Source organism: Stegodyphus dumicola, chromosome 10 (assembly GCF_044657685.1).
Source record: "Stegodyphus dumicola isolate Sdum_Otavi_A_Nest chromosome 10, ASM4465768v1".
NCBI lineage: Eukaryota > Metazoa > Arthropoda > Arachnida > Araneae > Eresidae > Stegodyphus > Stegodyphus dumicola.
In genome coordinates, this window is record NC_140777.1 from 151407541 (window position 1) to 151663807 (window position 256267).

Genomic DNA, 256267 nt, shown 5'->3' on the forward strand with positions numbered 1-256267 from the left:
GTGACTCTGACAACATTTTTCCATTTTTGTTGGAATAATTGTTTCTCATAGAAGATTCTTTAAATGATATGTCGTGGAGAAAGACAATGCACATTGCAGTTTTCACCTTTTTTAAGATTCAAATCAGTATTAATCATTTTGTTTACAGTTGACACTAAGTGATTTAATGATTTGGCAACTGTCCAATGACTCTGCGGATTTTCTTTCAACACTGAAGTTCTTACCTTTGCAACATTCGGAATATTTCTTTTTTTTTTCCTTAGATATATACTAGTTTGAACAATTTTTCTTCTTAAAGCCAAACTTTCACATTTTCCTTCCATTCTTACTGATAGTATTATCTATGGTTGTTTTAGATACCGGAAAATCATGGTTTCACAGCATTTTTTAATAACTAGATGCGAATAATTGTTTTCGGAAAAATCATAGCCTTCCGCTCACTGTTTCTTTAAAAGCGCCATTTTGCATAAAAATAAAACTAACTGTCAAGCAGCAGATGATAATTTATACTTTCAAAAATATAGTTGCAGTTGAAAAAATGTTTTACATTAAAAATTGTTTTTATGCGAGAGCAAAGTAGTCTAAAAAATGTGTGAAGAACATTAGTAATAATACTTCTTTAATACCGAGATAATGACTGCAATACTCATAAGACGTCTACTCATAAACATAACTATGCTTAAAATATCTACTTTGGAAATTCTTGCATACCGTTAATTTTTTAATTTTTGGTATATATATATATATATATATATATGTAATAATAAATGGAACTTATTATAACTTTCACAATTCACAATTCTTCAGTTGTAAAAAACAGACACAACTTGCACTAAAAAGTTCTTTCTCTTCCATTGGAATTATTTTCCTTTTGGGTACACCCATCCTGCCGACTCCTTGTGATGTACCAGCTTTTGTCAGGAATAAATAGATTATTGAAGAATCATAAATGTACTCGTAGCTTAAATAATCAGACGGTAAGTTTAAAAAAAAGAATCCATTTATTATTATAAATATATATATAATCTTACACACATACATTTTAAAATTATATCTAAAAATTGCATTATTACTCACTTTTGTTCTTATTTAAACCACTGCATACATTGGTTTCCAAAATCAGTAGTGGAGAGATGATTACACTTTTATTCCACTTATATACAAAACATCTGAAATTTTATTTGTCAGTAAACAGCATAAATGTAATTTTGCTTTCTCATGTATTATCACGCATATAATGAATGTTCGGCTCTAAAGAATTGCCATCCTTGATTTGGAAAAAGAAATCTGTTTTTAAATACATTACAGATATTTTTTTTCTTATTATCGCGTATATGAAGAATGCTCTGGTTTAATAAAAAGTTGCCATACATGATTTCGGAAAAGATTTTTTAAATATATGAAAGATAACAATTTGAATTTCAGAAAATATCTTTAAAATCAATGGATTAAGAATTTAAAAAAAATCTACAAGATTTCAGATTTTAAATTACGTCCAAAGGGGCGTTTTTTTAACATTTTATTTGTTACATTTATTTATTAAATATCACATTCTTTGCACTTAAACCATATAATTCAGTTCAACAGCAATACGCAAAATAGTTTTAAATTGAGCATATCTTTAGAATTTCCGATACAGAGACTCACGCACTGGAGATAAAAATATTTTTTTCTGTATAACGTTGCCATGGCTCGCTTTGAAATCCTTGAGTTTGTTAATCAAAAATTCGTTAAAATTTTACAAAATATGAAATCGATAATAAAACAAATTCCAAATTTCAAATTTGGACTTCCACATGCCCATATTCGTAGGAGAATTACGTCATTCAAAATTCGATGGCTCTATGTACCGTTGTTTTATCACAATGCGACAAATAAACATACATTTACGCAGATTTTTCATTACTTAATTTCTTCAAATATAATGCAGGAGTCTAGCATTTGGTGGCAACAATTTGAAAAGTGAAACGCACATTTATAGTCATTCAACGCAAAATCGCAAAAAGAAAAAAATACTCCTTCAGGAACAAAGCCCCTTTGGACTAAAAAAAAAATGCAAAAATATTGAATTGTGAAAGTTTAATGAGCTACATTCCGATGATCTTAAAGACCACGTAATTTCTGAACTGAAACAAACAATGTAGATGAGCTCAGATATCACGTGGCTTATTATAGCTAACGTAAATAAACAAGTGCATTCTTTCACTTCTTCCCTTGCGAAATGTGTCTCGTCATTCGTTCATTTTAAAATTACCATTGTTAAATATAATGAGGGGTATCAATAAATGTAAATTGTTTAGCTAATGATTAGTCAAAAATCAACGCCCACCAAAAAATTTTAAAAACATTTAAAAAAAAATCTAAAAGCTTTCAGATTTTACGTTACGCCCAAAGAGGCGTTTTTCTAACGTTTCCTGTGTTAACCCTTTCCGGCACGCTACCTTTTAAAGTTGAAGTTTTGATTTAAAAAAATAAAAAATGGTAGGCAGTCTAATTAGTCCTAGAGAAGTACACAAGTAAAATTTTGTGAAGATAGACCTTATCGTTTTAATTCTGTGGGTGTGCCGAAAGTGGCACACTGATTGAATAGAGCTTCGAAAAGAGTTTTGAAACGAGCATAGTTGTCAATGAACTGACCGATGAGATGCGGAGAAACAAAAAATACAGACTCTCAGTTGTCCTAAATTATCGTTGAGTCCAGTCTGGGCACACCTAGGGTTCGCCGTTTGATTTTAGGCAAGATTTCAAGGTAAAAATTTAAAACTAATATAGAATAAGGAGATTAGCATACAGCCAAAAAATAACATAGACATTTCTTTTCAAATAATTCCTTTTATATCCTAAAAAAATTCTGGAAGATTTCTTTGAAAAATGAGGGTCTTAAAAACTAAACATGGCTAAAATATATGGACTGGTTTGTGTTGAGCTGCCAAAAGAAGGTTCAGAGTAACCTATAGTAACCTATAAATTCTTTTTTATTCAATGTTTCTGTGTGTACAGAAGGAAATGTTTAGGTGTGTCCAGACCGGACACACTGTGCCGCAAAGGGTTAACTTTTTTATTAAATATCATGTTATTCTCACTTGAACCATAAAATTCAGTCTAACAGCAATATCGCAAAATTATTTCAAAAAGAACATTTCTTTAGAATTTGCGATGCACAGTCACGTGCGCTAGAGATTTTTTTTTTTTTTTTTTTTTTTTTTTTTTTGTGCAGCTCGCTTTGAAATCGTTGAGTTTGTTAATAAAAATTCGTTTAAGTTTTACAAAATATGAAATAGATAATAAAACAAATTCCAAATTCCAAATTAGGGCTTCCAGATGCCCATATTCGGCGGAAGATTACGTTATTGAAAATTAGATGGCTCTAGGTACCATTGTTTATCACAATGCGAGAAACATTGATGCATTTATGCAGATTCTTCATTATTTAATTGATTGAAATATAACACAGGGCGATAATATTTGGAGGCGAAAATTTGAAAAACTGAATCAAAGTTTATAGTGAATCAACTAAAAATGCCAAAACGAAATTGATAATCCTTCTGGAAAAATTGCCCTTCCTGGACTAAAGAAATGTGACACTACTTTTGCAGTGAGGAGAAAGAAAAGGAGAGAGAGAAACTTTGCCGTATATTTTTTACATCTGGTGTTGGCAGCCGCTATTATTTCTTTTCAAATATTTTTTCAGTGAAGGAAGTTCAGCCTCTCAATTTAATTTTAGAATTTACGATTTAATGTATTATATGTTATTTGTAAACGAATGAGATTATACATACCATCGCGACATCAGAGTGCCTATGCTCGAGGTACTATCTCTGCCGAATAAAACTTGACATAGCGAAACATGTTTGTTTAAAGAATTTTCCTTATCATAAAATTCGTAAAATAGACAAAAAATATTCACACAGAGTTTCTTAGAGTAAGCATAAATATATAATTGAAATATTAAAAATTCATTTGAGGTGAGGAAGAGAAAACGGATACTGTTCTTCGAAAATAATATGTTTATTAAGAATTGCCCTAAGGAGTCTTACATTGTTTACAGATAACTAGACATTATTTATATCAGTTCAAATATTTAATAAAGTACAAACAGTTTGTCAATGGAATTTTCTGCCTCTTCGGATTTCAGACATACGTGCTGTGACGCTTTTTAATTATAATTAAATTTGATTAATTTTGATTTAGGATTTATCTTTAATTATTTTTAGGTTGAGTGATTTTCTCAGTATTATCCTCGTTTGGATTTCAAGTCGGAGTTTTATTTATTATATTTTTGCCTAAGTTAACTGGTATTTTTGCAGGTGTTCAAAAAATGCGAAGAAAATGGTTTCATAATATTTAACTTCTGCTATGGCCATTCACCAATAACATTATCTTCAAAGCATTTTGCCTTTAAAAGTACGAATGAAATGTTTTCATAATTTTTACGTTTTCGATTACCACTCGTCGACAGCATTATCTTCAAAAGTTTATAAAGTTTTCGAGTTCACCGAACAAAACGCAAACAAAATGTTTTCATAATTTAAGTTCCTATTTATCTTTTTCATTATGATTGGAATTTTGTTATCTATTTTTAACGCAATTCCTGATAATACAGTATATCAATTTCAATTTTGTACACTCTCTGTTTGTAGAAGACAATGCAATGAGTTCTTCGAAAATTCGATTTAGATTTTTTTATTTAATGGTTAAACGAATTTTCACATTTACCTTCTTTTAAGGAACAAACTAAAAGAGTAAGAATTTTATTGTTTGCACCATCGGATAGAACTGAAAAACGTTTTTAAAGGAAAACTTGTATGTAAACTGTCTTTTATATGCACAGCATAAATAAAAGTAATAAAATGTACTTTATGCTCTTTTCGCATTGAGAAAGAGCAAATAATTTAATAGTTTTAATGCTAAACTATTTAAATAGGATTTAAACAGTAATCTGATACTATTTAAATGTTTATAAAACTACTATTTTGATACTTGGGATAAATCTGAAGTATAATGCAAAACAATAGGAATATTATTAATGAGCGTTTTGAGAACTAATTAACAGTAAATGGTAAATAAAATTTCCAAACAAAAGTCTTTTTAAAACCATATTTTATTTAACTTTTTAAATGTCTCTCTCAGAACATCAAAATAGTTTCAGTGCCTGTAGTGACTTTCTCTATTTACAGATTTTCTTGATTTGATAGAGTGTAATTTAAATTTGCATAACAATATATTCAGTTAATATCCGAATATTATGTGCTAGAATTATTGTAATAAACTTTATTATGGTATTACTTTAAATACAAATATTCTTGATGACAGTAGGAAATGAGTATGAAATAAATGTAAATTCAACAAACAAATATTTAAATATTTGTTTGTTTAATTTACTACTCAGAGATGTTAAATTTATCTGAAAGTTATTGAAATTACTTTCATCCCAGAGATATCAGCAAACCTTTATAGCAAATCTGTCTACAAGATGAAATTAAACTGTATGTGAGTCGATTTCAATCGGTAACTGATGGTAGCTGCTCATTTAACTGGATGTAACACGCATGTCGCATCCTGCAGATATCATCATCCAGCAGCACAGATGAAGGCCTGCCTTCTGACAAAGTCGAGCGGACATCGGTGATTGTCGTTTTTTTCGTTTCCCCATGAACTTTGTTGTTGGCTTTCGTTATAATCTCAATGTTGTGCCAAGATGTTATCTACGAAAGATAATATATTTCAGTACTGCGGATGTTAAATCAGAATGCTAAAAAACTATCTAATCTTAACGAAAATTTATGACATATATTTGAAAGTAATTAAAGATTTATTTTTACTTATTTAGAAGCCATCGTGTTTACTTATTTTAGCAGTATGTCACTATAATAAATCGTTATTCTTTGAATTTTAAGATACATTTAAAAATCAAAAAGAAGTTGAGCTCGAAGAATTACAGTGAAAAGATAAAATACTAAACATATTTGACAAACATGACGTTAATCTTCTGTATACTGCCCAATAGCTATTATTCGATAAAACGTGGGACTGTTTCGAAGCATAAAAAAAAGATGAAACAAGGTGACTTAAGTACAAGATTTCGAAAGGTAACTCGAGATTTCTGCAAGCATATTAACATAAAATTTTTAAGTTACACATATATATAGCGACAGCTAAAATTTGCTCAGTCAATGCATGCTTTGAATGTCCTGCTTAATTCAGAAAAGAGAGCAATACCTAAGATTTTGCCACGGACTTATTAAAAAAAATCGGATGTGTACACCACATAACTTCCTTGTATTGGAATATTAAATTATACGCATTTTTTCTTGCATTTCATTTAAACTTATTGGATTGAATTAAATCTACTTCGCCGACAGCGCATAAACCACAATAGAATAAATGCATTCTTTAAAATTCACTCTAGTATTTGTTTACCATAGCGACACTCTGGCGCTAGATTCACTTAACAGTATTAATAATTATATAACAGTTAACTTATATAATAATTATATAACGGAAACTAAGTTAACTGTTATATAATCCAATAATTATATAAAAGTTAACGTATATATTTCGTTCATATTATAACTCACAATGCACAAAATTTATATCATTTAAAGAATAGAATTATCTAATCGTTGCCCCATGTTCTGTTCAAATACTATAATAAAGCTAGAATGATGCATAAAAGAAATTAAGCAAACAAAACAAAAGAGAAACAGTTTTTCACAGACGATTGAGTATTTCTCATTTAATTAATTCAATTCTCACTTCGCGAGAAGCCAAAAATACATAAAATCTCAAAATATCTATATTAAAAATCACGAAGTAAATCTCAAACACTTATTTCCGCGAAAAAAATTCCAGAAAGAATTAGCATGATTTAATTGGCAATAATAAATGAATGCGTTATCTTTGTTGTTGCGAAGGTAAGTTTTTTTAGATTAGCAACAAATCCACTAGTCTCCTGTTTCAAATGTAAACATCAATGACCGCCATTAAAAACAGGCTTAGCGGCAATTAAACAACTTTAAAATTGCTGATAATTCTAAAAATATTGCACGCAGATTTACTAAAGGCACAAAATCCTTAACCGGAAGATAAAAACAACATAATTCAATCATTTTTAAAGCAAGAAATGTACAATTTACAAACATATAAGAGTAAAGAAACTGAGATCACTGAGCCGGGTAACAGAGTGGATATATACATAAATATATTTATATACGTTTGGTGCGGCCGATTGCAACCAAAATACGAGGTGCACATATACATGTTATAGCAGTCCTATATACAAAATTTCAACGTTCTTGAGGCTACTCGTTTTTGAGTTATGCGAGATACGTACGTACGCACGTACGTACATACGTTCGTACAGACGCCACGAAAAATTCTCTTAGAATTAATTTTAAAGCAGTTTTATAATTTTTTTGAAGGAAAAGAGTATTTTATTCTTTCTTTACGTACAGATATCACGCAAAAACATCGTTAAATTGCATTCGATAGCGGTTAAAAATGGATATTTTCGTTGAAATATGCTGCCTGAAACTTTTCGCGATTACAATGCTTCCTTTTTACTTCGTACAAGGAAGTAAAAAATGGACCCAGCGTGGCAAGCAGCAAGATGTTGCTGAATGAAGGCGCTTCCAAATGATAATCCGACTAACATGAGCTTTCCTCCAAGGCAAGGTATAAAATATTTGAAGTGAATTGAAAGCGTTTATTGGTTAAAAACCAAGTGTACGATTGTAGATAGTTATTGAAATTTGTTCACGATAAAACTTCCAGTGTTTAGAACCTTATGGTGGGGGCAACATCATCTAAGGGAGGTGGATAACATGAATATAGAGACAGCTGGGATTTCAAAATGCACAGCGAAGTGCAGATAGAATCTGTGATAGACACTGAGCCGCTAAATGAAGTTCGAATAATTATAAGTTATACTGAAGTCATCAGTTAAGGATCAAGCAGAATAAGTGGAATAACGAAAAAAAAGATTATTCGCCCACAACAGGTACGGTTTAGTGTGACTTGACTGATTTTCAAGCGTTGGATGTTAATTATTAAAAGGTGAGGTTAAAATAAACAGTGGAATATCAGTTAATGGAGAAAGCTGAACCACGTTTTGCGCAGATTGTAAAGTTGCAAGTTGTTAGCACTAGGAATCGGGTCCAACGGTCAAAAGTCCCCCCCCCATTGCCATGGCGAAGAAGGTGGCCCGCATGATTTTACTTTCTTGATCTAGTTTTGACAAGGTGCCTTTAGAAATTAGACAAATTATCGTTACAAACACTAAATTGCTAATCGCTTTCTAAATGCGACACGGCCCACCAGCGGCTGAGAGGTAATGTCGCGGAACACTTGTAATTCGGCCCGAGGTTTGAATCTCGCGAACAGGATTTTTCCCACCTGTAACGTCTATACCAGCCAATTTCCCTCAGAAAGTCCTCCACGAAGACATCCCTACCTTTAGACCGATAGCCCTGGAGTGCTTTGCCATAATCTAATATACCGAAGAACAACCAAACCATCTAGATGCAACAGCTCTTTGCCGAGAGCGAAATGCAATGAAATGTCGTTCCAAGTTTGCGATTCTTTGCTATTTGGTCCTTGGGCTTTTTATAAATGCATTTTAAAGATGTCTTTTCATATGCTAAGGAATAACACTGATTAATAGAAATTAGGTGCGCGCCCTGGCGGTAAGGTTTTTCAACCCTGACAGTCTGACCAGAGTTCAAATCCAGGTTGCACGGGAGTTTTTGTGATTTACTCCATGCGTAAATTTGATAGCAACCAATTTTTTTAAAGTATTCCACGAAAGCAACCTCCACTAGGCAGACAGTCCTCGTGTGCCTTGCCACAGCCCAAATAGTCCAATCCAGTCCAGATCTTAGTAGCAAGCTTGTAGTTTATTGACACCCAAAATAATGCCGCATAGTATATATAGGATCCAGATAGCAAGTCACAGCAAAAGATAAATATATCTGCTATATTATTTATCTATGCACATAGTAATAGTAAAATCGGAAAGAATGAATTCTGTTAGCTTGTTCACACATGTTTTTTCACAAAATTTTATCATCTGACCTATACTTATCTTATATATGTCAAGGGTCGGAGGATATTAGTATTTTGGATCATTATTGTAAATGACGTTAAATGTAAGAAGTGCATCAGTTATAAATACAATCAAAATTATATCCCGTTAAATTTAACAATGGCCATAGATTGGTGATGTGTATGAAAACGTACTATACTTCAACTGGGAGAGAGAAGACACAAACTGGAAAATAATTTATAAACTTTTCTTCAGTAAACTCATTAGATTGTATGTTTGAAAATGTATCATCCGGATAACAAAAAGATATCAACTAAATGATAACTATTCCTCGTCGAATTATCAGCAAAGATTTGTACAGCAAAGATTCTCTCGTGTTTTGTAAAATTCTAATTAGTTAATAATTTTTGGAGTGTAGAGTGACGATTTAAGTATTTATGTTTCAAAGGTTTTGTATTCCAATCTGTTTTTTCTAACAGCTAATATACATATATTTCTTATTTTGATATAAAACTTTTACTATCAATATTCAAAGATAAAATGAGAAATTTCCCACTAAATATTATTCCTTGTACAGTGCGGGGGGGAGGGGACAGTTCTTTATCTCCCGCTCTACTGGGCCGATTGACGAAATTCAACTTGCGTTTTTCATGTCTCGAAAGCGCGACTTAGGATATGTATTAGATTTATATATAGCATTGTTCTAATATAGGTATTTTGACACAAAATCGGACTTTTCTGAATTAACATACCAATAGTTTTCTATATTTCAATTCTACGACTCAAATTACGCCAAATTACCAAGTTTTGTAAAAATCGCACGAGTAGTTTTTAAAAAATTATCTCTCAAAATTTTAGCTCCTAAATGATAATTGAGTTTGGTATATATTTATTAATCTCTCTTTTTTAGTTAAGCTTATTTGATTCTTCCTTTCACATTTCGAAATTCAGGTTCATTCCAAATAAAATTCACTCATTTTTTATGATTTATTTTTAAAATTTGTATTTTAAAATAATTTTTATACATTTTTCAAAAAAAAAAAAAAATTGGGAATTATAATCTATAAAATTTTTGCCATCATCTTAAAGTTGATGTATTTTCTAGCATACCTGCAAAAAAAACTACAATTTTTTATTCAAAATTTCCGAAGATATACGTGAACTTTGGCATATTTGTTGAAAGCGATAAAACATCAAATGCGGTTAAAACACTTTGCTAAAATTATTTGAAAGTAGAAATGATGTGACTTTTTTTCCGCTCATGTACAATGTAAAAAGATAGGAACGAGGTGCCTTTTTTCCCACTCCGGCGTAATGGAAGGGAAAGGAAAATTGATTGCCATATATTAAGAAGTTCAGCAAGTGAATTATTCTTGGCCAAACTGAAAAATTTTCGCCGAAATAAATTTTTGAATTTCTTCGTAAATTTCGCACCAAATATTACAAAATTTAATATCTAGGCATAATTTCAGTCGTAGAATCGAAATATGAAAAAAAAAATCTGCTATAAGATTTCAGAAAAAGTCCGATTTTGTGTCAAAATACCTACGTTAGAACAGTGCTATTTATAAATCTAATATACATCCTAAGACGCGTTTTGGAGACATGAAAAACGAAATTTGAATTTTTTTCAATCGGCCCAGTAGAACGGGAGATATAGAAGTCTCCCGTTGTTTTTTCGCGCGTGTACAAAGCCCTAAATTATCGTTTATTTCACTTGTATCACGAATACCTACTAGTGGCTTCGCTTTAAAAGTTTCTAAATTACAAATTCACAGATCAGACCGCTCTCTTAGGTTTTTCATGTAAACAAATATCGTAAACAAATGCTTTATGATCACGATTTTAGGATTTAGAAGTAAAAAAAATACCAAGCATACGTACAATAATAAAAGGCTTCCATCTGTTAAGTAACTAAATCCCACTAATGGCTGTATGGGTAAGATAGGCGAACGCTGCTATTTCGACATGAATTCCAGCGACTGGGTGTTATCCCAGATGTGAAATAAATACCAAGCTTGCCTTAGAAAACTTTCAAGAAGATGTCATTTACTTGATAGCTTTTATCTGCTTTGCCGTATTTAAATAAACAAACAAAAATAAATGACTGATATACTCACAACAGAGGAAAATTGAGCGGCCTTCTCTTTGTAGGCGAAGAGGAGTTTGTGCCGGATATGTTCATTCAAAGCTATTTGAGTCAAGAAAAGATACACTCCCTGAAAAATAGTAATTCACAAAAAAATAAAATTGAAACATTTCTGAGACAGAAGTAAGTGAATTTTGCAACGAACTGTGTGTGCAGAAATTGTGCTTTGAAGTTGTGCTGGAGCTCTTGAGCCGTAGGTCAAAGTGTTTTACTGGCGTAAATTGTTATAACACCGATGTAATCTTCTGTTTAATAATGACAACATCGAGTGGTATGCATCGCTACTGAAAAGTGAAACTCACGAAAAAGCGTTTTATTTATGGAATTGTGGCTAAAACAAAGGAGAGTATATAAAAGAGACGGCATAAGTGGAAAATAATTAGAAAGATACTATTTCAATGCAAAATTTACTTCCACAAAAACATCTAATAACTTTCTTTAAAGTATATCTTCTTTTTTATTGTCCTTATGTCTAAGTATTTGTTGATTCTGCTTGAGAGTTAGTGAGTATCTGTTTCAGTTGAAATTTGTGCAATGTAATGTTTGGTTGCTTCATTTTAAAAGGCTTCTAAAGGGAAACACGGCATTACACTGAAAATTCTTACTTTGTAGCATGCTACTGATTTACCATGGTGATATCGTTACATGAAAACTTTGCATCCTAGCAACATTGAACAGATTTCGTGGATTAGAGAATTAGGATAATTTTTCTTTCTTTTTCTTTTTCTTCTGAAGGCATTTCTTTCACAGTTGCCTTCTGCTCTGTTTCTGAAATTATTGCAACAAAAGCTGTTTCGAGACAGCATTCGCCATCCGAGGCTTTTGTTCAAATAGTAATTTATTTGTGAAGTGATGCATTATTTGTCAGAGGTTCCACTGCCGCCAAGCCAGTGTAGTGGTTAGTAAAGCTGTGTGTTCTACCAAAGATTCCAGTTTCGAATCCTGTAGAAAGCATGGATGTTTGTAAGCATATAAAACCTTTGCGGCAAACAGGCGCCCTGTCGAGAAGCCGAAAGTCCTGTCAAGAGATTCGTAGCAAGAGAAGAGGGATGGGAGACTCTCGGATCACCCCACCCCGGAGTGCTCTTCAAAACTGGGGCGGATTTGTACAGTTAGTGAGGTAGGATGATACGTGTGCGACTAATAGTGTATATATGGTGTCTAGCTCACTTTTAACTATACCTATATAGAGAGCGATTCCTGAATACTTCTTTTGAGTAACTGTTCTCTTTCTGTCTGGAGCTACAGGGTGATCAGCGAATAAGCTCTGATTTCAAAATTAAATATCTTTACAACAAAGATCGATAGAATTATGCAGTAAACTGTACGTTTATTAGCAAAACTGAAAAAATGGTGTACAAAAGTTTATAAAATTTAGTTATGAAAATCGTTAACATATGGCGCTCTAATCTCAATGACCTTTCAATGGCCTTTAAAATGTGCTCCGAAGTCGAAAATGATCAGTATAACTGTTGGCTAGTGAAAAGAGGCTAGCGTATAAAGTGAAATAATGTATTCCATTGAACAACATGTATTTTGGTTCTGCAATTTCACAGATCAGAACACAGTCCTACGGCAACACGTCGCTGTTTTCAAAACCGATTCAATGTTCCAGTTGGACCCGATGCTTCAAACCTGTCTCTGATGCAACCCGTCGGATGCTTTTCCTAGGATTTTGCTGAACAAATCCAGAAACTTTGGCTGCATTTTCAGCAGTGACTACAGTTTGCTTAGGCCCAACATTTCCCTTTTGATCATCAGCCACGCTGCCAGTCCATTCGAGTTTCGCGAAGAGCATGCGAATGGTTTTCGCATCGGGTTCAATTGGAACATTGAATCGGTTTTGAAAACTACGACGTGTTGCAATAGGACTGTGTTCTAATGTGTGAAATTCCAGAACCAAAATAGACGTTGTTCAATGGAATACATTATTTCACTTTCTACGTTAGCCTCTTTTCACTAGCCAAAGGCCAGAGGCATTATCGGACCCTTTTTCGTACGAGAAACGATAACTACTGAACGTTACGTTACAATTTTGGAACAATTCGTGAGCACTCAACTAGCGTTGGAGGATCGACCAAGTATCGACTGGTTCCTGCAAGATGGGGCTCGACCACATCGAACAAATAAAGTTTTTCACTTTCTTCATGAATACTTTGAGAATAGAGTAATTGCGTTAGATTATCCTCAATTTACTGACATAGGAATAGCTCGGCCTTCATATTCTCCCAATCGGAGTCCTTGTGACTTCTTTCTGTGGGGCGCATTGAAAGACGCTGTCTATCGAAACAATCCTGCTACTCTAGATGAGCTTGAATCGTTGATTGGTGTTGCATGTGATTCCATTTCCGTCGAGACATTGCAAGAGGTGATGTCAGATTTCATTGTTCGTTTACGCCACCACATTGTTTAGAACGGTGAACATTTTGAAAAAATTGCATTTTGATTGAAAAGGCTGCTTCACTTTATTTTTTTAATTAATTTTTTTTTTACTTCTTTCAAAGAAAGAGTTTTCAGCACAGAGCGCCATCTGTTAACGATTTTCGTAACTAAATTTTCTAAACTTTTGCACACCATTTTTACAGTTTTGCTAATAAATGTACAGTTTACCGCATAATTTTATCGATTTTTGTTGTAGAGATATTCAATTTTAAAATCAGGGCTTATTCGCTGATCACCCTGTATATGGATAACATGCACATCGGTGAACTCCGCGTTCCTGTGACGATGCATACGTCTCAAAAACCGCAAAGGAAATGGCGATTTCCGCAAGCAGAATACTTTTGCCTACACCTCAGCAGTGCCCTATATTATTTCAACAGGCCTTTCAGCACACACATTTCACAACTTGATTTGCAAATTTACTGCTTTTTACTTGCAAATTTACTGCTTTTTTTTATATTTATTTTTGCCAGGTATTTTTTAATCATCCTGTGTATGGATGCTGAGAAAGTTCTGTATGTTTTCAAAAATAAATAAATAAATAAATAAATAAAAATAAAAAAAATGTTTTGCATCATATAATGGATTATTTGTTAAAAATGAAGTTTTTAAATCAGGCTTGTTTAATGAATAATTTTTAGAAATTTGCTTTTAAAATCTTGCACACACTCTACTCCTCAAATTTGGATTGAGGATATTTAAGGTAACTCTGAGCATGGCCGCTTTTTTTTTTTTGATTATTTAATCTATGAAATCATATTTTATATTTATAATTTGTGTTCAGAGTGTTTCCATTGAGACATTTCATTTATTCAAAAATACCGTAGTCTGAAAGTCTGTTTTATTTTTTAAATTGAACGTTTCTTAAACTGGAGCCATGGGTGAAATAAATATAAGCGTATGTTTATGGGTTTTGGGGAAAAACTTTACATATAGTTTATAAAAGCAATCGCAGACCATTGTCTGTAATTATAGATGACAGTTATAAAGTTTTGTAAAGTTTTGTGTTTCTATGATTGTATTTTGGTTTTCTGTTACTTTGACAGTATTAAGTGTTATTTGTTTTCATTTATTTATTATTATTTTTTGGTCGGATTTTTATATAACATTTTAGTTAGTGTTACTGTTTAAGCAAATTTATGGCCGCTTTTCATGTATTATGTTGTAGATTATCACATTTTTAATTGATTGGCGTTTACATTGTAAAGTTAGAAATTGAGATAGAGGCATAAACCGCAATGAAGGGCATTGGTGGCAATTTTTATTATCTACTTGGCGAATGTCTTTAAATGTCGGCTTTCTGCTTGGATTCAGTTTTAGAGACAACGTGTAAAGATTTCCATGACGCAACTCGACATAGACTTTGCAATAGCATATAATGATGTGTGAAGACGCTTTTCTTTAAGTAATCTCAGAGAAGGTAACCCAAATGTGTCACACTTCGGCAGAGGACTGTCTAAGTCAAATCACCAAGGAAAGAAATCAGATGAATTAAAAATGGATATTGGAGTACAGTTTCGCTGTCCTGTTGGAATCAAATTAAGGATACCTGCTGTCTCGCCCATAATTCTGACGATTTTCAGTGTTCCACCACAGCACCCGCGAGCGTCTGTGACACATTATACTTGACTGAAGGCTTCTATCGCCTCAATGTGCAATTGTTCTGGTGAACGGTCCATGGCATAATGATTGCCTAACTCATAGCTTTGCACGGTTATAGGTACGCCCCACATATGGTGGCCCATACATGGTCTGTATCCCTCACAGGACAGCTATCTCAGATAGGTAATTACAGCGTGCGTCGTTCTGTATATGATTCTACTGTCGAGAAAATGTTTTAGAATTATATTTATACAATAATGCTATTAAGTTAACATTAGTTTAAGCTTATTGAATATTCAATATGAACTCTAACTTTACCTGCAAACCATTCAGGATTACAAAAATATATGCAGAAACAGCTGGACTGTTAGGAACATGGAAGAATCCAAAAGCCCACGTTAATCCTAGAAGGCACATCAAGGAAGCCATACCTTTTAGTCTTTTCCTGTCGTTCAAAAAAAGAAAGTATATTTGTTTTAGGCACTAAATTTTTATAAGAAAAAAAATTATCACTACAGGCATTTGTAAAGTCTACTTATTGGAATCGAAGCTCTACAATATTTAAATCAGCAGCTCAAATTTCAAGCTTACGTATAATATATACATATATACATTTACCATATTTAAAATTTATTTCTATGTATGGGATCTGAGGAAATAAATTTCTTCATATGCATGGGAATGTGAAACAGCTGAAACAAAAAACTAACTACTAACTACCGCAAGTATTTTAGAGGCAAGCTTTGTTTTACTTGTTTAAAACCTAATTACCGAACTGAAACTCTGTGTATAGCAACAGTAGAATTCAATTAAAATTTATAGTTAACTATTAAAATTTATAGTTAACTATTAAACCATTAAACATATTTCTTTTACATATATGCAGATATTATTCACATAAAAAATGAGGTAGTATTGTTCAGTAAATAATGTGTACGATCAAAATAACAGCTCAGCAGAGTGTAGATGGACAGAGTTGCTTAACTAAAGAACTCAAATCGCAAGTAGAAAAATATATACACTCTTTTGCAAAAAAAAATCGAAGCACCCTGGAGGAAGTGGTTGTTTTTTGATGAAACTGAATATGTGTATACCTCATACACAGTTAATAAAATGATTAAAAATCAAGGTCATAGTACCTATTCACGATTCAAATCACCCATTAAGTGTTCAAATTAGTAGTTGGTCGAACAGCCTCTGGCGGCAATGCACGCTTGAATTCGTCGAGGCAAGGAGTGGTAGATGCTCCTAATGTCATCCTGCGACACATTCTGCCAGGCATTCATCAGTTGTCACTACAGATCTGCGATATTTTGTAGTTCCCGAATCAGGCGGCTCCTCCCAGACATCCTCGATTGGTGAAAGGTCTGGAGATATTGCTGGCCAAGGAAGAGCATCAACCGCACGGAGACAGTCCAGAGATATGCAAGCGGTATGTGGCCTGGCATTATCTTGTTGGAAAAAGGGCCCAGGATGATGTGCCATGAAGGGTAATGCAGCCGGCAGCGGGATGGTATTAATATATCGTTGAGCTGTTAAAGATGTACGGAGGATGACTAAAGATTACCTGCTGTCATAAGAAATAGTGCCCCTCACCATCACACCAAGGGTTATCGCTGTATACCTTTGTAAAACAAAGGCTGATTGGAACCGGTGGCCCCGTCCTCCCCAGACACGAACGCGGAGGTCATCTGCTTTAAGAGTGAAGTGGCATCGCTGAACATTATACGATGCCAGTCTGAGGGCAGCCATGATGTTCAGCTGCGACACCACTCCAGACGACTCCGCCGAGGTTGTGGGGTCAAAGGCAAACATCTTAAAGGCCTCTGTGAGTGTAACCCCGCCTCAGAAAGCGCTGTGAGATGGTGGACGGTATATTCACATAAAATCCCCAAGAACTGATCTCCTAGCATTCCAAAGGCTTTTAATTAAAGATAAACATCAGTATCGAAAGTTTCAGAAAATTACGCAACGACTCTCTTCCTAAGGCCTAGATCTCTGTCAAGTATAAGTCCGCATACTGCTTAGTAAACTTTTGCATGCTGTGATTATGGATAAAATGGCTACCGTCGTGAACTTTATAAACTGCAATAAACCAATACATCTGAAATAACCCATGGACACCCACCTCTTTAACATTATTATTACAATTCATTTTAACATTGTGTTGCCAGTACTAGTTACAATTATCTCATTATGCTCATCTGTTTATTAACTATGTTTGTCTCCTATTTTTGTTGCACCAAATCAGATGTTCAATTTATCTTGTGAATCTCAAATTGTATTCCGACTATTTTGTAATCTACTTATTTCCTACATCATTATTTGAATTAAATACTGGATGCAGGGCGTACTGTGGGATTGCACGATGTACCATAATAGGCAAACTCTAGACCTTTTGGAAAGCTTCAGTCTATGTAAATTCCTATAAAACTTGCAATTCCCCCCCTTTTTTTTAAGAGTTAGTATAGGAAGGCATTACCAGTTGACCTATGGTACATCGCTGATGATACTTTTACCTTTACCTTTACCACGAGAGGTATAGAAGTGGCTGTAAGAGCGTTGGATAGTCAACAATGATACCATCGCGGCGGTTCGGGCCTGACAAACAATCATCCTAGCTTGTCTCGCATTTGTGATCCTTGGCCTTCCAGGCCTTTCCTTCCTTGTAGCAACCATTTCTGCCAACATATTTGCACAGCAGTGTCTGTACGCTGCAGGTGGCGGCCTATTGCTCGGTATGACCACCCAGCTTCACGCAGCCCTACAATGCGACCATGTTCGAAGTCTTTTAGCTGTCTCTAACGTCTTCGATATCGTCGTAATGGCATCTATAGTTGCTTCTTCAGGGAATTACAATAGCAGCAACAAAAAAAAGATAAATTTTCCACCTCTGTTACAGGTTTTATACTTTGCGAATTGTGCACTAGAAAGGTGCGCTATGATCGCAATTCCTGTTCATTTGCCTTGAAACTTTAATCATTTGCATGCTCGATCAAGATGTTTTTGCATACTGAATTTCGTCACGATCGCAATAGTCTTTCTTGATGCTTCGAGTTTTTTGTAAAAGAGTGCATATACGTAGTTCACGAATTCAACGTTAAAAAGCACATAAAATGCAAATCGCTTTATAATAGTAGCAGTATCGAAAATTTCATATAATACTCAATACAATAATAGATACGCTACCTTGATAGATAAAAACATGCAATGGTTTCGACTATAAATCATTTAATTTATTTTCCATTACGAAATTCCTTATGTATGGAGGCTTTGGGCAAAAGTATATCAACTTGACTGACTGGTTTCTGTAATGAAGCACGCAGAAAAGTTCTGATTATGATTTTAATAATCATTTTAAAGGATTGTTTAACAATTGAGGTCTATTTGAGTATTTCTTTAGAACTGCACAGAATTAGGGCAGAAAATATCCCTAATGATGAGTTCCCGATTAAAGACAGATAATGTTCAAGTGCAGCCTAATATGGTTTAATGATAATGAGAATGAAATAAAATCAATAGTGTGTTAAATTCTCATATTATAATGTCTAACCTTTATGAACTTTTTGAATGGCAGTATGATACTGGGGCTTTCCCTACTTCGTTGTTTGATTGTTTGGAAGATACGTTTTAGCTTAAGAGCGAAAAATATTTATGAAACTCACTGCGACGTTGCCTGAAAACGAGCTTGCGATATTCGAGGTGCTGGAATACACTGAAAAAGAATTAAACCTAAGTGGCACTAAGAGGTATGTCTTCATTGCTTTTGTTCAAACTGTAACAAATAAGTTTTGTTTTGAAGGAGGGCATTAGGATTGTGCTGGCGCAAGGAGACGACTGCTATTTATTTACATTTTTCCAATATTTACGTCATTTCCAAAAGTGGTTAGTAGAATTTAGGCGTTAGATCTGAGCTTCAGTAGAAGCATGATAGCATTTGTTTTATTTAACCGATATAAGGATCATTTCTCACAATTTCGTAAACAATGACATTTGTTTCGTCGTCAAATTTGTTATCAGAAAGATCTCTCGGCGCGTGGTTTTATATTTTACAAACGAATCTAGAGTTGACACCACGTGACTTCTTTGTACGGCCCACTAAAATATAAACATTTTTTCCTGCTCTTCATTTAAACTTATTTTCACGAATTATTATAACTTAATTAACCGATTCCTCAAAGCAAAATGAAATGATTTTAAAGATAAGTATCCCGATCATTTTTTGTCGTACGTAAGTCAAACTCTTTCTTAATTTTATTTTTTCATAACGAGTATAAAACGATCTCAAATATACGTATAGGAACCAAGAAACTGCATTAAAAGTTAGGTTTTATTATTTGTCGAGAATTAATTTTTTTTAATTTGAAATTTTCAAACTTCAATATTTTCATTGTTTAAAACAGTTCTGTAACTGGAAGTATAGGACTAGACCAACGATTAGGGAAAAGGCCGGTTAGGTGCTTTAAAGCTGGGTAAGGGGGTGGGTATATTTATACATATACATATACAAAATTTCAGTGTCCTACGGCTAATCGTTTTTGACAATATACATGCATACGTACTTACGTACAGACAGACGTCAAGGAAAAAAATCCCTTTTGAATCCATTTTAAATCCATTTTACAACCCGCTCTGGAAAAAGAGTCCTTTATTCTGTCCGTAAGTATAGACATTACGCAATAAAAATAGTCAAAATGGATTCGGGAAAGGAATAAATGGATATTTCCGTTAAAATATGATGCCAGATTTTTTTCGCGATTACATAACTTCATTTACTTCTTAAAAGAAGTAAATAAATGCAGAAGATATTTTCTAACCTCTCTTAAATATCAGAGTTAAGAAACTCTATTGTTTGCCTTTACGATGCGATTCCACTTCATCTATTTCAAGGAATTTCACAAGAGTGAATGAGGTTTTTGTTTTAATATTTGTATTTTTTTTTAAATTCATTCTTTTAAAGATGTAATAATTTAGCTTAAACTAGCAACAAAAAATGTTGTTACTTTTTCAAATTTCTATTCCAAAATTACAGTGAATATCTTTTGCTTGTTGGAGACAATGTGTACTTGCAAAACATATAGTAGACTTTTTGGGAAGGCTTGGTTTTTCAAGTAATTGTAATGTGTTACTTCTTTCACATATAACAGCAAGTGCAACAAAAGCTAACATTATTTTGTCACCGAGATTCCAAAGACAAAGTCAGTTTATGAAAAATAATCAAGAATGACTATACTTTTGACAAATTCAGTAACTAAACTAGAACAATTTTAAAATAAACAGGAGGCTACTCATTTGTTACATTCTTTGACACCTCAGTTACCTTTGTCATTTAAGGAGTTGGCCCAACATTACCTGGTTTTCTCTTTCCCATCCTTCTTACTTCCTTGTACGAAGTAAAGAAAGTATTTCGGGTATCCTATTTCAACGAAAATATCCATTTTGACCACTATCGAATGGAATTTAACGATGTTTTTGCATAACATATGTACGTAAGGACAGAATAAATGACTCTTTTTCCTAAAACAAATTATAAATTGGATTTAAAATGGATTCAGAAGAGATATTTTCGTGCTGTCCGTTCGTACGTATATATGTATCTCGCATAACGAGTAATATCAGAACGTTGAAATTTGAATGTAGGACTGCTATAACATATTGCTGTGCAGGTCCCTTTTTGGTTCAAACCGGCCGCACCAAATATATATATATAGTTTTTGTGAGGCCGGTGCGGTTGATATATATATATATATATATATATTCATTCTGTTACTCGGCTAGGTGAGCTCAGTTAGTTTTATTCTTATATGTTGGTAAATTGTGCATTGTTTGCTTTAAAAATGATTGAAATATGTTTTTCTTATGCTCCTGTTAAGGTTTTTATACCTTTAGTTAATCTGCATGCAATAGCTGTAGAATGATCAACAATTTAAAAGTTGTTTAAGTGCGACTAAGCCTAATTTTGCAGCCATTTTTGTTTACATTTGAAACTTAGCAAAACAATGAATTAAGTCAGATTCTATACCTTCAGTGTCTTCAGTTTTGTGCACCGAAAAATCTGCCTTCTTACTGGCTGGCCGAATTGCTTGTTTCTGTGCCGAAATTCTAATTTTAATTGTAGAAAAATTTTTTAACTGTTTTAATTGCATTTGGTGTTTTAGGTTTTACTACATTTCTCAATTTTTAATGAGGATGTTTTGAGAGTTTATGCATTTTTGCCTTGCCGCAAAGTGAGAACTGAATTAATTGAATGATAAATATATCTGTAATGAAATTTGAGGAAATAAGTTTAAACGAAATGCAGTAAAAAAATTGTATAATTTAATAGGCCGTACAAGGAAGTCATATGATGTTCACATGAGATCTTTTCCTTATTGGTAAGAGAGTTTCTACGGAATGTTAAAAAGAAGTCTGTAGATCTATCTACTTAATTTTGCATTGAATTTAATTTCATTAAATGATCCAGATTTCCTCATTTACGACAATAATAAAATGCGAATTCAATTGTTACCAACACTAATCCAACTTTACATTTCAAACAAGATAGGAATATGAATGTCTCAGTATCTTATAGTCAACTGAAACTCTGAGTTGAGCATATCCCCAAACTCTGATCACAGATCATTTGTTTAGAATTTTTTATTTTCCATGTTGTGAACTTCTTTTTAGCATCTACAGTAAAATCAAAATTTCAAAACTACCATTAAAAAAGCAAATATTAGTAAGTCTCTTTTTTTTAATAACTGTTACACATATTTTTTAAATAAATCTTACGTATATTAAAATTAATATTGCATACAATTCTGATAAAAATTAGCTCTAGCCTTACAGGAAATATGTTTACGGGTTATTAGAATCGCTTACAATAATTAACTACAAATTAAAATACAATTAAAGAAAATTAAATGTAAAATGTACAAAATTAAGATGTAAAACGTATTACTTACACCATATTCGTTTTCTTTTCTCTATAAGTATTACTTGTGGAGTTCATTTTATCAATTCGGGAAGCTGTAAACAAAGCCAGGCCAAAGATAATAAAATTCACCTAGAAAATGTGTTTTGATTTAGTTGTTTGCATTTTTGCGGTTATTTGCGAACAGAAATGAGCAGAAAATTATTTACCGAAATAATAATCCCAATGGGTGCCATGACACTCCATATCATGCCTTTTTCATTTGATGGCCAGCAACTAAAATTAAACATATTGTAAACCCGATCTTTAAAATGGGTTATGATTTATTAATAGGTTAAAATGGGTTATGATGTGAAATTAATAAGATATTTCAAAAAAACATAAAAACATTCAAATAATATGATTCAAAAATGAATGATGAATTAATTTATGCCTTAGTATTTTTAATTGCATATTTAGAAGAAAGAAATTATAATCGCTGTAATCAGTTTATTTATTTTATTCTCTTCTCTCTAAAACGCTGTTCAAGATAGCAATCACGGTGTAATTTTATTCGTAGCTGATTTTATTCGTAGCTCCTCCTTAAAACAGCTTGATTGGACAAAAATTCAAAGAGAATTTGAAGTTAGTCAAATCAAACGAAAGTTGAACCCACCATCTGCCCCATGGCGTGGAGGATTCTGGGAAAGACTAATCGGCATACTTAAAGATTTCCTCAGAAAAAACTTAAGACGTTCAATCTCTGACTTACGAAGAACTTTTGACTCTCGTCTGTGAATGTCAATCAATTATGAATCATAGGTCTTTGACATATGTATCAGAAAAAACAGATTTAAGAATTTTGACACCATCTTCGCTCCTACAAGATCTTCCTACCAATAATGTACCCCTTAGAAGTTGCCAAACATTCAAATAATGTGAAAATTAAATTGAAATAGACATTTTATATTTTGAATATTTCATGTATTTTTGAAAGTTTACATTTAATGTTTATATTTTGTTGAGTTTTCTGTCAAAAAACTCAAGTGGGAAGAATGTTGCGCCACTTATGGTAAGTAAATTACCTCAGTTAATAATTTGTTTGAAAAAGCGTAGCAACGCCTCAGTTTATCGCGAGACTATGATTAGAACAGTAGTTTCAAGATTTAAAAAATAGATATGAGTTTATAATGAAGCGTTTTTGTTGAAAATAATTGAAATAAAATGTTTATACCTTTAAAGAAACTTCTTGTCAGTCAATTTCAAGCGAGCCGTCTCATTTACCTGATTTAATGAGTATCTTTAGTCTAAAGTAACCGATAATCTGCATTAGGTTTACAAGTTCTGGTAGGAGTCCTCGATTCTGAACTTTTATCTGTATTTGCTGTGGGTTTGGATTGAGGCTGAGCTAAAGTATTAATGTGTGCTTGTACTTCGTGTTTTATTTGTAGATGTTCCTTAATAATTTTGCAAACGTTTTCATTTTCTAATTTTCCTTCATCTTGTAAGTCAATGGCTTTCGTCACTTTTTCTGTATGTATTTGAAGGAATTCTTCTAGGGGTGCAGTAGCGTGAGCATTAACTTGGCTGGGAGGGGTCGGCATAGGAGTTCGATTTAAGTTTCAGCTTTATTTTTGTCCTGTCATTAAGTTGGGAAAAACGATTTTATATTTTTTGATTATTGCTTCCTATGAGCTTGAGTTCTAGGTGAAGAAGACGAATGTTTAAGTCATTTAGCTTCGTTTGATTTATTTCCTGAAGAATTATTGTCCTTAATAAAGTCTTGTAACTTAAATTTGGTGCTATTTGCTGAAGTTGTGGAATAATCAGATTCCAGATTTCCATGTCGTCGTCACTATTATGGCTATTGTGCCAGAATCTGTCCGGTGGATCTTTGGCCATCATGGGAGAACGAGCAAAAAATGATACTTCAATTGAGTCAAGAAGAATCGTGCATCCCACCGCGACGTTTGATTAAAAATTACGGAGTGCCTATGGCAAAGAATCTCTAAGGAGAGACCATAGGCAAAGAATTTGAACCATAGGCAAAGAATCTCCTTTTGAACCATCTTTGCCTATGGTTCAAAACCATGAACCTCCTCATCAGAATTACATAAAAGCGAGAAGAAATAGGAAAATTGCATAAGTAGTAAACTTGATGCTTACTAGAGGAAGCCACATGGCTCGAGAAAGGTTAGGGATAGCTAGAATTTTAAAAACTTAATACATAATTTTTTGTAAGTTTTTAGCTTTTTAATCATTTTTTTTTTGAATTTTTAATTTTTATAATTTTTTGAGTATTTTATATTTTTTATATACGCAATACAACAGAAAAGCATAAAGCGGAGAGGAAAGATTTTACAATTAATAGGCTCATTGGCATGTGGCATAAAATGGGAGTGCAAATAATAAAGTTTTAATGCTTTGGGTGCGATGACCGACCCTTTTTATACCATTTACACTGTCACCTAGGCATTTCGCCGATTGTGTTCCGACCATACATTTTATGATGAATATTGCTCCTATCACCAAAAGTTGCTTTCTATCACCCCTAACGTTTTGCCCACTTGTTCAGATTCACCTTGTATATTAATAAATAAGCTAATAGATGTATTTAATTTAGTTTTAAATCAATAAATGGTGCATTAATACATTTATCCATAAAATAGTATATGTACATTAATCTTTATTTTCATCATATTAAAAAGTATTCTGATGAATAAATGAATTCCTTTAGGAAAGAAGAAACGATTTTTCTCTGTGCAAAAGGGAAAGAAAAAGATAAAATCAGAGCCAAAAACACAAAAGTTAGGAAATCCAATTAAACAAAACATAAATATATTTTACATCCTATTACGAATAACTCAATGTATCGAATCAATGCGGCGTAAAGTGAATTGTCAATTTGGTATTCTTTTGAAATGGCATCACCGCGCAGCTCGAAAACCTTCCGGACATTTTTGGGCGAGCATATAAAGTTTTTCATATTTCACGTTCAGCTGCTATGCGGTATATTTCCGAATATAAGCGGATCCGAGTATACGTCGACACGAGAAATATTGAGACAACAATTCAGCCAAGACAAACGTATAAGCGGAATTTTAAATCGCCTTATAAACCCAGCTACGTATAATCCCAAATGTGCGAACGATGTTTTGTCCAACTAAACAGACCTATTAGACGATTTAATACGAGTGGCAGTTCTACTTACTTAAGATTCTATCCGAATGTTTGGAATACGCATCATTTAGGCAACAGCGAGGCGAATTTTATCTGGGTTTCAGCAGTCACAACCATTAAGCATTCGCAAGATTCTTTATCCTGCTAGTTATGCTGTTTTACCAATAAAACAGAGTTTTTATTGAGACAGTATAGTGAAAGATATCTGGACAAAAAAGATCAAATTTTTTTAGATTTTAAAGCTATCATTTTTGATGCTGCTATGTACGAAACTGAAAATGATAACCTCTACAAGGTAGAATAACGATGCCTGTGGTGAAATGGAGGATGATGTAGTTGACCTGAACTTGCTTTTAGCGCAGAGAGAGACTACTAAGAATTGCTTTACAAATTGGATACCAATTTTAGTAAATTTAACTAATGTATATTTAGATCACAAAAATTAATAATAATATTTTCAGTTATTTAACATATACTATTAGTTTTGTGGTCGAGTTATTTGTAAAACGATTTTGAATTTACATTACACCCCGAAATCCCAAACTGCAGCAACATAAAAATTGGTAACGTCCAGTCTTTTGCACTTCACAAGTTTATGGTACTCGTATATTTCGGTTTCCAAAAGAAAAACAGGAATGTGTTAAAAGTAGCCCATACTGTTCATTAAATACAAAGAACTATTAGATCAGAAAGGTACTATAGGGACAGGAAAAAAGTACTAAACGAAGGTACTATAGGGTCAGGAAAAAAGTTTTTGTATTGGGACAGAAAGAAGGGTTTTGTATTGGGTCAGAAAGAAGGTACTATAGGGTCAGAAAGAATGTCTTTGTACAGGATCAGAAAGATGTTCTATACTCCCTAGTTTCTGGAAGAAAAAAAAAGAGAGGAAAGTTATAAGGTATATTTTAATTTTATAACAGTTATTTTTAATTTTAACGTCCCTTTCCAATCAATTCTTATTTTCACCTATAACTCCCTGTCGGGCTAGAAGCTATTACGTTCGGCCGTATTATACGTGCCTATTGATATTTGCCGGGTAGTTTAATTTAAGGGTCAACTACGTTGGATACTTGTGTTTAGCTTCGGCTGAGTCTTCTTAAGTTAATTGTAGTTTAGTTTCTTATTTCTTATTCCGAGTTAAAGCCCGAGTAGAGCCCGAATAATAAGCCCGAATATTCTTATTTTGAGTGGGAAAAAAAAAGTATTTTAACCCTTCTGGAGTCTACATTTTAGTTGCTTGAGCGATAAGTCGCTAAACAGTTCACTAGGTTCCTCGAAGTTCATCTTAGACAAAAAGAGTGAGGAACCTTAGAAAGTGTCAAAAGTAGTTCAAACTATTTATCAAATTTAGAATATTATTAGATGTTTATGATACAATAAGGTCAGAAAGAAAGCCAGAAAGATACTACAGGATCAGAAAGAAGGTACTATATGGTCAGAAAGAAGGTCTTTGCATGGGGTTAGAAAGAAGTTCTACATTCACTTGTTTATTTCGGACCAAATATATATACAAGATAAATACATTAGTAAGTAAGAAATATGTTACTCTTGCGAAAACTAAATTTTGGAAGAAATAACTTCAAAAAAGTGGGTTATGAGACCAGCGATGATTAACTATGGGAAACACAGCTTAAATTTAAATAAGAGTTTTAGATTGGAACTAATAAGTTTTAAGGGTTAGTTTCTAACTTATTGATACAAACGCAAATAGTATAAATGCTTCTTAATCTTTGAAAATGAAATGCGTGTAAGTTTATTGCTAAGACGAATACTCACTACTTCTCCCTGATCATTTCCTCCGGCCGCACCAAGCACGACAACAATACAATAAAGAAAGGGATACCTAAAACAGAAAGCAGCGAAAGAAAAATATTAAGATCTGAAGCAAGTAGTATGTCTTTTAATTTGTATGGTTTCATCACATGACTGCAATGCATACATTAATTTTATATTTGCAAACTGAAGTAAGTTTCATTATAATAATATGAAATCTCATCATGATGTACCAAGTATAACAAACTGAACAAAGTTATGGAAATGCATCATAAGCATTTTTTGAGCAGCGATGGTGACCTAAATTTTTAAATTTCTGAAAACTAATAATGTAGTGCTATTATTAGATTTTGGATATAAAAAGAGGTATCTGAAAAAAAATGATTCAACTAAAGGCGCTTCCACTGATTTTCCGTCGTATAATATAGTAATAATAAATAAATAGCCCAATAAGCTACTTATTAACAGCTAATTAAAAAGCAAAGTAAAAATTGCAAACTATATAGATGAATGCAAGTTTTGGTAAAAGTTCTAATCTTTTCTTTCTTTTCTTTCTATTTTAAGTTATAACAATTTAACTGTTACTTCCCTGTAGCTTATTTATTAGCCTAAGCTATTAATCAATATATTAATGCTGTGTTTTTAAAAACCAGAACAGTTAATCATTAATAATAAATTAATTAATGAAAAGAATTTCTAATATGAACGTTAAGTAAAGAGACATAAGCAGGGATCTAGCTCAAATACTCTCTTCACATACTTGATTTCTGCCTTTATTAGCGATGGATTATTAGCGATAAAAGGACATTTTGCCTGCAGACCAATCATTGACTTACTGAGTGGAACAAAAACTGTCGCTCAGACGCACTTCTATTCCACCGTCACTGTTGAGTCAAGAAGAGTTTCGCTATGAATCCTTCCCTTGATTCTTTTGGTAACTTTCTTTCGGGGGAGTGACTAACAGAGGGCTTAGATGCTTACAACAAGATCTTTAAATAACCCTTCTCTTGATTATCTTGTTCACTAATCAAGAATGAGATACAATTTTAATTTTTAAATGTAGTCATCTTCCTGATTCTCTTGTCACCTTTTCATACTGACTCCCCAAGAAAGAGATTGATTTTCACTTTTTAAAGCTTGTGGCAAACTTCTCCAATAGTTCTTCTTTTACTCTCTGGTAAACTTCTTTTTGATGACTGTACTTTTAGATGCTTGCAGCAAGCTCCATTATTAGACCTTATGTTAACTCTATTGGTGACTGACCAAAAGAACAAAAGACTCACTTCCACTTTTAAATGTTTATAATAAGCTCCACCTCCGGGGGTATAGCTGATTACATCAGAGGGCTGGTCCTCCAGGTTGGGGGTTGGGCGTGGGATTAACTACCTCATCCTGTAAACAAAATTCCAGTTCAGAAATCTCAAGGGCTAAATCGTGGACGGAAAACATCCAGACGACATAGAACGACAACGGAATTGCATATTGGTACTTGGAATGTACGTACACTCTATAAGGGTGGAGCAGTTTAAAATCTGGTTGATATGTTTGAGAATTATAAATTATACACTTTGGCCATTTGGGACTTGGCCAAGGAATTTTGGATAAGAGAAGAGGCAGTTTTTTTATATAGCTGTCAGAATAAGCAGCACTGCTTTGGAGTAGGATTTGTAGTTACTAGAAAAATAAGAGACAGAATGATAGACTTCAAACCTATAAATGAAAGGTATTGTTAAGTGCGGATTTGAGCTTGTCTTCCAAATATTAGTATTATCAGCATGCATACATCTACTGAGGGCAAATGAGATACTATTAAGGATTAGTTTTATGATAAACCTGAAGCCTCCTATGGCAAATGCCCTTCAAATGATATAAAACTGTTTATTGGTGATATTAATACTAAGATTGGCATGAGATTAGTGGAAAACTCTGCGGGTAATCTCAGTTTACATGAGGAAAGTAGTGATAATGGCTTAAGACTTAATTGATTTTGCAAATGCAAATAAACGTATTATATTAGGTACCTTCTTTGAACGTAAAAATATACACAAAGTCATATGCTCCTCAGATGGAAAAACATTAAATCAGATTGATCATCTCCTAGTGGATATAGGACACCAAAAGTGCTTTTTGAATGTCCGCAATTATCGTGGAGCCAGTGTTGACTCCGATCACATTCTGAAGATTTCCAGGCTGAAAGAAAAGATAAGTAAGACCTTTTGGAATAGGCAACAAATGACTGGAGTTTTGAATGTTGACTCATTGCGCAAACCTGTGTCGATAAAAGATTATAGAAATAAATTTAAAAAAAGGCTACTGAAATGTGATGATTTACAGAATGGTGACTTCTCCTGAAAACAGATATAAAAAATAATTAAGGATACTACAAGGGAAGTTATACGAGAACTGAAAGGGAATAAACGACATGGATGGTACGCTCGTGATTGTGCAAAAATTATTCAGGAGAAAAACAAACCTTATAAGCGTATGATTCAAAATACTATACTATAGAAGTAGGAGAAAATTATAAAGAGTTGAGAGAACAAAAAAAGACTGTTTCATATGAAAGAGAAAGCATACTGGAAGGAACAGCTTAATGAGATAGAGAAATTAAAAACACGAAAAGAGTCGAGAACATTTTACCAGAAAATCAGTGCTGTATCTCGCTTTGCCTATCCCGGGTCTATTACTTTGTAGGGTTTATATTTATTTTAACTAACATTTATTTTAAGTTTAAACTATCTTTCCTGCCAAGCCTTACTTTCCCCTGGAATTGCCAATGCCAGAGTATGTAAATTTTAGTAGAACGCGCAAAGTATTCAAATTGTCAGCGGAAGTAATTTGAGTTAAATAGAAGGGAAACAAGTTCGTAAGTGTGCTTTCTTGCTTCACGAGCGTGAAGGTGGCTAGGTAGAAATTGAAGAACCGCGCGTTTCGGCCTGTGTGCTTGCCTCGGCAGATAGTTGAATCTTTCAATTTAATATTCAGAGAAGTTTGCTGAAATATCAGCTGTATCTTAAAACGCGGTTAGGTTAGTTACGTAGAGAGCCTCGTAGGTAGTAACTTGTTATTATTCATTTTTAGTTTCTTATTTTTATTTTACCGCCGGGTCGGCGTAGTTTGTGAGCGTCAAGTGCACGCATCTGTAACTTCTAAAGTAGATTAAAAAGGGAGTTAAACCCTTCTTAAGAGTTTTGTGTACTTTCCAGTTCATAGCAGTCACTATTATTGTTGCGTGTAGGTTGGGGCCGCGCAATATCACATTGGCGCCCGAACACTTGTCGAACTGAAATGGCCGAAAACTGGATGGAAGCTTCTGGACAAGTCCAACAACAAGAAATGGCAAGCCAATTGGAAGGATTTGGATACCTGGTCCAGACCATGGGTGCATCAATCAAGCCAAACGTCAATTTCGACGGAAAAAATTCGGTGGCGATATTCTTAGAAAGCCTCGAAAACCATTTCCAGCTCTACCCTGTGCCTGAAAGACAAAAATTGCCATTGCCACATCTGCACTAAGAGGACAGGCCTCGCTATGGTGGAAGAATATAGGTAAATTTTTATTAGGGAAATTCGCAGGCCAAACATATACCTTCGAAAATTTCAAAAAAATCATTATTAAAGGCCCTTCCCATAGTGAAAGACCGAGCAAAGCTAGAAGCCGAACTATAGAGTTTTTATCAACGGAATATAGAAGAGTTGACGGACTTTAATCTGCGAAAAATTAAACTGATGGATATGATGTATGGGAAGAAACCCGAAGCGGATATTATTGAAAAAAATCTTACCAAGATTGTTATCTGCTGTTCAAGATTATTTCGAAATACGAAACCCAAGCACATTGCAGGAACTCTTCGAGTTGGCGGTCAAGTTCCAAAACCGCAGAATAGCGGAAAAAGCTAGAGGGGCATCGTATTCTCAAGGCCTCCGTAGACAATCTTCAAATGAGCAGACCAGAAACGCAAATCGCTCTTATGGGGGAAAGAGCTATCAAGCTAACTCATCGAAGCTCGAAGGTCAAGGCCCAAAAAGGAAATTTGAAAACAACCGTCCGCGTACCAAGAAGGCAGAAGTTGAAAGGAAAGCTTTAAACGAGTAGAGGGGCCTGTAAAAGCGAGGGTCCAGACCCCGGAAGTTTCGAAAAAATCCTCAAGAAGATACTTAAATACGGTCGTCGTAAAAAACTCACAATTACCGATTATACAAGTCCTGGTTGGCGATGTACCAGTAGAAGCCCTCCTCGATACAGGAGCAGAAGGTAATTTTATGAATGATACTTTTTTTAAGAAGAAATTTAATACGTTACGATTATTTAAAAATAAAAACACAGAAATCATAGCAGTGTAAGGACAAACTTGTCAATGTATTGGCAAATTATCATTACAAATACAAGTTAAAAACGAAAGCCTTAAAGTATTAATTTTTGTAGTAAAAAAACTTGCAAAGTCCACTTATTTTAGGTATGGAGTTTTTAAAAGCCGCGAAGGCCAAACTGAATTTTCAGGAAAGTTCTATTGTGCTGGAGATGGATCGGAGGGTGGTGGAGCAAGTGGAACAACCGCAAGTCGACCTTAGCCATTTGAATGACCATGAAAGTCAAGCCATCTAGCAAGTGGTGAGTACTTTTTCGAATTTGTTTTCAGAACGGCCTGGTAACTGTCAAATTGTTACGCGTTATATACAGTTAACTGCCGACAAACCCTGTAGGACTAAACCTTACCGCTACGATAAACAGAAAGAGCAAATCATCGAAGAACACATTCAGGAAATGTTAAAGAACCAAATAATAACGCCCATAAATAGTGAGTACGCGAGTCCAGTCGTACTATGTAGGAAAAAGAATGACTTTACTCCTTCGGATAAAATGGCTTGGAGGTTTGCTATCGATTACAGAAAGCTTAATAGTGTTACTAAATTCCAAGTTTACCCTTTGCCGGTTATAGAGGAAATTATTAGAAAGATTAAGTCTACGAGATACATGACTACGTTGGGCTTAACGTCTGGCTACTATCAAATAGCTATGAGATCCGAAGAAATACATAAAACCGCGTTTATAACAAAATCGGGCACTTATGCATTTTTACGCATGCTCTTCGGGTTGTGTGGGGCCCCGTCAACATTCCAAAGAGCTATGGGCATTGTTCTAAAGCCTGTCCTAGGAAAATCGACTTTAATCTATCTAGATGATATAATTATAACGAGTAATACGTTGAAACAACATATTAAAGACTTAAAAGTTTTTAAATTATTAAAAGAGGCCGGTCTTACAATTAATGCATCAAAATGCAAGTTCGCAACTAAAGAACTTAAATATCTGGGTTATAAAATTTCGCAAAAGGGTACAGAAACTCAGGATTCAAAAATAAAAGCCATCAAGAATTTCCCACCTCCCAACACCGCCAAGAAACTTTCTTCTTTCCTTGGGTTATGTTCTTATTATCGGTCGTTCATAAAAGATTTTGCTAATATTGTTGAACCCTTGTTAGTAATTAAAAGAAAGAAAAGTAAATTCACGTGGACAGCAGAAGCAAATACTGCATTTGAAAGGTTAAAAGAAGGGCTCATCTGCCCCTGTTTTGAAATTCCCGGAGGGGGACGAAAATTTGGAAATTGCAGCAGATGCGTCGGACTATGCTGTAGGTGCTGTTCTCATGCAAAATGGCCATTCTTTGGCATTTTTAGTAAAACTTTGAACCCTACGCAAAGGAATTATACAGCTACAGAGAGAGAAACGTTAGCCGTATTAATGGCTGTACACAAATTTCGAGTTTATTTCGGCAAAGCGCTAGTAACAGTCTTTTCGGATCACTCGGCTGTTGGCAGACTTTACTCGGGGAAAAACCTAACTCCCAGGTTAATACGATGGGCTTTAAAACTTCAAGAGTATAACCTTATAATTAAATATAAACCGGGTAAGGAAAACAATGTAGCTGATGCACTATCTCGTATAAAACTGGACGATGAAAGGAAATGAAGTCAAATGCGCTGTGTTGACTTCAAAAATTTTAGATTCTAGAGAAACAATTATTGCTGAATTGAAAGCTGATCCTGAATTTGGAAGTATCTTTGCGTATTTGAAAGACCCCGAAAACTTTGAACACACAGATATCGATTCAATAAGAAATAGACAGAAATTATACTATGATAGAAAACGCCGTGAAGCAGATTTTAAAGTTGGGGATAAAGTGTTGAAGCGGAAATTTTCTTTATCAAGTGCCCCAGACAATTTTACTGCAAAGTTAGCTCCAAAATTTGAAGGCCTCTATGTAATTCAGGAAATCAAGGGAGTCGTATTGTACCTTAAGAACGAGAGAGGGGAAATCTGTAAAGCAAGTCCCGACCAGGTGAAAAAATATTATAATCAAAATGATTTTGAAATTCTTAAAAGTTTCTTGCAGGACTCAAGCGTAAAAGAAGTGGAAGGTCCAGAAGTAACGTCACCTGCTCCACCACCCAAGAAGCAGAGAACTGAAGAGAAACCTAGCCCTTCTACAAGTCATGCGACGGTACCGAAAAGAAGAAATGAAAATGTTCAGACTCCAGCATTTAAGAAATACAAGAAAGCAACGCCGCCGTGTAAAGAATCTTTGGTAAAGAGGAAAAGATCAGTTACAACGTATCGCAGTAGAAATTCTGCATCGAGGAAAACACTTCCAGGGCCAGATAGTCAGGAGAAAACAAGGCCGCCGTTCACGAGAACGAAAAGGCAGCGGGAGGAACGAAAAGACCACCACCAACAGAAGAAATTCAAGCACGATTCCAGACCGGAAGACGCCAAGACCAGCCGTCCAGGTGCAAAACGGAAAAGACAGCAACCCGACGACTACCACTCCAAGAGGCCTGCATACAGAGGGCGAAAAAGAAAAATCAACATGGCCGAAACTCGAAAAACACAAAGCAGACGACTGACGTCGATGAAACCTATAACGTGGGAGCAGTTCTGCCAGAAGAGGATGTCGGAGTTCCAATCATCGAAAACTCAAATATAAGTTAAAATCTTCTATATTTTTTTTTCTTTTGTTCCGAAATGTTATGCGTAAATACGAAGTTCTATGTTTTGACGGAAGTCAATGTGTCTCGGTTGAGACTTAGTTTTGTTTTACTTTATTTAGCTAAGGCAAAAAGTATTATTTTCTTTAAGTATAAAATCTAAGAACAAGCAGTTCCTGTTGGTCGAAAGACTAATTCTGTTATGTTCAAGCCAAAATTTGGCCGAAAGTAAAATAACTTCGTATTCTTGTATTAATGAGAACTTTAGTTTCAGTGCCGCCAGCTTGGCGAAGAATGCGTGAAGTAAAAATTTATTTTTCTCTTATTCATTTTATGGTAAATTGTAAAAATCATATGTATTAGAAGTTTGTAAATATACGTAAATACTTGAAAGTTATGTAAAAGTACAATTTAGTCTAGAAGCATAAAATTTTAGATGCTAAAAGTAAATGCTCAAAAGCAATGAATTCAAATTAAGTATTAAAATGTAGATAAAATCATGCTTTAGAGCGAAAGCCTGCATGTCTAAAGATGAATGAGGGGGAAGTTAGAATGAATGTGTTTTGTAGGGTTCTCCACCTACACTTGAATTTTAAGAATGTTAAAATAGCTCATCGAGTTTTAGAATATCGAGTAAGGTGTGTCTATTTGGTCGTTGAATGCTAACAAATCATTGTGGTAAGGGGAAATGTTGCAATACTAAAACACGAATATTCCCGTTTTGACACCACACATGGTGGAGAGCCAGGGTAAAGTTAAATTCATGTTTGAATACTTGAATGAATGTGAATTAAGTAGTAATTAAGAAAAATAAAACGAACAAAAACTTATTCAGTGTCAAGAAAGTGTAAATTATAATGTATTTAGAAAGATACTGATACTTATTCCTTCCAGATGCTGGAAGGAAGAGAACAGATTGATTGCTGAAGTCCAGGAAAGGTTGCTGTAAGAAGAGAGGGTAAAATGATTATCTACAGAAATTTATTCTAATTTGTGAGAAAACAGTTTGTTTTATGTAAACGAAGCTCTTAAATTTTAGTTCAGAATATGGAAACTCTTCAACAGGTCGTTTCTAGGACCTGCTTCCAAGTTTACCAAATTCTGGCAGCGGCAAATGTAGGGTTTATATTTATTTTAACTAACATTTATTTTAAGTTTAAACTATCTTTCCTGTCAAGCCTTACTTTCCCCTGGAATTGCCAATGCCAGAGTATGTAAATTTTAGTAGAACGCGCAAAGTATTCAAATTGTCAGCGGAAGTAATTTGAGTTAAATAGAAGGGAAACAAGTTCGTAAGTGTGCTTTCTTGCTTCACGAGCGTGAAGGTGGCTAGGTAGAAATTGAAGAACCGCGCGTTTCGGCCTGTGTGCTTGCCTCGGCAGATAGTTGAATCTTTCAGTTTAATATTCAGAGAAGTTTGCTGAAATATCAGCTGTATCTTAGAACGCGGTTAGGTTAGTTACGTTTAGAGAGCCTCGTAGGTAGTAACTTGTTATTATTCATTTTTAGTTTCTTATTTTTATTTTACCGCCGGGTCGGCGTAGTTTGTGAGCGTCAAGTGCACGCATCTGTAACTTCTAAAGTATATTAAAAAGGGAGTTAAACCCTTCTTAAGAGTTTTGTGTACTTTCCAGTTCATAGCAGTCACTATTATTGTTGCGTGTAGGTTGGGGCCGCGCAATATCACATTGGCGCCCGAACACTTGTCGAACTGAAATGGCCGAAAACTGGATGGAAGCTTCTGGACAAGTCCAACAACAAGAAATGGCAAGCCAATTGGAAGGATTTGGATACCTGGTCCAGACCATGAGAGCATCAATCAAGCGCCACAACTTGTAGGAAAGGTGATGGCGAGCTTACAAGTAATCGAGTTGAAGTGCTGGAAAGATGGGGAAAGTTCTTTAGAGATCTTCTTCCAAAGGAGGCGACAGACCTAACTACCGACCTGAATGTTGCTGAAATTGATCGAACTCTGGAACCTGATGCACCATCATTATGTGAAGTGAGGAAGGCTACTGAGAATCTAAATAATAACAGGGCTTCAGGACTAATTGCTATTAAGACAGAACTTACTAATATTGACCTACCTGAACTGATTGATGTTATTCATAATGTTATACTTAATGTTTGTACTATGAAGCAGATGCCTGGAAGTGCCTTTTCTAAAGTAGCAGACTATAAGTCCAAATACGCTGAAAATAGCTGCTGAGTTCTGTTACTGACATTATAAATTTAGTTCTTTAAATATAAAATGAAATCATTGTGTTTCAGTTCTAAGTACATCGACAATGGAAACCATGTTTAAAAGAAACTGAATTTTTGAATTCTACATTATATTCATGCACATTGTTATTGAATGTATTAGCAATTTAATTGGATTAATTTAGTCATACTTCTGTAAATAAATTTTCGTAACAAAATGAGTAAGACTTCTTTAGGTTCTTTTTTCTTTTTTCTTCATTTCCATTCAGGAAAAAAAGCAAGATCCGAGTTGACGATGTGAGTTGATATTTTACAAAGCATATACTAAATTAAAACTGTCAAAACGAAACATAAAAAATGGTGAAATTTATCTTTTTAGTCCAAAGGGCGTTAGCTCAAATGGGCTATTTGTTACGAAAAGGCATTTGGTGGCGTATCGCTTTAAATATCTGAATCACTTTTTAAATTGTTGCCACGAAAAACGATCGCCCTTTATTACTTTTAAAGCAATTAAATAATGAGAAATCTGCATAAATACAAAAAGAAATGGGTTAGCAGGTGTGAGTGTAACAGCAGAGATGGTAGTCTGCGAGTTCAGCGAGAGCGTAGATCTTAACAAACTCTTTCGGCAACCGTTAAAACCTGAGCATTTTCAAATTTTTCTTCTTTAATAAAAGAAAATTTTTCTTTAATTAACTTTGAATTTATAAAGTTATTTCACGGCATATTTTATCCAATATTCACTTTACATAAAATATAACTTACATCAGTGACATTTTCTACATTAAAAAATTTAGGGGGAAAGGGGCTTTGTAACAGGTTTTGCCCTAGGTCTCCGTCTTTATGAATCGGGACCGGCTTCAAGGTATTTAACAGAAATATGAGAAGCTAAATTTCAGTTACATTTCTGAACATTTTTTCACTTACCGTATGCTAAACCATAAACTAGAGGTAATCGTATCTTCTTTACTTCATAAACGACTATCACCAGTCTGTACAACAAAATTCCTTCTAAAAGCATCCAGAAGAAAGCTGCTAGAACAGCATATTGGAGAAGTCCAGATATAACCATGCAGACCTGTAAAATGAAATAAAGTATGCATATTCAGTTAAACTTGAGCACAGACGGTGTTAAAATATTTGCAACAGTTTACTTAGAATTTAAAATATAAATACGTGTTGTTTAAATATCATTCCATCTGACGACACTTTTTACTAGACTATGACTTCGCATGTGTTTTCTATGATGGAAGTACTTTTAGAAAAACTTCCGGCGCTATTGCTTTCTACTGCCCTTTGACTATCTTCTGAAGTCCAGCAGTCGTTAGAGATTTGGACTTAGGAAGAGATCTTTTCAGGACGTCATACGTACAATAGTCCGTTGGTAAAATATCAGCTTTGCAGAAATATGTTAGCCAAGTCGACAAAGCATAGCCATTTCATAGAGAACTTTTCACTAATATATTGAAATGATATACAGTGTCCATAGCAGGCTTCACTATTTTCAAGGAATATAGCGGTAGTATACTAAGTATAAATCTTGGCTTTGTCTTAATGTCATTTTATTCTTTGCCAGTCATTCAGACACGGAAACGAAACTTCTTTTGTAAATATCATATGTAAAACCTGATAGTGAGATGAGATGATTAGAACATTTTCCCTTCACGTTTCTCATTTTTAACTCTTGCGCAGGGAAGTCGCCCGTAACGTCCGTGCATTCAGACATCGGCAGGACGCCCGAAATGTATGGCTCATTGGTTTCGCAAATTCTTAAATGGCATGCTACTCTTTCTTTTGATGTGACTTCCGTCACCTTTGTTTAACGTCATCGTTTAGCTGTTCATGCTCGCACTTGCAATCCTGTTCCAAGGGGAAAACTGCACACAGTGGGTGAAAACCACAGACCAGACCTCCAAGACAGAAGCAATCACTTCACTTAAGTAGCTTATTATTAATGCTGTATCATTTTACTTAACAGGAGTTGGGAAAGGAAATCTATTCCTTCAGAAATTTCTATACTATACGGGCGTTTTAAATGTTTGAGGGAAAGAGATTTTTTGCTGCACTCGATGCGAAAGAGTTAATTTCCCAGTACAAGAAAACCTGCAACAGTCATACGTCTTTTATTGCAACTTTCTCTGCATTGTCGAACTCAACTTTGTGCATCTTTTTCTCCTCTTTTTCGCTGATAAATAGATCTTTCCTTGCAGCAATTCAGATAAACTAATGCTTATGTAAATCTTTGTTTATTATAACTACAAATGTATTTAGAGACTCGCAACTGATTTCTGGTCCGCAGATTTTCTGTTGCAATCAGAGACTTTATTTTAGAAAGTTAGAAATTCAGCCTATTTGTTTGAAACCTCTTTTCCATGTAAGAACTCCCACCAGCGGCTGAACGGTAAAACGGAGTAATTAGATCCAAATACATGTATTAGTTACTTCCTTTATTAAGAAAAATTCTTCACTTATGCAAATAAATCTTTATTCGCGCATTACTTACATATCACTCAGACGGTACAAATAAAAATACAGAATTACTCTGCGCATTTTATAAACATTACCATTCAAATCGGCTTCCATCAAAAATACTCTCTCGTTGCCAGTCGGATAAAATATATTTAAAATAAAATCAATGAGTTGCGTTTACATTCGGGCATCCTGACTTAGTTACGACCTCGGAACATTAAGAACTTATAATTAAAAAAATAAATCTATAATATTAAAATTTATAGTTCGAAAGTCTTTAACTGCCATATAGATTCACCACACTTTTCTATTCTTCTTCCGTGTCCTAGTTTTAGTAATGTGCGGCGCGTTGTTATCGTTATCAGCAACACTAATGTCATCACCATCATCGTCGTCCTCCTTTGATTCAGCTTGAAACTGCCATGATTTCAATTGGCTTACATGAGCTGTCGTACTAAAGAAACGTTCTTTCACCTTCTCTTCTAATTCACTCTACAGTTATCACTTGGTAAATTTTCTGTAGCTACCAAAGGTCCTCGATATTTTGTTTGTGTTTTGGTTGATTCTCCAGTTGATTTAGGTACTCTTCTCATAACTATTATTTCTCCTCATTCGAGTATTAAAGAATTGCTTTTCTTCTTGTCATAATTTGCTTTCATTTTTATCTGCATATCTTCAATTCTCTTTCTAGCTTCATTTTGTAAGATTATTGAATTCTCCCATTCATTTGTATCTTTGGCTGTAATCATCCTCATCAATCCGTCGTTGAATTTTGGTGAATAACCGTGAAGCATTTCGAAAGGACTTTTATTTGTAGTCTTATTTATCATATTGTTTAAATTTCTTTCGCGTTCCTTAATCTTTTTGTTCCAGTCCCTATGAGTCGGAATTTCCATACTCGTTTTAATCGTAGTCAAAACTGCTCGATTTGCTCTTTCCACCATTCCATTACCACTTAGATATTGAGTTGAATTGAGGCTATAACTGATTCCATTATTTTCTCAGTACTCTCTAAATTCCTTCGCTGTGAAACATGTCCCTCTATCGCTGATAATTTTTTCTGGTAACCCGAAATCATCTACAAAACTCTTCAATGCAACTAATGCATACGTGGTTGCAGTACTTTTCATAGGATAAGCGCGTAAATATTGTAAAATTATCAATTATTACAAATACATGCGTGATGTCAAACAGTCTTCTACCAGGTCTAATTGGATGCAGTACTCCTTTTTTCTTACCACTAGGCACTAGGCATCGAAACACATCGAAATTTCAGGCATTCGAAACACATCGAAATGTGACGCATAACATAACGTTTCATTCCTTTAAACCAGTATAACTCCTTGATTTTGGCAACAGTTCTGTCTGCTGAAAAATATCCCAAAAGATTGTTAAAATTTGCTAGAATACATTTTCTCATCGACTTAGGTATGACATATAACGATTTCTGCTTTTCTCGATCTTTTACTTTACGAAACAATCGATTATTCTTCAAGATGTAATTTTCAGTTACATATTTCTCTGCATTCGTTCTGTCATTTTTCTTTTTTTTTAATGTCTATTAATTTGAGTAATTCTGGATCATGAATGCTGAATCATAAGAATTTGTTCATCTATCGTTAGCATTAAACAAATTTCCAAGGCGTTCTCAATTGTCGACTTCCTGCAAATAGGCTTACTCCGCTCAATTTCTTTAATATCCATTTTTGTTAAATTTGTACACCCCCAAATTCCTCCATATTTATTGCAAAACAATCTCGATACTCAATTTTAAATCTAAAACTTCTTGTTTCTCTCTGGCATAATATTATTATTAACTTTAACTTCTTCTAAAGCAATCGGTATCTTAAAGTTTTTCATTTCATTTATTATCATTATTTCCGTTTGATTTGAATTTTCAGTTTTTTGATCTGGACTTGATCCAAATAATTCTGCTACTTCTACTCTACCGATACACTGATTCTCTACACTGACATGTATCTGTGAAATTAATAAGTTCTTCAGAAAAGCCTACCTCTCTACAGACAGATAGCCCTACACTTATTTTGCCTTAATCAATCTACCTAAATGTAGTGGTCAAAACGAATACGAGGAATATCACTAATGTCAGTCACAAATGTCAGTTTTATACGAAAAAACACTACTAATATCAACTCGAAAACGTTAATATTAGCTCAATAAAATATTAAATCTTTTTATTAAAATAAAGCATTCAAGTTAAATGGCTTTAATGATATGTTAGTTTATAATTTTTTCATTTATACAGGATGACATACTGTGTTTCCTTATATCTTAAGGTAAACTGAAAAAGAAATAGCTTCTAAGTTTAGAAAATGCGCATATTTGCGATAAAAGGAAAGGAAAAAAAAAGAGCTTCTAATAAAAGCGTATTTTATATTAATATATGTTTTTCATCAGTTACAGATAAAGATAACATTGTAGAATGCTTACAATTACGAAATGTTGTAATATAACCGTTTTCATTTGTAACACTCGTAATTAATAATAATAATAATGATCCTTTAGGTTATCAAATGATCCAAAATGTTAATGATTGTCAGAAGTGGGATTCGAACCCACGCCCACAGAAGTGGACTGCGACCTGAACGCAGCGCCTTAGACCGCTCGGCCATCCTGACACAGACGGGTACGGTAACATATTTTTTAAAACATTAGATACATAATACTGCCTGTAGGAGAACAATAAAGGTTTATGATTAGGATTACTTAGATTACGACAGAGGACACAAAGACGATAGGAAAGGGATGCCTTAGAAGAAGATATTTTAAAGAAAGTTGTTTCACATTGACCTTGCACATGGGAAAACCATAAAAACCTCTCATGCAGTCATTCGGTGTAGCGATGCAAACGCTTTCCTGTATTTGAAAACCAGGTCGACTGCCAGTGTTCAATAATTTTTCCACTCACTTAACTGTTATGTTCGAAGAATTAAAAAGTACTTTTAGAAATTTTAGACTAGTGATATTTGAAATATACAGTAACTTGGCCTTTCGAAATACTATGCCAAAAATGCAAGACTAACAGAAAAATAAATTATAGATACAAGGGAAAAAATCAGCTTTAATTTACACTGGAAAGCAAAACAAGAGACACTGGACAAAACTCTCAAAAGCAGTCAGAAAAGAATCTATTTTTCCAATTATATCAGTTTAGCTCTCTATAGAGCTGAAATTGAAATACTGATCACAAAGATAAATTAATAAAAAAAGCAAATATTATTAGAAGTAGGATTCAAACCGACGCCCACAGAAAAGGCTATTTGATGTTTTCTAAAACGAAAGCACATGAAGCTCTTTCAGACATAACATCACAAGTTAAAACTAATTCATTTTATACTAAGAAATAAACAATAACAGTAGGCAAAAAGGGTGAGGAATTCGCTTTACGCTTAAAAAACCTGCATACTGTTTAACCTGGCTGCAGTTGAGTGAAATAACAACAAATATGATGAAAACATAGGGCTATCTTATATTAGAAAAGGAGGAGAAAAAAATTGTCTGTGGCATGGACGTACTCAGCTGACCAGTGTTTTCGTTTACAGGACGTTAAGAGTTGACATATATTTTAAATATTTTTTAAACTATTTATATTCAGGATGTAAATCGATAAAAGTATCTGGATCATAAGATATGCAAAGCAAATCCATATATTTAAAAAAAAATTTTACTACTTGGTGTTATAAACAAAGGTTACAAATTTATCATTATTTTTTTTTCCTCTGCGTCGTCCACTATAAAATGGAGTTTAACTTTTCAAATTGTTGGCACCAAATATTAGAGCCCTGAATTATATTTAAAGAAATTAAATAATGAAGAATCTGTATAAATGTATGTATATTTCTCGCATTGTGAAAGACAACGGTACCTAGAGACATCAAATTTTGAATAACGTAATCCTCCACTCGAATATGGGCATCTGGAAGCCCAAATTTGGAATTTGTTTTATTATCTATTTCAAATTTTGTAAAACTTTAACGAAATTTCGATTAACATACTCAAACATTTCAAAACGAAGAATGGCAACATTGTACGAAAAAAAAAAAATTATCTCCAGCGCGCGAGACTGTGTATCGGAATTCTAAAGATATGCTCTTTTAAAATTATTTTGCGATATTGGTGTTGAATTGAATTTTACGGTTTAAGCGCGAAGAACATGATATTAAATAAATAAAGGTAATGCACAAAACGTTAAAAAAACACCCCTTTTGGAGTAATATAAAATCTGAAAGTTTTCAGAATTAAAAAAGAAAAATCTTTTTGATCTAATTTTGTGATTTGTGTTATGCGACCTGTTTTTATGTTAGTTTTAAGATATTATTAATTTTATGACACCATGAAACGAATGAACTAAAGGCTTGAGTTAGTTATTATTTCCGGCTTTGGATATATTCTCGCTTTTTAATTCTATTCTCACTCCGATACTGTTCATACTTTAGCGAATTTTAAACGTTCGCTTATTCGATTCGCTAGAGACTCCGAGGCTTACTGGTAATGTATAAAATATCAAGCAGGGGATTAAAAAATATGACAATTTTAGAAGTGGACTGCAGGAAATGAACAGTTTGCTGTTGTCCGCTTAGTCATCGTTTCAGGACTAATAATTTATAAAAGAATAACCCGATGATTTCAATATAAACCAGTAGATTTATTCATTATTAGCTCTCAGTAAAGCTTATTTATAGCATTAGAAATGTCTATAATCTAATGATTTTTAGCATAATTTCTTTTTATTACATCATGTTATCCAACAATGTTCATGAACTGTACTTCTCAGACTGCAGTTTGTAAAAACTATTCCATTCCTTGCACGTAGTTAACTTAATTTAGATTTCAAAATACAATAACGCCGAGCTTATCGGAAAGTGAGGGATTTAAAACAATACCCATGCATTTCTAATGAGTTTTTTTTTTTTTTTTACATTTATTTTATTTTTTGATGTTATGAAATGTATGCAGAAGGAGAGTTCTTCTCAGTACGTTTTAAACATAGTTTTTAAAAACAGTTTTTTCTCATTTATTTACGTAAATATCATTTAAGAAGTATTTCTAATAATTTTATGGTGTGTTACATTATATTATCTCAGTAACGGCCAACTCGTGGCCGACGACTAAACTAAAAAAATGTATTGTTATTGATCGAATTTCTGAACTTGTATGTAATTTCATAATGCTAGCACACTTAAGACTGGTTTAGTCCGAGATGAGTCTTTCTCACTTCGGTGAAAGGAAAATAATCTTATTTAGATGGAAAATTCTCCTCCCGCAAAGATAAGAAAAGATGGTTTGGTTTATGTATTGCGACAAAGCCTCAAAGGCTATTTGGCTAAGGGGAAGATTGTCTTCGTGGAGAACTTTCTCAGGGAAACTAGCTCGCATCCACGTTACACGAGAAAAAGCAAGAAAATGCTCCAGCAGCCAGCTCGTTCTCGGGATTCGAACCTCGGACCGAACTACCAGTGTTCAGTGAATTTACCGTTCCTCTGTTGGTGGGCCGCTAAGAAAAGAAATAAGTACACGTCAGTAAACACTCTCCATTCCTGGGAAGACCATCAAAAATTTCCATCTTTTTAGTTATTCATATGTTCATTTTTTTCTAATCTCCAATTTCTCAGTTTGCTTCCACATTCATCAACCGCTTGTAGTATTCATCGACCGCTTGTAGTACCGCGTGCTAATTAACAGCATGTTTTCTTTGGCGGAACAAACAACCTGCTTTTTCATCATATTTAAAAACAATAACTCAGTAGCGGAGAACTACAGGTAGAGTAACGGAGATTATGTTTAAATAAACTAAAAATGGAGAGACCAAAAATGTGATATTTTGTAATTTTGATTTAAAAAAAAAACGTTTCAAACAAATTTACTTGGACTATATAACTTATGAATAATTTTGTTCTTTAATAATTATCAAAACTAATTAGTTTATTTACCTAACCGGATATTTCTATTTTTGGCATATTTGAAAAACAATAGACTTTCAAATATTATGCTAACTAAAGCTTAACTAAAGCTTTCAAATATTATGATACGAAAATGTTATTTGGATTCTAATTCACGAACATTTAATGGAATTAAATTTTATATAAGGCATTACGAAAACCATTTCACTGGTATATGTTATTCTTTTAATTGTTATAGAGTCTTGTTCTCTTGGGCTAAACTAACAAGCCCTAAATGACTGTATTAGGAATTATCCTCAGGTTTTTATGCTGAGAGAAAGTCGTAAGGAGGGTGTAAAGAACCCTTTATTCAATAAAACATAATACAAATGGCCCCACTCGGGCTTTCATAAAACCAACACTTCTGGTTTAACTCAAACAAATAACGCTGAGCTTAAAATAAAATGTATTACATTAGTCTATCAGTTCACAGGATTACTTAACTCGCAAGAAGGCTCTGACTCGTAGAAGTCTGCGGAAACAAGCTTAATGGCTAGAAGCACTCAAAGCCACAGAATCCAGCTGGTGTAATTCAGAATAACAACGCGGCTTTCAAGCACGCATAACACGCTTTGAAACCTTCAAAATCTTCGCTTACTTCTTTTTACCTCAATTTGGATACAAACGCGCTAGCTTATTAGCATCCTGCCAGGAAAGCGTGGTTAGAAACGAGACTGAAAGGAAAGTTGCTTAACAAAAAATTAACTGAAGGTAATACTAATTAAATCTTCACACTCTTATTTAGCAAGTGTAAACAATTCACTAGATTAATAGCAATAGAATCATTAGCAATAGTAATAGAATAATGGTAGTAGAATTAATAGAACAATTTGCTAGATTTTGACCTTTTATTCAATCGCACATTTCTTGATTCTATGATAAATATTGAAACTGCACTAATATTAATGAGCAGTGAAATGTGTAAAGATATTGAAAGCAATAAAAAAGATGATTTCAAAAAATGCAATACATTACTATTTGAAAATTATTTAAAAGATCGGACCGAGATCATTTCATAAGGAAACAAAGTATGCGACATGCGACATGCGACGGAGGACGTGGGCACCACCCCTTTACCATATGGTTAATTGGTGTAGCGCCACGTCCACCAGTGTCAATATAAATATCAAGGACTCGGACGCCTAGGTGCATTAGATTTCACTTATTGCGCCTGACTGGCGTAAGATAAAACGTTCTACTGTACAAGGTTATATGCATGCAGGGGTAGGATATGGAAACAGTAAGATGATAATGCATAAAACAATTATATGTGGAGATATGCTGAAATATAACATACCAATGCAGATATCATAGAAACAAAGTATGCAAAACGGTAATGGACCGTTAAAAACATGGTTAATTAATGATGCAAAACATTCCAGTATACTGAGAAAGGCCACTCGAAAGGCTGCGCAGTAAAGTTATTAAAACTACGTTTCTAAAGGATAGCACTGGCTTATTTTCCTTTTTATACGTATTTTGCTCCGGTAATAATTTCATAATTGGATTTCAATTTATTAAAATTTTCCTCCTTTTAGAAATGCGAGGCAAACAGAGAATGGATTTTTTACATGGGCATTTTCGTGGATGCTCCTAAATTCGACGTGACTACAAGCCATTTTTCTCCTAGAAAGTTCTCCACGATGGCATCCACCCTCTTAAGCAGATTATGAGATAAAATTTGCCGAAAGATACAGAAAATAAAAATTGAAAATAATGTTGTTAATTTTCAACGTACTGTAGACATCGGATCTCACTTACTTTAGTTCCTACTTTCTTCAAACCAGATTGCACCAGAATATTTATGCATAATAAGCAAATTGCGAGGTTGCAGGTTATAATATTGCGTCTGCAGCGAAGAGATCTGCAACAATAAAAAAGTCCTTTACTTTAAAATATTAAAGGAAAATAATTTTTTCGTGGTTTACCAAAGCAACTAGTGTTTAAATTATATTATATTCCTTAAGGAGAGACACCCAATGATATCTTACGCCTGAAGACAAGAGACATACTTATTCTCTTGCAACATATCGAGCATTTAAATCATTTTTAATGCTAAACAAAGATAGAAATTTCCTAATCATTCATGCTCGAACTGATGCTTTGTATGTATTGTACTTTACCTTATTATATGACGCACTAGCATACCACCATGATCTAGTACTGCTAAATTAGCTTAACATTAAAATAATAATTAATTTTTTATCCTGATTTCTTTTAAAATTAATATAGAAGATCAGTATAATCAAGTTAAAATACTTTTTTAATTTTAAGTAGGTGCGAATTATCCGAATATTAAATTTAGACCTATCTAAAAAATGTTATTACAAATAGTATATGCTGCTTTTTTAAGTCATGCTATAAATTGTGGAGAAAAGTAAAAATATATCTGCAAGTATTTATTTGAAGATAAACTGGAAACTTTGTTTCTTAGCATGAAAAATGTTTTTATTAATTTTTAGCCCAAAAGCGACGTTAGTCTCGAATGAGATATTAGTTTTGAAACGACATTTTGCGTCAAAGCACTTAAATGAGTTGTATCACTTTCAAATTGTCACCAAATATCATCGCTTTGTATTGTATTAAAATAAATTAAATAATGAAGAATGTGCAAGAAATGTATGAATGTTTCTCGCACTGTAAGAAACAACGTTACCTATAGTCATTAAATTTTAAATAACGTAGTTCTTCACCCGAACACGGGCACCTGGAAGCCCAAATTTTGAATTCCAAATTTGTTTTATAATCATTTCATATTTTGTAAAATTTTAATGAAGTTTTGACTAACAAACTCAAAGATTTCAAGGTGAGCAGTGGCAACACTATAGGGTGGTGAGCAGTGGCTATAGATATTCAAGGTGGTGATTCAAGGTCAAATGTGTAAAGATATTGATATCCAACACTATAGGGTGGTGATTCAAGGTGAGCAGTGGCAACACTATATATCAACACCCTGGTGATAAAAAAAACATTTTTATCACCAGGGCGCGAGACTATCTGTCGGAAATTCTGAAGATATGCTGTTTTTGGTTTTGCTATTGAATGGAATTTTATGTGGTGTAAGCGCCAAGAACATCATATTTAATAAATAAAGTATATATAAAAACGTTAATAATGAAAAGACAAGAAGTTTTATAAAGCTTATAAAGCTATCTTAGTAAGAAAACTGAACATGGATATGATGAACTGAGAAATGGCTGAAAAAAAGTTCTAAACGTATACTACTATGCTACTTTTAAAATTTTAAAAATTTTGCTGTTCAATTTTATGGCGCAAGTCCGAAGAAAATGATGCTTAATAACAAAGCTAAAAATACAGAAAAAAAGGTGGGTTAGTAGGAGTGAATGTAATAGCAGACTGGTAAATTGCGAGCTGAGCTAGATGGTAAAAAAAAAAAAACCTTATCAAACCTTTTGGGCGACCGTTTTTCAGATTTTGCTTATATGTTATTATTTATTTCAATCATGGTATTTCACTGTGGGAAGAATTTTGCCCTCAATTTTGAATCTTCTTCCTGATAAATTACGGAGTTCAATATCGATGACAATGAAATGTGAAGGCAATATTTTCAAAATTCGATTTAGATTTTTTTCTTTAATGCTTAAATGTTTTTCATACATATCTTGGTTTAACGAATAAACCAAGTATATCAAAAATTTACCGTTTTACACCGTCGGCGTAGAGCGGGAAAAAAATTTTCCGCGAATATTTTATGAAAATTGTTACTTAATATCTGAATTTTTGAAAATTGCTCAAGTTGTTAGACAAGCTGTCATTTATAATTTTAAAATTTCAACATCTAAAAATGTATTGGATATAAAGTTTTAAAATTTTCCAGACTATAAAACAAGCTTTTCGCCTTTTTTTAAACAAGAATGGTAAAACAAGTTCTACATATTTTTAAAAAAATGTGTTGCAGTCTGAGGCAGATGGTAAAAAAGCGCTTCTGGTGGAAAAATTGCTTTTGAATTTGCCATCTTTGAGCACTTAAGAACGAATTGGCGATATTCGTTTTAGCTTAAAGTAAAATACTTGTAAGTCTGTTACTGCATCCAATTTCTTAACCTGAATATTCAAACAGATTTCTTCTACCTTTGAAATATGTTCAGTTATTTTTCTTTAATTCATAATTTTCTTATAATTTATTGCTTGTATTTTAATTACGACTAAAAATTTCATCATTGATAATGCTTAACTGAGACGAAAATAGTACATTTAAAAATAGGTTTTCATACAATAAGCTTTTATTCAAAATGGATATGATAATTAATGCACCAAAAGGAGAAAAATAGTTCTCATATAGATTAATGGAAATAATAGATTAAATCATTCTATTTACAGATTTCATGTACAATTTTATGTTGCGAATAATAAAAGCGTATGGCTCCTCTATTGATTTAATTGTATTGCCAAAAGTATAAGCCATTACCTCTTTAAATTTAGGGCCCACCAGCAGAGAGGCAAAGACGTTGAACGCTGGTAGTTCGGTCCGAGGTTCGAATCCAGCGAACGGGCTGGCTGCATGGGCGTTTTCGTGGTTTTACCCATGTGTAACGTGTATACGAGCCAGTTTCCCTTAGAAAGTCTTCCACGAAAGCATCCCTCACTTTAGGCAGATAGCCTTCGTGTGCTTTGCCATAATTGAATAATCCAATCCAATCCTCTTTAAATTTATTATGCACGTCGCATACTTTTATTATTCGTAATATAAAATTGTACAGGAATTTTGTAAACAGAATTGCTTAATCTGTTATCCCCATTAAATTATATGAGAAATGATTTTTCTCCCTTAAATGCATTAATTATCATATCCATTTTAAATAATAATTTTTAATAACAGATAATTTAATTTATTTTATTTTATTTCACATAGAAAAGCGTTTTCTTTGTTGGTAGAACATTCATATCATTGCCAATAGGTGAAACATTAATTGCTAAATTATATACTGTTCAAGAGCAAAACATTCAGACAAGTATTTTTATAATGTCTAAATACTGAAGTTGATTAAATAACTACATTGTTACTTGTAATCTACCACAAACATCTACTATTCTGATCCAACAGTGGCTGCAATTATTCAGTGAGTAACAGTCCAATAAATCATTCATACTGTAAGATCAGCAAAAGATATACCTACCGGACTGTCAGGAATAGAGTAATAGTCAATGTCAAAGCTATCAAAGACAAACAGCTGAATATGAGGGACAAGAGACTCAAATTCCTTTCGTCCTCTTCGCTAAACTTTAAAAGAAAAAAGTCATAAGATTAGTATTTACCTGATTAAAATATTTAGTTACATGTCGTGAATTATATAAGCTTTCTTTAAAACGGTATTTTGGGGATTTTTTTAAAGTTTAAATTAGAAGCTATTTCTCCAGTTTTTAACATCAGTCACAGACAATATGTATTATGTTTAATCCAATCACGACATTTGATGTTTAAATGCTTTCATTGCTACCACGGCATATGCGTCATAACGTTCTATTGGGAAAATGTCTGTTGTGATACTTCTTTGGCAATATGAAGCAACTCCAATGATGGAACACAGAAAAAAAACTTTATTTAGCACTCAAAATGGCGACATACAAACAAGAAGAGAGAACATATTCTATCATTTAAAAATAAATTACATTCTTCGTGCGAGAGTCGCACGAGGAACTCGAGTCTGGTTTCAAATATTGCCATTCACAAATACCTTAATGTTCATCTATTTAAATTATTTAATCTACAAGATTTTAATATTATTTAAAGCTGTTACACTGTGTACTGCATAGCGTTTCTGTTATAGCAGTCCTGCGAGATTTGTTTAAATTAACTTGTTAGTTCTTATGTTAAATTTGTCTTTCATTGTTTCGTCTAAGATTAAGAATCTAAATTAAGAATATAAGAATATGAGGACTGACATTATTTGATAAAATATTTTAATCTGAATTAGTCATATAACTTGATTTTTTTCTGTTGTATTTTAATCCCTTTGATCCATCATAGTTGAACATGATATCAGAAGAATTGTGGAACCCATAGCCGATGATCTTCTTGAAATGGAGCCATTTCGGTGATACGAGATCCGTTGCAGGTTGTTATGTTCCTCTGGTCGCAAAGTTAAGAATTTTGCAATGTCTAGCGGAGTCATTTATACAGATATTAATATTTATGCAAGAATATTGTCTCACATCTCTTTTAATGGCTCGATTGTTTGATGCCGGTCGCAACATGAGTGGCGAACGCATTTAAACATTATTTTTTTCACGTGGATCACCACAAAGTGAGTCATTATTCGTATGAGAGAAAAGGGGAAAAGGAAGAAAGAAATATGCGGCTCAAAAAAAAAACTTTATATGAAAAATGGGTGCTAAATTCCCCAAAAACATAATATACGGATATACGTTGCTGCCTTGAAAAGGTGGAAAAGATAATCCATAACAAAGCATAAACTAACCACTAATCATTAACGAAATTCACAATCTTTCTGTGTCTTAAAAGCGTGTATTATTCCTTTCAATAAGAATAAGCATAACACCAGACTTTGAGAATAGTCCTGTTGAAACAAGATACATACCAAACTGGAAATAATCTATAAGTCAAGAAACTAATGGTCAAGCAAAAATAATTTGGGAAATGCTTATTGCGAGACTGCTTGAGATATATCAGATTTAATAGCGGTATTTGACTGTTTTTTTTTTCTTTCTTTTTTGCAGTGGATAATCTTATGGATCATTTGTTTCTATTATTCGTCAACTTAGGATTAAGAGAAGAGGCTAATATTCTGGAAGAAACCGTTGCAAAAGTAAAATTTTTATTAAGAGTTATAAAGTCTTAACTGTAATATAGAAAAGGGCAAAGGAAATCATTATTTAGGGCAATTATGATTTTCATATCCCAGCTGTGACTGGAACTCAGAGAAGTGAAGCAGAAAAAGAAAATGCTTTGTCCGCAGCGATCATACTGATCGATACTGATATAAGGTATTTTCTCCCTTCTTTCCGCATACCTTCGTGGTGTAACTGAATAGTACATCCGACACGTAATCAGGAGATCCGTAGTTCCGGTCCAGGCAAGTGCACTGGGGATTTTTTTTCAGTTTCTTGACATCGGAAAAATTCAAACTAACTCTTCAAGTGGCTCCTTAAATAAAAGATGGTGGATGATAATTCGTCACAATCAGGTATTGGCGACTGAGTCACCCCATCCCAATTGCCTTTTAAAAGGAGAAGTACATAAAGGTATTTTCTCCTTTATTTATAAGTGCCTACGGGGTATAACTAGAAGCGCGTATTACCTTTAAGCAGTTATTACCTGAAAATTTACAACTGGTTCTGAGATCGGGCTCGTGATTTATAACTAACTTGTATTCAAAAATTATATAAATAGAGAGAAGCAAAATAATTACCTAGATAATCTTTGATTTACATTGTTAAGATTGACTCTCTAAAGAACACTGTAAATCGCACATACGAATATCAAAGTTTTGTAATAAGATACAAGCAGTATTACCCCATCACCAGTAAAATCCATGAGAATGGCAAAATTTGTCAGATGATTGCATTCGCATTCTGTGTATGAATCACTAGAGGTGATCACCGTGCAGCCAGTTGTGTCCCAAACTCCATATCTGGTGTTCCTGAGGAATGAAAAACAGCGTATGTACTATATGATAGAATTGAGATTACTTAAATGGACCTCATTTAGGAACGAAGCATAAGAATAAACAAAATCTGACCACAGTATTTTAAGAACAGGAAACGTGTAACTCTCTTGTCTAAATTGTCTAAAAACGAACGCAGTATATTCGAAAATTCTCGGAGTTATATTTGTTATATTAAAACATTTTAAAACATTTAATTTAAAACATTTCTAAGTCACTATATTCTGTTGACATACATTCAAAGGAAAGTTTATTTGATAGCATTCATACATGATTAGAAAGTTAATAAAACTTACAAGGAACTTTTTAGATTTTCTAAAGTGTAAAACCCTACACTTTATACTACACTATAAAAATATGGCGATGGAAAAGTTGCGGTACTTTTCTGTTAACGGGACACTACTTAGCCCAAATGTAAACGTAAGAATGAAACCTAGCTATATGTCAGCAATCTTAGCGTAAAATTTCATAGAATGAATGACATATTAAACTGAGAATAAATATAAAAAATGAAGATAAATGCAAAATAGATTTAACCAGATTATCTTCTGAGAATTTATCGTATTTCGTTATGTTATTCATTAAAATTCATCCTGCACAGTAAATGTACATATTTTGGCGTTTTAAAATTTAAAATCTCGATGTTCTAAAAGTTACAAAATCGAACTTTTTATAGGGTCCCCAATCTCTATAGTTATATTTAGCAAATTACTTATCCCGTACACTGTAGCCCGTCAGGAATGTAGTGGACACTTATGAAGTTGTAGGAAGTTTCAGAGTATTTGCTTTATCATAGGTATTTATAAGAATTTTTTTTAAATATACCGTAAATTGAGCTTACTTGTTTAAATGAGTCCTGTTAATAAAGACGCATCTTGGGATGGCATTTACAGGCTTCACAGCGTGGTACAAAACAATTCGGAACTTTTCACTGCCTTGAGGTAGTCTGTAAGTATCATTACTTTCTCCTAGGCTGATGCCAATTATACCAGTAGCTATGGTGTAGGTTTGGAAACTTTGAAAGAATTTAGAAACGAATAAATAAATAATGCTTTTACATATATACATACGAGTACATTATTTTACTTTGAAATGCCACCTAGCTTCTTTTGGCTTATGGCAAAACACGCGAGGGCTACTTTGATATGGGAAGGGAGGCTTTCGTAGAGGAGTTTTAAGGAAAACCTGCTTTTAAGGGAATTCTTGTTAACTTTGGGGAAAACATGGAAAGACTCATATAGCCCACCGTCCGCCTGGATTTGAACTGGGGTGAGTTATTAGTGTTCAGTAACTTTATTCGAGTTTAAACCTCAACAAAAGCTCTGGCTGCATAGGCATTTCCGTGGTTTTCTCCATGTGCAACAGAGATACGAGACACCTTTACCTTGGAAGTCTTCCACGATGGCATTCTTCCCATAGGTAAATAGCCCAGGAGTTGCTTTGCCTTAATCGATTAACTATCATCGGCTTTATCGCTCAACCGTTGGTGGGCGCTGAAATACCGATTAAATAATTTTTATACACATTTTTTTATATTTTTTAATTTTATTAATACATTTTTTTATCATTATCCTTTTAACTGAAGAGAAATATAGGATGTTGCCATGCTTCTCTAATAGAAGAAAATAGGAAATCCACCTATAATCATAACCCCTCATTCCTGATAATGGATTTTTTTCATGCTCTTGCTGTATACAAATATAAATTTGTGTAATATGAAAATAAAGACTGTGTCTTCCAAATTTGAAGTTTACTCAAACTGAAGAAAGCAGGCATCTAGATTGTCACTTTTCTATTCTATGTTTCTACTTATCAAAAGTGGAAATTGCGTTCATATACTCAATGAACTTGTATATTTTCCTTGTATTCCATAATAAAGAATAAGAAATTTATAGAATAACGTATTTATTATTTTCTATCATTTTAAATGCATTTACTAGTATAAAAATTTCGAAATGACACATTTCCTTGTTTTAGTGACTTTATAAAAGTGAAACACCACCTTAAAAACTGAATTAAATTTCCAACATTGGTAGACAATCAATTTTCAGATCTTAGTGTTGTAGATTCATGTTAGGAGTTTTGATGCTGGAGACGTGAAAATAGTATACAATGTCATCTTCGAGACTCGAAGCTGGACTTCTCGAATACGCATCGAACATGCTTCCGATTATACCACGAAGGCATGCAGAAAGTAGGGAGAAAATACCTTATAATATTTTCCTTTCATTTTTTTAGGAAATTCTAAATCAATAAGAATACATGTTTTCATATTTAAGAAAAGGACTTGTATTTGTTTCAAAGGATTCTTGGTTCATACCTTGAGAAAACAATTCGGTGTAAAACAATTAGACTTTGTTAAAGCTCTGTAATATTTGCTCTTGATAAAGTTGTAAGGATCTTAAGTTTTACTAACGTTTATTTTATTTTAAATCTTTACTATCACTTCTTATTTTCTACTTCCGGCCAGAATTATAAGCGTGAAGGAGTTTATGCAAAGTTGTCTGGCGAACGCCAAGTATTTAAGTGTGGCCTTTTTGCCAAGCAGAGAGGAGAGGAAGCCGTGAGTTCGAAGCAGGCCGCTTACCTTAGAAGTTACGCAGTTGCTACTTTGCCTTCCAGGCCAGAGGTTTTAATCCTCTTGATAAATTAAACGTATTGTAGTGTTCACAGTCTCTGTGCTACATACGCTTTCTGTTATTATAAGGCCAATCTTATTCTAAAGTTTAATTAGAGTTTAGTTTTATTTTGATATCTTTTAAGTTAGACCCCGAGTGGAGGGTCATTGTATTCCGAAGTACGGAAGTCATTGTATATAAAGAAAAAATAAAGGGTTTTGTATACCCTTCGTCTGTATCCTGTCTACTTACTACAATTAGTGAACATAGCTTTAGTAAGCTCTCTGTTCTAGTCAGGTCATTGTATGTTTCCGAAGAAGGTAAGAAGAAACATTGAACCTGATAAAGTAGGGCACAAAAATAAAAATAAGAAGAAATATCGATACTGTTCGGTTATCGGAACCGGATTAAGATATCGCCAAAAGGTGACGATCTGGTGAAAATTTAGAAGCATTAAAATAATCACCAAATACTTAAATTACGATAAATAAAATACCATATGGTTAAATTGAAGGAAAATCCAAGAAAAACAATAAGAACATATATTCGTAAAATTGGAAATTTTTAATATAAATTAAACTACTTGACAAAGAAATCAGAAAAAAATTCAATTTATGGTTTTTCGTGCACTTTTTTTCAGTCTGAATAATTCTTTATTCCTGAAGAAATTGTATGGAAGATATTTCACCATTAGGCAAGTCCAAATTTCAAATCCATGGTAAATGCAATAATAATAAAAATACAAAATCACCGTTACAACTTTGAAATTCGCATTCTCTTTGCCAATTTTGAAAAGACATTCTTTTACTTTTTCTTAAAAAAGTTAACATTGTAACGACTTTGGTAGTAAACATTGGTGATTTCATATGAACGATACTCTTGACGAGTTAAGTAAAGCATTTGGCGACTACTCCAGTCCCGATAACAGAACAGCACCGAAATATCTCTTTTATCAACTGGGGATAATATGGAATAATCCTATATAAGTGGGAAAGAATCCATAATTATTATGGACTCAAAATGTAGAGAAAATACAATAGAACTGAAGTTAAGAGCAGGAAAAGACTCATAAGGCTTCAATAGCAACAATGAATATCGCACCAAGATGATAGCAAGGTTGAGGTGACAGAACATTTGAGAGATGTTGGTTCTAATGAAATGGTATTCAAATTCAAGAAACATTTAAGAAACGTATTCAGGTTCAGACTTTAAGAACAAGACCCTATGCTTCATTTTCAATAATGAGAGAAAAAATTACTTTATAAATGAAATAAATAATGAAATCCATTCAAATCTTAATACCGTCAGAAATGCTAAAAGTGATCAGATTGTTGCACACAGGTACACTGATAGAAATTGCGAACCTTTTAAATGAAAATAAAGGGAAATTAATAGTATAAAAGATATTTATGACAAAAACTGCACATTTGTGCGTACGTATTGGCTACTAACTGTAACTAATTCTGAAGTCTGTAAGCAATGAAATCATTTATGATGACACTAATCCCATCTGCAGTCAGTGAGATTATATTAAAGATCAACTTAAAGAAGCTTTCTGACAGTAACTGCAATAAGCTGTGATGAAAGGCATGTGTAATTGTAATGGTATATCATAACCTATGTCCGTTTCATACAGTATAACGCAAGTAGAATGAGTTTTTTCTTTGCAGGAAAAGGCCTTAGAAGATGTGTTCAGCAAACACAAACCGTCCAGACAAGATCAGTGTACTCTTATATAGTTCAGTGTTGAAGACTATCAACCAACTGAAGTCTCGGATGAAGCAAGTGCTTCGTCGGATGAAGCAAGTGTATGGCAACATATGCTTCTCGAAAGTAATAATGGTATATTGGGCAATAATTTCCAAAGAAGGTACGTGAATGAAAAAGTTATCTTCTCGATCCTGGTTAAGAACATGTTTTTGCCACAAATGCCAACTATGCAAAGATGAATAAGGCACTTAGGCATCTGAGGAAGATGGTTCTGTATTTAAACCATTGAAAATAGTCCTGTAAAATTTACAAATATTACGTTGATTCTTGTTATTAGTCTTCTCCGATAATGAATAAGGCTATTCGTGCGAATAGAAGACTTAGCAAATTATCCGTAGGGGATCAATTCAACAGGAATAATTAGACCGTAGATCTTGAGTCATAGAATTCAGCATGAGTATCGCAGATCTAGAATCACGGGATTCAGTACGAGTTATAGATCGCTAATCTGTGACTATGGGATTCAACACGAGTTATAGATCGTAGACCCAAGATTGTGAAAGATCTCGGAAATTAAAACATGTACGCGCAGTGGGTTCTCACGATGTTTACAGAGAGATAAATGTTGAAGTATCAGAGGGTTCTCTCAGATTTTGAAGTATCTATCAGCTGTTCGAAAGCCAATTTTCAAACGTTTATGTAGATATCATTCGTAGATCATTCACACAAAAGGAGAAATGTCTAAAGGCCTATGTTGATTTCTTCTGAAGAACAAGTGCTGTGATACACTAAACATGGTTACCTGTTCATAAAGTATTACGTGTAGTTAAAAACAGTTATTTGGGGGAGGTGAGGATATTGCTTGTAAATAGGTTTCAGTAGGTCAGCTCTTGTACGATAAATCAATCTATTATTGTTGTTTTACATTCGACTATTTTAATGAAACCTATATAATTATTCCTTCTAAAATAAACAAAAATATGACTGTTGAAATAATAGTTTCTATCATGACTAAATTTAATGAATAGCATTAATCCATTTCTTCTATTTGAAAATGTGTTTAAATATGATTCTGCCTGCATGATACATTTCTATATCCCTATCTTAACGCTATAATAAATAAATGTTTTATTTCTCTAAATGAAATGGATTATGACCGAAAGAATTAGTAATTAATTAATAAATTAGCTTCTGACTGTAATATGATGACTTATAAGCTAAAAACAAGTTTACCTATTTGATCCAAAAAATTCAAAGACGGGAAACATTTACCTGTTTTCTGGAGACAACAACTGTTGTATATTCTTGAATGCAGATGCTACTCCGTTTTGAACAGGTTCCTCACAAATATCTTCAGTCTTAGCTTTCAGGTTTCCAGGTAAGTGCACGTAGCCCACGTCCGTTGAACTTAAGCTGATAGCAACTTTATTGACGTTTTCCGTTACAGGAAATACCTGCATAGCTTTATTAAAAAAGAGAAGAGTTTACTGAAATAAGCTAATTATCAACAGCACATAAAACTACAGTTTTAACATGGTAGCATATAACTTCAGAATTACAAAGACTATTTACATATACCTTTTAAGAATAGTGTTAAGTGAGGAGATAAAAAACTCTGTGTGTTTCTTAAAGAAGTGATTGGTAACATTTTATCATTTTGGAATTGAATCATAGTAGTCTCATATAGTTAAATGTCATCTGATTTAAAAATGGTGCATGTACGTACTTCAGGCCCACAGCTAAGCAGTGAACAGTCGCTAAAGATTGGTAGTTCCACCTGGGTTCGATTCCAAGCGAACAAGCTGATTGTACGAACGTTTTCTTGTTTTTCTATATGTAATGAGGATATGATCCACTTCCCCTTAGAAAACTCTCCACAACGGGATCTCTCTTGTCTTAGGCAGATAGCCTTCGTGTGATTTGCCATAATCAAATAAAACGAAAACGTATATACAGTTCAGGAAATAAAGCAGGAATTTTGCCGTATACCAGTTTGCATACCCAGTTCCTCCGTTAATATTCATGAATAAGTTCTGAGTTATAAATCAAGAACTTCCAAAAGATTGTTATTGATTGAAATTGTTAAACGGGAAATTTATTAGATTGGGTTTACGAACTGTTGTCAGATGATTTCCTGATTTTAATGATACAAAGTGAAGATTAAACATTTTAACAAATCCAATACTGATGACGACTGCTTTGACATGGAGAAGTTTAATTATAGAGAATACGAGCTTGGTACAAAAAATGTTTTAGAGGGTATATTTTATAAAACGTTACAAGCTGGCACCCCAAATGACTAAACAAAAATGAAAATTCTGCATTCGATCCAAGCTTTTTTTATGAAAGAACTTTTCAGCAGGGTAAGGGGGTGGGTGTATTTATACGCACCCACCCCTTACAGAAACAGAGTATTTATTCTGTTCGTACGTACAGCTGTCATGTAAAAAAAATCCTCCAAATGGATAGGGGAAACGTCAAATGTATATTCCGTTGAAATATGATACCCGAAATGTTTCGCATTTACAATACTTCCTTTTTTTTTGTATAAGAAACTAATAACGGAAAGTAAGATAAATTAAAATTGAAAACATAAGCAAAGGAATTACAATGTGATATGAAAGCTGAGACGAGTTGTAATGTAATTGAAGTGGCAGTAGAAATATAAACCGTTACTTGTTGGCTTGATGTAAAAATAAAATGTGTGAAGTTTAGAAATGAATGAGAATAAGCAAACATATTCAGCTTGTTTGAAATGAGAGATATTAAACAGGCCTTTTTATTAGTGAAAAGAAATAAATTATGTCTAATGCCTAGTATAATTTTTACATTTCAACTGTGAATGAGTTTCACACACTCCTGCGTGTTAGCTTAGCACATTCTATAGCTTAGCACAGCTAACACACATTCCTTGAAAGAGCTTGTGATTCAGTGGTTTCATTAAAAAGCAGTTCTAGGAAATTCCTCTGATATGAAGCATTCATATTTGCTTTGAAAATTATTTTTTAGCTATAGTTACGCTCGGAAACTTAAGAAATATCGTACTTTTATGTAATCGGATTGGCAGCTAAAGCATGAATTTTACCTATATTATCTTCTTTCATAGCAGTTATAGTATTAGTGCAAGCAATTAGCCATGCTGTTTCTTCAGTTGCTTTAATAAGATCCAACGACATCGAAACACGTTTTTCCTAAGGGAAAAGATCTGAGAATAAATATTTATAGTAATATGCAAATTACTATGAACAAATCAAATAAAAGATAATTTAGATGAACTAATGTTTATGAAACTTAACAGTAAACTTCTTGTGAACTATGCGCTCCTTTGGCTTTGATAACTTAGTGGCTCTGATTTCGCTATTTTTTCACACATCTGTTTTTATAAATTCACACTGAAGCCATGTTAGAAATTAAGAGAGTTATTTGATGTATTGTCTTTTGCATTTAGCCTTGATTTCACGACTTAGCAAAGATTCTAAAATGAGTTTAACGCGCTTCTTTGGATAATAAAACATTTTAATGGATTCTTATATATGATCAAGCATCTGATATCTATTGTATGAAAGATCTTTTCAGATTTATTCTCAAAAATGTAACTTTGAAAAGTAAAAACCAAATTTTTGTTTTAATACTGTAAAAAAGGAATTAATGGCATTTTTCTCAGTCGTCGTTTTCACGCCCAGCTAGCGATGGAAGATATCGCTCATAATTCCCAGGAAAAGCGAGGTATAGTTTTATATAGTTTTAAGATCTCTGTTTGCACGCACACACAGAAAGGTAAAAAATACATTAATGTTATGAGAACACACACAATTTTCATGAAGAAAATACTTTAACTAACCAATAAATTTTACTTTCATAACATTTACGCATTTATAAAATGAAAATTTCTATGCTTTTTGCCTGAGTCATCTTACTGTCCTTAAGCATTGCTATTCAATATCATTAAATAGTAAAAACATTTCTTAAGTTTTTATGAAATTCTTTTTTCTTACTATCCTGTACTTAAACTAAGCTTATAAGGTATTTCGCCCAATTCCTAGCATGCCTTCGTGGTGTAGTGGTCAGCACACTCGGCGCGTATTCGAGAGGTCCGTGGTTCGAATTAAAGAGAGGGCATTGCTCATTTTTTCACATCTCCTGCTTTCAAAAAAAAAACCTAATGTCTCTATAAGCTAATGTATTAAATTTTAGTTTGTTATAATATAGACTTATTTAGCTAAAAAGAAAAACTTACTTTCCCGATATTTTGCCATACTGAAGTATCTTCATCAAGGAATCTGTCATAGATTTCAATTGCGGTTCGCACAAATGCGGTTTTTCTTTCGTATGACGCATTCCTCTCCATTATCTTTCTTTCTTTTTCCATATCATTCATAAAATCTAATACTTCTTTTTCAGAATGGCTGCTTGGGCATTTCTTTAAATATTCCGCCATGTAAGACTTGTAACTTTCACTTGATTTATTTTCGGGCTGAATTATTGGAAGTAAACGGGAACAAACATTTTAAGAACATATATCTCAACAGTTCGGAATTATTGGATATTTTGGAAAACATTCCATCATATAATAGTATGAATAATAATAAAACTCATCATGTTATAATATAGACTTCTAAATTTATGAAAAAGCTAAAGTCTAGCTCAGTGGTTTCAAACCAAGGAGGTTAGAATAAATGGAGTAACCTTCTCCTTATGTCCAATGCAATGAAAATTAATGCCATCTCACGACCTATCATGGTCGCTGCCATAGGCGAACTTCTGTTTGGTTTTGTTTACATTCTAATTAGTGGTGTTTGTATATTAGCTATACATCACTGATCGTTTATAAGTCTTCTAATTTTAATATTTAAATAATTGATTTTTGACTTGCTATGTAGAAAACTCGCAAGGACTGCAAGTAAATGTGTGAAATTTAATAAAATCTAGATACATTAAAATGTGTAGATGGTAACTGTAAGACAAATATATACATAGTAAAACCTGAGTCAATGGTATTGTATGCAAATTGTGCCTAAAGACACTTTTTTAAACCTGCGGAAGTTGATATTGGGTCTCAAAATTAGTGTATGTAATTTTATTTAGCAGTCTGTTTTAACTTCCGTATGTGGCGACCATGATAAATCGTGATGTCACCTTGTTGACATTTTCTTGATTTCACTTTTGCGATGACTGTTTACTCTATTTAATCTAACCCCCTTGTCTCAAACTCAAATTTCATGCAGACCAAAAGCACGATCTGAAAGTAGCTGACGAGCAGCAGTAAATAAATAATTAAATAAATAAATAAAAGTAAAAAATAAGAAAAGAGACAGAATTCTTTTTTAAAAACAAAACAAAATCTGTTAACTAAATTTAAAAAAATTGTACTACACCTTTGTCAAAACATACATATAAAAATAACGCAAAGAAAAAATTCAAATTTATGCATATTTTCTGCTTGAAATCTAAAGGCTGGTATCTGCTATAAATTTCTGTTGGTCACAGTTTGTAATTTAAACATACTGAAAGCTTTATAAATAATAAAAACATTAAATAACTTAAATTTAAATTAAATACACAAAAACTTGACAAAATGGACAAAACTTGAGAATTAAATAATGATTATATATCCTCTTTCTTTTATTTATTACATTTTTCTATGACCCATACAAACAAAATGCATATTTGCATGGGAATAATTATAAACGTTTTTGTTCCTTAGTACACCTCATGGTGTTTCGATTTTAATAAAGTTTGTAATCTTGAAGGAAAATTCTTGTAAAGCTCCTTCATCACAAATTGTAGATACTCACCGAAAACTGATTCTTTTTGTAGACTTCTTAATTTCCAACTACGAAAAACAATTGTTCCCGTGTAAATGTACTCCCAAATAAAGGGATTATTCTTATTACAAAAATTCGTAAGAAAGGAAATTTGCCTTTTGACAGTTACTCATAAAAGTTAATAAAATCTTTATGTTCAAATCTTTGCATACGATTTAAATCACAGAGTAAATCAAGCAGCTCCTTTTCTGGAGCGCTACTGATATTCATTTCTGGTAATGAAAATAATGTAAAATTAGAATCGCCCAACAAGGATAGTGGTTAGTGACTCTGACTCGCATAAAATTGCTTCTGAGGCCGTCAGTTTGAGACCACTGGTTTAGAGCAGCCAAATATTATGCCACTAGAAGACCGCATGCTAAAACTCACTAAAACTGAAAAGTCACAAGAAGCTTCCACAACGAAAATTTTTCATCTTTTAATTTTTCATCGCACGTTGATTCTTTAGACAATGTCACTTGTTACTACATTTAAACTGTGTAACTAGTAATTTAGTAATAAGGAAAAAACATACTTTACGCCCTTAGAATTCTTTTATAATATACATTCCTCTAGAATTTTAAAAACTTAGGAAAATTTTCATGAGCAGATAATTTTAACTTTTTGTAAACTCCAGTACCATATTCACTGATATACGCTACTTTCATATATTTAAATGCGCCACTAAGGTGTTGAAAGTTAAATTTGGAAAAAATAATAGTACAGATTGTAAGATGAACTTTCTGAAGTTGATGTTGAAACTCCTTTATTTAACATTAATAGAATTTCTCAGTTTGAATATAAAAAACAAGGCTCGCTAATTGTTCAAACAAAGTAACAGATAAAGTAAATGTTTAAAACACTTACATATCACAGTATAACTCATTCCTAGTAGACATAAACTCATCGGGTTCCCTTGATAAATTTATTAGGGAAATGGTTTGTATTTTTGATGGAAAAATTGATTATCGAGTTCGTTATTTAGGCGCGCACGCTTTTGTTATTCGTAATACAAAACTGCAGATGAATTTTAAAACTATAATTGTTGAATCTCTTGTTCCTATTAAGTTATGCAACAAATTATTTTTCTCCTTTTAGTTCGTTCATTATTTTATTAGTTTTAGGTAAAGGATTATTTTATGAAAAGTTTTATTTTATAAGCCAAAAGGAACAATTTGCCCAGAAGGGCTATTATCTTCGTTTCGGCATTTTGCGTTCATTCACTATAAACGGCGAATCATTTTTTAAATTGTTGCCACCAAACATTATCCCCCTGCATTATATTTAAAGAAATTAAATGTATGTATGTCTCTTGCAATGTTATAAACAACTGTACCTATAGCCATCAAATTTTGAATAAATTACGTTTCCACCTGAATATGGGTATCTGGAAGCCCAAATTTGGAATTTGTTTTATTATCTATTTCATATTTTGTAAAGCATTTATGACTTTAGCCGCAGGGAGTACGGAGCGTCACTTCTGGGCTAACGCTCTTTTGGGCTTTAAAAAAAATTCTGTTTCTCCAGGCTTCGGATATAATGATTTTGCTGTTAGTGTCATTGGCTTCAAAAGGCAAACGACAAGCAACTGAATGTAAAATAGAAACTAGATTTGTGCCTATAGCGTGAAAACTTGTATCCGTTTTGAACTATTCTTATAAATTTATGGAAAAGATGTAGTAAATACTTCGAGTCTTTTTAATTGTGAGTTTTCCTTCATTATACGCATATATTATTGCTTTTGTCTGCGGAATCGTTTCTGTGAAGACTGAAAGTTACCTTTAATATGGTACTATCAGAAAAAACGAAGCTGAAATGACATAAGATTTTACTGAAAGAAAAAAAATTGCCAAAAGAGGGCCAAAATATGGCGCTGGGCAGCAAAGTGTGAGTGACGTCGCATGAGAATCTTGTATGAGCTGCAGTGAGAGAAGGATTCAATCCCTTCCCATGGCTTTCTTACTTTTCTAGCCTCGTCTTCGGGTGCTAGGGCACTGTGTGATGTGGGTTTACCACATAAATCGTGATCGCAACCTTTTCCTTCAAGGAAATGCATGGTTTTGCTATTCAAACTGTCAGTGTGAAGGGTGCGAGGTGCGCTGATATGTTACAGAATCGCTCATCCTTAGTCTAGCTGATAAACACCTGTTCTAAGGTATGCAGGATGGCGCTTCACCCCATATTGCTACACCTGTTAAAGATCTTCTGCACACATGGTTTGGCAAAGTCTTTGCTACTTTGTCACTCACACTTTGCTAAAAATCAATTTATATGCTAGTTATTGCTTTTATTATCATATGAAGCGCGATCTGTTGGCCGTTTTAAGCCATTTGTTTACCTTCAATAAAAACCCCATGACATTTCAAGCGTGTGTGTTTGTTTTTACTTCTGTACCTATGTTACAGTGAATTATTGAATTTTCAAATGTTAACCGACTTTTGGGTCATCCTGTATATACATCTTTAAAGTTGGATTTATTCTGTACTTTTTAAATCTAATTCCCTTTTAATTCATATTGTAACACTTATCACGCGTTCATTTATCTAGTTCGTTACAGAGTAGGGGGCATATTTGTCTAATGATAATATGCAACTTCTTCTGTACTTACCGGAGGCTTGGAACAGGAAAAGATTTCGCAGTTTATTTCAGGATTTTCTTCAAATTCTCCAGTATCTTTGTTACATAGCCTAGAAGCGAAGCCTAGGAAAAAAATTCAGTGATTTAAAATATGTGTTTAACGCTAATTTATAGAAATAACAGATGGCTAAAACGATTAAATTATGTTTGAGAAATGGAAGATGATGTGTTCAACTGTTATTTGTGGGTATAACGTGATTTTCAGTCTTAATATAAATCAAATATGCATTATTATATTCTGGTAAATAATAATACTATAAAAAGTAATCTAGACAGTTTGTATGAAGTAAAAACATAACGAATTCCATTTGAAATAGAAATTTCAGTGTCATCACAGGAAACAAAGAGTAATTAAATATGACAAAAAACAATCGCATTTACGCACTTCATGGATATATTATGTGGTTAAGTAATATACAGGGGGATTCAAAAATATCTCACAAAAATATTAAAGCAGCTAGAGGGGGAAAAATTCGACAGATTTTAAGATTGAGCAAAAGCATTCTCCTCATCCTGCAAAAGCATTCTGCTCACTCTGCAATCCATTTGCACTTTGGCAGCTGAGGAAGTTGGTTCGTTAAAACAATCGAAACTAGTCCTGGAAAATTTGCAAATGTAACTCTAAATTTTGTTTGACTTGTAAGCTAATCTTTGTTCGGCGAATTATTTTAACCTAGATTAGGTATTTAAGAAGAAACCGATTTCCTTACCAAAACTCCCTCTCGGACATAAAACTTCAGCCTTTTCCCCTAACCTGGTTGTCGGCCATTTGATAGAAGTATTCCCGTAAGAAGCTTCTTTGGACATACAGTAGAGAGGCTTAGGTAATAAGCTTGAAGTACTAGGTGTTTTATTTCCTGGTTTTGACGAGGTCGTGGCATCTTCGTCATTAGATGTTGTTACTGAAGACAATGTAGAAATTCTGCTTGTTTCTGTAGAAGATGTACTGCAAAAATTTTAAATTACACATAAGAAAAAATTAATAAGAACTATTTTTATTCATTTATTTAAATAAAATGTCTTCCGGTAAAGTATTTAAGAAATTTCATGAGGTTCAAATTTATTAGAAATAAGACAACAATACGAATGAGCGTAAGTTATATAAAATTGCATGATAACAGTTTTCAAGGTTATTCAGAACCTCTTGAACCTTCCAGTAAGAATGTGCTTTTGCGATATTTTTTTTTCCAATGGCAGCTTGTGAACAATTACAAATGTAAAAAGTGCGCATAATTTAATAGGCCGTCATATATTGGTGTATAAGAAAGTTATGTGGTGCCCACATCAGATTTTTACCTCTGAATAACTGTTCCTTTCACCTTTTGATTCAAAGAAAGTTTTAAAGAATACTAGTTTTCAACAAAAATTCTCATAATCTGAGAATTTGCCTCATTAATTCATTTGTAAACTGGAAATTTCGAAGCTGCAAAAATATTTATGTATAACTTAAATGTTTATATATGTAAATGTTAAATGCGTAACAGCGCATAACTGTAATGAATATTCAGTTTCTTTAAATTTATAGACCCCATTACACATACAGTACTTTTTAAATGAGGGGGAAGTAAACGAGTACGGAACTAAACTAGAAGAAGACTTTAAAATCTTTTCCTTGCTGAAAAGATAAGGAATTACCTCTTTTTGCTTCTCTCCTTTTCTTCCTTCGCTGATCTTTTCTGTTGACAAACATAGGATGCTTTACATAGAGGAGAATGAACTGGAATAAATTGAAAGCTTCCATCGGGTTTGAACTCTAAAGCCAGTAAAGCGCACTGATTTTCCTTCGGTCGTTTAACTTTTATTTTTTCGTGAGCCCATTGCTCGATGAATGACTCCAGCTCTGGAGTATTGCAAAATCTGAATGCTGTCCAAACATATACGGAAGATTCTTTAACTAGAAAATAAAACAAATTATGTTGCGAGTTACGGATTCCTGAATGTCTCTTTAAATAATCACTCTCAGATCAGCAAAGAGAAATTGAAAAACATTTATTATAATTTATACTCACACACACAAAAATAAGTACTTGTAAATAGCTCAAAGAGAACGTGAATAATAGGCAAAACGTCGTTAGCGCTAGCGAAATTTTGTTAATTTTCGCCATCACTCACTGAGTAAACTAAAATGTGACACAGCTAACTAACTCTTTGAACAGCAGTTTTTCTGAAAAATTCAGAGCTCAATCAGATCTCATTAATTAAGTGGCTCATCCTAGTTGCTGAAGCCATATTTATGTGGTGTTGCACAGACATCTGGAAGTTTCGGGAAGAATCGCTTTTAAAAGTTCAAAAATGCATTTTCCCAAAATTTCAAAAAGTTGCCAAGTTGGCCGAAAATTGACAGATGTCGCCAATTTGTGAATAAGAATTATTTTTAAAGTTCGTCAAAAACATCTTTTACCAATATCTAGTGTTCTAGTTGAGCTAGTTTAACAATTTAAACGTTATAGAGTTTTTACATGAAAGATCTAAAATATATGCATGAAATACATTTTAGAACACATGGCCACAAATCTAGTTACGCGCAAAATAAATTCTAATATAAATATCCTAAATGCAAAAATTAAACAAATTAAACAATATGAAATACAACAATATAATTTCAATTATACAAATTATTACGTTAAAGCAATACAAAATATCACAACAATACACAAAAACAGCAATCCAATTAAATAAACACACACAAAAACAAATTACAGCAATATGTTCATACTGCTTTATAGTAAACTAGCAGCTACGCTGCCAGTCTTCGTCTGGCTTTTAAATGTGCAGGAAAATTGCCTGAAGGGAATACCAAACGTTAAATTTAAAACCTGCTCAGAATTTCATTCTGCAGAACAACTTCATCAAAAAATAAATAAGTAAATAAATAAAAATTTTAAAAAATGTGTTATATATAACAAAATTGCAATGAAATAAAAAATATCCCTTAATACGAATATTAATTATCCTAATAAATAAATTAACCAACTTCTCTTTGCCTTCTCTCAACAAACGTCCGGTATCCAAGAGAAACATTAAATTTAAAAACTGTCAGAATTATCGCCCTCATTTTTCTAAGTGGCAACAGTGCTGATTTTCAACAGTCAGCAGACCAGTATACAATTGAATGAAAAACTGTTGCCAAAACACATTTCTAAAAAAATGAAACTGTTCAAAATGATGCGATAAAATCGAAAAGATAAAATTTTTAAAAAATCTGATTAGAATTTTGAAAAAATCGCTTCGAGGTGCACTGGCTCTTGTCTAGATGCACCTATATACCACATTTCGTAGGCCGGATCTGTAGCCCGGGCTTACGCGCAGCACGAACGAAAGATACACAGACTCTTTCTTTTATTATAGGTAGAGATAAAACTGAACATGACATGAATTATGATGAAAAAAGTGCAGAAATGACAGAAAATGAGTTAGTATCTTTAATTTTGGACATCAGTGTAAACTACAATACAAGAGAGGTTTATGGTAAATGAAAGAGAGGCAACTTTAAAGAGATGCTGCTTAAAAATATATAGTGATGTAAATACAAAAACAAATGTGCAGTTGCTAAGAATACTTCAGTATATAACCACTAAATAGAAAGTTAATAAATTTATAAAGTATTTGTACAAAAGGCATAGGATAGAAGTACAGCAATAAGTAACATTACATAAAATGAATTATAGTACAGTTGAATGTAATAATATAATAATTTGATGTGTTTGCTTGTTTGGATAATTCACCTATGAAAAACATTTTTCATATCAGCATACATCAACATTTTCCATATCATCATGTTTATAACATCTGAATGCCTACCTTTTCTGATCCCTTTCGTACACGGAAGTAACATATTTACGAATATCCATTCAAGTGATATTAATTCCAGCAATCTTATTAAAGCATCACTTCTCAGTAGTTAAATACATATTCATAATCTGCGCATATTTATAATTTATTATTGGAAATCTATGTCGAAATAAGGCTGCTAATTTGCTTAATTTTAAATGTTATTTCGTATGTCTCTCTTCCAGTTTGATATTCATAAGTCCAGCATCATTAGGACTTTTATAGGATTTTTATTTTTAGAATGACCTCTTTTGTTTAGATTAGGCATATCCAAATGGTAATCCCACCCCAATAACACATGTTTGATAACAACAGCGACAATTTTCCGATCTCTTCTTTCTGGGTGTAGCTCTCAATAATCACCTCGGTTTAAGCAAACCACCTTCAGCTGGCCGACAGATTTCGCGACGATAATTTGTAGCTTGCTCAAGACGAGAACAGTTATTTGAGCCGCTTAAAGCGGTTTTAATTTGGGCGCAGCCCCAGCCCCCCCTAGCCGATAAAATCAACCATAAGGCCACAAAGGGGAAACCCCGTCTAACACAGAAACGAGGCAGCCATGAAGCCAGCCGTCTTCAAAATTAATTCATTAACCATACTAATCCAATAAATTTAAAACCTGTTATTTAATTTAAATCTTCCGTGAAACCAGGCCCGAGCCCCGATTAACAAAAAGGGTTAGAAAAATGAAACACAACAAACTAAAAAGAACAGGTTCAAATGGCTGCAAGCTATTTAAAACTCTTTGCTCATTCACTCTAATTAACTTAATAAACCAAAAATAAAGGACAAACAATTAAAGTTGGTTAATTTTAACAACATAAAAACAAAGAATAACAACACATAAGCCACACATAAAACACCACAGCTTCCAAATGTCTCCATCTTATTCTTTTAGCTTAATTTTAAATGTTATATTTTAAATGTGCAATGCCTATAATACTTTTATTTTTATTTATCACAGCCATAATATCTTGTAAGAACTTCAATAGTTTATCATATTTCATTTTCATAATATCCTGTAACTCTGTGTTTTGCTCTCACTCCCCGGATAAGAATACATATATCGACGAAATGTTCCGCATCGCCTATTAGATCACATTTGAGGCATCTATCGTTGCCCTGCGGGTGAAATCTCTTTAAATATTGTGGGAATCTTCCATGTCCTGTAATAAGTTGGTTTACATCTATATCAGTAAAAGTCCTCATCTTTCCACTTACTTAATTATTCTTTAAATAAGATTTCGTCTTCTTAAATTTTCCCATTTCTGATTCCATTGCTTGATATAAAAGTCTTTCATGTTTACAATAATTTTCCTTCTTGCAGGATTTATAATATTATAATCTGAACCATCTCCCAGGGCAGCCTCTTTAGCCAATGTGTCCGCCCTCTCATTTTCCAAGTGACCAATATGAGCCTTAATCCAATGTATTTTTATAAAATGTCTCTCATTGGCTTTACGATATAACAACTTTATTTCTTCAAGTAACTCATTCTTTGGCTCCGGGTTGGAGAGCGCCGTTAAAACAGAGAGTGCATCCGAGTAAATATGTATATAATGTCTCTTGGTTAAATTTTTACATTAAATTAAAGATTCTTTAATTGCAGCTATTTCGGCCTGATACAGAATCTACTAATCACTATACCGCTTAAACTAATCAATATATCACTAATCAATCAATAGAATCAACTAATCACTATACCGCACGGAATCAACTAATCACTATACCGCACAGAATCAACTAATCACTATACCGCTTAGTTGATTAGTTGATTAGTGAATCACTATACCGCTTAAAGCGGTATAGTGATTAGCGTCACTGACTGCCGTGCCGAAGGGCCTGGGTTCGAACCCAGAGAAGGCGTGTATGTTTGCAAATGTATAGTGTCGGTACGGCATGGCGGCACTCTAAATATGCGGCAAGCCGAAAGTCCTCTCGTGTGGTTTAGTGGAAGGGAAAAGAGGTAGGAGACCTTCGGACTCGTCCCCTCCGGGGTGCTCTCCATCAAAATTCGGGGGGGGGGACTGAGCTAAATCGCACTGTCACCTGAATGGTTCTCAAGGCCCTTGCCAATGGCAGGCGTATTCTGACGCTCCTTATCACTAGAAATTTCGTGCGCTTGAGTTGACTATGTCAGGCAAGTGATTATAAGCAACAATAATACATTTATTTGACTATGACAAAGCGCACGTGGACTAGATGCTTAAAAAGAGGGGTGCCTTTATGAAGAACTTTCTAAGAGAAACTGGCTTGCATTCATGTTACACACGAGAGAAACCACAAAAACCAATCATACAGTTAGCCCGTTCGTCTGGATTCGAACCCTGGACGAACTACGAGTATTAAGTAGTTTTTAGCCGTGATTCCCATAGTGAGGCTGCTCGTGACCAGAAAGCTTTGAATAAGCCATCTGTTATTGTATTTTCCTTTATTATTATAAATATTACAATTCTTTATTATTCATAATTCTCTCGACATGATTACAACACTGAGCATTCTACGTATTAACAAATTTTTATTTAAAAAAAAAGTTACAAATATTTGATTTACAGAGGTGCTGCATGTTTCTTTCAAGAAAGACACATTTTATCTTACATTCGAATATGCGTAAATAGCCATTGAATAAAATTACGTATCAATGAAGACATTTGGTGATGCAGAATAAAAAGCTAGAAAAGCATACCTTTTAACAACTGGTTCAGCGGTTTCAGAATGCCGTTTGTAAGAGCGAAAGTGTTTTTTTACTATTGGGCAAAGGAATTGACTTCTATTAAGTGATGGAAGAAGCAATTCAACCTTTACACAAATATAAATAGTGACAGGAACAGATTTAGGAGAGAGGTGTATCCTCTACATCAGAGTTTCTTAAACTTTTTTCAGTCGCGACCCCTTTTTATCACTGAGATTTTTTTGCGAGCCCCAGGAATCCATAATATTCACGAAAATTTTGTGGGACGCCATAAGCACTGCGCAAATCGGATACACGCGGGCGTGAAACTGTCGATTTTTTCACTTATATTGCAATATATTGCAATATACTATTGCAGCAGTTTTAAGTCATTAACTTTAATTTCTAATTTTAAGACATAAAACGACGTGAAAATTTTAAATAAGTAACAGACGAAGTGACAAAGTGACGTGCAAAGCAAATAAAATGAACCTTTCTATTATAAAAAAGAGGGAGTCGAAACGTTTTCCTTTTTTCTTTGTCTTTACTGTCTTATCTTCCTCTATTTCTAGATACATTGTGTAAAAATATTTGGTAATTGTAAAGTCATTGTAATAAGTTAAAGAATATCAAAACTGCTAAATTTTTTGGCGAGCTCTGCTGCAGGTCCCTCGACCCACAGTTTCAGAAACGCTTCCCCACCCCCCAAAAAAAGCGAATAGATGGCGTTGAAAAAATTGTGGATATAAACAGAAATCTGTTTATACTGGGAAAAAACAGAGCCGGCAATGTTCCACCACAATTACAGGATATTTGTTGCTGAGAAACACCAAAGAGGGTGACGGTTTTCTCAAAGTGTTTGCGAGCATATAAAATAGAGGAACTGGAAAAAGCGAGTTAGAGACATTTTACTGTTAACCATAAATTTCATTTTGTTGATGCGACAGCAGCTGCTCATACACAAACACAAAATAGTGGAAGTCTCTGGCGTTGCTTTAACAAAATTCATAAAAGTGTTAAAAAAAAAAAAAAAAAAAAAAAATCTGAAATGTTTCAGATTTTAAATTACGTTCAAAGGGGCGTTTTTTAACATTTTGTGTGTTACCTTTCTTTGTTAAATATCATGTTCCTCGCACTTAAACCATAAGATCCAGTGCAACAGCAATATCGCAAAATACTCGTAGTTTTAAAACGAGCATATCTTTAGAATTTCCGATACAGAGACTCACGCGCTGGAGATAAAAATGTTTTTTCTGCACAACGTTGCCATTGCTCGCTTTGAAATCCTTGAGTTTGTTAATCAAAAATTCGTCAAAGTTTTAAAAAATAGGAAATCGATCATAAAACAAATTTCAAATATCAAATTTGGTCTTCCACATGCTCATATTTGTTGGAGGATTACGTTATTCAAAATTCGATGACTCTATGTACCGTTGTTTTATCACAATACGAGAAATATACATACATTTATGCAGATTTTTCATTATTTAATTTCTTCAAATATAATGCAGGACTCTAACATTTTGTGGCAACAGTTTGAAAAGTGAAACAACATTTATGAGTCCGACGCAAAATGCCAAAACGAAACTAATAGTCCTTCGGGATTCAAATCCCTTTGGACTAAAAAAAAAAGTTTCCAGCGAAACTTATTCGCGTTTGAAATCCCAGTTTCTGTCTACGCAATAAGAACGTTTCCCATGCATATTCAAGATAAGAGGTAACACGTTATTCACGAATTCCGCGTTCGAAGGGTTAAGCGGTGGAATAAAAATCAACGATCACTATATCATATGAGTCTTGCTTTGCAAATTTGTGTGAGCTCTTGAGAATACTAAATGCTTCTAATTCCATATAAAAAGCAATTACAGAAATAAGGCGGACACAAAGTGTAAGTGAGGAGCAAACATGAGCTTGGGAATAATTTTGTCGCTAACTTGGAGTTTGAAAAATGATTGTCGTAATAATAAGGAAGTACCCAAGATAATTTTAAATTATCTAACATGTGAGAGTAGAGTTTCATCTAAGCTTCTTAGGAGTTATTCCTATAGGATTTCTGGAGCATCCTGTAGGTAGGAGTTATTATAAAATATAAAGAAATTAAGTTTCCTTACTTATATTCCTTTCGCTAAATATTTTTGCTATACGCTTGATTTGTATAGCTTGTCTAGGCAGGAATATGTTTTGGTAGTTCGTCCAGCAGATATCTTCTGCTCTCCTCCATTCAACAGGTAAGGGGTGGTACACGTAAACATGGAACTGTCCCCAAAAATTCAAAATCTTCCCTTTTCTTCCTGCAAATATAATTTAATAGTAGTAACTGTCATGGCAAGGTCAAAATTTTTTTTCGTATAACTGCGAGTTCATTTCTATTAATATTTCAAAACATTCATATAATTTAAAATTAGATTAATTATTTACTATTAAGGTTTCTAGTTAACAAGTTACTAGCGTGGCAGAATATTGCAGAATAGTTTAGATGACCGGAAAAAAAAATATTTGAGTTAACCATTATTTTAAGGTGAGAAATCATCAAAAACATTTCTTCCTTATCTTAATCAAGTAAATTTTACATGAGTGAAATCTAGTTAAATATATAACATCAGTTCTTAGGATGGAAGAGCACTGTTTTTCATAAAAAATGAATTTTTATTATTAGCACCAGATAGGATAGTTAAACACTTCCATTTGAAGCCTATTTGTAGTAGCCTTGATTGAAGCATTATTCGCATGTGGGAATGGAAATTAGGAGCCAAGTTTACAGATATAATCTTTCAATGGCTTCGAGCTCTTGCATATAGATAGTCCATGTACAGTTGACTGCTAGAGCTACATCCCATGAGAAAAATATTAACTGACCGGTTCGCACTCTGGCTTGAAGAACCACCAAGTGTTTCAAATTTTTTCGGATATATAATTATCAGGGAAACTTCAATTGCTGAATGTATAGTAATCTTAATTCTGGTTTTTTGTTTATAATTTTGCTATATAAAGACCATTTATGAGATTTTACCTGTCTTTTAAATCAAGATCAGTTTTTTTCTTACAGAGAATATAATTATCTACTAAATATGTCAACAGGTATAATTTTTGTTCTCGTAGAATTAAAATGTTTTCGCTTATGAATATCATATAGTATCTTGAATGAATTATGAGAATCTTAGATTCATATGACACTATAGAGAAATCAAAGTACTATTAAACCCACATTTTGTGACGTTGCTGTAGTTGCTATCAGTCTTAGTTTTTTTATTATGTATATCAAAGAAAATAAATAAAAATTATATAATAAAAGACAAATAGTGTTGTGTTATCTTAAAAGGTCGCTTAATCTCCATTTAATAGAAGATAGCTACAAGTGCAAAATAATATCTAGTGCTCAAGCTAATCTTTAAAAGTTTAACTAAACTTTAATTCCCTGAACATCTGATTAACTATTTTATTAATGATTTATTAACTATTTGATTCAAAACAGCTATTTTAAAAATTCAATCAAAATAAAACTCAATCAAAATGAAATTTATGCATCAACTTAAATTCAATTAATCTGACAAATATTAAACATATTTATGAAAGCAGCAGAACAAAACTATTTATAATCAAACATTTTGCTAAGAATATGTGTTAATAATTTCGTAATTATTTACAGTAATTTTCTGTAAATTAAAAATTACTTTCATTGCAAATGATTTAACTTACCTTCCGGCAACATTGGAAAGTCGCAATCGTCGGTGGCAACTTCTCGAGTAGGCCATAAAAATATTATTAATAATATATGAGATTTGGTTGTAAAACAAAAATTTTGTATCTTCATCATTTTCATTAAGAAAATTACAAGTAATTTAAAAAATTAAATAAAAAGAATTAAATTTTATGCTAAAATGATTGACTTTCAGTAGGAATAAAATTTAAAGTCCTCAGAAATAACGCAGAAATAAGATACAGAACCAGGTTTAATATTTGATTTCAAGCTCTTAAATATTTTCAAATTAATTTTAATTAATTATTTTCGTTGGCGGTTGTTAAAGATACTACTCGCAGTGTTCACAGAATGGTGAAAAGCAACAAGGTGAAAGCATCGCCTCTGCTCGCAGTATCTGTGAACACAGCAATTCATACTTGTTCATTTCATTAGTGATAAAGCTGGCGCACTTAGTGATGTTTACTTAATTCCAAAAATTGCTTTCAGGAAAGTTATTCAAATATTGAACTTAACACTTGTGGACATTGTTTTGCTGATAAATTTTTGTTTCGACTCTTAAATTTTTATTTATTTATTTTTTATGATAGCAAATGAACTATTTGGCAATCTATAATGGAAGTATAAATTTTCATGAAACACGGAAAGTCGATATTCATTGAAAGGAGAAATTATAGAATCACTTGTGGCTGACATCTTATTAAGTACACTTTCTATAAAAGTCAAGTATAGTATTTGTTGAAAAATTTATGCCTTAATGTTTTCAGAAATACAGCTATATTAAAGATTGTTGAATACTATAATTTCTTGAGAGCTTATCTTCTTTTATTAGAACTAACTTACGCATCTTCAGAAAATAGGTAAATTTCGAAAATTCATAAAATACAGTATGTTTTGAAATACTAACATAGGATTGAAACGAGTTATGATTTTCGATGATTCGTTATTTTCATCCTTTATTTCCCTGTGCAATCGAAACCTATGCATCTGAAAAATAATATGCTATTTCAACCTTTTTTTTTTTTTTTTTCCACACAGTGGAATCCTGCTTTAGGGGATACTTCTCATTATTGAGCAGTTCCTGAATGCTCCGATACTCAAATTAGGAGACCAGGGCATTCTCATTTAGTGGATACTCTCTGGTATGGAGTAAAGTATTAGTCCTGTGATTGTTACGGAAAATTCAGCTGCACGCCACTAGGGAGACTGCAACATCTAAAAAAATTAGAAGTAGCCCGTATCCTGGAAAAGTCTGCCCACCCCTGCTATAGAATTACTTACATAGATGGTCAAATTTCTAACCTGTAGTGCTTTTATAGTAAGTGGAACAGGCTAATAAAAGGTGATTAATTGCTAGAAATATTGATAAAGACAGTTATGAAAAATGCATTTAAAGCTTTTAGACAGAAATTTCTAAAAGATACTTTTTATTCCAAAGGGACACTTGTGGAGACATTAGGTAATTTTGAAGCAGGAGAGATATATATGGTCACTTTACTTAACCTGTTCCGCCAAACTAGTCATTGCTAGCAATCTGACGGTTAGGCCACATTTCTGCATTTTACATTAATTTGTAGTTTCTTGGATATAATCATTTTCATTCACTTGTTTCATTATCTCTAAGATGCCCTTGTTGCAGTAATAGTCCGCGAACAGTCTATTCACAGGATATGTGATGTAGTCGGAAGGAAAGAACTGCTGTCGAAGGTGCTCTGTCAGAGGGCAGGAGAGCAGGTAATGAAGTGCGTCCGTGTCTTCCTCTCGAAAACCGCAAGAACAGTTGACGTCCCGTCTGAGGAATCGTCTGTAATACGCTGGGAATTTCCCGTGGTTGGTACAGGCTTGGGGGAAGAGTCGGTTGCATTTGAGCCTCTTGAGATAAGGTATTGGGAAGATGTTGTAAGTAAATCTTCCTCTCTCTTCTTCCTGCCATCGTGATGACCATGTCTTTTGAAATGTTGTCTTGAGGAGCCTTTTTGCAACTTCTGCGGAAAGCGGAACTTCCTTGTCAATTTCTGGTCTGAGGGCTGCAGTCTTAGCTAGTTCATCCGCTCGTTCGTTGCCTTTCTGCCCTTTATGTCCTTTTATCCAGTTGATCTTTAAAGGTATGGAAGAGCCTAACGTTAAGAAGATCTCTCTAAGTGCTGCCGTGTGCGGATGTTTTGGAGGAAAGGGATTCAGCGCATTCAGAACACTCATGCTATCTGTGAAGAATGAAGTGTGAGCAGCTGGTTGCGTACCTAACCATAGTGCTGCTTCTTTGAGTGCTAAGGACTCGACTTGGAAGACTGAAGCATGGTTGCTTAGACGGAATTGTGCTTGATAAATTTCTTCATTGTTCGAAAAGACCGTGAACGCTGCCCCTACTCGTCCTGAAATTTTTGAACCGTCAGAGAAAATCTCTCTTTGTTGTCCTGAGGGTGGCGATTTGCACCAGGGAAGGATGGGTAGATCTCCTGGGTGCAAGTCAGGGGGATCTTGGAAGCTTTCTATGCTGAGATAGGATAGATGTAAATCTTCTTTAGTGAAGGTCCTCTTTGTAGTGTAGAAGTCGATAGATTGATCTTTCTAATTCTGCTTTTAGGTCGAGTGGGAGCGTGCCAGCTACCTGAAGTGCTGCAGTTGATGTGGTGCTATACGCAATGGTGATTTTTAACAGGATTACTCGCTGTATTTGATGTAGTTTTTTTACATATTCTTGCTGTGCCATTCATCCAGATTGGGCATCCGTAGAGGATCATGCGTTCAATTGCATTAAGGTATAGATGTTTTAACAGGCGACCCTTTTGGCTCCACTTGTCTGTGATTATCCTGTTTAGTTTATTGATGATTCAATGCGTCTTATCTCGGATTTCCGTAAGATGTGATACCCATGTGAGCTTCTTATCAGGCGTGAATCCGAGGTATTTAATGGTATCCTGGCGTCGCAGTGGATGCCCCTCCCACTTTATGCACGGTGGATTCACGTCTATTTTTTAACCTTTTGGAAAGACTATCATCTGTGTCTTTCCAATACTGAAACACAGTTTGTTGTTTTCCAATACTGAAACACAGATTCCATTTTGTAAGCAATTTGAGTGCTGCGTCTGCTTTACGCTCTGTTGTTGTCCTATTGCCTCCGTCTATTATGAGTATAATATGGTCGGCGTAAGCTTCTATCTTGGCCTTGTCTCCAAAGTTGATGTTCAGCGCCGAGTCTGCAATTATGTTCCACAGGATGGGTCCGATATTAGACCCCTGTGGGGCTCTTTTGTGGTAATTCATCGTGATATTTAGGACGTCTCTTTTGTAGGGCACTTGACGTTCTGTGAAATAGCTTGTGATCAGTTGTTAAAGATTCTTTCGACATCGCAGGTCTTTTAGTTTTGTTTTGAGCGCTGCCCACCATAGTTTATTGAATGCGGACGCTACGTTAAGCGATATTATACACGTATGGAGGTTATTTTGTCTGTTATTTAAGATGATGTCTTGAACACGGTTGAGGGCGTCGGTGGTGTTCCGCCCTTTAGTAAACCCGAATTGGGCGCCGTTTAGTAATTTGTTTTTGACCAGGTAATACGTTAATCTCTGCGTAAGCATCTTGTCAAGGACTTTGCCCCACGCTGAGAGTAAGCAGATAGGTCTGTAAGAACTGGGCATGGACTTCGGTTTTCCCTCTTTCTGGAACAATACTAGCTCTGCGTTTTTCCATTCCTTTGGAAGATAATCTAATTCAAGACACTTGTTAAAGATTGATAGAATTTTTTTGTCGTCCGCGAGCCTAAGCTCTTCTATGGTTTCAATCGTGAGGCCATCCAAACCAGGAGCTTTACCTCGGCGTGTTGAGTTTATCGTACGTTGCATTTCTTCGAGTGTGAACGGCTGATCGTCTTCCGAGTTTGGAATCTCGGTTGATTTGGCACGGATATCTGCGTGATATATAGAATCCTGGTTGGGGTCGTCTTTTGGAAAATGGAACCTCATGATTTCTCTAATTGTATTCTCAATTGTGCTCGTCATCTGTAATGGATCTATGCTCTTCCCTTTAGCTAGATCGAAGTATGTTCCAAACGGGGAGCTGACAGTGATTTTGTTCCATGTCATGTCCCATGTTTTTTTCTTTTCTTTATACATCTTTAGCCGGTATTGTGCACGAACCTTTTGGTAAAGCAGCCTGTTATGGGTCCTCTCCTCTCCAGCTATTTTTGGAATCTTTTCCTTGTTGCTCTAACCTTTTTCCTGAGAATAGTGAGATCTTTCACCATGGACAGGTGAGCGATCTTGGTTTCGAGTTACGTGAGAGAACTGTTCTTTGATAGATCTCGTGGAGACTAGTGGTAACTTCTCTTATATATTTATCGATTTCTTCGATAGTTGTCAGATTTCTAGGGTTAGCTAGATATTTTGAGACATACCTTTTGAAACTTAGCCAGTCAGTATGTCGTACATTGATTTTCGATCTTCTCCATGTTGGGTAATGAATGCTGGAGACGTCAAAATAGATATTATTATGATCGCTGTTGTTTGCTTCGTCCGTTACCTTCCAATTATCGATCCGGATTCTGTCTCTACTTATGATAAGTGTGAGATCAATCCAGCTGTTGCCACTTACTTCTACGAAGGTTGGCATATCCCCTATCTCGTTGACAATCTATAGTCCAGTGCTGGCTATGAATTTGCATACTTTGAGTCCTCGTGTGTCCGTATTATGTGTGCCCCATAGGGGACTTTTGGCATTGAAATCTTCGGTAATTATTGTAGTTATGTTGTTATTATCCTGCATAAACCTTTCTAGGGTTGTCAGGATTGGTGCAATGTCTTGCGATGGAGGACAGTATACCGTAATTAGTATAAATCTTGAGTCACTGCCTATTGCAAGCGCTATAATCTCCGGAGAGCTGAAAAGTTCTAGAACTGGGAGATTTGAGTCCGCTATAATCACTGTAGTTTTAGCGTCTGTTCGAGAGTAGAACTTCCTATATTTTGTGGGGAATCCGTACAGTTTGTTCTGTACTGTGTACAGTTCCTGGATACATGCTACTTTGCAATTGTCGTTCTGTTCAAAATTTATGTTTAAGTTGTCTGTTGCACTCCTGGAGTGCTTAAGATTAATCTGGATTATTTGGATACTATCCATAATATGTTCGTTGTTTTAGTCGTTCGAGCTCTTTTAGGTAGTATGGGCATTTCTTATCTCGGCTATTATGTTGCGCATCGAGGCCTGTATTATATCGTTAATTCACTTTTGTGCAGTTGACACAGCTGACTGTTTCTTGGTCACAATTGGTCTCGTGGTCTGTGGAGCCGCATCCGGCACAGACTTTATTTTCCTTGCAATATTTTGCTGAGTGGTTATACCCAAGGCATTTGACACATTGCGAAACCTTTATAAACTCCCTTACGTTGTTTCTTGACCATTGTATGTTCAACTTCCTCGTTTTCATAAAGATCTTGAAAGCTATTGGGTCTATAGATAGAACCCAGTGCTGTCCAAAGCGGGCCTTCATGCCGAAAAGAACCTCTAATTCACTTTCTGCTAGATCGGTGTTCTGCGTTTTAATGAAGTTTACTATCTCGTCTTTATTAAAGTTCTCGTTGACATTGTAGACTATTATTCTGGGGTTTCTCTTTTGTGGATGTTCCGTCTCCTCTACGTCCTTCAACTTCCGATTTTCATTTATGGCCTCTTCAAGTATTGCTAGTTCTTCCTTTTTCGTAACTTCTACTAGGAGCCCTCCTTTGTTGACTCTCTTTATATTCTTGACGCCTACTTTGAGTTTCCCTGGATCTATGTACTTCACCAGCTTCTCCTTTACCTCGTCGGATGTGCTACCCTCAGTCTTAGGATAGACTAGTAATACATGCTCTGTCTCTTGTCGTGATCTTGATTGTGATCGTCTAGATCTAGAACTACTTCTGGATGGCCGTCGAGACCTTGCAACTTCTGCATAAGACAGCTTTTGGGTGGCGACTATTCCTTGGATGTATGTCTCTATATTCTTAGTTTGTTCAATTTGTCCTTCCCAATTGGTTATTTTGTAACTCTGCCTCGAGACTATTCTTAACATATGGTCAAAGAAACCTCGTATCTTTTTGTTTGCTTTTGTGGAAATGTCGTCTCTATTTAAATAACCAATTAGATCAGTATAGCACTCTGAAGCCTCCTGATACTCTGTACTGGCATTTACCAAAATTATATCAACGTCTAGCTGTCGTGTACTGCTCTGTTTCTGTGCCTTATCTATTATTGGAGCACTGGCCGACTGCGTTGCATTCTCGGGGCGTTGCCTTTTAGGCTCTTTGTTTTTTGGACGAACCATCTCACTTGGTGTTTTAATAGTTCCAAAATAATTTTTGAAGCAAAAATTACAATTTTATGAAGTGCATATTAACCAAATCTACCAACGGGCAGGTTGGTGCACCAAACGCCTGGTGTCCAACAGATATCCAAAAGCTTAACGCTTACTGAAAATTACAAATGCATATAACATTTTCCATACAAGTACCAAAGTCACGATTTTCAATAAATAGGTAGAGAAACACATATAAAATCCTATTTTATACTCAAAAGTTATTAGCACGGTATATAAAAACCTTGAGAGACAATGCTTACTCAGAATATGCAAATGAAGGCGGCGGACAGCAACAATTTTAAAAGTCTTCCTATCCTCGGAGATTTACCTTCTTCGCGGAAAAACACCACAAATATCGCAACCGGAAATAGTAATCCATGGAAGAATCACATTTTCACAAACACAAGTGGTATAATTACCAAGATTTTAGCACTTTTAACGGAGCACACAAAAACCACAACCAATATGGCCGCTGACATATGCCAAACTAGATGAAAAATGTGCAACGTCATCGCCGGGACTTGAACCACGGATCTCTCGAATACGCACCGAGCGTGCTGACCACTACACCACGAAAGCATGGTAAGAAGGCGGGAGAAATACCTTATACACTAACATGGCATACGAATTTCAATTTCTCATCTGAAAAATAATAATCTTTGTTCAAATTCATATTCAAATGACCTCGTAGAGTCGTTGGGGTTTTTATAGAGCAGGAAAGGTAAAAAATGAGCAATGCTCTCTGCAAGATTTGAATTCCGGGCTTCCGGATTGCTAGCTAGACGCGCTTCCAGTTATTTCAAAAAGGCACGCGGTAAAGAGAGAAAATTCCTTACAACGTAACCTAACATCCAAAATGAAGTGTGGAAGTAAGGATGAAATTTTTTAGTGAGAAATAAATTGCAATCATTTCTATACTTTCTTTTTTCTTTTTTTCAGTTTTAATCAAACAGTAATTTACATTTTAATGCATTGATATTTTCCTACTTATTTATATGATATTTTCCTACTTATTTATTTGATATTTTTCTAATTTATCTATTTGTTTCCTATTTTGATTCTTATATTTTATATTTTCCTATTCTCTGTATAGATCACCTGCTTTCTATTGGCTTTAATAACAGTAACTGTAGTAGTGTCATCTGAAAAAATAGGATGAGATTTAAAGTATAGGAAATGCACGGAAGTTTTTGATTCCAGTTTCGTCTCTCATAATTCCAATTCAACTGCAAATGTGTTCATTACAAACCTACATGTCAGTGATAAGTTATTCTTTCTTTGCCTCTCTTTATTGAGAATATTTAAATACCGGTTATGTTATCAAGAAAATCTAAATCTATTATCCATGCATCATTATGCAGTTCATCAACGGTTTTCTTTTTCTTTTTTTTTGTGTGTGTTTAATGAAAACTTTCATTATGATTTTTCATTCCGATAGATTTATTAATAAAAAATATTTTCAGGACAGTAACTACAGCAGCTCATTGCAATTTATCATTTCTCCGTACTCAGTTTAAAACTTTTCAAGCAACGCACGCAATAAATTCTCAATAATTCAGAGCTCATCCATGAGTACTATTGGTTACTGTTTCCGTAACATTATCCATCTACAAACTTTTGGCATAAACAACGTTCTGATGATTTATGCAACACATAATGCAAAACATTTTCTGATTTTTCTTCTTTAACTATAGAAGCTGCACCACCACTTACAAATCCAGTCATTTTATCCCAACTTAATTTATATTTATTTATTACAGTTTTTATTTAAGGAAAAAAATCTTGTGCACCAGTTTTTCCTCTCATAAGAATTAGTTGCAATAATTCCTCAAATATTTCAAATTCATCTGTACCACCCAGCCCTGTCACTAGAACGTCAATGGACAGGCTTTTGCCATAGGCGCAGCTTGGTTAAGGGCGTATTTTTTTGAAATTGATTTCTATTATTTGCGGGTATATGATTTTTTTCGATAAATGTTTGCAGACATAGCGTTATGTTTTCTCTCCTTTTATCTCTTAGAAGAGTTAGAGCGGCCAGATTTACATTAAACAAACGCCCCAGGTCAAGAAGGAGCGCTAATTTTATTTCATAAAGTAAAAGTTTACATTGACTGATCAGGCTTCTGCCTTTTCAGTGAAAATTCATGGAAAGACCTAACGAAAAGTGATAAAAGGGTATTTATACATATCTGTTTTGCTCATTGATAAGAATTTTACTTTCATTCAATGCTTTCTGAATTTTAAACATTTATAAACCAAACTTTAATTTATCTTAGAAATATATAAGGCGTTTAAATTTTAAATTTTAAATGGTCTATGTATGGTCAAGTCTTTCCTTAGCCTGCATGCTTAAAATAGTAAGACGCTCGAAATTCCATCTTAAGCTCATAAAAATTTCCTCTTCGCTTCCATAACGAACAAAGAGGTTTGAAGATTTCAAAAGATATCATTTCTATTAGTTTCTAAAAAAGGAGCTACCATTTGCTCTTGAGTGAACTCTCTTATAAATGGATTCTGAAGGTCAGACAAGTTCTTTGGCCAATCAATCAATATTTGTACATCCCTCCTGCGCCCAGTTGCGCAACTGGGAGAATCGACCTACTGTGAACCCCCATATCAGGCAGGGGGAGGTCGTGGCAGGTAGGCCACAAAACGAATTCGACTTAATGGGTTGGAGTTGTGGGGACCCAATCCACAACTTAGCCTCAACCCAACTTTTACGAAGACCACTTAGGAGTTTTAATCTAATTCCTTATTGTCTGAGGAGCCGGGTCTCACACCGGATCTTCCCCAGACTGAAATAACTCCAAACATCCTCCGCTTACTGGGCCGGGCCCGAGGGGTCACCACTCCCTGTTCTCGGCTTTTCGACGGAGACGTGACCTGAAAACCTGATGGACTTGACCGGTCGTTAAATGCTCCCGCCAGTACTACACGGGCAGCGCGTCCCATCAGGACATTACCTAGCAAACTCGGTGCCGTCCCACACCGTGGTGATGTCCAACACCAAGCTACAGAACCATCTGGTATACGTCTTACGCCTTTCCCCCGAGGTCAGGCCATACAAATGACCCAACCCCGGGCTCTGGAACCGCCAGGCTCGTGAATTTATACCCCCGTGGCCGAGACTGCCTTAGTACAGATCCTAGCCAGTAGCTTCGCAGAGTTCTCTACGTCGACCCCCGGGGGGGAGTTCTTTGGCCAGACGAACAAAGTGGTATGTAGATTGATCTGCCATGAAAGCTAGGAATGAAAGTTTAAAATTTTCTTGTTACCTTGTAATGCATAGCAAAAATAGAGTTTACACATTATGGTGGGGGAAAAAAATTGAATAATGTGTTTAGGATTCAGCGTCTTATCCGAACATTTACTTTCTAAAATTTATATATTAAAATGTGTTTGTAAATAAGTTTCTAAATTTCTATAGTTAGTATATAAGCTAAGTTTTTGAATATAGCTTATGATTTATGGTTACTTTTCTGTTTTGCCAGCGCAGGCGATGAAGTCGCCAGTAATGGTACAACTGATGCCAAACGGAATATACTCGATGGTAACCTTTTACGCCTCATTTTCAAAACAAGTCGCAGCCATTTCTTATCGGATTGATTGTTTCTTTCAATACCGGCATACAATTACATAGAATTTTTACCAGATAGTTCAATTTTATGCCTTAAGGCCACTCGCGGTAATTAAGTCAATTAAGACGTCATCACACCGCTCACCCGAAAGCAAAAATGTAGAAAAGGCAAACTGAAGGGTTAAATTCATCAATTCTAGTGGGAATGCATTAGCGAAGTAAAGAACTGCAGTTTTACATAATTTCTGAGATATATTACATACAAACGCCTCAGATATGATGAAGAATAAATTCGCATAGTCGATACACTGTCGCTGTCTTCCAGGCTGAAACATCTAGATGATCTAAAATCGATAAGAATTGATACATCTTGTTGCTCTAAAATCGATATGAATTAAAATTTGGACGCGCTACAGCAATTCTTTACAATGTTTTTGTTTGCACATATTTACGACTGAAATTTCTGTCATACATGTATCGTTTCAACGTCATGTATGGTTTTTCAATACGCTGATCAATAAGCGCAATAAGAAAGGGTGGCTATTGCCATTCGAAAATATCTAAATATTTTCACTGTAACCTTAATCATGAGAGCTCTTTAGATCACGTACGATGGAGGCAGAATCTTAGAAGAGCTCCTAAATTTTCAAAGATTTTTTTTTTTCAGAAAATGTTTATTTATTTAAGAAAATTTTTCGCGAATATCCTCTACATTGTCTCGTTTTCAAAACCAAAAGTTCTCCTGTACTTAAAGGTCTTATCTTCCTTGCAATCTTTTACAACACCAAGACGGAACATCCAGATAAGTAGAACTTCTTTTAGACTAGAAGAGAAACACGCTAATGTGACAATCAAAATCGTAAAAACAACCTTGTTTAGCGTAAGTATATTGAAACAATCGATTTCGAGGGCAGCTAAAGGTCCCTCCTCATCAGGAGAAAGAAATACCTAGAAAGAAGAAAATAAAGGTGAAAGAGTCTCAGAAACACGTGGTCCTTATCAGCACTGCACGTGGTTATAACCGGATTTTTAATCAGAGTTACACTGGCCGCCTACTTTTACTGAGCCAGGCTATCTGATCAAACATGTAACACAAAGGACAAAGAATTATGGAAGTTAAAAATAGGGAGTGAGGGGCAACTGCACCTTCACGCTCAAAATCTGAACTTCATTCGAAGAAGGTGCAGTTGCCCCTCGCTCCCTATTTTTTAACAAATCCTCGCTCCGTATTTTTAACAAACATCTGTCACCTATGCTTCATAATTCTTTGTCCTTTGTGTTACATGTTTGATCAGATAGCCTGGCTCAGTAAAAGTAGGCGGCCAGTGTAACTCTGATTAAAAATCCGGTTATAACCACGTGCAGTGCTGATAAGGACCACGTGTTTCTGAGACTCCTTCCCCTTTATTTTTCTTCTTTCTAGGTATTTCTTTCTCCTGATGAGGAGGGACATTTAGCTGCCCTCGAAATCGATTGAGTGTTTCAATATACTTACGCTAAACAAGGTTGTTTTTACGATTTTGATTAGAACTTCTTTTTTCTAAGCTAAATCAAATATCTTTCACTAAAGTACCTTTAAATTTATTTATTTATTATGATCATTATTATTATGCTCATTTCATTATGTTCTGGCATTAAATACTTAGTAATAGCTTTAAATCATGTGGTTCTTTTTTGTTTGTTTGTTTGTTTTTGTTTTTTGGTTACCATCTCGTAGGGACGCTATCCTTATCAGTAGCCCTTATCAGTAGTGTAGTCTGTTAGCACTACCCATTGGATCTCCTTTGAGGAATTTAGGAATTTCTGGAGAGGGAAAAAACACGATCTTGGGCCTCAATGAATGTATAGATTTGTAGTTTTTGCTCCTTTAATCTATATTTCCTACCTATTTAAATTAAAAGCATATATTAATACAGTGTGCCTCAACTTGATAAAATAGTACACATATAATAAATTATGACCATTAACTTAATAAATAAATAAAATGCTTATTTTTTTTAAAAAAATTAATTGATATTAAAATAAAAAACTATGTAGTTTATTTACTTATTTATTTTTGCTGATGTGTTCTCGCCTTGTTTTAGATTTATGATTTTATCTGATGGTGTTTTCTGAGTATATGAATATGTTGGAAACCGCAATAGATGATGTTACTTTAGTTAATGTATAATTTTGCATGATATTATATGTATCTTGATATTAAGTGTCTTCTGTTACTGTGTCTCAAGGTAGAGGCTAACATATTGTTTCCCATGTTTAAAAATAAAAATTTGATTTAAAAATTTTTAAATTTTAGTTTCCCTCTTATAGCAAAAAATAGCTTCTAAACTAGACTTATACTGTTATGTGACTGGACCCCCAATATTTATATTTTATTATAATTTCCCCCATCTTCACATCTATTCAGCTTTACAAAACACACTTTCCCCCTCTCCATTACTTTTGAGACATTTATTTTTTACTTTATTTTGTACCATCTTTTCTTCCTGGCCTTTCGAACTCGTATAAAATATACGAAGTTCCTTTTTACTCTCCTCTGAAATACGAAATTGCCCCTTTCTATATACCTTTCCTTCGCACCTATGCTTGATTTTTCGCCCATCGATGCAGAAAGACTTAGCGGGTGCAACAAAAGAGATCTGTCTACTTTGTCTGTCTACAAAATCTTTCTTATCCTTTATATTTTTCCTCCTAAATGACCTTGTAATATGAATCTCCGCAGATGATGATGGCAGTTAAAGCTCATGAGGCAAAATCGTCTTTCGTCTCCGGTACCCTATTCTAAATCAATGAAGGAGTGACTTCTTATTAGGAGGCGGGACCTTCTTTCTTTTCTTTTCTTTTTTTTTTTTTTTTCCTTTTTTCTGTGTAAATTGATAGATGATACTTCTTCAATCTCTTCCTCTTTCTTTATACAAAAAAAATTTTTTGGGGGGATAGGTGTTTGATGCCACTGCCTTTAGGCAAAGATCACCAGTCTATGATTTTGCGGCAAGAGCCTGGCTTGCTTAAGTCATAATTATTCTAGTTTTCATTTATTATTGCTGCCCACAGATGGCGCTTTTAGCTCAAATGTCCAATCCGAGCTAGGCGATTATTAGCTTCGCCTAAAAAAGGCAGTGCACATTATTCTTAATTAATATTTCATTTATGCATACTTTTAAGAGAATAAGGCAAAATTTTAAATTAATTATTGTCGGCTGCTCATTCTTCCTCTCAGTTTCTCTATTTATTTATTTACTTATTAAAATTTTATGTTTTATAACTAAAGTTTGTAGAATTGCTTTTAGTAATTTTGAGCCTTAAATAGCAACTAATAAATGACCTATATACATGCTTAATTATATAAAAATGAAGGTACAAAGGGAGTATGAATCACGCCTCGGTTTATTTAGTTATTTTTACTATTATTTTTATTTATTGTTATTGCTATTTATTTTCTCTTCTGAGCATGCTTTTTATTCTACCGAATTATTACGCAGTTCTGAAAACTTTACATTTTACTTAAGACACGGTAAGTAAATATTTATTAATTTGTATTATCTTTTTATGTATATTGCATGCATTTAGTCAGTGCAACTTTTCTTTTACATACAAACGCTGGCTTACTATAACAATAATTTTCCTTTAATTTTCAGTTGTTAGCATTATTTTATATACAGGTGTTTAGTGCTGCGTTATATTCTAACATAATATTTTAAAACCTCGTGTCCTTCATCTTAGGCAAAGCCGATCTTGTCTTTTCCTCCTGATAAACATCGACTGCTGACGACGTGCTACGAGGACGTAAACACTTTTTTTTCTTCAAGTGCTATTCTCAATTTATGCACCCTTCATTTCTCCAAATTCCAATTCTACATAGCCACACCTTCCCGCCATCTTGGGTCACCAGCTCGAACCGCCAATGTCAACACTTTTGATTACGCCGAATTGGCGAAGCATTTACCGCTTGTTTTATTTATTATTTTATTTTTCATTATTTTTATATTTGCCACCGCCTCAGGGCATTATTCCAAAACTATGTGTAAAAGCATCGATGTTCACACCCTCTGCACCATCACGTCACAAGTTATCCTACTTACGCCCACTCATTATTACGATCTTCTCTATCGGAATTTTTGGATTGCCTTTTTACAAAAGTTCTTTTTAAATCTTTTTTCTCTTAATTTTTCCCCTTGATAACTTACCTTGAAGTATGTTACCAATCCCTGCAGGTGCCGATGGCCTGTAAAAATTCATAAGGGAATATCGTCGTCTCATACACCATTTTTAATTCGATGAAGGCGTGGCTACCTTTTAGGAGGCGGGCCTATTTTCTTCAACTTTTTTTTTCTTGCATTTCTCGTTACTGACAAGTCTTCAATTTACCACTTGTTTATTTACTGATTTCCCCTCCCTTTTACATTACGTTTTAAAATACTTTAAATCAACATGGATTAGCTTGTAAGAGGTCTTTCTTTCTCCCATGAAGGCGCGGCTACCTTTGATGAGCGGGGTCTTCTACCACGTTCGGAAATCTGGATATTGTTACAGCATTCTGCTGATGCTCTTTCATTATTCTTACTGCGTTCCTTCATTCAAGGTAGCTGGTATCATTATAACATTATAAGAAGTTTTTTTTTTTTTTTTCGTTTCTTTTATATGTACGGACAGAATAAAGGACTTTTTATGCTAAAACGAATTCTAAAATAGATTCAAAAAGGATGTTTGACGTCTGACACACACGCGTATTTTTATACATACATACATAAATATATAAATACATACATACAGTTACATACATACGTACAGCATGTATACGCACAGCCGCTGCATTATTTGTGTATGGGTCCACGAAATTATATTTGTGGTTGACTGTAAAATGTTCAAATCTGGCATCTCGGTAATTCATATGACTTCAGTATAAATAATACTTCCCTCTGCAATGCTTTCGTTTATGATATTTAATAAAATTTTCGTCGGGGGATTTGGAACAGCAACTACATTCATTTGATTTTCTGCACAATCGAAAACCCTTTATGGCGAAAGAACACGCTTAACGTTGCCTTTATTTTTGAGTGAAAAGGCTTTCGTCTGCTTCAATAACCTTGTCACGATTTTCAACATAGGCCGTGCAATTAAAGTTAGTTGGAGTTCACAAAATCCAATAGATATCATCTCCTAACATCAAAAATAGATTAACCTCACGGCTGTAAGAAAAGGGATTTTCGATCCTTCGAACCAATTTTGTGTTCTTAATACTTTCTTCTCATTACAGGATTCTTTCCTGCAGCGTCATTTCGCTACTGAGTTATGAATAAAACACAGTTTCATCTCGTTATTCTTCGGGCATAATTTTCTATCAAGCCTTTTCTTTGAAAAAATTTCCACGGCAGGCTTTCCGTCCTTGGACAATTCCCAAATTAGTACAATTATAGTATTATCAAAGAATTAAAAAAAAAAAATAAATAAACTAGTATTTCAATAGCGATTTGAAAATCAGGAAATTATCTAAATTTAGTAGTCTATCAAGTGCATTTAGAGAAATCTAAATTTATGCTCAGTTTGCGCTTAAATAGGCGCGTTTGCTAGATTTAGAGCTTTTGCGCACGTATTTTCGATGCGGTTTCGTACGGTCCCCATAACGGAATTCCTTGAGTAATTAATGCAGTAATCCAATGCTAATTTAAATTAGTATAGTGTACACTATTAGAAAATACGTTTTAAATAAATAATGATAGATATGTAATGTTTAAATATAAACAAGCAAAGTTTTCAAAATAATAAGGGGCTATAACATAGCCAAAAAAAAAGGTTGTAAATCTACATCACTTTTTCTCCACAGTTTAAGCGTTTTTAAAGAATTACTCACACGGCAAATCTTGCCTTTTCATGTAATTCCTTACGATTGCGATGTAGGATGTACAATTTGTATGGAATATTAAATTATTTATGGAAGCTATCATGTCCACAAATTTCACATTCATTGAATTTACAATGTTCACATTCATTTGAAATGACTATATTTGTGTAATTTTTAATGATATTAGCGATAATATCATTCAGCTCCAGAAGAATATAGGTGGCAAAGTATGAGAGCCATCTTTTGTCATCATCATCATCATCATCAATATTGCCGGCATATTGCTGTTTTTACGCAATGTTTCCGGCTCTTAACACATAGGCCCGAAGGGCGCATGACGGTAGTTGGCAATGACGATTGAAAGGAGGCATCAGTAGTGAGAACATGGAGGTAAGAAGTAAGAAGGAGTCGCCCTAAACAAGTTTCTCCGTACCCTGCTCTGAAGCACCGGCGATCCCAACGTGGTGACCAAAACATTGGGTCATTTACCATTGAGTTCTATGGGATTTGACGCGTTCGGGTGTAAATATTTTGTAATTACGTCGCAAATATACATATAAATGTATATATTTTCTTTTTCTACAACACTTCAGAGTCCTAAATATGTGAAAACAACATATTTTTAAACAACATTTCATTCTGAACGGAATTAAATGCTATACTTTTCACAGGACAGTTTTCTCAGAATGGTTTAATTTGAATGAAATATTTTCACAAGTTTTCGTTAATTACATTAGAAAAAAAAATTAAGGTAATTCGATTTTATTCGGTTAAGGTACAAAAATTAAGATGAAAGTTTATTGTATTATTAATATTAAAATTATGCATTATTTCTTTTCTATTTATAGAGCTTCTTCCTAAAATACTTTCTTAAATATAACATGATTTTTTGGCTTCTTTTAAATCGAAAAATGTAAGTCAATTTATAATTAATGCTCTATTCGGTTCATTTTAAATTAGAGAATTATTAGGAATTAGCGAAATACTTTAAATTAGTATTTCGCTAATTCCTAATAATTAAATATGTATTAAATAGTATTTGACTTTCTCTGAACATTTCTGAAAGGGAATAAAATAAGTTTTTTTTTTTTTTTTTTTTTTTTTTTTTTTTTTTTTTAAAGTATTATTTAAAACTTGTAACTGAGTTATTATAAAATGTAAGGGGAATAATTCTTTTAATTATACTTATCAGATTTTTTTTTTTTACCCTTCATTTCAACAATACATATTCCAAAACTCTTTATTACGTTCTTAAATCTCATAGCATTTGCTTTACAATACCTTTTAACAGATTGCTTTCCAATACGAACAATTCTTGCTTAAATAGTTTTATAACGTATTTGTCAACAGGATTTCAATTTATGTTTACAATTCAATATTAAGGTTATTATATATTTAGATAATATTTATAATCATTATAAATTAGATACATTTAATCATTAGATTTCTTCACAGTACTTTCACAGTTTTTTATAAGTGAATAAATTCTTCATTTCAAATACATTTATAAATAATTTAATGAATATTTAAGTATTTTGTCAAAGGCAGATACATGCTTTTTGCAAGCACATGCATAAATACCCATACATATTTCCTATTTATCATTTCCGGCATGTGCAAATCTTTAATTTCTGTGCATTCAATATATTTTTCGTGTAAAGTAATTTACACTAATTTAGCATACACCCGAAAGTTTTACATAAAAAATATATATGAATATAATTTGAATGAAAATTATAAGTATTATTTTTAATACCCACTCAAAGGTCAGTTTTTCTTCAAAATTCCTCCACGACGGCATCTCTCTCTTTAGGCAGATAGCCCTTGTATGCGTTACTCTATTTAATAAAATCTTAATCTGACCTATGTGCCTAATTCCAAATATTTTAACATACATAATTTTATATGTACATTTAGCCATCAAGTTTCAAACTTTTCAAATCTTCTAGAAAATAAATTTTGGCAGATCTCTTTTAGCAATTTTCTTAAAATCTATATTTTTGTAGTGCAACAGCTTAGAATTTTATAAAACAAATTCATAATCAAAATCGCTGTTGTTAGTTATCGAAAAATAACCAAGATGTGATTTTTGCGTAAATGTCAGTAAACTATACAAATTGCTATTATCCATCCCACTATGAATGTTTCTTTCATGCGAGAGTGTCCCTTTTTCGATTTCTATGGAACTGTCGTGTGTCGAAATACTATCAGAATCTTGTCAAGCGAGCTTCTGAATGTAAATAAATAACACCCCGTCTGGTGACCCAAGCTTCAAAGCAGTGCTTCACTTCTAGCGCGGAATGGCCCCTCCTCCCTTTCCTACCTCCATGAGTGAGAAGAGGGGGTGACAGCATGACGTCACAAGTTTAGAGAAACACTCAGACGAAACCCAAGACCTTACTAATTTTGTTTATGTCATGAAATTATGAGATTTTATTGGTAGCTGTGAAATTTACGATACTCAATAACAAGAAATATAGTGTCATAACGATGTATCAAGATTAACGAAAACATGAGTCTGTTGAATATTTCAAAATTTAAAACTTTATCTTCAGTTTGAAACTAGAACTTAATATAAAACGCAAGCACGAGCGTAGTCAAATATTGTTCATTAAATTGTGTAAACGCTAGACGAAATAGTGTAAATGCTAAATAAATGAAGTATAGTACTGAGAAAAATGTTATAACGAATTAACAATTACTTTTTAAAATTGGTAATCCTGTTGTTTTCAACATAATTAGTGATTTCAAAAGAATAGCTGTTAAGGAATTTGACAGGTAACAAATGCTTTTATAGTTTTGATTCAATGAGCTTTGAAATTTTTCATCTAAAAACTGAAAAAAAAAAAAAAAAAAAAAAAAAAAAAAAAGAAACTTGAAAGAATCTGGCTTTTAATGGCAACTCAAAAGGGTTTTTAAAGCTTAATATAAATACCATGTTTATCAGTAGAAATGATCAGGTGGAAAAGCGAAATATTTCGTAGGTTGCTAGAAGAATATACAAGAATATTCAATGTATATTTAGATTAACATGGGAAGGTTATTTATATCGTCTGGTATATTTCAAAAGGGAAGAATATGTAACGTCATTCTGTAAAAATATTAATGTTATTAATTAAGTATATCATGAATTAAGTGCATTTTTATTTAAATCAATCAGATTAAAAAGTAAACATATAATATTCTTAAGAATTACATCTATTTCTTTTAGATAGCTTTGTTTGATAATCAAAAAGTGAAAGATTAAAGTAGAAAGATAGGTAACTAATTACTTCGCCGAAAGGCTAGAGTGAAAAGGGAAACAATGCATTTACAGTGGACGACGTTTAAAGAAAATTAACTCAGGACTAATAGCCTTTTCAGACTTAAATATATCAATACTAGATGACCCGGCAAACGTTGTTTTGCCACATAAATTATTTCTAGAGAATATTTTGATAGAAAAAAATAACTAACTTATTGTAAGTGTGTGAGGATGTGGTATATGAGTGAAAGAGGCATAGAGCGCTGTGAACGATGACGGAATATAAAAATAACAAAACACCAAACATTTATTTTTTTAATTTATTGTAATTTATTCTTTAAAATTATATATATGTAAGATAAAAATATATGAATCAAAATTATAGATTAAACTATAACATTAATTATTCCTCTCTATTCTAAAATCGTTATAACTTCTTTGCATTGCGTCATTTCTAGATCACTCTATGATCGGCGCAGCTCTGATGACGTAATCATTGGGAACTGAAACTGTCCTTGTAAACCAAAACTTTTCTCTTCGCGTGCCTCCATCTTTCATAACTACGCACTTCAGCTTTTGCTCCCTACTGTGCTAAGATGTAATTTCGCTGGCTTGCTTTCTATCCCAACAATATCAAAAATGTAAATCTTCTGTGGAAAGGCACGACTAGAGTGCCAAGTGATTGTGGCCACAAATATCAATTGGAAATAAAAATGGAATTAAAACTGCCTCGACTGCCAAGTTCTTTAAATACTACGCAATCAAAATTCTTCTTCAATATGGGTCTAATCACGCATCTACAGTGTTCCGTCTTTTCCTTTGCTTTTATTATGACATATATATCACTAATTATGACAATATAACTAAAAATCAATATCAATTTCTTAATGCAATAGAATGTACAATATTTTTTGTTAGCCGATCTTTAGCTAAGACAAACAAACTGGATGGTTTGCCCACTCGAGTGTATGCCACGTATAATTGTCCGTGTGAAAAACATGGTGTGCTCAAATCTAAGCCACAAACAGACATCGTTTGGGCTTGATACTTATTGATAGGCTTTGCAAATGCCAATCTAATTGGAAATTGAAGACGTTTAAATTGAACTGGCACATCTGTGGGTATAATAGGGATTCGTGGTAGTAATATATTTTTATCTCGGAACTTGCCATTTAAAATGCTGGCTTTGACAACGTTTTTCATTAATTTTTTAATGACTAATCGCGTGCCGTTGCCCAACCGTGGTGGGTTCAAATTACGAAGCAAAATAACCGGAGATCTAACCTTCAGTTGTAAATTATGCGGTGGCATGCCTGGCAAATCCACTGAGTTCAAAATCTCTGTTGGATAACTCACAGATTCGTTGGCATCGCAAACTGTATCATTAGATTTGTATGACACCAAGTCGCCTGGCAAAAACTGTTGTATCTTAAGATTCAAATCGTTGAAGTCCAAATTTTTTGTGGCTAAAATTGCTCTTTCTGCCAGCCACTCGTGATTAATGTATTGTGTGTGTACATCGGGAAATATCTGGTCAATGAGAGCATCTTGCAAATTAATGATTGTGCAGAAATCGGCCGGTAATTTTATGCATCCAGTTTCCTCAATAGTAACTTTTCCATCGCCGATATCTAACAGCTGTTTGAGAAAGTTTCAGCGGATGGATCTTGAAGCATTTGAACGCGCATATTTACTTTCAGTTGTACTTTTTCAACATTACGCTACAATGGTGATGATTTTAAGCAAGCGTTGATCTCATCAGCGTACGTTGAACGTGGATTGACAGGAAGTGTTTGTCTGAAATCCCGTGAAAGGAGAGTGATTAGTTTGTCGTTGTTTTTTATGTCTTTCAATGTCTTGCTCAACGCCTCAAGCATTCGCTTGGTGGGTGCCATAGTGCATTCATCCCAGATGATAATTTTACAGTGTTTCAGCTCTGTGGCCATGGGCGATTTTTTTTTTTTTTAATGTTGCACACTGCGTCTGGGTTATTTTGAATATTTAGTGGCAGCTTAAATGCTGAATGAGCCTGCCTCCATCCAGTAAAGTTGTCGCAATGCCAGATGATGCAACGGCCAATGCGATGCAATTATTTGATCGTATTTCGGCGAGAATTAGCAAAATAAGGAATGTTTTGCCACTTCCACCTGGTGCATCCAAAACAAACAAAAGAAAAAAAAAAAAAAAAGAATCCTTGTCCTGCCGAAACTGCGAGCATAATGCGGTCGTAAATGGTTCTTTGTTCCTTATTCATTAGTAGGACATTGCGAGAAACAATCGCTGCTATTTCTACAGTATTGTACTGCAGTTCACGATTCATTTCAGTGTTCATTAAATTAGGTGCACTTCGATTTGGCGAATGCATACCGAAATGACTGAGTGGTAAGTTGGCAATGATAATGCAAAGATCCTTAATAGCAATCAATGCTTCATTGTACATAGCGTCACTGAATGTTATCGTTAGATCGTTGTACCGTGTACGATGTTAATGCAATATATCATCAGTCATTGAATCTTTGTGATTATCCCACAATGTCTCTGCTCGGGTTGGGAAACACGTAGTCAACCGCAGTGGCTAATCGCACCACCTACGTTAGCGCATGCGCACAATCAGCCCAGTTACAAGCATTTTACGCCGATTTGCCATAAGACAGGCGGTAGCGGGAGCGAGGGTTGTTAATAGTTTTTGCTTATTTTCCTTGTATGCGATTTCTTTGTTAATTAATTTTTAATTATTGTTCCTGAAATTTACGTGTTATTTGTTTGACATAACTTGAGGACGATGGATGTGACAAAAACAAATTTCTTGCCTTTTGAGTGTGGAAACAAGTTTTCCACATATTTTGAATTTGAAAGGGCAAAAGAACTGAATTGAATGAAAATCAAAATTTTGTTGTTTTGATTCAAACGAGATAGTAAAATTTCACAAGGGTCATAAACATCGTGAAACGGTATCGTGCAAATATATTTGAATGTAAGAAAGGACATATTCATAAACAATCATCATAAAAAGTTATATTCATATTCATAAAGAGTTAAATTCTTTTATTTAACATAGGAACTTTTATGCAAACTTAGACCCTAGTCTTATAGCATAGAACTGTGAGAATTTGTTATTCAATAATAAAATTTATTGAAAATTATAATGTATCACTTATATATGCATCACTTTTTCAGTGTCCACACATAAGTTCAAATGCCATGTTTCAAAATCAAAGCTATTCATAAAATAAAACCTTATAAAATCTGATAATTCATTTGCGTGTGCAAATTTGTCAATCTAAATCTCTTACATTAAATTATTGTCTTTTAAATTATATCCCATTATTTATTATAATTTAATTTATTAATGTGTTTGTACTAATATTTCAAAGTACTTTGGAAATATATTTTGTGTTCTGAAAATGAAGACTATTTCCATAGAAAAATTAAACAGGCATACAAAATTGTTAATAACTAGTATTATATGATTATTTATTAATTTAATAGTTTATTTCATTGCTTTCAACTTATTTCATGTCTAAATTTTCTACGCAGACATACTCTGTCTAATTTTTATTACCTTTTCTCAGACGAAAAATTTCAAAGAGGAATGACCAAAAATCTTGATTGTGCAAAACACATATTTGAATCTAATTGCATTCTAAGAAGTACAAAAAATTTAAACGAGTTTTTAGTCACCCTCCTCCCCAAATCAGTCATTTAAACTATTCCAACCATTCAGGAGAACGAATGGCTGGAATAGTTTATGCGAACATAAAAATCTGCCCTTTTTTATATGTACATAAATAAAAGAAATGTGTTCCTCATTTATATATATATAAGAAAAAGAACACCGAATTATATAATTCAAAAAATTCGGTGAGTGTAGTTTTTTGGTGTATTTATAGCACGACCAATCGTTGTTTCGTTCGTGAAAATCGTTGTTTCGTTCGTGACCGTTTTCAAGATGAACGGTTAAATGAATAATTGCTAGATCCCGTTCATGAATTGGGAAACCAAAGATACGCCAAACAGCTTCATTGGAGCTGATGTACCGGCCAGTTTGGTAAAGCGTTATTTCATTGTTGTTATTCACTGGAGGCGCATTCACATTGGCATTTTCAACTCGAAATACAGCCATATCACTCCCTTTTATTCACATACTTCCAAATGTATTTGATGCTTTTCACTGAACTGCAGAACTCAACATTAATATGAGCTTTGAATGTTTTGCTCAGCAGAGGCGAATATGGCACCAACCAACAATTTTCAATGTCAATCTGTGTTGTTGTTATTTTTAATAAATAATTATCCGCTATTATCGGGATTTCTTCGACGATATATTGGATATCCGTTGACATTTGTGATCGTATCGTTAGTGAAATTTTTAGGAAAACGTTTGGTACATTTTCCATCTGCCATGCAAGACGATAAACGTTTCAGATTACCGCATGGGCCATTAATCATGTTTCCTGTAACAATATCAAACAGCAATGATCAGTTGACGGATCTGAAATTTCCACTGAAATTATACTATTGATTTCTTCAGGACGGATGTTGTCGATTAGCCAAACCAAAATGTGTGCCTGAGGTAATCCTTGCTTTTGCCATTCAATCGAATACATCCAGCAACGCGTGGAACCGAATACATGTAATTTTGTATTGAAACTTATTAAAGGCTTTAATTTTTGTCTGAACACACGTGCTGTAATGACAAGACGATGTATTGCATTTTGGCCAGGCAATAGCAAAGATGTAATCTCCGGCCATTTTGGATTACATGTGAACGTGATAAGTAAGCACGGTCGTCCATATTCGCACATGAAAGTCAAAGCACCCTGTATATATTCTTGCATATGACGTGAACTGCCTATGTACGACGATGGTAGAATGACAGAGGTACCAATTTCGGCGGCGTCGGCGTTGTTGACAATAGCGTTTCGCAAGTAAATGTATTCTTCGGCACACAGTTTTTGTTGATTATATCGCAAGTATCGTAGTTGTTTGCTCTCTATCTTCACGTACATGTCGACCATGAATTGTTAACAAAGCTCACGACATCATAAAATGACGTTGTCTTGACAACGTCGAATCATCAACCGATACGTATAATAATTCTTCGAGCTAACATTCTTGTTTGTTTCGGCTTCTGTAATAATATATTCATAAATATTAATTCATATTAATTAAGTTTAATAAATTAAGTTTTTGTTAAATGAGTAATGATCAAGTTCATAATAAATGAAGTACCTCTTACCGGATCTCGTTGTTTAATATTTGTGCAATATCGGTCTTGTCGCTTCCAGAACATTAGCGGATATTGGAGAACGTCATATGAACGGTGTGTATCAGCAATGAACTGGAAATTGTTGTTTCTTCTACGAATCACGATTTCTCGTGTAGCTGTACGATCGCCAACCATAATTCCAGCAACGTTATCAACAATAGGTGCATTGAATCTATGAATGTGCTCTCCAGCTGTTCTTTTGTCAGGATTGATTACAATAGCGTGATTATCACTTTGTAATTTGCGCATGTGTGATTGGAATATTTTCAACAATTCATTCTGCTCGTTCAATAGAGCGTCCAGCTCGCCGACGATGCGTTTGGCAATTGAGGTTATTGTAGCCACAACGTGCATCCACGCGACTGTAAAGTGCTCTTCCGGAATCCTCACCGCCTATAAAGTTAGATTTGCAAAACTTTATGTGGTTCGTTTGGCATTGGCAGCAATGAACCCACTTTGTGATAAATTTGGACTTGGATTTTGAATGTTGAATTGTATTGTTGACCATTTGCAGCATTATTTTTAACTATTTCTGTTCATCCGAACGATGTCATTTGGAAACACACGATGTCATTTGGAAACACGAATTGAATGTTCGAATTAACTTCAGAACAGGTTAAAATCTGGATCCGTGTCAGTAAGTAAAGGTTCAGGTGGTGTATCAATTTCAGGTAGTTGCACATTTCCTGATGCGCAACACATCCCGGCTGACTCATTTTTAAATTTAAGAGCATTACAATGCGGGCATTCCTTGTCCATAGCACCAATTACCACTTTTGAATGAGCATAATATTGGATATCGGGCTCATACTCGAATGCTAGATGCAGGAATAAATCAGATGTAAATGATTGATGTACCTGTTGGCATTGTTGGTCATTTGCTCTGAGTCCGTTAACTATAATCAAATGTCTGTCTGTCATCAAAATTTTCACATTGATGGAAGTTATAGGACTCAGTCCTTAACTGAATATAGCACATAAAATTGATTATCTAATGTAACAGTATTATGTTTAAAATTTATTTAATGAGCTTGATCATGATTGTTTAGACATAGAAAGAGTAAATCTAATGCAACGCAATGCGTGCAAAACATAAATTTTCAACTTCAAAGAAAATAGTAATTAAAAAACATACACAAATTAATTTAAGACAAATATCATACGCATTATTCTGTCTCAAAAATGACAATTTCTCTCCAGTTTCTGTTGCTGCTTGATATTTGTACTGCTTATTTGCTAAACTACTATTACACGCAATTCATCATTGTCATATGTTTAGTTTTGGATCAGTGAATTTAAAAAGATTTCAATGCCTAGTTGTACATTTTAGTTTAGTTGGAATACTCACATTTGAAGTTCTGCATCTGATAATTTTAGAGGAATTTCGCTGCTACGATGTCTGTCTGAACTTTTCCGTAGATGCTGATTTTATCCAACATAAAAAAAATTCTGCTGTTCCGAATCTAATACATAAAAATACCATTTCTCTTATTAAAAAATAATCTCGATAAATATTTTTATATTAATTTATTAAAAATAATCAACTTGAGGGCAAATTTTAAAAGAAGTTATTATTTTTTGAAGCGAAATGACTCTGATTCACCTATACTTGAAAAAAGTTTAGAAACAGCATGCAGTCAGCCTAAGTCGGCTCTATTAAATAGAAATTAAGACAAATTGCTGTTATCTTAAATATTTGTTTTTATTGACCATGCGATAGATTACATCAATTAGTTAAATTTAAACTGTTAGCTGTAATTAGAAAAGAAACCGCCAAATGGTCACCAAAAAGTCGTTAACTTACCATAATCCAAAGATTAAACTTAATTTCTTTTACTTCAAAATATCCCAAATCATATTTTTCAAATTTATGTATTTATTTATCTTTTACTTTATTTATTTATTTTATCCTCAAATTCAGCCAGTAACTGACTAAAATTTTTAAGCAAAATTAATCATTAATAACAGATTGTGATTGTTTTTGTGTTAAATTTATTCAAATAAACAACACAACAGTAATATGTTTTAATGTAATTTTTTCAGAGGAAATGGATGTGGACTGACTTATTTTAAGGATGATCGCAATCAGAGAATATTATTTATTCGGAATTTTATTGAAATTATTCATATCCCATTTCTATTAGCATTTCTTTCATAAATTATTCGTAAAAATGTTAGACTAAGTTTTTTGGGTGTTGACTCCAAAAGGATGAGATGGCGGCTGTTCTAACTGTATAAACCATGTATGCCGTACTTTGCAGAAATCAGCATCAAGAGGAGGAGCCGATGGAGTGCAGTCTACATTTGTCGTCGAGTTAATATCAGTGAATTCTTGCTCCTGTTCTGGGTGAACTTTACCTTTGGCTTTCGGATTGTCCACGACGGTATGCCATGAAAGTACCTAGGAAGGAAGATACTTTTTAGAAGAGAAAAAGTTAAATATGAATACTAGAGTCTGTGAATGACTGTAATAGAAGAGTTGCATGTGTTCAAAAGACCTTTGAGCATAAAACAGTTTTTAACATTCAAAAGACAATTTATATTTCATTCATTTTACAGTACACTTCCAGATATAATTCAATCTAATGAGCATTTATAAAATAGAAAAGTTTATATAAACATATTTATTTCGGAAAGCCAAAACATTTTTTAAGTCTTCTAAACTTATGATGGCCTACACTCGCAACGGAAATAGCTATTATCCAAGTATGAGGTATAATGTTCTAAACGATATCATAAGGTTGTCCGATAATAGTATTTGCCTTTAAGTTGTTGTTTGTTGTGACTTATTTCACTTGTCTGACAGTAATACAAGAAAAAGCCCATGCATTCCTTCCTGGCAAGAAATGCAAGACAGCGCCCATGCAGCCAGTCCGTTCGCCTGGAATCGAACCCAGGTCAGAACTATCAGTGTTCAGCGGATTTACCACTCAGCCGCTCGTGGACCATCTTCTTCTAAGAAGCAAACTACATGCTGGGAAGCAACCTAATGGGTTCTCTAGCTGATGCTTTAAGTTTCCTCAAGGGTTTAAACCTAAAGGATTCCTGAAGGCTAAATAATACAACTGGGGAAGTGTTGTATTATTTAAGGCATCGTTTTTAAGAAGTGTGCTACTTCAAAATAAACAGATAAATAATCAAAGAATAAACACCATGACTGCCACTGCTGTTTTATCAGGCACGTTTCTTTTCCTTTTCTATGTTCTATAGAAATTCAGAAAAAATTAATATTTAGAACTTTTCTATTTTGTAGTTTCCAAGCAGAACGCTTCCCAAAATATTATGCTTTTTACAGTAGCTTGGATTAGTTTCACACTTCTTTAAATAATTCTTTAAGTTCTTTTAAATAAACGTTCGTAAAAGAAGATGATATTCATTGAAGCGAAAAATGGTTTCGAAGTACCATTTTTCCAATTACCATACCAATTTTGTTTTTCAATCTAGTTTTGATAAGGGGAAGCATGAGCCTAATCAGCACGAGAATTATATTCGCCTGGGGATACAAAAATCGTTTCTGGTGCTTCAATAAACTTTTTGGTGACGTTATGGGAGCTTTGATTCTGTGATAAATTTTTGGTGGCACCATCATTAAAATTGTCTATTATGCCCCTCAATTTTTCTTCTGCTAGTTTACAGCGCGGAATAATTTCTTGTCATCTTCTGGTACCAATCTGCAGCTACAGTTAGTTGCTTTTCAGCCTTAGTTTTTGGAGAAATTTAAGCAACTCACAAGGCTTGTCCTTCGAAAATGGTCTGAACCAGATCCTTTTGCATCAGGATTCACCTTTTCTCAAACTGGTTTAACTCCGACGCTTTCTATCTGACGAACATGAATAATGCAATTAATGGAGGAACATGATAATTCTAGTTCTATGTAAACCGTTTCATAAATGATGTTTAATATCATTTGCATATATTATTTTGATTTATAAATTCATAATGCTTTGATTTTTTTGTAGTAAATTATTTAACATTTAAAGAAAATATCAAGTAAAGAAAAATCAAATAAATTTTGATATTATTAACTTTAAAAAAAGCTGAATTCTTACAGTCCTCACTAAAGCATATCAACCATTATGAATGCATATGCAGACAGATTCCATTTTTTTAATAAACACGACTTCGCTATAATGAAGTAGAACAGACAGTACTTAAAAATAATTAATAAAAATTCATTAGATTAGTTCTATTTGATATATGCGCAAAATATATCATACAGATTCAGCAGACAAACTATTACTATAAACTAATCTTCAAGAATATGATTATGTCATGTACTTTAGAAATGCATACACCTGGACATAATCTAGTGTATTACAGCCATTATAATTAATACATTTTTCTGAAAAGTTTTAAAATAGAAAAGCTATTCGTACGGTAAATTAGGGATATATAAATCATTTCACTTGTTATTTCTAGCGAATATTTTTCCAATTATATTTGCAAAAAGTATTTAAATAATGCAAACAGGGTTTTATAATATAATACTGGTGTACAATTTGTGTTTATTTGTTGATAATTTAGGCTTTGTGTATTTTTATAGCTTTGTGAATTATTTTTATCGACTTGCTTATTTATTTACAGTACTTTTGTGATGTATTATTTTACGGAATTTGATCTCTTGTTTATTTGTTATATATTGCCAGCTTCCATTGTACTCTTGATGACATTCCAGATTTATTCAAGGAACTAAAAAGCACCAGAAATAGGAATAACATATATTAAAGTTAATAAAAGATATCCAACTAACAATTTACACGTGTTTTAAGCAATTTAATAAGTCATTTGACTACATAACTTTAATAAGTATTCAAAACAAAAAGTAATAGGTTGTAAATAATATAAGAATAAATATTATAACTATTATTGCTGTTATTTCATGCACTTTTATTTACTTTTTATATTTCACGTAGATAGTTAATGATAGTTTGAGACAGTAATTTTTCCATTACTTCGTAATAAACAAATGTATCGGGGAAAAAAAAGAAAAAAAAGAAAAAGAAAAACTCTTTGCGATAAGAAAGTTTTTAACCCATCCTTGGTAAATAAGGAAATTACTCTATTTTATTTGATAAGGAATTTGTGGCTATTTGATATAATTGTATGCATTTCCTTTATGAATACTGTCTTAAATCTTTTAATTCTGAATTATTGGGTATCGTAATTGAAAGGATAGCTCGTGTAGAAGCGATGATTATGGGTAGAAATAGCATAAATCATTTTACGGAGTCTTAGTTGAAGACTGCTGTTACCATGGTATTACCGAGACTGCTGTTACCATGGTTTGTTACCGAGGCGACGATATCTGGTGGTTTCTCACCAATCTGGGGATTTTCTCGAAAATTCCGTCAAACGCATTTTCGAACTTCTGGGAGAGGTTACTCACGAAGCTTCCAGAAGTGCCTACATTCATCCTTGAAGAATCTTATAAAAATGACGTTTTTGGCGGTCCTCAATCAGTTGAATTAAGATTTTTAATCTGTGCTATACTACGAAGCTTTCTTCTCCGAGATCACTGCTTTAGGCATCGCTCTGCAAGCAATTTTGGTTACTTTGATATTCTTCCCATGCCAAAGAAAATTTTATCTCATACTGTTTTTTCTTTAAACTACTCATAGTTGTTTATCTCGATTTTAATGGCTTTTACTTTTCTCAATAAAGTTTCAAGTTCTTCTGTTTATTTAGCCTAGTTTTTAATGAGACATCTGCTAATCTGAAAGTTCGCAGCAATATATGTATTATATCACACGGTTGAACTCAGTCTGGCATAATTTAAATACTACGCTGCGTCTAATACTACGTGTAATCTACACTATACTAGGTGTAACCTTTTAGCTTCCCAGATTATCTGTCATCCCATCTTAGCAAATATTAACAGTCAAAACCAGAACACTAAGTAAATAAAACAGAAATAAAACTACTAAAAATTTGTTTTTAACCTTACGTTAAACCACATAACTAAATTAACTAAGAGATATTTTAATTACGTTTCTTGCGGGAAAGACACAACAAACTAAATTACTTACAATTCAAAAATTAAAATTTATATCCTAGCACATGGTTTAAGTGTTTGTATGACTACTAGTGAACGAAATTTCAACTAGAAGAACTCACCAGCTTGTAGCGATAGCTGTCATTACGAAACATGCTAGAGGAATTTCAGAATGGTCGGATGAAGTTGCCAAACCTCTCTTGTAAACTTAGATTCTTACCACTTTTTAAAATTCTTGTCACATTTTCTGATAGAGTAGAACAATACAGTAGGACGGATTTTCAACGTATTAAATAACGTATTAATTAAAAAAAACTTAAAATATTTTAAATATTTACAGGTACTGCATATATTTTTCAATTAAATTTTATGTTTCTTGTGGTTTTTCAAAGACGTTTTAAAAAGTTCAAACTGCACGCACTTTTCAGCTTTTCTAATATCATTTACTTTGCATTTTAAAGAATAATTGTATCTATGTCTTACTTCTACCATTTCACAATGCAAGTAATAAACGTTGCTTTGTTAAAATGTTGCTACACCTGTATAATTCTTAAAAAACTTGTTTTTCTCTTTTGTATCGCAAAACAAACCCGCTTTTCTTATAAATTAATATGAAAGATAAACCTTTCAATACAGATGTTTCCCATATATTTCATGTAAACAAATATCTTAACTCAGTATTTCCCAACCGGTGTATCCCTGGTATGGCAGGAAGTTTACAAAACATGCCACTAAATTTTTAATTTAAACGCATGTTTTAAAATACTATCTCCTTTTCAGTGTCATACTTATGGAAATCAATATTTTCTACGATGAAAATACAGAAAATCTAAATACAGAAAGAGACTAATTTATTTTGAAGATGATCTGCTGTTAGTTCGTTGGTTAGATTGCATCTTGACAAACTCAGCAAACACAAGCACAAACTTCAGATTAATAGCTGAGTATTAATAAGAATAATTTCGATAAAAATAATGAAAATTTATAAATCACTGAATCGCATGCTCATGGGTGTTTAGCGTGACGTCAGCTGGGCTGGGTAGGAAATCCTTACAATAATTTAAAATTTCGCCATCAGTCACAAACCTTAGAACTTAAAAGGTACTTAAATGTAATACAAGATACAAGGTGGCGCACGAACTATCATGCCCTTTGTTTTGTTTATTACAAGTTTATTTATCATCAAAATATTATAAAATGAATTCACAGTTTATTATGTGAGCATGGGCAGTGCAGGTTTTGTTTGCTTGATTATGGCAAAGAATATTAGGGCTATCCATCTAAGGGAAGAAACTCCTTCGTAAAAAGGAAAACGCTCATATAATCAGCCCATTCATCGGGATTTAAATCCAGAACGAACTACCAGTGTCCAGCGACTTTACTGCTCGGCCATTGGTGAGGGCGTTTAACGCATATTTTTGTCATTATCTCTAGTATTTTGTTTCACAACCACTTGTAATCCTCCAAGAAACTAACCAAATTAAAATTTTGATTTGTTGGATGAAAGCATACACAGGGAATGAAGGAAAGGAAGACGTCGACTTCCTTTCTAAAGCTGCAGCTACTAATCGTGATTCCGAAGATATGAACATAAAATGGCAAAAGTCTTATCTAAAAAAAGCTCATAAGAAAGTAAATATGGCAGAATGAACTGAACTCCCTTCATATCCACACACGAACTAATCAACGTAATAAACGGGAAAAGATGTCTCACTAACCCCTGTTTAAATCAGTTCATATCTGGACATGGACCCTTCCCCACTTATTACTACAAGAGAAATAGCTCTTCCTTCGACAATATTGTGTTTGTGGCAAAAGAGATCTCCAGAGAAGTGCCTCATTCCCATTAACAAAAGCGCATCACAGCGTTAATCAAAGACATATAATAAATAATCTAAAATTTCATCAAAATCAACAGTATTGTAAAATACCTTTCGGAACAAGAGAAAGATTTTTGTGAGCAATAATCATTATGAAAAAATATTTAAATTAGTATATAAATTCTAATAACTGCCCGAAAATGTTTTGGAAAGTTTGAATTGAGCCTAGGATGCTTTATTGTATCAGCAGCAACATGGGACAGTACCTGAATGACCAAATGCTTAAGTCCTAGTGTCTCGATGCTTATTCCTGTACTGTTCTGTCCCAACTCTCTAGCACACGTCATCGAAATCGTACAAGTGCACGATCTGGTACAACTGCACAACTGCAACTGAGCATAGAGCATAGAGTTGCGCTACGTTTGCATGCTTTCCTGCGAACACTTTTCCTTTCAAAAAAATCCTCATAAAAAGAAGTCACACGGATTAATATCCGGGCTGTTCAATGACACCATCTTCCATCTTCGTAACGTTCAGGAAACTGATGTGACATTACACGTTCGTTTAACATTTTATACAGGAAATCAAGAACAACATTTGGAATGTGTAGGCAAGTTCCCTCTTGCATGAACCACTGATAATACAAAGTGAGTCTTGTTGCCATTCTCAATTCTGCACACATTTGATTGGTACCTTGGATTTCTTCTCCAACACAAAATCAGCGGTTTCCAGTTACTGACACAATCTGTGATTGGTTTTTTTGGAAAAAGACCATCTAGTACCAAACTGTGCACGAAAACGTCTTTGTGCCGTCACTAAACGTTTCGTTTCTTCAAAATTATTACAACTTTCAGTTTCTGTTCTTGATACAACTGACCGCCATTCTTCATTCTTCAAACTGCTGCTTCAGTACAAATTAGAGTCCGATACCGACTTCCGATATCTACTGAATCGTCCATGAATACGCACCCAAATACGCGTTTTTAACATTCAATAAGCAATATTAAAATTTTTATGGGGTGATTGAGTGCTATGACGTTTCGTGCGCCACCCTGCATGTCGATGACAGAGGATGATTTCTTTCACGTTAAATTATTCAGATACTCACTGCAGTTGAAATTTTAGCCACTTTCTCTTTGTAGGCGAACAAAAGTTTGTGCCGGACATGGTCATTGAAAATCATTTGCGTCACGAATAGGAAAACGCCCTGAAAGTAATAAAATAAACCAAGAGTCTATAAATGAATTACTTTGCAGAAAACGAACATTAATCATGACAAAATAATCATAACTGAACATTAGTGATACATGCATTACTAAATATATATACATGGCAATGTCTTTTTGATTAATCCTCGTGAAATATAATCTACATCAGGTCCACAGATTCATTGTGGCGAAGCAGGAAAGGATTTCACATGGTACTCTCCAAGGCTTTGGACACTTTATAAGTAAAAATGTGATTTTTCTCAGATCCGACTCAATTTCTGGTGAACGAACCCCAGAGGTTGAATCAAATCCTCTTCCTCTTCTACCGTTCTCTCTAGAAGTTGTTTGGTTCGACAATGTGCAACAAATATACATTATATAATTACAAATATCCGTGCCTTCTCCGGGATTCAGACCTGGACTGAAGGCTACGGTAGCTGGTTTTTTTACAACCATGGAAAGAAAGCGGCTGTATGAATGATAATTGGCCAGATAATTAAACATTTATAATTAAAAAAACAAATGTCAGGATATGATACTTTTAATATGCGCCTTAAATCATATCTGTAAGTTGAGCCACAGTATCTGACGATTTTAACTGACGAAATTAACTGAAATATTTATTTGTTTTTTAAAACAATATAATGACGTTTTTTTAATGCAGCCATTCCTCTTAACTTCACATGTTTGGAACAACACTTTTTAAAAATGTTCTGCACTGAGTATAATTTTTTTTTCTTTCATAAATGTATTTTCGTAATACTCAAGATTTCGAGAGGCTATGGTTTCACCAAGATGGGACAATGTAGTGTAGTTTTTGAGAATCCATGGCAGTGCTTCAGCAAATATTTCCCATTTGTGTGATTTTTAAAGAAGGTGTTCCATATCCGGCCTCATAATTTTCATAATCCTCAGTATGAAACAACTATCGCTGAAGCTACCTGAAATCTCAAGTATATATTAATATACCTAGGAACACTGACAACCCAGGCTGATATTTCAGAAATAATTGCAGCATTACTAATCAACATAGCGAAAAGAGCGTTAAAATGGAGAACATATTTACAAATAAACTGTTCAAAAAATAAAAGGCTGAAGAGAAGAAGGCAGTATGAGCCGTGTTCTCTTCAGCCACAACTTCTTCTCAGTTATAATAAATGGCATTATGAGCCTGTTGTGCTGTAAAATAGAGAAATATATATATATCTGATATATGTTTCATGGTATCGGCTTAAAATTAATAATCTCTGATTTATGTGGCCCATTTTTATGTATGTTAAATGATAGTACATTTAACATGGTAGAAATTTCGTTAAATCCAAAAATGAAAAGAAACTCTTTCAGTTCTGGACCATTGCTTCTTAAAAATGTTTCATTCATGACTCCTTTTTATCATCGAGATTTTTTTTCGCAACTCAGGATACTAATATAAAATTAGGATATGAAAATTAGTATTTTCTCATAAATTATTTTTGTTCAAAGGGGCTTAGTTTGTTCTTCCTGAAGGACTATTGTTTTCGTTTTGCGATTTTGCGTTGGTTCCCTATAAATGTCCGTTTCACTTTTCAAACTGTTGCCATCAAATGCTTGAGTCCTGCATTATATTTGAAGAAATTAAATAATGAAAACTCTGCGTAAATGTATGTATATTTCTCGCATTGTGATAAAACAACGGTACATATAGTCATCGAATTTTGAATGACGTAATCCTATGGAGAATATGGGCATGTGGAAGCCCAAATTTGAAATTTGGAATTTGTTTTATTATCGATTTCATATTTTGTAAAACTTTAACGAATTTTTGATTAACAAACTCAAGGATTTCAAAGGGAGCATTGGCAACATTGCACAGAAAAAACATTTTTATCTCCAGCGCGCGAGACTCTGTATCGGAAATTCTAAAGATATGTTCCAATTTAAAAACTATTTTGCGATATTGTTCTTGAACTGAATTTTGTGGTTTAAGTGCGAAGAATATTTAACGCCCCTTTAGACATAATTTAAAATCTGGAACCTTTCAGATTTTTTATTTTTATTTGTTATTTTATTTTTTATTTTATTTATTTATTTATTTATTTATGATTTGTTTCAAGTATTTAAAAATTAATGAAAGAAAATGTTTTAACGAGACGGATGTTCTTGTTTTTTGCGGTGTAACAAATTAAATCTTGCTCAATATTTGATACTGCTGAACGTGATGCATCTCAATATTTTAAGTGTTGAACGATATACCATTTAGATTGAGAAAATCGTCTCACGGCACTGAATCTCAGAAGAATATTTAATGTCATTTAAAAAACTGAAGGAAATTCTGTTCTAGCTCCGACCTATATTTCAGTGAAGAATTTTTTATACAAAATCAAGTTTAAATTTATGTTGCACGATACCTTAACAAATTCTTCTTAGGCTTTATATAGCAGGTAATTGATCTGACTAACATCAATCAAAAATAGTTTTTGAATGTAAGGTAACTTTTTAAATCAAAATTTGATATAAAGAATTGGAAGTATAAACAGCTACCAATTGAGGAGCTAAGTGAAAAAGTTGTCGTCTCCTCCCATGAAGATGTGAGCTGCAAGTGGTTTGAGGCTTCTATCTTCGAAGATAATTTTATAATTAAAGACTTGGGATTAATTAACAAAGTCACATTGCACAGCTTTGTTGAAAAATTTTTCATTAGATCTTCTGATGTAATCTGGAATCGTCTCAAGTTTTAAGACTCTGTGTAAAGTTTCATTGCGAATAAGATAGTGTGAATCAGTAATAATGCGCAGAAATTTGTTTTGCACTACTTGCAGTTGAGTTGAGTTTGAATGCAATTGAGTTTGAGTGACCGTGTTCCAAGCAGGAGCAGCATAACAAAGTATCGGTCGAAAGCAAGTAGTATAAATATGTTTTTTGGTACGCAAGCTAAGATTTGAATATTTTCCAATGACCGGGAGAAATCTGCATATTATGCCCATGGCTTTGTTCTTAACACTATTAATGTGGTTAGACCAAGTGACCTTTGGTTCAAAATAATTCCTAAATATTTGGCCTTTGTGACCAGAGGAACAGCTTCCTGAAAATGGTAGAGATCTTTAAAAGCAATGCTTTTCTCAGTTTTGCTGAGAATTAAAAGTTGTGACTTGTTAGCATTGATTTTTACGCGCCAATTTGTGCACCAGTCTTCTACGGCATAGAGGTAATTTTGCATTTTGTCTATTGCATGATTAGATTGGATGGATTTAATTGCAATCGCCGTATCCTCGGCATAACATGCTAACAGAGAGTAATTGTCCAAACCAGGGCGAGGAAAATCTGATATATAGAAAAGATATAGCACTGGACCGAGAATACTTCCTTGTGGGACGCTGGATCTTATAGGTTTTGAATTGGATTTTTCATTTCCTTGAGCGACGAAGAAAGTGCGGTTCTGCAAAAAGGAGAAGATCAGAAGAATGAGTTCTCTGGGAAGTCCCAAGTTGATAAGCTTGAAGACGAGGCCCTCATGCCAGACGCGGTCAAAGGCTTTTGCCACGTCCAGCATAAGCAGCGCAACACTTTGCTTGTTATGGAATGCAGATTCCACAAATTCTACAATTCTTACTAGTTGTCGAGTAGTACTGAGGTTTCCCATTTTAATAATAGCAGTAATGCAAGATCTTTTCGAATGGTGCAATAAAATGGTGGGTTTTTTTTTTTTTTTTTTTTTTTTTTTTTTTTGTTTTGTTTTTTGTTTTTTGTTTTTCCTTGCTTTAAATTGATTGAATTATGTTGTTCTTATGTTATCTGCATGAAATAGTTGTAGAATTATCAGTTTGAATGTTTCTAACCCTAACCATGCCGTCATTTCTTTACATTTGAAACTCTTAGTAGAATAGTGAATTAAGTCAGTTTTTGCAGCAATTTCAGTGTCTTGTTGCCGAGCGGGACCAAAAGTAAGCGTACACTAAAAAATCTGTCTTCTTGCCCGCTGGCCGAATTGCTTGTTTTTGCGTTACAAATTCTGATTTTAATTGTCAAAAAAAAATTTAAACTGTTTTTAAAACTGTATTTGGTGTTTTATGTTTTTCTGTACTTAACAATTTTTAATGATATTTTGAGTTTTTATGTATTTTTGCCTTGCGCGGAGTGAGAATTGGAATATTTGAATGAGAATTATATCTCCAATGAAGTTCAAGGAAATAAGTTTAAACGAATTACAGCAAAAATGTGTATAATTTAATAGGCCGTACAAGGAAGTGATGTTGTGTCTACATCAGGTTTTTTTGAAATATAAAATGCAAGGAAATATAGGCCCGTAATCATCGTGTAAAATCTTTGTACTAGATTCTACGAATTAAAAAAAGACAGAAAATTACATTATTAATTGATACAGAGGTATACAGAGTTACATTACTAATTTAATGATCAAGCTATGCTTTATTTATGTAAATGCTACTTGTACCTGTAAGCCATTCAGAATCACGAAGAGGTACGCCGAAATAGCCGGGTTCTTGGGAACATAGAAAAATCCGAAGGCCCACGTAAATCCGAGGAGACACATCAAAGAAGTCATACCTTTCAATCTTTTCCTGCAGTTTATGAAAATAAATTATGTATAATATATGTGTGCTGTATAAATGTTAGAACGAAAATGAATTTTACGGGCATTTTTACATTCAGATTTCTAATTTTTGAGGTATCGTTAGCTCCCAAACTAGCATTCCTTTTTGAATTATATTTAGGTTTTAGATTGCTCACATTATTTTTTGGTTTGAGAGAATAAGATTATTACACCTGTCAAAATATTCTCTCTGAAAATTCCTCAAAACCTTTTAAGGAGGATGTTGTTTCACGGAAAATTGCTGAAAGATATTTTAGGAAAGTATAAGTTTTCAAAAGTACACTAATTTCAAGCAATGAAGATCAAGAAGATAATTAATTATTACCATTTTAAGCTACTTTTAGCTTTCCTTTGATAATGCCATAAAAATTACTTTTCGATATTTGATGTACGCGATAAATAAATAAACCACGTATAAATTTGTTCTTTTCCTAAAAATTACCATAAATTGTTATGGTTGAAATCAAAAGCGTAAAGCAGAAATTTTAAAAAATTGTGTATATATCCCTTCCAGTCACATGTAAACTAAATGTAAATTGCAAAGATTCTGTATTCTAAGATCTAAATTTTGATAAAATATAGCACCCAAAGAAAATTACTCTTATATTTCTCGGTCCTTTTTTTTTTTTAATAAAAATTATGTAAGGCTCAAAATTTTGCATTGATTTAAATAAATTATATAAATTCAACAAACGTTGGAGCACGGTTTTCAAACAAAATCTTATTACCGAAGTGGATTTATACACCAAGTCTATAATACACCTATAATACACATTATACACCAAATCTATAATACACATTATACACCAAGTCTATAAATATTCTTACCCGGCTTTTATTTTCTTAACCGCTTGTTGTAGAAATATACTTCCAGTTACAAATATCTAAAACCAGTTAACCTGTTTTAAATGACCTAAAAATCCCTATTTTGGCATTTCTAAATTTAAAGAAATCAGTTTTAGAAAAATTACAAAAATTAACTTCTTTATAGATTTCTTCGGTATCTATATTTATACTTTGAAAAATTTTATGCTTGTTATGAAAAAAAAAAAAAAAAAATTCCTGCGGCTAAAATTTACCGAGGTATTTAAGTTAAAAATGTGAGCTTTTTGATGTCATATTCAATTTGTATTAAGTTGTCGATTAGTAAATAAGTTTGAAAAATTGGACGTTGGTTGGTTTTCCCTTTAAATGACATTCAGTAGTGCTTTTTTTTTAAATTTATCAGGGCCTTTTTAATTTATAATTTTATTCTATTTGGTACGCCGAAACAATTTTCATAAAAGTAATTTCTAAGATTTTAAATTTTAAACATACATTATTAATATTTTCATGAAGTTTTATTTCTTTAAAATCATAATCTAATAATCGTATGAAATATTCCTTAAAATACAAATATTTTTCATTTTTAATTAATGCAAATAATATTACGTGTTGGCTTGCCAATACAGAAGTCTGCCATTGTTTTCTAGAACGGGAAATCTATATAAGGTTCTATGACTAAGATCTCCATTCAAAAATATATATCTGATGATTTAATGCGTAGGAAGAATCCGATACTTTAACAGCTTTCGATATCCGTCATGGCTGATGGTTAAGGCATACCGATGAAGATAACAAAATTGAATTTTTTATGAATTACTAATTCATTTTTGCACGCATGAAATCATTTCTTAGTACATAAGATATTTCTAGATCATAAGCATTTCCAAATTTTTACATGCACGTTATATCATCTTAGAATAAGAACAAAGGAGGGCTTAGCAGCACAGAAATGTTTGCAAGGCGGAAGCTAAGAAAAGGAATGACGTAGTTATTATGCCAAGCGTTTTTATACTAAGTCTGATATATAAACACAGCTTATACAGATGAATTTAGGAAGAGAGCACCAAATCTAGAATAGTTAATTTTGAGGTAATATATATATATATATATATATATACACACACACACACATATATATATATATTGTGTTGATAAGCATACACACACATCAATGCTTGTTTTGTATATATATACATAAATCAATACTTTTTACAATAATTTGCATAGAAATGCTCGTCACTTAATATCTTAACGTCTGAAACCTCTCTGTTAAATGATATTTCATTTTTGGTTACGTAAGCATGCAAACATTTCGCTGTTGAATTTGTGTGGCCCTTAATGTTATCTGCGACTTTAACACCAAATATTTAGGTCAATTTTTATTCTATGATAGTCAAGCATCTTGCTTTCTACTAATTAGAATGAGTGCAAAATTTACTTAAGTATAGGGACCAGTAGACGGTATAAAAAGTTAGATTGCTTATTTTATGCAAAATTATTTTCATTTAATTATTTATTTATTTTAAAAGTACGAAACTATAAGTCCTTGCGTTATTTAAAACATTTTTATAATTAGAGGTGTATGTATACGATAAGCAGTAGAGAAAATAGAAGCCGCGTAAGGACATCCATAGGCACCGTGTGTAGTGCTGACGTTTAACGGTGTTTAAGATACCCGGATGCCCTACCCCGAATCGAACTATTAAAAATTTCGTAGTAATATACTTAATAATATGTTAAGAAATAGGGTAAGAAATTTGCATTATTGATTTTTTTAATAGATTATGAATGTTAATTAAGTTGTTGGGGATTTTTCAGAAAGCTGATCGAGCTGGGAACAAAAAGTACGCAATTCAAGTGCACAATGCAGACGGTCATAGCAGTAAATTTTAAACAATTTAAACAGAACACATACAATAATAATATATTAAAAATACAAATCAAGGAAAGTGAAATTATAAATAAAATGACATTCAGTACTAATTATTCCTTTGTCACCTTGGGGTTAAGTATGGTCATGGGCCGCCTTTTTTTTTTTTTTTTACTGCTCATCCAGTTAGTTATAGTTATAGATGCGGAGATCAGGATGACTAAGTGTTCTCATTTTTGCATGAAATTTAACTGCAAGATGGTAATAAATTATTTGGACAATGCCAAATTCTTCATGAATGATATTATTACGAACGTACCAGGGTGCTTTGGAGATTTGCCTGAGAACACAGTTTTGTGCAGTATGAAGTTTTTTTCTATCAGATTTACAAGAATACGCCCAAACTTGACAGGCATAATATAACACGGGCCTCAACATGGACTTAAAAAAGAGTAATTTGTTGTCAATAGATAGGATGCTGTTTCGAGCAATTAAGGGGTATAGTTTAGCTTTATGAACTCGAAACTTCTGGAGAATAGACTGCACGTGTGGGGTCCAAGTGAGAGAATTAGTGAGGATCCTCCCGAGATAAGAGACTCGTGTATAGTGCCTGGTCCTCCAAAAACTCTAATCCTAAAAGTAAGTAGCGCTCTCTAGGTGGAGAAAAGGAGTTAGCAGTTGGAGACTGGCTCTCGGCGGGAGAGATCGAGTGTTCAGTGTCTGATTTCGTAATCAGCGATCTTGCCCTACTTTGTTGTGTGTTGCAAATAACTTAAAAAGGCAATCTGACTGTCATTGACTGTGTACAAGACGCGACACCTGCCACAACTGGATCTTACACCGTGCGCGGCTTGTACTGTTTCAATATTTCTTTTTTCTTATTTCTTATCTGAGGTTATGGCTCCCTCTACCGTCCTCAGAATCTTTATGCATCGTCTCTCCCGCCCTCGAGCGTCCTCTCATATGGTGCGCTTCTCGGCCAATTTAAGAGGGGTTCGAATTTTTTCAGTATTGTAGCCAACTATTAAAGAAGGAACGAGCGGAGTGTTATATTGATAGTAGCTAAATACAGTGCTACGCCGAGATAGCAGAGTGTTGTACATTATGCATATGTATAATGACAGATCATCACGGGACTGTCCTGCAAAGATCTATATTTTTCTAAGTGATTTTCCTTTACGATGTCAATCTTTTCACTTTTTATGACCGTCGAAATGGAAAGGCTTAGTTGCTTTTATATTAACCACTTGCGCTGCCATCCTCCGTCTTAGCAAACACAATAGTTTAATCAATATGTATATTCAGAAACACAGAATACAGTGGAATGTTTACGTATATGCTACACAAGCTATAGCTTAGGCCTCCCCCAAATTAAAATATAGTATAAATAGTATTAAAATATATTATAACAGACTTATAAAGGGCTCCATATCTCAAATAGCTTAAGGCCTTATCAAGTCTAAATCTTGCTCTGAATGTCACATACAGATGCTCCTTCAAGCAAGTTTGGAATTCTACCAAAACGAATAATTTATTAAAAGAGATATCAATTGACTTTAAAAAGAAACTATGAAATTAAATTTTGAAAGTGCAGGAGTAAAACAAAGTTTATTAGAAAAGGAAATGTTTGAAAGAAAATATATCCATTTCTTCTGCAGCACATAGATTTTTTGTAATTAACAGTTTAAAGATAAAAAATTTGAGCAGTTTTTCCACACCATGTTTCCTTTTTCTAAAAACTATTTAAAAATATCTCAGTTTTTAAATTATAGAAACGGAACATTTTCTGTTTGAAAGCCAAAAGTGTATGTTATTTACGATGTTATAGAATTTGAAATTGTGTGACTGACAAAATACTGTCTCTGTGAGAGAAAAAATGCCAAATATTCCTTAAAGTTGCACAAAAGGTAAAATAAATAAGAAAACAGTTTCAAAAGTCAACATTCGATTTTAAAGGTGCACATGTTCGAATGCATGTTCAAAATTTGGTGGCTCAAGCTGCCACCATCTTTCCAGACTACAATGTACTCGTATACTTACTGACAAATTTTCTTTTTATGATAGCAGATATATTTATGCACTTTATGGAAAAAAATCGAGCACAAAAATAAACATTTGTTTACATGAAAAATATAGTAAAAGGATATCTAAATTACTTATAAATATATTATGAATTAGACTTTAAACTGCTTACTCACACTACACACTTTCTCTTTTCCCTACAAGTATTGTTTGTGGAGTTTATTCTGTCAACCTTGGCAGCCGCGTGTAAAGCCAGAATGAAGATAATAAAATTCACCTGAAAATTTCTTTAATTAGTCTACGTTATAATTTTTGTATTTCAGCACTTAATTATGAGCAAAATAAAACAGAAAATGATACCGTGATAATTATTCCAATCGGTCCTATGACACTCCATATGAAACCTTTTTCACTTGATGGCCAGCAACTAAAATTACATAGGTAATAAATCTGAATCTCAAAAGATTGCGGTAATTTGAATGAAGAATTTAACAAAAAAATAAACCCTCACTCAGTGCATAATTTTAAGTATTCTCAAATTTGCCATAGAAAGCATCTGCTTGCAGAAAGCGATATCAGAATTCCATATGACTCCATTTTCTTAATTATTAATAATAAAACCTTAAATTATACACATTGATTGATTGATTACAGTGATACACAAATCACTGTAATCGCGATTAGTTTCTCATTCGTTAAATTTTTACGCAAAATGACATCATAAATTCATAGCTATTAATAAATTTATGAACGAATAATTTAATGTGAAATAAGCTTAGAAAATTTCAAAATAAATTACGTTAATAACATTATGTAAACATAGTATCAAAAAGAGTTGCAGAAAATATATATTCGAAAAACTAGAAGTCTCTTAGGTCTTAGGTCCTCGCTTATTCAATAGGTATACGACCCTGAAGTCTTTACCTATCTGTAACTGTTCTTAATAGGAATCCTAAAAGTGAAAAAAAAAATTCCAAGTATTGGAATAAACCTGTACACTTGAAGTGTTGAATGACATCCAGTGTGGCAGTATGTAACAGTGGCATAACTTTGGTAAAATAGCGATTTAACATCTGAAGCATAACTTTCACATCGTAAAAGAAATTTAACACATCTGTAGCATAAAATCTTTGGCATAGCTTTCTCCTCATAACTACTACGGCTGAGTGTCCTCCTTCCTCCGTGTCTTGGAGCAACAGAATAGCGTGTGCATAATAGTTGAGGCATATAACAGTAATGGGCGGAGCATAGTTGCACTGACCAAACGTTGAAGTTTTATACACATAAGACAAATCAAAGTCCTGCCTCCGGGTGCGCAAAGTCCATATCGCTTTGCAATAATTAAGCAATAATTAAGTAAATGTAAATACGAGTAAACAATGAAAAGTAGAAAAAACATTAAATTCACTATGTACATCGATCACCATAACTCGTTATGGTGTATCGTTCTTGGCCTTTTGCAGCGTTGAATGACTGTATAGTCATAATCTCCTATGTTACGTACAGCTTCATTTTCGTGATTATCACATTTGGTGTAGAAATTATGTGAGGCAATTAAGATCTCGCTATCTAATGGTTTGATTTTCATTCCACGATGTATTGCAGTGTTTCTTACAAACCACGGTGAGTCTGTGATAGTTCTAAGAATTTTATTTTGCAATCTTTGCAAAATCTGACGATTTGACCTGGCTGTAGCGGCCCATGCTGGTGCTGCGTACAATAAAATCGGTCTTATTGCTTGAAGATAGAGAATTCTCTTAGTACTTAGTTGTAATTTTGAATGTCTCCCTATTAAGGCATAAATAGACTTAAAAGCTTTGTGAGCGTTTTCACGAGTATACATAATATGCGGCCTGAATGTAAGCTTATCGTCAAGAATTACATCCAAGTATTTAATATTTTTAACTGTAGGTACTGTGGCACCATTTAGTGTTATGTTGTTTACTTCTTTGAGGTTGTGTCTAAAAAATACGACTTGAGACTTAGTTGCATTGGTTTTGATCTCCCAAGCGTAAAACCACTTGGTGAGGATATTAACGGCTTTTTGAAGCTTATCTCTTGCTTTGATGGGGCTAATAGAACTGCACATGATTGCGGTGTCATCCGCATAGAAAGCAAAATTAGTATCTGGGATATTTGGCATATCGTTGATGTATAGACAAAATAATATTGGCGAAAGTAAACTTCCTTGCGGAAGACCGGCCTGAATAATTTTCTTGCTGGATAAAGTATCTTTAATTTTAACCTGAAAAGTTCTGCTGTCTAGGTAGCTGAATATTGTCGTAATAAGGTCCGGAGAAAATTCATAATTTATCATTTTGACAAGGAGGCCAGCATGGCAAACCTTGTCAAAAGCCTTCTCGATGTCCAAAAATAGGGCAGCAACAGTCTCTTTCTTATTTAAATGTTGTCCGATAATTTCTGTAATTCTTATGATTTGGTGTACTGTAGAATGACCTGGTCTGAAGCCAAACTGGTAATTCTGTAGCAAGTTGTGACTTTCAATGAAGTTATTAACTCGATTTACAATAATACGTTCAAATAATTTAGCAAGAGTAGGGAGCAAGCTGATTGGTCTATAACCGCTCGTAGTTGACCCGTCTTTTCCTGGTTTTCTTATGACGATAATGGTAGCGTGTTTCCAGATACGAGGGAAATAGTTCAAATTTAAGCAGGCGTTAAAAATTTTTGTAATGAGGATTATCCCTTTCCTGTTCAGGTTCTTGATGGCTTTGTTACCAATCCCGTCATAACCGGCCGCTTTCTTTGGGTTCAAAGTATCAAGACAATCTTTTACTTGTCGGGGGGTGATGAGATTTCCTACGCTGCGACTATTAGCAGCAATGTAATCTTTTACATGGTTTTCGATGTTAACATCATTTGGGTTGAGATACTGATTTAACGTGAATTGGTCTTCGTAATCGCTAGCGAAGATGTTCGCTATATCCTCAGCTTTATGAAAAGCTTGGTTGTTATGTTTAATGGGCCAATGTTGTTCTCCTCCTTTCTGAGCGCTTTACTAATTCTCCAAACAGTAGAATCTGTGTGGGATAGGCTGTCTACAAAATCTTCCCCTGCCTCTGAGCGATACTTAATCATCATGAGCCTAAGTTCTTTATTGCATTTATTAAAATTTCTTCTATCCTGCGGATTTTGAGTTCTCTGAACAATCTTCGGAAGTCTGTTTTTCTCTTGAATTTTTAATCTGATGTTGTAGGGGAGGGTTATGTCTTCATTTTTAACAAACTGCGCATTTTTAAGGCACTCTGGATTTTAATATTTAAGTTTTGTATAGCAGTGTCTATCTCTTCTTTTGAGTTAAGATTTGCGTTAGGAGTGATGTTATTATTAATTTCATTCTGGTACTGAATCCAGTTTGTCCGAGTCTTCATGGGTGGTAATCCATGTCGTAGCCCTTAGAGGGTAAAACGAACAGGTAAATGATCGGAGGATAGATCATTGTCCACACTGAGATAAGGCTGTTGCGAAACATTAAAAGTAAGCATAATATCTAAGATATCAGAGTTGCTGCGAGTCATAGGGCAATACGTGTGCTCGGTAGGAGCAAAAATTTGTACATTATTGTTTATTATGTAGTTATATAACACAATTCCATCTTGGTTGTTTGTCCTGCAGTTCCAATTTGTATTTTTACAATTCATATCACCTGCGATGATAGTAGGATAGCCCAACCTTGCAATATAATCTAAACCCTGTGTATTGAGCGAGTTTCCGGGTGGCTTATAAATCGAAACTATGAGATATTTTACTCCTTTGCTATTCAGAATACACGCACATGCTTCTATGCTGTTAAAAATGGGTAATGCGAATTTGCAGCATTTTAGGTACCTTTTGGCAGCTATGGCGGTGCCTCCACCACGGTTATGTATTCGGTCGCTTCTAAACACATCGAAGTTTGCGATCTTTAGGGAGTTAGTCGTCCTGAGATGCGTCTCATTCAAAAAGAACGATATCTAAGCTATGCCTGTTAATGTAGTCTTTAATTTCAGTTACTTGATTTTTTATGCCATTACAGTGAAAGAACATAAATTCTGCATAGTTAATATGCCTACTGTTACATGCTAAGTTGTTTTGGATGTGATTATACACGATTGTTCACATCAAACATCTTAATGGCTTCAAGAGCCACACTTAACTTATTCATCTGGTCATCTGCTTCTTTAAATTGTAGGTACAGAGAGTATAAAGTTTTAATAAATATATTAAAACCTTCAATATCGTTTTCGTCATTATTTTGAGAGGTTTTTCCTCCTGGTTTGGGTTTATTTCTAGTTATCATCGGTGCGGCGGCGGCCGCGTACGTTTTGGAGTCGGAGCCTTTTTGGCTCTCAGTAGAGGGAGTATACTTTTTCGCTTTTTCAGTCATGGCGCTGGGTATGATTTTCTTATTTTCAAAGTGTTTGGAAGAATGTTCCATATTTCCAGGCCTCTTGGGGCAATCAAGACTACACGCTGCGTGCGAACCGTTACAAAGGACACACTGGGCTGCATGTTCTTTTTTATTTTTATATGAGCATTCGAAAGATTTATGCGATTCAGTACAGCGTACACATCGCGGTTCGTTGTGACATGCGTTCTGGGTATGCCCGTACCTTTGGCAATTAAAACATTGCGTTGGTCCGGGCCTACCTTTGTAAGATTTTATAGTAACCTTCATATCACATAAGTATTTAACTTGCCATATTTTCTTACCCTCGTCATTACGGGGGGTTTCAACATAAAAAACCTGCAGCTGTGTAGCAATACCGTCTCTCATTCTAGTGATGGGTTTGACTTTAATTATCGGTATTTTTTTAGCTTCTAACTTTTCTTTAATTTCGTCACCCTGGTAATCCGTGGTGAGTCCTTTTATGACCAATCTGTTACATTTATCTGAGTAAAACAAAAAGGTGTGATACGGAATTTCCTCCTTTTCTAATTTATCCTGCACCTTTTTATAATCGTCGGCGGAGCTTAGTTTAAGAACCATATTTTCGCCTTCTTTTTAGCATTCAAATTTTTTAATTTTTAAGTTATCTTTTAATTCTTTCCTAAAATCCTTCCAGTTAATGGTCTTAGTGATAACTAGCGGGGGAATTTTCCCAGCATACTGTCTGGGTTGAATGAAGGGATTTGCGTTAGGGGTAACCTTATCTTCTTCCAGGATATTGTCCTCTTCCATTCTGTTGCCATCTAAATTTACCTCTTGTAAGGAACTGAATTGATTTGCAGATTTTAGCAGGGCGTACGTTTCCTCGTTCGAACTGCTACGTTTCCTACCGCGTTTTGAAACGAGTGCATCCTGCCAACCGTTGTCTAATTTTTGTGAATTTTGCCTATTGTTAGTATTAGAAAATGCCTGATTTAGAACTTCTACACCATCTTTGCGATATATCATATAATGTTTCGCTTCTAATTCGGCTCGCATAGAGCAAAGACATTTTTCCTGTTCCTCTGTAATACCTGTCGATTCCTCTAGTTCTTGAAGTTTATCAGAATCTTCTTTTAGTGCATAAAACTGCGCGAATAATGCATAAAGCGATCCGGGTTCTCCTTCCTCCATGCCGAACAGCTAGTCACCGAACCCACTATGTAATACGGTAAAACATTTTGGTCAAAACAAAAGTCTCTTACCGATAGTCAAGACAAGCAGTCTCCAAGAATCACGACTAGAAGTCTTATAAGAATGCATGCAAAATATTTCACAAAATTTGGATAAATTATGGTGAACATTGCATATTTTATTTTTTCATGATTATTTTCATCACAAAATAAAATCTTTATATGGATTTATTTGTTAACTGAAGGAAACAATGTTTAATAAGAATCTTGTTAAAATATTAATAGTTGCACTTGTGCATTTATTTTTAGAATTTCAAATAAATAATTTTATAAAATCTTATCTAAAAAAATTGGTATGCTTTAAAGTTTAGTCTCTATTAGCCAAGATTTTGACTATTAAAGTGATTGTGGTTCTGATTACCGACGGCTGGTTACCTAGTCATTATTCCACTGTGGTATAGCTAGAAAAGTATTTTATTGGCCACTGAAGAATTTCCGTGTATCGCTTTTGATCTGGATGGCAGAGAAACGTTTATATGCAGTATCATGTGCAGTGCTTCATTTGTGTACTCTATATATTTCACCACTAAAGAGTTTTTCAATAATAGCAATAGACATTTTTATAAGAACGATTTAATTATTTTTTCTTCATTGCTTACTGGGAAAATTCGTTTGGTATGCGCTCAGTTTGGTGTGCGTCTAAGGATCTTAGGATTAATGACGTATACCGGGACAACACTATATTGTATTTTTTAAATAATAAAGCATATAATAGTTTTTTTTCCTTTCAAAGTATACTTACTGCTTCTCTCTGATCATTTGTTCAGGCCGCACTAAGCAAGATAGTAGTACAGTTATGAAAGGGATACCTGAAAGAGAAATGGAGAACTCGGTATTTCGTATGTATATAAAGTTTACAGCCAACAAAATACAAATATCTGATGACGCACTTTTTAAGATATGTATCATAATGTGGTTTCTTTCACGCTCTTTTACTTGAATTTTATTTTTACAAATGCCAAACATTACACTTAAGGCATCAATTAGTTCACGACTCTCCTCTACTTTTTAACAATGTCGTCATATCGAGAAAGTGCAATACAATTATTTAAATATTCAAAAATTATAAGTTGATTGGAATCACACAAAAAATTAGAAGTTGATTGGAGTCACCACTCCAATTCTGTAGAGGTGGTCTCGCAAACAGTCATGTCCGATCAGACGTCTAAATAGAGCTACCGCTGTCTTTTCTGGAAAACTGGGAATGAAAGTTATCTCTTTTCCCAGAATCCTCCAACTGTTGTCCATAGCAAGTTGAATCATATCCTGCTTAAGAATTTTCTTAAGAGTCAGGTTAACAAACAATTTAGTAGTAAGAAAAGAAAGCGGTCGATTAATGCGTTGCATTATCAAGGTTCTTTTCTTAGCCAATGTTTTTTACTTAAATAATGATGGATTTGCAAATACTGTTTGTGTATTGTTTGTTTATGGAGGCATAGAGCCTCTAGATCATGATATTGTTATATTTTTCTTTTCTGACACCAGTTGTTACGTTATTTTCTTCTTAAACGTTCGTACGGGGTTCGTGTGGATTTGGAGTGAATAACGACGACGTTTGATGAAGTATCGAAACTCACTTTATTGGCGGTATTAATCAGGACAATTCCAAAATCTCGTTTACAGTCGTCGAACTGTTATAAATACGCTGACACGTTCAGCGACACAGCCTTCACACTGTCAGGCAATAAAGGTGGAGACAGCTTCACTGCAAAGCCCCCGAGTACGGCTCTCAACTTTGCTTGGTCGTTCTCGGAACTCCATGTACTCTCGAGATTCTCCACGCGATGCACTCGAGGATACACAAGAGCATAGCTCTCGACTCAGCACAGTCTAAGACAAAACTCGACGATGCACCAATTCGCGATGCACTAAAAGACTCTCTCGATGCACTCGACGACCAACTCGGCGCTAGACTTCGAGACACTAGCTCAATGACTGACTATCAGCTCATTAGACAAAGCACACGCACACTAACTGACTGCGAACCAGCAGGGTTTGCATAGCTTTCGGCTTGTGTTCGAGAACATTCTGGGCTAAACCGGTAAGAATTCGTTCCAGAAGGCTCTCCATCTGTCCATGGTATATCGCCAATTTTGTCACCAAATGTCGTCAAATGGGCGATTTCTCGCCAAATGTGGCAACCCTTCTTTCCCTTGCCATTTTATGGCAACCCTAAAACTGCTTTGCGGGGAAGACATCTCACCGCGCCTGTACATTTCGTAACAATATAATGAAATGCCCCTTAATAAAGCAATATCATATTAATTTTCCTGCAGCTACTATTAATTCTTTCAGACGATACTCTGTTAAACACAACTATCCTTCACTTGAAGTTTGTTAAATTGTGAAAACTACTTTCTGCATCAGGGCAAGGTATTTGCCAAGCAACACCAGATAAATCTAAGCCGATCAAACGGAAACCAAAAAATCACTTAAAAGAGTCGTAAAATTTGAACATTTAACAATTATTAAATACAAAAATTTAAAAGAAAACGGATTTTACATTTCTGGACACATCTTCCGGACTGTTGGTATCTCCAGGAAAGTAAAAGAAAATTAGTCTGTGAGCTAACCAATTCAGAATATTAAAATTAATGTTTAGAAAAAATTTAAGTTATTTCCGCAGCTCGTGACCAACGAGGCAGTATTCATAACAGCAGATAACCTAACCTGAAGTTGTCTTTGGTTATGAGCAGGGAATCCTAACGAGGGTCGATGAAATTTTGAAGGGGTTCGTTAACAATCAAGTGCTCGATTGGGGGTTGATAGCCGAATGTGTACCGGCAGTTGGTGGCTTAGTCATAGATTACAAATACATACATATATATATATATATAATAAAATCAATTATCCATATATATATATATATATGGATAATTGATTTTTTACTGATAAAAAACTATGGCATGTAGTCAGGAAGAAATTATACAAATTAAATATAAAAGGAAAATACATAAAAATAATTTAATATAATTTTTAAACTAATAATATTCTTTTTTACACAGATCAATATTTTATGCAATGAGAGCAAAAAATTGTTACTGACCCACATCATTGACCTTTTTCCTCTTCTTAACTATAGAAGCAAGCTTTAGTCAAGTCAATAGTTTACTACGGTTTAAAAAGAGATAGGCTGAATTTTATTGAATGAGATGATTTAAGATTTAAGCAATTTTATTCCAATTACTAAACTATTGCATATATACATCAACTACAGTCATCATATTAATTAAAATCTAAGTTATGTGTAATTCGAATTCGTAATTTTGTTTCTGAAACTTGTTTATATTTTTTAAATTAATTAGATCATTCTTCCATATCTAGTTTGAAAAAATTTAAAGCTGCATCATAATTTTCTTCTATTAATGCTTAGCTGGAAATAGTTTTGGCAGCAGTCCCTCCAAAATAGTTTCATAAATAAATAAACTTTTCAACTTTACCAAATTAGGATATTTATCCGTAGCAATTTCAAATCGCCCAACGAAAAAAAATCGCCAAAAAATCTATTTATATTTCATTTGGACAATTGGCTCGAAAAGATTTCAGTATTTTGAGAATGAGATGGTTTAGTGTGAGACAGCATTGTCTGCAGTATGACTTACATTGGTAACACTACACACTTCGGAGTTTAATTCTTCAGTTTCAGTTAATTTACATTTGCATTTTATTAAATTATCTAAATATTCTTCACTATTAATTACTTCCCTTTCAATACCATTTTCATCCGTGAAGTTCAATATTTCATCATCAGTTACTTTCATGTTAATAATTTTTTCAATTAATTGTTACAAACGAATTTTCAGAACTTAATTTATCAATGCCCATCAACAATGAAAACGAAACTTGCTCCCCCCCGTCACGTATCCAGAATGAAGGGGATCGGACAAATTTTAATTAAACCAATACGAAGAGACGATGACGGCCGATGCACCATGTCGCAAAATTCAGTTTACTATTAATCGAAAATATTACCTTGTGATTCAGGCTATTTTTAAAATTCTAAGTTTCAAAGTTGTAATCCATCCACTGTAGATAACTTACTATACAAATCTAAAGGAAAATTATTAAATATTAAACATAATTATTGAAGTCAAACATCGAACACTGCGATTACCTCTTGGGATTTCAAAAGTTTTATCAAATTCGAATTTTTCTCTGTTTGACCAACACCCTTTAGAACTTAACTTATCCAAAGTGTGCTGGTGTGACACGCGGATCAGTGGCGAGCAGCACAGGGAAGAAGGGCGAACCTCTTCCCAAGCGGTCACGGACACTTAGCCGACAACCACTTAGCCGACATGACACTTAACCGACACCAGTTAGCTGACATGACATTTAGCAGACATGGACACTTAGCCGACATGGACACTTAACCGACAGGACATTTAGCCGACAAGGACAGTTAGCTGAAAGACATTTAGCCGACAAGGACACTTATCCGACAGGACATTTAGCTGACACAGTTAGCCGACAAGGACGCTTAGCCAACACAGACAGTTACCGGACAGGACATTAAAGCCGACAATGAGACTCGCTCTTCCCACTTCTACTACTTTCACATTTCATTAATAATTTGCTCAAAATCGTTTCGCTCCTCCCACTAAAGAAATTTCGTTTCCTATTTTGAAAGCAGAGTGATTCGCACTACTCCTCGCCACACTGAAACTCCTTTTTTTTTTTTTTTTTTCTGAATTTCTATTTACACCCTCAGAATGCTATTCACACGTTAGGCATCGTATTTTTATCAACTTGGGTAAGGGCTCCGGCGCAGCGAGCTTCGCCGCCGAGCCCATGGAATGTGCTGTTGTAAAAAAAAAAAAAAAAAAAAAAAGATAATAAAAGTCTCACGCCCGCTCCGGAGCCTGAACTGAACCTAAGAACGAAAAGCTCCCCCAATTTTCTGCCCAAGACTGGAGTTGAAATGGAGCGATCTAAGAGGCCTTTTTGCCAATAGCGGTGTAAAGAATTATGTAGGAGTCTTGACTAGTGATAACATAACCTTAATTTTCCACTCGTCACGTCATAGAGATGGAGCCAGAGTCGCGTATACGTAACTTAAAAACGGAACGATTTATTTGAATTTTTAAATGCCAGTAGATGGTGCTAAATGGTAACGGTTTTTACATGGTTTAAGTCATGTGGCTTTTGACCTTCATGTATGAGCATCAGTTTCTGTTCTGTGCTTCTGGTTTTGATAGATTTATTGGTATCAACAAACTGGGTATCACAGCTCTTTAAGTTTTAAATGGATACCGACGTGTTTGTTTATTTCGTTAAGATCCCCCCCCCACTGTCTTCTTTTTTATTCTTTGCGTTTTTAGTTCTTAGAATGCGGGGAAATAATTTGCATAATTTTTATTTAGGGAAGAAAAATGATTGTGTATACTATATAGGTATATATATATATATAGAGAGAGAGAGAGAAGAAAGATGATGATTGTGATTGATATATATGCACATATACTAGAGTTTATATATTTTGTCTACTGACACACTTTGTTCTATATTGTTCTGTTTTTCGTAACCTTTGTAATAGGGCAACTCTTCCTTCTGCTATTTTTATGCTAGGAATAAGCAATTCATCTCATGTTTGTGAAATTAAAAATCTTGGAATTAAATGCGTAGTTCTGTGACATCATTTTTACTGACTAAGCTTCTCGCTTTTAAAACGTTACTTAGAATGGTTTAAGTTTGGCTGTAAAAAAGCTGGTTCATCACAGAAAGTTGATGCTCCTGTGACTATTGTGTCAAATGAATCTTCTGAACTATCAGAAATGGGCTTTGACAACATCTTACTTACATTTGTTGAGAAATTCCAGAAAAAGAAGACTGCAGCGGAAAAACTCAAGCTTGCACTGTGCTTAGTTGAAGCAAGGCCAACTTATACTCAAGGCCCGGTCACGGACACTTAGCCAACAACCACTTAGCCGACGGGACACTTAACCGACAAGACATTTAGCCGACAGGGACACTTAGCCGACAGGACATTTAGCCGACAGGGACACTTAGTCGACAGGACGTTTAGCCGACAAGGACAGTTAGCCGATAGGACATTTAGCCGACACGGACACTTAGCCGACAGGACAGTTAGCCGATATGATATTAAGCCGACAATGAGTCTTGCGCTTCTCAATAGTTTTAATTTTCTAATACTTTCACATTTCATTACTACTTTGCGCAACACATCACACTAAATTCATTCCCGTATAAAGTCGTTTCGCTCCTCCCACTAATGAAATTTCCTTTCCCTGTCAGGAAGTAGAGTGATTCGCCCTACTCCTCGCCACACTGGAACTACTTTTTTATCTAAAATGCTATTTACATCCTATACAATTACAGGTTAGGCATCGCATTTTTATTAATATGGAATAGTACGCCGGCACGGGAATTCGTACCTCGTGGCCTGTGGCCAGAAGCATGAAGGTAGGAAAGGAAGGAGGGGCTAACCCGGCGCTAGAAGTGAAGCACTGCTTTGAAGCTTGGGTCACCAGATGGGGTGTTCTTTGTTTACATTCAGAAGCTCGCTTGACAGGATTCTGATAGTATTTCGACACACGACAGTTCCATACAAATCGAAAAGGGGACACTTTCGCATGAAAGAAACATTCATAGTTGTGATGGATAATAGCAATTTGTATAGTTTAGTGACATTTACGCAAAAATCACATCTTGGTTATTTTTTGATAACTAACAACAGCGATTTTGATTATGAATTTGTTTTATAAAATTCCAAGCTGTTGAACTACAAAAATATAGATTTTAAAAAAAATGTTATGCTTAAAGAATGAAAAATACTTACGATACATTTAAAATTGTATACGTCTTTCGATACTCTTGATACAGTATTCGCTACTTTTATTTTATTTTATTTTCCAAACGCCAAAATGTTTTAAATAAAACAAATTTTTTTCACATCCATATATTATTTAACATGTACATTTAAAAAATTTTTAGAGGAGAGGCTTTACTGCTGCCCATTTTAAACTCATCATTTTAATTTTATGTACCTGAAAAATAATCACTTTGGGCTTACACGTTTTACTTATTTGGGTTAATTAAAAATAAAATTACCATCAAATGCTGCAATCCTCGTAAAAATTAATAAATATACACACAGATATGCCAATAAGTTAGCTTCCCTTGATTTGGAACAACACATTTGTGTAAAATTATGTACAGTTTTACGCAAATGTGTGGAACAGAAGAGGGATACATTTGCGAATTTGGCGTGCCATGTAATTTGGCGTACCAAGTACTATGTGCGGTGAAGATGATGTGACCATGCGAACGTGCTACATCATCAAGACAGCTTATTAAGAATTTGAAAATAGGGTAATCGACGGAGGTGAAAACATTTGTATATCCTGCCAGAGGAAGTCCGATCATGAATGGTCCTCTTACTGATTCCAGATTGTTAAATGTTTCCCACGCAAGTCTTTTTTTCTCGGAAATTCGACTTTTATGCTGGCTTCTTAACGTACGCAGGTCATTAAATTATTTATAAATGTATTTGAAATGAAGAATTTATTCACTTATAAACAACTGTGAAAGTACTGTGAAGAAATCTAATTATTAAATGTATCTAATTTATAATGATTATAAATGTTATCTAAATATATAATAACCTTAATATTGAATTGTAAACATAAATATTGAAATAACCTTAATAGTGAATTGACAAATACGTTATAAAACTATTTAAAGAAGAATTGTTCGAAATGGAAAGCAATCAGTTAAAAGGTATTGTAAAGCAAATGCTATGAGATGCGCACTTAAGAACGTAATAAAGAGTTTTGGAATATGTATTGTTGAAATGAAGGGTTAAAAAAAAAGTCTCATAAGTATAATTAAAAGAATTATTCCCCTTACATTTTATAATAACTCAGTTACAAGTTTTATATAATAATAATAAAAAAAAAAAAACTTTCAGAAATGTTCAGAAAAAGTCAAGTACTATTTAAAGTATTTCGCTAATTCCTAATAATTCTCTAATTTAAAATGAACCGAATAGAGCATTAATTATAAATTGACTTACATTTTTCGACTTAAAAGTTGCCTCAGAAGCCAAAAAATCATGTCATGTTTAAGAAAGTATTTTAGGAAGAAGCTCTATAAATAGAAAAGAAATAATGCATACTAATTCAGAAGTCAAACAACAAAAATCAGCGTTAATTCACAAAATTTTCACAGGACTAGTTTCGATGGTTTTACCGAACCATCATCTTCAGCTGCAAAACCGCAAATGAACAAGATAGGAAATAATGTTTAGATAAGATAAGAAAGCCTGGACAAGAATAAGCAAGTGGCGCCATCTGTTGGCGAAACCAGAACTAAAACATAATTTCTCTAAAAGCCGAAGGCAAATTTGGATTGGAATTAGGATCGTTAACTAGAACAGAAAGATTTTTATGAATGTGAAATGCCTCTAGAAAATCCAGTTCTCCAATGGAAGATGTTTTTTGAATAATTTTGGCAGCAGAAAAATTGAAAGTGTGATTTTCGGACCAACAATGTTGAGCAACAGAAGACTTCTGTGTTTCCTTTTTTCTAACATATGCCTCATGTTCTTTGACGCGAAATTTTAAGGCTCTCTTAGTTTGGCCAATGTAAATTAAACCGCACTGGCAAGGAATCCTATAAATACCCCAGGAATTCATATCCGGAATGGGGTCCTTGAGTATAGAAGTTGGAATTTTATTGATGGGAGAGTAAACAACCCGAAAGTTAAATTTCTGCAAAATATGTGCAACTTTATAGCTAATTGATGGAAAGAAGGGAATGACAACAGAATTTTTATAATCTCCTAAAATAAGAGTGTGGCTTTTAGTGTGTTGAGATGAGAATTTTTTAACTGCTTGATTAATAATGTTGGGTGAAAAGCCCCTGTCAATAGCTATTGCTTTTAAATAATTTAGTTCTTCATCAAGGGCTAGTTTGGAGGAGCAAACTTGAAGAGCACGGAAAACATAGGAATAAAATGAAGCTAACTTTTGTTTAGTCGGATGACATGATTTAAAGTGTGGTGGAAGGCAAACCGATGAAGGTTTACGGTAAACTGTAGTACTGAAGTTGGATGTGTTACGTGTGACCAGAATGTCGAGAAACGGAAGAGAATTGCAAGTCTCAAGTTCAAAAGTGAACTGAATAGCAGGATCAATAGAATTCATTGTTGAAAGAACTCTATTTAAATCATCTTTATTACCTTCAAACAGGGTAAAAGTATCGTCTACGTAGCGGAACCATGCCGGGAAGTTTAAAGTTTCTAACAATTTTGATTCATAATAATGCATGTAGATATCAGCCAGGATGGGACTGAGGGGCTTCCCATGGCTAATCCCTCAGTTTGCTTGTAATATTTATTTTGGAAAACAAAATGTGTTTGTTTCAAACAGAGTTGAGTGAGAGAAATTAGCTCCTCAATATCGATGCAAGAGAAATGAAATTCGCGAAGTCTGGTTTCTAGACATCTTAATGCAGCCTCCAGTGGGACATTGGTGAATAATGATTTTACATCAAAAGAAACCATGAGTAAATTACGAGGAGAAATGTTTTTAACCTTTTTTACAAACTCTATTGAATTTTTTATGGTGTAAATGTTATTGTCTAATAGAGTGGAAAATCTAGAAACTAAATATTTAGCTAATGGATACGAGGCAGTACCTAAATTTGATACAATAGGGCGGAAAGGAATACCACTTTTATGAATTTTGGGAAGAGCATATAATCTGGCACAATTCGCAACAGATGGGATAAGCGAATGTTTTAAGTTGCTTGAAATGATTTGTGAAGATTTGATCGCAGTTTTTATTTTGGATAAGTCTGAAGGTGAATGATCTTTAGGGATCGGATTATATGGTCCTTCGTTTAAGAGTTTAGTGACACCATCGATGTAAGTGTTCTTATCCATGACGACTATCTGGCCACATTTGTCGGCCTTTGATATGACAATATCCGGGTTAGAATGAATCTCGCGCATTGTAGCTCTTTCTCTCGCAGTTAGATCTGGTTTCAAATGTTTATTATTGAATTTCACATTATGAGCGATAAGATGCCTAATCATTTCTTTCTGTGAATCTGAAACTTTACTGAACTTGAAAGCTTTTTCGATAGGAGCCAAAATCTTTGGAATCGAGGGTTTACAGGTTTGTGAGAAGTTAAAATTATATTTTAGAATTCTCTCTTGTTCTTCTGAAAGACTAACATTAGAAATATTAACTATTGGCTTGATGTTTACAATGGGAAGATTTTTTGAACTACTTGAACTGGAAGACTGAAAAAGAAGTTTTTCGAATTTAACTGCAAGGGTGTTTTTATGACGGTTAACTGCATTCTCCGTTCTAGACCAAGACTTTTGTTCAAAGGCAGTGAATTTTGGATATGTTTTAGCGAGTTCCAGATGAAGCTTATAGAGTTCATGTTCAATTTTGGACAATTGTTGACGTGTATCCCTTATCACGGACCGAAGTAAGGCAAGTTTGCAATTTAACAGAATTCTTGAAACGCGACTCGAAGGTTTTTGATTACATTTGATTTGAATAAAATTGGGGATCAATTTTTTACATTTACATTTAAGTAAAAAGTCAAGATGATTCAGGAATTTTTGCCGTTTCAGGCGTAATTTAGTGAAACGATTAACGGATGAAGGCATGATAAACAATGCAGAAAATCAAACTAAATTAACTGAGCAATAATAAAGTACACACAAAATAGCAGAAAAATCCCTCACTGAAATGAATATAAAACAAAATGTTTGTAAGCAAAATGCATGAAATCAGACAAGCAAAGCACAATATCCAAATGTACAAAACATAAACATAACTTGAAAATTGTAAAAATGTACTCACCGAAACTCCTACAATCACAAAATGGCGGCCACACCACGTGCAAAAAAGAAAGCAAAATGTAAACCTGTTTGGGGCTTCTATAATTAAGACACAATAACACGCCGAATAAATACTAATTCAGAAGTCAAACAACAAAAATCAGCGTTAATTCACAAAATTTTCACAGGACTAGTTTCGATGGTTTTACCGAACCATCATCTTCAGCTTTAAAACCGCAAATGAACAAGATAGGAAATAATGTTTAGATAAGATAAGAAAGCCTGGACAAGAATAAGCAAGTGGCGCCATCTGTTGGCGAAACCAGAACTAAAACATAATTTCTCTAAAAGCCGAAGGCAAATTTGGATTGGAATTAGGATCGTTAACTAGAACAGAAAGATTTTTATGAATGTGAAATGCCTCTAGAAAATCCAGTCTCCAATGGAAGATGTTTTTTGAATAATTTTGGCAGCAGAAAAATTGAAAGTGTGATTTTCGGACCAACAATGTTGAGCAACAGAAGACTTCTGTGTTTCCTTTTTTCTAACATATGCCTCATGTTCTTTGACGCGAAATTTTAAGGCTCTCTTAGTTTGGCCAATGTAAATTAAACCGCACTGGCAAGGAATCCTATAAATACCCCAGGAATTCATATCCGGAATGGGGTCCTTGAGTATAGAAGTTGGAATTTTATTGATGGGAGAGTAAACAACCCGAAAGTTAAATTTCTGCAAAATATGTGCAACTTTATAGCTAATTGATGGAAAGAAGGGAATGACAACAGAATTGTTATAATCTCCTAAAATAAGAGTGTGGCTTTTAGTGTGTTGAGATGAGAATTTTTTAACTGCTTGATTAATAATGTTGGGTGAAAAGCCCCTGTCAATAGCTATTGCTTTTAAATAATTTAGTTCTTCATGAAGGGCTAGTTTGGAGGAGTAAACTTGAAGAGCACGGAAAACATAGGAATAAAATGAAGCTAACTTTTGTTTAGTCGGATGACATGATTTAAAGTGTGGTGGAAGGCAAACCGATGAAGGTTTACGGTAAACTGTAGTACTGAAGTTGGATGTGTTACGTGTGACCAGAATGTCGAGAAACGGAAGAGAATTGCAAGTCTCAAGTTCAAAAGTGAACTGAATAGCAGGATCAATAGAATTCATTGTTGAAAGAACTCTATTTAAATCATCTTTATTACCTTCAAACAGGGTAAAAGTATCGTCTACGTAGCGGAACCATGCCGACAAAGGTGGCCAGATAGTCGTCATGGATAAGAACACTTACATCGATGGTGTCACTAAACTCTTAAATGAAGGACCATATAATCCGATCCCTAAAGATCCTTCACCTTCGGACTTATCCAAAATAAAAACTGCGATCAAATCTTCGCAAATCATTTCAAGCAACTTAAAACATTCGCTTATCCCATCTGTTGCGAATTGTGCCAGATTATATGCTCTTCCCTAAATTCATAAAAGTGGTATTCCTTTCCGCCCTATTGTATCAAATTTAGGTACTGCCTCGTATCCATTAGCTAAATATTTAGTTTCTAGATTTTCCACTCTATTAGACAATAACATTTACACCATAAAAAATTCAATAGAGTTTGTAAAAAAGGTTAAAAACATTTCTCCTCGTAATTTACTCATGGTTTCTTTTGATGTAAAATCATTATTCACCAATGTCCCACTGGAGGGTGCATTAAGATGTCTAGAAACCAGACTTCGCGAATTTCATTTCTCTTGCATCGATATTGAGGAGCTAATTTCTCTCACTCAACTCTGTTTGAAACAAACACATTTTGTTTTCCAAAATAAATATTACAAGCAAACTGAGGGATTAGCCATGGGAAGCCCCTCAGTCCCATCCTGGCTGATATCTACATGCATTATTATGAATCAAAATTGTTTGAAACTTTAAACTTCCCGGCATGGTTCCGCTACGTAGACGATACTTTTACCCTGTTTGAAGGTAATAAAGATGATTTAAATAGAGTTCTTTCAACAATGAATTCTATTGATCCTGCTATTCAGTTCACTTTTGAACTTGAGACTTGCAATTCTCTTCCGTTTCTCGACATTCTGGTCACACGTAACACATCCAACTTCAGTACTACAGTTTACCGTAAACCTTCATCGGTTTGCCTTCCACCACACTTTAAATCATGTCATCCGACTAAGCAAAAGTTAGCTTCATTTTATTCCTATGTTTTCCGTGCTCTTCAAGTTTGCTCCTCCAAACTAGCCCTTGATGAAGAACTAAATTATTTAAAAGCAATAGCTATTGACAGGGACTTTTCACCCAACATTATTAATCAAGCAGTTAAAAAATTCTCATCTCAACACACTAAAAGCCACACTCTTATTTTAGGAGATTATAAAAATTCTGTTGTCATTCCCTTCTTTCCATCAATTAGCTATAAAGTTGCACATATTTTGCAGAAATTTAACTTTCGGGTTGTTTACTCTCCCATCAATAAAATTCCAACTTCTATACCCATTCCGGATATGAATTCCTGGAGTATTTATAGGATTCCTTGCCAGTGCGGTTTAATTTACATTGGCCAAACTAAGAGAGCCTTAAAATTTTGCGTCAAAGAACATGAGACATATGTTAGAAAAAAGGAAACACAGAAGTCTTCTGTTGCTCAACATTGTTGGTCCAAAAATCACACTTTCAATTTTTCTGCTGCCAAAATTATTCAAAAAACATCTTCCATTGGAGAACTGGATTTTCTAGAGGCATTTCACATTCATAAAAATCTTTCTGTTCTAGTTAACGAACCTAATTCCAATCCAAATTTGCCTTCCGCTTTTAGAGAAATTATGTTTTAGTTCTGGTTTCGCCAACAGATGGCGCCACTTGCTTATTCTTGTCCAGGCTTTCTTATCTTATCTAAACATTACTTCCTATCTTGTTCATTTGCGGTTTTGCAGCTGAAGATGATGGTTCGGTAAAACCATCGAAACTAGTCCTGTGAAAATTTTGTGAATTAAAGCTGATTTTTGTTGTTTGACTTCTGAATTAGTATTTATTCGGCGTGTTATTGTGTCTTAAATAATGCATAATTTTAGTGTTAATAATACAATAAACTTTGATCTTAATTTTTGTACGTTAACCAAATAAAATCGAATTACCTTAATTTTTTTTCCTAATGTAATTAACGAAAACTTGTGAAAATATTTCATTCAAATTAAACCATTTTGAGAAAACTGTCCTGTGAAAAGTACAGCATTTAAGGTACTTACGTATTATCGCAACCAGGTTGGCGCTATTTGTAGGTTTGAGTAAAAAGTATGAATAGAAAGAAAATGTACATTTATTAATTACAGATAATTTTTAATACAGCTTTTTATATTATTTTGTTTTAAGATATAAAATAGCAATTAAACCCTTCTGGTTTCGAATTTGAATAAGTTGCAGAATTATTTTTTCGGCGGAAATCTTTTGGCTATTGCTTTTAGCACTGATTGAAAACCGTATTCGCCATAACCATGTACACGTCGACTTATTTTTACTTAAAAAAACATCCCAGAATTGCACAAAAATGGCATTGCGCACACTCTTGACTTTATCCATGTACACTGCTATTTTCTCATAAATTACAAAAATTTGCACGAAAATGCAGGAAAATTTTGTAAATCTCCACATGCTCTTTTTACAAAACTACGTATAACACGTAGGGTTGTCGTAAGTAGGGTCGTCAAATTTGGCAATTTATGCGAATTTTGGCCTGGTTGCGTTAATACGCAAGTACCGCATTTAATTCCGTTCAGAATGAAATGTTGTTTAAAAATATGTTGTTTTCATATACTTAGGACCCTGAAGTGTAGAAAAAGAAAATATATACATTTATATGTATATTTACGTCATAATTACAAAATATTTACATCCCCGAACGCGTCAAATCCCATTCTCAATGGTAAATGACCCAATGTTTTGGTCACCACGTAGGGATCGCCGGTGCTTCAGAGCAGGGTACGGGAGAAACTAGTTTAGGGCTACTCCATCTTACTTCCTACCTCCATGGCCAGAAGTAGATTTGGTTTATGTAATTACTTCAAAGCCAGAGGGCTATCTGCCTAATGGGAGGGATACCTTCGTGGAGGACTTTCTAAGGAAAACTGGCTCGTATTCATGTTACACATGGGGAAAACACCTATGCAGCCTGTCCGTTCGCGGGATTCGAAATTCGGACCGAACTGCCAGTGTTCAGTGACTTTACCGCTTGGCTGCTGCTGGGCCTAACAGAAATAGAGTGACCTTAACATATAACCAGTCTCTTCCAATAAAATTGCCTTTTTAGGCTAGAACTTTATAAATGCATTCAGGAAAATGGACACCAAAAATTTCTCTAATACCATGTAGCTACAACAGAAACAAGAAAGAGAAGGAACGAAAGAGAAAAAAAAAGTAAAATTTAATAAAAAGTGAAATGAAAATTTATACATTTTTAAGAGATACTGAGAAAGTTACGTTTTATGAGAAAAACATGATACAATATAACATATTATATTGAAAATTACACATCGCGACTTTCAAAACAGAGTACATACTATTATCTTGCTACATGACTGATCTAGTTAAATCTAGTTTTGATAGATGGCACCACATTACGATGACTTTTCAAGATGTCTCGCTTTGCTCCGTCCTGCTCGGTGCTCCTACTTCTACAGATACCACCGATTTCTCTTCAAAGATTTTCATATCAGCAACGTTGTCGATATATGAAGAGTGAAAAGTGTAGTTTTTGAGAATAGAATTCAGTTATGAATGAAACCTTAAAGAATATTTTACTTTATTATTAAGGCTTTTTTAAATTAAACATAATACACCAGTTTAATGCTATAAACATTAACCTAAGAGTATTTTAACGAGAGGCGTGGTCAATTAAATGTTACAGAATTTTTATCTCAAGTATGGTGGCATGAACAGTCCATTATAGAGGTCAATAATTTATACCTTTGCTTGTCTTGATGCACTTTTTTTTAATTGTTTCTAATAACAAAATAATATATATTTCGAAACTAACCCTTCATCACCATATGGTTCTATAAAAAAGTATAATTCAAGAAAAACAATAATTTTTATTACATTATTGAGATATTTCATGACGAGAAAGGAAATTTCATTAGTGGGAGGAGACAAACTATTTTGTAAGGGAAAAAATGTAACATGATGTATTGTGTGGTGGTGTATTTAATTATGGCAAAGCACACGAGGGCTATCTGCCTAAAGGGAGGGATGCCTTTCGTGAAGGACTTTCTAAGGAAAACTGGCTCGTATACACGTTACACATGGGGAAAACCACGAAAGCGCCCATGCAGCCAGCCGAGGCCATCGAGATAGATAAGGCCTGCGCTCTGAATCGAAACTGGCTTGTGACGTCACGGTTAAGGGACCCTCAGCAAACTTTTTGTTAGCTTTTATAAGTTGTAATTTTTTATTCATTATGTTTTAAGAAATGAATTTATGTTTACTTTTGACATCTGAAGCAAAATAATGACCCTTGTAATAATTACTAACACTAGTAATATAAAAATTGTCAGCAAAATTTATGATTATTTATTTTAATTGGAAACTAATTTTATATGAAATAACTGTCCTCAGGGGTTAAAAGCAGGACAATTATTTCATTACATAATATGTAGAATATCAAATGCAGAGTAAATTTGATTCTTGACAGAGTACTGTGTTCTTAAATTTAAATATCAATGTTTTTTGCAAATCATTAAATATCATTTTATCATGATGAAACTTAAATGCATATATTTAGCTAATATAGCTTCTGTTCACTTTTATGTATGTTATTATTATGCAATCAGTTTGTTTAAAATTTGTTGTGCAATATAAATCTTTTTGAGAATGATAGAAAAGTTTCTGAAGTAATGTATGTAAGATTCATATTAAGGTAATTAAACTGCGAAAATGCAAAATGAAATTTTTAAAATGTACAGTTTTTGAAGAAGCAGTAGTAATTGAATTCATATGTAGACATACTTGTTTTCATTGTATTTAAATTCAATGCAATTTTAAAAACAATTTTTTCTAATTATCTTTTAAATTACAATCTTTAATTTGAGTACGTGGCACCACCAAAAGCTATGTAAGGTAAGTTAAAAAAATTGCTTACATTATACAGAAAAGTTTTGAACATGATGTTAGGATTTATATTTTCTTTTCACGTGGATATTAATAGAAAAGATATTTTCAGAACAGACGTAACGCTTATAGTTAAATAGGTATAATGTAAATATTTGCAAGAAATTTCAGTTTCTAAAAATTTTTTAAGTATTACAAATATTTTTAAAATATTTTCAAAAAAATTGTGTATAAGTTTATTTAAAAAACTTTTTTCCTGTCTTATTTGGAATTTTAGTATTGATAATCTTCAGAGCTATGTAATAAACATTATCTCAATTTAACTACAGATTCTGTCGAATAATTATGTAGCATTAAGAGGAAAACATAAATTGTTATACAGATTAACATACAATATGTAAGTAAGAAATATTTTAAGAATAGACTATTTAGTAATTTATTACATTCAGAAAAATTTTCGGAATGATATAAGGCATTTAAATGTTAGTCTAAATATTAAGTAGTCTCTTGCATTCGTTTGATGTTTTATAATCCTGCTACATTAATATGATAGATATAAAAATATGCAATAATTATAGAATGAGAGATAATATGTGTTCCCACTGGCAAACATTTTATTAAAGTAGTGGGTGAAACAAAAAAATTTGATGCGGTGGTGAGAATCAACGAGAGACACAAAGACAGTGCAGAAAAATCAAAGTAAAAATTTTTGCTACTTGAATTTTAAAACCAATTTTTCCTTCAAAGAAATGATTTGCTTTTAAAAGCACCACACCATTCTCAAATAATTTTGTTTTGAAAATAAATACCAACAAAAGAAAATGAAAATATTTCATATTCGTATAAGCTTTGTAAAACATTATATTGTCGCTTGTAATTTTGTTTTAGACTGATTTTATAGTATGAGATACCAATTTCATAGAATAGGTTTAACGGGTGTTTAGCAGGGAAGCTAAACTGAGCGAAGACCGGTCCCCTAGCAGTGACGTAGTAACTCAGCGCGCAGGCCTTATCTATCTCAATGGTGACGAGCCAGCCCGTTCGCGGGATTCGAGCCTCAGACCGAACTACCAGTGTTCAGCGTCTTTACCGCTCGGCCGCTGGTGGGCCCATGATGTATTGAGTAAAGTAGTAATCAAACGTAAAAGTATTAAAAATTTAAAAGCATTTGGAAGAGCAAGATTGGAAAATTAATATCATTAAGTAAACAAGAAAAAATTATAAATAATGTAAAAGTGTTTCAAAGGAACCCAGTTAATTAAATGAAGAACCTTTACGGATAATTTTTGAAGATACCAAATGCAATTAATTGACCGCCGTACTTAGCTAAAAAAATTCTTTTTTCCTTTCGAAATTAATCTCATATTCCCTGAAGAGAAATTTCAGCGCTTTTTCAATTTAGTCAATATACACCAAAGAGCACGATACATATCAAACCATGCTAAATTATCCCAATGATTAAAAGCACATATGAGATCTTTAAGAATCGAAAAATGAACTTTACTGATAAGTGGAAAAAATAACTTAAATGTTGAACTTATGGAGAAGTCGAGAAATTTTGTAATTGATAGTAAGTTTAAATAGTAATTATTGGGTACATGTGAGTTAAACGTCACTGTCGGCTTATTATCCTGTTGACTAATGTCTCGATAGTTAAGTGTCCCGTAGCTTGGCTAAAAGTCCTGACGGCTAACTCTCTGTGTCGACCAAATGTCCTATCGGCTAAGCGTCCTTATCGGCTAAATGTCCTGTCGGTTAACTGTTCGTGTCGACTATATGTCCGACACTTAGCCGACAGGCTAATTGCCCTTGTCGTCCGTGTCGGCTAAATGTCCTGTCGGCTAATTGGAGCCGTTCAAGTGTCCCGTTGGCTAAGTGTCACGGACCCCTCAAGGCCTGTGAGACTGAACGAAATTCCGGTTCCCAGTTTTCAGTGGCTTTCGCGAAATTCATCACTAGGTAGCGCTCGCATTCTGCTACACTTTTGCTATACTTTCTCTATTTGTAATGCGGCTCGTTATTAACAAAAAGTGTATTTTATTAAAATGTGCCTCTGCAACTAATAGTAATATATATTGTTGCGTGGTATATTGTTGCGTGCTACACTGCAAAATTTTCTTCCCTTTAGAAAAAGAAAAAAAAAAAAAAAAATCTGAAATGTTTCAGATTTAAATTACGTCCAAAGGGGCGTTTTTTAACATTTTGTGTGTTACCTTTCTTTATTAAATATCATGTTCCTCGCACTTAAACCATAAGATCCAGTGCAACAGCAATATCGCAAAATAGTTTTAAAACGAGCATATCTTTAGAATTTCCGATATAGAGACTCACGCGCTGGAGATAAAAATGTTTTTTCTGCACAACGTTGCCATTGCTCGCTTTGAAATCCTTGAGTTTGTTAATCAAAAATTCGTCAAAGTTTTAAAAAATAGGAAATCGATCATAAAACAAATTTCAAATTTCAAATTTGGTCTTCCACATGCTCATATTCGTTGGAGGATTACGTTATTCAAAATTCGATGACTCTATGTACCGTTGTTTTATCACAATACGAGAAATATACATACATTTATGCAGATTTTTCATTATTTAATTTCTTCAAATATAATGCAGGACTTCGGGATTCAAATCCCTTTGGACTAAAAAAAAAAAAAAAAAAAAAAAAAAAAAAAAAAAAAAAAATACGATTGTATTTAAATAATTATTTTCAATATGTAACTGTTGGACGGATAGCATTTCCATCAGTTTCATGCAATACAGATTTAATACAAATACATAATACAAAATTTCTTAAACAAAAGCCATCATCATGTAAAATTTTAAAGCTTTAGAATTCTTTTGATATGTTTTTTTCGCTCAGCTTTTGTATATAAACAAGCTTCTTAATACGTGTGTGTACGTGTGTTCAGCTTCATGTTATGTTTTCGTCTTCCTGAAATAAAAATATCATATTTTTTTTTATCATTCTGGAGATAATCTCTGTTTTCTGCATAAATAATATTTTAACTTATCATATATATGTATATTAATTTAATGCAATTACAATTTAATAATGCATACACATATATATTTTATAAGAAATGCTGGTTGCGTTAGCGTTTTTACGAAGTTTATTACATTTTAGCTCCCATATTATCTTTGATCCAAAAACATTTGAATGCTGTCCGTACTAGCTTCAAAATTTTAAAGCGCATAGCTCATTTTAATTAGTGTGATGCTCTGCATAAATTTGTGCCTACCTGGTTGAGTGTTTTGTGGTTGCACTTGAAGTAATAGATTCATGTCGAATCCATATACTATATATATGTAATTAATAGAGGTAATAAGTTTTGTTCTAGAGAATATGGCTTTATTTTTTTTAATATGCTGTCTATGATATTGAAATTAGCAGTCTCAAAATTCTTTTTTCCCTTCGTCCCAAACTAGTTGCTACACTTCGGTCGAAAGTTTTGTCTCAAATTAGGTGCTACATTTCAAGTAGGTGGAGTCATAAGTAACTTTCGATGCAGTTTAGTAGATGGACATTAGTAAAATTATAAGGTGTACTACAAGGAATGTAACGCTGCATACTAGGTTTTCATTCTCAGTTTTTACTTTCCACAAATATAGCACTTGTTTTGGGACAATGTTATGGACGCAAATTTAGAGGCTTCGCACGCTCTCTTAAGCCACGCCCCACTTTGTAAGTTCTATACCGCCCGTATTTCAGAAAAATCGTGTTTATGTGATTAAGGCAAAGCTTCGAGGGCTGTCTGCCTAAGCTGAGGGATGCCATCGTGGAAGAATTTCTAAGGCAAACTGGTCCATATAGACAAGATAGATGATTGAATTTACACTTAATTAGCCTGAAGATTTTAAGGGATTACTGATGGAAGAGTCCTTACAAAATGGGGCGTGGCTTAAGGGTGTGCGAATTACGGTAGTCTGAAGTATTCGGCTTATCGGCCTTTACTCGAAAAATTAGTATCCCTACTGGGCAGTCTTAGTGAAAATCTTAAACAGTACAATTTGTACGTCTTTCCTTGGTGAAGCAATAGATGACGGCGAGACTTAGCGAGATTAAATACAACACCTAGTGCATTCTGTTTGATTGAACATGCAGAGTAGTCAAGTGAAGAATAATGAATGACTTCCAATATCATTAAAAATTGTCCGAGTAATAAAGTTTTGTATTTTTCGTAAGATAAATGTTCAAAGTTCATGGAAAAATACCAAAATTTTAAAAGAGATGAAGTAGAATTAATGAAAAAAAAAATTGTGGGCGGGACTTAGCCTTGATCAATGCTATGATGTACAATAGTCATCTGACGAAAATACATTCTGGGTAACTTGAGCAAAGATTATTTACAATACGATACCATTTCAATAAAACTTGAACTTCTGGGATAAATATTAGCAATTGGAGCTAAAAAGATTTAGCAAAGATTATTTACAACACGTTACGAGTTCTAATTAAACTTGATCTTCTGAGATAGATAACAGGATAAGTAACGAAATTTCTTGAGTAAATATATACAAATGCGTAGATAGATGTTTGACTACTTCTAATTATTATTATAGAAAATTGTCCTAGGACGTTTGAAGGGCTGGTTAATGCGGTGATCGTAATTTCCTAGATATCTAATGACATTGTGCTGATGATTATCACATTTGGAGTGAAAATTTTTAGATAATTTGAGAATTTCTTCGTTGATGGTGTTAATCTTGAAACTTTTCTTATCACGGTGTTCCTGACGAACCACTGAGAGTCTGACATAATTCGTAAGTGAATATTTTGTTGGCTTTGTAATTTGGATCTGTGGGTATTGGCGGTAGCAGCCCAAGCTGGAACTGCATATAGAACTATTGGACGAATGGATTGCAAATACTCGTAAATGATTCTTTTGGTAGCATATTGGAGTTGCGATTTTCTCCCTAATAGAGAATAAAGCGCCTTAAATGCTTTTTGAGCTTTCTCTTTCACGTAGTCTGTATGTTGGCGGAAGGTTAATTTCTTATCAAGGAAAATTCCTAGATATTTAACATGAGGTTCTCTTCTAATGATGTCGTTATTGATTTTGATAGCCTCGAAATTTTCTCTGAGAGTTTTTTTGCTGAAAAGAACGATTGTTGATTTTTCAGCATTGAAACAGCTTATTAATTTGTTGGTGGATTCTTGCAATTTAATTAAGGCCATGTGGGGATTCATAGATTTGCATAGAACGGCTATGTCGTCTGCATTGAAACTAATTTGGTACTGATTTAAGGAGGGAATGTTTGGTAAGTAAAGCTGTTGATTGATAACGTAGCACCTTGAATTTCTTGAAAATGTGCAAGCAAAATCATAAAATCTTCAGTATCAATAATCAGTACTCAAATGTAGCAAATAATTTTGGACAGAGGGAGTATATGATTCATTGTGATTAATGTCATACATGTATGTGTAGGTGCATATGTAGATACATATGCTGCAGGTGATATTGAAATACTTGGTATTCATCACTAACAAGCTTAAAATTTTATATAAGATTATGTCATTAGATTAGTATAATATGTCATTATTATATACTGTCGGTGATATTGAAATACTTGGTATTATTTCGAATATCTGTAGTGTTGCGTTTACTGTTCAGAGCTCTAAATCTGCATTATTTAGAATTTTATTTTTTAATATTTCCTAAAAAAGCATTTTATATTAATTAAGAAAAGAAAAAATCTTCAGTACCTAAAACCAAATCTCTTTTAAAAATAGTTTTTCTCTTATGTATTAACAAATTTTAGATCATCATGTATTAATTTCTTAAGTACATATTTAATAGTGGCTCTAAATTATTTTGTTGCAGAGGACAAGTAATATTGGTATGAATTGGTATGAATTGAGGTATCTATGAGTATATAGTCCTGGGGACTTTTAATCAGAAATTATTTACCCTGCGGGGTACGTCTTAGTGAGAAGTAAATCCACTTTATTTAAAGTGGAAAGTTTCTGGTGAAAACATCGTCGCATGAGAGTCTATTGGAACATCAGGAAGTAACAAGAAATAAAATTTTGAACTTAGTTTTCCTCTTCTGCGAAATCAAGAGCAATCTTCACTGCTAAGAAAGCGATAGAAAGTTTTTCTGTGCTGGATTTAGCGGATTTAATATTAACTGCAACATCGTTCATATCTTGAATGAATTTGAAAACTTTAGGATTTGAAAAAACTTGGGATATTGGATTATCATTATCTGCTGGGATCTTCTGCTGTTTAAAGACGGCGCTGAAAGGGATGTTTCTTTGAATTTCTTTAATTTCAGTTTCAGATTTATATGCGAGTGCTGGGAAATCTTTAAGATTTGGAATCTTTTGGGTTTTCTCTGCAGGTTTAGGAGTTTGAAAACGCATTTTATAAATCAGGCAACCATGCTAGGACATGCTCCCCAGGCAAAAATAGCAGATGGGTTTTTCTTCACGTTTTAAAGAGCAAGTATTAGATCTGTGATTCTGGGAACATTTACAACATATTTCTTTTTTATAGCAATTCGCCTGTGAATGTCCATAGCTCTGACACTTGAAGCATTGAATTGGTCTTTTAGTTTTAGGTGCATATTTCTCAATAGTGATATTGAAGTTAAAAATATTATTTAAGTTGTAAATCGCTTCTCCTAATTTATTCCTTTCAAGTTCAATGAAGTATATGGGTAATTTTATGATATCACTTTCTATTCTCTTTGTGAACTGTTTAACTTTTAGTACTGGGAATTTTCTAAGTTTTAGGTCTTCAAATAATGCAGTTTCTGAGATGCTTCTGGGCATATTTTTTAGAATGACTTTAATGTTAGTTTTGGAATAAAGTTGATACGTATGGAATTCTATGCTTGATTTCTTTAGAAATTCGATGCCGCTGTTGTAATCCTCTTCGGAAGTATTTAAATAAACTTTTTTGGCTTTCATCTGGGTTTCATATTCGTTTCTTAGGATTTTAGTACTTAAGATTTTCTGTACATCAATCCAATCTAATTCAACTTGCGTGATGACTATTGGTGGGATTTTTATTTCAGATTTATTATTAGTTTTAACTTCAGTAGTTTCATTATTTTCTTTATCATTTAAAGGTTCGAATCTGTTGTTTTGTTCTATTTCTTTTTTTTCGCTAGATTTTAGATTAGGTTTGCATGTTTTTGAGGGAATTGACCAATTTTGTTCTGAATTATTATCTGCTTCTGGAACTGTTAAATTGTTATAAACTTCTTTGATGGAGTCCACTAATTCTTCATGTTCTTTCACATTTTCTGCGTAATCTTTCTCGTCCATCGATCCGGTGTCCATTAAGTTTGATTGTTCAATCATACGCTCTTGGGATTTATTTAAGATTTCAGTTAGGGCTCCATTTCTGAGTATTTGATATCTGGGATCTTTATCTAATTCAGTTCCGAGTCCTTGAAATAAGTTAGGGAAAATATGTTTATACTTTTCCATGGTGTCGCGAAAATCTTGGGTTTTTGCAGTCGCAGTGCTGGGGAAGCTACTTTTCTTTATTCTTTTAGGCTGCTGCAATTTAGTTTCTAAGCTGGAGGGTTTTACAAAATCTTTAAATTTTAATTTTCCGCTATTCTGAGATGAGTTGGAATAATCTGAGTCGTGATCCATGTCGCTGTCGCTTTCATGCCTATTCCAAAAACGATCTGGTGGTTTTTTGGCCGCCATGAGGAGAGAAAGCAAAAATACTTACAGAGCAAATCAGGATGCGTGCGTCGCGCAGCGACGCTAACTTCTGCACAGAAAAAATACAAGTAATATTAATATAATGAAAATGTTGCGCTGAAATGGTTTATGTTTTGAAACTACCTGTTAACTTCGTACTATATAAATAATTTAAAAGTAAAACATGTGCTCTAAATTACCCTTAAATTAGAATAGGAGTTTTCATCCGCAGAGAACCCGTTGGCGCTTCGGGAAAGAACCCTTTGGCGCTGTTGCAGTTTTACTCGCCAAGCGATGAGCCGAGCCTTAAGCGTGATATTTTGTAAACGTGGTTTTTAGTGATGTAAATTCAAGTTAGCAGACAATGGTAGTAAAAATTCACAGATAATAAGTATGTAGATATAAAACTAACAGATTAAACGTGATATACGAAAATAAATTTCTATTAAATTCAAGTTAGCACAGAAAACAATGTATTAAACATAACGGGAAGTAAAAATTCATTTAAAAAATAACAATTAGTATTCTTATACTTACGTTTACAATATACTTATATGTATTTTCTCTAATTCATATAGAATACTAATATTTCTATTACAAATGTCTTTTTTCACTATTAAGTACTTTGCCTGTTGATTGATGTATTTCGGTAAGAGCCATGCCCGTGTAATAAATTAATGAATGCATGACCTTTAATATATTCATTTTACATAGTTTTAAGTATTTTTTTTTTCAAGTTACTTGCATACAGCTTAAAGCATTTTACGTTGAAACAAATACCTATCCTTTTTCATAATATATTTCACAATACAAATAACCTTCAACAGTAATCAAATGTTCTTCAGTAGCATTTTTAATAAAACTAGAACTTTATACATTTTAAAATTATTATAGGGGTTGGAAACCTCATGGTTCTGCGTCCTTACAGCTGTTAATAATTAAGAACATAACGTGAACAGCCATGTTACAAATTAGCATTCACCCCTCCCGCCATAATTTCTTCCTTTGATCCCGAACTGACGACCCGAGAACCGGCATCTTTCGACGAAAACTTCTTTAATTATGCGAAAATATTTCTAACTATTCGTTGTTAAAAAGTTCAGAAAAAATAATAATAAATAAGAGAAAAATAATATAAATCTCCAAATGCGAACAAAACCTTCGCATATGCGAATAGGATGAATTAGCTAGGTTACCAGGTTCGAACTATTTTCGCCAAAGTTGGCGATGTTTACATTTACCGGGTTCTCTGCGGAAGTGCTTCCGGTAACTGTAATAAGTACAATAAAAAAATATCTAGATGCAAGCAGGAATTAAAATCAGAATCAAGTAGCTGACGGTTATATATGAAAAAAGAAAAATGGGATAACTTGAAATTTCATGCTTTCTTTCTAAATAAAAATATTTTTATTAAAAGTAAATGCATAATTATGACTACTACAGATTAATGTTTTTTTAAATTCTGAATATAACAAGACAATTATTTATCTCGTGTACTATTCTGCTCATTGTTAACATCGCAAAGCGTAGCGGAATAGTAGCGCCATCTTGGGATCAGCAGAAATTTCACGGAGGCCACCGAAAACAAAAAAGAATATTTTCACACTGGCAGGCCTTGAGTATAAGTTGGCCTTGGTTGAACTTGTAGACAGCATGGATATTTAATTTCACATCTACTTACGTAAAATGACTGATTTAGTTAAATCTAACATTGATAGATGGCACCACAATGCGGTAACTTTTCAGGATAGCCTGGTTTGCTCCGCCTTGCTTGATTTTTGGCCCCTCCTACTATATCTTTCTCCGTTTTTCTTCAGAGATTTTCCCACGTCAGAATTTTATGCGTCATATGGCTTCGGGCATTTTTTTCAAGAACCGACAAAGTTACTTCCTGCAATAATGAGTCTAAGACTGCCATGTTATAGTTTCTAGAATCTCAGATTTTCAGCTATACAGTGGCATACAACGTTAGTTTGAAATTTACTATTGAGAATCTTTCTTGGAAATCTAAAAGGACCATTTGTAGTCCGAGGGCCATAGATTTAGAAAAAATCGCCTTTCAACGAATGTATTGGAAAAGAAATGACATCACTATTGGGTGGAGTTAAAAATATGATATAAAAAACGTATGTGACTGGCAATTTCATTTGAATGTTAAACTGGAGCCAGCTTTTATTGTTATTATAATACTTTATAAAATGTGTTATGCTTGGTAAATTGTTACATCTAGTCTGAATATACATAAATGCACATGAAACTGTCTTAACCATTACGCTATATATGCACGTGCTTAGGGAATCAAGGAAAAGGGTCACCACAGAAATACCTCTAAATATTCAGAAAAATGGGCACCAAGACATTCCCATTACCATGCAGCTAAACAAAAACCGAGAAAGAGTAAAAAAAAAAAAAAAAAAAAAAAATATATATATATATATATATATATATATTTATGAAAAACAAAATGAAAATTTGTAAATTTTTAACAGATATTAAGAAAACTTGCATTTTATAAGAAAAACATTAATCTAACATATTATATTGAAATTATACACTGCGACTTTCAAAGCAGTATATACAATAGTATATATAATAGTATATACAAATAATTAGGAAGAGAGAGATTGTATACAGCTTACAGCTTTGCAAGCTAGACGCGGTGGCAACGGCAAACGGAAAAGAGAGATTCTATGTATATTTTTACAGTGTACTAAAATACGCACCATCCAATTCCGGTAAATAATATTCAAAATGCATCGGGGCAAACCCCAACACGGTCCAAATCATTTAGTAGGCGTGGTTAGAAAATAAGAGTTGCATATCAGCAACGTTTTCGATATATGAAGAGAGAAAAATGTAGTTTTTGCGGAAATGTATTCAATTCTGAATAAAACAAAACCTCAAAAAATATTTTACTTCTACATTAAACATTATACACCAGTTTAGTGCTATAAATATTAATCTCAGTAAGTATTTTAAGCCAATGCCAATGATTAAAAATTGCCGAGTGTCTGTGGTGCAAAACCATGTACCTCCTCATTACATAAACTACATAAAAGTAGTGATGGGCAACTTCCGTACATTCTTGTACCCGGTACAAAATACCCGTTACTCAAGTAACCGTTACTTTGAAAAGTACCGAAAACCGATTTCAAGTACCGAGTACCCAAGTAACGATTTGGAGTACCGAAGTAACGAAATACCGGAGTAACGGTTTGCTGTACCGTAGTAGCCTAGTAACAGTTTGCTGTACCGGAGTACCTTAGTAACGATTTGGAGTTCCGAAGTACCCTAGTAATGATTTGGAGTACCGAAGTGCCCTAGTAACGATTTGGAGTACCGAAATACGCAGCTAACGATTTTGCGCACTGAAGGAACTCTGCCACGTCACCACGTGTTTGATTTTATCTGTACGGAGTAAGATTTTGAATATCAGAAAACATGTCAACTACGAAAGTGTCTGAGGAGCAGACCATTCATGGACACAAGGAGCGCATATCACCATTTCGCAAATACAACCAGATACTATTGTCCTCGTACCAAAACCGAAGTGAGCTGAACTTTCATCGATCCTCCAGTAACGAATACCGAAATACCGAGAAGAGACGCATATTTTCGTTACAAAGTAACGAATACCGAAAAGCACCCGTTTCGGTACAGAAGTAACGAATATCGAAAAGTATCCGTTTCGGTACAGAAGTAACGAATACCGAAAAGTACTCGTTTCGGTACAGAAGTAACGAATACCGAAAAGTACCGATTTCGGTACTGAAGTAACGGGTACTTGGATGTACCGATTTTCAGTACCCGTTACAAAATACCCGGTTCGGTAGTACCGACTCATCACTACATAAAAGCGAGCAAAAATAGGAAAATTGCATAAGTAGTAAACTTGATGCTCAATAGATGGAGCCACATGGCTCAAGAAAGTTTAGGGATAGCGAGAATTTATAAAACTTAAGAATACATATTTTTTTTTTTAAGTTTTTAGATTTTTAATAATTTTTTGACTGATTTTTTTATAATTTTTTTGGTATTTTATAATTTTTTATATAAACGCGATACAACACAAAAGCATAAAGCGGAGAGGAAAGATTTTACGATTAATAGGCTCATTGGCATGTGGCATACAGTGGGAGTGCAAATAATAAAGTTAATATGAGAAAATATTCAAGGCTGAATTAAATTCTGCTGGAGATGTGATCCTACAGGGAACAGAATGATAACTTTGCATAAAGACCACTTCTTAGGTTGCGGGAAAGCTAAGTGGTTGTCGGCTAAATCAAAGAATATGTATTGTATAGACCAGGGATGTCAAACTCATAGGTACACTTGGGCCAAACAAACAAGGTTTAACTTTAGGCGGGCCGGAAAAAAAAAAAAAAAAAAAAAAAAAAATCAATATTCATAGAAACATAGATTTATTTCGAATAATACAATAATAACGTCCTGATACTTGACATCTCTTCTCTGCTATTATCTTTCCTATTTCGGGAGAAATTTTGTTTGCAGTGATAACTTTCAACGCTGACCCAAGGTGAGCATCATTAATACGGTTTCAAATAGGAGACTTATTACCTTTCATGACTGAAAATAACTGCTCGCACCGATAAGTGCTACCAAACATGGAAATAATTTCATATGCGAATTTTCGAGTATTTTCAAACCTGGCTGGTAAATATTTGTAAAATTCAGGCACGCTAAATTCAATGAATTTTGCTTTCAAATTTGAGTTGCATTGAATCTCGAGCACCTCCATTTGCATATGGCTGGGTACTGAGTCAATACTTATTGAGAAAATCGAAAAAAACCAAAAAAAAAAAAAAAAAAAAAAAAAAAATTGTCTTCGAGGGAACTAAAATCATTAAACCTGGTTTCAAATTCAGTTGTTAAATTTGAAATTTTTTCTGCGTATTTTTGATACGAACAAGTATCATCTAAACTTGATTTGTTTATGCTGTACGTCGGGAAGTGCGTCAAATCTTCATTTTTAAGTTGTTTTTCCCAAAGAACTAGTTGACATTTGAATGCTTTAATTATGTCAAACATGTTCGTAATGATATGATCTTTTCCTTGTAACGATAAATTTAAATCGGTTAAGTGTTTGGTTATATCAACCAAGAAAGATAAATCTTGTATCCGTATTGGATCGTAAAACAAACTTACGTCTTGATTTTTCGTTTTTAAAAACTGACATATATCTTCTTTCAAATCCCAGAATTGTTTAAGAATCTTGGAGCAAGATAACCAACGTACCTCGGTATAGTAGGACAAACCCGAATATTCACTATCTAACTCACTTAAGAAAGCAGTGAATTGACGCTGATTTAAACATCGAGATCTTATAAAATTTATAACTTTTTTTATATATGGCAAAACATTCTCCATATTTATTACTTTCGTGGATAGAACTTCTTGATGTATAATACAATGCATATGATGAATGTTTGAACTGTGAATTTCACTAAGTTTTTTTCTTAGTAATGCTACGAAGCCCTTGTTTTTCCCGGTCATTGATGGAGCGCCATCTGTAGCTACAGAATTTAATTTTGCCAAAGGTAGATTGTGTTTCTGCAGAAGTCCAAAAACGCAAGTAAATATATCTTCTCCTGTGGTAGTACCAAGCATCGGTATTAGTTCCAGTAATTCCTCAAAAATGTTAAAATTCTTGTCACAAGAACGAAGAAACACTGCTAATTGAGCTTTGCCACTAATGTCCGTGCTCTCGTCACAGGCAATGGAGAAACTTTCGAAACTGGATGATTTTACTTTGATCTGATCTCTTAAATTCGCGGCTAAATCAGTAACTCTTTCCGCAACTGCATTTCGAGACAATGAAATTGATTGAAAAGCCTTCACATTTCCAGGACAAACAATTTCTCCAGCTTTCATTAGGCATTCCTTGATGAAATCACCGTCAGTAAAAGGCTTCGAATGTTTAGCTATCAACTTGGACAAGACGTAGCTTGTATGTACCGCCGCTTCACTTTCTTGCAATACTTTACTAAACATGGACTGTTGCTTTTTCACTCCTAACTTGAGCTCTTTCAACTTTTCTTCTCTCATTAATCCTTCGTAATTGTTATATTTCGATTTGTGTTGTTCGTAATGACGTTTAATATTATATAACTTTGGTACATTAATAGTATTATTACATATCAAGCAGATTATTTTATCTTTTATTTCACAGCAAAAATATTCTAATTCCCATTTTACTTGGAATATTCTATGTTCGTCAGCGATTTTTCGTTTAATTTTACTACCACTTGGTTTTGATATAGACATACTGAATACAAAGGGCTGGAATAAACACGGTTAACGTTAAAAAGTTAACAAAAATTTATTCTTTCCACAAGAGATAAATCAAATGCTGAAATATTTTTTCAAAAATATTCTAACAATATCACAAAATGTCAAACGTTTAGCAAAAATCAATTCAAAACAGAGAAACTAATTCTATCTCACAGCGAAATCGCTACAAATCAATCACAGCATTAAGTAAACAAACAGTTCGCTAGAACTACAGCTACTACTGAGATGAGTCGTTTGTTCTCGGCTTTTATAAGCTTTATAATTAATTTCTCGAATATACTGGAAACATCTATAAATATCTGGATTTTTGTGGATGGCAACAGCAATTACGAGATATTTATTTATTAGGTATTAAATGTACGCGCTGTTCTATTTTTAACCTTCCAACGCAGCTGTCTTTTCAAAAATCGTCTGCGTTGCTAAGGCAACATGAAGCATATCTAATTACAATTCTAAATAAAAAAACCTAACTAAATAAATAACTATGAAATCCGTAACAATAATGAATTAAGTAATAATTAATAATAAAGCAAAGTGCATGCAGAACCAATATATCGTACCAATATATCGCACATGCATGCACCAATATATCGTACAAAACTATGATTGGAAAACTGAGACCATGAGTTCGGCCACATTCGGCTATCGGGGGATGCGTACAAGTTCTGAGTGCACGTGTCCCCCAAAAGCCGAAGGTAGCTGAACGCAAGCTACCCACACGCCTTTGTAATTTAAGTAGTGTGTGTGTCAGTTCGCTGTGAGTAATCTAACAACACTAAATAAATTATCGTTAATTACTTAGCAGTAAACATTTCATTTTTTTCTTTATCGATATGTTATTTTATTATTATATATTATTATTTGCCGATATATTGGCCGGGCCGCAAAAATATTTGTTGTGGGCCGCATGCGGCCCGAGGGCCGCGAGTTTGTCATCCTTGGTGTAGACTTTCTTTGGTTAAGTAAGTGTCACGGACTCCTTCCCGAGAGCTTCCTGCAGCCCACTCATGCGCAGTCCAATAGTTCCAAGCCTCACTGCCGATGCCAATGATTATAAATTACCGAGAGCCTAGGGTTCAAAACCATGCCCTTCAGAGAAAAATGTGTTTTCATTATTTGAATGACAAATATTTTTAAAAAACAAGTTTTCTCACAAGTTTTCCGCACCAGCCAATGGCGTGAACCCCTAGCCATCACATGACTTGGCTCCACTTTTGACTTTTTACGCTAATATTGCATATTTGTAAATATTTAACCAAGATTCAATTATGGAACTTCTATCTGAACAACTATATTTTATTTTTGACTTTCATCAATTCAACTTTTTTGCATATTTGTATCTGATTTGTATTTTACACCATCCCACGATGTTACACTCTTTAGTGGCAAAATGCCAAACTTTCCCTTATTTTCACATCTTTGTCTCTGCGACACCTTTGTTCTGTTTTTTGTACTTCCAGGAACCCATATTAAACGATAACTGGCAAAAAGCCTGCAATCCACGCAGGCTAAGTCCAGTATAACAGCAGAAAATGGAAAATGTTCAACACCATGTAACTCCGCATAAGAAAAATATCTAAGTAGTGAGCAGAAATAGGAAAAAATGCATAAATAGTTATCATGATGAACAGAGGGAGCCATATTAGATCGAGAAAGTTTAGGTATAGGAAAAAATAAAGTTATGATTTTTTTTTGGAATTTAAAAAAAAATTTTTTTTTTTTGTTTTGTATTTTTTTTAGTTTTATAATTTTTTTTTTGGTATTTTTATAACACATGAATGCAACACTAAAGCAGAAAGCGGATAGGAAAGATTTTACAGATTAATAGGCTCATTGGCATATGACACTAGTCACAGTGAAGTAAAGTATTAAATTTTCGCAGGAAAATAAATATCCAGGGCAGATATTTATTTCTGCGGTTATGATGTGATTAAGTAGTGAACAAACAGATTGATAACAATGCAGAAGTTTTCATTAATGCTTCTCTGTAAAACTGGAATACGAATTCGTGCTACTTAAACGCCTGAATGATTTTCTCCGAAGCCAAACTGAGAATCGAAACACAAAAAAGAATTGTGAACTTCGCAGTTCCCTCTTGTGCGGGGAAGACGTAAAGGGTTACACCCACTTAGAAAGGGCCGGTGATAGACTCTTTGCCGCCTGGTGCAAACACTGCGAAATTCTACCGCCCGTGTCCTTTCAAAATTCTAAAAATTTTGCTGCCCTGCGCCCAGGAACAGATGTCCCCTTCCCTAGCTTCAGCCTAACCATGCCACTGTACGTTTCCAACGTACTTTGATGGTTTTAATGTCTGGGACACAGATGCCTGCTGAAGCAATTCCTGTTCATTTGCCTTGAAACTTTGACCATTTCGATCATGATGTTTTTGTATACCAAATTTCATCGCGAACGCAAAAGTCCTTCTTGGTACTTCGATTTTTTTGCAAAAGAGTGTACTTTACCTAAAATTTTAAGGTTTTAAATGTTCTGTTTGATAACCTTTATTCTTCACTATCTTTATACACCGTAATTTCCAAGATAGTAAAGCCTTTTCTACAATCGGCAGAGGTATTTTATCCCATTGCTTTCGAATAGCTTTACAAAAGTCTAAGGAGGTTGTAGGTCGATGTTTGTATAACCTGCTTTTTAAGAGTCCAAAAGCATAAAAATACATTGATGAAAGATCAGGAGATTTACACTCATGTCCATAAATTAAGGATAATTCGGAGTCACGCGGAAATCGAACTCTAAAATAAATATAGCACCTGTAAAATCACTACACACATCTTCAAGAACCATATGCAAATTTTAGGAAGTAACCAGATGACACCGATGGTACGTCACAATGACGAGAGTGTAAGAGAGTAATATATAAGGAATACAGGCAAAGAAGTAAAATAATTCGCAAGCGCCTTATAAGCATTTCAGTGCAATAACCGAATAGTTATGACACAAAGGACGCATTTGGATGATGTTTTACGTGGTAGAATTATCGGCCGTCTGGAATGTGGGCGAACCCAACTGGAAGTATCAGAGGAACTCGGAATTGTCCAGAGTGTCATCTCCAGGCTTTGGCAACAATTCCAAGATGATGGTAATGTGAGTAGACGTTACAGCACAGGTCGCCCCAGAGTTACAACGCCGAATGAGAACCAGTATTTCGCAGCTACTGCCAAAAGAAACAGGCGGAACGCAGTCTCAGACCTGTCTCGTCAGCTCTCTTCAGCCACTGGTACGACAATTTCAAGGAAAACCGTGTACAGACGCTTAGGGCAGATTGGTCTATATGCTCGTAGACCTGTCAGATACGTTCCACTTACTGCAACTCACTGTCGCCTGGAGTAGAGAGCATGCATTATGGACACCGCAACAGTGGGCTTGTGTGATGTTTTCCGACGAGTCCAAGTTTAGCTTGCAGTCTGATTCTCGCCGGACTTTCATATGGAGAGCTCCAGGTACCCGTTACCACCAAGAAAACATCATTGAACGACACCGTTATGGTGGCGCAGGAGTGCTCGTTTGGGGTGGAATTATTCTGGGTTCAGAACTGACCTGCATGTTCAAATTGGAACCATGACAAGCCAAATCTAGCAGGACGTCATTCTGGAACAACATGTACGTTTGTTTCGGGGCGGCATGGGCGCACAATTTGTGTTTATGGATGACAACGCCCGGCCTCACCGTGCAAACATCGTAAGCGAATGCCTTCCGTCGGAGGATATCACCCGTATGGACGGCCAGCATTCACACCGGACTTGAATCTAGTAGAGCACGTGTGGGACATGCTTGGCCGACGAGTTGCAGCCTGTCAACCTCCTCCTACATGTCTACCGGAACTTCGGAGAGCATTGCTTTTTGAGTGGTTTCACACTTTAAATCATGTCATCCGACTAAACAAAAGCTAGCTTCATTTTATTCCTATGTTTTCCGTGCTCTTCAAGTTTGCTCCTCCAAACTAGCCCTTGATGAAGAACTAAATTATTTAAAAGCAATAGCTATTGACAGGGGCTTTTCACCCAACATTATTAATCAAGCAGTTAAAAAATTCTCATCTCAACCCACTAAAAGGCACACTCTTGTTTTAGGAGATTATAAAAATTCTGTTGTCATTCCCTTCTTTCCATCATTTTGCTATAAAGTTGCACATATTTTGCAGAAATTTAACTTTCGGATTGTTTATTCTCCCATCAATAAAATTCCGAGTTCCATACTCAAGGACCCCAATCCGGATATGAATTCCTGGGGTATTTATAGGATTCCTTGCCAGTGTGGCTTAATTTACATTGGCCAAACTAAGAGAGCCTTAAAATTTCGCGTCAAGGAGCATGAGGCATAGGTTAGAAAAAAGGAAACACAGAAGTCTTCTGTTGCTCAACATTGTTGGTCCGAAAATCACACTTTCAATTTTTCTGCTGCCAAAATTATTCAAAAAACATCTTCCATTGGAGAACTGGATTTTCTAGAGGCATTTCACATTCATAAAAATCTTTTTGTTCTAGTTAACGATCCTAATTCCAATCCAAATTTGCCTTCGGCTTTTAGAGAAATTATGTTTTAGTTCTGGTTTCGCCAACAGATGGCGCCACTTGCTTATTCTTGTCCAGGCTTTCTTATCTTATCTAATCATTATTTCCTATCTTGTTCATTTGCTATAGTGCAGCTGAGGATGGTGGTTCGGTAAAACCATCGAAACTAGTCCTGTGAAAATTTTGTAAATAACGCTGATTTTTGTTGTTTGACTCCTGAATTAATATTTTTTCGGCGTGTTATTGTGTCTTAATTATAGAAACTCCAAACAGGCTTATTTTTTGCTTTCTTTTTTGCACGTTGTGTGGCCGCCATTTTGTGATTGCATGGGTTTCGGTAAGTACGTTTTTGCAATTTTCAAGTTCTTTTTATGTTTTGTGTATTTGAGTATTGTGCTTTGCTTGTCCGATTTTATGCATTTTGCTTACAAACGTTTTGTTTTCTATTCATTTCAGTGATGGATTTTTCTGCTGTTTTTTGTGTGCTTTATTATTGCTTAGTTAACTTAGTTTGATTTTCTGCTTTATTTATCATGCCTTCATCCGTTAATCGTTTCCCTAAATTACGCCTGAAACGGCAAAAATTCCTGAATCATCTTGACTTTTTACTTAAATGTAAATGTAAAAAATTTGATCCCCAATTTTATTCAAATCAAATCTAATCAAAAACCTTCGAGTCGCGTTTCAAGAATTCTGTTAAACTGCAAGCTTGCCTTACTTCGGTCCATCATAAGGGATACACGTCAACAATTGTCCAAAATTGAACATGAACTCTATAAGCTTCATCTGGAACTCGCTAAATCATATCCTAAATTCACTGCCCTTGAACAAAAGTCTTGGTCGAGAACGGAGAATGCAGTTAACCGTCATAAAAACACCCTTGCAGTTGAATTCGACAAACTCCTTTTACAGTCTTCCAGTTCAAGTAGTTCAAAAAATCTTCCCATTGTAAACATCAAACCAATAGTTAATATTTCTAAGGTTAGTCTTCAAGTTCAGTAAAGTTTCAGATTCACAAAAAGAAATGATTAGGCATCTTATCGCTCATAATGTGAAATTCAATAATAAACCTTTGAAACCAAATCTAACTGCGAGAGAAAGAGCTACAATGCGCGAAATTCATTCTAACCCGGATATTATCATTTCAAAGGCCGACAAAGGGGGCCAGATAGTCGTCATGGATAAGAACACTTACATCGATGGTGTCACTAAACTCTTAAACGAAGGACCATACAATCCGATCCCTAAAGATCCTTCACCTTCGGACTTGTCAAAAATAAAAACTGCAAATCTTCGCAAATCATTTCAAGCAACTTAAAACATTCGCTTATCCCATCTGTTGCGCATTGTGCCAGATTATATGCTCTTCCCAAAATTCATAAAAGGGGTATTCCTTTCCGCCCTATTGTATCAAATTTAGGTACTGCCTGGTATCCATTAGCTAAATATTTAGTTTCTAGATTTTCCACTCTATTAGACAATAACATTTACACCATAAAAAATTCAATAGAGTTTGTAAAAAAGGTTAAAAACATTTCTCCTCGTAATTTACTCATGGTTTCTTTTGATGTAAAATCATTATTCACTAATGTCCCAGTGGAAGGTGCATTAAGATGTCTAGAAACCAGACTTCGCGAATTTCATTTCTCTTGTATCAAAATTGATGAGCTAATTTCTCTCACTCAACTCTGTTTGAAACAAACACATTTTGTTTTCCGAAATAAATATTACAAGCAAACTGAGGGATTAGCCATGGGAAGCCCCCTCAGTCCCATCCTGGCTGATATCTACATGCATTATTATGAATCAAAATTGTTTGAAACTTTAAACTTCCCGGCATGGTTCCGCTACGTAGACGATACTTTTACTCTGTTTGAAGGTAATAAAGATGATTTAAATAAAGTTCTTTCAACAATGAATTCTATTGATCCTGCTATTCAGTTCACTTTTGAACTTGAGACTTGCAATTCTCTTCCGTTTCTCGACATTCTGGTCACACGTAATACATCCAACTTCAGCACTACGGTTTACCGTAAACCTTCATCGGTTTGCCTTCCACCACACTTTAAATCATGTCATCCGACTAAACAAAAGTTAGCTTCATTTTATTCCTATGTTTTCCGTGCTCTTCAAGTTTGCTCCTCCAAACTAGCCCTTTATGAAGAACTAAATTATTTGAAAGCAATAGCTATTGATAGGGGCTTTTCACCCAACATTATTAATCAAGCAGTTAAAAATTCTCATCACAACACACTAAAAGGCACACTCTTGTTTTAGGAGATTATAAAAATTCTGTTGTCATTCCCTTCTTTCCATCATTTAGCTATAAAGTTGCACATATTTTGCAGAAATTTAACTTTCGGATTGTTTATTCTCCCATCAATAAAATTCCGAGTTCCATACCCAAGGACCCCATTCCGGATATGAATTCCTGGGGTATTTATAGGATTCCTTGCCAGTGTGGTTTAATTTACATTGGCCAAACTAAGAGAGCCTTAAAATTTCGCGTCAAGGAACATGAGGCATATGTTAGAAAATAGGAAACACAGAAGCTTCTGTTGCTCAATATTGTTGGTCCGAAAATCACACTTTCAATTTTTCTGCTGCCAAAATTATTCAAAAACATCTTCCATTGGAGAACTGGATTTTCTAGAGGCATTTCACATTCATAAAAATCTTTCTGTTCTAGTTAACGATCCTAATTCCAATCCAACTTTGCCTTCGGCCTTTAACAGAAATTATATTTTAGTTCTGGTTTCGCCAACAGATGGCGCCACTTGCTTATTCTTGTCCAGGCTTTCTTATCTTATCTAAACATTATTTCCTATCTTGTTCATTTGCGGTTTTAAAGCTGAAGATGATGGTTCGGTAAAACCATCGAAACTAGTCCTGTGAAAATTTTGTGAATTAACGCTGATTTTTGTTGTTTGACTTCTGAATTAGTATTTATTCGGCGTGTTATTGTGTCTTAATTATAGAAGCCCCAAACAGGTTTACATTTTGCTTTCTTTTTTGCACGTGGTGTGGCCGCCATTTTGTGATTGTAGGAGTTTCGGTGAGTACATTTTTACAATTTTCAAGTTATGTTTATGTTTTGTACATTTGGATATTGTGCTTTGCTTGTCTGATTTCATGCATTTTGCTTAGAAACATTTTGTTTTATATTCATTTCAGTGAGGGATTTTTCTGCTATTTTGTGTGTACTTTATTATTGCTCAGTTAATTTAGTTTGATTTTCTGCATTGTTTATCATGCCTTCATCCGTTAATCGTTTCACTAAATTACGCCTGAAACGGCAAAAATTCCTGAATCATCTTGACTTTTTACTTAAATGTAAATGTAAAAAATTGATCCCCAATTTTATTCAAATCAAATGTAATCAAAAACCTTCGAGTCGCGTTTCAAGAATTCTGTTAAATTGCAAACTTGCCTTACTTCGGTCCGTGATAAGGGATACACGTCAACAATTGTCCAAAATTGAACATGAACTCTATAAGCTTCATCTGGAACTCGCTAAAACATATCCAAAATTCACTGCCTTTGAACAAAAGTCTTGGTCTAGAACGGAGAATGCAGTTAACCGTCATAAAAACACCCTTGCAGTTAAATTCGAAAAACTTCTTTTACAGTCTTCCAGTTCAAGTAGTTCAAAAAATCTTCCCATTGTAAACATCAAGCCAATAGTTAATATTTCTAATGTTAGTCTTTCAGAAGAACAAGAGAGAATTCTAAAATATAATTTTAACTTCTCACAAACCTGTAAACCCTCGATTCCAAAGATTTTGGCTCCTATCGAAAAAGCTTTCAAGTTCAGTAAAGTTTCAGATTCACAGAAAGAAATGATTAGGCATCTTATCGCTCATAATGTGAAATTCAATAATAAACATTTGAAACCAGATCTAACTGCGAGAGAAAGAGCTACAATGCGCGAGATTCATTCTAACCCGGATATTGTCATATCAAAGGCCGACAAATGTGGCCAGATAGTCGTCATGGATAAGAACACTTACATCGATGGTGTCACTAAACTCTTAAACGAAGGACCATATAATCCGATCCCTAAAGATCATTCACCTTCAGACTTATCCAAAATAAAAACTGCGATCAAATCTTCGCAAATCATTTCAAGCAACTTAAAACATTCGCTTATCCCATCTGTTGCGAATTGTGCCAGATTATATGCTCTTCCCAAAATTCATAAAAGTGGTATTCCTTTCCGCCCTATTGTATCAAATTTAGGTACTGCCTGGTATCCATTAGCTAAATATTTAGTTTCTAGATTTTCCACTCTATTAGACAATAACATTTACACCATAAAAAATTCAATAGAGTTTGTAAAAAAGGTTAAAAACATTTCTCCTCGTAATTTACTCATGGTTTCTTTTGATGTAAAATCATTATTCACTAATGTCCCAGTGGAAGGTGCATTAAGATGTCTAGAAACCAGACTTCGCGAATTTCATTTCTCTTGTATCAAAATTGATGAGCTAATTTCTCTCACTCAACTCTGTTTGAAACAAACACATTTTGTTTTCCGAAATAAATATTACAAGCAAACTGAGGGATTAGCCATGGGAAGCCCCCTCAGTCCCATCCTGGCTGATATCTACATGCATTATTATGAATCAAAATTGTTTGAAACTTTAAACTTCCCGGCATGGTTCCGCTACGTAGACGATACTTTTACTCTGTTTGAAGGTAATAAAGATGATTTAAATAAAGTTCTTTCAACAATGAATTCTATTGATCCTGCTATTCAGTTCACTTTTGAACTTGAGACTTGCAATTCTCTTCCGTTTCTCGACATTCTGGTCACACGTAATACATCCAACTTCAGCACTACGGTTTACCGTAAACCTTCATCGGTTTGCCTTCCACCACACTTTAAATCATGTCATCCGACTAAACAAAAGTTAGCTTCATTTTATTCCTATGTTTTCCGTGCTCTTCAAGTTTGCTCCTCCAAACTAGCCCTTTATGAAGAACTAAATTATTTGAAAGCAATAGCTATTGATAGGGGCTTTTCACCCAACATTATTAATCAAGCAGTTAAAAATTCTCATCACAACACACTAAAAGGCACACTCTTGTTTTAGGAGATTATAAAAATTCTGTTGTCATTCCCTTCTTTCCATCATTTAGCTATAAAGTTGCACATATTTTGCAGAAATTTAACTTTCGGATTGTTTATTCTCCCATCAATAAAATTCCGAGTTCCATACCCAAGGACCCCATTCCGGATATGAATTCCTGGGGTATTTATAGGATTCCTTGCCAGTGTGGTTTAATTTACATTGGCCAAACTAAGAGAGCCTTAAAATTTCGCGTCAAGGAACATGAGGCATATGTTAGAAAATAGGAAACACAGAAGCTTCTGTTGCTCAATATTGTTGGTCCGAAAATCACACTTTCAATTTTTCTGCTGCCAAAATTATTCAAAAACATCTTCCATTGGAGAACTGGATTTTCTAGAGGCATTTCACATTCATAAAAATCTTTCTGTTCTAGTTAACGATCCTAATTCCAATCCAACTTTGCCTTCGGCCTTTAACAGAAATTATATTTTAGTTCTAGTTTCACCAAGATATGGCGCCACTTGCTTATTCTTGTCCAGGCGTTCTTATCTTATCTAATCATTATTTCCTATCTTGTTCCTTTGCGTTTTTGTAGCTGAGGATGGTGGTTGGGTAAAACCATCGAGACTAGACCTGTGAAAATTTTGTAAATAACGCTGATTTTTGTTGTTTGACTTCTGAATTAATAATGGTGTAATATACCCCACGATCAGATCGATAATTTGATACTCAGCATGCCTAGGCGTTGTACGGACTGTATTGCATCGTCTGGGAGACATACAATGTATTAAGAATCATACCATGTAATATTGTTTTTTTGTAAATAGTTTTTTTTTTTTTTTTTTTTTTGTAATTTGCTCCAGGGAGAAAAATTCGCTAATTTTTTTTAATAATATCAAACATATAGCACCTTTTTTTGCTCTTTACCTTTTGTTTAATAAATAAGCTTTACAAAGAAGTCAAATTTGTTTTGCTTCTAGCTCTTCCTTTGCCTGATTTTGCATTATCCTTAATTTATGGACATGAGTGTAGATTAGATCTTATCAGCTCTCGGTATTGTGTGCTCACAGCGGTTTATATGCTAATTAGCATTTTGGAGCCCGCAAAAGTAAAAGGTATCAGCATTCCTTAGCATGATAAAAAGGAAATTGCTAGGTAAAGTATTTGACACCACATTCTTTCTCGCATCTTTTTCTGAACTGTTTCTATGAGCAAATTCCATAAAATGCGCAATGAAAGGTGAAATGCAAAAAATCTGGAATTGAGCTAATGATATAACAGATGTTAAATTCTGTTATCTCTTGTCTTTTGTATGTCTCTTGTAAAAAAATCGGTCGTCTTTTCTATGAAAATTCGCATTATTTTTCCTATAGCTTTACCTCTTGCTCCTTATATCTCTACCTCTTCAAAACATTAGTACCGATTAAAACGATTAAAAATGACGATGCCGGATGAAACATGAATTTTTAATAAATTTGGCACCTGTCAGCTTGCAGAAATAATTTTTCGTAAGTAGTATGTTTAATTCAATGTGATGCGCCTTTATGGCGTTTATTTGTAAGAGCCAGAATACATCGGCTAAAACATTCGATAATCGCGGCATAGAGAAGAAGCTGGAATATAATTGTAATTTTACTCCAATTACAGGAAGCGGATAGTGACACCCATTTTTATCCATTTTTTACCGTAGGAACCATATTTTATCCAACTAAGCTTCTTCTAACCTCCTTGATTTTACCGCACAATTCTGCACCGTTCTAGTTTATGTTATAATGCGGTATTCTATGTGCGTCTTTTAATTCACATTTCAAAAATGTTATTAATGACATTTTGAACTGTGTTAAATTGGAGTCTCCAGTGAATTTATAATAATCATCTTGGCCATTTCAAAGAAAGTTGACTGGCTTTGAAAATTAAAGCTACAGATTTAAGATTTAAGATTAATACTACGTAGGTTGCAGATGATTTTGGTTTTCTATCGCGATGGTCGTCTTAGGTTATGTTCAGTACCGATGTTGTTTCTTTACAGATTCGGAGCAGGTCAAAGTTAGTTTCCAAGGGATGTGGTCATTATGAAAGACTTCACTATATTAAAGTTAACACATAAAAAAAAGTGTTACGTTGCTTCTCTTTCCCAAAATTACATCACAATCATTTGAATGGATTTCTGACCTGCCCCAACCCAAAAATTATATCAAAATCGATGGAAGAAATCATACCCTCAAGAAAAATCGCTGGATCGAGTTCACTGAAAATTAATAGCAGTCTTTTGCCAGGATAAAAAGCATATACGCTACCAGATTATATCAAAAAGAAAAATGATGATGCCGTTTGAGAGAAAAACAAGTATCTATACATATTGAAAAGCTGGAAAAATGAAGATTCAACAATGCCTCTCACCGGAATTTAACTCCGAACCTTACGATTACTATCCAGACGTGCTTCCAATTACACCATAGATACACGCGTGAGGAAGGGCAGAATTATTTTAGTTCACTCGCCACTGTAGAACGGTTAGGATTTATTCATTTCTAGGAAACATGTAGAGTCAAGGATGCTCTCGTCGGGTTTCGAACTTTAGACTTTTCAATTGCTAGCTGGACGTGCACCACGAAGGCGCGCTCGAAGGAAAAAGCAAATTGTTTACAGAAATTATGCAATCGTTAACGAAAATTATGCAATCGATTTCGTAAAAAATTAGATGTTGTCATCAGGAGTAGATTATTAATTTGATCAATAAACTATAAGAAAATTTGCGAGTTTGTTTTGAGGGAAACAGGTAAGGTACGAAAATTACAAATATTAGAGCATGCGCTAAGAAAGCCAAACAGTCCGATCGATTTGGGTGGCTAAAATCATACGTATTCTTCGCATATCAAGTTACATCGAAATTAGAAAGAACCAATTCGGAGAAAGTTACGTGTCGGGCTTCAATGCATAAGTGACAAAGGCAATTTCCTAGGCCCTAGGATACTGATTTTCGGAGAGAGTCAATTAAGTTGCAATCACAAGTGAGAATAAAGAATGGTATATTTCGCTCTGAATTATTAATGTGTTTAATATCCACTGGAAGCCTACTATATACAGGATCGCCTAACGATTCCTAAAATCCTGAAGCCGAATCTGGTATATATCAAAATATATATCAAATATATATCAAAATCACGAGTCAAGTTGAACAAAAAAAGTCAAACCATTGCTGGCGCCTGCGCCAGGAGTCTTGATCCTAAGATAGTTTAATTTTTCTATTTTTTTTTCCATTTAAAATTATTATTATTGCTCGAAAATGGCTAGCTAGTGACTTCCAAAGTGAGCCCAGAAGTTAGAGACTTCCCACTGCAAAGCGCCTGCAGACTTTTTAAGTGATGTAACTAAATACTGAGAATGAAAACTATAGCATGAACAGAGCTTTCGGATCAGATTCAAGGGAAATTGTTCTCTTTATGGCATTCTGTTTGACAGCTAGAATTATATTGGCAGAGCAATGTGGTAAGAAATTGTTCGAGTCTTTTTGTCTTTGTTTACGCAGCCATACTTTCTTCTCTAAAACATCTTTCCATATTCTCATACTCTTCCTAATATTTTCTCTATTTTCATTAGTGACTCTTTAGTCGTTTTTATCTTTTTTCATTCGTGTGCTGGAAAAGGAAATGTCATTATTTCCATCATCCTTTGAAAAAGTATATTATACCTTATATTCAAAGCTTAATTTCAGACAAAAGTCGTCTGAGCAATTTCTTGAATGAAATTATGATTCCAGCCGGAGTGCTAAATAAGAGGAGGTTCGGTATTTTATTATTTAACTGTTTAACATAAAGTCAATAATTTATTAAATTTTTATTTATCTCTACACTTTACTTAAATTTAAATTTAATTTAAATTATTTTATTCTTTAATCAGTTATTTTATTATTTTAATTACACTTCTTTCTTATTTTAGAAGTTATTTTATTTATTTATTTTTTCCTCTCCTTCCGTAGAAATCCAACACTAATAATTTTATAAATTAAGCCCTATACCAAATCAATTAGTGAAGCTACATATGCAATTATATCGAGGGGAGGGGGAAATGATTGCGTAGCTTATATCTAAACTATGAATAGGACTCGCTTCGTTTCACAATGCCAAATCTTAGCCTATATAGGATCTTTTTTAGAGATGTTTAGCACTAAATTTACATCATTCATGTCGTGAATACATACAAATAAATAATAGCTATAGTTAAAGTTATTCATATTATGTTATTCATATTACTTAGTATATGTATCACAACTCTTTTTTATTCGAAACTCCTGCTTGGTTCATTTATTACTCTCCTTTAGCTGTGATTATTGCAAAATTAGGTAGTAAGTTTAAAATTACATTTGGGTACAAATCAAACATATCACAGGAATGCGCATATAAATAATTCGCATTGCAACAAAAATCCGGTTTCGTTTTATTGATAAACTTGCAATTCAAATATTAGAAAGATGCATTCCAGATATTAAGCTAGGGATTAGGTTGCAACTTTCATTTCTTAAAGAGCATACTTACCATATGATAATCCATAAGCAAGTGGTAATCGCATCTTCTTCGTTTCGAAAACAAGTATTACCATTCGATACAAGAGAAGCCCTTCTACAAGCATCCAGAAAAATGCAGCTAGAACGACATACTGTAGAAGCCCAGATATAATCATACATCCCTAGAACATAATACAAAGCATATAGCTTAAACATAAAGGCTAGAAGATTAACGTACAATGGTTAGCAGGTAAGTTATTCATAAATTTTGCGGAGGTTGTTCGTACATTTTTAGACGATTTCCATTAAAATTACAGAAATGCACTCTTTTGCAAAAAAATCGAAGCAGCATGAAGGAGGTGGTTGTTTTTGATAAAACTGAATGTGTATAGCTCATGCACAGACAATAAAATGATTAAAAAGTCAAGGTTATAGTACCTATTCACGACTCACAGTCACCCATTGAGTGTTCAAATTAGTAGTTGTTTGAAACGCCCCTGGCGGCAATGCATGCTTGAATTAGTCCAGGCAAGGAGTGGTAGAGGTTCCTAATGCCATCTTGCGACACATTCTGCCAGGTATTCGTCAGTTGTGTTCTCCAGATCTGTGATGTTTTGTGGTGCCCGAATCTGGCGGCCTACCATGCCCCAGACATGCTCGATTTGGGAAAGGTCTGGTGACTTTGCTGGCCAAGAAAGAGTATCAACCGCACAGAGACAACCCAGAGATATGCGAACGGTATGTGGCCTGGCATTATCTGGTTGGAAAATGGCCCCAGGATGACGTGCCATGAAGGGTAATGCAACTGGCTGCAGAATGGTATCAACATATTGTTCAGCTGTTAAAGATGTACGAAGGATGACTAAAGATGACCTGCTATCATAAGAAATAGTGCCCCACACCATCACACCAGGGGTTCTGGCTGTATGCCTTTATAAAAAAAAAGGCTGATTGGGACTGCTGGCTCCATCCTCTCCAGACACGAACACGGTGGTCATTTGCTTCAAGAGTGAAGTCGGATTCATCCCTGAACACTATACGATGCCAGTCTGATGGCAGACATTATGATCGGCTGCGACACCACTCCAGACGACTCCACCGATGTTGTGGGGTCAAAGCCAAAAGTGTTGTTAAAGGCCTCTGTGAGCGTAACCCCGCCTCAGACAAGCGCCGTGAGATGGTGGTCGTTACCACGGGAGGTATAGACGTGGCTGTAGTGTGTTGAATAGTCAACAACGATACCGTAGGGGCGGTTCGGGCCTGGTGAACAATCATCCTATCTTGCCTAGCATTTCGTCAGCAATTTCCTTGTAGCAACCATTGCTGCCAACATCTTTGCACAGCAGTGTCTATACGCTGCAGGTGGCCGCCTATTGCTCGGTATGACCGCCCAGCTTCACGCAACCTTACAATGTGACCACGTTCGAAGTCGTTTAGTTGTCTTTAAGGTCTTCGATATCGTCATAATGACATCCTTAGTTGCTTCTTTACGGATTACAATGGCAGCAACAAAAAAAGATAAATTTTCCGCCTCTGGTTTTATATTTTGCGAATTGCGCACTAGAAATGCGCGCTATGATCCCAATTCCTGTTTATTTATTAGCCTTGAAACTTTGACCATTTGCAGGTTCGATCATGATGTTTTTGTATATCAAAATTCGACCGCAAAAGTCCTTCTTGGAACTTCGATTTTTTTTGCAAAAGAGTGTATTTTACTTAAAATTTTAAGGTTTTAAATGTTCTGTTTGATAACCTTTATTCTTCACTATCTTTATACACCGTAATTCCCAAGACAGTAAAGCCTTTTCTACAATCGGCAGAGGTATTTTATCCCATTGCTTTCGAATAGCTTTCCAAAAGTCTAAGGAGGTTGTCGGTCGACATTTGTATAACCCGCTTTTTAAGAGTCCAAAAGCACAAAAATACATTGATGAGAGATCATGAGATTTAGTAGGGATATGAGTGATGGATATGGTCTTGATACCTGTTTCTTGTTCTATTTTTTCCCAGGAAATTAAAAGCAGATTTTGACGCGTCAGTGCTTGCTTTGTCTTGGTGCAGTTCTATTGATTGATCACACTGTGTGTAAAGAGAAGATATTTCATATTTAAAAATTGGGTACCAGATACGTTCCTGATCTTAACATTTTTCTCCACTCTCTTCTAATTTGCCGTTATATGAAAAACCAGCAGCAATCATAAATCCTTTAGAAAAACTTTCTTTAGCTTCTTTGAACTATGCTTTAAGACATTTTTCTCCTCTTTGATGATAATAAACGGATCTCTTTTTATTATATTTATTTAAGTACAAACAAGATTCGCCTATTGTGACAACACTTTTCCATTTTTATCCAGGTAAATATTTCTCATAAAGAATTTAAGTACAAACAAGATTCGCCTATTGTGACAACACTTTTCCATTTTTATCCAGGTAAATATTTCTCATAAAGAATTCTGTAGCGCGTTCTGCGATCGGCGATATGTCGTGGAGAAAGACGATGCACATACGTTTTTTCGCCTTTTTAAGTTTAAAATCAGTATTAATCACTTGTTTATATTTGATACTGACAATTTTAATGATTTAACTGTCCTTTGACCGGGAGGAGTTTCTTTTAACATTAAGGATCTTACTTTTGTAACATTCGAAACGTTCCATTTTTTTTCTTTGGATACATATTTGAAACAATGTTTCCACTTGAAGCTAAATTTTGAAATTTTTCCTCCTTTGTTGCTGACAACATTACCTATTGAAGCTTTAGATATCGAAAAACCATGGCTTTCCAAACGTGTTTTAGTAACTAGATACGAATAATTTTCTTTGGAAAGAACACAAACATAGCCTTCCATCCACTGCTTTTTTAAAAGCGACATTTTGCATAAAAACAAAACTATCAAATAGCAAACCATAAATTATAGTTTCAAAAATGTAACTGAATTAAAAAACATTCCAAGCAGAAGGTTATATTTTACAGCAAACCAAGATCATCTTAAAAATGAGCGAACAGCCACTGTAACTTGAACTGGATTTTGACATTTTGTTGTATGAAATTTCTAAAGTAATGAATTAAAAAAAAAAAAAAAAAATATGCCTTTATTATTTTAAGACCACAAGTTTCCGAAATGTTATTTCTCTTCTACATGGTTTCCAACGGTCATAGCTTAGCATTTACGATATGCTAAGCTGTGACTCATGGAATTAAGGGAGGCATAATCAATAAATTAATAAACGTAACATAACTACTGTTTAAAAATTAATTTATCAAACTAATTTATTAAATTAACATTTGATAAATTTATTAAACATAGCTTAGCTCCGTTCGCTGTAGCATAGAACAAAATGTGTTACATATTGGGCCCATGAATCAAAGAACAAATTATTCCTCCCCACTAAAGGAATTTTTGTTATATAAAACGCCGTTCACTATTTTTCATTTACGTGCTATTAGTTTTTTGATGTGCGCTGCGTTGTTTTGTCTCATGAAAATAAAGGTATTTTATTTTATTTCTTAATCTCAGTCAAAGTAAAACACATCTCCCACGGAAAACATCTCTTGATAAATATTTACTTCGCGCGCATTTTATATATACGATCTCTTAAGAATTTTTAGAATAAATATAAATATAGGTAGCAGTACCACCGTTAGCCCGGATAGTTAGAATTCTACTATATATGTAATTCTGTTATGGTATTACCTTTTAACTAGAAATAAATTTCCTTCTAATAGTTGTTGCAATAAAATACAATCATTAGAAATTTCCAATTACGCATACGTTCCATTAATGTTCATTTGTCTTATAGTAATGCTTAGAAGAAAAGGGAAGGGCATGAAAATGGTCTTTTGAAAATTTTAATAAATAATCAGTTTTAATATATTAAGGAAAGAATTCTTTTTGTCAGAAGTGGGATTCGAACCCACGCCCACAGATGTGGACTGCGACCTGAACGCAGCGCCTTAGACCTCTCGGCCATCCTGACACGCTCAGGCGTTTTCCAAAATTTTCAAAATTCAGGACGTTGCAGTCACGTCTAAGATAATGAAGTAAATTATTTACGCAAGTAAAGAAGAATTTCGGGTGAATTTTAGCCTTGTTTAATTACAGAATATTTATTAAATAAATAAATTTTAAAAATTAGATTATTTTTTCAGTTGTCTAATGAGATCATTGATCATTGCCTATCGTTAAAATCAAGTGACTAATGTCATCAGTGCAATAAACAGGATTATTTAGGAAATAAATAAATAAATAAATTTACTTAAGTAAAATTCAAAAATAAATCAAGCTTTCTGAAGTATACCTAAACTAGTGCGAAATGATGTAAGTTATTCTATTCTACCTCTTCAATTTTGCACTCTTAAAACATCTTCCTTATAAAATTATATTGCGTTAATAGTTCTGAATTGGCATCACATTTAGGAAATTAATATTGCTGCTTTTACAACCTTTTGAGAGCGACTGCAAAATAAATGGAAGGTTTACAATCGCACTGCAATGTATAAAATCTCGACTAAAAATACAACGTCTGTCAGAAGTGGGATTCGAACCCACGCCCACAGAAGTGGACTGCGACCTGAACGCAGCGCCTTAGACCGCTCGGCCATCCTGACACATCTCTTTATGTCTAATGAAGCTATAAAAATCTGTTTGTATATTATGTTTCGTATTCATATGTTATTTCAAGTTTTCAATGATTATTCCTTATCATTTACGTATATTTTAAGCGATTAAACTGAGAAAGTACTAAAACACAGCAATTAAGGTGCCATCACTAAAAAGTACTATACCACGTGATAAAATTATGCCATGTTTGTAGATAGCATATGAAATGTTTCGAATATGAAAGAAAAGGTAGCACTGATTTATAGCTGAAGCATTCAAACATCTTCATATTGATTTTTTCATTTTCTTCTTGAAATTTTCAGTTTAGATATCCTTTAGTGTAAGGCATTTGAGAACTAAATCGATATAAGTATAATGCATAACTTTGAAATTAGTGTCTTTCTCAATTAGCTGATATACCACTACAGATAAAATGAATTTTTTTAAGTAATATTATTGTGTCACGTAAAGGTAAAAACGCTGTAAATTTTTAGATATTTAGTTAGCAGTGCTTTGTAAAATCAAATGATTTCATAACACGGCTGGCGCCATCTACTGTATTCTATGAGAAATTTTAGTTTTTGATTGAATTATCAGTAGAACTTAATTTATAGTAATCGATCGATTTTAGAATTTTACTGAATGGATTTCATTTAAGAATGAAATACATCCAACATAATTTAAAATTAGCATTTACTTTTATAGATATCATTGTGATTTAAATGTAAAATATGTAGTAGGTACACAGGGCTTAATTTCTAAAAGTAGAAGTGGCGGAGCCCTATGGATGGCCGTCAAGAAAGAGGAACAAGAGTAAATAAATTAATAAAATGACTATTAAAATCATTAATAATTTAAAAATTGAATAGTTAATTAATAATGGTTTAATTGCTATGGTCATTTAATTAAATGGATGTTAATATTTAATGTTTACTAATTATTATTTAATTGATAATTATTATTTAATTTATGATTATTTATTAAAATAATTGAATAATTAAGGATTAAAGTACTTAAGTAATTAAAATTAAATAAAATGCAAAGAGATAAATTAAAATTTAATAAGCGATTTTTAATATAATTTTATTGCTAAAAATAAAATTTTCAAGATCAAATTTCTACTGAAATTGTTGTTCAGTTGCATAAAAGAAGTGCCAAAGCTTTCTTATTATGGCTCCGGTGAGCTCCGACTAGAATTAGAATTTATCCCCAAAACTAAGAAGAACTGGAGCTGGAGTCCGGCGCAATTTAAACTCTATAGATACAGAACAAGAATATAAAACTATTATAAAAGAAAAAAAAGAAAGGAATAATTTTTTTTTTTTTTTTTGCTATATATTTATAACTACTAACGAAAATTATTTTCCCGAACTGTATGATAATATTATATTTCGTATAATGTTGATTTGAAATATAGAATCTAGTTAAAATTTAATCCAATTTCAATTAATTTTTTATTTATTGTTGAAACATCGCTTGTGAAGACTCGGCGTTTTGAGAATGATCGAGTCAAAATCGAATAGATTTAAAAAAAAAAAAAAAAAAAAAAAAAAAGTTATGGATCTCAAAATATCCTAAGCAACAAATATTGTTTTAGTAGACGACAAACATAACTTCGCAGTTTCTACGGTAATTTTTTCACTGATTTTTTATTTTCTTTGGGCTAAAAATATTCATTTAAATGTATTATAATATTTAAATAAATATTTAATTATAAATTTAATTTAATATTAAAAAATAAAAATAATAAAATTAATAAATTATTAATTTTTGTTTTCTTTGGGCTAAAAATATTAATTAAAAAAAATGTTGTTATTCTTTACACGTCAGAACAAATATGAGCAGAAACAAAACTATTTGATTAACACTCTGTGCATTGGCAAAGAGTTTTATATTTTAGCATGTATATAAAATAAGATTTGAATGTCTGTCTTTAATACCAGAAAATATGCTAGTAAATAAGTACACTTTTTTAAGAAAAAAAAATTTGCTTACCTAATGGTCATATCAAATTGTTCAATAATTAACTATAAATAGGAGTAACTAATCTATCAGATAACACCGAAAATGTCTGGTCTTAAGTGAGGTATTCATAATGGATAAATTCATGAATAACAAGAGAGGCCCACCAGCGGCCGAGCGGTAAAGTCACTGAACACTGGTAGTTCGGTCCGAGGTTCGAATCCCGCGAACGGGGCTGGCTGCATGGGTATTTTCGTGGTTTTCCTCATGTGTAACGTGTATACGAGCCAGTTTCCCTTAGAAAGTCCTCCACGAAGGCATCCCTCCCCATAGGCAGATAGCCCTAGTGTGCTTTGCCGTAATTAAATACACCAAACACCATGAATAACAAGAAGTATCGAAATATTTCTGCGCTTTTATTAGCATAATTTAGAATGACATTTTTCTAAATCCTCATATATCTCATTTCTTCAGGACTACGGATTTCATCCTGAGTTATTTTGATTTTTCTATTTTAGTCCTTCTTGGAATATAGATGTTTAGCATTACCATACTTTGAAACTTAAAATTAGAACTCTTGTAGGATACTGAAACGTAAAATTGACAAAACAACATACCTCTCTGTCATTACAGTGAGATGTTGGATACTTATTTGACGATTTTGTCCTTTTATTTGTACAAAGGTAACACATGTATACGGTAAGAAATAACGTAACAGCGTTCTCTGCTAGTTTTCACCATTGCGGGATAAGTCAAGAGCTTAATCCATTTAATAAGGGGTATGAGCAACCCCTACAACGGCAATGTTAAAAGGGCCATTTTCGATGTACCTTTTCTCAAAATCTGCTCTAGATACACGCTTGAAACTTTTTGTGTAATTATAGTATACCTATTTGATTATACTGAAATTGGCTTTTGAAACATTTTGAATTTTAGAGTAATCTACAGAATATTTTGTTAGGCATAGTAAAATTGAGCACTTTTCTCACACAAAAAAAATTAAAAAATTTTTTTCCTAGTTTATCACAAAAAGCTCATTTCAATAAATATTAGGAAACCTAATAAATAAGCCATACAAATTTTAGATACCTGTGAGCAGTAGTTCCTGAGAAAAGATACATCGAATATAAAAAAACCACGTTTGGAGAAAAACGCGTTTTTATGTAAAAATCATCATTGATCAAAGTAGTCGACGACAAATTAAAACTAGATTTTTTACAGTTCTAATTTTCATAGAGATTAAAGAATGGTATTTTTAGAAAGATAAAAGTGTAGAGAATCTGAAAATTCAAAAATCCGAAATCGCAATTTTTTGAAGATTTTTGAGTTCCAACACCCTTTAAGGATTTTAGAATGCAACTAAAATGCATATTTTCATATTCGAGTCCTAATAATTTAGCCAACTGCAAACTCCCACAATGAGTGTAAGTTAATAAATTTCTAACAGTTAAACAGTTGATCCTTGTTGTGCAAATTATTATAAACTGATTATGCTTATAGAAATACATAAACTTACAACAATGACCTTCACTATTTAATCTTATTTCAGTTGCTCATATTTCCCTAGAGGGAAACATTATATCTAATGAGCTCAAAATATTTTTCTTTAATAGGATATGCTTTAAAACATTACGATATTTTGACAATTATAAATGAAATATTACAAAGCTGAAATAACGATAACTGTACTTTACTGTACTTATTCGTGATGCTAGCATATTTAGTAATTTCTTTTGGCTTTGTTAAATATTGCTTATTGTGTGGTGTTCCCAAAATATACTTAATTATAAATATGATTTTTTTTTTGTTTTTTGTATTTAATTCTGTGCTCCACGTTGCTCAAACTGTTCTTAAGGAAAACTGTGCACAGTTCTGATATGAACTGAACAAAGAATAATTTAGTTAAAAAATGAACAAATGAATTCAAGTTAGCGAATGTGATTTATGCTTAAAGTAATTGGGACAAGACAAAATTTAAGGTATGTTACATTTATATTCTAGTATGTCTGCCAGCGGCAGAGAAATAAAGTAACGCTCGGCATTGTCAGTTCGAATGCACGCGAATAAACTGGCAGAATTTGTGCTTTCGTGGTTTTTCTTTTGTGTAATGTGGATGCCATTCAGTTTCCCTTATAAAACCCTCCACGAAGACATTCCTGGCCTTGGTGGATACCGTTGTATATGTCGCCGCGTAATCCCCTCCCCCTCAGAATTTTTTTCAAAAATGTACTTACGTAAAAACTTCCACTATGTCAATATTTGATTATACAAAAAATAAAACAGTAAAAAATGCAAAGCAACCCTTTAATATAGCTTGCGACGAGTCCTACGAGATTATATTAGCACTCATTGAAATCAAAATCTCAGTGCAGAATCAGTGACGTCACTGAATTAGGGAATAAATCGTTTTATTTAGTTTCATAATAATTAGAGCTCCCAGCTTACAAAGGTTAAATAAAGAAAAGTTTAAATTTAAGTAAATAAACATTTTTATTCCCTTTTCCTAATGACTCAGAACCTTAGAAAAAAAAAAAAAAAAAAAAAAAAAAAAAAAAAAAAAAAACTAAAACTAAAACATTTTTACTTTCATCAGAAGGATTGAAATTTTGTGTTTATAATATTTTAATGATAATAATACTATTTCAAAGCTTCATGTCACACATTTTCAAAAATTATTATTATTAACTTCATGTACTTTGATTGTAGAATCATTCTAAGTGACAAAAAAATTCTGCACTTCTCATAAGAAACGAAAATTTGAAACTTGTATATTATTTTCTCACAGCTGGGAAACAATATACAATCACAATATTATTAATAATAACAAAGAATTTCTAGAAGCTGTTTCTAAATATAACTGCAGAAATTTAGCGTAATCACAGTGTCAAGAAAATAATATAAAAATTGAAAATAAAATAAATAAAATCTATTAATATCACAGATTTCTACATTGTCTGTCAATTTCATTTTTTTAAAGTGAAATGTAATCATTCTGACTTCAATATAAATTTTGAGAAAAAGTTAGATCGGATTAATTAATAGTCAAATTGTCATACATTAATTCAAATTTAAATCAGTCACTTTCTTATTACCATCTGATGAGTTTTTAGGAGGGATGTGATGGATATTTGACCATATTTTCTATGGGTTAGTTTAGAGTTCTATAGGTTAGTTAGAAGTTAGAACCATGTATAATAATGGAATGAAAGAAAATAACGAAAATAATTCTTACCTTACCTCATCCGACATATTTGAGTATCAAACACCGATTATTGTTTCGCTTTAGCAATTCATGCTTTATCTGAAGCATTATTTCAGAATGAAGCACAGGTAAAGACAAAATAGGAAATTATAATCCTTGATGATAAAGATACGTGCGAAATATTAACTCTTAACTTGTGCTGTGATCTACAGTTTTGACCTTTTAAAGTGGCAATGGTTAACATACGCTTGCAACGTTTTGAACTGTTTACATTGTGCAAGCTGATGGGAGACAACACCTACATCAACATTTTCTTACAGATATACAGTTTTCTAGTATTTAAAATGGATTCTATAATTAAGCAAATAATTTCATTCATCACTGTATATAATTATAAAATTTTAGTTTCTTTACTCACTGTCCATTCCAGATGAAACATTTCTCGAAAAATTGTTTAATTTCCTACTCCAAACACCAAAAATGCAATATTATTATGCAGTGATTTCAAGTTGTGTTCACGTATGAAGCGTATATAATGGGAAATTATGTTTTGCTGAAAAATATTTTTATATTTTTCTCTTGTTATTTTGAGAGATAGAATAATTATGCCAAATAAATTCGGCATTCAAGATTAACAGTATTATAGTTTGTTGGTCAATATTATAGTCTGAATAGGCCATTCAAAATTCTTTTCTCCTCTCGGTTTCCCTGGTAACTATGATGACGGCAACTGCAGAAAAGTCCCCTCGTTATTTTTTCGCCATTTCATTTTAGTTTATGAAAATAAATTTAGTTTATGAAAATTAATTTAGTTTATAAAAATAAATTTAGTTTATAAAAATAAATTTAGTTTATGAAAATAAATTTAGTTTATAAATGAAACACATTTCATCAAAACTGCACGAATGAAAGCTAAAATGAACTACAGCGCTAGATGAGGCGGAGAAAACAAATAATGTATGGTGATTAGGGTGTATGGTGATTGCGATTGTAAACGAAAGAGTGTTGTAAAAACTTACATAATATTTTATTGTCTAACATAAAATATTATGAATTCTTATCAGTCTAACATAATATTTTATTGTTTAATAGAATCCATCTTATCCTGTAATTGGAAGTTTTCTTGTTAAAATACTTTATCGCGAGTATAATTTCCACTGCCAGTTCTAATAAAATGTACTCAGACAGAGACATGCTCAGTCTATTTGCAGAGACCATTAGATTTTTCAGAGCAAGAAACAAGAAAATAAACTGTACTGTCTCCATTTTTCGAAATACGGATTTTCTGATAGCTAGACGGGCGTACTCATTACTTACACCATGATAGCGAATGCGATAATTCCTTGCATTCATCCAATTAAAGCAGAATGGGAAGGGGCAGGGAACCTGTTCTACCCGATCTAAGTGATGACGAATTATCTTTAAGTAAATTTATAAAGTTTAAAGTCTTTCACTATTGGAAATTGTGACTAGAAATCTTTGTAGGCGTTAATAGACTTATCGCTAAGTTTAAAAAATATGCTAAAAAGTGTTGTCTTTATCTTCTGTATGATATTCGTTCAAAAGTACCACAGAGACTTAAACTACATGCGTTGAACAAAAGGAACTCCAGCTGCGTACAGTTCGCCAATTTTTATGGAAAGAACTCAAGGTTGAAATTGAAATTTAAAGCTAAATTTGAGTAACTAATAGCCAAAGTCTACATAGCGTAATTTAACACGAAATTGGCTCGGACTTCACCGGCGCGAATTTAACTATCGGCAAGTATAATGCAAGGCCGAAGACTTATTTGCTTTCTGGTTGTGAAGCGGAAAGAGAGAACGGACATTAAAAATTCCAAGTATAAAAGAACTAGTTATTCTAATTAGATAAACCTCACGTATTTTTTATGCACATATTCAGGCGCTATTTTATAAACTATTAAAATTTCTGGAAGAAACGAAAGAAATCCCTTGTAGCCTCTCCGGCCTTTGAACCACGGATCTTCCGATAGCTGTGTGACCACGAGAACACACAAGTGATTAATGTGATTATTTCCTATACTCTCGCCTCAGAGGCATTACTTAACATCTTCCACTTAAGAGTCAGCTTTCCTGTTTAAGTGCAGTTGAACAAGAACACTGCTAATGATAATTTAAATATAGGCAATCTTATCCTTCAGGTCAGGATTGTTATTTTTTCATGTGTTTGAATATGTAAATAAGTTAAGAAATTAGTTATTCTCGATCAATACAAGTAAGATGATTATATTCTTTTACAGACATTTAGTACAATGAATTATCTCCCATCTATTAAGTTCATAATATGCTGCTACAATTAATAACTATATAATATTTTTCTCTAGATTCACGAAATGAAGATTATTTGCTTTTTTAGAATTATAATTTTTTTGTCCAAAGGGGTAATTTGCCCAGAAAGATTATTAATTTCGTTTTGGCATTTTTCGTTGACTCACTATAAATGTCGGTTCACTTTTCAAATTGCTTCCCCCAAATATTAGAGTCCTGTATTATATTTAAGGAAATTAAATAATGAAGAATCTGCTTGAATGCATGCATGTTTCTCGCATTGTGATAAAACAATGGTACCTAGACTCATCAAATTTTGAATAACATATGTTTCCACTCGAAAACGGGTACCTGGAAGCCGAAATTTAGAATTTGGAATTTGTTTTATTACCTATTTCATATTTTCTAAAACTCTAACGAATTTTTGATTAACAAACTCAACGATTTCAAAGAGAGCAATTACAATATTGTACAGAAAGTAAAACATTGTTTCCTCCAGCGCGCGGAACTGTGTATCGGAAATTCTAAAGATACGCTATTTTAAATATTTTATGATGTTGCTGTTGAATTGAATTTTATGTTTAAGTGCGAAGAACATGATATTTAATAAATAAAGGTAGGACACAAAACGTTAAAAAAAAACGACCTTTTGGGCGTAATGTAAAATCTGAAAGCTTTCAGACTTTTATATTTTTCTTTTTTTTTTTTCTGGTATTTTGAATTCAAGATAATTTTGTATTTTCAGTGGGTAACAAATTATTCCTCCTGACTTATGATAAGAAATTATTCGCTATGAGTAACATTTGTTTAAAAGATTTTAATTGTTGCTTTTTAAAATTTGCGTTGAACTAAAATGGTGGATTCGAAGAAGGGAAAAAGGAATGTGTTAAATAAGGAAATCAAACAAATAATACCAGAAAGCATTAATTAATTGCAAGTATGTAAATCATATTATGATATGTGTTAGAATAAATTAGTGTCATTTTTGCATAATGAAACTCGGTAACGTCAAGAACAAACGAGGGCAAATGGTATATTGGGCGAGAGAAGATTCTACTTGAGTTTCAGATGAAAAGAAATCCTAAAAAAGAATTTGTGCTAACGTTATATTTGTGCTTCATTCTTTTTCAGAATGTTACCTTCTTTTATGGAACATACTCCTGATAATATTGCCAAATAGGTAAGCCTGAAACTATTTAAAACTTATAAATGAGCCTTTCGTAACTTCTGTATTGCAATACTTCGATTTAAATGTTTGTAAAGACTGTTAAGACTGTTAACTTTGATTTGTATTATATTTGAGTTTAGCAAACTCTAACTTGTTAAATAAAGATTTCAGAGCTATTCTAACTTATGATTCTTTAATAAAACTATGCTAAATAGAAGATAGTGTACTCAAACGCTCTAACTATATTAAATGCATGACATATAATTATGAATTGACAATCCAGAATAATAAATTAATTAAAAAAGGAAAGCGGATGAGAGGAATGGACTGCTTTATTTTTAATTAGATAAATATTTTTATGCATAATACGTACATACATTAATCAGATTTATAAATACTATTTACAAGATTGTACCGATTAATCGGCCTTTCAATTATCCAGCCTACAATTAATTTCCCCTAAGAGCAGTAAATCAAGGTTTCTAGTGATTTAATTTAGGAGATAAAATTCTTCCTGGATTGAAATCTTGGCCAATTCATACTAGCTCATAATATGCATACTTGTGTATTTTAACACAAGTAAAATAAATTCAAAGAATTACACAGAAATCTCTTAGGGGAAAAAATGTATCAGCATTTATAACGTCAACTTTGAATGCAAAATTAAGGGACAGAATATGACTTACAATAGTTCCAACTCTTTGCAAGCCCGACTGCACCAATATATTCATGCATAACAAGCAAATTGCGAGATTGCAGGTTATTGTGTTACGTCTGCTTCGAAGAGACCTGCAATAAAAATACATATTTTTTTTTAAACTTTTAAAAACAAACAAAAAAAAAAAAAAAAAAAAGTGCATTATTCGTACTCAAGAAATGATTAAAAGCTTTTTAAAAGATACGAAAAGTCCTCACAAAAGAATAGCACTTTGGACAGTCATTTCAGTTATATACAAATTACGTCTACGAAATTTTAGGTTTAAGTTCGCACAAAATCAAAAGTTGAAAAAAGTAACATTCTTGCCTTTTTAGCCTTCAATGTACCTTCCTCGTGAATCTTTACAAAGCTTGACTTACAGCTACATTAAATTACCTCGCAGAGCTCATCTTTTTGAATATTTTGAAGTCTCTGATTACGATTTCCTACATTTCTTCAGTACTATTAAAATAATGATAGTTAAGGTAAGCTTTCCTTTTATGGAAGAGTACCAAGTCAAGCAAATGCCAAATCTGGTGAAGAGGAAGGTTGAGAACTGTGACACTTTTCTTTGCTAGAAACTACTTGAAGAAAACGTAACTGAGTAATGGCACATTGTTATGCAGCAGAAATCAGTTATTCTTCAGTTTTTTTTATAGCCTAGCTCACTGGATTCTCTTCAGTTTTGTTAATTATGTTTTAATGAAATACGAATATTTTTGGTATTTTAATTTAACATTTTTATGAAATATTTATGAAAAAAAACAATATGCCTCTCGGAAACAAGTTACTTGTAAATTATCCCTTTCCGAATTAAAAAGTATCATTAACTTGGTATTAAATCCACAATTTTTTGACCGAAGTTTGTTTCCGTGGTAAACCTTCCAAATCCAAGAATATGATTGTCGTTTTTATCTTAGAATTATAAGTAAAGAACGAAGTTTCATTACCAATCACAACTTGTTTGAGAAACATCCAAATTGAATCACATTTTGCAACTAAGTTTTATTGTCATTCTTTACTCAACTTCCCTATCCATGAAAGCAGATTCTTATTGGTGAATCCGTAATTTTCCAAGAAAACTTCACGGAAAATTCTGTCTACAATCAGGCAATATTTTAGAAAACGTAAGTTGACATATCATAGTAATGAATGTTGTCATTTACTGCTTGGCAGGTTTACCGCTTGAGATTTATTAAAAAAATAGTCCTAAAATTTGTAAACGCACTGTTTACAGATTTTCAAAATTATACACTATTTTTCTTTAATACACAACATCACACATGAAATGCAAAACATAGTTAGCAATAACATAAATTTTAAACAAAAATGACACTAGAAGCCATACATTTAACAAGCACATATAAAACAAGTAATATGATTTTTTTTTTTTAAAGTCAATTCGGTACTTTCCATTTTGCCGGCGCAAATCTCGCCAACTTTATTGGCGACAACACACAGGCGACAATACACATAAAAAATGGTTAACAAATGTTAGTTCTAAGAAATTTTTTATTTTGAAGGCATAAACATTTTAATACTTTTAAAATTTTGTAAAAAGACAATAAATTTGTAAAAAGACATTAATTTAAGAATTTACTATGCCTTCATGGTACAACATCCTGATTCGCCGTTTCATACCACGAGACCCCAAGTGATCTCATCTCACGTAAACTACGCTACAAAAATCTGATTCTCTGAGTAATTACCTACATTAATTTCAAGTTAAATGTTAATTTGGAGTACAAGTTTAAATGCAAGAATTATTTCAATTCGTATGAATACCTTACTTAGAAATTATGCAGAACTGCAATGCTTTACTTCGTTAGTGAATTCTCATTAGAACTGATGAATTTAATTGACTTTGCTTTTTCTATATTTTTGCCTTCGGGTGAGCGGTGTGATTGCATCCTAATTGATTTAATTACCGCGAATGGCCTTAGGGCATAAAATTGAACTATCTGGTAAAAATTCTATGTAATTGTATGCCCGTATTGAAAGAAACAATCAATCTGATAAGAAATGGCTGCGACTTGTTTTGAAAATGAGGCGTAAAAGGTTACCAGCGAGAATATTCCGTTTGACATCGGTTGTATCATTTTTGGCGACTTTATCGCTTGCGCCGCAAAATGGAAAAATGCTGTTAATTCCTACTTAGGTCAACAAAAACAAATTTTATTTTAGTTACTTTTTATTAACATTATTAACATTCTTTCGTTTATAATTTATGAAGCTGATGGTGGTCTATAATTTCTCGTTCTATCCATCTCTTGTAATGCTTCATGATTGCAAGGAACCTTTCCAGTGAGTTCCGAGCAGTCCAGTTCTTCAAATAATATTCCATCTAATGATTTCACACGACTCAAGGCGACATATGCTTGACCTGCTGCGAAGAGTTTTCGTAGGAAGCTTTTCTTGGAGGTTATGTTTTTTTTTTTCTCTAATCGTCGCTTGCTTTGTATTATAGTTTCTTTTCGCTTTCTTTTCGCATTCTCCGTTTGTGAAGCAAGAGTCATTTTAAAGGGTTATATTTTAAACATATATTATTATCACGTTAACGTAGAAATATGGGGAGAGTGTTCGCTACAGAATGGGACATTACATCCGCTTCATCCAACTCTATAAAACTACAATTCTTTAATTCCATGCACTTTAAAAATCTTTAGAATTCTGTCTTACTGTTGCCACTTATTTTTGTTAAATATTACAATCCCATTTATCACAGTCATGTACTATTATTTATAAGTTGTTATAAAATTAATTTTTACAGCACGTGAGAATTTCTAATAAATGGTCATTATTTGTAAGTCTTATAATAATAAATGGTCATTATTTGTAAGTCTTATAATAATAAATGGTCATTATTTGTAAATCTTATAATAATAAATGGTCATTATTTGTAAGTCTTATAATATATTTAAAAAGCCAACATATCTTTAGTTCCGATAAACTGGAATAAATAAGTAGCAATTGGCTTTAATATGTGAAAAACTGTATTAACATCAAGTGTCATCCACTACAAGTTTAAAAAAATGTATTTTAACTTCGGATAAACAAAAAGCATTTTATTAAAGACCGAAAATTTGAACAAGATATAGGGAGAGTGTGAGCTAACAGTAGGAATTTAATATAAAAAAGAGGATATCTGAAGTACGCATTATTTCTTGCTACTTTCTACAGAATATTCTGGGCATTTCAAAACTTTCTTGAACATCGACGATATGTTGCATTAGAGATGTGGATGGTTATGTCAAATTTTACTCTTTAAGAGGTAGGCGTGGGTTAGCTCTGAGGATGTATGAGGAATAGTTTCAATTATCGATACAGAACGTTCGACGGCAAGTATAAGAAAGTCAGCATAAGATTCAATCTGTTTGCAGAATTCATGTTATATATGGGCTTGACGCGTTGATAAAATAAGTAATGGGAGTACTAAATAACAGTAAAGTGATAGTTAAAAGATGATATATCCCTTACGGCCGATTCCTGCATCCTGCATAGAGTACTATTTTTTTTTTTCTTTTTTGTGATAGCTAGCAATTTTTACATTCGAGTGGTCCAGAATGTAGGTGGTTAATTGGGGTTTGGTTTGTGATATCTAGTTTATACAAGGTTGCACATTCTTATACTTCTACTACTTTTTGATTTCTGGATTTGCTATTTAAAGCGAATTGTTATTTCTGAGAAATGATCTGTAACGGTATGAGGATTAGCAATCTGTTGTCTGTCGGTCTATCATTAATGCTAAACATTTAGATGCAGTTTTTATACAAAGTAGTTCGTTAAGTATCACCTTGAAAAAAAAAAAAAAAAAAAAAAAAAAAGAATATTGCAGAGTGTTGCAGTTAAATGGACATTCATAAGGAAATATATCACTCTGGGACTTACCGAATAGTCAAGATGAGAGCTATAGTAAGTGTCAAAGCCACCATGGAGAAACAGCTGAGTATGAGGGACAACAGGCTCAGAATTTTTTCATCTATTTCACTAAACTTAAGAACACACAAAAAACAAGAAGTAATATTATTATATCCATAAAAATCCAAAATTTGGCTTTAAATATTATATAGCAATTAAAATTTCCTAAAACATTACTTCATAGATATTTCAGTGTTGATCTCTAGTTAAAACTTTTTTGATAACATTAATAAAAGCCAGCAAGTAAACTGCATTTAGTAGTAGGACAGCAGTATTAGTAAAGTGAATTTTAAATCCGAATTAATGTACATTATTGATTAAAGTGCATTGTAATAACATAGTAGCTGTATTACCCCATAACCGGCAAAGTCCATGAGGATGGCAAAATTTGTCAGATGATCACATTCGCATTCTGTGTAGGAATCACTTGAGTTGATCACACGACAGCCATTTGTGTCCCAAACTCCATATTTAGTGCTCCTGATAAAGGAAACAGGAAATGTTACATCTCTGAGGCGTTTGAAAAAATTTAAAGACTTAGTTTCCTTAAATATTGATTCTTGGGCATGAGCTTATGTCAACAAATTTTCTCAAAATGTGGCGGAAAATTTCGAAAACAGTTTTAACGCTTTTGCATTGAAAGGTCTTTAAATATAGCGTTTAAACTTTTAGTTTGGCTTAATTTGTTGAGTTACGGTAAAGCATGTGAGAGATATTTGCTCAAGGGGATGTATGCCTTCGTGGGCGAATTTATAATGGGAACTAGCTCACATCCACGTTATACAAGGATCCCGAAAACGCCCATGTAGCCAAACCGTTCGTCTTGAATCGGACCTAGGTCGAACTACCAGTGTTCATGACTTTACCACCCGGCCGCTAGAGGGGTCTCCACAAAGCAAAATTCCAGTTGTGGGCTTACACTAAGCTATTTGTCTATTTGATCCCTATTTAGACGATCATGCTTATTATCATGATATTAGACTTACCATGCCATCCTTGAAAACAACCACAGATACAGAAGAAGGTTTAAACAGATCTTTTTATTAAAACTTTGAACTTTAAAAAACGTACAATTTGGGGTCATAATTTAATCTCCATGGCTTGCTTTGTTTCAGATAACATAATAGTTGAATCAACATTTGTAATTTAGCTCAAAATCAAAAGCCTATCAAGCGTTGGCTTAAGCTAATTTTGCGTGAGTAACTCGGCTGAAGAAAGGGCTAACGCTGGATAAATAATTTCCAAAAGTGGGTGAGAAAATAGAACAATCGTCATCAAAACTCTCTAACTTTCAAGAGCTCTGGTCTTATATATATACGTGTCTCCTTTACAGTTTGCTGAGAGCTGACAAAAAGTGACAGTGCAGTTCAAATAATAAGATAATGGTTTAATTAATCTAAATCTTACACAGTTAGTAAAATATTTATTTACTAACTACATATTTTTATATCTAATGAGTTATAAACAAAGGTTCATATTTTTTATGCAAAATTTACTCAGATACTTAAGTTTTACTAACGTTTATTTTATTTTAAATCTTTACTATCACTTCTTATTTTCTACTTCCGGCCAGAATTAAAAGCGTTAACTTATTAATGCAAAAATTGTCTGGCGAACGCCAAGTACTTAAGTTGTGGCTTTTTGCCAAGCGAGAGAGAGGAAGGAGTTAGTCGAAGCAGGCAGCTTGCCTTAGAAGTTTTACTCGGTTGCTGGTTGCCTTCCAGGCCAGAGGTTTAATCCTCGTGATAATTTTAAACGTATTGTAGTGTTAACAGTTCTCTGTACTACATACGGCTTCCTGTTAATATACGGCCAATCTTCCTTGTTTATTATTCCAAAGTTAAGTTAGAGTTTAGTTAAATATTTTTATATTCTTACGTTCAGACCACAAGTAGTTGGTCTCTGTATTCCGAAGTACGGAAATTATTGTAAAGAGTGAAAAATAAAGGGTTTTGTATACCCTTCCTGTGTATCCTGTCTACTTCCCACATTTATTGAACATAGCTTTAGTAAGCTCCCTGTTCCGAGTCAGGGTCTTTGCATGTTCCCAAAGAAAGTAAGGCGGAACATTGAACCTGATAACTTGAGAAAGAATTTACTTATTAATTTTATTTTACTATGCTTATTAGCGATGTAAATCAGGGAGCGTAAAAGACAGTTAAGAAAATAGCTACGAAACAACAGAATGATAGTTTAATGTATCGAGTAAAATAGCATTCGTTGTTAGATATGCTACTGATTTCTTGAAAATATCTCTGAAATTTGCGCTTAAATCATTTAATTGTTGGGTATATTTTACTGTTCGGCATATCTGCTTTACAAGAAATAAATACACCCGGAAGAAAATATATTTAGAAGTATATAAAAAGTCAGATATAATTTTTATGGAAGTTAGCAAAAAAAGTCCATCTACAGAGTTGAAACTATTTTCATAAATTTATCTTTCTTCTTTCGTGAAACTTCAGCAGGAAGTATGAACAATACTTAAGGAAATAAAATTAATGTCCATTTTTTTCAGAGAGCTATTGATTTTTTGTTTTTAAAGTATTGTTCTCTATATTCTGTATAAAACAAGAGAAAGAATTACAAAAGCTTATAGTCACGGCATTTTCTGTGAAAAAAATATATTTAGAAAAAGCATTGTCAAGTAAGAATTAAGCACCACCTATTGTAGAAAGACAGAAATATTCACTTCGCCATCTGGATTTGATTAAGCAACATACCAGAGCGTGTACTAGTACTGAATGTAGTAAATACCGTCAATAAACATATCAGTTCTTTTCTTATACAGTTCACTAATTAGTTTAGAATTAAAGAAACATAGTATAAGTGATGCAAATTGTTAACAAATGTTTTTAAATTAAAATAAAGTCTTAGCAATAAAATTAAGAAAATAACATTAAATGTCAGATTTAAATTAAAAAGAAGAAAGAACATTCATAAATTTTAATCTAACGAAAATAATATATATATATATATAGCATACTTATAGCTGCAGCTTCAACAATATGAGGTAAAAATACAGTATTAAACCGAGAATTTTAGTGATAAAAAGAACGGAAATTGAAGAATGTAGAAATTATCTCCGCCCCAACGATAACTAAAAAATGGAAAGAATCATGAAAATGAATTTATTGTTATAATCAAATAAAAAATTAAAGTATATACGTTGGTGTATTTAATTATGGCAAAGCACACGAGTGCTATCTGCCTAAGGGGAGGTATGCCTTTCGTGGAGGACTTTCTAAGGGAAACTGGCTCGTATACACGTTACACATGGGGAAAACCACGAAAACGCCCATGCAGCCCAGCCCGTTCGCGGGATTCGAACCTCGGACCGAACTACCAGTGTTCAGCGACTTTACCGCTCGGCCACTGGTGGGCTAAAGTATATACGAATTAAATTATTAAAAAAAATAACTGCAGAGAATTTTCATTTATAAAATCAAAAATTCTAAATTTAAGCCTAAAATTTAGTAGAAAAAAATTTTTTTTTTCATAATTACAGATTTGAGAATTTATTGAAAAAAAATTTGAGGATTTATAAATTTTATTTAAAATTCTAAAATAACGTTAATGCAAATTTGCTAAAAGACTCATGGATAAATTAAAATTTTGGCCTGAAGCAATAATTTTAGAGTCAGTATTAACAACAGTTTGATTTATAAAATCATTTAAAATATAAATTACAAACATATGTATCAATTAAAAGTAGTTAGAAAATAAACTTACTTTGGATTTGAATTTTGGCGGTACAACCAACACAGTCTCACATTGAGAGTTTCTTTTCAATTTAAACATGAATTATTTAAAGAATCAATGCAAAATTAGCTTCTCTTGAAATGGCAGAACGTTTTTATACAGCTGAAGTCAATCTGTGTTTCGTTTTTGTAAATTTTCAAAACTCACCGAGTTTTCGAATGATTAAGAAGTTAGGCAGTACGAATATACATTATTAAGAAATAACATGGGAAAACAGAGTTATACTCATAAAGCTTAGGACAGGACACTCAAAATTACTTTAGTAAAAGTCTTTTCATGAAGCTTTATGTATCCTCAGTTTAGCCGTCATCTAGTTAGATTTCAAGCCAATATTTATGTTTCGACCTTAGTAGCGCCCCATTAATAGAAAAGTACGGTTTCTTTCCTTAAGATTAAACTTTCGTAACGAAGATTTTAAAATCCGCTTACTTGTTAAAATTATTCCAGTTCAGAAAAACACATTTTGGAATAGCATTCATAGGTTTCGGAGCATGATATAAGACAATTCGAAAATTTTCACTGTCCGGAGGAAGGGTGTAAGTCTCATTACTTTCTCCTAAGCTGATTCCAATAAGATCACTGGCAATGGTATAGGTTTGGAAACTTAAAAAAAAAAAAAAAAAAAAAAAATATATATATATATATATATATATATATATATATATATATATATATATATATATATATATATAAATAATAATAATAATAATAAAAAGTTTAAAAAATAAGTAAACAAATAAATAGGTAAATATATATTTACATTTAAACTAATGTATCAAAATCACTACGCAACTAGTAAGGAATAAAGTACTATGTGTACCTTTAAAAGAGACATTTGGTATCTAAAAAATTTGAATAGACCCTCGGATAATACACAATTTGAAACTCACTGTTTTTAAGTAAGAAATGCAGAAAGTAACAGCAGAAATTGAAATTATTAGGATTGGTTATTTTTCAATAGTTTCTGCGCCCAAAATGTCATATTCAGATCCATAATAATGCTGAATCTGTGTATATGTTACCGTGAAAGACCGAAATTGGAGAATGTCGACTTTCACCGGAGAATGTTAACATTCACCCAAATACGTTGGTGAAAGATCAAATATTGCATTACATTCTTGTATATTCGGACCCTCACCGGTGTATGTCGACATATATTATCATAGATATATATTATATCTATGATAATAGATAGATATATATTATCATAGATATGCTCTGGTGTAAGTCGAAAAGAGAGGTCATAAAGTGCCATAATAGTTTAAGTTGTTGCAATAAATAAGATTTGAATCACATAATTTAGTAAGTTTTTTATTACTGTTATTTATTTTATTTTCTCATTTAGAACGTACTGTATAATTAAGTAAGTTTTTAAATTCTATTATTTTCCTTTCTCATTTTGAATGTATTGTGTGTTTTAGGTTCTCATGTTCTTAACTTCTTATTTCAAATCTCAAGTGCGTTTATTCGCGACTGAATTACGAAGAAGAAAATATAATATTGTTATATGTTCAACATTCACCATTAGTACATGGTGAATGTCGACATTGTCATAAGTCAGAAATAAGACTATTTGGAAAATATTTCGGACATACACCAAGAGACTATGTGAATGTTGACATTCACCGGTGAATGTCGACATTCTCCAGATTTCGGTGTTTCACCGTAACATATATATCTTTCCCTTTACAAGAGACTTTTTCAGATATAAAGAAAGGAAGAACTCAATTGAACGAAAGCAATTTTTCTGAATAGTAGCAGCTTTAATTTTCGAAAGTTCAAGTAAATGTATAAAATTAAAAATTAAATCTATATTTGCTTGATACAGAAATTATATTATCGAAAAAAAAAAAAAAAAAAAAAAAAAAATAAGAACTCAGTCCCTATTTTATTTTATTAGCCCAAAAGCAACGTTGAATCCGAATCGGATATTAATATCGAAACGGCACTTTGCGTTGAATCTCTATAAACAGCGTATCACTTTTCAAATTGTTGCCACCAAATATTATCGCGCTGCATTATATTTAAAGAAATTAAATAATGGATAATCTGCATAAATGTGTGCGTGTTTCTCGCATCAAATTTTTACCGGGCACGGTCAAATTTTCCGTACGGTAGTTTTCCACCCGAACATGAACACATGGAAACCCGAATTTTGAATTTCGAATTTGTTTTATTATCTATTTTATATTTTGTAAAACTAAAAAAACTAATTTTTGATTAGCAAACTCAACGATTTCAAAGTGAGCAATGGCAACACTTTACAGAAAAAAAAAAAAAAAAAAAAAACATTTTTATCTCCAGGGCGCGAGATTGTCTATCGGAAATTCTAAAGATATGCTGTTTTTAAATATTTTGCTGTGGAATCGGATCTTATATGGCATAAGCGTCAAGAACGTGATATTTAACAAAAGTAAACAAAAAACATTTTGTTTACTTTTGTTAACAAAGTTTTTTTCTTAACAAAGCTTTTTGTTAACAAAAGTAAAACAAAAAACATTAATAATAAAAAGGCAAAAAAAAAATTTTGCAAAGCCATCTTAATAAGGAAACTGAACATTGATGTGATGAATTGAGAAAAAAATATATGCCAAAACTTATAATGGCGTAAGTGATAAAATGAAGCTTAGTAGTAATGCTAAAAAGACAAAAAAAGTGCGTTAGTAGGAGTGAGTATAAGTGTGTTAGTAGGAGTCTGTGAGCTCAGAATTTTTATTTTATTTATTTAATTAATTAATTTTTTTTGCGTCTGTTTTTGTGTGTGTGTAATCAAGTTTCAGATTGTGTTTTAGCTTTTTTTTTCGCTCATAGGATTCTGTATTAACCACAATTTGCTCTTGCATTTGAAAGCAAGAATACAAGTATACGCTCAAAGCGGAATATATTATCTAAATCTGAATCGAAATACGAGTTGTCATCTAAAACTGAAGACTGATTTTTCTACTATAGTTTATTTGTGAGCTGTAGTATCCTATATAGTATTTTATGCAGGACTTAGAAGACCCCGATTTTGTAGCTTTCAACACTGAAAGAGGTTTGGTGCTTTGTAATCGTCGTTTATCTCTTACGGATATTACTAAAAATTTCCTATAGCACTTTAATACAACCAGTTTGAAAGTACTTTTGAGCTTGCGGCACGTCACTTTTCAAGTTGTTCCAAAAAAGCTTTGAATTGAATTATAATTATAATCGCATACATTACTTCAATTTTTTTCAATAGATTAGATTAATATGATTCTACTTATGAATGAGACATTTATATTAACATTTATATGAATTAATATTTGTTTTGCTAGAACAAATCCAAACTCATTAAAACAAGACTTTATACGAAATTTAGAGATGGGAAATAAAGATATAAAAACATACCTATTCGCTGGAGATAATAACTGTTCTATGTTCTTGTAAGTGGCTGTCACTCCATTTTGTATTGGTTCCTTGCACATGTGTTCAGTCTTAGCTTTGAGGTTTCCAGGTAAATGAACGTAGCCCACATCCTTTGAATTTAAGACGATATTGAGTTTATTCCCCCTTTCGTTGAGAGGAAATATCTGCATAGCTTTATTAAAAGAGAGAGAAATTAATCAAGCCAATTAGAAAGAAATAATGCAAAGCTGAAGATGTTAATTTCGTAGTTACTGTAAGTTTGTGGAGAAATTAGGTATTTTTTGAAAAGCAAGAGAGATGATAAATGAGCAATGCCCCCGCCGGGACTCGAACCACGGACTTCTCGAATTCGCGTCGAGTGTGCTGACCACTACACCACGAAGGTATGCTAAGAAGGCGGTAGAAATATCTTATAAGTTTGCTGTAGCATTTAACTCTGTAGTTACTTTTCTTTTTCTTATCGCGTGCCTTTGTTATGTAACTGGAAGCTTTCAGCTGGCAATCGAACTGTCTTCAGCTCGAATCCCGTCGAGGGCACTGTACATCTTTCATGTTTTCTGCTTTTATAAACCTGATGACTCTGCAATTACAGTTGACTGGAGAATAGCAAAAGAATACTGAAAGTAGCCGTTGTCTATGAAGATGCAAAACAGTGTTCACTAGATTTTTGAAGAAATTAATTCCGTCCGAGAGTTATTGTGAAAGAACAATATAGTGTTTGTTTTTCATTTATATTACTCGCCAAATCTTCTTCAGCATCAGTGCACGTTTTTCCATTTCCATCGATAAAGTGTAGGCTGTACACGGCGAAGTACGCAAGGGCTGTCTGCCATAAGGATGTTCTAAGAGAAACTGGCACATATGTACGTTACACATAGAGAAGCTCACAAAAATGAACGATATAGCCAGCCTTTTTGCCGGAGCCGAACTCCCAGTATACAACGGTATTAACCATTCGGCCACTGGTCGGGCAAATTAGTAGAGAATGCTTTCGTATAGTAATTCAGCGGATAAAAAACACTTAAACGGCACAGACGAAGACTCAAGAACTTTGCATGCCTTGAATAATGATGTTCGTGGCAAGATTTTAAGAATTGTTTCCATGTTCCCAGCAGTAGACAAAACGTTAGGAGAATCGTAAAACATTCCGCGTATTATTAAGTATGCCCTCATATGCAAGTGTTATATTCTTCGTTATTATCTTAAACCCTTTCATTGCCAGTTTTATGTATTTACGAAACACATACGTTTCATTGGTAGTAAGAGAACTTTCTCCTTGCTTATTGCATGCCTTCGTGACGTAACTGAAAATATGTTTGGCTGGAAATTGGAAGAGCCTGAGTTCGAACCTCGGGGAGGGCTTTTCTGAAGTTTTCTCTTTTATACTCCATGAAAAATTCTGCAGACCCTACAGCTTTAATTTTGTAAGTTATCTTGCATCCTTTCCGTTACAGATTTTTTTAAAAGATCCGTTATCTGTCATACTTTTAGATCCTTAGAAGTGAATTTAAGATCCGTTACCTATTATATTGTTAGATCCTCAGAAGTGAATTTTCTTCAACGAATTTAGTTACAGTCTAACCATTCTCAAATACGTAGTAGCTGGATAAAATTTGGAGGGTTCCTTACCTAAATTTTGCTCTTTCATTCCAGTTGTGGTATTGATACTACAAGCAATCAACCAAGCTGTTTCTTCCGTTTCCTTAATGAGATCCATTGACATCGAAATACGTTTTTCCTGCCAAGAAAAAGATATCTCTAACTCATATTGCTCTGTAGTAATATTTAGAAATTTATTTTCGTATATGTTATTTACTGCCGGCATTTCCTTAAAATTTTGATTTTCTCTTTAATTAGGTGTTATTATTTTATACGATAAGTTAATATTTTTGAATTTTGATATAAGGTGAGTTTCACATAAAAAGCTTTCCGCTGAATTTTTTGGAAACTTAAAAATAAGCATAACTTAGACGAATGTTTTTAAACCAAGGGAAACAAGAATTTTTTTAAAAAGGAATTTAAGGAAATTTCTTCAAAAGATTTACTAGTTTTAATTTCTTTCAAGGAAGCTATTCGAGTGACTTTCACTAGCTCGTATTGCTTATAAGGAACAAAGTGAAAAATTCCACTAATAATAAAATATATAAAACTATTTGCAAGATACTTCAAATTATTTCGAAGTATAAAATTATTTCTCAGTACTAAATGTTAATTTTTTTACATACTTTGAAATTTTATTGCAAGATGTATTAGTATTTATTTTTAACCCAAAAGACAATTACTTTAAACGTTGCATTTTCCTAGGAATAAGGGAGGAAAAAGTACAGATATTGTCATAATTTTGTGAACAATTTTCTAAATCATAGCATTTTTATAACGCAGCAGATATCTTACATATTATTTTAAAATAAAACCGAATTCTACAAGTTATTTTTACATATTTTACAGACTGTGCTCATCTTTGATAATGCAGACATTTTGCAATAAATTTGTTTCATCCCACAGGAGTGCCAGTAAATCAAAATCGTCGATATGATTGTCAAAATTTCGGAAATCAGTGGGGAGTGCAGGCACATTCTTGGCAAACTCCAACTACGAAACGTCGTTTGAAATTAATGCTAAAGGCCGAAGTGGTCACCACATTAACGCTTCATCTTTTCATCCTTTTGTGCAGCCTAACCGGCACTGTAGCAAATTTTGATTGGAATGCTGTCATCAGTGGTTTTGGGGGATAATGATCTCTGCGATAGTCAGCTAAATGATGGTCGTCTTGAAAAATTGTATTAATTACTGTTTTCATTTAATCAGCCAGTTTTTCTATAGATCCCATGAAATTCTCATTGCGACACAAGGACAGATGCTTATCACATAAGCAGGTCTGGATTTATCGAATATTTGCAAAATAAGTAAAAATGATCAAGCTCTGTTTCTGTGTAATAAAATTTGGTAGCTGTTGCTTTGTATATTTGTAGTACATTTTTAATTTGTTTACTTTTACTTATGAATAGGCCTGTATTTGTTGGATTAAATGCACGCTCGATAATACTTAACTTAAACAGAGTTTTAATGTTCGCAATAACTTTTATTTTTAACACTTTATATATCTGAAAGTTTTTAAGAGAAAAATCCTCTTTTTATTACCTTCATGATCTTGAAAAAAAATCAAACAGGCTTTTGTTAAAATCATTCACTGCTATACATTAAAAGTGCAACTTTATGAAGGAAAATAGCATTTATAAGATTCTGTCTCATATTCAAGCCTCGCCTGCCATGATGAACTTCCATTTCTTAACTGCCTCTTCTGCATCTATATTTTACGAACTCTCAATTATCGATATTTTAAAATGCTTTTAAACATTTGATTTATATGAAATGCTATTTACACGTCATGTGTTTTAAATTTTATTTCTCCGAGATAGGACTTTGGCCCAGAAACCCGTGTCTTGTGGCCTGTGGCCACCTAAGAAAAAATGTAAGATTCGGAATCTAACAAGCTTCGAGTGGTTGTAACGGATACTGCAGCTCAGTTCTATACTAGAATCCATCTGCCTTACTGGTGGTGGCTGGTGGTTATTATTGCCTGGTGGATGTTTTCGTGGTAATCTTTTAACTTACCATGATCTGAAGTGTGTGAATGATCTGGAGACTTAGCGGTCGACTCGAATAGTCCTGCTGATAGGTGGGCGAAGAAGACTATAAGATATTGCACAGACCCGGGAATAAAATTCTCAGTTATTCTCAGCTGGCCAAATAAAACAATGAACGGACTATAGATGAATGGGATGTATATCAATACTACACCATACTGTTATTTCCAGGTGCTTTGTCAATATGACGACGAAGAATGCGAATTTCCAACATCACTACCTTTGCAATAGGAAACGATCATCTTGATGCACATGATGCTGTACACAAAACAGAGATTCTTTAGAAAAGAAAGAAGTTACGTTGTTCATATGGCTTCATTGAATACACTTTTGTAGGTGGTGGCCAAAAGAGCTCTTTTGTGGGGTTAGATAAGAACAGTTCACTTAATGAACTGAATTGATTCTTTTTATAACTCACAGCTCATTAAGAAAGATTCAGCGCTTCGCAAATTGGATCGGAAAGGAGGAGTGAATCAAAAGTAGTGTGCAAGGATAGAGCGAAGAGAGGAAAGAATAGAACGACCAGGGAGATCGGAAGAATATACTTAATCCAGGTGTTAACTCTTTGGACTGATGACTTCCAACTGTAGTTCTAAAATTCCATGAAAACCTCCTATTTTACATCGAACTAACACTAAAATTCTAGAATTAAAAATGTTAAAAAGTTCGGAAATAAAATAAAAGTTAAAATAACTTCTAGTATGAGAGAAGAAGCATTCTTATTTTGCGTAAAGTGAGAATAGAACTTTTCTGACAAGTTTCCAACAACAGCTGTCAGTAGATGAACTCTAAATGAGCTAATTTCTCCCACTTTCCTAGCGTCCTTCGTGGTGTAGTGGTTCAGCACGCTGGGCCGGTATTCCAGAGGTCCGTGGTTCGATTCCCGGCGAAGGCGGTTGCACATTTTTCATCTCTCTGGCTTCCAATTAACCTAATGACTATACAGAGCTACTGATCAGTTTTGTGGAATCATCATTCGCTCGCTCGGTTCGGTTCTTTGAATTAGTTTACTAGCAAACAGCACATCTGTACTACAGATGTCTTCGCACGTACAGATATATGCGACTGCGCAACACACTCAATTGCCTAATCTTGGATTGATGACATGGCTGATCCCTAATAGACACGCGGAGAAGATGTCTGTTGTCTCGGCCTCTGTCGAGTAGGGACCACTGAGATCCTCAGCCTCTGTCTGTGCAGCCTTCTTATACCAAATGATCGCAAATTCTCGTAGCAGATTTGATTTCAACCAAAAGCGAGCAGCTCGGACTGTGAGTTATGGTACGCATGGTATGATAGGAGAGCTAAGATTTCCCCCGCAATCGAATTCTTAGACATGCTACCTTACATTTATATCTTACGCGTCAACCTCCATAAAAAGAACTAGTAAGCGAGATTTTCGCCTAAAAAATATGGCGAAATTTGTGTTATGTAATGCACTTGCCTGTAATATGCACATGTGTGAAATATAAATAATTTGCGTACCCCGGAATAGTCTTTTTTAAAGAAAAGTTTCAGGTTTATTCTGAGCCTCTTTAATGATATATAAATTTTAAGTGCAGAAGTATAATTAGAGTACTTTACATTAAGGAACACAGTGTTATAACAATGAAAATGGTCGAAAGATCTTATCTCTCATTGACTGAAAACAATCTCTTCTTATATAGATGGTAATATTTACTGAAACTGAAAACAGTCATTCTTGGTAAAGGTTTTTCTTGAAGATTTTACGCAAACGCTCTACTTAAGATTCTAAATAAGAAACTCACTTTTCCCATATGTTTCCATATTGCGACATCTTTGTCGAGAAATCTGTCGTAAACACCAAATGCGTTTCTTACGAACGTCGTTTTGTCTCTGCGCGGCTTGGGATGCAGGTTCAAATCTTTTTCTTTCAGTCTTCTCCTTCTCTGTCGCATATTTTTCATTAAATCTTCTATCTCCTCTCCAGAACTCTTATTTGCGCATTTCCTAAAGTATTCAACCATGTAGGTCGTATAACATGCACTCGATTTATTTCGTGGCTGCATAAAGGAAAAAAAAAGATTGAACATTCAAGAATTTATGTCGAAAATAAAATTAAAAAATATTTTCATATTTTAAAGCCGTACCAGACTATTTTCAAATCTATTAAAAGTCTAACACAAGGAGCAGAAGAAGAATTTTTAACAGATCTACGTTTCTGAACTATATTTAGATGATTATGGATTCTTGAAATAATTCAAAATAAAAACCAAATGAATGTGCAAATTGCGGTTAATTTAATTAAAATCAAAATAATCAATCAATCAATTAAAATGCTCTGATAGTGCAGGAAAATAAAAATTTCTTAAAAACGTTTTTTATTTAATTGATAATTGATATATAATCTGATCCGATGTGAGCCTAAAATAAGTAATTATAAAAGTAAAAAATTATAAGAATTCTCGAGAAATAAATAAAATCATTGGGTAAGTAAAAGCGATGTGCTAAGTAAATACATTTCGAACTAAAAGATATTAAATAAAGTCGACCAATGATTAATCAGAGTTGCTGAAATTCTTTGTAAATCAAAATTGCATGGTAAACCAAATGTAAAAAAAAAATATATATATATATATGATAAAAATATGTATGTAAGTTAACAAATATATAAATTATAATTTAATTTAGCAATAGCCCCTTAAGGCTTCATTTGGCATTTCCCCTCTCTGTTCTAAATAGTAATCTTTTTCTGCACTGTGTTATTTCGAGACTAATCCCTGCCATATGACGCTTATTTAACGCTGGTGATGATGTAAATTGGACTAAAACATCTAATAATAATTTTATAGCAGTTTTAATTATTCAGTCAAAGGCATTGAGAACCGAAACTAACTCATCCTGAATTAAGATTTCATCCTGAACAAAATTTACTTGCTTTCAACACTTCGGTCTATCTGAACTGCTGCTTGATGCAAAGTAGCAGTTCTTACTATTGCTTTGCATCAAGCAGCAAGCAGCTTCTTACTGTAAAGCTTTCAAAAATGTAAACGTTTTGAAATAGGCACGAGTAGTGTGCTAAGTTGTTTGCGGCAGGAACATGGTTTTTAAAATAAAGATAAATATTGAATTTGTGTTCGCTGCTAAAAGGGCTCTTCATTATGCATCAGCATTGTATGCCATCAATATTTCTACAAGAACATAACTTCTAAGTTTCCTTTTATTACATATATATATATGTATGCATAAATTACATATACATATACATATAGTATTTCAGTGTAGATGATTTGAGGATCAGAAAATAACAGTTAACAATGAAATGCTATTTGTAATTACTTGGAAAGACTTTAATGCGTAGCTAAAAGGACGACATTCACAGACAGACATGGCCGAATTCTATATCATTTTATTGCACTTTCAAAGACACAATATTGATTCTCGTATTTTTATTATGGCTACGATATGCGCCCTCACACTTTTGAAAACTTACATTCTCAGGTAACAAAGACAAAACACAGCGACAAGCACGCTTCTAAGCAGCTAGGCAAAGTATGAAGAAAATTGCAATGCGCCATAGTAACATTGGTATTTATAGTATAACGTTCCTTTAATTCATTCGCTTCCACGAAAACCGTCGCACTGCAGCATGGCTGCATAAACACAAAACGGATTACTTTTCAGGTAGCGCACTTTAGATTCTCGAAAGGGGACGTAACCAAATTAAAATCAAGTATTCGAAGGATAAATTAAAGTTTATGGTTTTCAATTTTATATTTTTTATCTTACACACACACACACACACACACACATATATATATAAGGTTAAGAATAAACAAAATAGAAAAAAAAACAATTAATTAATTTGCCTTTGGTTGCCTAATTAATTTGAAGGTCTAATGAATTATGAAAAAATATTAAAAGATTACCCTATCATAAGGAAAATATATACATATTTCAAATATTATCTTTCGATAACATGATATTTTAGAGCATTATAAGCGTCCATGCAATATAAACGTTATAAGGTTTTAAATTTTATTAAAATAAGTTATACATCTCAAAATTTGTAAGCGTTATAAGCGATACGTTATCGTCCAAAAAGCAAACATTCGAAATGATATTTAGCATCCATACGTTATAAACTTTAGAAGTATTATATAAATAAGTTATAACCATTATAGATAAGCGTCATTTCTAGAATTTAAATATTAATAGAAATTTAAGACAATGTCGATTTTATTAGGAATTCTACGGAAGAGGAGTGGTCAACTTCTGCATCTATAAATTATTATTTTTAATTATATATTTTTTGTTGCGCTTAAAACGATTTTTATGGAACGCTTATTTGTTGGTTGCCCTATTTAGCTTCTTCTCATCCAAAGGACATTACTTATGTTAGAATACAGTAAAGCATTCAAGACTGATTTGTCTTACCGAATGAATGCCTTTATGGGCGATCTTAGGAAAACTGTTTCATGTTCATATCATATATATGGAAGACCACGAAAACTTCCTGTAACCCCTTTACTTTCGAGAACAGAGCTCAGGAGGAAATAGCACTTTTTATTTTAGATGTCTTTTCAAGCTGTGTGCTGAGATGTATGAAAAATTTCCGAATAACACAATTACTTAATTTCAAATACAGTGAAAAGAAACAGCATGCTTCACAGCATTCAGTTTCAGTCAAATTTCAAAATAAGGCAAATAATTTCTTGACACATGCTTCATAATTAAAAATTATGCAACCAAATGACTTCAAAGACATTAATTTTAGTATAACAATGGTTTTTAATTAATAAACCCGGATTTTTATTGGCAGTATATCCACGGACGGAGAAATTTGATTTTTAAAGTTAATGATGTTATGCATCGTTTTTGACATACAAATAACCATTATAAACTTATAAATTACTTGTGTGAAAATACTTCCGACGTTCCAAATATAGACAAAAAAAGACAAAAAAAAAAAAAAAAAAAAAAAAAAAATTGCCTTAGTGTGCGATAAGTTTCAAAAACTCTAAATTTTGGAATCAAATATCTTGGAATCAAATATTTTGTACAGGAGTCAAATTTTGTGTTTTAATTTTTAGAACAAATATAAGCGTTTACTGTCTACAATTTTATGAACCAGAGAATTGTACAGAAAATTAAATTTCGTAGTGTTTATAAAGAGCGATTTTTTAAAATTTTAAATTATTATGACGTAAATATTTGAGTCATTTAAAATACAATTAGAAGTAGATATATTCAACCAAAGATTTTTAAAAATAAAAGCCGCGTAAAGATTTTTATGTAAAGGCTACATAGATTTTGACTACTTTCATTCTCTTTTTCTCGTAACGTAAAATTTAAAACTTTAGAGAATAAAGTGAAAGAGAGGTATTTTTGCGTTAATAAGGAATTAAATTTCTTAGAAAAAAGATAATTTATTTTAAAACTTATTATAAACTAAATTTAAAGATCAGAAATTAAATAAATATTTTTCGTTTAAACAACATTTTCTGTTATTTTTCTGCTCTATATGACAATAGTTGCTAAAACACTGAAATCTTTCTATATGGTTCTTTAGCTTGTGAAGCCTTGCTTTGTTTACAGATGTAAGTGTTGTCTACGTCTGCTAAACGCACAGCTGGTGTTTGATGCTATTTAGCATTTGATTAATTCTCAAACAGAATTAATGCCTCAAACAGCCACGCGATAATTTATTTAAAATTCATCGCGACTGATGAAAGCTAAATGCTAAGAAAAAAATCTTTTATCCCTTGAGATTGGTTTCTTTTTCCTTTGTATTAAATTGTTTCCTCAGATGTTCTTCAGCTTGTCTGAGCATTCGAAACTACTACGTCAGAACTCGGCTGACTCAATTTCACAATCTGTCTAAAGCGATAACTAAGGTCTTATTCATAATAGAAACTGTCGATAAGAAAACATATTGCAATATATCAAAAAACTGATTATCAAAATTTTGTGTAATACCACGAGTATTTCTCAATCACTTGATTCACCAGAACAATGGAAAGTTTGAGTTGGAAGGAAATTTTTCTTAAAAGAATATATTTAAATTTAAAGTTATATCCAATAATAAAGTATGAAATTGCCATGCTCAGGAAGATCTATCGAAAGACAACTGTAAAATGTTTGAAATTATAAGGGGTATTAAAAATATGAGTACATGCTTTATTTCCTCAAACCTTAATTTTGAATGCACACTGGGTGGTCCAAAATGTAACAAAAAATAAAAATTCAGTAATTTGAAAAGTATAGTAAGCTTATTATGCTTGTTTTCAGAGAAATGTACAGAAAGACATTGATCATCTTTAATACTGAAATATTTTATTACATAATTACAATTTTTTATGATGAGTGGTGCTTTAGTTGTGTTAGAAGTTCTTACAGTGATGCAACCAGGATTACGAACGTTGCTGGTGGGGCAGGAACGGCAGGGATATTATTGCTGTTTATTACTCTGTCCGCGTAGGTTATACCACTCTGAAAAAGCGAGGAATGTGGTTTTGGGAAGTAAGAACAACTACTGTAGCTTGTTGTATGTGTTAGGCCACAGTGGCAACAGCATGGCGGTTCGTTTTTAGGCTTAGTACAGTCCTTGGATTCGTGGTCCCCACACAGATTTTAATTGTAAATGATAAACCAAAAGGGATACTTCACTTGGAACTCTTAAAAGAGTTTCGAGGAAAAATATAGAAGCACAGTACTAAGCATTCATACATCTATTTTAATGTGAAGTAATGCAGCAGATATTAAAGCTATTTCTATTATATCTAGACATGACATTCATTTATATCAAGCCGACAGAATAGGATGACTTTTATAACAGCATTTCGTTTGTAGAACTTCAAAAGTCTGGTAAAGCAAGCATGTTACCAAAAAAGTGCACTGTTCATGATGATGAAGCACAGCAGCAAATAGCAAATTCGGAAACACATTATTGCTCTACTTCTTACCACACTGTTGTTACTTCCAACATTAATGACCATTATTTACTGATATACCACAGGGAAGTATATACAGATTAAAATGAATTTAGTTTGGTTGAACTATACAAACAACATAAAAGAAAATAAATTATGACATTCGTTTCAAAGTATATATTTTAAATATAGTATAAACATTTAATATCTTTAATTAAAACCAATTAAATTACATGTTATTCAACTGCCCAATAATATGAAAATTTTATAAAAAAAGGGGTATACAATGGATTATGTTGTCATAAATTTAAAAATCAATTTTTACACATGGCCATTTGTACCTCGTAAAATATAATTCCAAATTTCATATTGCAGACGTTTCTGCTTATGGAACAATAAATTAGATTTTATTCACAAACGACGAACTGGAGGAGATACTTTACTTAAGTGAGCCGCTTTTCGTTTAAAGCATGGAATCGTTAGGAGGTCATACATGCTGCACACATCTGATTCTTTAATTAAGTAAAATTGAGCTACTTAACATTTTACTTATATTTTAATGAATGTTTAAAAATTCAATAAATTTTCTTTTAAAAATCAGGATAACTGTTTTGAAATAATATTTTTGTTAAACTGTTTACATTGTTTTCATGTAAAATTTCTGCTATTGAAAGAAAAAGAAATGTTAATAGTCTCAAAGGAAACGATTTATTGCCTTTCAGATTTTTCTTATAAATGCGTATATTCCATTGAGTTCTTCATAAGAATCATGCCATCGTTATTTTTACATAGCATTTTTCGAACGTAAACTAAAAGTACGTAACATCGAATACCATAATTATATGTTAATACATTTATTTTTAAAAATATTCAGTTTTTACGTATCTAAACATTTTTTCTAGTTAGTGTACACAATAGTTTTTAGTCTTCCTCAGTTGTAAAACTTAGCTGTATTCTAGTTAGGGAAAACATTTGGGGCATAATTCTAAATTTTTTAATTATAATTTTCCTACAATCTCTTTAACACTATCTTCCTACTGTTTGAAACTTTTTTTTCTGCTTCCGGCTTATCAAAATTCGATTCCATCTGCTAATTTATCTGTAAAACACTTGACACGCGTATCTGTCAACGTGGAATATGGAAAAGAGTTTGACTACATACTTGACAATTCTTCCAAAAGAGATAAGTATCCAAAGATATAAGTGTCTTTCGAGAGAAAGCAAATCTTTTTTTTTTTTTGTCTACAAAAAGTTCTAGAACTTTAAATTCAATAAAAATGTTCGAATTTGATCAGATTTGAAACTTCCAAATTATTTAGATTACTGTCTTCATCCTATCTTATTGCTGGTCTTTATCTTTTCCTGAAACATAAAGTCCAAATCCTAACGCAGTAGTGGAAGTTAATATCTGCATCCTCAAAGACAAATTTAAAGTGTGTTTAAGGGCCACGAACACATGACTCCAACTAAAACTCAGACACCTCCTTTTTTGCAATTTATGAAATGAATTATAAAGATTATGAATAATAACAAAAAAGTTAAATAAAATTGGAAAATTATATCTTTGTACTTTTTTAAATTGCAAATAAATTTTTAAAAATAATGCAAAGTGCTCTGCATTAAGTTTGAAAAATACAAGATACACTCATGTCCATAAATTAAGGATAATGCAAAATCAGGCAAAGGAAGAGTTAGAAGCAAAAAAAAATTGACTTATTTGTAAAGCTTATTTATTAAACAAAAGGTAAAGAGCAAAAAGGGATGCTATATGTTTGATATTATTAAAAAAATTAGCGATTTTTTCTCCCTGGAGCAAATTACCAAAAAAAAAAAAAAAAAAAAAAAAACTATTTACAAAAAAACAATATTACATGGTTGGTATGATTGTTAATACATTGTATGTCTCCCAGACGATTCAATACAGTCCGTACAACGCCTAGGCATGCTGAGTATCAAATTATCGATCTGATCTTGGGGGATATTACACCACTCAAAAAGCAACGCTCTCCGAAGATCCGGTAGACATGTAGGAAGAGGCTGACGGGATGCAACTCGTCGGCCAAGCATGTCAGCATGTACCACACGTGCTCTACTGGATTCAAGTCCGGTGAGAATGCTGGACAGTCCATACGAGTGATATCCTTCGATTGAAGGCATTCGCTTACGATGTTTGCACGGTGAGGACAGGCGTTGTCATCCATAAACACAAATTGTGCGCTCATGGCGCCCCGAAACAAACGTACATGTTGTTCCAGAATGACGTCCTGCTAGATTTGGCTTGTCATGGTTCCAATTTGAGCATGCAGGTCAGTTCTAGAACCCAGAATAATTCCACTCCAAACGAGGTACCTGGAGCTCTCAATATGAAAGTCCGGCGAGAATCAGACTGCAAGCTGAACCTGGACTCGTCGGAAAACATCACACAAGCCCACTGTTGCGGTGTCCACAATGCATGCTCTCTACTCCAGGCTAACCGCAGGCGACAGTGAGTTGCAGTAAGGGGAACGCATCTGACAGGTCTAGGAGCATATAGACCAATCTGCCCTAAGCGTCTGTACACGGTCTGCCTTGAAATTGTCGTACGAGCGGCTGAAGAGAGCTGACGAGACAGGTCTGAGGCTGTGCTCCGCCTGTTTCTTTTGGCAGTAACTGCCAAATACCGGTCCTGATTCGGCGTTGTAACCCTGGGGCGACCTGTGCTGTAACGTATACTCACATTACCATCATCTTGGAATCGTTGCCAAAGCCTGGAGATGACACTCTGGGCAATTCCAAGTTCGTCTGATACTTCCAGTTGGGTACGCCCACATTCCAGACGGCCGATAATTCTACCACGTAAAAAATCATCCAAATGCGTCCTTTGTGTCATAACTATTCGGTTATTGCACTGAAATGCTTATAAAGCGCCTGCGAACAATTTTACTTCTTTGCCTGTATTCCTTATATATCACTCTCTTACACTTCGTCATTGTGACGTACCATCGGTGTCATCTGGTTACTTCCTGAGATTTGCATATGATCCTTGAAGATGTGTGTAGTGATTTTACAGGTGATATATTTATTTTAGAGTTCGATTTCCGCGTGACTCCGAATTATCCTTAATTTATGGACATGAGTGTAAATAAACAATGCAAACTAACCTCAAAATAAAACTCGAACATTATTATTGTTGTGATTTATTTGAAATGAAATTTAGAATTTGGTTAGGAAGCCAATTTGGAATTTGGTTGTTAGTATGATACCTGTCTAAAGCTTAATCTAATCTTACCTACCTCAAGTACGCTTTACCTAGGTGTTACACTCGCGCTCAAAATGCAAATAATTAACAAAAATTAGCATAAAACACAATCCCACGGTCACTCTACAATGCCTTAAAAAGGGTCATGCCGGACATTTCTATAGTCAGTTCGCAAGCAGCGATAATAACCGTGTAGTCTGAGACAGGCGAAGCGGAAAAGCGTCATTCGAAGACACCGTTTGCATGATGAAATGCTTTGGAGGGCTGCCGAAATTTTACAATTCTAGGGCAAGATAATTTGTTGCTGCGAGAGCGTTAAAGGTGCATATTACTGACATCTACAGGCTATGGAATAGTTACGAAAGGGATCAAAACCTCTGTAGAAGACTTGGATCTGGACCCCGGAGAATTACTACAGCGGCAGACGATCGCTTGCTGCTATGGCCAAGACGCCGTAGATCACCAACAGCTGGCGTCGAATCTCTCTGCTGCTGCAGGACGGTCTATATCCCTCCAAAAATCGACTACATAAAGGTGGATCGTACGCCCGACGACCTGTGGTTTGTGTTTGTTTCTATCGTATGTCAGAGCGCGGTTGAATTGGGCCCTTGAATATCGCAGTTGTACACCAGAAGAAGGGATGCACATACTCTTCACCGACGAGTCTCGATTTGACATCCAGAAAAATTCCCGAAGGGCAATGATATGGCGAGAGCCAAGGACACGCTATCGGGCACCAAACATCGCCGAAAGAGATCATTACAAAAAGGAGACTTATTTGTAGAGGCTGGAATAGAAATGAGTTTTCATCAAGAACTTAAATAAGCTGTACAAGCAAACAGACACAGATATATATTACTTTAAATTTAAACTTTCACCATTTATGAGCGGATTAAACTAAAAATATTATAGCTCAAAGTTACCACTCTCCTAGACTTGGATGAGAACATCAAGTTTGTCTTTAAACTTCTTACAGGTACAATATCTGATTAACTTCTACTAGACTATGAAAGTTTGTGAAAGTCAAAGATAATGAGATATTTGCTATAACAGCTTTAAATAATTTCAGCACTGAACAAACTAACCTTTTGCAATAATTAAAAATAATTTTGACTATCCTTCTTTTAACGCCTTTTGGTATGAATATGGTATTAATTTTTTAATTTCTTTTACAATTATAACTGCAAATTTTCAAATGTACTCGTATTAATGTCTAGAGAGTGAAGGGCTATCTAGAAGTTGTGGCATTATAAAGAAACTATCATCTAACATTTGAGGCTTTATGCTTCGAATCAATCTCTTGATAAAAATGAAAACAGTCGTCTATATTCCATTTCTGTGCATCATTTTTAATATTTTTTCAGAATTTGGTAGACATTTATTATGATCCCTTATTCCATTAACGATACTAAAGTTAGCTAATGCAGTAACTGATATTAGATACCCATATCATTAACCGACCCACCACCAAGTTTAAGAGTAGGTTTTATTTAACTTAATATTCCCTATATGGCCTTTTCTGAACATATGCTTGCCCATGCGAACTAAATATATTAAATTTGCTTTCATCCGTAAATAAGAATTTCCTCTCAAATGAAAAGTTTCTATTTTTAAGAATTTTTAAGAAATTTTGTAATTTTCAATCTGCATGAGCAATTGATCTTGTTGATGAATGGTTTTGTTTCCTAGCAGCAATTCTCTGAAATTACTTTTTATTAGAATAATACTGCTGTACTTTTGCGTCGCGGATTTAGGGTGATCGATGGCAATACTTGATGAAGCATGAAAACATAATTTATTAGTCAGTAGTTTTGAGGACTGTTCCAAAAACATGCTAGTCGTCGAAAAACTACGACAAGCACTCTGAGACAATCAGCAACACAGTCTTCAGGATATTAGGCTATAACAGTGAATACTGCTTCACGGCAAAATATTAAAGTACAGCTCTCGACTCGGTTCGGTCGTTTTTGGAACTCAACGTACTCTCGAGACTCTCCACGCCACAACTCGGGAAGCACTGGACGATACTCTCAAGATGGACTCGACGATGCGCTAATTCGCGATACACTAAGAGACTCTAGATGCACTCGACGACCAACTCGACACTACACGGATGATCAACTCGATAGACTGCTACCCCTCGTACAGGCAAGGTTTATATAGCTTTTGACCTGACTTCGAGAGCATTCTGGGCCAAACTGGTAAGAATTCTTTCTAGAAAGTTCATCATCCGTCCATGGCATATCGCCAATTTTGTCGCCAAACGGGCAATTTCACGCCAAATATGGCAACCTTACATCTCCTTTCCATTTTATCACAACCCTAAAGCCACCTTGTGGGGGAACTATCTTACCTCGGCTGGGCATTTTCGAAACAATACTTACTTGTTTCGGATTTAGCTTTTTTTTGTCATACAGCTTTTCTTCTTTCCCAGTCAGTCTAGAGGCATTTAATTTGAGCTTTTCTTTACTTCTCGTAGGATCCAATACTGTTCAGAATCTGTAAAAATTTTTCGTTTGCTTGGAAGTCATTTAATATCAATAGTGTTTATTGTCTTAAATTGTTTGATTACTTCATCTACTAATGACGGATTCGGTTTACTGATTTTGTAATACCTCTTAGTGATAACCAATCTCTCAAAAGCTTTGTTGTGAGCTTACAGTTATCCTGAAACGTTTGTCCCGATTTCCTTCCCCTTCTTAATCATCAAAACGAAAATTAGCAAGCGAAGGAAAAACTAAACTAATATTCAATATCGACAACGGGAATCTCATAAATCATTTTACATTTTAATTTAAAAGAATGCAAAATATGTCTGATTTTTATTTTGAAATAGGTTTTCATTCTTCTTAAGTTTAAAACTTTTTAAAAATTAGTGGTTATTAATTTTATTTTTCGTTTACGGTAAAACAATATGTATTTGAGGTTTTATTAGTCCAAAGGGGCTTTGCCCCCCCCGAAGGACTATTGTTTTCGTTTTGCGATTTTGCGTTGAATCACTATAAATGTCCGTTTCACTTTTCAAACTGTTGCCACCAAATGTTAGAGTCTTGCATTATATTTGAAGAAATTAAATAATGAAAAATCTGCATAAATATATGTATATTTCTCGCATTGTAATAAAACAACGGTACATAGAGCCATCCAATTTTGAATGACGTAATCCTCCTACGAATATGGGTATGTGGAAGACCAAATTTGAAATCTGGAATTTGTTTTATTATCGATTTCATATTTTTGTAAAACTTTAACGAATTTTTTGAATAACAAACTCTACGATTTAAAAGCGAGCAATGGCAAACTCTACGGGGGGGGGGAAACCCTTTTTATCTCCAGTGCGCGGAATTGTCTATCGGAAATTCTAAAGATGCTCATTTTAAAATTATTTTGCGACATTGCTGATGAACTGAATTTTATCGTTTAAGTGCAAAGAACATGATATTTAATAAATAAAGGTAACACAAAAAACGTTAGAAAACGCCCCTTTGGACGTAATTTAAAATCAGATTTTTTAGAGTTTTTTTTATAAAGTATATTTTACATTTTATTTAATTTTTTTATGTTGAAAATTACTTTGTAAAATGTAAGAATGTAAGTGTTCGACTTTTACTTTCAGACACTTCATGTACTGCATTTAGAAAATATTCAGGAGTTTATCCTTTTATAATAATTCCTATTATTTCCATATACTTGTGGTATTCTTAAAAACATTACATTATCAGAAGACTCGGAAATTCGGACAGTAACTAAAACATTTGTTGACCAGTCCCCAACGACAGAAAAATGCTTCATGCTGCCAAGTCACCACAAGCTGGCGATTACTTCTCTACAGCGGTGATTTTGTTAATAAGAAAGTAAATTTTTACTTAGGAAATACGAAATATAACTGACGACAAAATTAATTTTTTAAATACTATAATCATAGATTAGTCCTTTGGGTACTTCATATTAGTATTCATTATTAAAATTTATTATTAAAAAGAAAGTTTGGACACAATTTTACAGTAGAAAAAGACTGCAGACTTATAACCAAAAAGTATTTATTACATATACATTTTATATTTCAATTATGTATTTATCTCAAATATTAATCAATAAACCTACCTTTTCTTTCTATTCTCTCGAAAATTTTTCGGCGATCGCTTTTAAGAATAAATTTATAGCATTATTCCGTTTAGTGATTTCGCGGCAAAATACGCATACTTGGAGAATGTTTATTGCAATTTCTTTCGTTGAAGGCAAATTCTCCAAGTGCATATTTCAAAACTGAATTTAAAACAAAAAAATATCACGATTTATGTATAAAAACCGTTGGATTTCGGAATAGAAGAAAAAAAAATGCATATGGAAAACGTGGCGTTACTTGTTAAAACTGAAGAATTGTTATGCACTAGATTAACAGAATTTGTCTTATTCTGAAAATTCAGGCGACATCTAATAGCGTAGTTGTACTAATACGTGAGTACCATCATTTGATAAAAATTCTGCGGTGTTACAGTGTTGTTGTTGCTGTTACTAATCTCATTTCTCTGAATCAGAACAAGCCCAGGAATTATTATCGTGGCAAGGAGCATTAGACTGCGTCTGTCGTTGGCTAGAGCCTTGAGTAACCAGGTGCAGATGACAGACTGGTTTTTGTCTGTTCTGTCTCAGTTTTGAAAGAGAGCCTCCAGAGAACAAGTCCGAGTGTCTCCTATTCCTCCACTTCTCCTACCCTACCCCAGCAACCTCTCGAGAGAACTTTCGGCTCTACGCATACTTAGAGTACTCCCGTTCTGCACAGACACTGTACATTTACAAACATCCACGTTTTCTCCAGGATTCGTGCCTAGGCTCTTCGGTACGGCAGTCTGAGTCGTTAACCACTTTCATGCCTGGGCGGCACGGTGTTAAGGATTGTAGAGAATACTATCGTTATTTTGGTGACAGTGTTTTTTTCACCTCTCATTGGACGGTTCAAATGCTGTTTTGCTTCAAGCCATTGTCCAGCCTGTTGGAAGTTATCTACCTCTACCCAAAGGCAGGGTCAACAGGCGGGGACAATCAGGCATTTATGAGGAGTGTTAGTAGAATTACAATGATTCCGCTTACGTTGCGTAGAACCGAAACCTATAGACACGGGAATTTTACAGATCTTGAGAACAGAATTTTAGAGATTTTCGTTGCGTAGAACCGAAACCTATAGACACGGGAATTTTACAGATCTTGAGAACAGAATTTTAGAGATTTTACAAATATGTTTTAATAGTTATAGGTCCGAAAGACAAAATTTGAAGCTGTGTCTTTACATATGAATTTTAATCAGAACTCGGAATTGTGCTATTAGGTTTTACAATTATTAAAATATATTACAGTTATTACAGAATTTTTGTTTGCAGTCTAATAGTCTTGAGAGTCGTTACAATTCATCAAAGTTGTCATTTATATAGTGGCAAAATTAAAGAAAGGTATATTATGTAATGAAGATGAAAATGGCATGTTGTCCCGTAAAATATGGATAATCTACTAAAAATGTCCATAACTACCCAGAACCTTAAAGAGATTTATATACTTAATTCTATAAATACTTCAATGCTTATGTTGCATGTAATGTTAAAGATATCTGATCTATTTATAAAAAATCGAGCCTAAAATGAATTTGATTCGTAAAACACGTAAGACTACTTATGGGTGACATTCACTGAGTCACGCGAGCCAAAGAACCATTGAACCATCATTAAGACAGAGCTTGAACCCATTTTTTTTATTCCATTTGTGTTCTCTTTAATTGAGCTATCAGAAAGCACTGTTTTCAAAGCTGATGTTTATTTATAATTGCAATTGCGTATTTTAAATGAAAATCTGTAATTGGAGGGACGGATCTAAAATATGACTTTTATGTTAAGTAATTTTTCGTGTAACGTTATTAACATATAGTGAAACTGAAAAACAGATAGACACATTTTTTTAATTTAGCGTAATAATCATTGTAATTAACTTTTAATATGCTTTTTTTAAAAAATAAAATTATTAATATCTTTCGGAAGATTTGACTATGCTACTCACTCTTCCGGCATGATTCATGTATAAATTTTTACAGCATTTCGTGAGATGATTTTTTGTTTTGTTTTTTGTTTTGTTAGATCAGATGGAGCGAAAAAACCTTCAGTTCATTGAAGTTTATTACAGTGAAATTAGACTGTAGTATTTATAATGTGAATTGTTTTCTTACTTCTCGGCAAGGAACTTCAGTCGTTTGATAGAAATCTTACTCTAAATCTTCGTTTCGATCTTGGAATCATACGCCTGCCTATTACTTATGAAAGGCGGTAAATAACTATGTTTAGTACGTGCTTTAGAGTAGAAACTTTCTTGGATATAAAAGGCGTAAAAAGTTTTAGATTTTGTTAAAGTTTCTTGTATATTCGGATATGAATTTATGTTCACAAGAAAATATTAAATGCAGAATCTATGATATGAAAATTGTCAAAAGGAAAACACTTATCTAGAAAATTATACATTTATTTAAATTTATGTATAACTGCTGACTTTGCAAAGGTGAGTTAAGATGTTTTATATTAAAGTTTATTCACAGAAAATTTTAAGAATTTTTTCCAAATAAAATGTATAGTGCTCTTGATTTGTTATAATCTCAACTCACACATGGTATAGGTAAAATTAGCTTAGCTCGGAATTATTATGGTATTCTGATCGAATGTTGTCGGAGAGCACATTTTGTTTGAGTAAGACTCTGTGGACTCAGTTGAAGATTAGGAAATCATCGTTTCATTACGGTGCAACACACACAAAGAACACAGTAAACGCACTTAATACTAACAAAAGGTCTGATGCCCAAGAATTACTATAAAACTAACCCACTTGTATGACATAGATAGAATGAGACTGGAGAGTATTTACTGTGATACTGTTAGAGAGCCGTTTCCATTTAGGTAGGAATCTATGGAGGAAACTGAGGACCAATAAGTTACGTTTTCATCAGGACTCTTCAAATGTTTAACTACATATTATAATTCGTTTTGTAGTACCTATTGTGGGAGGGAGCAAGCATCAATTAGTATCACAGTAATATGATAATATACTATGGCGTTTTTGTTTACTTACCGGAGGCTTCACACAAGAGAATTCTTCACACTTTAGTTGAGGATAGCCTTCAAATTTTCCAGTTTTTGCATTGCAGATCCAAAACGCAGTGCCTAAAAATTCCAGAATTTAAACTACAATGTAATAGCTTTGTCAAAATAATCTATGAGGGGTAAAATATCAGGTAATGTATTAAAAAAGTAAACTATGTAAAATAAATCATATCTGTAGGTATAAATGCTTTTCATCTTTTTATCTAAACTATTATTGTATTAGAATACAGTAAATTCTTACCGAATGCGGGGGTTACGACATTAAGAACACATTGCGTCGCCCAACCGTAAATGTGATTAGAGACTCTTGAACGGCATGGGGGCACTCTATGTATGAGGCTAGCCGAAAATCCTGTCGATAGGCTGATGGTAGGGGTAGAGGGGGTAGGAGACCTTCGAACCTGTATCCTTGGAGTGTTCTCCTTTAAAAGTGGGGATATAACTGAGCAAAGTTGTATTGTTCCTATATGGTGCCGAAAGCCCTTGCCAAAGACAGGAACAATCTTATCTCCTTACCATGAGGAATTTCTTGGGCTTTCTCTAATATCAGATAAGCAAGAGTAGTCACAACAACGACACAATACATTCTGAGTACGGCAAAATCTCGCTTCGCAAAGTTAACTCTTTATGGAGAAAAGGGGTTAGATATAGTTCAAATTAAGAAAGTACGAATAAATAATTTACGCAACCTAAAAACTGTTGTAATTGAAAGGGGAAGAAACAAATGTCAGTTGAAAGGATTTCTATTCCTGCTTAATATTACTAGGCATACGATACAATAATTATTTTTAAAAACAAGTAACGGGTGATTTTTGCCTGGGACAATGTCTGATGCAACTCATTAAACGTTTTACTGTAAGGAGTGCAAAGGGTTTTCAACACCTTTCATAAAGTAGCTTCTTCTTTCTTCATTAGGGTCAGTTATCTTTTAAAAATCAGACAGTTTGTAGAGACATTAGGTATTTTGGAAGCAGGTAAGATGAAAAATTAGCAACCACCTTCGCCGGGAATCGAACCACGGATCTTTGAAATACCAACTCAGTGTACTGACCACTACACCATGAAGGCACGCTAGGTAGATGGGGGAAATACCTTAAAAGTTTCTGTACCTCTATTAACAATTCGTTTAACTTAAGGCGCATTATCTTTATTACTATCGCTGCTTTCACCGTCTGCTGGTGTTACAAGATCACCAAAGTCTTATTTATCATTTGACGACTGTCATTCTCGACTATTTTTTTTATTTCTCTTTCTTCTATATCTAAACATTCTTCGCCGCGTATTGCTTTTGAAATTTGTACGATTTCCTTGACCTCCCCTGCTAAAAATGCCCCATAGAAACCAGTAAAACTTTTTATGGGTAACTATAAGATTTTATGGGTTTGTATTGACTTTTACTGGTTTTTCTTACTGGTTTCAAAATGACCCATAGAAACCAATAAAACTTTCTACTGGTACTTATAGCATTTTTGATGGTCTCTACAGACTTTTACTGGTTTCTATTGATCTCTGTGGGTTTTTCTTACTGGTATCAATTAACACCCATGCAACCAAATCAATGTCAGAAGTTTCTACTGGTTTGTATTGGTTTATAATGTTTATATTGTTGTATTGTTTGTATTGGTTTATAATGTTTATATTGTATTTCTAATGTTTATATTGACTTTTACTGGATTTCTAACTGGTATCAATATAATAATAAATCTTCTGTTTTCCCAAACAAGCAATATGGCGCCGTTCTAGTTGTTGTGCGATGGTGGTGCTATTTTCTTCGTGGATGTAGGTAGTAATGCAATATATAATTTACTATGATTTTCTGTATTACAAATTTTACTATGTTTTACTGTTTAGAAATTAGTAATAAATAATAAAATACTAGCACTGACTATGAATATGAAAGCAAATACCACTAAAGCCATGCATGTGTAATCGTGTCGAATGTTTGAGAGAACTTGGCTGATAGCTGACTAGTTGTGAAATGGAGTTTCTGTGCATGAAATTGATTTTCCATATTTGTTTTTTGCTTTCATCGTGAAAAGTAATGTGCTTAATGACTGAAAAGTGATAATTTCAGACTTGATAATTTGGTTCAGTGTGTTTAGATCAGATGCAGAAATATAGTTTTTGCATTCTACTGAGCGCCGCCTGAGGTAACAATTGACCTGACTTACAGTGTTGTAAAAGTCTTACACTGTTGTAAAAGTCTTACAGTGTTAATAGCCATCCTAGCAGAAGGGAATATTTCCTCCGTGTAAAAATATAAATATAAATATCACATGGGCATACAAGGCCAGTATATGAACATAGATATGTTGATTACAAACACTGTCTTGTACAAGTTACATATGATAATTACATAAAACCATGACAGCTATGTGTACATTTAAACATTATCTGAATTCATATTTACAATACTTTTACTGAGATAATCAAAATAAACTTGTAATTCATTTACACATTGACTGGATTTTCAATATCATTTAAACTGCTTTACAATATTATTTTTATCGAGTATATACAAACTGGATAGTAATATGCTTACATTACAATAGTTTTGCTCTTACAGTCCTGTTACTATTCTACGGGGTGAGCTATTTTTCTAGTGTTGTTTTTCAGTTGTTGTAGTATTTTGAATTGATATTAAAATTATGCTGCGAAGATACAATTCTTAAGGAAGGGAGGGGGAGAATTTCTTAGTATCTTGCTGAGCATAGCCTGATACCTCCTCTATTTTAGTTTTCGTCTGCTTGTTCCCGCAAGTTTTCTCCGCCCATTTCGGCCAGTATTCACTGCTTGGCATTTTTAAATGCAGTTTATCGGTTTGTGGGCAGTTGAAGAGGAAGTGATCTGCATCACCTACCGCACCACATTCACACAATTCTGATGCTCGTTTGCCGAATCTCTTTAAGATAATGTGGGAAGGGACCATGGTCAGTGTAGAATTGAGTTTGTGCTCCGCTGTATGTATTAACTGAGCATGTAACTTTCGGAAAGAACTTGTAGGTTCTCTGTGCTTTCCCTTTCCCATCTTTTCTGCCATTCTTGTGAAAGGCTATTGAGCGTGATTTTTTTTTTTAATTGGACTGCGGAACACTTACTGCGTTTTCTAATCTACTAAAGACATTGGCTGCAGATTTCGCAAGCACATTTCCCGCTTCGTTGCCAGTAATACCCACATGAGCTGGAACTCAGATCAGGATAATTCTGTCATCTGGTGGGATGCTTAGCAGAATTTTCTGAATATCTTGCACCAAAGGACTCCTTGTCTTGTGCCCTCGGATGGACTCCAAACTTGAGGCAGAGTCGCTATTTATGTTGACCTTTATTCCTAATTGATATTTTGCCAAATTGATGGCTGCTTTTAATGCAAGAAGCTCTGCCTGAAAGACGGTATTTTTGTCTGTCAGTCGTCTTTCCCAAGTTTTAACCACTTCCCCTTCTTGGAGTACACACTAGGCGCAGCCTGTGCCTTTCTCCGTCTTTGAGCCATCTGTATAAATAGCTAATGCCTTCTTATTTGGCGGGGTGTATTTGAATGCGATAAATCTGTATCTGCAGGGTGTCCAAGCATGATCGGCTTGCGCTTCTCATAGTCTGTGTGGTAGAATGTCTTTTGCCACAGGGAGACGTTATTTTCTAGGCGCAATGTCCTTACTAATAGTGATTCTCTCTCCACTAGAAGTTTGCATTCTACTGAAACTGTATTTTGGAAATTTTTTTTATTACGGTTTAGGAATACTTTTTAAAGCTTGTTCATGTAGATGCTTTAACATTTGAATATTATGTACTAATAAATTTGAGCATACCTTACTTGAAAATGATCTTGCATGATTCAATTTTCAATTTTTCGACTAATGTGATATGGCCGAGCAAAAAGAATGTTTTTTTATGTCTTAAAAAATGTACTAATTATACTTCGAGAGCAAAAAAGTAAGTTTTATTAATGAAGTAAATATTGAAATATTTAATGTGTTTATTACTTATTGAATGGGGTAGACAAGAGATACAAGCTTAAGGAATCTTTTTTCCTCTACTAAAATTATGTGAAAATTTAGATGATCATAGTAGCTTACATTGTTTTTTTCTTTTTGGTCTATTTTTCTTTACAAGTATGAGATTAGAGCCACATTTTTACATTAAATATTTTGTGCTATTTTGTTAAAACATATATAATTATTTTTATCCATACTTTAATTTTCATTATTATTAGTTTGATGAAGAAAATTGCAAACGTGTTTTTCCTAAATTGCTTTTGAAATAGAAATAGATTTGTGAATAAGATTTATGTAATATTAAATGTACTAGTCTTGGGAGTATAAAAAGTGAATTATTTATTTGAAAAAAATTACATTAAGTGAAACCTCATATAGTGGTTATTTTCTTAAATGAGAGTGATACATTTGTCAGAAACATAATTAAATAGCAGTACTTAAAATCACTCATAGTTTTGTTAGGTTACAGGAAACTTGCATTATCTAGAATTATGGAGTTGATTGTTTTAAGAAAGTTTCACTGTATAATCAATTGATTTAGGTGTAGTAATTTTTACGTGGGTATGAATTTTGCAGAAGTAATTGAAAGTTTTTACAAGACAATTAAAACCAAAGCTTTTCGGATCATGAGTCTTGTAAGGGCACTGTTTTACCATTGCTTTCAAATATAGTTAGATTAATATTTAAACATTATTTTCTTTTATTAGTTATACCGCGGGAATGGTAGTTACAATTTTCTGCACTACATTTATTTGTTTATATAGATATTAACGTAAATAAAACTTTTTGTAAACAAATGTTTACAAAACTATATGTGCTATATCCGCTTAATTGCAATGATAGTAATTTTAACTGCATTTGTATAAGGCTGTACCGAAGATTTATTTGTATTGCTAAATCTTGCACTATATTTCATTTGGCATTGTAAATACAGAAAATGCTCAGAATGAGGTATTTTTATTTTTTATATTATATAATCTACTGTCTTTTTCTACTGTAAAATTGTGTCCAAACTTTCTTTTTAATAATAAATTTTAATAATGAATACTAATATGAAGTACCCAAAGGACTAGATCTATGATTATAGTATTTAAAAAATTAATTTTGTCGTCAGTTATATTTCGTATTTCCTAAGTAAAAATTTACGTTCTTATTTTACTATTTAGAAATTTTACGGTTCAAAATAATATTTCTATACACTTTTTAAAGTATTCTTTCTACAATAGAAATCTAAATAACGTATACCTAAAACACTGACTCAAATTTATTCCAATAATGCATCGCTTTAATTAAATTTATGTTCCTTTGAGATGATATATGAAAAACCTTTTGTAATAATGAATTATTAATATATATAGGTAAATGGTATTTTTACCTGTAAAGTACGTAAAATTCATTTTACGTTGCTAATTTAATCTTTTGCATATTCTTTATTTTTCTTACATATATCATTCGATTGTTGTGAATCATGACTTTGATTATTATCTTTCTATTCATTTTATTTTCAAAATTATATAAAGGGAGTTTAAAATTTTGTAAAGATAATTTATACAAATATTTTGTAATATGTTTAGATATATTTGTAATATATTATAGATATTGATGTGCATTAGAAGGACAGGGGCTTGTAGGCTTCTAGATATTTTAAAAACTTTATTTATTCGCATTGAATTTTATTTAAAATTACTCTACATGCTTTCTCTGCCATTTAATTTTGTACATTTCATCAGTCCTAATTATGTACTTCTGCTGGTTTATGTTTTTATGGAAATTTGATCTACAATTCTATTTTTGTGTATTGCTTTTATAGGGATTTTGTATATGGATACCCGTTCTATGTATGGCTACTCCACTCTGATATAATTCTATTGGTTTTGTTTATGAGTTTTTGTGTATTGTTTTGTGCAGCGATTTTTCCAAAAGGTACCTTTATTGGTCTGTGGATTTTTGTGTGGTGGTTTTTACAGGATTTGGCCTATGGGTGCCTGTATAGGTGTACGTGCTTTTGTCTACTGGTTTTTAGGAGGCATAGATCTACGAAATATCCATTTTTTTTAATGGAGATTTGGCCAATGGATATGTATAAAGTTCTGATTTCTGGCTATGAGTTTTTACTGGGATTTCGTTTATAATGTCTACAGTTCTACAGGTTTCTACAAAGATTTGGCCTACTCGTATCAGTACAGTCGTACGGGTTTCTGTTTACAGGTTTTTACGGGTAAGATCAGAAACATAAAAAGTGGCAGCAATTAAAAATTTATCGAGAATTCGAAAGATATCCGATATAAAACATCTTCATCTATTATTCAGACGTTTCGAGAATGTAAAGCTAGGCTCTTCCCTCTAATTGCTCAAAGTAATGCTCTTTCTGTAGAGAACAAACAATTCATTTACCAAGCCATCTTGCGTTCCATGTTATGTTATGCCTGCCCTCCCTGAGCGCTCTCAAGCCGCATTAATCTAAAGCAGTTATAAACTGCTCAATATATTGTTCTTCGGCCAAAACGCAGTGCATATAAGTATATTCCTCGAAACAAAATATTATGTTAAACGTTTTAACACTCAGGAAAAAAAATTCGTTATGACTTTGACATGATAATTATTTTATATGCACATTCCAGAATATTCATCTCTCCAGCTCAGCATACTTTAAAATACTCCACCACATTCAAAATGAAGATTCAAAGTTTTAGCTTATAATAAATACATTTCAGCGTCAAAAAGCAATGATAATTCGCTTATTAATGAACATATTTATAGCAGCTTCAGATTAGAATCCGGAAGATCTCTTTTTCTAAATACGATAGCAAAGAATACAAAATAAAATTTCTTAATGAATATTTTTCCCAGGCAAACAAAATTATCAGACTCACAAGTGAATACTCTAGAGTCATTAGAATTTTTTTCTAAAGCGGGAGAAATAAAAAATGAGCGGTGCCCTCGCCGGGACTCGAACCGAGTGTGCTGCCGTTGTACTGCGGAAGCGTGCAGAAGGAAGGGAGAAAATACCTTATATCCTGCCCCTTTTAAAGGCGACTAGGGATTAGGGGACCTAATCGCCAAATCCTGGTGGTGAAGAATCATCATCCGCCAGCTTTTAGTTCGGACGCTACTGTAAGGTCATTCGGATATTTTGAAGCAAGATACATGAAAAATGAGCAATGCCCTCTCCGGGACTCGAGCCTGGACCTCTCGAGTGGGCCCCGAGTGTGCTGCCGTTGCACTGGAAGGCGTTCGGAAGAAGGGGAGAAATTACTTTATAATATAATAACTTCTGGCCAGTCCCATTTTTTGATCATACGGCTGTGTGTGCCAGCTAGAAGGATCGGGGCTGTGCCCTTATAATAATAACATGAAGAATGAGATATTGGGCAGTTTAAAAATATGTACTGTACTATAAGCTAGGTAAGAAATTACTTGAAAATATTCTTTAATAAATAATTAATTAATTATGACTAAGATATATATGATACTCGTACTTTAAAACTCCTCAAGGTATTCCTTAATGTAAATATGATCTAAGGGCAGGAATTATCAGTTGTCTTACTTGCTTTTATTATTTATGTCTACCCTAAAAGTGTAAACTCTATGAAAATTCTAATTGTTTTGGACTTAAAGACTTGGACGCTTTTTGAATGCACATGATCTGTAAAAAACAAATTATTCGACAGAGATAGTGCCTCATGCATAGGCACCTTGATGACTGTACCATTCCAATCCGAAGTCGAGATAAAATACTTTTACGTTCCACGCGCCCGTTTGCTGCCTTTGGCGAAGCGTAAGATATTTAAATTTTCTTTTAAGTTTAATCTGCCTGTTTCTGATTAACAAACTAAACGATTTAAAGCAATAAAACTTAGTTTTTTAAAATCTATTTTTATTGATTATCAGCTGGAGCCATGAAATGATATTAGCTGGATTTATCAAAAGCATTATATATTTTTTGTTTTTTTATAGTAACTATTTTAGGGGCTGGCCACTCCAGCGGTTGTTTTTTTGCAAAGTGACTCGACGCAAAAGTGAGGTTCTAGAACTATTGTCATTCTGAGCTAAAAATTATGTGGCAACTCCTAACATTGTATCAAGAATTCTATAGTTATGCTCTCTTTAAAAATCTTATGATTTTTTCTGATGAATTTTATGTGACGTAAATGTCAAACAAGTTGTGCTTAACAATGATTATCAATGTCACAAAAGTTGTGTGAGCTAAAAGGATGAAAAACGTTACAGTAGCAGTGAGTCCAAGAATAAATAGATAAACTGCGAGCTCAACGAGAGCAAAAAGAAGAAAAAAAAACACAATAAACTTTCTTTTGCAGAGTTAACATCCGAATTCTTTCAAATCTTTTGTTTAAATGTTTGTGCATATTATGAATGAATATTTAAGCTGTAAAAGCATTTATAATCAAGAAATCATAAATACATTTAAAACTGTAAAACATTTTCCAAAAATTGTTACAATTAGACTTCATTTCCCCTAGTACATAACGGAATTATATCGTAAGGTATTTAATGGGCTTACCAAAGGTGCCTCGAGGACATAAAACTTCGGCAGTTTCTCCAAATTTGGTTTCAGGCCATTTGATAGAAGAATTTCGAAATGGCGTTTCCGTAGGCATGCAGTATCCAGGCTTCGGTGCTAAGCTTGAAACAGTACTAAAAGGTAAGCTGTCTTCGAATTTGGTTGCCTTGGTTGATGTTACATCCATCTTCATGTTGAAATCAGTTGTGTTGGAGGTGAGATCTGGGAATGCGGTATGATCCGTACTTGATGCAGAACTATTTCTGCTAAAATTCGAAGCCGAAGTCCTGGTAAATTTGTCATCAATCAGTGTTATTGTAGACAGCGTAGAAATTTTACTTATTTCACCATCTGAGGTACTGCAAAATTCGAAATTTGAAAAGAAGTTTGGATTGCATGGCATTGAAATAAATATAAGCTTCCCTTACCAATAATGAGTTAAAAATTGTAGAAACTAAATCCCATTCATATACAGGGTGATTCTAAATTGTTTTTATAAATTAATAGGGATGACAGTACTTATCTACATGAGCAATAATTACCATAGAACATAAGGTCGCATTCCACTCTGAGAAGCAGAAAAGAGGAATATTAGAATTCCAACCTGAACTTAAACAATGTTACGAGAGCGAATGAACGAGACCAAAACTTGCACAATCAGTTTAGTGAAAACCTCACAGAGAGTGCACAAAACAGATAAAACCGAACACTTGGCGTTTGAGTGTTAATTCGAGCTCAGACTTCGATGGCAAACACTGAAATGCACATCTTTGGTTGGCAAGGTCTCAACTTCGCAAACGATTGCAACAAGTTAATTATCTAAATTATTAGGGGGAAATTATCTATTGGGGGGAAAAACTGCTACCTTGATATTAAGTATCCCAAGATAACAGTTTTTTCCCCTTCGCCATTTTCTATCCTGTCCTCCTGGACTTAATCAATTAAGTTAATTATCTAATCAAGGGGTTGAATATTATCAACTCGGCATACAGCCAAGTTTCCAACTTCCGCTGTATGCCGAGATTAGCAGGAAAAGTTCATGCTGTGTTCCGGCTGTGAGAACTTCGTGTGTCATAGAAGGACGCTTCAAGTAGAATGAACGCAGCATATTTAGTCCAGGAGGACAGGATAGAAGATGGCGAAGGGGAAAAAACTGCTATCTTGGGATACTTAATATCAAAGTAGCAGTTTTTCCCCCTAATAGATAATTTCCCCCTAATAATTTAGATAATTAACTTGTTGCAATCGTTTGCGAAGTTGAGACCTTGCCAACCAAAGATGTGCATTTGAGTGTTTGCCATCAAAGTCTGAGCTCGAATTAACACTCGAACGCCGAGTTTTCGGCTTTATCCGTTTTGTGCACTCTCTGTGAGTTTTTCACTAAACTAATTGTGCAACTTTTGGTCTCGTTCATTCGCTCTCCCAATACTGTTGTAAGTTCAGGTTGGAATTCTAATATTCCTCTTTTCTGCCTCTCAGAGTCCAATACGACCCTATGTTCTATGGTAATTATTGCTCCTTTGAATGAGTACTATCACCCCTTTTAATTTGTAAAAGCAATTTAAATTTAGAATCACCCAGTAGAGGTACACATTTTGTATTCAGATTTCAAAATTCTAATAAATTAAAAACTAAATATAAAGCAAACAAAATTATTTATTCTCTTGAAAACTCTTAATAATATGCGTATAGTAATGCATTTTCAATTGTTTTGTAATTATTTTGTTCTAAATATAAGTTTAATGGGCTTCGTTTTTCTTTTTTACGGATTTTGATGGAAATGTACCGAAATCGTTTCAGGGCATTTGGGAAGTTCTCATCTTAAGATGCTCTGTAATAGAATATTCTGCCAGTTATTTGGACACTGACGAAAAATTATAACACTTAGTTGATCTCATTTTATTAATATGAGTTTTTATCATACACATAGTATATACATATTGTATATTACATGCTTCATCATGCATATATATATACAATACGTTTCTCTTACTTCTGGAAAGTAGAGTATTTCATGAAAAATTTTGTATTGCCCGTTCTAAGATTTTTGATTGGGCATGATTTTTCTTGGTTTCGTTTTTTTTCCTGTAACTAAAAATTGAAGTATAAAAGCAATTCCCAAGAAAAATCATATGAGTTATAAAATAAGTCAATATGTGATATACCTTTCAGTGATACACAAATCACTTGGCATTTCGTGCTATTAGTGGTTTTGATCCGCCTCAAGTATTACTAGAAAAATCATTAGCTTTATTTCTCTGTATTCAGAATGAGGTCTAAGTTTTACTTTTAAAGATTTCCCGGTCATTTGTGCGATTACTGCGTTAGACGACGTCTTTCTGATTTAGTTTTCTACTAAAGTTCGTTTTTTGTTTTTCAGTTGATTCGCATTCCACAAGTCAGTGTTTCACAATCTGTGATACACGGACATCAAATAATCCTCAAATCTTGCCCTCTGTTCTGCCTCTATTTCCAAAAATGACAAAAAATAAAATCCAATTTAAATGCATATACTACACTATAGCTCAAAATCTTAACAATTTAGAAATTACACATGGTAATTGTCTGTTAATTTTTCTCTCAAGAATGAGATTTCATAAAATTTATTATTAGTTACCATAGCTACGGATTTGATATTTTTAGCAACAAAAGAGGGATTTAAAGCACTATGACTTTAGTGCTTCCTACCAGCATACATCCAAACATAGAGCATTTGTGCAAGAATCGGCACGCTCATCCATTTCATTAAGTGAGTACCAATATTTATTTAACTTTTAATTAGTAAAATGTGGATTATCTAGACTCTAAAATCCTTGAAGTACTAAAAATGAACATAAATTTTCTTTTACTAAATTACTAAATGCCAATATAAAATTAAATGAATTTTAATTTATTATATTTTAAAAATATAAGTACACTGGTAGTAACTTATGTTGAGAAAAATTGCTTTTGAAGGGAAGAAGAGTAAGGTGGTCCATAGGATCATTCGGATTTATAAGAGTGATCCTTAGTTGAAAAAAGTTTGAGAAACGCTGTACTAAGACGCAGCGTTCTAAAGAAGGCAGAAGTTTTGAGGAAACAGAACTCACCATGGTCGCTCATTTTACTGCACGTCAGATTTAGCACTGGAAAAGTGTCTTATGCTTTTTAAGCTGTAATTAAAGTTAAAGATCGTAGTTTTATTTCTTTAATAAACATTCAAATAGAATTGTTGATGAGGTTAGTTCAACTTGAATCAAAAGGCCTCAAGAGGTAAGTCCAGTCATGCTGAAAATCAAAGAATAGGATCACGTCTCTTTCCAGATTTATTTCAGGAATTTTAAAAGCGTTCTTAATCCTGTCATGTTTCAGTTTGATCAGTTTGATACTTATACAGCCTCAGTGGAATGTATAGCAATACTCTTATATAAGCCCTAATGAAAATGTTCTTCAACCGTTTATAAGATTGAATAGATTTTTGAGGTGGCTGGAAGCGGAAATATGGTTTAAGGCTTACGACAGTGATCTAGAAAGTATCTAAAATGATTCAAATTATTCTTTGCTTCTATAAAATGCAACTGCAAATAAGTAAACGGACAAAGAAAGGAACATTTCTTTTAGGGATACTTTTAGCCACTGTTTAAGCCGTCCCTTTACAATTAATATCTTATATTTTCTGCATTCCAAAAAAACCTATAAGCTTAATTATTAAAAATGTATGCATCATTTAGATTCCATTTTACGGAAAGATTACATTTTATTTTACGAATTTTGACAAAAACGCACCGAAATCGTTTCAGGGACATTTGGAAAGTTCTCATCCTAAGATGCTCTATAATAGAATGTTTTGCCAGTTATTTGGACACGGAGGAAAAATTATAACACCTAGGTGATCTTCTTTTATTTACATGAGTTTTTATCATACACATAGTATCTAACATATTGTATATTACATGCTTCATCATGCATATATATATATAGATTTGTCGTGCTTCCGAAAAGTAGAGTATTTCATGAAAATTATCATCTTGCCTGTCCTAAGATTTTTGATTGGCCATGATTTTCCTTGGGCTCGTTTTTTACCATTTAAGACTAACTTACTCCGTAGTTTGTATTTTAAGTACTTCCGGAAAATCGATAAGTTAACCGCTCAGACATATATAATGCAATAATGGATTTTAAACGTATTGTTCGGAGATAGCGAAAAGCTTGCGATTTATGGCATCAGTGCTAAGATATCCGGCATTGTTAAGAACAAATTACCATTAATTTACATACATAAAGGGCTTAATTATAGAAAATAATCTATCAAATTATACTAAAGAGCTCACGAAACTAAAACAATACTTAATTGTAATACAGTCAAAAGTCGTTAATTCGGACACCCATAATCCGGAATGATCTATAATCCGGACCTCAAAGCTACAAACTTTCTGCGCATGCGTCGCGTTCACGCATGCGCACAGGCGTTTACGAGAGCGCGTAAGACCCTTACGGCTGCGAATATGTTTGTGCGCATGCGCGTTTAATGTGTAACGGAGTTATACGCTAAGCTAAAGTTATCTAATTCAGTTAATGTTGCAGATTGCGTTGTTCCTCAATCTTCGAATTGGATCCGGCTTATCATTTTTTGCAGACTGTTAGAGCAATTTTATAAAAGTAAGCTTGAACTTTCGATTATGTCAAATAGAATTTCCGATATATATTTACTACAAAGCGAAAGTATGTTTTGAAATCCGAAATCTGTTTATCAATTTCATGCTGCTCTGCGGCAGAGGGGGGGGCAGAAACGTTATTATTAGATTATGATAGATTAGAAAGATTATGTCAAATAGAATTTCCAATATATATTTACTAATACGTAATTTGTATCTACAAAGCGAAAGTATGTTTTGAAATCCGAAATCTGTTTATCAATTTCACGCCGCGGATTGGAAGTTGATCTGTCAACACTATCCTTATCTTCAGAGCAGATGTTTTTATTTTATTTGGATTATAATTCTGTACTAAGTTTAGTATTTCATCTCGATGTACTCCGTCTTTGATATGATTTAAATCAAGTTCCTCGTCATTATAATTCGCTTCGGATAGTGAAGAAAGTGACCCAGAGGTTATTGAAAACGAAAACATTTCGATTGACAAATTAGTCGGTATTCTCAACACAGCAATTATAGGACTTGAACAGCGGAACTTTGTAACTAAACAAGAAATTATGTCTGTTTAATAGAATTAAAGAGAAAGTATTATCACATGAAACGAAGCAACTTACATTGAAGGAAATGTTTAATAAAGTAAACAAATAAATATTAAGTTTTTTCTTTTTGTAAATTTTGATACCCTTTAGATCATAATTGTTCTTTATTTCATAAATTACGGTTTCATATTTTTAATTTTGTAATTTTTGCATGCCATCTTACCAGATTTAAACTGATGATATATAATCCGGAAAAATCGATAATCCGGAATCGCCGAAGTCCCGACGAGTCCGGATTAACGACTTTTGACTGTAGTAATTTAATTGAAATAAAAGCAGGAATGATATGATAAATACTTACATACATCATACGTTAATTGGTTTGATTTATTGTATTTTGCATGCAGACTGATGCCATAAACTATATAGTTTCTTCTCCAAAATCGTAGAGACGACTCAATAGACGATTAAAAGATGTAGAGAAGTATTAGTTAGTGATGATGGTAGAATAAGCTTAATGAGAAAGAAGACTGCTAATATGTTGTCCTTGATAGATAAAAAATTTATTAGCAAAGATAGATTGGTAATGTCTATAAGGTATTTCTCCCACCTTCTTGGCACGCCTTCGTGATGTAGTGGTCTGCACGCTGAGCGTGTATTCCAGAGGTTCGCGGTCCAATTCCCGGCGAAGGCGTTGCTCATTTTTCATCTTGCCTGCTTCCAAAATTACCTAATGTCTCTACATGTCTACAGGTTCTTTTATATCTATCACGCATGACGATGGAGATCGCGGTTTGTAATCTTCTCTTCTGGGCGTGCACAAGTAAAAGTAACAGTAAAGCGAACAATTGTCACCATCACTCGCCCGGTATTATTCTCAGGTAAGAGCATTCTAGAAGAACATGCCCCCACTCATCAAAAGGAATGAATATTCCAGTTTCTGAGCTGTGTTTGTTCCACGCCATGAAACCCTGGCAGCCAGCCATACGGAACCTGCACGACGAAATCTCTGCATTTTTCAAAAATTGGATTACAAATGCAGATTATAAATATAGCTACAGTTTCAGATGGGAACTAAATTTGTAATATCAGAATGCCTGACTATCTAACACACAGTATCTAAAATTATCTAACACTACATGAAGTGATTGCTTGGACTCCCTGTTTTTTCCAAGAATACAGTTTTCCTTACAGATTCTGAAAGCATCTTTCTAATTTCTTTAAGCTTATGTTATTTAGTACTTGTTGAAACTGTGCGCAGTGCCAAAATTTGTGCCATTCCCTTTAGATTTTAAGCGAAAACAGACAGTTATGTACATAAGAAGGAAGAAATTGTTCTCCGTATGTACAGAGCGATCTGTTTTCACTTCAAAAAATCAGAAAACTTCAGAATTAATTTAACATTCACGTGATGAGCATGAAACATTCACAACATTCACGTGATGAGCATGAAATATTACGTAAATTATGTTCATTTATATATAAATTTTTTTTTTCTTTTCAAGAAGTTTTTTATATCGCTAAGGTTGCTACCATCTAGTTAGATTTCGCAGCAGCGTTTATATTTGGCTCCAAGTGACACTCCATTAACAGGAATACACTTCTCCCCCCCGTCGAGAAAAAGGAAGTTTTATACGGTCCATTCTACTGGACCGATTGCCGAAATTTAACTTGCGTTTTCCACACTTAGGATATATATTAGATTTATTTATAGCATTGTTCTAACTTAGGTACTTGGACATAAAAGCAGACTTTTCCTGAAATACCGTACCAACGTCTTTCTATATTTCGATTCTACGATTCACATTATGCCTAGACATTAGATTTTGTAATTTTTGTGAGAAATTTATGGAGAAATTTAAAAATTTATCTTGCGGCATTTCTTTCAGTTTGCGCCAAGAATAATTCACTTCATGAAATTCTTAATTTATAGCAACCTAATTTTAGCCCAAAGGGCGTTAGCACAGAAGGGCTATTAATTTCGTTTTGGCATTTTGCGTTGAAAACTTTAAAAGGCTGTATTACTTTTCGTATTGTTATCAGCAAATATTAACGCCCTGTGTTATTATTAAAGAAATTAAATAACGAAGAATCTGTATAAATGTATGTATGTTTCTCGCATTGTGATAAAACAACGGTACCTAGAGCGGTCAAATTTTGAATATCGTAACCCTCCACCTCAATATGGACATCTGGAAGGCCTAATTTGGAATTTGTTTTATTATTTATTTCATTTTTTGCAAAACTTTAACGAATTTTTTATTAACAAACTCAATGATTTCAAAGCGAGCAATGGCAATACTGTGCGAAAAAAAAATCTCCATCGCGCGAGACTGTGTATCGGAGATTCTAAAGGTATGCTCTTTTTAAATTATTTTGTGATACTGCTGTTGAATTGAATTTTACGAGTTAAGTGCAAAAAACATAATATTTAATAAATAAATAAAGGTAACATAAAAACGTTAAAAAAAAGCCCCTTTGGGCGTAGTATAAAATTTGAAAACTTTCAGATTTTATTCTTTCTTTTTTTTCACTGTTCACGAGCGGAAAAAAAAGGTGCATCGTTCACACTTTCAATTAATTTTAACGAAGAGCCTAAACTACATTTGGCGTTGTTTATAACGAATATGCCAAACTTCAAAACGCATCAAAATGTAAATTCGCGTATATTTCGGAAATTTTGAAGAAAAATCTCTAGTTTTTTGTAGGTCTGCTTAGAAGTACGTCTAGTTTAAGATGATTGTAAAAATTTTATAGATTATAATTCAAATTTGTTTTTTGAGAAAATTATAAAATGACAAATTTTAAAAATAAATCATAAAAAATGGACGAATTTTATTTGGAATGAACCTTAACTTCTAAATGTGAAAGGAAGAATCATATAAGTTTAATAACAAAAAGAGATATTATAAATACATACAAAATTCAATTAAAATGGAGGAGCTATAATTTTGAAAGCCATTTTTTTTAAAAACTACGCGTAGGATTTTTAAAATCTTTTCATTTTGACATAATTTGAGTTTTAGAATTGAAATATTGAAAAAAAAAAAAAACATTTGGTATGTTATTTCAAAAAAAGGTCCGATTTGTGTCAGAATACGTCAAAATACGTTAGACCAATGCTATATATAAATCTAATGTATATCCTAAGTCGCGTTTTCGAGATATGGAAAACGCAAGTTAAATTTCGACAATCGGTCTAGTAGAACGGGAGATTTAGAATAGTAATTGACTCTTTTATGTTTAGAAGACTTTATTACCTGATGTTATGCGCAGCATTTCCCCTTTTCTGCTGACAAATGAATGGTAAATAACATTGTAAAGAACAAACAGGGATCATTTCTGGAGCTGTTTTGTTGGCGTTGATCTTTAAGACAATAGTTTGGCATATATTATCTTTTGCATACTCAGAATCATAATTCCTTCTCAGCTGCACAGTTATGCGTTGCTTTATCCAATAGAAATAGAGCTTTATCCATTCTTCAGGCGAGCAACATTGGAGTGCCGTCCAAACATAGAGTGACGATCCTGGATCTGGAAATTAAAGCAACTGATGTTTGAATTATTCTACAATAAACAAATACAACATGGATTATTTGAATTTTCTTCATGAAGATAATCTTTTATTTTAGCTGCTATCGCCCATAAGAAAAATATGCTACGAAATATCAAAAAGTAGACTTACATCTTAGTCCTATAGACTATAATGTATGCGTTTTGCTACATTTATTAAGCTACATTTTTTTTCATTAGTATTCTTTATTTTGGGAATGCATTTTATTTACCTTTATATATACAGAAACGCTCTCCGTCAAACTCTTAATCTCGACTGGTTTGAATAAAATGTAGCTGAATTGATATATTCTGAGTGAACGATAACAGCTAAAATTACCTGCTAAATATCTATAGATAGTTCAGGAATCATAAAACTAAATATGGAATTTTAAATGCGACCGCTAAATAATAATTAAATATTATTGCTAAATGCGATCTTCCCGACAAAATTTCGCAGTATTTTGAAGTTTTAGGAGGTCTCCAAAACAATGCTACATCACTAAAGACAGTCAATATATGTGTTTCCAGTCGTAAGTTCACACTGAATTTGTATCTAGTTTATTCGGATATATTTTGATCCAATACTCTAGCAGATGTAAATAATTTTCTTGATTTATCGAAATAGCTTTTTCATTCTTTTTTCAAATCTGCAACTTTGAAACAAACTCATCAAAATTTTGTGATTTACATAGCTTAGCGATTGCTTATTTATTACACGTGTTACATAGAAAACAAACTGATGTCGCAGCTCATTTGCTTTTAGTACTCAAACACTAGTTCTTTTACAATTTTTAATCTCAAACTTTCATTCAGTTCGGCAAATGTAACTATTGTAAAGTGTAAGACATTACATTTGAATTTCAATAAAAATTTGAATTTAATTATAATATTTCCTTGTATGCCTTATTTCTCATTCTGATCTGAATAACAAACAGTTTAATATAAAGTTAAAGATATCTCGTAACCGCATGAGATTTACGAATGCAATTATCTTAAAAAAGAATGAATCCATGTCTTCAGATACTTCCCTTCGACAGTAGGGATTCAAAATCACCTCTCTACTTCAAAGCAGCTGGTTAGGCTGGTTGAATTTATCGCGGCAGCTCGGCTCCATAGAAATGTAAGAAACTCTTTATGCTAGAAGTGGCGAAAGCATTAGACCACGTCTGGCATTAAGAGGTTGATCTACATACTGATTAAGATAAATGGGAATTTTTTTTTCTGAATTCCTTCTTTACCAACCGAACTTTTAGTGTCAGTCAAAGAAATGTCTATTCAGCATTCAAAACATCACTGCACGGATGACCCAGGATTCCTGTCTTGCACCCATTCTCTAACTGTTTTACGTAATCGATTTTCCTGGAGATAAATTGGTTCGTAACTCTATGTTAGCTTGCTACACCAATGATACGACGTCAGCTCTATCCGAAACAATAACACCATCTCCAAGCTCTAGGATTTTGCTTTAGATATTGAGGACTGGCGCAGACAACGGAATCTCAGTATAAATCCCTCAAAACTCCTGTTGGTGAGGAAACTATACTTTGGATTACTGGAGAATGCTCAGTGATTTTGAAACCTAGCCTGCAGAAATTGCATGTAGAGCTGTGAAGAAGCTATGGAGCTGATTTGACTGAGCTTGATCAGTGTTTAAAAAAGTTAGCTTTATATTTCGACCTGATGTGTTAGAATATTTGAATTAGAATATTGTTTTAGTCGTAACTTTAGCGAAAGGGTAACTTTATCGTCTGCTATTGTAAACTTGACGAGATGATCTTGATTTTACCTTGCTATCATTTTGGTTACAGGCGAAAACATCGTGGATGAAAACGATGCGGGAAAAACAGTGCCAGACGAAACCCTCGTGGTACAAAACATCGTGGGAAAAAAGAAAGCAAAGCGAAAACATCGCAGTTCTAAAAAACAGTGGTACAAAATAACGTCGTCGAAAATAAAGCTTCAAAAACTTTTCAGTTTAAAAACATCGTCACCGAAAATATCGAGATAAAAAGTAAAGCGGCTAAAACTCATCGCATGACGCTTGCTTTTTAAAGGTTTTAAAATTTGGAAATGCATATTCGCATAAATTATTTGTGAGTGCAAGAAGGAGTAAGGAATATTTTAAGTTTTAAGTTTGAGCTAACTTATAAATTTTTACTGAAAAAGTAAGCAGGAAACTTAAGCATTTAAAAACTGAAAATGAGTAGAAGGTTAAGACTACTTATAGCAGCTAACATAATTTTAAATTTACATAATTAACTAATAAAAGTCATTAATTAATTAATCTCTTTTATGATTTTTATTGATAATTTTTCATGAAAAATATAGTAAAAAGATTATATATATGAATATGTGTATCTGCATGAGGTTTCCTCTCTCGAAATTGATTATTATCAAACTGTAAAATTATTTTCTTTCATTTTTGTTGATCTGAAATTCTTTTGATGGAAATTAAACTTTTTTTTTTCAGTTTATTCGTCTTTTTAAAGTGCCGTTAACGTTTTCATGTATAACGTGCGGTTAACCATTTAGATCTGTTAGTTATAAAGAAACATGTGAGCTAAATAACATTCATACTATCAATATTTATACAAGTTTCAGTTTTTAAATGCTTAAGTTTAATTCTTACTTTTTCAGCAAAAACATATTAGCTAGATAACATATATGAAATATAAAAGCAAATATTTTTATAATTCCCTCTGGCACTCACAAATTATTACGCGAATATGCATATATAGCTTTTAAAGCCTGAAAAATGCATGCTTGCGATGTTATCATCATGCCATGGTTTGTAGTTGCTATATTTTTTACCCCGATATTTTCGATGTCAATGTTTTTGAACAACTTTTCGACGACGATATTTTGTACCTCGATGTTTTAGAACTGCGATGTTTCCTCCTTGCTTTCTTTTCTCCCACGATATTTTGTACAACGACGTGTTTCCTTGAGTTGCTTTCTCCGAGGAGTTTTCTTCCACGATGTTTTTGCCGCGATGTTGTTTTGGCGGAGATCACCATTTTACATTTTGTAACATCTGCAAGTCGTGGTTAATAAAGTTAATTTTATATTTGAGTTGTACTTTCATTGCGAGTAAAGTAATATCAAGAATGATAACTCCCAAAGTTGATCATTAATTTCTGTGGGTAGCCGTTAGATTGTTTATAGCAAATTTCAAGTTCTTTTATACCCCAGAAGTTATAGAGTAAGTGTAGCAATATTTATATAAGGATTTCTCAATCATTTCCTTAAGCCTTCGCGGTGTAACTGGAAACACGCTTGTCTCGTTTCCGGAGGCCCGGAGTTCGAATCCCGGGAAGTGGAATTGTGGATTTCTTCAACTTCATCGAAAAAATTCCGATGACCATACAAAGTAACTCAAAAATCTTTTAAAAAAGATATACAAATATCGAATCGTTGGAGAACTGGGCAAATTAAAACTACTTAACATTTCTGCACCTTGAACTGCACCGTAAGATGGCCTAAGTGTTAAGCTAAGTATTACAAAGTAAGTTTTTATAAGATATTTTAGAGAATGCACTGAAAATTGCGTGGTTAATAATGAAAGGAAAAAGGGCTTAATCAAAATATTATCGCAATCAAACTTTTGGAATACTGAGGAGGATCTATTAATAAGTAAGAATAAGGCTTAAGGCTGTTCAAAGACTGCTTCAGGTCATGCTAGTCCCTAATTTTGGAGAAGTAAATAAATTTCATTAATTAACACGAAGCAAGTATGCATTCTGTAAATGTAAAAGTGGAAAGAAAATTAAGACATTCAATGAAATTTTCTGCAAGTATTACTTCTTTGAATGTTTCGTAAGTGTATAGAAGAATGTCCATAATCTAGAATCGACGAAATAATTCATTATAAATTAGAATCAAAACAATAGTAATTGCAAATTAATTTTTTTTGTACGTAATATAATCACATGTATATAAAAGCATTCTGAAATATGTATGTTGTTCTCAATTATATAAAAATTCTTACTAATATTTCTTTTTCTAACGTCTTCTGTTAGAAGTTTTATTTGCTCGAAATCCTCAGGTTTGAGTAAGAAGCACGCAGACTTTGCTCTCTTCTGACCATACGGTACTAAATGGTACTTAGCTGTTTCACCAAAAATAATTTCAGCCATGTTCTGATCTTCTTTTCCTGAAAATATAAAGTATAAATGTGATTGTTTTATGTAACAGCAAAGGCTAAAAACTATTATGTACCATTATGAAAGTTTCTTTAGATGCTGATTAAAATTAATCAGTCAATATATAATTGAAAAACTATTTAATTCGACATCATTTGTATGCACCTTCTCAAAATATTCCATTCTGCAATTCTAGGGTTTTCCTACCATTCAATATATGTAGCCATTTTTCCTAACATGCGCATAAGGATATTTTTTGAAAGGTTTTTTTCAGATTTTCTTCCATAGTTTTAGTACAAAGTTCAGAAATGTAGATAATGTTGTAATTGCGTTAACATAACATTCAGGACCCTATTAAGAGATTCTGGTGCCTTAGGCACGTAGGGGTTTCAGGAGAACCCAATGATCATTTTTCTTAATGTCAAACTCGAGGCCTGAAGGCCGCTTGCGACTTTTAACTCATTCGTTCATGGCCCTCAATTCACTTCGAGAAAATAGAAATAAATGTATAATTATACTAAATTAATAAAAATCGGAACTTCACACAATATCGAGGAGTATATACAATCTCCGTTGCTGAAAAATTGGGATGATATCTTTACAAAAACATTCTCTCAACCGACATTTAAAAAGTGCCAGCCCATTTGCAAACTCAGTAACTCTAAAAACAAAGATTCAATGAATTGGGCATCCCTAAATTTCTCAAATACTTGCCCGTGCGATGTCTAAAAAAGACACAAATTTGTATTATGTTTGATTTCCGTCTTCGGTGTACAAATGTCAGTGTGAACAACTTTGGTAGTATATGTCAGCGTGAACAACTTTTATCACTTATGAAAGGGAACAAATCACCACCAAAAACAAGTTCAAGTTAACAAACATTCATTTGAATTCAGTTCCGGAAATCGCTAGTGTGAAAACTTATCTATAGATGTTCCAAAGGTAGTTGCAGAAAAAAATACACCAAGCTTTCGTGAAAGAAACGATAGATATTCTTCTGCCAGCAGGATTTTATTATGTTCCTTCTATTTTCTTAAGAAGAACTATTATATTGGATAAGATTTTATGCATTTACTCACTTTTTAAATATATCATTTAAGACTGGAAATAGCTTTTTCCCTTTCGTCCCGCTGTATTGTGAGGACTATGTACATCACTTGAGATATTAAATTGGACATGCTGTCTTACAGAGAGGAAAGGTTATGAAGAGATATATATTGTTAGACGGCTACTTAAAACTTGAGGTTTTCAGCCCATGTCTTATCAAAACAGGTGATAATCAGGTTCTTCTACGATTTTTTTACTGTGGTTGCAGTTGTGTTCAGCATTATTTTTATTATGGGGCGTAAGCAATTCTTAAAAAAAAAAAAAGGCTATACACACACAAAAGTACAACACAAATTTAAAATATTGTATAAGTCATACACAATTTCCGATTTTGCGAAATAAATGAAAAATTTACTAATATTAGCGATTAAATGTGAAATACTGTTTATGAACGCGTTTGAAAGAAAATTAGTGTAAAGTAGATATTTAAAGATAATTCATTTGATTCGGGTGACGTCCGCCGTCCCTAGTTGTCAGCTTGTTGTTCGGAGTCTCTCTCTCTTACACATACTACTGCCCACCTCCATCCTATATGTGCCTATTCACTGACCCCACTAAATGGAGAAAGAATACGTGTATTAAAAGAACTCAAATACGCACGACTTACATTTGATGCCAAATTGACGTGGATGCCACATCTACTCTACCTTAAAAAATAAACCATGAACATCGCTAAGCATCTAAATCAAATGCAAGGATATAAATGGAACCTAAATTCACATATACAAAAGACTCTATACGCAACAGTCATAGAAAATGGTAACATATAGTGCAGAAGTATGGGCTCATTCTATGCAAGGACGAATAGTCAAACATCTGCTCAGCATACGAAGTCCCTTTGCATTAAATATAACAAAAGCCTATAGCACGACTTCAACAGTGCAATAAGCGTCCTTGCAAGGCTTTTACTACTTCATATAAGTACAAAGATAGAAGCAATTGCAACAAATAGGTTAAACAACTACGTATAACAGCTTCTTTCGGAGATTCACACAATTTACCATCAAAATAAGAAGAAGCAATAAACCATCTAGATCTCCATCCATCTTTTCAAGGCATAGGAGTAACTATCAAATTAAAGTAACAGGAGCTCATCAATATCAAATGCAAGTACAGTAATTTATACAGATGGATCAAAAATAGAAACGAAAGTTGGATGTGCATATAATCAGATAGATTATGAATGGAAAGGACACTTACGTAGTCACAACAGTGTTTTTTAAGAGAAGGCCAAAGCAATAGTTCAGGCAGTTAGATTTATACATCAACACAGCCTGAGTAATAGGATTATCAAAATGGATAGCATATCATCACTTAGATCATCCAGTTGTAATTCTATTTAGTAAAAGGGTAATTTTCATATAATTTTCCTTTTGGAGGTACTTTAATATATGAGAGTGTACCACGTTTTTCATATCCTAAGAGAGAAACAAAAGAACCTGCAATTGTAATCGGCGATGAAAATGTGACAAAACCGGAAAGTGGACATTTGCAGCCTTAGAAAATAATAAAGTTTAGAAATAAAGCAGACTTTGTGCAAACTTTGAGATTTTTGCGCAAGCGCAAATTTTTCGGACGCTGTTAACTCAAGTCCATAACTGACATACTGAAGGAATAGGAAATAAAATTCTATCAAGTAAAAATCTAGTATCAAACTCTATAGACTACTTTAGACTATAAATATAGACTACGTTACTACCTGGTTCAACTTACTGAGAATAATTCTTAGATCCTATAGATTGCCACATTAATGCTGGGAGTGTAAAGTAAACTTTGTTGGGGTTATAAAAGATTTCAAAGAATTATACACCATTATAGTCAAATCAAACACAGTTCTTTTCTAAAATTAAAATGAAATTTGCACATTTAGGATGAAAGACAAGACACGTCAAATAACAGCAAAATTTTATTCTGCATCTGTTACAACATTTTGGTTCAGCGAATATACGCTCAACTCGTATATACTGTGTATATTGTCTCTTTCCTCAGTGAATATGAGGGTGATAACTCCAGTATCGTTTCCTTCCAGTACGTGTTTAAAATAAAAAAATCTGTCTGGTAACATGCAGGTTTAAATGGCTTTCGATTCTGAATTCTATCTAAAAGTCATTTAACTGGATCAAGGTACGAATTATCTCCCTTATCAATGAATTGATTAGATGTTTTTAAGTCTTCTGTTAAATGCTGAAGCATGCCAGGAGCTGCAGGGAGATTCACTTGCACCCCCCTAAACTAATGCAAAACTTTTTTTTTTAAATTTCAGCTAACATGTTAGCGAAAAGTTTTCTCTGTTTCTTATATTTTTTAGTATTATGAATGCCTTTCTGGCTTAAATGCGGGAGACACCTTAAATAGGTCCTTGTTGTGAAATTTTATTTAGATTTAAATTTTACTAAGGCGGCAGAAATCTAAAATTCTTTTGTGAATTTTTTTGTATTGATTAAATAAGTGACTGCGTGTAAGTGCATGGATACTATATGATAACGTCTGAATGCTTTTAGCTGCATTAACCCAATTTGATAAGAATGCTCGTCAACTCTAACACTGGAAAAGCCTAAGCACTATGATAAGTTTTTTGACATTGATTTCCAAACAGGTATTTTGGTATTATATTTCAGAAGTGAAAAGGAAGAAAATAGAAGACATTAGTGAAAGCGAAAGCGAAGAATTAATGAAAACGTGTGCTTCTGCTACCACTTTAGATAAAGCCATACTTCCATCTACATCAAGTAGTAGTGACACCATCGAGGAATGTTGCAACCATGATTTGAGAAGCTTGGTAGGGTGTTCGTCATCAATGGCCACACATCTAAAGATGGAATTATTAAAATGTTGTTTGAAATCTGATGAAAATTATGATTTTGCAGCAGATGCTTTCCATTCGAGAAGAAAGCTTAGACACGAGTGGCTAAAGGTTTATGCTCCTTGGCTCGCATATTCAAAAAGTGTAAAAGGAGCATTATGCTTACTGTGTTCTTCTCCCTCTTGCTTCTGCATTAGTGAAAGCTGTTTTAGGCTCCTTCATTATTGAGCCATTCACGCACATCATGTGATGCATGAAGCTTGTAAAAACCATTTTTCAAATAGTGGCATAAAGTATCAGTAATCGCTGTCAAGAATTTTCTAGAAAATGGACCTGTAAATGTTAGACTAATTCATGAGCACCAAAAAGTAATGGAAGAAAATCAAAACGTAATAGCTTCAATAATTTCCACAATCATATTTTGTGGAATCCATGGCCTCTCTCTAAGGGGTAAGACGAAAGGAATAATCAGGACCTGATTCGTCTAAGAATCGAAGCAGGAGATAAAAGTTTGCAAAGATATTTCGAAAAGGTAATAAAAATGTTACTTATATGTCACAGCAAGTCCAAAACGAATTGATCAATTTGTGTGGATCGGTGGTGAAAGACACTATAGTATGAGATGCAAGAAAAGTTTCTGCTTACAGCATAATGGCAGATGAAGCAAGCGATATATCTGGGAGGGAGAAATTGTCAATTGGTATTCGATTTTTTGATGACGAAAGAATGACTGTCTGGGAAGAATTCCTAGGATTTGTTGAACTAAATGCAATGGATACTCGTACTGTGGCAAATGAATTAGACATTTTTCTGAAAAGGGAACTTTTCGATCCCAATAAATGTGTTGGGCAGGGTTACGATATATATATATATAATATAAAGTAGAAACAATTTTGCGCATTGTGCTGCAAAATTAAGGAAATTAGAAGATAAATTTTAATACACACGCTAACGCTAAAAAGTTGCTAAAAAACTGTGGCTCCGCGAAAACTTCATATGTAAAATATAAAAAAATACGATGGCTTTGCTCTTCGCGAACACGCAAATTTGAATTAATTTTCTGCAATTCAGGATCTTCCCCCTAGCCCAGTACCTTCTAGAATTTGCTAGCCTATTACGTAACCGCTACTATAAATAACGAATGCGCGCCATTTTGCGTCAGAAGCTCGCCTCTCCTCCTGTGCAATACATCGCGCTGCTGCTTGATCTATCTTTCCTTTGTTAGAAATAGTAATGACGCGTAAAGTTTAACTTTAGTCGTACTTGGTTTAAACTACTATTGAATATGTGATTTAGATAATTTCATATGAAGTAAAGCATGATCTACGGTAAAAAGTGAATTAAAGCTTTGGAATAAAGATGTACCATTAAAAGCTAAATCAACTTGCCTCTTCATTTGGATTAGCCTTACCGCTCTGCAAAAACCATGCCTGAACTTTGATGCCGAAATATCCCACACACATATATATATAATGTTGAAAGATATGTAATTTTAGAATTATGTTTTATATGTAAAACTAAATTCGTTGTTTAGTTATACACAGGGTGTTCCAGAAAATCGGTTACAAACATTCAGGAGAGATAGAGGACACCTAGGAGCTGGAAAAACACACAGCAGTGCATGGTCGGAATCACTTTCCTGGCACGGTAGCGACGACACAAAACACAAGAAAGGTAGGACATGAATAGGGTGAGACTATATGTTTATTATGCTTAGTGCAGCGGGAACCGAGAAGTAAGAACAAAAACAGACAATCGTCATCAAAGAATGTGTTTGAAATTACGTTCAAAACGTATCCTCAATATGGGATCGTTAGGGGTGGTCCGGTGCATTGGCTAGCAAGATCGCCAGACCTCACTTGCATTGACTACTTCCTCTGGATGTATATCAAGACATTGGTGCATAAAACTCCCGTTAGAAGTGCTGAGGAACTTGTTGAACGTATCATGTCAGCTGCTGGAGAAGTCCTGGACATGCCCGATATTTTCCAGACATCAGATCTTCCATGTGCTGGAGATGTGAGGCCTGCATCAGAGTCCGGGGTGATAATTTCAAGCACCTTCTTTGATGACGATCGTTGTCTGTTTTGGTTAATCACGCTCTTTTGGTTAATTATTCATTAATTAATTGTTGTTAGTTTTAGAAAGATTTGAATACTTTGTATTCTTTTGCCTAAACAAGCAACCCATTTTTATTTTAACAGGCATAGAGCAATTACATTAATATTCGCTTACGCAGGTTCTAAAATTAAACACCTAATCTTATTTTCATTTTATTTTCTTACTGTGATTTAAAAATTTCCTTGCGGGAGAGAAAAATGGCATGATATTATTCTATTTATTTAACATAGTGTTAAAAAGAGAACATTAATTATGATCAAAAAATGAATAGCGAAGCAAATAAAGAACAACAATTACACAAATTAGAAGAGAAACATGCCAGTGGAAAATTTAAAAATTGTAACACATAATTGTTACTGAACACATATATGTAACACATACTTTTGTAAATACACTGGCGTACAGCGGGCAAAAAAATTTAAAAATATTTTTAGCTATACCAATACAACTGGTAAGTTGTAACAAAATTATAAATTAAAAATATTTTTTCGGCATACCATTTGGCACAAAATTATAAATTAAAAAAAGTTTTTGATTATAAGTTGTAAAACTATTATAAACTGAAGAATGTTTTCGGCACATCAGTTGTAACAAAATTAAAGAATGTTACACTCTAACAGATCACAAAAGAATATCATTGAAAGACATTTAATGTGAAAAATCAGACGCTAATGATTCTAATTTATTTGCTATCTCAAGGCAAATTGGGAGTGACGTGAAATATCGCAACTTTTGAAATTAAATATCTCGGTTAACTTTTATCTTACGATAATCAAATGTTTTGTGTTCTATTTTTATTTATTAAATTTTTTACATAAAAATTTTCCAAACATATGGAATAACGACCGGAGGGCTATAAAATTTAGATTTAGTAGTTTTAACAAAATCGATTTTTTAAAATTTGAAGATACCAAAACATGAATGTTTGTAACATATAATAATTTTATAATTGGACGTACATGTCTAATCCAAATGTTTACAAAAATAAAGGCCGAGTAAGGACTTTTATTGTCAAGTTATATATTTAAAGAATTTTTATACAGTATATATTTCAAGAAATTAATTGATCAATCCAGATGCCGTATTCACTGATCTTAAGTAATTTAACAGCTGCTTAAAAGGAAAAATGTACGGTTTTTGTATTGAGTTTTTTATACTATTTATATTTCGAGAAAATTTTAAAAAGGTGGCTAACAAATTTAATTTTTTAGCCTCAAAGATACAATAAGCTATTCAAATAACTGGAATTTCGTGTGTCTGGAACTGAGTTTTTTGTTAATTACCAAATACGTCTTAAAAAAAATAATTCACCTTACCTCTCGGCTTCATTGCGATCGGACAATCTTTCATGTTAACTCTCCAAACGCACCATAGGAATATTATTAAGACCGTAACAAATTTCGTGCTAAAGTAAGAAATCTGTATCTTCATTAGCATCGAGGAAAAGAATAACATATTTGTCATTTTAAAATCAATTAAAAGAATTCGATTTCAGACTATTTTATTTAAGTTTGAAACAGAATAAAAACTCTTCGCAATTAATTCTTTCTTCGCAAATAATACCAGAATAAATAAATTTTAAAAATGATATTTCGAATTATTTTCTTTACTTTACAGCGAAGAAAATGTAGGCGATTATGCTTAAAGCAACGAAAACCTACAAAGAAAGATCGTATCTTCTCATGCAGCCATTTGAGGTAGTTAAACTGATTAACCTGGTAAATTCGTTAGCGATAGCACATACTTAATGATGTTTGCATAATGCCCAAAATTTACTTTTCAGAAGAGTTTTTCAAATATTGAACTTACCACTTGAGGGTAATGTTTTGTTGACATGCTTTTAATTTTGTCCCTAACTTAGTCATTTGTTGGCGATAGCGAATGAATGGTTTTGGATCTTTATAGTACAACTACGAATTTCCGGAAAACATAGAAACTCGATAGTCGTTAAAACGAAAATATAATATTTGTAAAAGATACATTATCTTTAGTATTATTTGTTGAAGCTATAAAAACATTTATTTTAAATTTTGAATACATTACCATATGCTAATGAACTTTGCTTGATATTATTTTTTAATTGTCTTTAAGGATATATTCATATCCCTACTTAAATACATAATGCGTTCGAGAGCGAACATGACTGGTTAGGTTTAATATTTTCGCTGTATTTTAGATGTGTGATTATTAACTTCAAAAATATTTTCTTTCACAGGTACTTTTAAAGTAAAAATTACTTTTTTTTATCCATATATAAAATATATTTCTTAGTTCTGAAATATAATTATTTTCGATTATGTAGCACTACATATCACACTGGTAAACAGTTACAAATGAGGTTTATTTGTTTTTTATGTATTTTAATGCTGATTTTTAAATATACACAGTGCGCCTCTGAAGATTTAGCAACAAGTTTTTTTTTCTTTTTTGATTCATACAAATCTGCCGAAAGATAACTAACAGAACTCGTATTAATTTTGTTGCAAATTTTAGATCTAATAACTTCCAGGAGCTCAGCAGGAGTCACATGACTGCCTCCACACCATTGATCGGACAATGCTATTCTTCTGTCATCGCATCTTCACCCACCAGTGAGACTTCAGAGATAATGTGTCTCAATGTTTTCTTACTTTTATTTTTATTCTATTTTATCTTACTGTACACACTTTTATGGCGGAACAATTTGACGAGCACTTACGTGTGAGGCTCCTCGTGGGATTCCCTGAAAGGCTGTATTAAGAGCGGAATTAATTCCCGCTGTAAACCAGAATATGCAACCAAAGCATCAAAACTAACAGCATTTCTTTTTATGACATCTCAACTTTTCCAAAATTATTGTCTGTTACTGAGGAAATTTTCCATGATGACTCATTTCAACTTTTTCCGATTCAAGCTAAACAAAAGTCGTGACACTTCAGGCTTTTCATTTCGTACAGAATTTTTTATGTAGATGGCAATATGCGCAGAGAATGTTTGATTATGTTTTGATTAGTAGTAAAGAAGTTACCGGTTTGTAAAGATAGCAAAATGAATTGCTTGTTTTAAATAAATGTTTTATTGTTATGTGTGGGAAACAAGCTTCATAGATGGCTGCCTTATTCACGGATACTGCGGATACTTGGCGAGGGAAAAGAGGAGCCACCTCACATCGATTCAACAAAGGTGATAGTTATGGAATCCAATTCGACGGAAAGAACTTTCTTCCAAACTACAGTCAGCTTGGGAACACCGAAACAGGCTGATCAACGTCATAGTTCGGATCCCAAGTCATCAGGTTCTAAGCCTATTGTTTTTGACAGGCTAGCCTCTTACTATGGCCATAGTCGTAGTCCCCGTAGGGTATATAATGCAAATAGTCCTATACTAAGATCAGGGTCCTATTTGTATACAAATTTCTAAATTTATGCATTTATATATTGATTTAGCATTTCATTACGTCATTTTATGAAATTGTTTTTTTAGTATTGCATGATTTTCCTTAGTTTTAAGTATGACTTCCTGTCCAGGAATTGTACTGTCAGGGATGCATATGAGCATTCTGTACCGCGATGCGAGCATAGGGAAAAATCCGTCCTCATGACTAGATATATGGCTTCCAATGGCATCCCTTCCTCTACATTTAGAAATGTCTTGACTTTGTTTGGATTTGAGAGTAAAGCTTCATACCTTTTGTTTACATTTTGACAGTAATACCGATAAGACTACTACAATTAATGCAGTGAGTTTTATTTTTGTTACTACGATATAACATTTCTTATGGCACTATGTGGAAAATTTATTATTAATTAATTAAAAGACGTATTTTATTTTCCTTAGAATGAAAAAGTATTGTTTCTTCCAATGTGCTAACTCCGTGTCATGTATTATTATTAGTTCCAGAGGTTTTTAATAAATTTATTCTTTATTTAAAACCGTTCATTTTAACTCATTATTTCATGTTCATTATATGTCCATTCTCTGCAGATGCAATATCTAAAAGCATGAGACAAATAAGTTTTTGCATTAGCAAAAACGTGGTTTGCTAATATAGTGCACTATAAATTCAAGATAATTGTAGTCAGACTGAAAAAGTAAATTTATTTTTGAAGGTAAGACTATTGCAGATTTGGAACAGAGAAAAAGAGATAAGTATGTTTGAGCTGAATAATATTACTTTATGAATATTTTCCATTTTTTAATGTGTAACATATTTTGTACCTTTGTTTAAAATAGTGTTTATCAGAGAAGAAAGTTTCTTTTCTTATACACGTGTATTAAAGTCAGCAATAAAACTGAATTCACTTTTTTATTTCATTTAAGGTAAGAGAATGTTAGAAATGTGAAAGACATGAACATATGGAAATAACATATACATTTGCAAAGGAAATATTTTATGCGATGTGAAAGGAATAGACTGCGATAAAATTGTAATAACAGTAAACTTACGGGCAAATAATGCCTTTACACTGGGGTCGAGATCGCCGTGTAATCCAGTGTGTTTCAGTTTTTGTACTAAAATAACGAACTCAGCTATTTATGCAATCTAAGTACTTAGCATTGCTTCTGACATTAACAGTATCTTTGGAAGATTTTATAATTTGATGAAACAGGAAGGCCATCTACAGAAAACTGCATGCAAATGTTTTCGTCTGGTATTATTATTTGAAGAAAACAAACAATAATTTTCAAACATCCGTGTCACCTTTAAGCGTCATTTAAGAAAAACAAAATTACAAGAATCCTGCCTAAACGTCATTACGCTAAGGTGTTCTCAAGCATAGAAAAAATGATGTCATGGAAAAGTATGTCCAATCACAAAGACGGATTTTTTCCTATGCGCGTGTAGCGGTATAGAATGCTTACATACGCCCGGGGCGTGCAGTCCTTGGGAAGTGGGCAATGTTGTGAAATTTGTATATATGTGAATTCTTTTAGCGAAATTATATGCAAAAGTGTGGTATCTTTTGCTTAATGTACAATGAAAATCTAAAAAAGCGAAGCTTTGCCGAAAAAGTAAGAATAGAGGGTGAGATATAGCCAAGCTAGCGATGGTTTAGGCGACTAATTTTGTTCCCAAATTTGTCGAGAAATCGATAAAAGTCGCCAAATTTGGTGACATTTTGATCCCGTCTACGTTTGACTGTAAGTGGTATTGTGTTCGAATATATACAATTAATCTAGATATGTAACTGTAACTTTATCGGCGACAGGAAAGAGCATCATTTTCTGAGTAGCAGTTTTTAGATCTGAGCTGAATTCGGAGTATTGAGATACCTGTGAGAGTTTTGAAGAGCTAAGAGGCTGAAATGCTACGACATTTTGAAAAGCTTTATCCGGGAAAGCCTGAAATGAGATACAACTAAACTTTCTATTAGTTTATTATTTGGTTTGATCCAACGTGCCATCATAGGTTCGAAAGCTGAACAAAATTTGAAATAAATTTTTATGATAAAGAGAGAATTTATTCTTATTTTTTTAAGCAATTTGCGACTGAGGTGAAACTTGGCGCTTTATTTGTGATCCAGGAGCAAAACAGCAATCATTTCCTTGATCTGGAACATTTTCAGCCTGGCCACAGAAACTTCAGATTCAGAAATCTTGGACAAAAACCATGTTCAAGAGTATTTATGAATAGAAAGGGATAATTCACAAGACATTTGTTCTTAGTGAGCGGAGATGAGCTCTGCATTTTGTAAAGACGTAATTGACAGACTTCTGAAGAAAATTCAGAGCTTTAGGGGTGAAAAAGTTCAATCAAATAACTAGTTTCTTCTGCACGAGTAATGCGCCGTTACACAATCCCATTCTTGCCAAGCAATTTCCAGCAAAGAAAATTGTTGTAATTCTTAGCTAGTATTTTTATTTTAACAAATTGCTACCAACAGACTACTCTCTCTTCGCTAAATTCACCTAAATATGATTATTTTAATAGGAGACCGAAGGGATTCAGAAAACGTAACAAGGAACTTGGACATTATTCCAAAAGCCAATTTCTGCAAAGGAACCATGCAGCACGTTGTGCATCTAAAGAATTGTATATATTTACAAAGATCCGACTTTAGTGGTTATTTTATTCAGCTTTAGACTTTGAATGAACGTAGTCTTTAATCGGTGCAATACAAGCTCTCAGAATTTGACAGTCATCAAATGTTGCGATATTAAAAGACTTATTTTGCAAGCTTATCCTGTTTAGCGTTGGTTAATAACACTAAAAAGAGCATGCTAAATAGAAACACATGCTCATTAGCTTCCCGCTGGGGGGAAAAAACCCCAAAATTTCAAATTTGCATTAAACAAAATTATTGATGGCACAAAGTTCGTCTTTCAATGGGCCATTCAGAAAAGATATAAAAACGAGAAGTATGTGTAACCAACATTTTAATTTGGAGCGAAATGCATAAACATAATTTTTCACTGCTTTAAGCAATTTTATAATTTTACCAACGATTTACTCGATATTATCATCCTACGCTTAGTTTGTTAAAACATTATCCACGTTTCCCAATAAGCTCAAATTTTTTATTTTTTAAACCTCAGGAATTAAATAATTAAAAAAATCCTTTTAATGATTTGATGATGCCTTGAAATTTTCATCTTAATGCTTAATTTTCTCAAGCCATTCTGCAAACATATCCCCAATCAATTTCCCTTTTATATTCGCTAGATATCACAAACATTTTTGAAACAGCTTGGCTTTTGTGACACTCTTATGAGTAGTAGTATCGCTTTCCATTTCATTAGAATTTAGTCAGAATAAAATAGTGAAACACTTTGACCATGATACTCCTATTCTTTGAAGGCTAGGTATTATAAAGACATGAAAAGAAAAATAAGACTGGTTTCATCAACACTGAAAATGTCTTTAGCTAATATCCAGATACTTCTTTTAATAAATTCTTGAATCTTCAAATTCGGTTGAGACTTTTTTGGATTCTTCGCTTATGATGTGACGTAATTTAAATTTATGCAACCATTCAGTTGCAAAACAATCGCACGTCATACTCCAGACGATATCTTTTCCTTCAGGATAAGCCAGTTCGTAGGAGTGTTTGACTCACTGCACTGAATGAAAAGCATTAGCAAAACATGGCTTGAACGTCCAGATATTTTTGCTTTGAACACGCAAATTCTTTGAAGTGGATTTTCTGCAAACTCAACAAAAACAAGTCCTTCAACCGTGTCGAAAAATCGGCATATCATAACAGAAACAGTCCCATTTTGTTTTAAAATACGTATGTTAGATCAAAGCTATATATAAATCTAAAATGTATCATATGCCGGGCTTTTTGAGATACGAAACACCAAGTTGAATCTCGTCAATAGGCCGAGTAGAATGGAAGATATAGAAATGTCCCCCGCCTTTTTTTTTCTTTTGACTCAGTGTACCTCACAGTGCAGTGGTTAGCGGCATCAGATAATAATTAGAAGATACATACTTTGATTCCCAGCGAGATGACAGCTCGTATTTTATGTTTCTCGCTCTGAAAACGTAATTAATTTTTTAATTGCATCTATTAGGATCTTAGCGGTTTGTAATTCGAAACTCATACGTCATATTACCTTTATCTTCCTTTTATTTTGCTCTTTTTTAAAGAAACTAATTTAAAAGGATAATATCAAACTATTTTCTATTTCCTTTGTATTGTATTCCATTGTATTTTCATTGTATTGAAAATAAATTAAACTTCCCGTTGTATAATGGCTAAAAGGAAATATTGACACAATTTTTTTACATTTTTATTTTAACCCCTGTATGCCTCTTTTCCTTTAAGCCACTGTCATAATTTTTTCCCTATGATTTTTTTCCCTTTAGAAAAACTACTATATTTTACAGAAATAATTTGTCTCGAATAAATTATAATTACGATAACTATATATCACTGCTTCAGAACTATATATCACTGCAGTGATATTTTACAGAAATAATTTGTCTCGAATAAATTATAATTACGATAACTATATATCACTGCAGTGATATTTGATATTTTACTTTCTGTAAAATATCAAATATCACTGCTATTTGCTATTTTACAGAAATAATTTGTCTCGAATAAATTATAATTACGATAACTATATATAACTGCTTCGAAATGTTTTACACTAAATCTACCTAAGTGTTGTTTTTTGCGAAATCGCGCACAGGTTTGAAGATGAGCGCAATCAAGGGAAAGGTATAAAAGACGCTTTTATTAATCACAAAATATTTAACACTTGTCACGGACTTATGTACTCCCAAAATTACAACGAGCACTTGCTGTGAGAACCTAACGTAACAGTAAGTTTAAAAGTAAAGAGTAGTACGAGACTACACAATTCAATTTACTCTAACAGGTTGACACAGAAACCTACACAAGTAGATTACCAACTCGACGGCAAGAATGCATAATCGCTGTTAAGATTAATATTTTCACCGTTTCCACCGAGATAGACGCGTTGATTTGCAAAGTGTCTTCAGGTGTCAGTAATGGCACTCGTCGGGGTTAATTATAGTTTGCTTCGTTAGCCCAGAGAGACATTCGTCGTTTCGTGTTTTCCAACGCCCCTCCCCAGAACAAAAGGAAAATGAAAGAAATGGAAATGCACATCCAATCCCCTTCAACTAGCATTGTAATGGAAATACTGCTGATTTCAAAGCTTTAGGGGATGATCTTTATTAATTTTAAAGTAAGAGACTATAAAAAAACGAAAACATATTTTCTTCTGGGTATAGAGACAATATTCATCATCTTTGAGTGTAACAAGTAGGTGGTTTTCTAAATACGTCTTGACAGCAGTTCAAAGAAGGGAAATAAACATTTCTAAGGCCAGTTCCATGTGTGTAAAGTTTATCTTTGGAAGAAAAAAAAACAAATATTTACGTTTGTAGGACGGTGAAGTGGTTAACAGTTGATAGAAACTAAAAAACGTGCGCTCATAATAACAATATCACGCTCTGTTTAACCTCTTCGCTCCCACATTTTAAATACTCTCGTTCACCCTGGCACTTCTTGGCAAGTTCCTGGCTGGTTTAATTCCTGGCAAGTTCCTGGCTGGTTTACTTCCTGGCAAGGAAACGCGAGGGGATATAAGAGAATTCAATGAAAGCTCACAAAATAAAATAACTCTTGGTAAAAATTAACAGAACCCCTCCAAAGACGTTCCATTGTGTTCGATGACCTTTTCCGTCTTCCTGGTAACTTCATGATTCCGCGCTATTAGAACTTCTAGTCTTAAACAACAAAACACTTAACTCAGTGTCATTTGAGGTCATCTTTATTGCTGAAATTTTCAGCATTTAAGAAATTTGTAAATTTCGAAATAAGTGATAATCGGATGATGCCAAGTCGTAGTTGTATGAGGGATGCGACATCTTTTTCCATTCATGATCCAGTAATTCCGTTCGTGTTGCTAAAGATGTGTGAGGCCTAGCATTGCCATGGAGAAATACGATTCGTTTGCGATTTGCCAATTCTGGCCTTTTCGCTTTGGTTGCTCTAGTTTTATGCGTTGTTGGCCCTAAACATCGGAGTTGATCATCTGGTTTCAAGCGGTTCAAAATATGCAACACCTTTGCAATCCCATCAAAGTGACAGCCTGATCTTTTTCTGATCTGATTCATCATGCTTGGACCCTGATTATTTTCGATTTTCAATAGTAACGAAAACTGGACCGATCTTCTAGATCCATGTTTAATTACCATTGATAATTCGTTTAAAAAGGGAGTCGATTGTTTTAAGTTTGAAATGAGTATCGCAGATATTGATTCCTTGCTGTTAAGAGAATTTCCTTCCCTTTTCTTCTTAACGAGTCAAAGACATCTAATGTGATTTTGAATTGTTGTATGTGATACATTTAATCTTTCTGCAGTTTCTCGCCCAGTTATATGACGATTCGACTATATTATGGCTTTACTTTTGTCATCATGAACTTCAGAGGGTCGGCCAGAAATATTTCAGTTTAATTATTGTATTAATTATTGTCATTTTCAAGTGAAATATTTTCAGAATGAAATATTTTAAACCAATTATCATAACGAGCATTCTGTTAAGCAATCAACACCAAAAACTTCACATATCTCTTTATGAACCTAAGCCGTTTATATATGTGTCGAAAATGTTTATTTTTGCACTCCATTTTAGAACTGACCGTAAACTATCAATTGTGAACAAAAATACACAGAATTTGTTTCTATGGTAACCTGAAAGTGCCAGCTGACCGTAAACTGACCGTAAACTATCAATTGTGAACAAAAATACACATAATTTGTTTCTATGGTAACCTGAAAGTGCCAGCTGCCAAATCTGAAAAGAAAAAAATTATAAGATTGACAGAGGAATAACAAAACGAAGGCAACTTTATATATCTGTGCAAATCGAAAACCCAATAGTTAGCCTTCATGGCATCTCCCGGCAGAGTAGCAGCTGGCCCTAGAAGGCCGTCTATATAGCACTTATTTTTTGACTCATTGCCGGCTTCTCGAATTTTATTTTGCTCAGCGGCTCTTTGCTACAATGATGTATTATTTCTCTTTTGAATTTAATCTGTAGGCATCGTGTGAAAATACTTAAAAAAAGTTTTATGTTTTTAATAAACTTGTACCATATCGTGTTATTAATCAAAATTCGTCATGCAATATTTAACCATAACGATCGAAGGTTTCTCAAAACATATAAAGTAATGAGCGTGCAAAACATACAGAGGTTTTTTCTACCATATGCACAGTGGTATACAGAGCGCCAAAGCGAGGATTCCCCGACATGAAGGATGACCACGGGTCTGCCATACGGGGTTAATGTATCCAAGCTTTAGAGACCCACTCAACGGCGGCGCAGACCCACAGTCCCAACCCGGTTTTATATGTAGCCTCGGACAAGCATCAAACGCTTTAGAAACGTAAAACAAAAATGTTCGCCGGGTCATCTTTGCCTCTGGGCACCGCTCCATCGGCATCGAATTATTGTATAGGTGCCTAGCCTTACTTCGTCAGTCCCCGCCACTGGGACTCTGGAGGCCAAACCATCGTTAAAAAGGTCGGAGATCTACAATTTAGCTCCACCACAGCCAGAGGAACAGACACGACAGTACCAATACGGTCCCTGCCAAGCCTGAACCAACCTGAGAATAAACTCGGGCTCTAGTCCTGTAAAGACAAATTATATACCCGTGGTTGAGACTAAGTACATATCTCAGCCAGTACTTTCCAGAAATTCTCCTGAGTCAACCCCCGGGGGGGACAGTGGTATACAGTATAAAAGCATATAGTGGACAGTGGTATATAAAGGACAGTGGTATACTTTAGCTTTTTGAGTATCTTTGCAGATACTGTTCCAATCAGATTCTAGATTTTATATTTCTCAGATTGCTTCTCTGACCTTTGGCCTTTTGGTTACCCTCCATTCCTCCCTGCCTCTGTTTTCTTCTTGCGAGACTACTAAGCCAGGAACTTCTTATTGCCATGTTCTTTAAGTTTTATTTATCATGGAGCCGGCAAAATTATACAAATATGTAATAGTTCCGCTAATATGTGTATACGTTGGAAGTTGCAGGTATAGACTTGTCAGTTTATGGAATTTTAAACTACTTCTTATAAGTTTCAATCTCTTGGAAACATAAGAATGAAGTATATGGAACTTGGGCCAACTTGCGTGAAAGATCTTTGTGTGATTCTTGTAAAGATGTATGACTGCAGTATTTGTAAAATCAAGAGACTGTTTAAATATTTGTTTAAAAACTTGCTCATGATTTTCCAACCCTCGACAGACATTCTCAAGGCAGATACAGAAAAACGTTAGAAATTAGTGACATGCATATCTAATGAATTCAATACATCGGTTAACTTATTAATAGATTGTCTTCTTTCTCTTCCTCTTCCATCTCAGTCTCTTATATCACCATCCAAAATTTAAAATCAATTATCATTATCACCAATTCTAAATATTACAAACGTGTATTGACTCTAAAAGCTAAAACTGCTTTTCATAATTAATGTGTGTCAAAAATGGAGAATGCTTGTATCCACTTACGAAGGATCTCAAAGAGAAATAGAGAATTTTACGAACGCAGTTTCTAAACTGTGGATAAGAAGATTGTAAATGTGAAAAACCCCAAATTTTTAAAGGTTTTAAAGGCATCGAACCCAAGGACCCGGGTTCGATGCCAGAAGAAAGCAAGGATATTTAATCTGTGGAAGGAGACATTCAGAACAAACGTCAAGGTTGATGTTAGATTTTTGAATAAACCAAGGGCTGCTCTTTCTCGGAATTTCAAATTGGAGCGGAAGCTTTCTAGGGCCTCCTTTGTTCAAATAACCAATTATTCAAATTTTTGTAATCTTTTCTGAACTCCTCAATTTCGAAATAATCAAAATCGAGTAATCGAAATTCTATTAACTGTCAGTTCGCTGAGAAAAATAGAGAACTGATACCCATTTTGCTTATGTGCGTGCTCATCATGGATTCCATGGAAATGCAAGAGCTGATTTCTTAGCTAAAGATGCATTAAATTTACTCATTGATATCAAGATTAGCATTCCAAACAGCTACTGGAAGTCTTTTCATTATAAGAATCTTTTAGCTAAGTGGAATGAGTAATCATCTTGTAATGCTGAAATCACCAAAAAGTTCTTTCCTTCTATTTCATATAAACTGCATTCCGAGTCTTTCCTCTCTATAAATTCTAAAGTTTCTCAGTTTTTACCTGGTTACGGTAAATTTGCAAGTTACCTGTTTCGTTTTAATCTAAGATCAAACAATTTATGTGAATGTTCAAAAAGAGTACCTCAGGATGTGGAACATTTGCTTTTCTCATACCTACATTTGATAGCCCTAGATTGTGCTTGCAGAATGATTTGAAAATGTTCGGAGTGACTTGGCCAGTGAACTTATTTGTTTTCGTGAAATTCACACTACTGGTTCTCTGCTTTTGTTCGTTTTATTTATGCATGTATCTTTTAATGTTTTATTTAACGCAGGACAGTCATGTAAAACTTTGAAAATATAACGCTGATTTTTGTTGTTTGACTTCTAAATTAATATTTGCTCGGCGCGTTATTGTATCTTAATTACTTCTGTAAGCCCCGTGTTGTACATATTTGATGCACGGGGAGTCTGTATGTTTTTTAATAAAAAATACTTGGAAAGGGAAAATTGTGTAATTTAAATATATCACAAAATTTAACCGGATATTGATAGAAACTTTCCACATAGGGAGAAAGTTATAGAAGTTTCAAAACGGTACATAAAAAAATCATGCTTTAAGTTGGAAATGAAAGATCTGAAATTTCTTTAAAATATTTCATTTGTTTTATGAAGATCTACATTGGTTCAATATAAATTCCTATTGACTCACTTTTCAATAATGTTCAGGAGTTTTTACTCCATTTCGGCGAACTACATTTAAAAAAAATGCTTCTTCAGTGTAAATATAGTTTCAATATAAGCGCCGGATTTAATATGCCCCAAAATACTTTAATTTTGCAAACTGGAAAATATTTTTACGTACTTAAAAGCAAGTAATTATTCCGACTTTAGAATGTCGAATTTGGTTTGACCTAGTGGATTTGATCTGACCTTCATCTGTTAACAGTAACTGGAATTTTATTACTCTCATTTCATTTCACAACCTCGTTGTAGCTTAGTCAACATGGAGCTTATGCAGAGGAACAAAAAGTTTTGATTAAATGAAAACATATTAGAAATACGCCAAGTGAAACATAAAATTAGTAACGTAACAAACTTGAGTTTGGCGTAGATTTACACAAGATCTCTGAGATCTTGAGTAAATCTACATTAAACTCAAGTTAATTGTAATCAAACTTAAAATTAGTAACACAGCAATTTTAAAGCATTAACATTGTTGTGTTACTAATTTTAAGTTTTTATTGAGAAAACTTATTACAAGAATTTAGAGTATTATGTAGACTCATAGGAAGCTTGGTGCGATGATTGGACGTAAGGACCATTGGATTAAGTAAAAGTACATATAATGAAACAATATTTCGGATATTGATATTGAAGACCTAGATTTTAATGATTATGTTAATTTTATTAACAGTTTAATTTTGAGTTAAACTTCTTTCCTGTCAAATTCTTAACTTCAACTTACTTCCGGCCAGAACGTAGTTTTAGAATCACGTCTGAATATATAATGAGGAGGAGCGGTATTTAAACCGCGAAGTTCTTCGGTCTTAGCGAGAGAGTTACCAGGTATTCTGTCTGCACGCGTCCGCCTTTTTAAGCTTCTCCCTCGTAAGCTATTATTACGCTCAGCCGTACTTAGGCCCTTGATAGCTTCGCAGTCAATTAGCGTTAAGGGGTCAACTCGGTTAGAATCTTGATAGCTTCGGCTATATCTCAGTTACTTTAGATTAGTTTTAGTTTACTTCTTAGCCTCTTAAGCCCAAGTGTCGGCTTTTATTGTGCACTCCAAGACGGAGTTCTGTTAATCTTATTTGAGTAATAAAGTGTTATTTAC

At 33.5% G+C, this 256267-nt stretch overlaps 2 protein-coding genes and 3 non-coding genes across 14 annotated transcripts; all 5 read right to left on the bottom strand.

Moving 5' to 3' along the window:
• Positions 1-5104: 5104 nt before the first annotated feature.
• LOC118183448 (latrophilin-like protein LAT-2) lies at positions 5105-61145 on the bottom strand. The gene is made up of 14 exons (XM_035352987.2): positions 60911-61145; positions 59759-59864; positions 57946-58135; positions 53187-53360; positions 52195-52321; positions 49838-49941; positions 46461-46563; positions 37198-37348; positions 27085-27151; positions 22359-22425; positions 22181-22281; positions 15555-15681; positions 11164-11262; positions 5105-5705 (listed from the first exon to the last, which is right to left on the bottom strand). Exons 1-14 carry the CDS (start codon positions 61109-61111, stop codon positions 5502-5504), a joined length of 1821 nt encoding a protein of 606 aa, XP_035208878.2. The 5' UTR covers positions 61112-61145; the 3' UTR covers positions 5105-5501.
• On the bottom strand, positions 41295-41378 carry TRNAL-CAG (transfer RNA leucine (anticodon CAG)). Its single transcript has one exon. It is a non-coding gene; the product is annotated as a tRNA-Leu (tRNA).
• A 40517-nt stretch (positions 61146-101662) lies between the features above and the next one.
• On the bottom strand, positions 101663-235811 carry LOC118204438 (latrophilin-like protein LAT-2). 10 transcript variants are annotated; one of them, XM_085825706.1, is made up of 17 exons: positions 235653-235811; positions 231370-231643; positions 222937-223295; positions 214391-214482; positions 198928-199182; positions 195141-195249; positions 193494-193683; positions 190554-190727; positions 186716-186842; positions 186333-186436; positions 182434-182536; positions 168561-168711; positions 124267-124333; positions 118263-118329; positions 118079-118179; positions 113027-113153; positions 101663-101978 (listed from the first exon to the last, which is right to left on the bottom strand). In XM_085825706.1, exons 1-17 carry the CDS (start codon positions 235798-235800, stop codon positions 101757-101759), a joined length of 2670 nt encoding a protein of 889 aa, XP_085681832.1. In that variant the 5' UTR covers positions 235801-235811; the 3' UTR covers positions 101663-101756. The 10 variants fall into 10 exon arrangements, 6 of the variants coding, with proteins under 6 accessions (XP_085681832.1, XP_085681833.1, XP_085681834.1 ...); XR_015043578.1 differs by lacking the exon at positions 113027-113153 and adding an exon at positions 108498-108596 and having other exon boundaries at positions 101840-101978; XM_085825707.1 differs by lacking the exons at positions 118079-118179; positions 118263-118329 and adding an exon at positions 108498-108596.
• On the bottom strand, positions 172421-172504 carry TRNAL-CAG (transfer RNA leucine (anticodon CAG)). The gene has a single exon. It is a non-coding gene; the product is annotated as a tRNA-Leu (tRNA).
• TRNAL-CAG (transfer RNA leucine (anticodon CAG)) lies at positions 173052-173135 on the bottom strand. The gene has a single exon. It is a non-coding gene; the product is annotated as a tRNA-Leu (tRNA).
• Positions 235812-256267: the final 20456 nt, after the last annotated feature.

Bases quoted from the DNA above. Each gene is read 5' to 3' on its own strand.
- LOC118183448 (XM_035352987.2), bottom strand. From the start codon at position 61,111: ATGGCGGAATATTTAAAGAAATGCCCAAGCAGCCATTCTGAAAAAGAA. The intron at 59,865-60,910 runs GTAAGTTTTTCT...CTTTTCCCTTAG, and splicing joins TATGGCAAAATATCGGGAAA to GAAAAACGTGTTTCGATGTC. The intron at 22,282-22,358 runs GTAAATAATTTT...CACATTTTCTAG, and splicing joins CCATTGGGATTATTATTTCG to GTGAATTTTATTATCTTTGG.
- LOC118204438 (XM_085825706.1), bottom strand. From the start codon at position 235,800: ATGGCTGAAATTATTTTTGGTGAAACAGCTAAGTACCATTTAGTACCG. The intron at 118,180-118,262 runs GTATCATTTTCT...AGAAATTTTCAG, and splicing joins CGATTGGAATAATTATCACG to GTGAATTTTATTATCTTCAT. The intron at 113,154-118,078 runs GTGAGTAAGCAG...CATAAACTGCAG, and splicing joins GAAAAGAGAAAGTGTGTAGT to GAAAAGATTGAAAGGTATGA.